At 44.4% G+C, this 272,738-nt stretch overlaps 6 protein-coding genes, 1 non-coding gene and 2 pseudogenes across 16 annotated transcripts; 4 read left to right on the top strand and 5 right to left on the bottom strand.

Annotated features, from left to right (window-relative positions):
• Positions 1-10,291: 10,291 nt before the first annotated feature.
• Positions 10,292-10,788, bottom strand: LOC143645656 (large ribosomal subunit protein eL24 pseudogene; annotated as a pseudogene).
• A 25,185-nt stretch (positions 10,789-35,973) lies between these two features.
• CAND2 (cullin associated and neddylation dissociated 2 (putative)) lies at positions 35,974-73,898 on the top strand. Of its 2 annotated transcripts, XM_077116488.1 has the most exons (16): positions 35,974-36,071; positions 43,029-43,172; positions 45,752-45,906; positions 47,289-47,412; positions 47,524-47,594; positions 49,579-49,854; positions 51,464-51,569; positions 51,732-51,874; positions 54,035-54,336; positions 55,757-55,898; positions 56,258-57,760; positions 60,684-60,779; positions 64,276-64,445; positions 65,953-66,117; positions 70,426-70,533; positions 72,866-73,898. In XM_077116488.1, the coding sequence occupies exons 1-16, from the start codon at positions 36,004-36,006 to the stop codon at positions 73,085-73,087; spliced, it is 3,795 nt and encodes a 1,264-aa protein (XP_076972603.1). In that variant the 5' UTR covers positions 35,974-36,003; the 3' UTR covers positions 73,088-73,898. The 2 variants fall into 2 exon arrangements, with proteins under 2 accessions (XP_076972603.1, XP_076972604.1); XM_077116489.1 differs by lacking the exons at positions 45,752-45,906; positions 47,289-47,412; positions 47,524-47,594 and having other exon boundaries at positions 49,589-49,854; positions 64,348-64,445.
• Positions 73,899-75,046: 1,148 nt separating this feature from the next.
• RPL32 (ribosomal protein L32) lies at positions 75,047-80,413 on the bottom strand. Its single transcript, XM_077116490.1, has 4 exons — positions 80,326-80,413; positions 78,987-79,087; positions 78,214-78,395; positions 75,047-75,225 (listed from the first exon to the last, which is right to left on the bottom strand). The coding sequence occupies exons 2-4, from the start codon at positions 79,080-79,082 to the stop codon at positions 75,096-75,098; spliced, it is 408 nt and encodes a 135-aa protein (XP_076972605.1). The 5' UTR covers positions 79,083-79,087; positions 80,326-80,413; the 3' UTR covers positions 75,047-75,095.
• Positions 79,153-79,292, bottom strand: LOC143647510 (small nucleolar RNA SNORA7). Its single transcript, XR_013158130.1, has one exon. It is a non-coding gene; the product is annotated as a small nucleolar RNA SNORA7 (small nucleolar RNA).
• Positions 80,414-83,268: 2,855 nt separating the features above from the next.
• On the bottom strand, positions 83,269-111,861 carry EFCAB12 (EF-hand calcium binding domain 12). Of its 2 annotated transcripts, none has more exons than XM_077116485.1 (9): positions 111,650-111,861; positions 101,111-101,559; positions 98,346-98,531; positions 95,723-95,879; positions 93,275-93,471; positions 91,774-91,987; positions 86,585-86,744; positions 85,490-85,546; positions 83,269-83,788 (listed from the first exon to the last, which is right to left on the bottom strand). In XM_077116485.1, exons 1-9 carry the CDS (start codon positions 111,696-111,698, stop codon positions 83,530-83,532), a joined length of 1,728 nt encoding a protein of 575 aa, XP_076972600.1. In that variant the 5' UTR covers positions 111,699-111,861; the 3' UTR covers positions 83,269-83,529. The 2 variants fall into 2 exon arrangements, with proteins under 2 accessions (XP_076972600.1, XP_076972599.1); XM_077116484.1 differs by lacking the exon at positions 111,650-111,861 and adding an exon at positions 111,233-111,605.
• LOC143646048 (phosphoribosyl pyrophosphate synthase-associated protein 1-like) lies at positions 87,571-88,768 on the top strand (annotated as a pseudogene).
• Positions 111,862-117,262: 5,401 nt separating the features above from the next.
• MBD4 (methyl-CpG binding domain 4, DNA glycosylase) lies at positions 117,263-125,985 on the bottom strand. Of its 2 annotated transcripts, none has more exons than XM_077116487.1 (8): positions 125,521-125,985; positions 123,820-124,046; positions 122,581-123,437; positions 120,003-120,077; positions 119,791-119,925; positions 119,058-119,207; positions 118,460-118,563; positions 117,263-117,569 (listed from the first exon to the last, which is right to left on the bottom strand). In XM_077116487.1, the coding sequence occupies exons 1-8, from the start codon at positions 125,611-125,613 to the stop codon at positions 117,492-117,494; spliced, it is 1,719 nt and encodes a 572-aa protein (XP_076972602.1). In that variant the 5' UTR covers positions 125,614-125,985; the 3' UTR covers positions 117,263-117,491. The 2 variants fall into 2 exon arrangements, with proteins under 2 accessions (XP_076972602.1, XP_076972601.1); XM_077116486.1 differs by having other exon boundaries at positions 123,820-124,050; positions 125,782-125,980.
• IFT122 (intraflagellar transport 122) lies at positions 125,965-260,343 on the top strand. 7 transcript variants are annotated; one of them, XM_077116478.1, is made up of 30 exons: positions 125,965-126,130; positions 142,775-142,841; positions 159,300-159,384; positions 166,018-166,096; positions 167,384-167,460; positions 170,233-170,299; positions 171,283-171,429; positions 172,499-172,675; positions 174,592-174,667; positions 193,225-193,416; positions 193,571-193,709; positions 195,752-195,954; positions 202,336-202,473; positions 203,841-204,005; positions 208,305-208,502; positions 219,302-219,442; positions 222,892-222,945; positions 225,995-226,156; positions 230,825-230,991; positions 243,550-243,721; positions 245,138-245,240; positions 248,882-249,022; positions 250,154-250,248; positions 253,479-253,579; positions 255,725-255,890; positions 256,753-256,864; positions 257,364-257,489; positions 258,920-258,999; positions 259,421-259,585; positions 259,912-260,343. In XM_077116478.1, exons 1-30 carry the CDS (start codon positions 126,090-126,092, stop codon positions 259,999-260,001), a joined length of 3,726 nt encoding a protein of 1,241 aa, XP_076972593.1. In that variant the 5' UTR covers positions 125,965-126,089; the 3' UTR covers positions 260,002-260,343. The 7 variants fall into 7 exon arrangements, with proteins under 7 accessions (XP_076972593.1, XP_076972592.1, XP_076972595.1 ...); XM_077116477.1 differs by having other exon boundaries at positions 250,151-250,248; XM_077116480.1 differs by lacking the exon at positions 172,499-172,675.
• A 7,007-nt stretch (positions 260,344-267,350) lies between these two features.
• Positions 267,351-272,518, top strand: RHO (rhodopsin). The gene is made up of 5 exons (XM_077115095.1): positions 267,351-267,711; positions 269,371-269,539; positions 270,875-271,040; positions 271,169-271,408; positions 272,408-272,518. Exons 1-5 carry the CDS (start codon positions 267,351-267,353, stop codon positions 272,516-272,518), a joined length of 1,047 nt encoding a protein of 348 aa, XP_076971210.1.
• The last annotated feature ends 220 nt before the right edge of the window (positions 272,519-272,738 follow it).

Genomic DNA, 272,738 nt, shown 5'->3' with positions numbered 1-272,738 from the left:
TCAGGGCCTTTGCACTGGCTGTTTCCTCTGCCTCAACAGCTGTTCCACCAGACAGCTCCTCTCTCACTCCTTCAGGTCTCTCCTCAAACATCAGCCTCTCCAAGTGGCCTTCCCTGACCACCCTGTTTTAAGCAGCAACCCCCACGAGAACAGTGTGGCCTCAAAAAGTTAAACATGCAGTTGGTATACACCCTGGCAATACCACTCGTAAGAGATCCAGAAGAACTGAAAGCAGGGATGGAAACTGATATTTATACACCAATATTCCTAGCAGAATTATTCACAACTGCCAAAAGGTGGAAGCCACCCAAGGGTGCATTGACAGATGAATGGATAAACAGAATGTAATACATGTCCATACCATGGAATATTATTCAGCCATAAAAAAGAATGAAGTTCTGATACATGACAACATGAATGAATCTTGAGGACATTATGTTGAGTGAAATAAGCCAGACATAAAAGGATAGATATTGTATGATCCTACTTATATGAAATATCTAAAATAGGCAGATTCATAGAGACAGATGGTAGATTAGAGGTTGTCAGAGGCTGAGGGGAGGGGGAATGAGGAGTTATTGCTCCATGGGTGCAGAGTTTCTGTTTGGGGTGATGGGAGAGTTCCGGTCGTGGAAGGTGGTGATGGTGGCACAGTGTGGTAAGTGTGATTAATGCCACTGAATGGTGCACAAAAATGGTTATAATAGGAAATGCTATGCTAGACATGTGTCGCCACAATAAAATAATAATTTTTAAAAAGTAACTCCAGAACTGCCTTTCCCTCTCTGTCTGCTTTCCATACCTATTTCCACCTGACATACTGTGTTTTTCCTTGTTGTGCACATTTCCTTGTTAGGTGCTTGCTGGCTCCAGAATCTAAGATAGTGCCTGAAATAGAGTAGGTGCTCAATAAATTTTGTTGAATGAATGTATGACCTGAAGGGCTAAACCAAGGAAGCGGGAGGAGGGCCTTCCAGGCAGAGGGAATCGTAGGTACAAAGACTTGGTGAGAAGAGACAGTGCAAGAGGCTCTGCAGAGAATTCAGTGCAGCTGTTAAGTGGGGACCCTGGAGACAGGAAGAGGGAGGAAGGGAAAGCAGGAGAGGCCAGGCCTCAGAAGCCAGACCGAGGGGCCTGGACTTTATCCTGAGAGTGATGGGGAACCCACAAAAAGAACATGATCAAGTCTGCATTTTGGGGAACACCTGGCTGCCATACTGTGGGTCAGTGGAAAGCTGCCAGGGCAGGCGATGGGTGACCGTGAGTCCTGGTGGGGGAAATGGGCACTGGCAGGGTCATGAGAAGTTTAGAGCTACACTGTCCAACCCAGTAGCCCCTGTGGTTATGGAACCCTTAAAATGTAGCTAGTCAGAATTTGGATGTGCTGTGTACGTAAAATACACACTGGATTTCAGAGACTTGGTATTTTAAAAAAAGAGTTATGAACTAGCTCATCGATAACCTTTTATATTGACTGCCTATTAAAATAATTAATATTTTAGATATATTGGGGTCAATCAAAGCTGGTATTAAAGTGCCGGAGGATAAAATTAAATCTTCATTAGAATTCATTTCAACTGCTTCTTTTGACTGTTTTTAATGTAGCTGGTAGAAAACTTGAAGTTGGACGTGTGGCTCACATTGTATTTCTCTTGGGCAGTGATGATTGAGAACTGACAGGGCTGTGGGGGTGAGGGAGGCCCTGTGTCTCGCTGCAGGTCCACTCTTCCCTCCAATTGCTCCTTTCTGATAAGGTCACATAATCAGGAGACAGAGAGAATGGGCCACGCAGAAGAGCCTATAGAATTAGTTTTCAGCTCCACATAAGCATACACTCAAATTCCTATCTTCAAAGCAAAAAACTATCCAGAAGTGAAATAGGTTGACACCATAGGCAGTGAGTCCTCCATCCCTGGAGGTATGTAAGAGGAAGCTTGAGGACCACCAGTAAGCAGAGAAAAGGTAGTTGAACTACCTTTCCAGGTGCAGCAGCAGCACCTAGAAACCTATTAGAAATGCAGATTCTTAGGCCCCATCCTGGCTGTACTGAATCATAAACTCTGGGGGTGGAATCCACAATCTGTATGTTAAGAAGTCCCCCCAGGTGGTCCTGATGCATGCTCAAGTTTGAGAACCAGCGGACTAGATGATGCGTCCTAACATTTAAAGGCTGATATGCATGAAACAGAGTAGGTGCTCAAAAAAAATAGCCACTCCCTTCCCTTTCCTTTCTAGTCCCAGGTTTAGGTTCTTTCCCCCTCTGAGCCTTAATGTGCCTCTCTGCAAAAGGAGAGTTTGCCACCTGCAGCGGCTGGGTGCTTATATATTTTTCAGACGAGGACTGTGAAGCACCTGGCACACGATGGACTCACAGCCTCAGGGCATTTCCTGCCCCTCTGCGTAGGCAGAACTGGAGGGTATGACAGAGCTGCCGGGACATAGGGAGGTCCCAGCTCACCTCCATCCTGAGGTGACCTCGCTGCCTTGTGTGTGGATGTGGTGATTCATGAGACAAACTCCCACTGTCCTGTAGCCACAGCTGGCTGCCCCAGGCAGCCAACTCAGCAGGTGAACGCGGCACCCGGCTTTCCTGCATTCCACAGCTGCCAGCTAGGGGCCCTGCTAACTCAGCAGACATGCCAGCCCTGGGGACAGCAGTTAGACAGCTGGGTCTCAGTCTCCATGTCCGAAAAATGGGGAGATTGCAGCCCCTACCTGCTGAGAGGACATTTGTGTAAAGTGGCTGGCACACACTCAGCCCTCCCTGGGCATTATCACTCTTGTGGTGAGGTTGTGGGATCCCTGGGGCTGATGGGAACACCCCCCGCCCTCAATGACTTCTCGGGTCCAAGAACTATGTAGGTGTAGGGAGGAAAGTATGTGCACCTGCTATGAGCACCCAAAAGTGGTCCTTTCCAAGAGTTCTTATTTAATCAAGAAATGGCTATCTGTGAGGACAGGGTCTGTTTTAACCGAAAACATCCATCAATGAGCCTTCTAGATCAGGGAGCGTGATTTCACCATTTCAGATGAGAAAAATGAGGATCAGAAAGACAAAATGACTTGCTCAAGGTTTCACAGCTGGGAAGTGGCTGAATTGGGATTTGAAGCCAGGGCTACCACGACTCCCAAGCCCAGCTTCTTTCCACTCCATCATAGAGAAATCTCAGCTTAACTACCCTGATTAGAAGCTGTGGTATGTGCTGCTTTTTTTTTTTTTTCCTTATTCTTTGTCTTTTTTGTTTTTAATTTTTAGTTTAAACCACCATTTTATTTTGTTCATGCTTTCATGCATCAAGAATTCAGGAATGATCCAGCCTAGCAGTTCTCATGTGGGGTCGCCCAGGCCATTGCAGCTTGTCATGGTCAGGTTCATGGGTCAACTTGGCCAAGTGGTGGTACCTGTTTGTTTGGTTGGGCAAGTGCTGGCCTGTCTGTTGCGATGAGGACATTTCATAGAATTAAATCATATCATGTCAGCTGCATCCACAGCTGATTCCATTTGTAATAAGCCAAGGGGAGTGTCTTCTGCAATGAGTGATGCTTAATCTAATCACGGGAAGACTTTTAAGGATTCAGAAGAGACAGGCTCTTCCTGCTTCAGCCAGTGAGCCTCTCCTGTGGAGTTCATCCCAACCCTCCATCGGAATCGTTGGCTTCACAGCCTGCCCTGTGGATTTTGGACCCTGCGTTCCCACGGTCACATGAGACACTTTTATAAATTTTGTATTTGCAAGTGTTCCCTGTAGATTCTGTTTCTCTAGAGAACCCTAACTAATACACAGCTTGATTCAGCCGGCTTTGCAGCCTTCTCAAGGCTGGGCTAAGCTGGGCAATGGTGGTGTGCATCAAGGGGCTGGTAGCTGACGCTGGCTCAGCCGGAGTTGTGGCTGGAGCATTATGCATCATCTTTCCAATACTTACTCTCACTGTGGTTGCATTTCCTACGTGGTGGCTGACTTCCCTCAAAGCAAGTGTCCCAAAAGAACCAGGTGGAGGTTGTACAATGTCTTTTGATCTAGCCCCAGAAGTTACAGGCAATCACTGCCATGACAGTGTTTTGTTTGTTTTTTGTTTGACAGAGCTGTTTAAAGTCTGCCACGATTCACGGGGAGAGGACATAGCTGCTGCATCTTGGTGGAAGATGTGTCACTTCGTTTGCAGTCGTGTGTTAAAATTACCGCAACATCTAACAAGTGGAATCTGAACCCAGGCATTCTGACTGATGTGTGCCATTCAAATCCATGTTTAACGTTCCCCCTGACCAAAGGGGGAAAAGAATTGTAACAAATAAAGTATCAGTGACTGAGAGAGTTCAAATAGTTGAGAGGCTACTCTGGAAGCTACTTTTTTTTTTTTTTAAGAGCACTGTTCTAGTTTGTTAGCTGCCAGAATACAATATACCAGAAACGGAGTGGCTTTTAAAAAGGGGAATTTAATCAGATGCTAGTTTACAGTTCTAAGGCCGAGAAAATGTCCCAATTAAAACAAGTCTATAGAAATGTCCAATCTAAGGCATCCAGGGAAAGATACCTTGGTTCAAGAAGGTCGATGAAGTTCAGGGTTTCTCTCTCAAGTGAGAAGGCACATGGTAAACACAGTCAGGGTTCCTCTCTGATCTGGAAGGGCACATGGCAAACACGGCATCATCTGCTAGCTTCTTCTCCTGGCTTCTTGTTTCATGAAGCTCCCCAGGAGACATTTTCCTTCTTCATCTCCAAAGGTGGACTCTGCTTCTGGCAGCTATGTTCTGCTCTGCTCTCTCTGAATCTCTTTCTCCAAAATGTTTTCACTTTTATAGGACTTCAGAAACTAATCAAGACCCACCCAAATGGGTGGAGACATGTCATCACCTAATCCAGCTCAACAACCAGTCTTGATTTGTTTACATCTCCAGGGAGATGATCTGATTACATACAGTATTGAATAAGGATGATTCTGCCTTTACAAAATGGGATTTTGATTAAAACATGGCTTTTCTAGGGTCCATACATCCTTTCAAACCAGCACAAGACCCAGCTTATTTATTGCCTTAGCCAGTTAGAAAGAATATATATATTTTAAGAAGCTATTTAGTAAAGAAATAAACTAAATAATAAGCTCACAAGGTGTTTTGCATTGTGATAGTAACAGTTTACTCAAAAGTCTTTGCCTTATCTCCTAAATTTTTTGAATGTGTTAAGGAACTTGAGTGAAAAATACAAATATTTTATTTAAAATTTAATGTTACTATTCATTGATTTTTAACTTATGAGTTTGAGAACCATTTTTCTAGTGTCATTGTGGGAGACACTAGAGGTAGAAGTAGAAGTAGAAGACAAGATAAGATATTGTTTCTTAGCAAAAAAGTTAGAAAGAACCTAAATATTTTTCACTATAGGACTGGTTAAATTGTATACTTTCCAGTAAAGGAATACCATGTGGCAGTTAAAAGTATTGAAGCAGCGCCACCTATATAGAAAAGTTTTCTTAGATACATTTCTAAGTGAAAAAAAGAAAGGTATATCAACATTGTGTTATAGTACACTACAATTTATGTTTCCAGAACATGACATGTCTAAGATCTCTGCTACATAGTAATAAATATATTCACAGAATGTCTCCCAAGGGGGATACAAATTGGGGGACAGGTGTGGAGGGAAAATGCATTATGGTCGTATTCTCCTTTGGATATTTTGAGCATGTCTTATGTGTGTATATTAATCAAAAAGGTGAATTATTTTTAAGTAGACTATGTCAGTGGTTACCATTAGATATTTTCAAGTAAGTTCTTGAGAGAAGATGGGTAGGGTTCAGCCATGCTGGGAGGTAGTATTGTCAGGGCTCAGTGACTAATGGGACACAGGGTATGGGGGGTGGGGGCAGGGAGATTCAAGGATGGCTCTCTACTTCTTAACTTGGGAAGGCAAGCGTTACCCAGTATGGGGAAAGTAGGAGGCAGGTCTGGGGAGAGAAATCTTGAGATCATGTTTTAGTTGAGTGTCTGCAAGTCCTCCAGTTGTAAATAGTTGATTTAAAAGTAGGAATCTGGTTCTCAAGAGCTGGGCCAGAGCAGCAGCTAAAATTCGTGCTAGGTACATGAGAAGAGTAAGGTTCAGGGGGCTAGTGTTGAGTTGGAGGCTATTCTTAATGCAAGCTGCAGTTAGATATCGCTATTTATCGTGGTTGGCCAAACTCCAACCATAACCATTCCTGCCAACCCTAAAGAACACCTAGGGCTTTATTTGAGATTCAACAAAGGTTCCATGCACTATGATTACTTTCCAGAAACCTACAACCTCCAGATGGGTTCCTAGGCCAGATAAGTCCTGAAACCCGGAGGGCCCAACCTCTCCAGAACATCATTAGTTCTATCTCCCTGTCCCATATTATTGACAGCCCCTTCCAATGTGAAAAAGTTAGAAAAGGCAAAGCCTAAATACCGCTAAACGAGGAGGAGTTTTAACAGAGAAGATAGGATTGAACAAATAAGTATGACTGCTGTATCATTATATTGATATTTCTTTTCATCTCCAGTGCTTGGAGCAGGTAGAAGGAAAAAACCTAAAATTGTGGAACTATAACCCATACCAAACTCTGAAATCTGTTCTACAACTAATTGTTGCAGTGTGCTTTGAAATTTTATTGCTTTTTTTGTATATATGTCACTTTTCACGATTAAATAATTAAATTTAATTAAAAAAAAAAAGAGCTAGCTCCTCTCAAAGCAGTGAAACTCAGGAGTGAAGGATACCAGGTGTTGGCCATGCGCCTTCCCATGTGACAGAGGTGTCCCAGATACCTCTGGCAGTCTTTCTTCAGAGTGCAGGTATCATCCTGTTGATGCCTTCATTTGGACATTTTCATAGCCTAAGAATTGTAAATTGCATGTTAATAAATCCCCATTGTAAAAGCCAAAGAAAAAAAGAATTAGCTTCTGGCCCAGGTCAGAATCTTTGCTACTCTTTATTCTTTGAGAAACCATGGTCACAGCTAATGCTTTAGACGGAGCTTAAAATATCTCTAAATCTAAATTAAGCCTGACTTACTCTGGGCCTACAGGCCTTAGTTGTTTAACCTGTAAAATGAGAATAATAAAAGCCTGCCATGGCTGAAGGCAGAAGGTTGGACCTGGTGATGCCGAGATCCTTTCTAGCTAGCAGACGCCAGTGTCTCTAGGCCTATCCCAAAGGGCAAGGATTAAAGTTAAATTTGAAAAGTTAAAGAGAAGGCAAGGGGAGGGACAACAACTAGCTCATTCTGACAAGGGCAAAATGAAGGATTTGTCTTCAACTTCGGTTATATTCAAACTTTTCTTTTAGCAGAAAAATCCTTTTGACAAAATCTGACAGACATCCTAACAGATCAAAGTGGAATTTTTTTCCTGGTTGAAGTCCTGGCCATGGATTTGTGGAAGAGGATGTCAGCTCAGCGTCATTGCCCCTGCAGGCAGTCTGAAGTGCTGACTTGGAACCCCAGGGCTGCAGGGAATCCAGTCTGACAACCACTGGAGGGCAGCAACACAAACCATTGCTGGAAATCCCTGCCCGGGGAACAAAGAGGTCCAGAAAATGGGCTCTTTGGCTTCTAGAGAAAACTGCTTTACTCACATGGTGTGTTAGTTTGCAAGCTGCCAGAATGCGATGTACCAGAACTGGAATGGCTTTTACAAAGGGGAATTTAATACATTACAAGTTTATAGTTCTAAGGAAGTGAAAGGACTGAATCAAGGCTCCAACAAAAGGGCACCTCCACTCATGAAAGTCCGATGGGTCAGAAACACCTCTGCCAGCTGGGAAGGCACACTGCCCCTTGCTGGTCCTTGCTCCTGGGCTCTGTTGCTCTCAGCCTCTGTTCCTGTGGGGGTTCCTCACTTTGCTTCTCCAGGGCTGGCTTTCATCTCTCGGCTTCCCTTGGCTCTCTCCAGGTTCTGGCTTGCTTAACATCTCATGGCGATGTCTGCTGGGCTGCAAGCATCTCCTAACATCAGTGTCTCTGTTTTCCAAATGTTCACATCTGTGTCAGCTCTGCCCTGAAGTTTCTGCCAGCTCCCTCTCTGTTGGCTCTGTTGCTTTTGTCATTTCTGACTCTCTCCAAAATGTTTCCTCATTTAAAGGATCCCAGTAAGCAAATCAAGACCCACCTGGAATGGGTGGAGGCACATCTTCATTGAATCAAAGGTCACACCCACAAATGGGCATGCCCCATCTCTGTGGAGATAATCAAATTGAAATTTTCCAACCTACAGTGTTGAATCAAGCTGTAAAGAAACAGCTGCCTGCAAAAGATTGACTCAGCATTAAAACATGGCTTTCTGGGGTACATAATGCTTTCAAACCAACCCACATGGAGTAATTTTTTTTTTAAGTGAACTTTTTATTTTGATATAACTGTGAATTTGCATGCAGTTTTAAGAAATGGTACAGAGACCTCCCATGTACCTTTCACCCAGTTTTCTCCAGTGGCAACAACTTGAAAAACCGCAGTACAAATTCACAACTAGGATATCGACATAGATACAGTCTTGATACGGAACATTTCCATCAAGGAGGAGATTCCTCATGGTGCCATTTCACAGCCATGCCCACTTTCCTTCCCACACCACGCCGGTCCCGAACCCCCGACTACTGCCTAGCTCCATTTCTGTAATTTTGCCATTTCAAGATTGTATAAGTGGAAACCACATATAGTTTATAACCTTTGGGGATTTGCTTTTTTCACACAGCATACTTGCCTGGAGATCCATCCAGGTGTTCGTATGCATCAATAGCTTGTTTCTTTGGTTGCTGAGTAATATTCCACGGCATGATACCCCACAGTTCATTTATCCCCCTGCTGAAGGACATCTGGACTGATTCCAGTTTTTTACTATTCCAAGTAATAGTTTGCTATGAACATGCAGTACAGATAGGTTTTCTGGTGAAACTAAGTTTCCTCTTCTCTGGGATAATCACCCAACAGGGTAGTTTCTGGGTCATATGGTAAGTGCACGTCTAGTTTTCTAAGAAACTGACAAGTTAGGAAAATCATCACCCTCCCCCTGCATGGAACATGACATCCAAGGGTACAAGTCTCCCTGGCAACGTGAGACATGACTCCGAGGGATGAGCCTGGCCCTGGCATTGTGGGATCAACAACATCTTCCTGACCAAAAAGGGGGAAAGAAGTGTAACAAAATAAGATGTCAGTGGCTAAGAGAGTTTAAATAGAGTTGAGAGGCTATTCAGGAGTTACTTTTACTTGAGCTTTAGCTAGATATTGCTAGTTAGCATGCTTTGCCAAACCCCAACAAAAATCATTGCTTTTAACACTGAAGAACACCTAGGGCTTTATCTGAGAGTCTACAAAAGTTTCCCATACTAAGATTAACTTTCCAGAAGCCTACAACCTCCAGATGGGTTCGTAGGCCAGATAAGTCCTGAAACCCAGAGTGGCCAGCCTCCCCAAAGGCATCAACTAGTTCCATCCCCCTGTCCTATATTATTGACACCCCTTCCCAACATGAAAAAGAAAGGGCAGAGCCCAAATACCCCTAAAGATTGGGAGAAGGATCAAAGGAGAAGGAGGAGTTATTAACAGAGAAGATATGATTTAATGAATGAGTATGACTGCGAAATCATTGTATTGATATTTCTTTGTCTCCAGTGTCTGGGAGCAGCCAGAAAGAAAAACCTAAAATTGTGGAGCTGTAACCCATACCAAACTCTGAAATCTGTTTTATGACTATTTGTTACAAGGAACTTTGAAGTTGATTGCTTTTTTAGTATATCTTATATTTCATAACTGTAAAAAAAAGAAGAAGAGTTAAAGACAGAAAAGAAACTACCAAGATGTTTTGCAGAGTGGCTGAACTATTTTGTGTCCCCACCAGCAATGAATGAGAGTCCCTATTGCTGCACATTATTGGGAGCTTTTTGTGTTGTCAGTGTTTTGGATTTTAACCATTCTAATAGGTGTGTAGTGCAGTTGTATCACATTGTCATTTTAATTTTCAATTCCCTAATACCTAATGATGTTGAGCATCTCTTCATATGCTTATATGCCATCTGTTTATCTTCTTTGGTGAAGTGTGTGTTTAGATATTTTGCCTATTTTAAAATTGTGCTGTTTTCTTATTGTTGTGTTTTAAGAGTTATTCTTTTATTTTGAATACACACCCTTTATCAGATATGTGTTTTGCAAATATTTTCTCCTAGCCAGTGGCTTGACTTTTCATTCTCTCTCTCTCTCTCTCTCTCTCTCTCTTTTTTTTTTAGTTAGTCAGATCTTTTTTAAAAAATTTGATCTGTGAACTTAATGTTTTCCACCAAACTCAGGGAGCAGAAACCTTCACAGGCTTCATGATCTTTTGTTTAGGCGCTGCTTTTGTGGTAGCCTTAGCAGCAGCCATTGCTGTCTTTTTAGGTGCTTGCTTAGCCTTTTCTGCTTCTTTGGCAGCCCTTATAGCTTGTTCTCACTGAGCCTTTCTAACTGTGGGTTTCTGATTCCTCTTGGCCATAATATCAGCAAGGGGTGCACCAGGGATAGCCCTCTGGAATTTAACTGCATGGCAAGTTCTTTTCTTTTGAAGTTTTTCTGACCGACCCTTTTTATGCTTTCTTCTGTAGAGGACAGTCCAGTTTATCTGCTGAGGGTTCCTCTTGGAAAGGAATATTGACTCGGATTTTGCATTAAGAAATTGGAAAACCTTCCTGTTGGTCCTTGAATAGTGCCTCCCATGTCCAGGGTAGATCAGTACCCACTGAAACTGCAGAGCTCCACCTTCACGGCTGCTGACTCTGGGGGACTGGGATGATGGTAAAGTGGCATCTTTTCATTCTCCTAACAGTGCACTTGCAGGGTAGAAGTTTCTCATTTTAGGAAGTCAAACGTCAATTTTCTCTTTCATGGATCATGCTTTTGGTGCTGTGTCTAAAGTCTCCTCACCATGGTTGCACACCTCGGTAATGATACTGTGAGACATTGATTGTACACTTTGGATGGATTATATGGTATGTGAATCTAACTCAATAAAATTTGCAGTTTATAAAAAAAACCAACTCATCACCAAACGCAAGGTTACTAGAACTAGAGCTTTTAGGGATTGGTGTTTTACATTTAGGTCTATGATCCATGTTGAGTTCATTTTTGTGAGGGTGTGAGATCCGTGTCTTACATTTATTATTATTTTTTGGCATGTGGATGTCTAGTTGCTCCAGCACCATCTGTTGAAAAGACTATTCATTCTTCATTGATTTGTCTTTGCTCCCTTGTCAGACGTTAGTTGGGCTCTCTGTTCTATCTCAGTGATTTATTCATCTATTCCTTCACAATGCCTCATTGCCTCAATCACTGTAGCTTTATAGTAAGTCTTGAAACTGGGCAGTGCCAGTCTTTACTTTTGTTCTTCAGTATTATGTTAGCTGTTCTGGATTTTTTTGCCTTTCCATATAAACTTTAGAATCAGTTTATTAATAGCCACAAAATAACCTGCTGGGATTTTGATTGGGATTGAGTCAAATCTATATATCAGGTTGGGATAAATTGACATCTTAATGATATTTAGTCTTCCTATCCATGAACATGGGTTAGCTATCCATTTATTGAAATTTTCTTTGATTTCTTTCATCAGCATTTTATAGTTTCCTTCATATGGGTCTTTTCACATGCTTATTTGACATCTGTGGATCCTCTTTGGTGAAATGTCTGTTCGTGTTGTTTGCACATTTTCTAATCCAATTGTTTTTTATGATTGAGTTTCAAGAGGACTTTATATATTCTAAATACTAGACCTTTGTCACATATGTGGTTTCAAATATTTTCTCCATGGGCCACTTTTTAAATTGCTGAACAGTCATTTTTTCATTTAATTTATAGGACCCTGGGAGACTGGCTGGCTGAACAGGCATCCCTGGGCACAATTTACAGCTGAGGAAGCTGAGATCCAGAGGTTAAAGGGACTTACACACAGACAACAAAGAGTCTGGAGGCAGAGGTAGGCCTAGAGTTCCAGATTTCTTAACCCTCAGCCTCACAAGGCTTTCATCCTAGGTGCGGGCAACCCTGCCAAAGTCAGAGAAAGGAGAGGGTCATCTGCTTTGGGGGAAGGGTCAGTTTCCAAAAGGGACTCCTGAAGGAGGGGGAGTGATGTGATTCAGGGCAGGTACTGCACAATGAACTTTGTAAGAGAAACTGAGGCTCAGAGAGGTTAAGTGACTTGCTCAAGGTCACTTAGTGGTTAAGTGGTAGGATTTTGGGGGTGATCTGCAGTTATCAAACTCCTTGCAGCACCTCTCCATTCAGCCTTGATTCTGGCTTTCCATAAATGAAGAGAAGTAGAGAATTCAGACTGATTCACTGAATTGAAGAGGAATAAAAATTTGGCTCTTGGGAAAGGAAAAAAGAACTCACTTTGAGAAGAGCAAATGAGGACAACCATCAGGGGTCCTCTTTCCTGGGGGGACCTTAGAAGAGAGGAAAGGAAGTGCACTGGGAACTTCAGTCCACTTCCATACTGACCAAGTATGGGCCCAGACATTCTTAGGGTTTCTTTTACCTGCAGGTCAGAGAATGGGAATGAGGATAGAAATGAAGAAAGGTTCCCATCAGGTCAAGTGCAACTAGAAACACCTTCCATTCACGGGACAGGAGAAGCACAGGCAAAACTCCTCCAAACTCCGCTGCTCTGAGCAAGGGTCCTAGAAGGGGGTCTGCAAGGGGACAGGGAAACAGGACTTGCAAGATTCCCCAGGGCTGGACTCAGAGTAGAGGTTAGGGAGGTTAAAGACCTGGTGTCTTCTTGAGGGCCTGCTGTGAGCTAGTTTGTGTCTCCCAGGCAGCTAGAGCTTCTAAGACCTCTAAGGTGCATTCCTTGCCTTCATTCCCTGGTCCGGGAGGCTGGGCTGTAGGAGGCCTGACCAGTTCAGTCCCCAGGCTATGCTAGGATGGAGGGATGGGAGGCAAACATCTCTCCACCCTGCTTGGGATGAGCTGGGCCTGGGACAAGTAGGGAGGGGGAGTTTCAAGAGAATGTGTGAATACTGTTCTAGCGAACAGACCATAAACAGACGTCTTTGATACAATCCAAGAAATTTTAATATGGGTGAGTATTAGGTTATTATTTTGCTGGGTATGATAATGGCATGGAGGTTATTTTAAAACTATGTCATCTGCTGGCAATGCGGGCTGAAGTAATTACTACTGACATGGCATTATATCTGGAATTTGCTAGAAGCACTCCAGCTTTAGAAGACTGTGGAAGGGAAGGAGAAGAAGCAAAGAAAGGACGGGGTCTGTTACAGCAGAAGCTGCTGATCGGTAGGGGTGTTCCTTATACTCTTCTCTCGGCTTGTGTGTGTGTTTGACATTTTCTGTAATGAAAGTTTGTAAGAATGCACTGTGTCTCTGGATCTGAATTCCACAATATCAGGAAGGTGTTACTGTTCTTTAAAAGTGCCTGGACTGGCCGCGCGGCGCCCACGCCCCGCAGCAGCCGACCCGCCCGCCCTCCTCTCCCCTCTTTCTTTGTCCGCTGACCCGCCCGCCCTCCCCTCTTCCCCCTCCTGCTCCGGCGGCTCTCCAACCACCACCGTGCCCTCTTCCACCTTCACCGGCTCCTCCGCCACCAGCCTCGACATCCTTGCCACCCTCACCTTTCCTCCTCCAGAACAGCTACTGGGGGAGTGGAGACAATACAGAGCAGCTCCAGGAGCCACAACGGAGATCAAAGGGACGGCGTACCCCATCCTGGAACGGCTGACTGTCTGGGAGAACCAGCTCTGGTGAGATCACCGAGGGGCGCAGGTTTTCCTGGGCGGGACGGCAAGCAGCCGGAGTCCCTCCCTTCCTCCTTCCCAGACCAGCTGGCAGAATTGGGCAGGCGGTCCCCTTGGGCCGCGGCGGCTGGCGCCCCCACCACGCGAGGCCCCCTGCACCAACTGAGAGAGTTGGGTCGAAAATCCCCAGACTGCGGAGAACGGTGACCAGGGGGTACTTCCAAACACGTGACTCCCCGGTCCGGCTGGGAACAGTGCACTCTCCCGGGCTGCACAGCTGGCGCCCTTCCGCCACGCTTGGCGCCCCGGGCCGACTAGCTAATTCGGTCGGGCGCTCTCCCGTGCTGCGGCAGCTGGCGACCCTCCCCGTGTTCGGACCCCCGGGCCAGCTGGCACTCTTCCAAGACGCTTTGGCTGCCAAACCTCCCCTACGGCAAGAGTTTTCCAGAGTTAAAGGACCCAAAGCAACTTTTATCGGTGGAGCCTGTAGACAAACGTGTGCCACGTACGCCACCTACTGGGCAGGATAAGAAAAACAGAACCTAGAAATTTCATAGAAAAATTTTTCAACCTGTGGGGTCCAACACCCAGGGAAATCTGACTAAATGCCCAGACGCCAGCAGAAGATAACGGATCATGCTCAGAAAATTGAACATATGGCCCAGTCAAAGGAACAAACCAATAGTTCAAATGAGATACAGGAGCTGAAACAACTAATGCTGAATATACGAACAGAAATGGAAAACCTCTTCAAAAACCAAATCGATAAATTGAGGGAGGACATGAAGAAGACATGGGCTGAACATAAAGAAGAAATAGAAAAACTGAAAAAACAAATCACAGAACTTATGGAAGTGAAGGATAACGTAGAAAAGATGGAAAAAACAATGGATACCTACAATGATAGATTTAAAGAGACAGAAGATAGAATTAGTGATTTGGAGGATGGAACATCTGAATTCCAAAAAGAAACAGAAACAATCTGGAAAAGAATGGAAAAATTCGAACAGGGTATCAGGGAACTCAAGGACAATATGAACCGCACAAATATACGTGTTGTGGGTGTCCCAGAAGGAGAAGAGAAGGGAAAAGGAGGAGAAAAACTAATGGAAGAAATTATCACTGAAAATTTCCCAACTCTTATGAAAGACCTAAAATTACAGATCCAAGAAGTGCAGCACACCTCAAAGAGATAGACCCAAATAGGCTTTCTCCAAGACACATACTAGTTAGAATGTCAGAGGTCAAAGAGAAAGAGAGGATCTTGAAAGCAGCAAGAGAAAAACAATCCATCACATACAAGGGAAACCCAATAAGACTATGTGTAGATTTCTCAGCAGAAACCATGGAAGCTAGAAGACAGTGGGATGATATATTTAAGTTACTAAAAGAGAAAAACTGCCAACCAAGACTCCTATATCCAGCAAAATTGTCCTTCAAAAATGAGGGAGAAATTAAAATATTCTCAGACAAAAAGTCACTGAGAGAATTTGTGACCAAGAGACCAGCTCTGCAAGAAATACTAAAGGGAGCACTAGAGTCAGATACAAAAAGACAGAAGAGAGAGACATGGAGAAGAGTGTAGAAAGAAGGAAAGTCAGATATGATATGTATAATATAAAAGGCAAAATGGTAGAAAAATATTATCCAAACAGTAATAACTCTAAATGTTAATGGACTGAATTCCCCAATCAAAAGACATAGACTGGCAGAATGGATTAAAAAACAGGATCCTTCTATATGCTGTCTACAGGAAACACATCTTAGACCCAAAGATAAATATAGGTTGAAAGTGAAAGGTTGGGAAAAGATATTTCATGCAAATAACAACCAGAAAAGAGCAGGAGTGGCTAAACTAATATCCAACAAATTAGACTTCAAATGTAAAACAGTTAAAAGAGACAAAGAAGGACACTATATACTAATAAAAGGAACAATTAAACAAGAAGACATAACAATCATAAATATTTATGCACCGAACCGGAATGCCCCAAAATACGTGAGGAATACACTGCAAACACTGAAAAGGGAAATAGACACAAATACCATAATAGTTGGAGACTTCAATTCACCACTCTCATCAATGGACAGAACATCTAGACAGAGGATCAATAAAGAAATAGAGAATCTGAATATTACTATAAATGAGCTAGACTTAACAGACATTTATAGGACATTACATCCCACAACAGCAGGATACACCTTTTTTTCAAGTGCTCATGGATCATTCTCAAAGATAGACCATATGCTGGGTCACAAAGCAAGTCTTAACAAATTTAAAAAGATTGAAATCATACACAACACTTTCTCATATCATAAAGGAATGAAGTTGGAAATCAATAATAGGTGGAGTGCCAGAAAATTCACAAATACATGGAGGCTCAACAACACTCTCTTAAACAACAAGTGGGTCAAAGAAAAAATTGCAAGAGAAATTAGTAAATACCTAGAGGCGAATGAAAATGAAAACACAACATATCAAAACTTATAGGACGCAGCAAAGGCAGTGCTAAGAGGGAAATTTATTGCCCTAAATGCCTATATCAGAAAAGAAGAAAAGGCAAAAATGCAGGAATTAACTGTCCACTTGGAAGAACTGGAGAAAGAACAGCAAACTAATCCCAAAGCAAGCAAAAGGAAAGAAATAACAAAGATTAGAGCAGAAATAAATGAAATTGAAAACAATAGAGAAAATCAATAAGACCAGAAGTTGGTTCTATGAGAAAATCAATAAGATTGATGGGCCCTTAGCAAGATTGACAAAAAGAAGAAGAGAGAGGATGCAAATAAATAAGATCAGAAATGGAAGAGGAGACATAACTACTGACCTCACAGAAATAAAGGAGGTAATAACAGGATACGATGAACAACTTTACGCTAATAAATACAACAATTTAGATGAAATGGACGGGTTCCTGGAAAGACATGAACAACCAACTTTGACTCAAGAAGAAATAGATGACCTCAACAAACCAATACAAGTAAAGAGATTGAATTAGTCATTCAAAAGCTCCCTAAAAAGAAAAGTCCAGGACCAGACGGCTTCACATGTGAATTCTATCAAACATTCCAGAAAGAATTAGTACCAACTCTCCTCAAACTCTTCAAAATAATCGAAGTGGAGGGAAAACTACCTAATTCATTCTATGAAGCCAACATCACCCTCATACCAAAACCAGGCAAAGATATTACAAAAAAAGAAAACTACAGACCAATCTCTCTAATGAATATAGATGCAAAAATCCTCAATAAAATTCTAGCAAATCGTATCCAACAATTCATTAAAAGAATTATACATCATGACCAAGTAGGATTCATCCCAGGTATGCAAGGATGGTTCAGCATAAGAAAATCAATTAATGTAATACACCATATCAACAAATCAAAGCAGAAAAATCACATGATCATCTCAATTGATGCAGAGAAGGCATTTGACAAGATTCAACATCCTTTCCTGTTGAAAACACTTCAAAAGATAGGAATACAAGGGAACTTCCTTAAAATGATAGAGGGAATATATGAAAAACCCACAGCTAATATCATCCTCAATGGGGAAAAATTGAAAACTTTCCCCCTAAGATCAGGAACAAGACAAGGATGTCCACTATCACCACTATTATTCAACATTGTGTTGGAGGTTCTAGCCAGAGCAATTAGACAAGAAAAAGAAATACAAGGCATCAAAATTGGAAAGGAAGAAGTAAAACTATCACTGTTTGCAGACGATATGATACTATACGTCAAAAACCCGGAAAAATCCACAACAAAACTACTAGAGCTAATAAATGAGTACAGCAAAGTAGCAGGCTACAAGATCAACATTCAAAAATCTGTAGCTTTTCTATACACTAGTAATGAACAAGCTGAGGGAGAATCAAGAAACGAATCCCATTTACAATCGCAACTAAAAGAATAAAATACCTAGGAATAAATTTAACCAAAGAGACAAAAAACCTATATAAAGAAAACTACAAAAAACTGCTAAAAGAAATCACAGAAGACCTAAATAGATGGAAGGGCATACCGTGTTCATGGATTGGAAGACTAAATATAATTAAGATGTCAATCCTACCTAAACTGATCTACAGATTCAATGCAATACCAATCAAAATCCCAACAACTTATTTTTCAGAATTAGAAAAACCAATAAGCAAATTCATCTGGAAGGGCAGGTTGCCCCGAATTGCTAAAAACATCTTGAGGAAAAAAAACGAAGCTGGAGGTCTCGCGATGCCAGACTTTAAGGCATATTATGAAGCCACAGTGGTCAAAACAGCATGGTATTGGCATAAAGATAGATATATCGACCAATGGAATCGAATAGAGTGCTCAGATATAGACCCTCTCATCTATGGACATTTGATCTTTGATAAGGCAGTCAAGCCAACTCACCTGGGACAGAACAGTCTCTTCAATAAATGGTGCCTAGAGAACTGGATATCCATATGTAAAAGAATGAAAGAAGACCCGCATCTCACACCTTATACAAAAGTTAACTCAAAATGGATCAAAGATCTAAACATTAGGTCTAAGACCATAAAACAGTTAGAGGAAAATGTAGGGAGATATCTTATGAATCTTACAACTGGAGGTGGTTTTATGGACCTTAAACCTAAAGCAAGAGCACTGAAGAAATAAATAAATAAATGGGAACTCCTCAAAATTGAACACTTTTGTGCATCAAAGAACTTCATCAAGAAAGTAGAAAGACAGCCTACACAATGGGAGATAATATTTGGAAATGACATATCAGATAAAGGTCTAGTATCCAGAATATATAAAGAGATTGTTCAACTCAACAACAAAAAGACAGCCAACCCAATTACAAAATGGGAAAAAGACTTGAACAGACACCTACCAGAAGAGGAAATACGGATGGCCAAGAGGCACATGAAGAGATGCTCAATGTCCCTGGCCATTAGAGAAATGCAAATCAAAACCACAATGAGATATCATCTCACACCCACCAGAATGGCCATTATCAACAAAACGGAAAATGACAAGTGCTGGAGAGGATGCGGAGAAAGAGGCACACTTATCCACTGTTGGTGGGAATGTCAAAGGGTGCAACCACTGTGGAAGGCAGTTTGGCGGTTCCTCAAAAAGCTGAATATAGAATTGCCATACGACCCAGTAATACCATTGCTAGGTATCTACTCAAAGGACTTAAGGGCAAAGACACAAACGGACATTTGCACACCAATGTTTATAGCAGCGTTATTTACAATTGCAAAGAGATGGAAACAGCCAAAATGTCCATCAACAGAAGAATGGCTAAATAAACTGTGGTATATACATACGATGGAATATTATGCAGCTTTAAGACAAGATAAACTTATGAAGCATGTAATAACATGGATGGACCTAGAGAATATTATGCTGAGTGAGTCCAACCAAAAACTAAAGGACAAATACTGTATGGTCCCACTGATGTGAACGGACATTCGAGAATAAACTTGAAATATGTCATTGGTAACAGAGTCCAGCAGGAGTTAGAAACAGGGTAAGATAATGGATAATTGGAGCTGAAGGGATACAGACTGTGCAACAGGACTAGATACAAAAACTCAAAAATGGACAGCACAATAATACCTAATTGTAAAGTAATCATGTTAAAACACTGAATGAAGCTGCATCTGAGCTATAGGGTTTTTTTTTTACTATTATTACTACTTTTATTTCTTTTCTCTATATTAACATTTTATATCTTTTTTTGTTGTGTTGCTAGTTCCTCTAAACCGATGCAAATGTACTAAGAAACGATGATCATGCATCTATGTGATGATGTTAAGAATTATTGAGTGCATATGTAGAATGGTATGATTTCTAAATGTTGTGTTAATTTCTTTCTTTTTTTTTTCTTTCTTTCCGTTAATAAAAAAATAAAAAAATTAAAAAAAAAAAAAAAAGTGCCTGGACTTCCTGGACCATGCAACTCCCCCCCACTCCTCACCCCCACCCCCAAAAAAGTGTCTGAACTGTGTATTCCATCTTTCTTTGAATCTGGGATGGAAGAATTTAGCCATCAGACACCAGGAGACACCTGGTTGGAAATGTTGCTGTGAATTGTATCAGGCTTGGTTACCAAAGCCTCAGTGTTGTCTAACCTGCAGGTGTAGTTCTGTTCTTTACGGGATATTCAACAGTTTTTGTAAATAAATAAATGTGACTTTGTAACCTTTATGACAAAGGAAGGAAGGGAGGGAAGGAGAGAGGGAGAGAAAGAGGGAGGGAGGGAAAGAAGGGGAAAAAAGAAGGTTCTGAGAGCATTGTTGTATTTTTTAAATTGTGGTTATATAGATACACACACGCACACAAAATATAACTCTCCCATTTTAACCACTTTCAAGTATGCAACTCAATAGTGTTAATTACAGTCACAACGTTGTGCTGCCATCGCCACCATCCATTACCAAAATTTTTCCATCATCCCAGACAGAAATTCTATACCACTTAAGCATTAACTCTCCATTCCCCATTCCCACCCCAGCCCCGGGTAACCATTATTCTAGTTTCTGCCTCTACGAATTTGCGTATCTTAATTATTTCATGTTAGTGTCATCATAGAATATTTGTCCTTTTCTCTCTGGCTTATTTCACTCACCATAATGTCTTCAAGGTTCATCCATGTCGTCACACGTAGCAGGACTTCATTCCTTTTTATGGCTGAATCCACTCCATTGTGTGGATCCGTCACACGTTGTTTATCCACTCATCCATTGATGGACAGTTGAGTTACTTCCACAACTGGGCTGTTGTGAATAAGGCTGCTGTGAACATCAGCGTGCAATTTCGAAAGCATCTTGAGAGCCAAGAGCCAAGATTCCAAGGTGGAATGGGCCCATCTCTGCTGGGGTGGGAGTGGGGAATGGAGAGTTAATGCTTAATCAGTATAGAGTTTCTGCTTGGGATGATGGAAAATTTTGGTAATGGATGGTGGCGATGGCAGCACATTGAGACAGCACCTGGTAATTCTCCAAAGACCTCTGGGAAGTGACACCCTTTGTGCGATGTCTGGCCAGAGCTGAAGCCCACGTGGATGTCACAGGACACATCCCATGGCCTGTCGGTGTGAGGTCAGGGCTGGGCGTTAGAGACAAGGACAGAAGCCTAAGGATGTGAAGATACAAGCAGGTGTACCTGGAATGCTAACCCACTTCTCTGCCTGCAGAACTTACTTCAAGGTCTGGCTCACACGTCCCACGTACCTCTGTGTCCCCAGAATTCCTCCCACAACCTTCATGCATATCATATTATGGCATTATTATTGGTCAATGTATGTCTCCCCTACCAGGAGAAATCATAGTAAAAACAACCGCCACCGCCGCCAGCTACCATTCTCTGCAGGCTTGCCATGTCCCAAGTGTTATGCCAAGTGTTTTTAACTAATGACACTGATGCTGTTATTTCCATTTTATAGTTGTGGAACCTGAAGCTCAGAGAGATTGAGTCACTTGTCCAAGGTCACACAGCTAAAGGGTATTCAAACTCAACTCTGCCTTTTCACAGAGTAGTTTTTAACTGCATTTCTAATCAGTTTGAGGGCAGAGACTGTAACAGATTTGCCTCGATAGCTCCCTGTGCTTAGCAAATGGCATGGCTCTTTGGTAAATGCTTGTTGATGGAATACTCACCCCTTGATCTTTGGCTTCCCCCGTGGACTGAGGACCTGCTACCCTCTCCCCGCAACTCCCCAGCTTCATTCACCCCCAAAAGTTGTAAAGGAACAAGAGTTCAATCTTGTCTGCGTCAAGCTACAAGCCATCTTTCTTCATCCTAGAGAGAAGTGACTCCATCTTGTAAATAGGCCTGAGCTGGGAGACCCCAATTTGAGCTCTGGTTCTAGCTGTGTGACCTTAACCAAATCTCTTAATCTCTCTGAGCCTCAGTTTCTTCACAGGTCAAGCGGTGAAAGAAACCACCTACACTAAAATAATAATGACTAGTTTGGGAAGTACAAACACTCTTTGAGACATGCTGGACAACAAAACCATGTGAGACTGGAGGCGTCGGCGTTAAAGCATTCCAACATCCTTGCATTATTCAGGAGGAGAGAAAAGATATTAACGAACTTATTAATTAATGATGCACTTTAGAAAATCAAGTTTTCCTGTTAAAAATGTTAAATGTAAACACTAAAATACCAAATATGAAATTTACAACTTCTAAAATATCAAAGGAAAAACAGGGAGGGGTAATGAGAATTTGACCAATTCAATAGGAAGCAGGAAGGAGCAGGGAAAAGATAGAATGAATAGCACAAAATAGGATGTAAGGAAAGATAAAAGTAAACCAACCACATCAGTAATCTCAGTTATGACCCAATGGACTATCTTGCTACTTTAACAAATCATCGGATTTAAAAGAATTCAATCTAGGGGTTTCAAACCACTAGGGCAAAAGTGGACTTTTTTTTTTAACTTTTAATTTTGATATAATTATAGGCTCTGAGGAAGTTGCAAAAATAGTTCATAGAACTCCGTGAACCAAAATATCTTTCACCCAGGTTCTCCCAATGGCGACATATTATACAACATCTTTGTACAATATTAAAACCAGGAAATTGACATTGGTATAATACTGTTAACTAGACTATGAATCTTATTCAGTTTCACTTTTTTTTTTACGTGCATTCATATCCGTGTGTGAATATTTTTATGCAATTTTATTCCACGCCTTAAGTTAACCACAACCATAATAAAGGTACAGAGTTGTTACATCATCCAAAGAAACTCCCTGGTGCTACCCCTTTATCTCTGTGGACTTTTTAATATATGATGCCAGGGCAATTGTGTAACCATTTTGCAGAAAGATAAAATTAGACCCGTACTTCACATGCTACAAAAGAATTTTTGAAGATTTTAATTGCATGGCAGAAATCACCATAAACAGAGTCAACAGACAACTGACAAACTGGGAGAAAATGTTTGTAAAATAATACCCCACATGCAGGGCTACTATCCCTGGTAGATAAAGAACACTCAAAAATGGAGGAGCAGAACTCCCGATTTCAGCTGTGACATGCAAAGAGTTTAGGGGTCATCCCTTCCAGCCTTGCAACAAGGAAACGCTGAACGTACCTGAGCCTGTCACAGGTTCCTGTGTCCCAGGTCACACCACTGCTCTGAAATCTCTGCTCAGCAAAGTGAATCCAGAAGGTCACAGCTGTCCACCTGGAGCAAAAGCCATTGGAGCTGTAAACAGGTAGGACACTTAAATGGTAATTTGGACAAATTGCCAGAGGCTGAAAGAAAGAGAGTGAGAAACTCCTGAGGATCACAGCCTTTGTGTGGGTTTTGCCTCCGGGAACCTCAGCTGGTTCTCAAGGTGGATTGCTGAGTAAGCTCTGCAGGTGGCTCTGGCAGGGAAAGGGGAAGAGTAATTCTTGTGAAATAACCCAGAAGTCTTCATAACAAAGCACTGCTCCCCAGGCCTTGTTCCACCTGGGAAAAGGGCAATTCTCCCACTCAAGCCCCCTCGAGACTTCCTGTCTCACCTAAAGTTGGGGGGGGGGGGAGGGTAGCTAAAAAAACACTTGCAAAGGTCACAGCCCAGGGACAAGGGTCCAATAAAATACAGGATTAATCATAAGATTATAGAACACAGATTTTTAAATTGTCAGACAAGGAATTTAAAATAACGGCATCTAATATGTTAAGGGCTCTAGTGGAAAAAGCATCCATACAATGAAATATTATTCAGTAACAAAAAGAAATGTATCAAGTGGCAAAAAAGGCATGAATGACTCTTAAATGCATGTTGCCAGGTGCATGAAGTCAATCTGAAAGGCTGCATGCTGTATGTATACTGTATGATTCCAACCGTATGACATTCTGGAAAAAGGCAAATCTACAGTGACAGCAAAAAGATCAGCGGTTGCCAGGGGTTCAGGGAAAGAAGAAAGGATGAACGGGAGGTGTTTCAGTTTGCTAAAGCTGCCAGAATGCAATACACCAGAAATGGATTGGCTTTTACAAAGGGGATTTATTGGGTTACAAATGTACAGTTCTCAGGCCATGGAAATGTTCAAATTAAGGCATCAAGAGGGAGATACTTTTTCTGAGGAAAGCCTGCTGGTATCCAGGGTTCCTCTGTCACAACGAAAGGCGCATGGCTGATGTCTGCTGGTCCTTCATTCCTGGGTTCCATTGCTTTTGGCTTCTGATTCTAGTAGCCAGAATTTAGTTTTAGTTTGTTGAAGCTGTCAGAATGCAATATACCAGAAAAGAAATGGCTTTCAAAAAGGGAAATGTATTAAGTTGCAAGTTTCCAGTTCTAAGGCCATGAAAAATGTCCAAATTAAAGCACCAACAAGAAGTTACCTTCACTCAAGAAAGGCTGATGCCATCTGGAACACCTCTGTCAGTGGCGAAGGCAAGTAGCTGGCTTCTACTGGGGTCTTTGGCTTCTGGACACCTCTGTCAGCTGGGAAGGCATATGGCAATGTCTGCTAGCTTTCTCTCCCAGCTTCTTGTTTCGTGAGGCTCTCCTGGGGGCATTTTCCTTCTTCATCTCCAAAGGTCCCTGCTATATGGGCTCTGTCAGAACTGAAGCTTTTTCCAAAATGGTTCCCTCTTAAAGGGCTCCAGTAAGCAATCCCACCTTGAATGGGTGGAGACGCATCTCCATGGAAACCACCTAATCAAAGGGCATTCCCCACAACTGGGTGGGTCACATCTCCATGGAAACAATAACAAAAGATCCCACCCAACAATACTGACAAGGATTAAAGAACATGGCTTTCCTGAGGTACATGACAGTTTTAAACCAGCACACCTTCTGTCTGAGAGTCTGTGGGTCCTTTCTTAGTGTCTCTAGGGTCTTTCTCTCTCTGTCTCCAAACATCTCTGCATGTTTCTTTCTCTCTTAGCTTCTCAGGGCTTGAAGCTCCTAGCCTTTCTCAGGGGCTAGAGAGATCTTTCCTAGCTCTCTCTGTCTATGAGCTCTCTTAAAGGACTCCAGTAAGGGATTAAGACGCCCCTTGAAAGGGGCTGGGTCACATCTCCTTTAGACCTAATCAAAAGGTCCCATGCAGGAGACTTGGGTTCGATTTTTGGTTCATGCACTTCCCAAAAACAAACAAGCAAACAAAATAAACAACAAATAAACAAACACAAAATTCAACAAATGGTGCTGCAATAATGGGATACTCATATGGAAAAATAATGAAATGTGATCCCAACATACACATACAAAAAAAACAAAAACAAAAATAAGGTCCCACCCGCAATAGGTCTGCACTCACAAGAATGAATTAAAAGAACATAGTCTTTTCTGGGGAACATAACATAACATATTCAAGCCAGCACAGGGGGGCACAGGAGATTTTCTGCTTGACACAGTAATGGTGAATACTGTGTGACACTATGTCAAAATCCATAGAACTTTAAAGCAAAAACGTGAATCTTAAGTATATGCAAAATTTTAAAAATCACTTAGAATTTCAGATGATCTCAGATGGAATGAAGAATGAGATAAAACAATCTAACTGAATAACAAATGTTTAAAACAACTTCACTGAATCTGGTAAGGGGGAAAATGTGCTGACACGAGTAACTTTGGAAGTGAGTGGAATCTGCAAAACTAAAGGAAAAGAAGCTATCAATAGCCCTCTTTGTCTGCCAGCCCGGCGCGCGGCACCCACGCCCTCCTGCTCCGGCGGCTCTCCAACCACCACCGTGCCCTCTTTCGCCTTCACCAGCTCCTCCACCACCAGCCTCGACAGCCTTGCCACCCTCACTTTTCCTCCTCCAGAACAGCTACTGGGGGAGTGGAGACAATACAGAGCAGCTCCCGGAGCCACGACGGAGATCAAAGGGACGGCGTACCCCATCCTGGAATGGCTGACTGTCTGGGAGAACCAGCACTGGTGAGATAACCGAGGGGCGCAGGCTTTCCCGGGCGGGACGGCAAGCAGCCGGAGTCCCTCCCTTCCTCCTTCCCAGGCCAGCTGGCAGAATTGGGCAGGCGGTCCCCTTGGGCCGCGGTGGCTGGCGCCCCCACCACGCGAGGCCCCCCGGACCAACTGAGAGAGTTGGGTCAGAAATCCCCAGACTGCGGAGAATGGTGACCGGGGGGTCCCTTCCAAACATATGACTCCCCGGTCCGGCTGGGAACAGTGCACTCTCCCGGGCTGCGACAGCTGGCGCCCTCCCGCCACGCTTGGCGCCCTGGGCCGACTCAGAAATTCGGTCGGGCGCTCTCCTGTGCTGCGGCGACGGCGACCCTCCCCACGTTCGGACCCCCGGGCTGGCTGGCACTCTTCCAAGACGCTTCGGCTGCCGAACCTCCCCTACGGCGAGAGTTTTCCAGAGTTAAAGGACCCACAGCAACTTTCACGGTGGAACCCGTAGACAAACGTGTGCCACGAGCGCCACCTACTGGGCAGGATAAGAAAAACAGAACCCAGAGATTTCACAGAAAAATCTTTCAACCTGTGGGGTCCAACACCCAGGGAAATCTGACTAAATGCCCAGACGCCAGCAGAAGATAACGGATCACGCTCAGAAAATTGAAAATATGGCCCAGTCAAAGGAACAAACCAATAGTTCAAATGAGATACAGGAGCTGAGACAACTAATGCTGAATATACAAACAGAAATGGAAAAACTCTTCAAAAACCAAATCAATAAATTGAGGGAGGACATGAAGAAGACATGGGCTGATCAAAAAGAAGAAATAGAAAAACTGAAAAAACAAATCACAGAGCTTATGGAAGTGAAGGATAAAGTAGAAAAGATGGAAAAAACAATGGATACCTACAATGATAGATTTAAAGAGACAGAAGATAGAATTAGTGATTTGGAGGATGGAACATCTGAATTCCAAAAAGAAACAGAAACTATCCGGAAAAGAATGGAAAAATTTGAACAGGGATCAGGGAACTGAATGACAATATGAAGCACACAAATATACGTGTTGTGGGTGTCCCAGAAGGAGAAGAGAAGGGAAAAGGAGGAGAAAACCTAATGGAAGAAATTATCACTGAAAATTTCCCAACTCTTATGAAAGACCTAAAATTACAGATCCAAGAAGTGCAGCACACCTCAAAGAGATTAGACCCAAATAGGCGTTCCGAAAGGCACTTACTAGTTAGAATGTCAGAGGTCAAAGAGAAAGAGAGGATCTTGAAAGCAGCGAGAGAGAAGCAATCCATCACATACAAGGGAAACCCAATAAGACTATGTGTAGATTTCTCAGCAGAAACCATGGAAGCTAGAAGACAGTGGGATGATATATTTAAGTTACTAAAAGAGAAAAACTGCCAACCAAGACTCCTATATCCAGCAAAATTGTCCTTCAAAAATGAGGGAGAAATTAAAACATTCTCAGACAAAAAGTCACTGAGAGAATTTGTGACCAAGAGACCAGCTCTGCAAGGAATACTAAAGGGAGCACTAGAGTCAGATACAAAAAGACAGAAGAGAGAGGCATGGAGAAGAGTGTAGAAAGAAGGAAAGTCAGATATGATAGATATAATACAAAAGGCAAAATGGTAGAGGAAAATATTATCCAAACAGTAATAACTCTAAATGTTAATGGACTGAATTCCCCAATCAAAAGACATAGACTGGCAGAATGGATTAAAAAACAGGATCCTTCTATATGCTGTCTACAGGAAACACATCTTAGACCCAAAGATAAATATAGGTTGAAAGTGAAAGGTTGGGAAAAGATATTTCATGCAAATAACAACCAGAAAAGAGCAGGAGTGGCTATACTAATATCCAACAAATTAGACTTCAAATGTAAAACAGCTAAAAGAGACAAAGAAGGCTACTATATACTAATAAAAGGAACAATTAAACAAGAAGACATAACAATCATAAATATTTACGCACCGAACCAGAATGCCCCAAAATACGTGAGGAATACACTGCAAACACTGAAAAGGGAAATAGACACATATACCATAATAGTTGGAGACTTCAATTCACCACTCTCATCAATGGACAGAACATCTAGACAGAGGATCAATAAAGAAATAGAGAATCTGAATATTACTATAAATGAGCTAGACTTAACAGACATTTATAGGACATTACATCCCACAACAGCAGGATACACCTTTTTCTCAAGTGCTCATGGATCATTCTCAAAGATAGACCATATGCTGGGTCACAAAGCAAGTCTTAACAAATTTAAAAAGATTGAAATCATACACAACACTTTCTCGGATCATAAAGGAATGAAGTTGGAAATCAATAATAGGCAGAGTGCCGGAAAATTCACAAATACGTGGAGGCTCAACAACACACTCTTAAAGAACAAGTGGGTCAAAGAAGAAATTGCAAGAGAAATTAGTAAATATCTCGAGGCGAATGAAAATGAAAACACAACATATCAAAACTTATAGGACGCAGCAAAGGCAGTGCTAAGAGGGAAATTTATTGCCCTAAATGCCTATATCAGAAAAGAAGAAAAGGCAAAAATGCAGGAATTAACTGTCCACTTGGAAGAACTGGAGAAAGAACAGCAAACTAATCCCAAAGCAAGCAAAAGGAAAGAAATAACAAAGATTAGAGCAGAAATAAATGAAATTGAAAACATGAAAACAATAGAGAAAATCAATAAGACCAGAAGTTGGTTCTATGAGAAAATCAATAAGATTGATGGGCCCTTAGCAAGATTGACAAAAAGAAGAAGAGAGAGGATGCAAATAAATAAGATCAGAAATGGAAGAGGAGACATAACTACTGACCTCACAGAAATAAAGGAGGTAATAACAGGATACTATGAACAACTTTACGCTAATAAATACAACAATTTAGATGAAATGGACGGGTTCCTGGAAAGAAATGAACAACCAACTTTGACTCAAGAAGAAATAGATGACCTCAACAAACCAATCACAAGTAAAGAGATTGAATTAGTCATTCAAAAGCTCCCTAAAAAGAAAAGTCCAGGACCAGACGGCTTCACATGTGAATTCTATCAAACATTCCAGAAAGAATTAGTACCAACTCTCCTCAAACTCTTCAAAATAATCGAAGTGGAGGGAAAACTACCTAATTCATTCTATGAAGCCAACATCACCCTCATACCAAAACCAGGCAAAGATATTACAAAAAAAGAAAACTACAGACCAATCTCTCTAATGAATATAGATGCAAAAATCCTCAATAAAATTCCAGCAAATCGAATCCAACAACACATTAAAAGAATTATACATCATGACCAAGTAGGATTCATCCCAGGTATGCAAGGATGGTTCAACATAAGAAAATCAATTAATGTAATACACCATATCAACAAATCAAAGCAGAAAAACCACATGAGCATTTCGATTGATGCAGAAAAGGCATTTGATAAAATTCAACATCCTTTCCTGTTGAAAACACTTCAAAGGGTAGGAATAGAAGGGAACTTCCTCAACATGATAAAGGGAATATATGGAAAACCCACAGCTAACATCATCCTCGTGGGGAAAAATTGAAAACTTTCCCCCTAAGATCAGGAACAAGACAAGGATGTCCACTATCACCACTATTATTCAACATTGTGTTGGAGGTTCTAGCCAGAGCAATTAGACAAGAAAAAGAAATACAAGGCATCAAAATTGGAAAGGAAGAAGTAAAACTATCACTGTTTGCAGACGATATGATACTATACGTAGAAAACCCAGAAAAATCCACAACAAAATTACTAGAGCTAATAAATGAGTACAGCAAAGTAGCAGGTTACAAGACCAACATTCAAAAATCTGTAGCATTTCTATACACTAGTAATGAACAAGCTGAGGGGGGAATCAAGAAACGAATCCCATTTACAATCGCAACTAAAAGAATAAAATACCTAGGAATAAATTTAACTAAAGAGACAAAAAACCTATATAAAGAAAACTACAAAAAACTGCTAAAAGAAATCACAGAAGACCTAAATAGATGGAAGAGCATACTGTGTTCATGGATTGGAAGACTAAATATAATTAAGATGTCAATCCTACCTAAACTGATCTACAGATTCAATGCAATACCAATCAAAATTCCAACAACTTATTTTTCAGAAATAGAAAAACCAATAAGCAAATTTATCTGGAAGGGCAGGGTGCCCCGAATTGCTAAAAACATCTTGAGGAAAAAAAATGAAGCTGGAGGTCTCGCGATGCCGGACTTTAAGGCATATTATGAAGCCACAGTGGTCAAAACAGCATGGTATTGGCATTAAGATAGGTATATTGACCAATGGAATCGAATAGAGTGCTCAGATATAGACCCTCTCATCTATGGACATTTGATCTTTGATAAGGCAGTCAAGCCAATTCACCTGGGACAGAACAGTCTCTTCAATAAATGGTGCCTAGAGAACTGGATATCCATATGTAAAAGAATGAAAGAAGACCCGCATCTCACACCTTATACAAAAGTTAACTCAAAATGGATCAAAGATCTAAACATTAGGTCTAACACCATAAAACAGTTAGAGGAAAATGTAGGGAGATATCTTATGAATCTTACAACTGGAGGTGGTTTTATGGACCTTAAACCTAAAGCAAGAGCACTGAAGAAATAAATAAATAAATGGGAACTCCTCAAAATTAAACACTTTTGTGCATCAAAGAACTTCATCAAGAAAGTAGAAAGACAGCCTACACAATGGGAGACAATATTTGGAAATGACATATCAGATAAAGGTCTAGTATCCAGAATATATAAAGAGATTGTTCAACTCAACAACAAAAAGATAGCCAACCCAATTACAAAATGGGAAAAAGACTTGAACAGACACCTACCAGAAGAGGAAATACGGTGGCCAAGAGGCACATGAAGAGATGCTCAATGTCCCTGGCCATTAGAGAAATGCAAATCAAAACCACAATGAGATATCATCTCACACCCACCAGAATGGCCATTATCAACAAAACGGAAAATGACAAGTGCTGGAGAGGATGCGGAGAAAGAGGCACACTTATCCACTGTTGGTGGGAATGTCAAATGGTGCAACCACTGTGGAAGGCAGTTTGGTGGTTCCTCAAAAAGCTGAGTATAGAATTGCCATACGACCCAGCAATACCATTGCTAGGTATCTACTCAAAGGACTTAAGGGCAAAGACACAAACGGACATTTGCACACCAATGTTTATAGCAGCGTTATTTACAATTGCAAAGAGATGGAAACAGCCAAAATGTCCATCAACAGAAGAATGGCTAAACAAACTGTGGTATATACATACGATGGAATATTATGCAGCTTTAAGACAAGATAAACTTATGAAGCATGTAATAACATGGATGGACCTAGAGAATATTATGCTGAGTGAGTCCAGCCAAAAACTAAAGGACAAATACTGTATGGTCCCACTGATGTGAACGGACATTCGAGAATAAACTTGAAATATGTCATTGGTAACAGAGTCCAGCAGGAGTTAGAAACAGGGTAGGACAATGGGTAATTGAAGCTGAAGGGATACAGACTGTGCAACAGGACTAGATACAAAAACTCAAAAATGGACAGCACAATAATACCTAATTGTAAAGTAATCATGTTAAAACACTGAATGAAGCTGCCATCTGAGCTATAGGGTTTTTTTTTTTTTTTTACTATTATTACTACTTTTATTTTTTTTCTGTATATTAACATTTTATATCTTTTTCTGTTGTGTTGCTAGTTCCTCTAAACCGATGCAAATGTACTAAGAAACGATGATCATGCATCTATGTGATGATGTTAAGAATTACTGAGTGCATATGTAGAATGGTATGATTTCTAAATGTTGTGTTAATTTCTTTTTTTTTCTTTCCGTTAATAAAAAAAAAAAAAGAAGCTATCAATAAGCTCCGTACTCTAATTGATAAAGTTGTTTCCCAAGGGAGATACCACTATACATGTATATGTAAGTGAACAGTAGTGTTACTGGGTAGTGGATGGGAGCTCGGTTTCTCACTGTTGAAGTAGGAGGCTACAGATAAGCAGCTGTTCTGTATTGGTTAGGCTGGATTGTAAACTTGGGTCTGGATGGGGTCAGGTGTAACACAATGGGAAGCTGAGGTTGCAATGCATGAGAAAAGACAGTGTGTTATAGGTCCGAGAGAGAGAGAGAGAGAGACAGAGAGACAGAGAGACAGAGACAGAGAGAGAGAGAGAGAGAGAGAGAGAGACGAACCAGGAGGAGTCGACAGGAAGCATGACTGGCGCTGGTGGCTCAACCAGCAGGTGGGGTGCACACAAGCAGAATGATAAGGACCCATGGGCCTGTGCCTTTATCATGGTCCAGGGGTGGAGGTTAGTAGATTTCCTATGAGAGTCAAGGATTAATTAGTTTAAAGGAAATGCACGTAAAAAGGGAAAGGGACTGGGGGTCAAAGAGCAGTGGTGAGGGTTAGTGTATCATTTGGGGCCAGCTGTGGGATTTGGGTGAGATGTGTAGGTGTCGGCTGCAAATATGGGTTTGGGCTCTTGGGGAGTTTATGCCCCAGAGCTGAGCAGGTGCTTATAATGAGGCCAAAGGTCAATGTGGAGGCAAGTGGCTTAAGCAATGTGAGATGGATCCCCAGGCAGCACCCAAAAAGTTTTAATAGTTGCAGCACCAGGGGAGGAGGCTAGAATGAGCCATGTACTAATGGATTATAGCTGAAGATATCAGTGTGAACTCATGTTTAACTTAATATAGATACTGATGGTATGCTGGTCTGAAACAATGATATACTCAGAAAAGTCAAGTTATTATACTCCAATCTTGTGGAGGCAGACCTATTGTTGGGTGGGACCTTTTGATTAGGCTGTTTCCATGGAGATGTGACCCACCCAGTTCAATGTGAGTCTTAATCCTTTTACTGGGGCCCTATATGAAGAGAAGAAAAGGCAGAAAACATACAGACAGCTCAGAGCTGACACAAAAAGCAGAGAAAGGAAATCAAGATACAGACATTTGGAATGCAGAAGGAAACACCCCAGGAGATTCAGAAGCTAAGAGAGCTGTTTGAAACCAGAGGCCTGGAGAGAGGGCCAGCAGACATCACCACATGCCTTCCCATGTGACAGAGAAACTCTTGGCATGATTGGCCTTTCTTGAGTGAAATTATCCTTTGCTGATGTTTTAATTTGGATAATTTCCTAGCTTTAGAATGGTAACTTACAACTTAATAAATCCCCTTTGTAAAAGCCAATCCATTTCTGGTATATTGCATTGCAGCAGCTTTAGCAAACTAAAACAGATGGTTACCTATGGAAACATTTATAGATACGTGTATAAAAACACATATGCTTTTTGGTTTGTCAGCTGAGACACCCCAGTAGCAATGAGCACACCCAGCACCCAGAGCTTGGTTTCTCAATACCATTCTCCAATAAACAGAACCACAGCTCTTCAGAGAAATGGCTGGTTCTGGGACTGAATCAGGAATCATACAGGAGGGTCCTGGAGCATCATACAGAGCCAGAACAAAGAAAAGAAAATGCTCAAAAACTATGGGAACTTATCAAGAGAATTGATCCCACTGGAGCTCCTAATGGGCAAAGTTGGGATAATCTGAGCAACGAAATTAATAATAGCCAGTGTCATGGTCAGGTTCTTGTGTCAACTTGGCCAAATTGTGATACCTGTTTGTCTGGTTGGGCAAGTGCTGGCCTGTCTGTTGCAATGATGACATTTCATAGAATTAGATCATGATCATGTCAGTTGCATCCACAGCTGATTCCATTTGTAATCAGACAAAGAGGAGTGTCTTCTGCAATGAGTGATGCTTAATCTAATCACCGGAAGCCTTTTAAGGAGGATTCAGACAAGACAGGTTCTCTTCCTGCTTCGGCTGGTGAGCCTCTCCTGTGGAGTTCATCTGGACCCTCCATCGAAGTCATTGGCTTCACAGCCTGCCCTGCGGATTCTGGATCTGCATTCCCACAGTCATGTGAGACACTTTTATAAATTTTATATTTGCAAGTGTTCCCTGTTGATTCTGTTCCTGTAGAGAACCCTAACTAATACATCCAGTAAACGGGTTGGGGGTGGGGTGTTTCAACCTTGTCAAGAATTGAAGAAACGTAAAGGAGAATGAAAAGATGCTATTTTGCACTTAAAGAATTGGCAAAGAAAGAAATTTATAATATTTAACATAGGTGAGTGGGAGTGGATATGCTAGAATTCTGCAAGTAAGAGTGTAAATTGGTCCCATCTTTCTAGAAAGCAGTGAGACAATGAGAATCAAAAGCCTCAAAAAATAATCCTTCCTTTTGACCAAACAATTCCGCTGCTAGGAATTGACTGTAAGGAAATAGTTAAGGGCCTGGAATCTAGGCTGCCTCTACTCTATAAACCGTTATACCCTAGCCCAGCTCACACTCATAGGAGAAAGGACGTCTTTTTAAAAATGACTTAAAACTACTATGGGCTGGTGGATGCTCCTTGAGAGCAGGAGGGCTTCACAGTCTCGTCAATTCCTCAGTTGTATCTGCCTCTCCCGTTAGACTGGGGATCCTGCAAGGGTGGTGCTGGGTCTAATTGACTTCTAAGTCCCCAGAACCAAGACCAAGGCCTTTTCTAGAAGAGGTTCTTGTTCAGAGAAGGTAGAAAATTATCTACGGTAAGGACAGATGAGTAAAAAATATGGATTAAAAATAAATAAATAATAGGGGGAACAAATGTTAAAATAAATTGGGTAGAGGGAAATACTAATGGTCAGTGATTCAGGGAGGGGTAAGGGTATGGTATCATGAGTTTTTCTCTTTTCTCTATTTCTTTTTCTGGAGTGATGTAAATGTTCGGAGAAATGATCATGGTGATGAATATACAACTATGTGGTGATATTGTGAGCCACTGACTGCACACCAAGTATGGAATGTTCATACATTGAGAATGTTCGTGTTGTATTTTGATTGGTTTTATTAATAAAAATTTAAAATTAAAAAAAAGGTAGGAAGAAGGAAGGAAGGGAGGGAGGAATGAAAATTCTTCCGTTTTCTTCTTTCTCTCCATGTATATTCAGTATGTTATTTATTTATTTTGCATGGGCAGGCACTGGGAATCGAACCCTGGTCTCTGGCATGTTTATACTCTTATGGGCAAGAATATGGTGATGAAAGGAGATGGTGCATGCTGTTAGCGTTGGTCATTTGTTGAGGATGTGGTCAGGGAGTGGAGGGAATGAGAGAGATTATTGTTTTCTTTGCTTGTCTTTGTTTTTCATCACTGGTTACAGGGATTACAGGGTAATGTTATAATTCTGGAAGAGGGATTTAATAAAAGAGAATCTAGTACATGATTATGCTATGAAATGTTTTTTTTAATTTTTTAAACAAGTACAGGTAAAAAGATCAAACATGAAACCGCCAAAAGGTTAAGAGTTTGTCTCTAATGAGCAGAGGTATGGTGGTGAGAGTTGCTTCTTTATACTATTCTGTGCTTTACAAAGCTAAATTTTAAAACATTAATTTCAATTTCTTAAACTTATTAGCCAAGCCACTTTGTCCGGCTTCTTTCATTCCAGGGAAATGCAGATTTTTGCTTTTGGGGAGTGTCTTCAAGGATGACAATGCCACACCCCATGTCAAAGATGACACTGCTCTCCCTTTGCTTCTGACATGTGCCATTCCTCGGAGTCGAGAAACTTCCAAGGAGGAGGATGGGTTGGGTTTTTTATCACACCAAAGCTCAGGCTGAGCCAGGGCCAAGGTACACATGGGTTCAAGCCTTGTATCGCCAAGCGTTTTTCTAACGTGGTTTTACCAATTTGACCTCCCATTTTATAAGATTTCTGTTTGTTCGGCATCCTTAGTAACAATTTAATGTTGAACATCCTTCTACATTTCCACTGCTTCCCCCATCTCTGTCTCCCACCCAGCACGCCTCTCCCCTGGTACCAGCCTGGAGGATCCAATCCTCAATATGACGCCTCCCCTCGGACGTCTCATATGTTATCTCCAAGATAACAAGTCGCTCCCTCTCCCACGGCTGTGCCAGCGCCGTCCTCGGGCGGTGGCATGCATGGAGGGTCGAGGGGCACCGGCGGGCAAGAGCCACAACCCACAAGAATTACAGCGAGACGGAATGCTCGGTGGTAGGTAGTGAGCTCCCCGTCTCTGGGAGTGTGCAAGGCGGTGACGGCGTGGATTGCGAACAGGGGCTGGGGGGGGGGGGGCCGGGCCAAGGCCACGGAGACCTTTCCGGGCTTCGTCCCGCCTTCCCGGGGCGACCGAGACCTTAGCTCGGGGCCGCGGGGCGGGGCGGGGGCGGCTATTTCGGTCCGGTGAGCGCAGCCGGTGCGGCCAGGGAGGGAGGGGGCGCCCGCGCCGCCATATTCCCTCCCGCCGGCCGGCCCCGCGGCGCGCAGCCACCATGAGCGCCGCCGCCTTCCACATCTCCAGCCTGCTGGAGAAGATGACGTCCAGCGACAAGGACTTCAGGTGCGTGCCGCCGCCCGGTCCCCCGCGTCTCGGCACCCCCGTGGGAACCCCGGGCCTGCTTCCCCCAGCCGGAGCGCCGGCCCTGTCCCCCAAGACACCCAAGTGAACTCTAGCTACTCCCCTGAGACACCCACCCACCCACGCCCACCCAGCGCCCCCACAGAGGCTCAGCCCTGCCTTCTCCTCTAGTTGCAGTGCCTGCCCCTCTCCCAGAACTGCAGCCCCCCTTTCCTCGCCCGCCCACCGGGCTCCTGCCCCTAATCACCTCCCGCCTCAGCCCCAGCTCCGCCCCTATCCCCCTTCCTCCGCCCCTTCTTTCTGCACGTCTGTCCAACTCTCATCTCCCCCCTCACCCGATGCCCCAAGCCCTCCACATCAAGCCACCGTGAAGCCCTCAGGACCCCCGAGCCTGCCTCTTCTACCCCCATTGAAACCCCGGGCCTCCCCCACCCACCTCCCCTCCCTGGTTTGCGCAGAAACAGCCCGAAGTGAGGGGACTGGGCCGAGCCTGGCTCAGCAGGCATAGGTAGATGGGAGACGGGAGCTTCCAGGTTTTAGGGTGAGGAGGGACTGCGCTTTCCCCAGCAGGTGTTCCCCTCCTCCTCACCCCAAATCTTTTCATTCCCGCTAAGACGTTTCCCCCACCCACCCTAAGGCCTCAAAGAGCCACAGGAACAGAGCTGGGAAGAATGGTGACCAATCTGATCCAACCCCCTCATCCTCAGGAGGAGACAGAGGCCCTGGGAGGGGAAGGGTTGGCCCGGGTAACGTGGCCAGTTCTGGACCCTCTGGCTGAAGGATCTTTGAGACCAGCATTGCCATACCCATTTAGTGAGCATTCTTTCACCTTATCCCCGTTTTACAGATGGGGAAACTGAGGCTCAGAGGAGCAAAGAGCTTAGACGTAGTCATAAAGCTAAGGAGTAGAGGACTTGGGATCCAAACCTAGATCTGCCTGATCTAAGCAAGACCCTCTGATTCCAGCACCACCCCCACCCCCCAACAGCAAATCCTAGACCCTCCACTTGCAGCCCATTCTACACTTCTCTGGAGAACTGTCCCCCCCATCCTCATTCCCACTTCAGAAGAGCCTCCAAAGCCACACTCCTGGGTTTGGATCCTGGCTATGCCACTTCCACACTGCGTGACCTTGGACAAACTACCTAACCCCTCTGAGCCTCAGCTTCTGTTTCTCTGCCATGGGGCCTAGTAACAGTACCAATGTCATGGGTAGTTGTGAGAAGGAAATGAGTTAGGACCTGTGAACATATGCTTAGAGCAGTAGCTGGCACAGTGGAAGCACTCCAGAAATGAATGCTGTTGATGACTGTGCAAATCAGAAATCTGCTCCTCTTCTTCTCCCTTTATGCCTGTGCTTGGGAGTTCTTTGTCCCCTTCGCTTTCACGTGGTTAGCTGCTATTCAGTCTTCATCTCTCGAGATGCCTTCCTGACACCCCGCCTGGGTTAGGCACCCCTCACCCCCTAGTTTCTTCCATATCACTTTTTAGCCTCATTGTCAACCTTTGTGTGCCCTGGGAGACCCCTGTGGCTCCTGGACAGTCAGGACTGTGCACTTTGTTCTTTTGTCCCCAGACACTGTGCTGGGAACACAGTAAGTGCTCAATGAATGTTTTCTGAATGCACCCAGAGACTCTTGAGTGCATGCTGTGACATCCATGTGTGATCGAATTCAACCCCCTCGTTGGCCTGTGTAGTGGGGATTATTCTTCCTGTGTCCAGAGGCTCAGAGGGGTGAAATGACTTGCCAAAGGTCACACAGCCAGCCACTGGCTGAGACAGGCTTTGCACCCCTGTCTCTCGGTCTCAGGGGCAGTCTCCAGGAGAGGGAGAAAACTTGTCTGCCAAGCCCTACCAATTAGACCCTGAGAAGTCCTTGAGGCCTCTGCCTCAAGAACGTTTAAAAGCAGCCCAAGCATCTGAGGGTATCTATTTTTAAAGTCCAAATGCCAGGAGTTGAGTCCTGCCGATCAGCTGTCCAGGCGCCTATGTGTCCAAGTGTTTCATCTGAGTGGCCTCTAGGGTTTCCCTGGAATGAATCTGAGACTGTCACCTCTGGCTGCTGGAGCTGGCGGTGCTTGCAAGGCAGGGTCCAGGCAGGGTGGAGGAAGCCTTGGGTTCCTGTTCTTCTCGGGCCCCCACTCTGTGGGCAGGAAACTGCTCTCTTCCCGCTCAGTCTCCAACAGTCAAAACAGATAAATTCAGGGGTCAGGCAGGATTCCCCAAACACTTTCTTGAAAAAGACAGTAGTATCGGTTGAGGAGTGGAAACTTGTGGCTCATTCTCTTTCCCACTTGCTGTGTGACCTTGGGTACTTCCTGTAACCTCTCTGAGCCTCGTTTCCTCATCTGCCTCATGCAAAGAGCTGGTTTTCCTATTAAAACCTCCCAAGAATGCTATGAGGTAAGAGCAAAGAAAATTCCCACTTTATGAATGGAAAAACTGAGTCCCAGAACAGTGGCGTCACTTGCCCACCGAAGTCACCCAGCTGGCAAGTGGCAAGGCCAGTATATTTACTTAGAGCCAAACTTCAGTACTCAGGTTCTCATCTACCAAATTAAATACCTTCCTGCCCCCTCCCCGCACATACAATATGGCTTTCTTTGTCTCAGAGCTGGATATCTGTGGGGGTGTCTGAAATGCTGAGGCATATTTCAGAGGGGTTGGTTCCAGGCAGCTGTTTGGATCAGAGCCCTGTTAAGGCCTGGCTCTGTTTCTCTCCTCTCCTGCCTGCTCCCTACTCCCAAGCACTCTGGGGACCTGTTCTTTGTTGGACTGGTGTTCTAGTTTGCTAGCTGCCAGAATGCAACACACCAGAGATGGATAGGCTTTTAATAAAGGGGATTTGTTTCGTTAATTCGTCAGAGGACAGGCAGCTAAATTTCAACTGAGGTTCTTTCTTATGTGGGAAAGCACAGGATGGTCTCTGCTGGCCTTCTCTCCAGGTCTTTGGGTTCCAACAGAACCCAACACCCTGGGTTTCCCGGGGGTGATTTCTGCCTACATCTCCAAAGCTTTAGAAAAGTGGCAGTCCCACCCTTTCCAAGGGCCAATGCAGTGGCCCGCCTCTTTCCAAATCAACCTCGGGGAACATGGAGGAGACCACCTTTTTCTCAGCTCCACTCTCCAGGCATCAGGGCCACCTTGGGCTCTCTGCCATTTCTGGGGCACACGCTCAACCCCTCCATGTGGCGGTAGCCAGGCTCTCCCCAGTCCCCAAGGAGCGTGCTGTACCTTCTCCAAGGCCTGAGGCTGCACGACTCTTCCACTGCAATGAGAGGGGAGACTCATCCTCTGCCCTCAGGGCAAACTCACCCTCTCCATGTACATGGGTGCGTCCACTCTCCTGGCCGAGGTTTCTTGGCTTCAGACCTGAGCTTCCACGGTTCTCACTCTGCAAACTCCAATTTGTCCCTTTTGTCCAGATTTGCAGTTGTTCTGTTTACACGAACAGTCTCTTCAAACACTCCAGGACTTCTCCATCATTCTCTTCACAATTCCTCCAAAATCTTCCCTTCAGCCATCCAAACAACCGTTCCAACGTATCTGGTATTTGCAAACCGCAGCAGCACCCCACTCTCCGGTACCAAATCTGTTCTAGTTTGCTAGCTGCTGGAATGCAACACACCAGAGACAGATTGGCTTTTAATAAAAGGGGATTTATTTCATTAGTTTTTCAGAGGAAAGGCAGCTAACTTTCGACTGAGATTCTTTCTTATGTAGGAAGGCACAGGATGGTCTCTGCTGGCCTTCTCTCCAGGCCTCTGGGTTCCAACAGCTTTCCCTGGGATGATTTCTTTCTGTATCTCCAAAGCCCTAGGCTGAGCTGCGAGTGCTGAGATGAGGTATGCTGAGCTGCTTAGGCTGTGCTATGTTGAGCTCTCTCATTTAAGCACCAGCCAATTAAATCAAATATCATTCATTGCAGCAGGCCCTCCTCCTAGCTGATTGCCGATGTAATGAGCAACAGATGAGGTTCACGTACCATTGGCTCATGTCGTAGCAACAGAACTAGGTGCCTTCACCTGGCCAAGTTGATAACTGAATCTAACTACCACAGCTGGGAATCTTGGAGATAACCTTAAGGGGTCCTGTCCTCAATAAGCTCACGGTCTCAGGGGGTTGACACCTGCTGACTGAGATTTCAGGGCTGGGAGAATAGCTATAACAGAGGGGCCCAGAGGTCTCTGAAAGGATGTGTTTGGGGAGAGGGATCAATTGTGGGCATGGGGCAGGTAGAGTGGGTCAGAGAAGTCATCCCTGAGGCTGAGACATTTGAAGATGGACCCTTGACGGATGAATAGGAGTTCAACAACAGGTGGAGAAGAAAGAGAGGGGCAGGAGGACATTCCAGGCAGGAGGCCCATCTTGGGTAAAGGAGCGTATCCCCCTGGAAGGAAGCTGAGCTTGGCCCCCTGAGGTGCAGCAGAGGCACAACTCTCAGACCCCACCTGGCTTCTCAGAATGTTTCCTTCAGCTGGGTAGTCCTGGGCTCTGATCTGGCTCAGACTTGAACCCCCTCCTTTGCCTCAGCTTGGCTGCTTCTCCTGCAACCATCAGGTCCAGATGTGGTCACTGTCAGCCCTGCCGTCCTGGTTCTCACCTCCAGCCCAGCCTCCCTCCTTCTCTCAGCAGCTTGAGGCTAATCCAAGCTGTTAAAAATAAATAGGCACACCATTGACAAATGCCCTTGAACAGGCTGCTGTGCGCTGCCATGTGATGAAGCTGCATGCTTGAGCCTGCAACGAGGAGGGCTGGAGTCTGGACTTGGATGATTTTGCCCCCCGGAGGCTTAGGGGTTAGGGCTCATGGTTGCACTCGCCCCAGTTGGACAGCCAGGCTGGTGTAAGGAGGGGGGTGGCTTCGCAGGGTCAGGAAGAAATGGGGCTTTCTCTGGAGGTGCCCACTCTCCGGCCCCCAGCTCCTTTCCTCTCTGCTTGGTCCTGCTTTCTCCTCTGCTAACTCCCTCGAGCTTCTAACCTTAAGTACCTGCAGCAGCCGGCCCTGAGTGAAGTGGGCCTCGTGGGGCTGAGTGAACTGCAGAGTGAGTGTCCCGTCTAAAGGGCAGTCATACTCCTTCCAGCCAGTTATTGTCACCAGGGAATATCCGGCCAGTTGTGCCCACACCTTCTGTTGTCAGTAGTCGGTATTCTGAAATAATATTTTTATGTCAGCTCTCCCAGTTTCCCAATGTGGACAAGTAATTCAAATTTTGCAGAACGCAATTGCAAACTGGATACAGCGCAGGCTGCCAGTTGAAAGTCTCTGCTTTCCCCCTTACTCATGAGGGCAGGAATGGTGCCCCCCAACACCCTCACAGCCCCCACTCTCCGTGACCTTCCAGCTCAGATGCTCACCACGCCATGACTCCAAATTCCCAGGACAGGGGTCCAGACTTTTGGCATGGGGCCACACGGAGCCATCCACCTGTGGCTGTGTAGCCCTTCATTCCCATGCCCTCGTGCTGCGTCTGTGTGCCGTGCAGGACTGGTCAGGTGTTGGCCTCAGGGTCCAAAGTATGGCCGTGACCCAGGGCAGTCGTTCTGGAAGCGTGGTCCCCGACCCTCAGCATCATCCGCTCCCAGAGAGCTTGTGGGAAATGCAAATTCTTGGGTCCCTCTCCAGATCGGTTGATTCAGAAATTCTGGGCAGAGGCGCCCAGCAATCTTTACAAGTCCTAGAAGTGATTTGGATGCATGCTAAAGTTTACAAACCACTGGTCTGAGGACAGGAGGTGAGTCATTATAAATAAAGCTGTTATAAAACACCTTTTACTGAGAGCTTGCTACGTGCTAAGCACTTCGTGTACATTTTCTCTTCCAAAATCCCCATTTTGCAGACAAGTAAATTAAGGCTCAGAGAGGTGAAATGACATGACCAGGTTCACATATGTAAATAAATGGCAGAGCCAGGATTTGAATTCCAGTCCGCTGACTCCAAAGCCCTAAACAGTTAACCAATTTGCTGGTGCCGCCTCCTAGTATGCCGTGATGTGGCTCTCTGGTCAGTGTGGCGGTCACAGGCAGTTGGTGTCACACACATGTGGGTCTCCTTGTGGTGGGCCTGCCATGCCACAGCCCAAAGAATCTACTTGCCCTCGACTCCTTGTATGAAGGTCAGCTTCTAGGGGAGCTTAAAATACTGCCCCAGCCTCTCCAGAACATCAACTACTTCCCTCCCCCATCCCATATTATCAACAGCCCCTTCCAACATGAAAAAGTTAGAATGGGCACAGCCCAAACATCCCTGAAGAGTGGGATATAAAGGTCAAAGATGATGGTGGAGTTATACAGAGAAGGTAGGGTTTAACAAACAGTATGGTTGCTGAATCATTGCATTAATATTTCTTTTAGTCTTCAGTATCTTAGAGCAGCTAGAAGTAAAAACCTAAAATTGTGGAATTGTAACTCACACCAAACCCTGAAACCTGTTCTACAACTAATGGTTGTGATGTGCTTTGAAATTTATTGCTTTTATGTATATATGTTATTTTTCACAAAAAGGGGGAAAAAAAGTCAATTGTGATGATAAATGCACAGCTATGTGAGGATATTGTGAATCATTGTACACTTCGGATGAATACATGGTATGTGAATATATAATATATAACAATCAAAAAGTAAATAATTAAAAAGATCAAAGGAGAAGGTGGAGTTATAACAGAGAAGATAGGATTTAACAAATGAGCACGACTCTTGAAACATTATATTGATATTTCTTTCCGTCTCCGGTGTCTTGGAGCAGCTAGAAGGGAAAAAACCTAAAATTGTGGAACTGTAGCCCATACCAAACTCTGAATTGTGTTCTACAGATAACTGTGGTGCTGTGCTTTGAAATTTATTGCTTTTTTGTATATATATTATTCACAATAAAAATAAGATAAAATACAGTGGCTGCTCGGCAGACCTCCTCTGCCCGACCCCCGCCCCCAACCCCAGGTTCATGGCTACCAGTGACCTGCTGTCGGAGCTGCAGAAGGAGTCCGTCCAGCTGGACGAGGACAGCGAGCGCAAGGTGGTGAAGATGCTGCTCAGGCTCCTGGAGGACAAGAACGGTGAGGTGCAGAACCTGGCCGTCAAGTGGTGAGTGTCAGCCCGGGTGGCTGCAGCTGAGGGTGCCCGCCCGGCGTGGGAGCGCCCGGGGTCCCTGTCCCAGCCGCTGAGAGATCTGCCGAGCAGGGGACTTGGGCAGCTCCTTAACCTGGTTCCCCCGGAGGCGGCCTTGGAGACAGGACTCAAGTATGACTGTATCTGGGAAGCGATCTCAGGAAACACCGGTAGGGCGTTGGGAATTCAGGCAAGAAAGACAGCGAGTCACCAGAGACCCTGGGCAGATGGCCGGCGATGTCTGGGAGTCAGGGGGAAACGCGCTCCTCAGAGTTTCCCACCCGAAGGGCAAGGGAGCTGTGGCATTCATTCATCCCCTCTCTGTTGGTCACTGGTCACTGGCATGGGTGGGAAGGGGGTGTTAATTCCCTGGCATCTCCAGCCAGAGAGAAAGCCCTCAGGCCGAGATGCTGGGTGCTGGCCGCTCTATGTGCTCAGGGCTGAGGGGGCCTGGCTGGGAATCCGACAGCACGTGCTGGAGGCATCAGGGGCTGTGATTCTGAGACCTTTGCCAGCTGCCTCAGGAGCAGAAAAAGCAAGTCAGTTAGAGGGTGAGGCCCATGTATGGTAGCAGGGCTGGGTGGCCGAGGAGTGGCCGGTGGCGGGGGACAGGGTTCAACAGGGTCAGAGAATTTGGGCACTGCCTCTTCAACTGTGCTGTCTGAGCTGGACCCAGGCCTTCTCTTGGACTGGGTTGATGAATTTCACCTTGATCCCCAAAGCAGAAGGAATTCGGTAAAAGACATGGGAAAATGACACGGCCAGGTTTGTGGTCTGGAAGCATCTCCCTGGCTGCAGAGGGGAGATGGGGTGGAGCTGTGGTTTCTTGCCAGCAGAAACAGTACTCCCTTTTATAACGACTGCTTTGTCACTTTCTCTTTCTTGTCATGAAATGAGATTCATGGATAATATATCCTACCTCTGCACATCTTTTCAAAAGTTATGTACGGTAGCTCTAAACTGTAGCATAAATGGGAGAGAGAGGAGGGAAGTAGTTGATAATAAAGTAGTATGTGTTTTGATACATACATACTTGGGCATGTTGATAGTAGAAGTGATAAGGGGGCCCTAAAAAGCCTGTACCTGGGTACAGAATCCTCATGAATGCACAGCAGTAATTAGAGATGGATGCAGGTGTGGTGTGTTAGACATTCAGGTAACAGCAGGTGGCTTTACTCTTACTGACCAGATTTTTAGGAAATGGGGAACATCTCCCTGGCAAAGTTTCCTGGGAAACAAAGGACCATCTCCCCTTGTTTTATCTGCTAATTGCATTCTTGGAAATTTTAGTGTCTATTAAAACAGTGTAAAAATTTCTTTATATTTATTTGTAAAAATAAATTAGGTTTCAGACTCAGATAATTATAGAAAGTTTTTCTGTTTGTACTTTTGTTTTTGTTTTTTTTTTGCATGGGCAGGCACCGGGAATTGAACCCGGGTCTCCAGCATTATGTTTGTGTTTTTACCTACACGAATGTCAGTTGGAATGTTAGAACGTCTCATGGGACAAGGGACGATGCCTTGGTTTGCAAGATATTGTCTATCTACCATCCTGGCCATTCCCCCATCCTCAGTAAAACTTAGATGTGCCAATTCAATAGTTAGGATGATCAAAAAGGTCCCCACAAATTTCCAAACCTTTCTTGGGGATAGCGTTCCACCCCTTTTGGGAACCCGTGATATGGCAAGTGAAATGGGAGGACTCAGTAGTTGCTTAGACGGAAGTCATGTTGGAGAAAGAAGAGGGACAAATGCAGACTTTGATATGCATCGGACTCACTGGGGCCCTTGTTAAAATTATGTATTACCTGCCCAGCCCCCAGGTATTCAGGTTCAAGAGACTTGGGATTTGGGGGAGGGTGAGCATAAAGGCCCAGGCGATGGCAATGTGCAGCTGAGGTTGAGAACCAGCGAACCTAGAGGAGCACTTTCAAACTGTCACGTGCATTTGAATCACCAGGCAGCCCTGTCGTAGTACAGCTTCTGGCTCCATGGATCTGGGTGGAATCTGAGAATCAGCATTTCTAACAAGCTTCCAGATGATCCTGGTGATGCTGATTCATGACCCCATTTTGCAGAGCAAGGCGCTAGGACAGAGGTCCCCAAAGTGTGGTCTCTGGACCAACAACGTCAGCATCACCTGGGAACCTGCTAGAAATGCCAGTTCTTGGGCCCCACCCAGACCTCCTGAATCCAAAACTCTGGGCATGGGGTCCAGCAGTCTGTGTCTGAGTGATCCCTCCAGGTGATTCTGATGCATGTCCAAGCTTGAGAACCGCAGCTCTTGGCACTCCTTGTTTTCCAGTTGCAGTTACTGGGTCAGATGGTTTAGCCATGTGCTGAGATGCAAAACCCAGGAGATGTAAGTTTGGGGAGGTGCCAGGACCATTGCTGGCATAGCCAGAAGGTGTCTCTTTTTATGGCAAAAGAGCTTCCTCGTTGATCCGGGCCCTTTTGCTCAGTACATGTGGCCCCATGGGCGTGAGGGGGTGGCCTGCCTCCAGCTGAGCCTGGAGCTTTTGGATCCCTCCCTCTCTCCCTCCTTCCCTGCCTAGCCTGGGTCCTCTGGTGGGCAAAGTGAAGGAATACCAGGTGGAGGCCATTGTGGACGCCCTCTGTGCTAACATGCGGTCAGACAAGGAGCAGCTCCGAGATATCGCTGGCATCGGCCTCAAGACCATCCTCTCAGAGCTTCCACCTGCAGCCACAGGTACCAGTCCCTTTCGGATCTTGGTCCCAGGGACAAGGCGGTGTTGTAATTTGTCCCAGTTTACAGATGAGCACACTGAGGCTCAGAGAGGTGAAGGGATTAACTAAGTAAACAGCAGAGATCACATTCAGATCTAGAGCTATTTACTGAAGTTTAGTTAGCAATGCCTTTGGCTGCAAGTAACTGAAAACACTAACTAATGGTAGCTTAAAGAAGTAAGGGGTTGTTTTCCTAACACAGTGAGTCTGGAGGGATCTGCTGCTCAATCTTTGCAGCAGTTCATTTAGCAGCTCCATCATGACAGGGATGAGGTCTCTGACCTGTGTCCCCTTTTATAAGAAAAACACACATGTTCTAGTTTGCTAGCTGCCGGAATGCAATATACCAGGAATGGAGTGGCTTTTTAAAAGGAGAATTTAATAAGTTGCTAGTTTACAGTTCTAAGGCCAAGAAAATGTCCCAGTTAAAACAAGTCTATAGAAATTTCCAATCAAAGGCATCCAGGGAAAGATACCTTGGTTCAAGAAGACCAATGAAGTTCAGGGTTTTTCTCTCAAGCGAGAAGGCACATGGCAAACACAGTCAGGGCTTCTCTCTCAGCTGGAAGGGCACATAGCAGACACAGCGTCATCTGCTAGCTTTTTCTCCTGGCTTCTTGTTTCATGAAGCTCCCTGGGAGGCATTTTCCTTCTTCATTTCTGTTTCGTGGTGCTGCAGCATTCACTGCTCTCTCTGAATCTCTCTCATTCTCCAAAATGTTTCCTCTTTTATAGGACTTCAGAAACTAATCAAGACCCACCCAAATGGGTGGAGACACGCCTTCAGCTAATCCAGTTTAACAACCATTCTTGATTAAATCACATCTCCAGGGAGATGATCTAATTACAGTTTCAAACATACAATACTGAATAGGGATTAGAAGAAACGGCTGCCTTTACAAAATGGGCATGGCTTTTTTAGGGTCCATACATCATTTCAAGCCAGCACAACACGTATTTCTAGATGTCCCTAGAAGACATCTGCTTCTATTTCATTGGCCATAATTGGGCCACATGGCCACTCCTAGCAACAGAGGAGGCTGGGAAAGCAAGCGGTTAGCCTTTTCCACCTGCCTCGAGTAAGTGGGCAGGGAAGAAGGGGTCCAGTGTAGAGGGAGCCAGCCCAGCAGAACTGCCATCGGTTCTTCAGCTCCTCTGTCTCCTTAAGTTTGGTCTGAATCTGGTCAAATCTGGGACAGCTTGAGCTCTGGTTTCCCTAGGCCAGTGGGATTCTCAGGGATGTGGCCTCAGAACACAGCCAGAGCAGAAGCAGGTCAGAGGTGGATAGTGGCTGCCTCTTCCCGCAGCCCTGCTCTCACTGTGCCTGCATCGTGCCCTGTGCAGGCTCTGGCCTGGCCACCACTGTGTGTCGGAAGATCACAGGCCAGCTTACCAGTGCCATCGCCCAGCAGGAGGACGTGGCTGTGCAGCTGGAAGCCCTGGACATCCTCTCTGACATGCTGAGCAGGTACAGGAGGCCACTCCTGGCAGTGAGGATGGGGGGACTTGGGGGGGGGCACGGGGGGGACTTGAATCCATGCACATCGGGCCCTGTGCTTGGGGCTCCTTAATCATCCAGCAGTCCTGCAATGGGGAACATGATTGCCCCAATCTTCCAGGCTCTGAGAGGTATTGTGGCCTGCCCAAGGCTGCCTTCTCAGGAAGCAGCAGAACCTGGGACTTGAAATCACACTGTGCTGTAACCAAACCCTATGTTTGTTCCTTCTCTCTCTTACCCTCTCTTTTTCTTCTTGAGCTGATACATCGGGACTTCTGTTTAAAATAACACCGCTCATTTCTGTTGTTGTTTTATTGCGAAGAATAACATATATTTTAAAAAGCATAAGTTTCAAAGCACATCACAACAGTTAGTTGTAGAACAGATTTCAGAGTTTGGTATGGGTTACAATTCCATAATTTTTGGTTTTTACTTGTACCTGCTCTGAGATACTGAAGACTAAAAGAAATATCAATATACTGATTCAGCAATCATACTCATTTGTTAAATCCTACCTTCTCTGTATAACTCCATCATCACCTTTGATCATTCTCACACTCTTTAGGGGTATTTGGGCTATGGCCATTCTAACTTCGTCATGTTGGAAGGGGCTGTCGGTAATATGGGATAGGGGGATGGAACTAGTTGATGTTCTGGAGAGGCTGGCCCCTTTGAATTTTGGGACTTATCTGGTCTAGGGACCCATCTGGAGGTTGTAGGTTTGTGGAAAGTTACCCCAGTGCATGGAACCTTTGTAGAATCTTATATATTGCCCTAGATATTCATTAGGATTGGCAGGAATGGTTTTGATTGGTGTTTGGCAAGTTATGATAGTAGCAGTGTCTAACTGAAGCTTGTGTAAGAGTGACCTCCAGAGTAGCCTCTCGACTCTATTTGAACTCTCTCAGCCACTGATACGTTATTAGTTACACTTCTTTTCCCCCTTTTGGTCAGATGGCATTGTTGATCCCATGCTGCCAGGGCCAGGCTCATCCCTGGGAGTCATCTCCCACCCCGCCAGGGAGACGTTTTCCCCTGGATGTCATGTCCCACTTAGGGGGAGAGCAATAGTTTCACTTGCAGAGTTGGGCTTAGAGAGAGAGAGGCCACATCTAAGCAACAAAAGAGGTCCTCCAGAAGTAACTCTTAGGCATACCTGTAGGTACACTAAGCTTCTCTGCTACGTACATAAACTTCACAAGAGTAAGCCTCAAGATCAAGGACTTGCCCTATTGATTTGTGTGTCTCTAATATTTGACACAGTTTCAGTGTTTCCCCAGTGGTAAAGTTTAATATTTTTTCTCCTATCCCTCAATGGAATTTGCCAATACTTTTTTATCATCTGTTTAATATACTGTGGGATGTATCCAGGCATTACGTTAAGCTATACAGGATTAAAGGCCCTCTTTCTTATTCTGGGCTTCCTGTGTTTGGATTGCTTAAACAATCTATCCAGACATGTTGAGTTTGATTCTGTGCTACTGAAAATTTAGGTTTCAGACAAACCTTTCTTCCTTTGGTCTCAAAGAGTAGATGAGGTTCTAAATTATAGACACTGTCTTCCTTACCCCGTGTTCTGAATTACCTTAATGCTGACCTGATCGGCTTCATTCTTATCTCTAAATACCAAGTTATACCTGTATAAAACAGCCTCTCAAAATCCAGAAATAACAATTACCACTCCAGACTAAATGTGACGGTTATAAAAGCTTACAATCTAAGCTTACCCCAGTTTTCCTATAAGTATTTTCTAAATGAGATGATATAATATTTGGTCTTTTATTTTGGCAGGGGTTTAGCAGAGAAGTGACCAGGGCAGAGGTCGATGGGCTGGGGAGGAGGGATACTGAGACAAAGCCCAGCCTCCCAGGAAAGTCAGGAACAGTTTCACAGGGGACAACCATCCTCCTCCCAACCCCACCAGCACCATTGTCCACGTGGGTTTAAGTCCCAGCCTTGCATTTCATGGCTGGGTAGCCTTGGGAGAGCCCATTCCCTTCTTTTCGTGTTCTCTCATGCAATGATTATTTTTCCAAGGTTGTCTCAGTTCTGGGTGGGAGGCCAGGGGAGGATGGTAAAAGATGAGCGAGAGGAGGTGAGTGGCCCAGGTCTGGGGTGTGACGAGCCTCCCTCCGACTGTCCCCAGGCTGGGTGCCCCGCTGGGCGCGTTCCATGCCAGCCTCCTGCACTGCCTCCTGCCGCAGCTAAGCAGCCCGCGCCTGGCCGTGCGTAAACGCGCCGTCGGGGCGCTCGGGCACCTGGCGGCCGCCTGCAGCACCGACCTCTTCGTCGAGCTCGCCGACCACCTGCTGGACCGGCTGCCCGGCCCGCGCGCGCCCGCCAGCCCCGCCACCATCCGCACCCTCATCCAGTGTCTGGGCAGCGTCGGCCGTCACGCCGGCCACCGGTTCGGTGAGGGGGCGGGGCCCCTGGGCAAGGGGCGGGGCCCGGGTTGTGGCAGAGGGGCGGGGCCTGAGTGGGCGGGCCACCTCTTTAAAAGGGTGGGGCTGAGGCTTCAGAGGACAGGGGCGGGGCTTGAGCTCTGCAGCCCTCTCCAGAATGCCTGCTGAGTGCAGGACTCTGGGGGAAGAGGCTGGCATCTGTCACTTCTGGGTCCTGTTTGCCCACCCGGAGGCTCACGGTTAATTATAGTTATAAATCACGCTGTCAAACTGTTACACAGAATACACTCTATCTACAGAGGAGGTGGAAAGAGCGTGACTGTGCAGGCTGCGGAGTCCATGGTGGGCCAAAATAAAAGACCAAATATTATATCATCTCATTTAGAAAATACTTATAGGAAAACTGGGGCCTAGAGTGTAAGTTTTTATAACCGTCACATTTAGTCTGGAGTGGTAATTGTTACTTCTGGATTTTGAGAGGCTGTTTCTTACTTGGACTCTTAATCACGAGTTCATAAGTCAGGTTTGAAATTTTTTATCAATTTTATTGGGGTAGAATTTATGCACAATAAAGTGGACTATTTAAAATGTGCCACTGGATATGTTTTGAACCTTGGGTCCACCCGTGGGGCTATCATAATAAGCAAGGATACTGGATATTACCATCACTGCAAAAAGTTCTCTTGGGTCCCTTTGCAGCCAACCCCTTCTCCTGTCTCACCCCAGGCAATCACTGATCTGCTTTCTGTCACTATAAGTTTCATGTCATTTTCTTTAAGCTTTATATAAATGGAATCACATGATCAGGTTTGGACTCAGCCTCCTTGGAGTCTTGGGCTGGAACCTGGCAGCATGGGTGTTGTTGATCCACGGGCTGCCTCCTGCCCCCAGCTGTCACCCTCAGTGGCGAGGGGCCACGCAGACCCACCATGGATTCCGCAGCCTGCACAGCCACGTGCTTTCCACCTCCTCCGTAGACAGCAGCCACCTGTTGGCCACCCTTGGGAACATGAACCCAAGGAAGAGGTCTGCACAGGACCAGATGAGGGCTCAGGACCAGCTGGGCAGGAAACCGGGGTCCCAGGAGCCCAGAGTGGAGTCTGGAGGGGGGTGGTGTTGGGGGCTCCAGGGCAGCATGTCCCCTGGCCCTGCAGACTCCTTATACTGAGAGGTGGGGCATGGTGGAGGAGGGCCAGGGACCGGCTGTACAGCATGGGGACTGAGCAGGGGGCCCCTCTTGCCTGGTCTATGAGGGCAATGCCTGCCTCCTTCTGCCCCCATCCAGGGTCTTATAACCATGCACAGGAAAGAAAGCCAAGATGTGCATAATAGTTTCAACAATAGCTGCTACTTCGTGAGTGGCTACTGTGTACCAGGACCCAGGCTGAGATCTTTACCTGCTTCATATCATTAATCTTCATGAAATCTCTGCCCAGTAGGCACTGTCATCCCCATGGTGAAGACTGAGTAGGCGGAAGTTCAGAGGAGGGCCGTGACGTGCCCGTGGTCCCGTGGCCCATAGATGACGTCCAGGGTTGACATTTACAGCAGCAGGGTTGCAGGTGCAGGGACAAGGTCTGGCCTGGTCACCTCGTCTCACATTCTGCCTGGCCCTGCAGGCAACCACCTGGACCGTCTGGTGCCTATGGTGGAGGAATTCTGCAACATGGATGACGACGAGCTCCGGGAGTCCTGCCTCCAGGCCTTCGAGGCCTTTCTGAGGAAGTAGGTGCAGCGCGGGTGCCAGGAAATGGGGACCAGCGGTTGGTGGGTTCATTGGGAAGTTGATGGACTCAAAGCAGTAAGACTCCAGGACTCCCCCCTGGGCCCTACCCTCCAGCCTTTCCTGCCGGGGCCCAGCAGAGCTGCCCACATCCTGCCCAACAGGTGCCCCAAAGAAATGAGCCTTCACGTGCCCAACATAACCAGCCTCTGCCTTCGGTACATGAAGCACGACCCCAACTATAACTATGACAGTGATGGGGAAGAGGAGCAGATGGAGACAGAGGATCATGAGCTCAGTGAGCAAGGTGGGTGGCCCAACCATCATTGGGGCTGGGGGGTGTGGGGGAGGTGGGCTCAGCCTTTCCAAGACCTGCCCAGCTGTGCTCAAACTGCCCCCCCCCAGCCAAAAACAGGCCACATTCAGTGCCCCCCATCCTGATCCCAGCTCTTCCTCAGGCCCTAGCCCTGCTCTCAGAAATTCAGAGCCCCCACGGTGCCCCTCTGACCACGTGGATGGCGGTAACACAGTAAAGATAGTCATCATAGCTGTCAGTCATTGAGCATCCACCAGCATTGGACACATGCTCTTATTTCATGTCCCTCACTGTGTTCAGTTCCTAGGGCCATCGAAACAAATTACCACAATTGGGTGGCTTAAAACAGCAGAAATAGAGTCTCTCCCGGTTCTGGAGGCTGGCAGTCCAAAATCAAGATGCTGGTAGGGCCGTGCTCTTTCTGAAGGTTCTAGGGAATGGCTCTGGCCGTGCCTTTCTCTTAGCTTCTGGTGTTGCCGACAGTCCTTCATTTGTAGGTGCTGCTGTCACCATGTGGCGTTGTCTCCGTGTGTGTCTATGTTTCTGTATCAAAATTTCCCTTAGAAGGATGCCAGTTGTATTGGAGAAGGGCCCACCCTAATCCAGTATGTCCTCAACTTGACCAGTTACGTCTGCAAAGACCCTACTTCCAAACACGGTCACATTCTGAGGTTCCAGGTGGACGTGGGTTTTAGGAGACCCTCTTCAATCCAGTACAGACCCTAAAAACCAGGTATTATGATCCCTATTTTTCAGACGAAACAGAGAGAGGAGACTTGGCCAGGAGAACACCACTAGGAAGTGGCGTAGTGGGACTTGGAGCCAAGTCTGTCTCGGTGCCCTTTTGTTAATGGTTTGTGAGAGACAATATCTTAACCCAGTAGAGGGACATTCTATTGGTGGGATAGTAGGCATTGATAGGGGAGAGGCATTCTGGATGGGAGATGGACGCCATGGCTTCTTTCTGCACCTGTGGTCTTGTCTGTCACCCTGATGGATTTCCAGGACAGAGATGCCCCTAACACTAATGTAGACAAGGGTGCTGGGCTTGTCCCTAATGGGACTCTCAGAATGAGGAGACAAGCTCGGACAGGCCAATCGGGCCCTTGACTGCCAAGCCCGGGAGCTATGGATGGTTCTTTGTGGGTGGTCTAGGGTGGAACTAACGAACAGTGGCCCTACTTGAGTAGACCAGAGGAGAGGATGCATCCATGCCCCATCCCCCAACATGGCCCACTGTGGCTGGTTCACACCCAGGGGCACTGAGACCCTGAGTCATCAACAGAGCAGTGCGGCTGGAGACATACTGGCCTCTGAGTGTGCACCTGGGGGTGCCGTCAGTTTGGACCAACCTCTGAGCCTCCAGTGTGTCTCCTAAGGTATTGAGGGAAGGCCTCTTAGACCTGAAACCCAGCTCTGCTGTTTCCTAGCTGTGTGCCTTCAGGAGAGTGTCTCATCCTCTCTGAACCTTGTTCTTGTCTTCTGTGAAATAGGGGTAAACAGCACCCATATTTGTAAGGTGGTGTAGACCTGATGAGCTCTTGCCTGTCAGGGAATTGGTTAAGTAGAAAGCTACACAAACCCAGCAATTCCTTATTGTTAGTCCTGCTTGCAGGCCGGGATCAGGCCCCTTGAGAAGCTGGGGCCCGGAAGCAAAAGGGAGCTAAAGAGGAGATGTATCACTTCTCCCTTCTGGAACCCCAGCAAATGAAACCTCCCCCCGCCAGTCTTGAACTCAGCAGACAGGTTTTGTGCCCATCTTCCAAGTCTTTCCACTTTCTTCCCCTAGTGCAGGGAAACTCGTGAGAGTTAAGGATTTGCAGGCAGAGGGAGGATCGGAGTTTAACTCCAGTTATTTTCTGGCGTGTCTGACCTGGGCCAAGACCAGTCCTCTCTCTAAGCCCCAGCTTCCTCATCTCTGCCATGGGGAAATGATCCCTCTCTTCTTGTAAGGTCATCGTCTGGTTCAAACGAGTCAGTGCTCACCAAATGGCAGGCAGTGCCCCCTAATAGCATAAATAATAACAAAAGGCAAAGCCCGGGGCCTGGCTCCCTCCCCGCTGCCTGCTGAGAGGCGACCTCGGCGGGGCCCGCCCCTTCCCCCGCCCCCCAGGGCTCCAGGGGCCCATGCAGGTCTTGTCCCTGCCCCAGAGAGCGAGGAGGAGGAATACAGCGACGACAACGACGACGACATGAGTTGGAAGGTGCGCCGGGCCGCGGCCAAGTGCCTGGCGGCCTTGATCAGCTCGCGGCCCGACCTGCTGCCGGACTTCCACCGCTCGCTGGCGCCCGCGCTCATCCGCCGCTTCCGGGAACGTGAGGACAACGTCAAGGCCGACGTGTTCGGGGCTTACGTCGTGCTGCTGCGGCAGACGCGGCCCCCCAAGGGCTGGCTGGCTTCCATGGAGGAGCCCACCCAGACCGGCGGCAACCTCCACATGCTGCAAGGACAGGTGGGGCCAGGCTGTCCACCCCCCTCCCTGCCTTCCCACCCGTCCCCCACCCGTCCACCTGGCCGTCCGTCCATCCCGCTTCCCATCCTGCCGCCCACCCATCCCACCCTCTCTCCATCCACCCGAGTAGATGCATCAAGCACCTACTCTGTGCCCGGCCCCATGTACTGGGTGCTCGGCGCCCCGTGGGGAGCAAGACATTTCAAGCCCCTGCCCTCCAGGACCACCCGTTCTAGGGGCAGGTAGACGGCAAACATCAGGGCTGTTCCAAACCGTGGGGAGGAGTCCCAGTGTCAATCTGACAGTAAGGGGACGCCCCTGGCAGGGGTTCCGGGATCTGAGTTCGACTCTGGCTGCTGGGTGGGGAGTGGAGTGCAGCAGGGCAGGAGTAGAAGCAGGGGACCAAGAAAAGCCTGTAGTGTTGGAGCTGGGGGGGGGGGGGAGCTCAGGTGGCTCCAGGGGACATGGGGAAGCATGGTCAGATTCGAGAAGTATGGTGTGGCCAGGATTGGCAAAGCTCACTGATGGGTGGACTCTGGAGGGTGAGGAGAAGGAGGGTGTCACGTGACCTCCAGGTGTCAGGCTAAAGCATTTTCCAGAGGTGCAGAGACTGGAATGGAAGGGGTTCAGGAGGTCTGTTCTATTCTGGACCTGGACGTGTGAGGACTTTATAAGATGCTCACGTTAAACCGTCAGGCGGACGGATGACAACCAAGTTTGGTATTAGGGTGTTGATTTGGGAATCCTTAGCATCGCTGGGATCCAGACTTCTAGGAAGGGATGAAATCATCTGGGGGAGAAAACACGGCAAGAAGAGAGGAAGAGACTCCAGAGTGGCGCCAGCCCAGCCTCGGCTTCCGCCCTCCCATGGTTGAGAGCTGGACAGCCCGGGGGGACTGTAAGCAAGTTAGTTCTCTGTCCCTGTTTGCCCCGTCCGTAAAGTAGATACAGATATAGTACCTACCTCGTAGGGTCCGAGTGATTCCGGAGAGCCCTGAGAGTTCTCAGAGAAATAAGAGACTTCAACCGAGGGCTGGCGCTGTTAGGGTTCTTGACTCAGCCACAGGGAAGAATTCGAGGGCTGGGCAGTGTGTCCAGCCCCAAACTTGAATGTGTAGCTAAAGGACACGCTGGGAACGGGTGAGTAAGGGTGTCCTCGAAAGAAGGAGAAGCGCTCTGAGTTTGGGATCCTTGCCTTATAAGGACTTTTACGTCTTAGAGTCACTTCTGCCTCCGTCCCCTATCTGAGCTGCCTCAGAAGGTGGTGATAAGGGCTTGGCACAGAGTGCCTGGTGAATGCCTGAGCATGTTCCTTTCCACGCCCACTGTCCCCGGGGGGCTGTGCCTGGGCAAGCCCCCCACAGTGGGCAGGGCAGGAAGGTTTCCTGGGGGTCACCGACTTGCCCCCACCTGCCCACAGGTGCCCCTGGTGGTCAAGGCCCTGCAGCGGCAGCTGAAAGACCGGAGTGTCCGGGCCCGCCAGGGCTGCTTTGGCCTCCTTGCCGAGCTGGCGGGCGTCCTCCCCGGCAGCCTGGCAGAGCACATGCCTGTGCTCGTATCAGGTAGGCCTGACCGGCCCTGGCTGCCTGCTGTCCTGGGCCCCTTGCAGAACCTGGAACCCAGCCCTGAGTTGAGCTCCCGACCCCTCAAGGGAGACCGGGACCCAGTTCGAGACCAAGCCCCTGTTCAACAGCCTGAAGTGGCTTCCCACTGTCAGCAGAGAGCACAGCGGGGGTCCAGGCCCGGCTGCCTGGGACCCCCTGATCCCTGGCCTTGTTTCCTTCAGTCCCAGCCCCCGGCTAAGTCCTGACCTCTTAGAAGCTGCTGGGTGGAAGAGTGTAGGTGCCCTGTTCCCACGTGTGGGGAGGGATTTGTTGGGTCAGACTCCATGGCCCCTCATGACTTTCCCACCGCCCGGCAGGCATCATCTTCTCGTTGGCAGACCGCGCCAACTCCTCCACCATCCGGATGGATGCCCTGGCCTTCCTGCAGGGGCTGCTGGGCACGGAGCCAGCCGAGGCCTTCCACCCGCACCTGCCCGCCCTCCTGCCCGCCGTGACGGCCTGCGTGGCCGACCCTTTCTACAAGATCGCAGCAGAGGCGCTGCTGGTGCTCCAGGAGCTGGTGCGGGCCCTGTGGCCGCTGGACAGCCCTCGGGCGCTGGACCCGGAGCCCTACGTCCGTGAGATGTCCGCGGCCGCTCTGGCGCGGCTCCGGGCCACCGACCTGGACCAGGAGGTGAAGGAGCGGGCCATCTCCTGCACGGGGCACCTCGTGGGCCACCTGGGGGACCGGCTGGGCGACGACCTGCAGCCCATGCTGTCCCTCCTGCTGGACCGCCTGCGGAACGAGATCACCCGGCTGCCCGCCGTCAGGGCGCTGACGCTGGTGGCCGCGTCCCCGCTGCGGCTCGACCTGCAGCCCATCCTGGCCGAGGCGCTGCCCGTCCTGGCCTCGTTCCTGCGCAAGAACCAGCGGGCGCTGCGGCTGGCCACGCTGGCAGCGCTGGACGCCCTGGCCCAGAGCCAGGGGCTCAGCCTCCCGCCGCCCGCCATCCGGGCCGTGCTGGCCGAGCTGCCCGCCCTGATCAGCGAAAGCGACATGCACGTGGCCCAGCTGGCAGTGGACTTCCTGGCCACCGCGACCCAGGCCCAGCCGGCCTCCCTGGCCGAGGTCAGCGGCCCCGTGCTGGCCGAGCTGCTGCGGCTGCTGCGCTCGCCCCTGCTCCCCGCCGGGGTGCTGGCGGCCGCCGAGGGCTTCCTGCAGGCACTGGTGGGCACCCGCCCGCCGTGCGTGGACTACGCCGAGCTCATCGGCCTGCTCACGGCGCCCGTCTACGAGCAGGACGCTGGCGATGGGCCGGGCCTGCACAAGCAGGTGTTCCACTCGCTGGCCCGCTGCGTAGCAGCCCTGGCGGCCGCCTGTCCCCAGGAGGCGGCGGGCACAGCCGGCCGCTTGGTGCGCGATGCCAGGTCGCCCCACTCGAGCACCGGGGTCAAAGTCCTGGCGTTCCTGGCCCTGGCCGAGGTGGGTCAGGTGGCCGGGCCGGGGCCCCAGCGGGAGCTGAAGGCGGTGCTTCTGGAAGCCCTGGGGTCGCCCAGCGAGGACGTGAGGGCGGCAGCCTCCTACGCGCTGGGCCGCGTGGGCGCTGGGAACCTGCCCGACTTCCTGCCCTTCTTGCTGGGGCAGATGGAGGCGGAGCCGCGGCGGCAGTACCTGCTCCTGCACTCGCTCAGGGAGGCCCTGGGGGCCGCCCGGCCCGACAGCCTCAAGCCCTATGCCGAGGACATCTGGGCCCTGCTGTTCCAGCGCTGCGAGGGCGCCGAGGAGGGCACTCGGGGGGTGGTGGCCGAGTGCCTCGGGAAGCTGGTCCTCGTGAACCCCCCTTTCCTCTTGCCCCGCCTCCGGAAGCAACTCGCGGCAGGTAAGGGGTGAGGCCGGAGGCTGAGGCGGGAGGCTGGCTTCTTAGCATCCCAGCGGCTCCACTCTTCCCGGGGAAACTGGGCACAGCAGTCACGGGTGCTCTGAAGGGACCGGGAGCTGTTGCAAACCGGGCGTTTCCACCCTTGAGACTTAGAGTCCTACTCGTCCCCGTGGGTCCTTATGAAAGAGGGCGGCCCTATGGGATGGGATGGAGGGGGCAGAATCTTTCATGAGTCCCTACCACAGATACGCTTAACATCTCAGGGGGCCGTTTTCACGGTCTTGTGTGTAGACAAAGCATGATGCCCCAAGTCAAAGTCACAAAAAGCAGTTCTCAAGAGGGGCCCCAAAGGGCAGCCTGCAGAAGGGCGGGTGCAGTGCTCTCCGGCCAGCTGGAGCAAATGGAAATGGAAATCTAGGCTAAGATTTAATGAGGTGCACCCAGGGCTAGGAGAGGAACAGGAGGGCAGGTGTGCTGTGTTTCACCTAAGGACACGTCAGGATGTTGAGCGGCTCAGGGAGGTTGAAAGCAGGCAGGAGGGATAACTGGGCGCTTGGGCAGGCAGATGCCCCTGAGAGAGGCCTCCTTTGGCCCCAGCTGGGGCTTGAGCTGGTCCCCTAATAGCCCTAACGAAGATCAAGTGCCTGGTACAGTGGGTGGTGCCTAATTCATACAAAGTGAATGCTGTTGTTTAGATTAAGGGATTACAGTTGTGCCCTTTTTGGGTTGCAGAATTTATAAGAAACTGCTCTCAGGCCCTCAGTGCTGTGTGTGCAGCAAGGATATTGTCGGGGATTTTATCTATTTGGTGACATGGTGCCTTGCTTTTCCCTAAGCCCTGATGTGTTCCTGTCTCATGCACACCACTGAACCAGCTCACTGGACACATTTCCTTTGGAAGCAGCCTGCTTCTTGCAAGTTCACGGGACTTCATACGTGGTTTTCTGTATGTCCCACGGACATGTCTCCATCTCGCTCTGCTGCTTATTTTTCCTTGGCCCCATTTTTCTTATTTTAAATTCACTTAATTCTATTCTATTTTATTGTGCAAGTCTTCATCAGCCACTCTGAGTCTGCTTAGGAGCCAGGCATGGTAAAAGACAGAGAGGAAAAAAATGAAAAAATCTGAATTCAGTAATTTTCACACATTCACACCTTAGCTCCAAGTTATTAACATTCTCCTTGAGGCCGGTGCATGTCTGTGTGTTGGAAACAGCTTTAACTCATGCGCTGTCATGGGGTGGGAGAAAGGGAGTGAACAGCTGAGAGAGGAAATTCAGAGGCATGTGGCCATCTGCTGTTTTATTAAAGGAAATTAATCCCCCCCCCCCCTTCTTCAGCTTCTCTGCTCAGAAAGCAAACAGAAAAGCAAAAAACAGGGTTCTCTTTTACCAAGTGTGTTAGTTTGCCAGTGCTGCTATAACAAAGTACCTTCATGGGGTGGCTGAAAGCAGCAGAAATGTATTCTTGCGCATTTCTGGAGGCTAGAAGCCTGAAGTTGAGGTGCTGGCAGGGCAACCTCAAAGGAGACCCCTTTGCCTCTTGCAGCTCCTGGTGGTTTGCTGGCAACCCTGAGTGTTCCTCGGCTTGCAGCCGTAACCCTGCAGTCGCTGTTTCCATTGTTACCTGGCCATCTCCCCTGTGTCTGTCTCAATGCCCAGATTTCCCTCTTATAAGGACACCAGTCATATTGGATCAGAGCCCATCCCCATCTGGTTTGGCCTCATTTTACCCAATCACATCTTCAAAGACTCTTTTTCTGAGGAAGGTCATGTGCACAAACCGGAAGTTAGGACTTGAACATGGCCATTTGGAGGACCCAGATCAACCCATAACACCAAGCTTTGGGGATGATCTGAGTTCTTTTGGAATCCCTTTGGCCTTCAGCCCTTTCATTTCCCCTGCTTTGGGAATGTGTACCTCCCTTAGAGGGACCAGCCAGGGCTTAGAATCAGCTGCTGAGTTCTGGATCTGCTGTGTGACCTTCCATGCAAACTTAACCATTCTGGGTCTCTGTGTCCTCATCTGTGGAATGGAGAAAAAGAATGAGCCTTCTCAGGGATTAATTGAGATGATGTGTCAGGAAAATACAGTCCCAAGGGCTGAACAAGGGTCTTTAGGATTGACCACTGTCTTAGGTTCTTGGGTCCCCGATTTGTATCCTGTAGTATAGTTATCTGAGAACTGGCAGGCTTACTCTCTCCTCTGTAGCAAGAAGGATTTAGGGTAGATTCAAGGCCTCTGGGTTTGGGGATCCCCAAAATCACCCTTAGGGTCAGTGATTGACTGGAAGGACTCACAGAATTTAGCAAAACCATTGCATTCACCATTATGATTTATTACGGTGAAAGAATAGAGAGTAAAATCAGCAACTGAAAAAGACAAGGGGGCAGGATCCAGCAGAGACCAGGTGTGTGTGTGCCCAGGTATCCTCTCCTGGTAGAGTCGTGTAGACAGTGCCTCCCGTGTGACACATACAGCAACTCTGTGTGACAACATTCATGGATGAGTCATCCGGGCCTTGGTGTCCAGGGAGTTGGTTGGTCACAGAGGCAGAGCTGGCCTTCAGTCTCCAGCTCCTCCAGCGGTCAAGTTGGCCCTGCATGACCCAGAGCCGCACACACACCCCCCCACCATAAGTCACGTTGCTCGCTGAGACATGCAGGGTGGCCCGAGAGCCCAGGTAAGCAGTGACACCCTTAGTGGGCAGGACACTCCAAGGATTTAGAGGTGGGCAGGGGCCAAACCTTTCCTTAGAATGTGTAGGGTTGGAACCCCCCAGTTCTTCTGAGTTAATCGTTTGCTCCCCAGGGAAGTGGCAGCACCAGCTTCCCCAGAGATGGGGAGGGGGTGTCAGGAATGGGGGAGGGGTGGAGATGGACCGGTCCCTGCCCCTCACCGGCCACTTCGGCTCGTCACGCAGGCCGGCCGCACACCCGGAGCACAGTCACCACGGCAGTCAAGTTCCTCATCTCGGACCAGCCCCACCCCATCGACGCCCTCCTGAAGACCTATGTTGGTGAGCACCACCTCCCCCCACCAGCTCCAGCCACCTCCCCAGACCCCGAGCTTGGCTGATTTTTCATACACGTGAAACCAGAAGGAGGTGGAGACCCAAGGGGCCCCCTCACGCCCGCCCCCGTGATGGGCAGGGGGCCTGGCTCTCAAGTCGGGGGGCCTGGCTTCCAATCCCCCACCCGGCTGCCCAGTAGCCCGGTAAGCCCCCAGCATGCCGCGTCTGAGCCTCAGTTTCCTCATATGTAAAATGGGATTGAGAAACCCTTATCGGCATCTCCTAGGGTTGTTGTGGGGGCCCCCGTGGGTCACTGAGGGTGGAAGTGCGCTGGAAAACAGCCAACCTCACACACATGTTAGCTTCAGCCGTTCCCAGATCGGGGAGCTTCACGGAGCTGCTGCCTAGGGGCTGGGGAGAGCGGCTGCCCGGGTTGTCTTGTCTGTGGGAACTTCTGGCCTGGGAGGAGGCAGGGCCCTTTCTCTGAGATTCTGCAGGTCCGGGCTTCACTTAGAAGGCTGATGTCACCTGAGCTCACGGGCCTTTGCCTGGGCAGAAAGGGCAGCCTAGAGGGGTAGAGAGAGGTTTTGGGGTCAGCCAACCTCAGCTTCGAGACCTGGCCCTGCCTTCCCCTGCCTGGGTCAGCATGGACAGGTTCTCTTATCTCCATGCCTCACTTTCTCCACTGTAAAATGGGGGTGCTGACTGCCCCCTCCTGGAGGCTGTTCTCTAGGACCCAGGGGTCAGAGAACATGTCCAGAAGCTCCAGCATCGGGCAGCATCGCCTATTTCCTTAACCAGCGGTCAGACCCAGTGGCCCCCAGCCCACATTTCCTCCATCTGGACTGGCTGCCCATTGCCGGCATCCCCCTGGGCCTCCTCTTGAGTTTTTTGGTCTTGCTTTTGTGAGTTTGAGCCATAGTTGCTGAGCTCCTTCTGTGTGTCATGTTCCATGCTTGACCCTTTACCATACACGATTGTGGTTACCCCTTCTAGATGGTGGGAACCTGGGAGCTAGCCTGGCCCAGAGGCCACCAGCCCTGGGTTGGAATTCTGCTCTGCTGTGTGATTTTATGTCCTTCTAGGGCTTCCTATTGGGAGGCACATGGTGATGGTTTGCCCCATGGCTAGGAATGGTAAATTTGATCATTTGGTTAAGGTGGAATCTGCCTGGTTTCTGTACTCTGAAGTTCCTCTTTTTTCTTTGGAATGAAACAGTATTTTTTTGAGTCTATAAATATTCTGTTCCTCATCACAATTTTGGCCACTAGGCTTAGCATCCATTGATTCACAAAGTGATAGTTGCCAAATGGTGCTTTTCTAATTCCATCAGTCCTTCCATATTTATTAGTTTGCATCCTACACTACGGAATGCGATGTATGTATGCATTTATTTGGGTCATTGATTTACTTATATCATTATAGAGTCAGGGATTCCTATTTTAATCAATAGGCTGTAATCAATTATTGTCCTTATTTATTTTGATGCTCAAGATTATCTTAGATTTGGGCAGTGGGAGCCCTTCAGGCTGGTTCCTGTGTTCTGTTGACATGTTCCCATTATTCTTTGAGCAGATCCTTATGTTTTGGCACTATAAGATATGCCAGGTTTCCTTTCCTGCCCGAGCCCTGGAATCAGCCATTTCTCCAAGGAGTCCTATTTCCTTTTAATGAAGAATGGTATTTAGAATCCAGGATCTGGGCACGCTTTTGGTGTGTCATTGCTTCTAGGCTCCCTCAGGAGCCAGAAATAGGAAATTAGTTGGCTTCCTAGAGGTACCATAACAAGGCACTACAAACTGATGGCTTAAAACAGAAATGTACTCTTTCACAGCTCTGGACGCTGGAAGTCTGAAATCAAGGTGTTGGCAGGACCATGCTCCCTCTAAAGCCTGCAGGGGGGAGCCCTCCTTTCCCTGTTACAGATTTTGCTAGCAATCTCTGGCATCCCTTGGCTTGTAGCTGCATCACTCCAGTCTTCACAGGGCCTTTTCCCAGGGGTCTATCTTTGTGGTGTACAGATTTTCTTCTTCTTGTAAGGAGACCGATCATATTGGATTAGGGGCCCTCCTTATCTAGTTTCACCTCATCTTAACTAATAACATCTATCCATTATCATCATCTTTTATCACCATTACACCTTTATTTTTCTTTCTATCTATCTATCTGTCTGTCTGCCTATCTATCTATCTGTCCATCTATCTGTCTGGAAAGCTACAAATTCATAGCTGTGTCCTATTCTAGTTCAAACCCACAGGGTTAATTCTAGGTTTCTTCTTTTCCATATCTGTAACTCTCCTTTACAATGAGAAGCCCAGCTGTCATTATCTACCACATTTTTATTTGCTTAATTCTGGAATACACAGGAAGTAGTCTTGGAATTGCTAACCCAATATCTGAGAAAAGGAAATCAGTGTTTATTATCCCTTCTGTTTTCAGCTTGAGGGCATCTAGTCAGAATACTTTGTTCAGAAGTTATTTGGGTTAGTTGTGTTTCCCCTTCCTAACCTGGGCAGTTACTCATTTGAAATACAGTCAGGTTTTTTTTTCAGGGATGCTCACCCATCTTGATTTTACTTATTTTCTTGAGTGTACAAAACATGAACACAGTTGTAAAAGTCTAAACTGTACAGAAAAATACAGAGACAGGGCTGTGTGACTTTATGCAAGTTTCTTCACCTCTCTGAGCTCCAACAACCTCCTCTATAGTAATATTAATCTGAAGTCTGCATTGTCCTGGCACTTTGCCATGTGTTTTATGTACATCACCTCATTTTTAATCCTGAAAACAATCCTACTGTGTAGGTACTGTTATTCCCACCCTATCTCAGTTTGCCAGGGCTTCTAGGACAAACACCACACCCTTGTTGGCTTAAACACAAAGAATTTATTGTCTTGCAGTGTTGGAGGCTCCAAGTCCAAAATCAAGTTGTCGGCAGGCCATGCCTTCTCCAAAGTCTTACAGCATCCTGGGGCTGCTGGCTGGTGATTAGTCTCTGCCTCTGCCACATGGCCCTCTCTCTCTCTCTCTCTCTCTCTCTCCTCCTAGGGCTTCTATTCTTGGGGTTCACATTTCCTCCACCTGTAAGGACTCCAGACATCTGGGTTCAGACCCACCCCCATTCAGCCTGGCGTCATCTAAATGACATCTTCAAAGATCCCACCCGCAAATGAATCCACACCCACAGGCCCAGTTTTAGGACTTGAATATTTATTTGCAGGACACGTAATTCAGACAGTGCCATTTCACAGATGAAGACAATAAGGCTCGAAGAGATCCCATAGTTAGTATGGGAAAGCTTGGACTTGAGCCGGGTCCATGTTCTCCTGCCGACTTGGAAGGGTGGTTGTAAGCTGGTGCTCAGAAAGCATCCATTCCCATCGGCCCCGTCCAGCCGGCTCAGCCCAGCCCTTGCTCACTGGAGACGAGGGGCGGGCGGGGGCTGGACGCGCTCTGCTTTGGCCGGGCCGTCCCTCATGCCCCCTCCTGCTCTCCCGCCAGGAGAGTTCCTGGAGAGCCTGCAGGACCCGGACCTGAATGTGCGCCGGGCGACCCTGGCTTTCCTTAACTCAGCCGTGCACAACAAGCCCTCGCTCATCCGGGACCTGCTGGGGACCGTTCTGCCGCTCCTCTACCAGGAGACGAAGATACGCCGGGACCTGATCCGAGAGGCGAGAGGCGCGGAGTGGGGAGCGGCACAGAGGCGGGAGCCCAGCCTCAAGGCCCGCGCAGTGGGGAGCCGGGGCAGGGGCGGGGGTAGGGTGCTGGCCCTCGCGCCCAGTAAGGATTAAGTTAAAGTCCCCCGTACTGGGTGGCTACAAACAACAGACATGTATTGCCTCCTGGTTGGGGAGACTGGGAGTCTGAAATCAAGGTGTGCATCTGACGTCTGTGGGGTCCCTAGTGCTCTTTGGGTTGTGGCCTTGTTTTCTGCCTCCATCACATGGCCGTCTCTGTTTCTGGCTGTCTGGCTGTGCTCATATGTCTTCTCTATCTTATTATTATCCTTGTTATCCATTTTGAGTTAGAGCCCACCCTAATCCAGTTTGACCTCATCTTAACAAGGAGAATCTTCAAAGACCCGATTTAGGATCACATTCACAAAACCAAGGTTTAGGGCTTGAATGTCTCATTGTGGGGCACATGAATCAATCCATAAAAAGTCCTACAGATGCTTAGAATTGTTCCCAGTACACGGTCAGCACTCAGGTGATGGCTGTGTGATCACTTGGTATTCAGCATGTGTTCATTGAGCTCCTATCCTGTGCCCAAATGCTGGGACTCAGAGTTGGCTCAGGCCTCGTGTCTGCCACGAAGGAGCTTACGGGTTCCTGGAGAAGGGAGCTATCCACACTACTAATTCTCAGACACAGGGCACACTTTGTGAAGTGAGAATTCAAGGGGCAGAAATGAAAGGTGATTTAGCACCTAAATCATCCCGCTGTGTAATAAAAAGGTCCATACCATCTAGCATCACTAAGAAGGAAGAAATGACTGTTTAGAGGATTTGGGAAATTAGGGCCCAGCCTATCCCAGTTTGGCCTCAACTTAATAACATCTTCAAAGATTCTATTTCCAAATAGGATTGTATTGATGATAGTAGAGATTAGGCCTTGAGGGGGGCAGCTGAGCTGCACTTTGAGGGGTGAGGGGTTTAACCATTAAGAGCATGGCCTGGTGGTAAGAATCTTGGACTTTAGAGACAGAGAGACCTGGTCTTTTTCATTTGTTTGGGCAGGCACTAAGAATTGAACTCAGGTCTCTGGCGTGGCCCTCCCAAGACCTGGGTTTTTTAGTTCTGATTTTGCCTAGTGACTAGCTGTGTGTCCTCAGGCAAATTAATTAACCTCTCGGAGCCTTAGTTGCCTCATTTGTTAAATGGGGAATAATAACACCTTCTTCCTGGGGCCAGTGTGATGCTTAAGCAAGATATCATCTGTCAAGAGCCTGGCACATAATAACTATTTAGTAAAGCATAGCAGTTATTATGACCACTGCTGTTATTTGGAGGAAAGACATTGCAGGCTGAGCAAACGGGCTGGTCAAAGGCATGGTGACTTGAGAGGACCTGATTTGGGGACAGCACACAGTGCTGGCAGTGGAGGTGCAGGGTGCGTAAGGTAGGTGTTCTCACGCCCTGGGTGACGTCCCCCGTTGTGTCCTCCTTCCCTCCCGCAGGTAGAGATGGGGCCCTTTAAGCACACGGTGGACGATGGCCTCGATGTGCGGAAGGCGGCCTTTGAGTGCATGTACTCGCTGCTCGAGAGCTGCCTGGGCCAGCTGGACATCTGCGAGTTCCTGAATCACGTGGAGGATGGGCTGAAGGACCACTATGACATCCGGGTAGGGCCGAGCCCCCCCAGGACCCACGCCCATCCTGGGCCAGGGGGCAGCTGGGGGTACACAGGCCCCACTTGCAGCCCCAGACACCGGCATGAAAATAGCTGCACTGTTCTTTTCTGATAACAAAGGGACTCTAGTGCCAACACCTCCGGGGGGCAGTATACACTGGACAACCCTTTGGAGGATGATATGGCAGTAACTCTAAAACCTGAAAATTCTCAGACACATCCTGTAACTCAGCAGTTCCATTTCTATGAGCAGAGACTCTGGACTGGCCCGACTCTAATACATATTCAGAGTTTTATGTGCAAGATTGTTCTTCCTGACAAAGGAATGTCAATATTGCAGGGTGTTGAAAATAGGTGGTAATTCATATTTTAAAACTTCATGTGTGAGACTAAAGCAAAAAATGTTATTTGGTACAAGAAAAGCTGGCAGTGGCCCGAGTGTCCATCAATAGGGAACTGGCTCAATGACCCGGGCTTCTCCAGTCATAGAAAGCTGTGCTGCATTATAAAGAAGGGGCCCGTCTCTGTGCGCTGGTATGGAATGCTGGCCAAGACCCACTGCTGAGTGATAAAAGCAAGTTGCAAAGTTGCAGCACAGGCTGGCGGTGGTTTAGGCCCCCTTTTTTTTTGTCTTTCAATGACCTTATTAGGGTCTTATTTATTCATTCTAAATAAATAAAAGGGGGACAGTTGGAAAAGTATTTCAGTGAGGAAAACTTCAGATAGGTTAAAGCTAAACGTACGTAGGTATACATTGAAACTAATCTGAATATTTTCTGTCATTCAAAATCTAAAAAAGGGGCATGCCTGTTATACTGAATGGCAAGAAAAACCAGGATCCGGTAAAACATTTGTTTTAGACAAATCACAAAACTAATAATCTTAATTACTATCATCTAACCCAGTGGTTCTCAATCCTGACTACGCATCAGCACAATCTGTGAGGTTTATTAAATGCAGACTTCTACCCCAAATCTCAGACATACTCAGTCAGAGTCTACAAGGTTGGGGCCTAGCCATCCAGAGGTTTTAAAAAGCACCTCAAAAGATGCTGATTCTCAGCAAATGTGGTAGACTCTGTTTGTCCACCTTCTTTTGTTTTCTGTCAGAACCCTGACTGACAACAAAACAAAACTCTCCATTCTGCTCCTGTATGTCCTTCATCTGCCTCAGAGGAAGCGTTTACCCCTGACCTCAGGAGTTGACCCAACTGGTCTGAGCGTCATTCCACACTCTTTGACAGTGACTGACTCAGGGATGGACAGGTTAAAGCCACTTTAGACCCATGAGACTCAAGGATTTGTCTCATGCTGGAGGAGTCTGGAAAAGCTTTCTCATATTAAGAAGGCCCCTGGAATCCAGCTTGACTCTTCTGCTGCATGTAAATGAAGATGCACTTGTGAATGGAGACACATACAGCCCCAACTGCCAGTGGCAATCACCCCCTCACTCGAGGGTAGCAAGCTGTTTGGGCCCATTTTATTACCTGTAGGAGTGAGGCTGGGGCTGGAGAGGCAGCTGGGGAGACTGAGGTTTCCTTTCATCTCCTTCTATATCATGGCTGTATTTATGTATGCATAGATATGTTTATGTGTCTGTAGATAATAAGCTGGAATCACTTTAATAATGAAAAGCTAATTTAAAATAGTCCAAAATAATACGTGCTTATCTTAAAAGAAGACGATTTCATAAGCAAATAAATAAGTGACTGCTAATTGCCCCAAAACTTCCCTCCACCTAGAGAGAGAGAACCACTGTTACAAATCTCAGTATATTTCCTGAGATTATGTCCATAAACATTCACTAACTCAGTCAACCAAGAGTTATTGAGGAACAGTTGTATATCAGGGGCTGGGGACCCAGAATTAAATGAAATAGGCCGGGTGCCTGCTCTGCTCTCAAAGCCATTGAGATAAGTGCTGTATATATGTTTTACAGAAAAGAGATCACACCATCCATGCTGTTTTGTCCCCTGGCTTCTTTAATTTATATTTACTTTCTTTGTCATTCTGTGTCTTAGTTTGCCAGAGCTGCTGTAACAGATAACACAGACTGGCTGGCATAAACAACAGGAATCTATTGTCTTCATGGTTTGGGAGGCTAGAAGTCCAAAATCAAGGTGTTGGCAGGTCATGCTTTCTCTGATATGTGGAGTGTGTTTTCATGGTGGCTGGCCAGCAACCCAATCTCTGTCTCTGCCACTTGGCCATCTGTCCCTTCTGTCTCCCTCTGCCATGCACAAATTTCTGCTGCTTATAAGGTTTCCAGTTATATCAAATTGAAGCCCACTCTATTTCCATTTGGTTCCACCAAATATTTTGGAAGAAACCAATCCCCCTTTTGAAAAGTGCAGAAAGTGAGCTCTGGGGGCCTTCAAAGATCCTTTTTACACATGGGCTCACATCCCCAGGACTGGGGGTTAGGACTTGAATGTGTCTTTGTGGAGACCTATGTATAGTCCTCACCATCATACTTAACAACTGCAGGAATTCCCTTTTCCACTAAGCTCATGGTTACACATTTAGGTGGTTGTTGTTTTTTTTTTTTAATGCACTTTTATTGAGATATAGTCACATACCATACAATCCATCTAAAGGGTACAATCTACAATAAATCTTTTTGCACACATTCCCCCTCACAAACAACACTGTGCATCGTTGTGATGTGCATGTGCTGTCAGCGGGATAGTGACATGAGCATATTCTTTCTAAGGCATTTGGTGCACATTGTCATTTAGCTCTGAGGAAGGCTGTGCCCTCCCACTGGCCTTGCTGGAGAGCATCTGGGCCTGTCACTGACAACTCTGGACTCTTGAACTCTTGGGGCTTCTCCTTCCTGTCCTCCAGTCTTAATCTGTTTCTCCCTCCACTTTACTGTTTTTTTTTTTTTTTAAAAACCTTTGCTCTTTTGACTGCATCTGCCAACCTCCAAGAAAGAGAAAAGAAGATAAGCTTTCTGTCCTCTGAGATTCCAGCTCCAGGTTCTCAGTTTCTGCATGTTTAAAAGGGGGGATCAGTTTCTTCCAAAATATATTCCATGGACTTCTGTTTCCTTGAGGACTGATAGAAAATGCTGAGAGACACAAAGCTCACCAGGGGTCTCCAGGGCAGGACTCTCAGACTTTCCAGGAGAGGAAGGCAGGCATCATTGGGTAGCTCTCAATGGTGTTTGAGTGGCATCTTGAGGGGCTAGGGTTCACCAGGACACAGTTTGAGGACGTTCTGGGCTGACCTGCAGCTCTGGTTCGTACAGATTTTTCTCATGCTTGAGCAAGTTTTCCCAATCTAATTGCTTACTCTGACTGCACACCCCTCTTGCCCATCCTTCCAGGGAGCAGATGGTGGGGACTGGGCATCGACGCAGCCTTTGGAACCCCCGCTGTCTGGGCCCCTGTAGATGCTAGGAGGGTAGGTGTAGCATCTATTAAGCACCTACAGTTATCTCGAGTCTTCACATTTGTCCCCAGAGACTAAGTTTACTATTCGTACTTTACAGGGGAAAACACAGAAACACAGACAAGGGCCCTGCCTAACTCAGCAGCGCATGCTGGGTGGTGCCAGGGCCAAGAACCATTGTTTGTCATTCTGACACCCTGCTCTTAGCTGCCGCAGATCCTGGGAGGTGTCAGGGGCACGGCGGACAGCTGGTGGGGATGGGTCAGACAAGTGGATTCCAGACAATCACCCTTTAGGCTGTGTCAATATCATTTGTAAGGACTTTACCATTTTCAAAAGAGGTCACAAATTATCTGCAGGCTGATCCAGTCCTGCAGACATGTTTAGTTGACCCCCAGAGTGTTTTTTTTTTTTTTTTTTTTGAATCAGCTGCCAACATTTAAAAGTTGAGATTTTACATTAAAGCCAGGGTTTCTTTGGGGAAAAAATTCAAGACAATTCAGCTACCCTGGGCCACATTCCTGTTATAGCCACCATTTGCTGGAGCCAAGTAGCTGCTTTAGTGGGAGCATGGGCGCCCACTTCCTCCCCATCCCCACCGGGCCATCTTCACTTGGGACCGGACTTGCCTGGCCTCTGCGGGCATGCGAGCTTGGGAATGCCCCCTCCTTGGTCTACCAGGTCCCTGCCTTACCTTATCACATCCTCCTCAGCATTGTCAGGTGTAGCTGGCCAAGTAGGTGTGACCATACACACTGTATAAATAAAGAGGACACTGAGGACTGGAGAGGGACTCAGACAAGGCCCTAAGGGGATTTAGGGGGCCCCAACCTTTGGGCCCCGGGCCTGCCCCTTTAGCGTCTGGGTCATTTCACCAAGTACGCCCTCTCCTTCGTCCTGGGCAGATGCTGACCTTCATCATGCTCGCCCGGCTGGCTGCCCTGTGTCCTGCACCCGTCCTGCAGAGGGTGGATCGGCTCATCGAGCCACTCAGAGCCACATGCACTGCCAAGGTAAGCCCCTTGCCCAGCCCCAGAGTGCCTGCTGGGGTCTGCACACATCTCTCACAGTTATCACTGAGTCCCTACTGCAGTTGCAGGGGCTGTGGGAAGTGCCGACTTGAAACATTAATATCACCGTGCAAAGTACTCATTATTTTTCACATTGTAGATGTGAGGGAAGAGAGGCACCGAGGTTAAGTTATTGACAGTCTGTCTCTCTCTTTCATTCATTAAGCACTTCCTGGGTGCCAGGCCCTGGTGTCAGGTCTAGGGATACAACATTGAATAAGATTGGATCCCTGCTGTCAATTTGCTCACATATTGTTTGGGCCATGGGAGAGATTCTTAGAGAGATGAAAATGATATAGGGTGAAGCGCTGCTAGAGTGTCTCAGGGGTCCGGAGGAAGGACCTGGGGGGGACAGCCTCATGGAAAGCTGCAGGTCTGGGGACAGCCTGGAACACCCAGGCAGCACCTAAGATTACCTGTTGAATGAAAGCACTATAATTTGGGCTTTGGAGGAGTAGGTTTTAACCAAAAAGGGGGCAGAGTATTTTAGATACTTTGAGAAATACCCTTAGAGAAGTGGTTTTCAAGTAGCAAAACCTTTTCCTAAAAAAAGAAACCTAACATGAACAAAACAGATACAGTTGATTTAACATTTGCCTGGCATCAAGTCAATCAAAGAAAATGATGATTCTCAACTGTCTCAGCAGCCAAGTAGTTTTTAATTTTCCTTGGTATGGCATCAGGAAAACTCCCAGTTCAGAGCAAGGGGCAGGGGTCGCAGTGGCAGGGCCCTCCTGCACCAGGTCAAGGTGGGAATAGAAGCTTGCTCGGTGGTTCCCACCGAAGTCCCTCAGCCTGGCTGCAGGTGTTAAAGTCGGCATAGAAGACATTTAGGGTGGGCGTTATTGCTTTTGATGAATTTGAGAAGTAGGCTTTAAAATGTTAAAATCAAATAAGAAGGTGGGCCATGGTGGCTCAGCAGGCTGAATTCTCGCCTGCCATGCCAGAGACCTGGGTTCGATTCCCGATGCCTGCCCATGCAAAAAAAAGTCAATCAGAACTAAGCGTGTGTGGCACCTCTGAACTCTCTGGTGAACCTAGGTTTCTAGCATGTTAAAGAATGGCCATGTGAAGGGTAAACAGCTGCTATTTCTAGAGCCACTGCAGTTTGCGGAGCGCCCGACACCTGGTTCCACTGTCTCTTCATCACCATTCTGATACACAGAGCTCTGAAAATTAAAAGCCTTTTTGGTGACTTGTATGGTGACAGCACTTGACTTGAACTGACATGAAGCTGTTTAGGGCCTTTGTTTTCTTATTGTGAATACTGATCTGTATTTTTCACATATTCAGTGGAGAAAATATTAATATATTGGGATCATTGCACCAGATCCCACTGGGAGTGTTATCTGCACGTTATTACCTTCTCTAACCCATACCTTAATTCCAAAGCACATCTGGCCCCAAGGTTTCCCGAGAAGGGAGTGTGACCCTGTATAAAGTCTCTTAATCCTTATGCAACCCATGAGAAAAAGGGGGGCTCTTGGTAGAGGTATTTTATAAATGGGGATATAAGGCTCAGAGATGCCTGGAGCCACAGCTGTTACAGGGGCAAAGCCGTTTGGAGGTAGGACTGAACCCAATGCCAGGCCTTTAACCAACTACACTAGGGGAGGGCTCAAGTGTTGTCCAAGCTAAATCACGGAGGGGCTTGAAGAAATTGGACTTTATTCTTTTAGCAGTGGGGTAATTATTGAGATTCTCTGGACAAATGGGAGGTGATGGGGGATAAGGAAACAAAAACCAGTTAAGGCAGTTTGAAATATTTACTTTCTCTTTGCATTTGCAAAATGGTTGCAGGGACAGGAACCAGAGTGAGGGGAGGAGGCCGGTTTCCTCCAGTTCACTGTTAGACTGTCACGGTAACTACCTCTTCAGTCAAGTTGTAGGTACCAAGAGTCTGTTTTTAACATGGCCAATCAAGGGTGCCAACTGTCACCATCAAATTATTTATTAATGAAAATAAATAAAGGTGGGCAATTTAGATGGTTGGTCCAGGGCCCCTTAGGTAACACAAGCCAAGATTTGAATGACAGTGAACCACCATATGGGGAAATGGCAAGTGCAAAAATCCAAACCTGGAAAGAGCTGAATTGGAACAAGTCAGTGAGGCTGAAGCCACGGGAGACTGAAGCAGGGGAGTGTGCAGTGGGATTTCAGGTTGTTCTAGCTACTCCATAAAATGACCAGGACTAAGGGAGGCCAGACCAGTAAGGCCATGGTGGGGCCAAGTTCCATAGATGATGGCTCATCCTTCAGTTGTTTCCCACCTTAGGTCAAAGCTGGGTCCGTGAAACAGGAGTTCGAGAAGCAAGATGAACTAAAGCGCTCTGCCATGAGGGCGGTAGCTGCCCTGCTGAACATCCCGGAGGTTGGCAAAAGCCCCATCATGGCTGACTTCTCTTCCCAAATCCGATCCAACCCCGAACTTGCTGCTCTTTTTGAAAGCATCCAGAAAGATTCTGCCTCCAGCAGAGAATCAGTGGAGCTCAGCTAGTCCTTCCCCAGCTTCTAAGGGGGCCTTTCTCAAAAGGGCCTCACCCTCCCTCTCCCACAGACCCAGGCCTCTGCTACCCTTTCATCTCACTGGGGCCTTCCCGCCCCAGGTAGAGGCCGCTGGTGCCTTCGCAGGGATCCTTTAACTCAGGACACTCAAAGCAGTGGGGCGAGGGTGATGCCCAAGCCCTTCCACAACCCCATGTGGCTCCTCACACTACGCCCCAGCCCCCTCCAGTCAGACTGGCTCCTGCAAACCAGAAGTCTCTGCCTCATTAAGTACGAAGATTTAAGATTAGGAGGCAGCGGCTGACATTCTTTCCCACTGGTGTCCCAAATTTGTCACTTACACCACTTCCATCTTTTCCACTTTTCTGGGCCTGAAATCTCTGAAGTGCCAAAAATGTGCCCAAGTTGGGTGCCTTAAAAAAAAAAAAAGCTCAAATACCAGTTATTCCATTTCAAAATTAGATTGCCTGTTCTAATTGGCAATGAGGATAAAAAAATTGGAGGTAGGATATTAAAGGGCTTTTTCTGTGGTGGGGAAATGGGAGGGTAGATGGGGTAGAGCGTTGGATAGGCTTGGATCTAATTTTTCCTAGTTTTAAAATACTTTTGTAGCAAGTTGGGAGAAAGCAGGAACATAGATTAAAGTACCAGTCACCTTTCATGTCACCACCCAGGCATAACTAGATGGTTTATATTCTTCTGAGCAAGCTTTTGGATGTGTCATTTCTACATGTTAGTGTTGAAGGACACAGAAATGATGTATTTTCTGTGATATGCCAGATTAATAAAAAAATAAATCCTGATTTGTTATTATTTTCTCCTCACAGTTCTTCTCCAGTAGCTAAACTATCTTTGGTCTATTTCCCAAGTCAGTTTAAAGAAATCACAAGACGCAGCTGATTGACTCAACAAATGTGCCAGACTAAGTTTTGAATAGGAAACAACTGATCTGCAAGGCCATCTACTAGAATTAACCCTTAAAAAAAAAAAACCAGTCCTGGCTAGCACTCCCAGAAAATAATTATAACCAGTATTTTGGCTAGACTGGGCATAATGGTGAGGGGGGAAAACACCCGACCTTATTAATAAGACACCACACACCATATCCTGGGCGGTCCACACTGTCACTTACCAGTACTTTGAAATTTACTTATGAGAAAAGCAGGATCATGTCATAAACAGATTGTAACCTTATAATTAAAACAATGCAAAATTCTAGCTATTTTTGCTCAAGAAAGCAGTGTTAAATTCCAAGTACTAATAGTCCTTATCAAAAGCTAAGAATCCCACACTTGGGAAAATTGCTGCTAAATTATATCTGAAGAAGCTGGTAGGGAACTAGCCAAAGACAAAGCTATGTTCAAACAGCCAAGACTATGTATGATAGTAGAACACTGTGAATGTAATTACAGAGTGCCACCGAACTGTACACTAAACAATGGTTAAAATGGGCAGCTTTATATTTATATGTGACCACCACAATAAATAAAACAAAAACAAAAACCCCAAGACTGGTCATACAGAAGAGGGATTTGTGTCACTGTCTTGTTTATTTTTGAGGAATGGAAGCCATAAGATGCCGTTTTGGTAAGAATAAGAAACAAATGTATCTGGATCCTTTCAGTTTCTCAATCCTTACAAGAACCTCACAGGGTAACTGTGATCCATCTTCACAAAATGAGGCTCAGACTATAAGCTCCTAGTACAAGGCTATTCAGGGATCTCAGAACACATCTTGGTCTGATGGCCAAGCCCAGGTCTCTCCCAGTCTGGGCCCCGGAGGTCATGTTCCCTGTGGAAGGATGGAATGCCTTCTGTAAGTCCCTCCCCAAAGCAAAGATGCCACAGAACTCTAACAGGCAAAGGAACAGAACAATCTGAGACAAGCTGGCACAGTCAGTCAAGAATTTGAAACCAAAACGAAGGAGCTGGGGGGAAATACCAGATGGCAGACTTTTTATAGTTTTATTTCACACAAATAAAACTTGCAAAAGAGCTGTCTATTCATTTTCTTCGCTGCGCAGCCGGGCATTGGGGTTGGTGACTCTGATGGCCAGCTGGGCGGCTCTTTCCACGATAGCTTTGCGATTCTTGGAAGAAACGTTGTGAGCAATCTCAGCACAGTAAGATCTGGAAGGGAACAGAGCTTAGCGGGTCAGGAACAAACCAGCCTTGAACATGCAAACTCTGAAGAACTCCACTGGTGCGGCAATGGCTCTGGCCACCTCACCTCCACAGTAACAGCGCTGAGCAGAGTGGGTGCCCTATAAATGGCTGAATGAGGCCGGCACACCCTGAATCCTGACTCCCCTAATTCCATGGTACTAGCAACAAGGCTTTACAACAGCACTGTACTGGCCCCTCTATTAACTCCCACAGCAGTGTTGTAATTTAGGCATTACTTTCATTTCTCAGATGAGGAAACCAAGATCAACAAGGTGGGGAAAGGGTGTGTGAATTCCCAAGTCGCACATCGAGTCATGAATAGAGCCCGACTCTAGGCTGAAGTACTCCCTCAGCCCTGGCTAATCTGTCCAACTCTTCGTGTGGTCTTACGGAACTTAGACTTGCCCATGGAAAGTTCTGGAACATTCACATTCATTCCTCACACCTCTAAGAGACAGCTACTGAGCCCTAGTTTGATAACAAATTGGCCCAATGTGGCCAAAGGAACCTATTTCAGTAAGGGGATGATTTATGAAGTTACTGACTGTTGATTAAGAACAGATGGCAGCAGTGATTTCAGCAGAGAGAGAAAACAAGACTGTAGGGGTAACTGCATTAAGGCAGTGAACACATACAGTCTTTTCAAGAACTCTAGCAGGAAAACTGCTTAACACTAAGATAGACAAATGAATCCAAACAAAAATTTTTTGTATTATCTAGGAGAGTCTAACTCTCAAAGTAGCTATATTTTAAGATGTTGCCACAATCTGTTTTCAAGATTTAAATTGTATTTTACTTTTCATCTTATGTTCACTTTTCAAAATTCTCCTCAGATCCCTGTCCAAATACATATCCAATAATCAAAACCATATTTACAAATCATTTAAAATACCTTCTCCTCTGGTTTCCACACTGCTACATCACAATAAATTCTTAAAAATGCTCATTGCAATAACTTTTTACAATCGCTTTAATGGGTGCATAATATTCCACCCAGTGCTTACACGCAACCTTTCACCAATTATTTCAAATTGTCCCTAACTGTCCAGTTATTGCTTCCAGCTTTAAAGTCTCCCTTCTTTCCAATTATATAAGGATAAATACCCAGAAACGGAACTTACGATCAAAGGTTATAGGAACAAAGTATTTACAGCTCTTAACACCGCCAAACTGCTCTACAAAAAAAAGAACAGCTTCATGGCAACCAGGACCTGTGTCAATCACACTGCAAATGAAGAACGATAGTTTGCACACAGGTCTAAGTTGCATCCTTCTGTTTATAATTTACCTGTCAATCTGCTTACTGCAATTTGGGTATCCACCATCAATTCCTACACTCATGCTTCCTAAAGGAAATTTCCAGTCTTTCTTCATTGCCCAATTAAATATCCAACTTAAAAACTTAACGAAAAGTCAGAATAATGGTGTTATTTTTATTACTTGTATCTAGGACCACTTTGTCTTTACTTGTAAATATACAAATACACAGGCACAAATGTTGTTAGGCATGCTGTGTGCATATCCCTTGTAATTTACTTATTAGGAAAATGTAGCCTGTTGCTTCAGTTTAATAGTAAGGAAAGAAAACCAACTGCCCCTTGCTTAACCAAAACCACCACTGCTCCTTCCAATTCAGATTCATGTGACATATCTAACTTACTTCCCATGAAAAACCTTTTGAAGCCGTTCTCATTCCATCGCCCTAGTGTCTGGACCTAGGTGCCATGTGGCCTGCAAGGACCATTCGGTCCATTATACAGACCCACCCAGTGTCTAATTTTCTCAAACCCTGAGAACTCATTATGGACCCTCCTTGCACTTTTCTATCTCTGCACCTTAGTGAAAGCTGCTCTCTGCATGGGAGTCTTCACACCCAGTTCTAAAGCGCTCCTGCCCCCAGCCAGGCAGCAGGATCAGAGGACCCTGCACATTTCTGGAACACCCTTCACCATAGTGCAGCTGGAAGTGCCCCTTAGGTCTAAGACATTTGAGCTTCTGCCTCCCAATGAATAAAGCAATTTTCTGGAAATGACTGCCAAGAGGATACTAGTGTTTGCTAAGTCAAGTAAAGTCCTTCTCTTTCCTGGCCTTTGCACCATTTGGAGGGGATGGGAGTGGGGAATTTTTCACAAAGAAATACAGATTTGGAAGGAAGGGATATGTTAACAACCCCCACTAAAGATGGATGAGAAGAGGCCACAGCTCACTTCCTGGCTAAATATATGTAAACACCCAGAGCAAAGTGGGATAAGAACATCCCCAGAAATTTCTCAGAGGGCCTAATTTGTGTCCCTGAATTCAAACTCTTGCTTGGATTAAGTAGCCTACCACCCAGAGGCTGGTTGGAGCTGCCTCTAATGGCAGTGAGGACAGAGGGCTGCCTTGGACATAGCACTCCAGATGCTGGATATCAAAGGTAACTGAGCTAGAGTGATCTTGGAAGGACTCTTTCCGAGAGCACTACCAGGTGAGGGAAGATAACCCTAGCTAAAGAGGTAACACTATTCAGAGCATGAGAAAGAGGGAGTCGGAGCAGGCCAGCAAGGCTGCAGCCTGTGATCTAGAAGTGGACAGAATCAGAAAACCCTGGGAAGGTAAGTATCTCTGAAGGACCCACAGGAAGGTCCCACAGTGAAAAACTAGCCTCTGGAAACCTGCCAGAAGCAAAAGCACCAGTCACCCCAGACCCCTCCTCTCTCCCCCCACTTCCATGCTAGAGCCTCCACACTTTTGAGGATGTCTCCCCCCTCTCCAGCACAGAAAACATTTTGAGCCCCCAATAAACATTCTCTGAGCTCCTCCTGCAGAGAACTATTTCAGATTTCTTCCAAGAATATAGAGCTCCTCCAAATGTATCTCAAGAGAGTTGAGACCCTTCTTAAAAAGCCATCTAACTCCATGCTCAGACGCAGACTTCGGACAGCTGATCCTGAAGGCAGCCACCCAACTCACTTGTTGCACATCAGCAGCACTTCCAGCTCCTTGACGTTGTGGACCAGGAACTTTCGGAAGCCACTGGGCAGCATGTGCTTTGTTTTTTTGTTGCTCCCATAACCAATGTTGGGCATCAAGATTTGGCCCTTGAATCTTCTCCGTACCCTGTTGTCAATGCCTCTGGGTTTTCGCCAGTTACGCTGAAAAATAAATTACACACAGGTGGTTGAATGTCAGAGAGGACTGCCTAATCTTTGGGAGGAAGGGGGCTCTCCAAATGAAAACAGGCCAAAAAACAGCTGTCATCTTTGTATTAGAGGATTTCACTTTTATATGCTTTCTTTGTGAAAAAAATAGGGACTCGCCTCATATTCATACTCCTCTTGAGCAAAAGAAAAGTAGAGGAAATAGTGATGGAATGTGAAGCAATCAAGCGTAGATTTAAGATATTGCTCTCAGGGCCCATGTTTTCTCACTTATAACCTAGGGATAATTTATCTGTGGTGCTGTCTTAAGGCCAAGTGAAATACATGACACAAATACACAACACAGCCTTCTCGATGTCTCAAAACAGCCACTGTCATTTAAAAGCAAACATTCAGCTTATACATCAAGAGAATGGGAGTGCTATTAAGGCAGAAGCTCCAAGAAACTTGGGTTCCACGGAGAGCTCTTTCACCAACCACGAACTGAAGGTAATCTTCAGGCTAGGTGGTGTCAGAAATGCAAAAACCTATTTGGAAATCCCTTTTTTTCACCCCAACACCCATTTCCAGCCCAGGGCCACATACCTTGATTTTGACATATCGGTCTGATTGGTGCCGAATGAACTTCTTGGTCCTTTTTTTGACAATCTTGGGCTTCACAAGAGGTCTAAGGGCAGCCATGGCGCCTTAAAGAAGTGGACCCAGGTCAAAGATGAGTGGTGGAAGGAGGCTTTTCTGCCCAGGGTTTGAACGCTGTTGCAGAGTATCTTCCAATCACCAGCTACCGAGTAAACTGGGAGTGGAATGGGCATCTCTGCTAGGCTTGCTTTCCCTCCCACTTCCGAAGCTGGTAGAATACTAGCCATTCTCCAGACGCGATCCTGGGAGGCTACCCGTCCCTCACCCAATCAGTGCCCAAGAATGAATGCCAACAGTTGAATCCAACACCAACCCCAAGAAGTTCTTTTGCATCAAATCCCACCCGAAGAAGCAATCCAATCCCCAGCTAATCCAATTCACTATTTTACGGGCCTTGGGCAAACTACTTGAACCTGAGTCTCAGTTTTAACACTCGGAAAATAGATGCTAACTGCACATAGAATGCTTGCGCTGTGCCCGGAATCGAACAAATATTCAACTCTCCTAGGAGGCTGCTGCTGCTCCCCCATACCCTGGAAGCACACACAAAACCTATGATGTTCCTCCAAAATGCCTCAAGGTCTCTGAACATACTGTTCTACCTGAAAACCACCAAAGCCATAGGCCCCAAAATTACCTCCCTCAAGGTAGTCTTTCCCGCAATCCCTTTTTTTTTTTCCTATTGCAGTACCCTTCATGTTTTCTTCACAGCCATTTTTGTTCAGCACACGGAAACTTTTCCTCCTGGACCACGAGATCCACTTAGGGAAGGGCGCAGTTTCACATTCATATTCTCACAGACTGATCCGCGGGGTCAGGCCGTTAACTGAACGAGTCGACCCACAGTTTGTCTCTGGCGACCCTGCCGCAGCCGCAACCCCCATGGTCAGAGACTGGCGGGCAGGGCACGTCGGGCCGTAGCAATGGGGACATACACGTAAGCACCGCTGAGCGCGATGACCCGAGTACAGAACGGGCTCTACACCACCGCCCCAGAATCCCTCTTGGTCTGACCACAGAGCACCCTGCACCTCAAAAGCTGAAACAAGCAGTTCGTAGCTCCAAATGCGACCCCACGCAGCCTCCATAAGAGGGCGAACAGACCCAGGACGCGAAACCCCATTACTACCCGAGCCGCTTAGCCATGTTCCTGTTCGCGCTCCAGCCAGCGGACCAGGTCAACGCCCACCCAGACGACCGCGCCGAGGAAGAGGCAGCCTCACCAAAAGGCGGTCAGACTACATAGAGACCGCAGAGCCGCGGATTGCTAAGGATTGAGACTCACCGGGTAGGAGATGGCTGCCACCACCGTGGGTAGCGCCGAGGAAGAGAGAGGGAAGGAAAGGTAACGCGCAAGCGATGATGGGACTTGACCTTCGTGTCCTGTCAGGGAAAAGGCGATTCCTGCCGTCGAATATTTCAAAGAAAAACCAAACGCCAGAGAATATTGTTACCAAAAAATTATGATATATACCTGAGCCATATTAGATATTAATGTCTAGGAGTAGTGCTGGGAATTCATAATATCTTCCCTTGGCACCACGTATAAATTGTGGAATTCTTTTTGAGCTTCTAAGACCTAGCAGCCCATCTACTTCCGCCATCAGTTGAAGTCACGTCTCTCAAGGGTAATGCTGCTTTTAGGCTATTTCCGCCAGCATTCGTCTATACCGAGGGGCGCCACAGAGTGGCCCGGAGGGAACAAAACAGGGACGTCTTAATAATTCACTCACGTGAATTTATATAGTAAACAGTAATGAGAGTATTACAGCTAACATTCGACAGGCATTTGCTATCCTCACCACAATGCTCTAAGGTCGTTCTGTTATTTTCCCCGTTTTACATATGTGGAAACTGAATTTGAGATTTGGCTCCATAGTCCATTCTTCTGACCACTTGGCTAAACTACTTGGTTTGCTTTTGTCTTTAAAGATTATTGTGAAAATCCAAATGAAATCAGAAAGAAAGATAGACGATAAAGACTGAGATGGTATAATCTAGGAATGCCTAGGGTGTATAATGATAGTGACTAAATGTGCAAATTTAAAAATGTTTTTGCATGAGAAAGAACAAAGGAATGTCATTATTGCAGGGTGCTAAAAATAGATGGTAATTAACATTTTAAAATTTCAACTTATGTGCGAGACTGAAGCAAAAAATGTTTATTTGGTACAAAATTTATATTTTGACTTGTGCAGTTCCTAATATAACTTATGTGGGCAGCTTAACTGAACACCATAAGTACATGGAACCTTAAGTAGGGCATAAAGATTTTGTAGGTTTGTCTGGAGTGATGCCCCAATAAACCCCAGAGTGATTTGAACAGTGAGTAAAAAATTATTTGCAAAGTCCCCTTGGGGGAATGGTGAGAAGGGGGGAAAATTCAACTCCCCCAAGTGGAGAATTCTTGATGTTCTCACAAGCAGTGGGGACAACCAAAGCGATAGGCTGAGCCCCCAATGTTGGGGTTTGTTGATATGAAACTTAACCCCACAAAGGATGGATCAAGCCTACTTAAAATTAGGCCTAAGAGTCACCCCCAAGAGAACCTCTTTTGTTGCTCAGATGTGGCCTCTCTCTCCAGCCAAGCAAACTCTCTGCCCTCCCCCTGTCTATGTGAAACGTGATTCCCAGGGGTGTGGACCTTCCTGGCAGCGTGGGACAGAAATCCTAGAATGAGCTGGGACTCAGCATCAAGGAATTGAGAAAACCTTCTCCACCAAAAGGGGGAAGAGCAAAAGGAGACAAAATAAATTGTCAGTGGCTGAGAGATTCCAAACAGAGTCGAGAGGTTATCCTGAAGGTTATTCTTATGCATTAAATAGATATCACCTTGTTAGTCAAGATGTAATGGAGACACTGGAGAGAACTGCTTGAAAATATCGAGCTGTGTTCCAGTAGTCATGTTTCTTGAAGATGATTGTATAATGATATAGCTTTCACTATGTGACTGTGTGATTGTGAAAACCTTGTGTCTGTTGCTCCTTTCATCTACCTTATCAACAGACAAGTAAAACATATGGAATAAAAATAAATAATAGGGGGAACAAATGTTAAAATAAATTTAGATTGAAATGCTAGTGATCAATGAAAGGGAGGGGTAAGGGGTATGGTATGTATGAACTTTTTTTGTTTTCTTTTTCTTTTTCTGAATTGATGCAAATGTTCTAAGAAATGATCATTATGATGAACATGCAACTATGTGATGATATTATGAGTTACTGATTATATATGTAGAACGGAATGATCATACATTAAGAATGTTTGTGTTTGTTGTTATATTTTTTTTTAATTAAAAAAAATAAGGGCGGGCCGCGGTGGCTCAGCGGGCAAAGTGCTTGCCTGCTATGCCGGAGGACCTCGGTTCGATTCCCGGCCCCAGCCCATGTAACAAAAACGGAGAAACAAAATACAATAAAACAAGAAAATGTTTAAAAAAAAAAAATAAGATTATTGTGAAAATCACTTTTCAGGGGGGAAAATCCTCCTTGATTCCACAACTCAAGCACAATATATATGTCATATGTAACCTTGACAAGATAGTTCCAGGGGCGAGATAGGGGTAGAAGCTACACTGGATTGTGTTCATAACTGAATGAGAGGTGAGAGGGAAGAGAGTGCTGACAAAGCCTTCATGAGGTTTGGGCTGTGAAGGGGAGGGGTGTGTAGGGATTTGAGGAGACCCAGAGAAGTAAGATGTCTTGTCCAGGTTCACAGAGCTGGCAAGTGGTAGGGTTGGGACTAGAACACTGTTGTCTCTGTGTCTGCACCACACCTAATGAATCCTGCTTATGTCCCAGCACTGTGGAAAGTCAGCCGGGATGTGGAGCGTGGATGTACGGTGCTAATAGTAGCCCACATGACGCAAGTTAGAAGGGAGGAGGTCTTGATGGATAGGCTAACCTGGGGGAGGGTTCATGAATCAATCAGAATGCTTCCAATTTCCAAAGACCCAAGAGAATTGGGAACAGTAATCCCAGTGGCTCAGTCTTTTGGGGGTAGGGGTAGGGAGGGCATGTTGCCACTTCATTTCACAGAGGAAGGCATGGGGTACCACACTGCCTGCTGCTGACATGTGGCCGCTGAGATCCCAAGACTAGAGGCTGGAGGGCCAAGGGAATGTGCCTGCTGTATTCCCCCAGGCTCAAGAGCCCAGCTTTCCTAGTTCCCCTCTGGCCACAGCTCCTGAGCAAGAAATCATATTAGCTCAGTGTTAAATAACATGAGAAAAAACTCCAATCCAGTTTATTTCAAAAGGGCAAAGGGCAGGGAGGGAAACACTCAAAGACTGCCCATCTTTTCCTGTATACATCTACTCTCTGAAACCCCAGACAATTTTGGTCTTGGGGGAGCTGGTCTCTGGGAACCATCCCACTGAAACTATTTGCTTTTGTCCAACTTTTGACACTCCCCCTACAGCTATGGTTTTGGCTGTAGCTGCACAGGCCCAGGCCCTAGGACGTCTGGGTTCAGCAACACCTGGTTTGCTCTAGTTGATGTAGTAGACCTTGGGGGCATCGTGATAGGCACAGGCCATGTATTTCATGTCTCTAATGGGCCACCAGTGCTTGGAGTGGTAGGCAGCTGAGTAGATGTGGGGCTGGGGCTGGACACAGCTGAAGAGTGCCAGACTCCTGTCCACAGCCACCATGGGCAAGTAGAGCTGCAGCTTGTCCAGGAGGTGGCCCGGCCAGAAGAAGTTGGGCTGAGTTCTCTGCTGACCACTGGGCCTCTTCGCCTTCAGCTTCCTGGAAAAGGAAAAGACACAGGAAAGGTTATCATGGCAGGACAGGGCTGGAGTTCCTTCTCAGCAGAGCAAATCAATTATGATCAACGTTGAGATTTAGCGCTGTGCTAAACACTTTAGCCTCTCAGTTCTGACAACAATTCCACGTGATAGGTTCTGTTATCCCATTTATCTCACCAAAGAGGAATCAGAAGCCTAGAGGGGCTGAGTCACTTCCCCAAGGTCCCACATGAGTGAGGGGCATAATGCAGGCTTGACTTCCAATTGGCTGCATCTGACAACCAAACTCTTAAGCATATACTGTCAATTCTCTAGAGGCATTTTAAGGTGGTGTTTAGAGTACAGCCTCTGGAGCCAGCAAAGCTGGGTCAAATCTCCCTCCACCACTTAATACATGTGTGACTTGGAGAAGACATTTAACCTTTCTTTACCTCAGTTTCTTCTCCTATGGAATGAATGTGCTGAGAGTAGCTCACTTCATGGAGTTGTTGAGAGGATTAAAATGAATTTACACATGTAAAGTACTCAGAGCAGTGCCTGCCTGGCCTTCCATAAGTGCTGTTTTACTGTCTCTCTTAGCTCCTGAGGACTGTTGAACCCCAGATGCTATGCTAGGAGCTTCCAAAATAGAGTTATGTGTACCTTAAGGAGAGCATGCAGGCATGGGGTAAACAGAGCCCACTTCCCTGGAGTATCATTTTACTTGAGGATGTAAAGGGAGAGAAATCTCATTTTTATATTAAAATAAACACAGACAACTTAAGGCAGCTATGCAAGTGATATCTTTGCTCTGAGGAATTATACCTGGAAATATTAAGTGTCCAAGGAGCATGATGTATACAAGCTACTCTCAGAGGTTTAGAAAACAGATTTATGGATATCCAGATGAATGGATGATGGGTAGATAGATAGATGATAGAATAATATGGCAATCGTGGGCAAAATGTTAAAAGTTGACGGAGCTGGGTGTCTGGGTGGGGAGTATGTTAGAGTTCTCGGTGTGCTTTTGTATTATTTTTGCAACTGTCCTGTAAGTTCGAAATTGTTTCAAAATTAAAATGTTAAAGTTGAAAAAACAGCCAAACATATTATGGAGTACAAGGCAAAGGTATATCATAGAGTACGAGGCAAAGTTTGCATGGATTTTTAAACCAAAGAAGGAGATGTTGTGGAGGCATTGTTCTTATGGTTGCTTTGAGCTACACTCTTGGATTCTTGGTGGGGGATGAGTCTCTTCCAATGTTCTCTGTTGCCAAAAGAGAAGAGTTTGAGCTTCATATGTTCTCATTTAATTCCAGTACTAGCCCTGTGAAGTATATATACATATCCCATATTTCGTCAGTTGAGGAAACTGATGCCCAGAGAGAAAGGCCTTGTCCAAGGTCACACAACGAGGTAATGGCTGAGCCGGTAATCAAATCCAGGTTTCCTGACACCTGGGCTAGGACCCTCTCTGCCCCAAAAGGGGCTTCATGGACTCCTGATGGGATGTCTGTGAGAAAGGTGCCCGGCCCCCCCTCGCCCCAGTTTGTGCCCAGGTTTCCCTCCTGGGCTGTGGCCTGGGCCAGCCTTTCTGGTACCAGTTTCCCCAGCAGGCAGGGGAATGTGCAATGCTTGGCTCTTGAGGGCAAGACTCCTCTTCCAAGACCAGCCAGCCAGCCCTCTGCCTCCATCTTTTCAGAGTTAAAACACTGCTACATACCTAGTGAATTCTTCAAACTCCTTAAAGTGTATTTTCTTGATTTTCTTTGATGTTTTCCTAATGGAGGAGAGAGGAGTATTTTGTTAGAAGAGGGGAAATCCAGGCTAATGGGGCCTTGGGCAGTCATTCAGGGGCTGCAGGGCTGGGCCCACCTTTGAGTCTCAAACCATAGCTCTGAAAGGACAGTCTCTTCCACCTGGGGCATGGCCCTGACTCTGTCCCTCCATGCTCTACAGTGGGCATGGGTCAACCAGGCCTGTAAGGAACGGACTAGGAGCTGTTATGCCCATTTTGTAGATAAGGATGATGAGGCTCAGAGAGAGAAGTAACTTGTCGATGTAATCCGTGGCCTGCCTGATTTACCTGTGGCTGTGCTGCATCCCCTCCCAGCCATCTGGGCACAGCTCCACAGTAGGCAGCTGGCAATGACAAGGAGTTCTGGGCCAGCCCTGGCCCTCCCTGCTCAGCATCTAGTTAGTTGGCCCCTCCTCCTGCCATGCTGGCCCCACTCCCTGAAGGGATGCCCCTTGTTTCCCACTCCAGTCACCCACTGATGCTGGCTCATAAGCTGCCTGGGGCTCAAAGCTGGGTAGTTCAGGGTTTGGGTCAACAAAGGAGGCCATTTCCTCAGGGAGGCCTTGAGTTCATCAGAGAGTCAAGGACAGGCCCAAAGTGGAAATCTTTTCTCCTCCTTAGGACTGCAAGCCCTCCTCTTGCCAGAGAAGGGGTGTGTAAGCCCACGGGGCAGCAGGGCAGAGAAGGGGCTGCTCTCACTGTCTTCTCAGCAGTCCTGACACTGGGAATCCCCCGTTTTTCTCTTCTTTTCATCTTTTCCAGAGACCTTAAGATCATCTAGGATTGTGGTCAGAGGCCTGGCTTTCCAGGAGCTGCAACAAGGAGGCCATGACCCTGCGGAATGTGTCAGGAGTGACAGCTGAGGTTGATGACTCGGTGGTGATAGGTTGGGAGTGCCAGGTTAGGGTGCAGACCCAGGGATGGCATGAACCCTGAGACCATCAGCAGCCCACCCTGCAGCTGAACAGACAGCAATGGGGCAGCAGGCAATGGTAGGGAGAAAGGGGACCCAAACTCAGCTTGTCTGTCTTCTTTGCCACAGGTTTGCCGAGCCCCTGGGACCTCAGCAGAGCCAGGTTTGGAGTGAAGATCTTGAAATCACAGTAGTAACCTCCTGGCTGCCGGATCGGGCGCACCTGATCTTTCTGGAAAATGATCTTGTCTCCCGGGTACAGCAGGGCTGTCAGCAGCAAGAGAAACACAGCCATTAGCCCAAGACCTTCTCTGTCCCTCCCTAAGTCCAGGATGCCCAGCCCAGGGCAGGAAGCAGGATTAAGAGGGAGACATTTTATTTTTATTTTTTAATAAAGTCCTATTTTTATTTAAAAGGATTTTTTCTTATACACATTTTTAACTTCTTAATTTTTAAATGGTTATTGATTCACAGGATGTTGCAAAATTAGTTCCTTCTCCAGCTTCCCCCGATGATGGCACCACACGTAATATAGTTTAATATCAAAACAAAGATGCTGGTGCTGATACAATACTGTTAACTAGACTCCAGAAGAGGGAGGCTTGCTGAGGACCAGGAAAGCAAAGGAGGCCTGGAGGGAAGGCCCTGGCTCCCTGGGCTCTGCTAGGATGGAGTACGGTGCCTGCAGGGGGCCTCCTGGTTAGGAGGAGCCTTTGCCCTGCTGACTTAAATGTGTCTGACGGCAGTTTTGTATTTGTCTTCAGGTTGCCTCACAGAAATCCTTAGGGGAGATTTCTAAGAAATGCAGAACACAAAAAAATACCGTGCCAGAATTGCCTTCCTGCAACTACTGGGCAGTATTCTTTAAGATGATGATGCCTGCATATCTCATGTTCTGGAAAAAGCAATGGATTTCCCGAAGGGGTGGTGGCCTTGCCTCTAGCTTTGTAGCCACTGCAGAACGGGTGGCAGCGAGCGTGGGCTCTGCCAGAGCTCCTGCTGGCCTTCAGAAAGGAAGATAGGGGTCTCGGGCCGATCCTCTCCGGTGCCTTCCCCAACTGGACCCCCGCGTCACTGCGCCTCGGGCCGGACGATGCCCCAGAAGCTGCTGCTCCCCCCGTTCTCCGTGTCCTCAGCAATCTGAGCCCCGTGGGCTGCCCCACCGTGCTCCTGGCCATGAACACCACGCGCACCCGCTACTGCGGCTTCCGGGCTTCCGGGCTTCCGGGCCAGCCCCACGACCTCCTGCACTGAGCTGGCCAAGCATGTCACCCAATGTCTTGGTGCTGAGTTGGGGAAATCTTTTGTACACCAAGAGACTACTGGAGAAACAAGAGTCGAAAAAAGAGTCTGTGCATGGCCAGGATATTTTCATTATACAGACAATACCCAGTTTCTAGGCCATGAAAAATGTCCAAATTAAGGCATCAACAGGATGATATGTTCTCTGAAGGCCGACTACTGAGAGAAACACAGCTGGGACAGAGTTACTGATCATGGCTTATGCCCTGAAAACTGCCTATGCCAGGAACATTTTGATGTCATCAGGTACTTCCCCTACACAAGCAGAGCAAGATGAGGGGGCAGGGCTCCCTCCTACACAAGCTCCTGGCTTCGATGCTGGAGAGAGCAGGTTTAACTCACATTATCACTATAGATCTTCATCAAAAGGAAAGACCAGGCTTTTTCAGCTTTCCGGTGGACAACCTTAGAGCCTCATCTTTCCTGCTTCAGTATATCCAGGAAGAAATTCCAAATTATAGAAATGGAGCCATTGTAGCTAATTTTCCTGATGCTGCAAAAAGGGTCCAGTCCTTTGTGGAGAGACCATGCCTCGGCTTGGCTGTAATTCATGGGGCTGTAATCCACAGGGAAGCTCAGTGCACAGAGCTGGACATGGATGACAGCTACCATTCCCCTCCTATGGTCAGAAATGCAACCATGCAATCAGGCCAGGCGCTGCCCTTGATGATGGCCAGAGAGCAGCCATGAATAACTTGGTTGGAGATGTTGGAGGACGCATCGGGATCACAGTGGACATTATCGATGGAATGGAAAGTTTTGTCACCGCTGCGGAGATCCTCAAAGAGAGAGAGGATGACATCCTGTTGGCAGACTCCCCCCACCTCGCCAAAGAATCCTCTATCAATACTGTCCCTCATGAAGCGCAGAAGCTGCAGCGTCCCAAGATAAAGACTGGATATCAGTTTGCTTCTTTCTGAAGCAATTCAGAGAATCCACAATGGAGAGTAGATGGCTTACCTTTTCCAAACATCACTGTGGACAACTAGTTTTCATGATTGCCTTGACCACAAGTCCTAAGAAAACCATGTAAAAAGCAGTGCTATCATTATGTTCAGTGCCTTCAAAGGGAAAGACCTGTAAACAGCCTGCAGTCAGATGGTGCCTCTTGCCAAGTTTAGTAGGAGGTATTAAGACAATCAAGAAGAAGCAGAGGTGATAAATAAGTAACAGGGCCTTAAACGCCTGCCATCTGCAGTCCCATTCTTAACAAGAGTTACATGCTGTTTCCTGAAAATCTTATCGAAAGGAAGTTAAAGGCAGAGAAAGTCTGCAGTCTGTGTAGTGCGTTCACTGCCTCACCTCCAGGGAGATGCAGGGCTGGTGTGGAGCAGGGTCTGAGAAGCCAGTGCCCCAGTAGTGTCTCTGCTCAGCTGTGCTCTCCCCACTCAGCTTCATCCAAGTCTTTTATAGAGGACTGTATTTTTCTTTCAGAAACTGCTGTGCCTAGGACTGTGGAACCACAAAGCAGTTATGTCGTGGAACCACAAAGCAGTCATGTTGTTACTGCTGGCAGGGATGTCAGATTGGAGAATAACATCTCCTCTCAGCATATCTGCATTGATTGCACTTAAGTTGCAAATAATAGTGTTTGTTGTCTCCAACAAAAAAGCAGTGGAAGGCCAGACTCTAGGTGGTCAGCATTGGTTATTTGGTAGGGGGCAGGGGGGCGGGTGGTAGCAGAGGGAAGGAGAAGATTGGCATACATTTTTAAAAAAAGAACACGTGATATTTTAAAGTTCATTTTTAAAAGAAGATATTCATGATTTTTAGACATATGACCTTTAGAGGATGCCATTTCCATAAAATTTTGGAAATGGAAAAGAAAAAGAGATTTGTGAAAAAATGGTTACCAAAATATTAACAGTGGTCAACTCAGGGTAGGATTTTTTTATTTTTATGTTTTCAAAAAAAATTTAAATGAACAAGTATTATCTATAAAATCAGGGGGAGTAAAAAAAACACAATAAAGCTATATTCCCTGGAGGGGGGCAGATAGCTTGATGTTCTAGAATTCTGTCTCACAGCTTGCATCCTGGAATCTGGGCCCACTGAGCTGCAGACTAGAATGGAAGCCTGGAAGTCACAGCGTGGGAGTCCCCTTGCCCATAGAGCATTAAACTTTAGTCATAATGACATCCACCAGATATTGGCCAAGGAGCAGGCAAGAGATTGACTAGAGTCCCATCCATCTAGACCAATCCAAAGCAAAAGGATACCCACCCACAGAATGCTTCTGTGTGTGTAGTAATGTGAGATCCTGAAGACAGGACCCAGGAGCTAGCAAAGCCTACAGTTGGGATAATCTGTGATAGCTCCACGTTCTGTAGGGGACAGACAAAAGAAGTGAGACTTGGCCCAGAGGGGCCCATGGCAAGCCTGCCTGAAGTTTAGAAGACAGATCCGTGCAGCTCCCTCACGAGCCTAGACCAGGTGATATAAAAGGTGAGGGAAGACAAGGCTCCTCTGAGGAAGAAGGAAGGAAAGATGATTTGGTGAAAAGACAGTGTCTAGAGCACAGGGTCTCCTATCCCCTCTGTCCTCTGAGGGATGGCCACACTGGACAGATGGCAGCAGGTGGAGCCACCTAGGCAAGGGGTGTGTGGCATTTGTGGGAGTCAGTGGCTGTTGTAAGTGGGTCAGCCTGTGACCCAACAGGCCCCTGGCCACATTCTCCTTTATAGGCATAAGGACCCATACATGTAGTGTGACTGTCAACTCTTATTCCAACGTATTCTCTGTGTGCTGCCCCTTTCTCAGAAAGCTGTTTTTCCAGTAGGGCTATTGTTTGCTTCTACAAGGTTCCTAAGGGGGAATCTATACACCTCCAAGTACATCTCTCACTCTTTAATGATTTTAAACCACAGAAAGGGATCTGCCTATTGAATTCACCTTTGTAGAGATAAAATAATTATGGCTGGGTGTCAGCATTACTTCCCAACACAGAGACTTAGAGGGCCCCGATTTGTTTGGGTCTTTGAAAACATAATTCCTCGCCCAAACAGAGGTGGAAGGCAGCATGGAGGTCTCAGAGTTGAGTCTGTTGTTTGAGCAGAGAGCAAAGGGCCACACTAGGCCCCTTCTCCTGTGTCCTAGCATTCCTACCTCATTGCTTATTATGAAAGAAACCAGGAAATGGGCTTGCCCTAGAGAGTTGGTTTTAGGAAAGCTCTGTACCTGATAACAGAGATCTTTTCTCTCAAATCTCTCCTTTTAAAGTTGAGATTATTCCTTTATGCTCAATCTCAGAGCTCCCTCACCCGGAATTCCTATCCTTGGAACTCCCTGCTCTAGAATCCCAGCTCACCAAGCTCAGGGCTCCAGAATCTCAAGGTTCCAGAATCTCAGGGGTCCAGAATCTCAGGGCTCCAGAACCTCAGACCCCTGAAATCTCAGTTGGGGAACTCATGCCTCCAGGCCTTGTGTTCTAGAAATTTCAACTGACAGCAAAGTTGGCTGGACTGTTACTCCCCTCCCGTCTCTCAGTGTCTCCACCAAAGGCTACCGAACTTGACTGAATGCATGTTGGTGGGGGAAGGACAAACCTTAGGTGGACACCCACCTCACCCAGCTGTGGCCCTCTTAGCATCTCTTATGGATTGGCCATGTCTCCCGCAGAGATATTCAAGTCCTAATCTTTAGTCCTGTGGATATGAACCCATTTGCAAATAGATCTTGAAGATGTTATTAGTTAAGATAAGACTAAACTGGGTCAGGATGGGCCCTAATCCAATACGACAGGAGTCCTTATAAGCAGAAGAAATTTGGACACAGGAGGAGGAGTGAGTAGGAGACAAGAGGAGACAGGTGGCCATGTAATGGAGGCAGAGATTGAGCTATGGAGACAGAGACAGCGTGATCCTGCCCTCACCTTGATTTTGGGCTTCTAGCCTTCAAAACTATGAGATGATACATTCCTGCCTCACCAGGCCTCTGGTGTTTGTTATAGCAGCCCAGACAAACTGAGACAGCATATTCTCAAGGGCAGCTGTACCTTTCATGAGGATGTCCTCTGTCAGTGGGAGGCCGTAGGACTCACAGAGCTTCCAGCACTGCAGGTAGACCAGAAAGGTGTTCCTGCGGGACTCGTCCATCAGCTCGGCCATCTCTCCACGGATGGTGGACGGGAGGCAGTGCTCGTCAAACTGCTTATTTCCACTGCGCACCAGGCGGCACCGTTCCGTGTACTGGATGGAGGGGATTGCCATCTGCAGGGAAAACAGAGGGAAGCCCGACTTTCTCTTTGCCTTCTCTTTCCTCCTGCCTGGAAGGCAAAGGCAATGCCACACAAGGGGCAACACAAGAACGCACATGAGGGAGGGGCCACCATGCAGGTGCTGAGATTGGTGACTCAAGGGAAGTTCGAGGATGGCCAAAGTTAGCCCCGATGAGCGCTCATCTGGTTATGAGAGTGCAGCCCCTCCACTAATGTGCATGACAACAAAATAATACATACGGTGAAGGACAGTACACATGCCCTAGAGGCATCCTATTGAAAACCTAAATTCAAGTGTTTGGCTGCATGAAAATCTAAATTAGGTGCAGCGGTCTGTGACCTTGAGGCTGAAGCCGTGTGGGAAGGATGGCAGAGCAAGGTAAAGCAGCCCAGACCCCTGGGGATTGTGCAGTTGCTATCGGCTGCCTTTCTAATTATTTTTTTAAACAAGGGAAAAAAGATCTATCTCGTTTGGCTTCTAACACCTGATCCAGCAAAGTATGGCTCCCAGGCCAAATCTGCCCCATCACACATTTCTATAAATAAAGTCTTATTGGAGCCCAGCCATGCTCGCTCAGTTATGTATTCGCTATGGCTGCTTTTGCGCTCCAGTGGCAGAGCTGTGTAGTTGAGACAGAGACTGGAAAGCCTGGAAAGGCAAAAATGTTTAATATCTGGACCTTTACTGAAAAAGTTTGATGACCCCTGCAATTGAATCAAATCTTTGTTGATACAGCACTTACCAAAACCTGACATTTTATTATATATATATTTATTTATTAGGCATTTTCTTATTATATACTATATAAATATGCTAATATATTATATATTTATGTATAATGTGTTGTCTGTCTCCATGACTGTTGGCTTCTTGAGGACAGGGACTGTGCAGTTCGCCACAGCACCTGGAAGAGTGCCTGGCACATAATAAGCTCTTAATAAATATGATTTAATTCATGCAACCCATCCTTCCTCCCTTCATTCCTTCTTCATGTTTTTTCTGGAGTGACTGCTTAGTGCCACGTGCTTGGATTCCAGCAGTAAGATTATGCAGAGTAATAAAGAATGGGGAGAGGGGAACTTGTTACTTTCATAAACGTTATCTTGTTTAATCTTCACAAAAATCCCGGACGGTAGGTATTATTCTTATATAGATGAAGGAATGGGGGTTCGGAAAGGTAAAGAATGCCCCGCCCCCCAATCCCCACAGCTAGAAGGGATTGGAACCCAAGCCTGTCCAGCCCACATGCCTGTGCCTTCCCTCCGCCTTCAGGGATACCTTGAACTGCCGCCTCCTCTCACGGTAGCGTTTGCCGACGTCCTCCATCTCCTCCAGGGTCAGGGGTCGGGCTTCCGTCTGTGTGTCGACCGCAGGCACGGTCAGCAAGTCCATCTCGGGAGGCTGCAGGGCTGAACTCACCTTCTGCTTCTTGGACAGACTCTGTAGGGAAGTTCTATCTTTGGATAAGCTGTAATCTGGGGTTGGAGGGAAGAGACAGAGGCAGGAAGGACTAAGAGAGGTACCCAAGCCTGGAATCAGTCAAGCATTTAACCAATGTTCATCATGCAGGCACCAGGCCGCCCCGCTCCTCATTTCCCACACATCTGGTCAGCGCTGCATCCCTTCTCTCCATTTCCACCGCAGTCTTCCAGGCCACCTCCTCTTCTACCTTGCACCATTACCCCAGCTTCCTGCTTCTATCCTCATCCCCTATAATCCCGTTTGCACAAAATGGCAAATAGGATTTTTACAAAATATGAATCAGAGCACCTCATTCCCCTGCATAAAACTTCCTACTGACTTCTCATGGCACTTGGACTAAAGCTCAAAGTCCTTTCTTTGGCATACAACCCCCTGAAGGACCTGGTCTTAGCCTACCTCCCCTTTGACCCCATCTCCTTCTACTCACCCCTCATTCACTCCACTCAACCACTGTGCTGTGCTGTGCTCCTGGTTCCTGTAAGTGTGCCTGGCACATAGTAGTTGCTCAATAAATATCCAAATGAATGAAAGAATTCCACTGCCCCATGATTCAGGCTTCCTTTGACTCAGTCAAGCTGAGATCAAATCCTGGCTTTGCCAACTTCTAGTTTTGAGATTATGGGCAAGAGGTTTCAACCTCTCTGAGCTTCAGCTTCCTCCATGGGGAGGCATGAATAGTAGCCCTGAGCTCTGAGGAACTTGGGAAGATAAACTGAAATAATGCTGTAAAGCTCTGGCCCACAGGGGGCACTTCTCACATGGTACAACCTTGGCTGTTCTGAGCCACACATTCGAACTCTTGACACAGCTGACTTGGGCAAAGCAAGAGTCGCCTGAATCCATTCACGCTATCCACAGCTACACTTCAGGGGAAAATGAACTCAGTGACAGCACTGAAATATAACTGCTCAAGTCTATTTATTGGAAAATATTATGCCTCAACTACCTCTCCTGTAAATATGCATCATGGTACCCTGCAGAATTTGCCAAATGACTGGCAGCCAACTACAGAGATAATGATGAATTTTGGTAATTTATAATGAAAAGGCAAAAAGAGCATCAGCAGGACACACACCCGACTGGAGGCCACCCTGAGAATGCACTGGAAACAAAGTGGGGAGCATCCTGGAAGGACTCTGGGGATTACTATTACAGAGTGGCAATGTGTAAAGGGGGTGATTGTGGGGTGTCAGTTTCCCTGTTGGGGGAAAGAGTGGCGGTGAACTTGCAGAGTAGCAGAGACCCTGTCTGGAGGTGACAGTGCCTCTGTGGGGCAGCCTGTTGAGATAAGGTTGGAAATGTGGGTACTGCGGGTGAAGTTTCTGCTGGAGAGCTTGGGAAGAGGAATGAACGCTCTGAGGGGGCTGCCTGGGTGTGTACTGACCATCGGCACAGGACGGCCACTTCCACCTTCAGAGAAGCAGAGGAGCCAAATACATCTGAGATTAAGTTCCTGCCAACCTGGTGGGGGCAGAGGAAAGTCTATTCATTTTAGAAAGAGGAAAATGATATTTGGGGAGGGCAATAGAATGGGTGAGTTGTGATCAAGGGTAGGTTTGATCTTTTATGTGTAGTTCAGTTTTCTTTGTGTGTTTTTTTGTTTGTTTTCACAGTAGCATTAAAATACAAAGAAACATGACGCACACTCATGTTAAGGAGTATATTTATAACCAGGGCTAGAGCTGGTTCATTTCTAATTTGCCTCTGGACAGATGTGGCCCCACAAGCACACAGCCTGACAAGTGGAGCTTGGGCTGGATTTCAGATCCAGTCTTCCCTGTTTACAACACGCATACTGTTCAAGGCAGCCCTGCAAATACCTGGATAGAAGAATGCCAAGATCGATTCCCAGTAAACTCTGAACATGTGCTCGTTCTGTTTCTGAACGAGAAATATTAGTTAACTCTTTCCTAATAACATGTAAATTAACAGTAAGAAGGCCTTAGACCCATGCACAAATGAACTTGGAAAGACTTCCCATTTTGGGTCAATCTAGCAATGGGCTGTGGGGGGCTGAGACTACCCTTTGAGGACCGTCCTTTAAGGACATGGGCTGGGCTTTGTTCATCTTTGAATGGTTGGATGCTCAAGAAAATAATTACTCCTGAGTGGACCAGTGGGCCCGGAAATCTCAGAACGTTGGCCACCCCACAGGGAGCCTGAGTGTGTGGCACTTGGGATGTGAGTGCTGGGAGCGGCCAGGGCGATCTCCCTCAGGGGATGGGGGCGTGGAGGAGCACGTACGTCCCCTTCTGGATCTGTGGGTGCTCCTCTGCAGAGCCAGAGACCACTGCTTGTAGGTGTTGGCCAGGATCTCGGTGGTGATGCTGTTGTGCTTCCCCAGCGAGCTGAGGTAGATCACGATATCCTCCACCTCCTGCTTGGTCAAAGGGACTCCGACCTGAGGACAGAGAAGCCCAAGGCCAGCAGGCTCTAATTCAAATGCCTGGCCAGCCTGACCCCATCCACTCTTCTAGTTTCATCCACAGCCGCTCCCAACTCACACCCAGTGTCCCAGCTCAAAGCCCTTTCCGTTCCCCGAACACACCCTGCTCTCCCCTGCCTTCTACCTTTGCTCAGGCAGTTCTCTCTCTCTCTCTGCCTGAAAAACTCCTATCCCTCCTTCAAAGCCCACTCCAGATATGTCCCCATCTTCACAGTCAGTTAGTTCTTCTGCTGGGCTCCCATCCCACCTTGTATCAGTCTCAGTGAAGGTATTTACCATGCTGGATTTGAATAATGATTTCATATGATTTCATATGTCTGTCATCCTTGCCCACGAGGAACAAATATGCCTCTCTAAACTGAAGTAAAATAGGATCAGAAATACTACACGAGTTACTCTTTTAAGGATGGTGAGCAACTTTTGAGGAGTATAATCCTTCCCAACAATATTGAATATTAAAAAAAAATTTTTTTAAAGGAAATATAATTTTGTCCTATAGCTTTTCAGACAGCAGTCACTGTTCACTGAACCTTCCTTAAAAAATCAGAACTCTCTTTGGGCTAATAGATTTAATATTGCACTTTGTATTATGGTGATTAAAGACTTTTTATCTTTTTGTTTTTTTAATGCTTTGAAATGTTTTTCAGATAATTACATCATAAAACAAAATTTGGTGATGATTTAAAACTGTAAAAGATGCAGCAGTCAGTTTTCTGAAGCATTTTTTCAAGGTGTCTTATATTCAAAATTGGTAAAAGCTTAAGTTATCTAGACCAGAGGGTTGATTCATTTTTTTTTAGATAGTATATATCTTAGGCTTTGTGGGCCATGCTGTCTCTGTTGTAACTATTCAACTACTCTCACTGTGGCATGAAAACACTGGACAATATGTGAATGAATGAGCATAGCTATATTCAAATGAAACTTTATTTACAAAAACAGGTGGCAGCCAGATTTGACTCATGGACCATAGTTCCAGACCCACGCTAGGTCAACAGAATTTTCTGCGGTGATAGAAATATTCTACAACTGCATGGTTCAATAGAGTAGCCACTAACCACATATGACTATTGAGCATTTCAAATGTGGCTGGTGTGGATTTTTACTTTAATTATTTATAATTAATTTTTAAAATTTTTTATTAATAAAAGCAATCAATATACAATATGAACATTCTTTTTTATCACATAGTTGTATATTCATCATCAAGATCATTTCTTAGAACATTTGCATCAATTCAGAAAATGAAATAAAAAGAAAACAAAAAAATTCATACTCACCATACCCCTTGCCCCTTCCTTTCACTGATCACTAGCATTTCAATCTACATTGATTACTAGCATTTAACATTTGTTCCCCCTATTATTTATTTATTTTTAGTCCATATGTTTTACTCATCTGTCCATAAGGTAGATATAAGAAGCATCAGACACAAGGTTTTCACAATCACACAGTCACATTGTGAAAGCTATATCATTATACAATCATCTTCAAGAAACATGGCTACTGGAACACAGCTCTACATTTTCAGGCAGTTCCCTCCAGCCTCTCTGTTACACCTTAACTAAAAAGGTGATATCTATTTAATGTGTAAAAATAACCTCCAGGATAACCTCTCGATTCTGTTTGGACCCTCTCAGCCACTGACACTTTATTTTGTCTCATTTCTCTCTTCCCTGCTTCAGTCAAGAAGGTTTTCTCAATCCCTTGATGCTGAGTCTCAGCTCATTCTAGGATTTCTGTCCCACTTTGCCAGGAAGGTCCACATCCCCGGGAGTCAGGCCCCAAGTAGAGAGGGGGAGGACAGTGAGTTTGCTTGTCGTGTCAGCTGAGAGTGAGAAGCCACATCTGAGCAACAAAAGAGGTTCTCTTGGGGGTGGCTCTTAGGCCTATATTTATAATTAATTTTAATTTTTAAATAGACAATGAAAATATGGTCCATGGACCAGTACCATCCACATCAACTGGGAGCCTGTAAGAATGCAGCATCCCCACATGGATGTACTGACTCAGAAGCTGCATCTTAACAAAACTCCCATGTGATTCACGTGCACCTGACAGATAGAGAAGCTCTAGCGGGCTCTAGAGGTAGGACCAAAGACCTAGCTCTCTCTGTACTCAGTTTTGGGGTCTGATGGGCAAGAGACAGTGATTTCCCAGGCACAGCAATGGTTATGGGGTCTGACCTGGAGACTCAGCACTCACGTAGGGAGTTTCAAGGTCAGACCAGAGCAGGGGTGGATTTAGGGATCTGATTTGGCCACAGGTCAAACCATGTTTTCCAGTCTGGCTTTCCAAGTAATAAGGCTGATCATCTGAGCTCTGTGTCTACTTTTCAGATGGTCCAGAACCAGGGGAGGGTCCAGAGAGGGGGAGCACCTTCCACTCATTCCCAGCCTGGGAGCTGCGAGTGATACTTACAGCCCTAAGAGCCATGATGAACTCCTCCCTGCTGACCCTCTGGTTCTCGCCCGGGTCCACCTTGTTGAACATCTCCAGGATCTTGATCTTGCGGCTATGCAGGTGGTCATACATGGCTGACAGGGTGGGAGGCTTGGGCAGGCGGAGCTGGGGTACTATGAGGCGGGAGGTTCGGGAGGCTTTTTTCTGAAAGAGGCAGAGTTTGTGGGGCAGGGAATTGAGAGTTCATGCGATACAGGCCAATGGAATGTGATCCCCAGAGTTAGAAAGAAATGAAGGAGAGCCCTGAACAGACAGCAAGACAGTGTGGAGAGCACGGGGGCATGGCAACTGCGACAGGATGGCTGGGAGACTTTGCTTCTCCAGGCCTCCATTTACTTATCTGAAATGAGAGACTGGGACAATATGAAAACTGAAATTGCATTCTCCACATCTCTCCTGTCGGACTAGACCTTTGCCTTCAATATCTATAATTCTGCTGGTCTCTGGGTGTGCCAAAATACGTACCCGTCCCCGGAGTCAAGTGGGGCTCTCCACTGTTCCAGCTTTTGCTCATGCTGGGCCTCCTGCCTTGAGCACCTTTCCCTCTCTACATATCCAAGTCCTACTTCTCTTCTCTGTCCAGGTTAAAAGAACACTTTATAATGATGATATCCCTTACACCTGACGGTTTACATGGGCCCTCGCGCTCTCTAGCTAATTGCTCCTCTGGCTCCTGCAGCGTTTGAGATTTACCTCTGTTAGTGGCCTGTAGCAAACTGTAGAGTCATTCACTGTTTATATGTGTGTCTCCTCCACTAACAGGTGAACACCTTGAGAGCGAGTCTTTGAGTAACTGCCGAATGAATAAGCGATGCTGTCTATTAGGTATTATTTTCTTCTTTTACAAATGAGACAAGTTCAGAGAGTTGAAGTAACTTGTCCAAGGTCACACAGCAGATAAATGTCAGAGCTGGGTTAAGCCTCGCCTACTGATTATTCATAGACACCATGCTCCTGGCAGGAAACAATTTGCTAGAATTTGACATTTGGGTTTTGACTGTTGCTATAGATGGAATCGTATCCCCCACAGAGACATGTTTAAGTCCTAGCCCTTGGTCCTGTGGGTGTGAACCCACTTGTCAATAGGATCTTTGAAGACGTTATTAGTTAAATTGAGGACAGACTGAATCAGGGTGGGCCTTAGTCCAGTATGACTGGGGTCCTTATTAGCACAGGAAATTTGGACACAGTGGGAGGAGAAACAGGAACCAGAAGGAGACAGAAAACCATGTGATGGAGGCAGAGACAGAATTATGGGTTGCCAGCAAGCCACCACCACAATGCTGCAGACTTCAGAGAAAGCATGGCCTGATGATACCTTGATTTGACTTCTAGCCTCCGAAACTGTGCAACAATAAATTCCTGTGGTTTAAGACAACCATGGTACGTGTTACAGCAGCCCTAGCACTAATACAACAACGATAACAAGGACTGATCCCAAAGTGCCTGAGCCAGCCCAAATGATACCAGTGAGACTATAATAATAAAAAAATGGCAAACATTTATTTAGTACCTACTATATACTATTTGCCCAGCACTGTTCTAGGCACCTTACATAAATTAATCCATTTAGACATCCCAGCAACCCCAAGAGGTGGACAAAATGGTTATTCCCACTCTATAGATGAGGACACTGAGGCCCACAGTTAGGAAGGAGCAGAGCTGGGTTTAAAATTTAGGAAGTAGCAAAACTGTGTTTAAATCCAAGTTATCTGGCCCATTCTCCCAATGGAGAAATTCACCTGACTTGGGAGAAATTTCAAGTGTTTGTATTGCAAGGAAATGTCACAGAGAGACAAGGAGTTGGGAGATGAGAGTTTTGGTACTGAGTCTGCCATTTACTTACTATCTCTATGGATTCGGTCAAACTCTTGGCCTTGCTGAGCTTTTATTTTCACATTTGCAAAAAAGAGTTCCTCCTTTTCCTTCTATCTTCACATATATAACCCTTACAATAGTCCTGTGAGTACTGCTTGGCACACATAGGCCCTCAGCAAACATATGTCAATAAACGAATGATTGACAAATGAATGAACAATGAATATATGAACAGTAAGATGGAAGGTCAGGAATTACCCTTCCTATGGTGGTTTTAAAATTTGCCCACAAATTCTTCAACTGTCCTCCCTTCTAGGTTGGACCCTAAATTTCCCTCCCCTTGTGGGCAGGACACAGTCTCTTTCTTCTAACAAATACATTATGGTGGAAGTTATAATGTAAAACTTCTGAAATGAAGACCTCCTGAGACTGAGTCCTAGAAGGCACTGGCAGCGTCCTCTTGCTCTCTCTCTTGTTTTGCTCACTCTGAAGAAGCTCAAGCAGCTCTATAGGAAAGTCCATGTGGTGAGGAACTGAGGCCTCCTGCCAACAGCCATGTGAGTGAGCCACCTTGGATGCAGAGCCTTTTCCAGTCAAGCCTTTGGATAATGGTGGCCCTGGCCAATATCATGAAATGGTAACCTCATGAGAGACCCTGAGCTAGAACCACCCAGTAAAGCCACTGCCAGATTGCTGACTCTCAGAAATAATGAGATAATAATATTTGTTGTTTTATGTCACTACGTTTGTTATGCAACAACAGGTAACCAATAAACTTCTGGACCTCTGTTGGCTCCTCTGTGAAATGGGAGGAACCATTTCCACCCTACCTAACCCAAGGGAACAAAATGACAACATGTCCCTAAAGCCTTTAGGATCGTCATCGGGCAAATGGGGCTGCTCACCTTGGTGACCCTGGTAGAATTCAAAAGGGCCTCCGACTGGGCCATGTGCTCCTTGTGGATCCTGTTCAAGACATTGGCCTCTGAAGGCGTGAAGGTGGGCTTGTTATTCAGCCACCTCTCTAAGTTGCCAAATGACTCCAGTTCCCTCCGAAGCTTCAACCTCTGGCTCAGCCAGGTCTTCATGTCCTCTGGCAGCTCTTGCGTTCCCCTAGCTTCTGGAGTCTTGAAGCTGGGAATGGTCTGTGGGGGAGCCCTGGGTTGGGGGCTGGAATTGATGGGCATCTGATCCTTCGTGTGAGGAACAATGATGATCCTGCGGCGACTCTGTGGCAGGGAGAAGTCCTCCTGCTTGAACTGCTTGAAGCAATGGGCAATAACCAGATCAGGGTTGAAGGAATGGACCTTGCTGGAGCTTTCATTGTCATCAGAAGGCTTAGACTGGCAGAGCCCTTGAAGGGAGAGGGTCAAAAGGTGAATTTCTGATTATTCTCCAGATAGATTTTACATTAGGTCACAAAACAAGACTTAATGAATTTTAAAAGATTGAAATCATTCAAAGTAACTTCTCTAACCATAATGGAAAGAAGCTAGAAATTAATAATAATTAAAAAAGCAGAAAATTTACAAATACTTGGAAATTAAGCAACACTTTTAAATAACTAATACATCAAAGAAGAAATAACAGGAGAAATGAGGAAATAGCTTGAAAAAATGAAAATGAAAACACTACATAACTCAATATGTAGGGAGTGCTCAGAGGAAAATGTATAGCTGTAAATGCCTAAATTAAAAAAAAAACTCAAAGCTACAACCTAATTTCACACCTTGAGGAACTAGAAAAAGAAGAACTAACTAAACCCAAAGTGATCAAGAGGAAGGGAATAAGATGAAATACAGAATAGAGAAACAACAGAGAACCAATGAAATAAAAAAATGATGCTTTGAAAAGATCAATAAAATTGATAAACCTTTAGGTAGACTCAAAAAAAAAAAAGGAAGATGCAAATAACTAAAATCAGAAATGAAAGGGATTACTACTGACATCACAGAAATAAAAAAGAATATAAGAGAATACTATGAACAATTGTACATCAACAAATTAGATAACCTGGATGAAATGGACAAATTTCTAGAGACAGACAAATTCCCTAAAATTATTCAAGAAGAAATAGAAAACCTTAATAGAACAGTAAGGAGAGACCGAATCAAAACCTCCCAAAAAAGGAAAGTCTAAGACTAGGTGGCTTCACTGCTAAATTCTCCTAAATATTCAAATAAGAATCAACACCAGTCTTTTTTAAACTCTTGCAAAAAACCAAAGAGGAGGGAACACTTCCTAATTCATTCTAAGAGGTCAGCATTGACCTGATACCAAGCCAAATAAAAACAGCACAAGAAAATAAAATTACAAACCAATACCTCTTTTGAATATAGAAGCAAAAATTCTCAACAATATAGTACAAACTGAAGTCAACAACATATTAAAAGGATTGTACACCATAACCAACTGGGATTTATTAAAGGAATGCAAGGATGGTTCACCATAAGAAAAATCAATCAATATAATACACTGCATCAACAGAACAAAGGAAAGCCAGATGGTCATCTCAATTGATGAAAAAAAGACACTTGACAAAATTCAATAGCCTTTCATAATAAAAATACTTGGAACACTAGGAATAGAAGGGAATTTCCTTAATACAATAAAGGGCATCTATGAAAAACCCACAGCTAACATACTCAATAGCAAATAACTGAGTGCCTGCCCCCTAAAATCAGAAACAAGTCAAGTATGTCTACTTTCACCACTATATTTAATATTGTACTGGAAGTTCTAGCCAGAGCTATTAGGCAAGAAAAATAAATAAAAGGCATCCCAATTGGAAAGGAAGAAGTAAACATATCTCTATATGCAGATGTCATGATCCCCCCCAAATCCCAAAAATTCCACAAGAAAGCTACTAGAGTTACTCGTTTAATTCAGCAAAGTTGTGGGTCCAAGATCAATATGCAAAAGTCAGTTGTATTTCTGTATACCAGCAATGAAAAATCCAAATGGAAATTATGAAAAAATTCCATTTATAGTAGCAACTGAGATAAGTGTTATGAAAGTGTTCTAAAAATGAAAGGGATTTAACATTATTATTAAAAATATTGTCAATATTATTTTCCATCTAAAACCAAAACTCTTCTGCTTAAAATCCTTCCATGGCACCCAACTGCCTCCAGAATAAAATTCAAACTCCTTAACCTGGCTCTGTCTGACCCACCCACCCTTGCTAACTTCTCTACCTTTATCTCTTGCTCCTTCTTGCCTCATCACTATTGGTTCCCAAACTGACCTAATGGTGGTTCCCTGCTCCTTTCCTCAACACACCAGCATTAACCGAGAATCACCAAGTGCCTGGGTCTGATTAGTGTAAATCCAAGTGAGGCTGGGTGCCTGAGCACCATGCACTGGCATATAACAAGGTGGAGTAACGAGAGTATGTAAGCAGACGGGTTAATATGGTGCTCTCAGCCTGATTGAGGTCATCCTGGAAGCGGCGGCTTTTGATGTGGGCCTTCAAGAATGAGTTGGATCATTGCCCTTCCCCATGTGGGACATGACATCCAGGGTGACGTCTCCCTGGTGGTATGGGAGATGACTCCCAGGGGTGAGTCCAGCCCTAGCACCATGGGATCAACAATTCCATCCTGACCAAAAGGAGGAAAAGAAGTGTAACTCATAAAGTATCAGTGGCTGAGAGAGTTCAAATAGAGTCAAGGGGCTACTCTAGACGTCACTCTTACACAAGCTTCAGTTAGACATTGCTACCTATCATAACTTGACAAACCTCAACCAAAACCAATCCTAAAGAACACCTAAGGCATTATGTAAGATTCTACAGTTTCCATGTACTAGGGTAAACTGCAGAAACCTACAACCTCCATCCAGATGGATCCCTGAACCAGATAAAAACTGAAATCCAGAGGGGCCAGTCTTTCCAGAACATCAACTAGTTCCGTCCCTTTATCCCATATTATCAACAGCCCCTTTCAATATTAAAAAGTTAGAGTGGGCATAGCCCCGATACCCCTAAAGAGTGGGAGGAAGATCAAAGGTGATAGTGGAGTTATACAGAGAAGTTAGAGTATAACAAACAAGTATGATTGCTGAATCATTATATTGATATTTCTTTTAGTCTCCAGTATTTTAGAGCAGCTAGAAGTAAAAACCTAAAATTGTAGAATTATAACCCATACCAGACTCTGAAATCTGTCCTACAACAAATTGTTGCGATGTGCTTTTAAATTTGTTGCTTTTATATATATGTGTTATTTTTCACAAAAATGAAAACAAAAGTTGATTGTGATGATTAAAAATATGTATATTCTTTCTAGCCTCCAGTGTTCTGGAGCAGCTAGAAGGAAAAATCTGAGATGATGGAATATTAGTGCATGACAAACCCAGGGGTCTGTTCTGTAATCACTTGTTGAAGAGTGTTTTGAAAATTATTGCTTTTTTCTTTCTTTGCTTTGTATATATGTTATATTATATACATATAATATATATATGTTATATGTGTATATATATATATATATACACACATATATATACACACACACACACACACACACATATATATATATATATATATAATGAATGAGTTGGGTTTTAACATGTGGATGGACCAGTCTAGGAAAAAGTCTTTGGAGTGGAATTTTGGGACTTTAGGATTACAAAATAGTTCCACAAGTTGTAAGCACATTGTCTGTGAAGGAGGCTAATGGGAAGAAGAGTGGTCATTTCGAGTGCCAGTTTAAGGGGTTGCAGCTTTACCCTGGAGAGCATGTTCAAAACATGCTCCTCACAGGCCTTACCCCTTCTTCTTGTTCCCTCCTCAGATCTTGAATCCATGTTTTAACCCTCAGACAGAAGTCTTTTTTTAAATGCAAATTCTGATAATGCCACTCCCCCATTTGAAACTCTTCAATGGCTTCCCATTGCTCTTTTCTAGCATGGCCGGTGAAGCTATACTCTGGGGACCTGAATTCTGCTTTTATCTCCTCCTGCTCTCTCTCCCCCTTGCTCACTAGGCTCCAGCTGCGTAGGCTCTGTGTAAACTCTCCTAGCTCATTCCTGGCTCTTGATTCTTACCTATGCTGTGCCCTCTGAATGGTATGGTATTCCTCAACATTTTCCCCTGGCTAAATCTTTCTCATCCTAAAGTTCTCAGCCCAAATGTCACCCTTTCTCAAAGAGCTCTCTCCTGATCACCCTCTTGAATGTTCCCTGCCCATCACCCCCTCTTCATGGAGCTTATATTCTAGTGATCTCTGGGATCTTGCATCAATACATAGGAAAGTGGGGGTAGGATTTGGTAATAAAAGAGGACTTTATCATTTAGCTACAGGAGAGACTGTGTGAAAATGTTCCCTGCGGATTGGTGGTGAAAGCTCTCAGAAGCCAACTAATCTAATCTGCCCAGGTCTGGAACTCTTCCTACAATGGCCCTGGTAAATTTTGCTTCTACTGGTATAGCACTACTGACAGGGAGCTCTCTACCTAACATTGTGGACAACTAACTCTGACTGCTAGAAAGTACTTCCTTCTATTGAGCCAGAATTTGTTTTCTTGGAATTTATAACCTGTTCTAGTTTGCTAGCTGCCAGAATGCAATATACCAGAAATGGAATGGCTTTTAAAAAGGGGAATTTAATAAGTTGCTAGTTTACAGTTCTAAGGCTGAGAAAATGTCCCAATTAAAACAAGTCTATAGAAATGTCCAATTTAAGGCATCTGGGGAAAGAAACCTTGGTTCAAGAAGGCTGATGACGTTCAACATTTCTCTCTCAGCTGGAAGGGCACATGGTGACATGGCGGCACCTGCTGTCTTCCTCGTGGCTCACAGCGCCAGGAGAGAAAGCTAGCAAATGATGCCATGTTTACCATGTGCCCTTCTAGCTGAGAGAGAAGCCCTGACTGTGTTCGCCATGTGCCTTCTCACTTGAGAGAGAAACCCTGAACTTCATCGGCCTTCTTGAACCAAGGTATCTTTCCCTGGATAGATGCCTTTGATTGGACATTTCTATAGACTTGTTTTAATTGGGACATTTTCTTGGCCTTAGAACTGTAAACTAGCAACTTATTAAATTCCCCTTTAAAAAGCCATTCCGTTTCTGGTATATGGCATTCCAGCAGCTAGCAAACTAGAACAGATTTTGGTACTGGAGAATGGGGTGCTGCTGCAGTTTGCGAATACCAAACACATTGAAACGGCTTTTTAAATGGACAAGGGGAAGAATCTGGAGGAGTTGTGAAGAGCTTGATAGAGAAGGCCTAGAGTGTTTTGAAGAGAATCTTCGTAGAAATGTGGACTCTAAAGATACGTCTGACCAGGTTTTAGACAGAAATGAGATGTGTGTCATTACAGACTGGAAGGAAGGTGATCCTTGTTTTAAAATGGCAGATAATCTGGCAAAATTGACTAGTGGCTTTGGCTGGAAGGCAGATTTTAAAAGCCATGAACTTGGATATTTAGCAGAAGAGATTTCCAAATTAAATGTGGAAAGTGCAGCCTGGTTTCTCCTTGCAGTTTATAGTGAAATGTGACAGGAAAGAGATAAGGTGAGAACTGAACTCTTGGATACAAAGAAACCAGAAATTGAAGTTCTGGAAAATTCTGGGCCTCCAGAAAGTGAGACCCCAGAGAACAGTGCCGCACATGAGGACTTGGCCAAATGTGGAACCAGTCAGCCATTTCAGAGAAAGCCAGGATTGGACATGGAGTTATCCAGGAAGGATTTGTGGAAAATCCTTATATCTGATGGGCATGATCCAAGGCTACTGCATAGAAAGCCGACGAGAGTGCTGTGGGACCTGTATAAACACAGCAGCTGCCAGTCTGGACTGGGGGGTTCAGAGAAGGGACACATTGGAGGAAAAATAACTTCAGAGGCAAAACCATGGAGGCTGAGGTCTGAAGTCAAGAAGCCTTGGGCCAGGAGAGCGGACCCAGCCAAGCCTGTGAAGAGGATGACTTTGCCCCAAAGGCAGAGGATGGGCCTTTCACTGGTTGCAGTGGAAGAGTCATGCCGCCTCAGGCCTTGGAGAGAGTGAAGCACATTCCTTGGGGTTGGAGCACGTGGCTGCCAACACATGGTGGGGTTGAGCATGTGCCCTGGAGATGGCAGAGCCCGGCTGCAGCCCCAATGCTTGGAGAGGATGGAGCCGAGAAAAAGGTGGTCTCCCCAATGTCCCCCAAGATTGCGTTAGGAGAGAGGCAGGCCTCTGCGTAGGCCTTTGGAAAGGGTGGGAGTGATAAATGACTCAGATTTTGAAATCTAATGGACTTTGCCCTGTGGGTTTTCGAAACTGCGTGGGTCTGGTGACCCTTGTGTTCCTTCCTCCCTATGGAAATGGGCACATGTATCCTATGAACGTTCCTCTTTTATATGTTGGCAGTAAATAACATGTTCTGAGTTTTACAGGTCCAGAGACAGAAGAGAATATTGCCTTAGGACAGACTAGGCTTGTAACTAACTTTGAGATTTTGTACTGGTTTTAACTTTGTATTGTATTTGTGATGTTACCGAAATGGTTTAAGGTTCTCTGATATTGTTATGGAATGAATGTATCTTGTGAATGGGGAAAACATGTCTTTTTTAGGGTCCAGAGGGTGGAATGTGCTGGTTTGAAATGATGTATGGGCCCTAGAAAAGTCACATTTTAATCCTCATCCCATTTAATCCTAATTCTAATCCTAATCCCATTAGAAGAAATGGCAGCTGTTTCTTCTAATCATTATTCCGCACAGTATGCTTGAAACAGTAATTAGATCATCTCCCTGGAGATGTGATTTAATCAAGAGTGGTTATTAAGCTGGTTAGGTAGAGGCGTGTCTCCACTCATTTGGGTGGGTCTTGATAAGTTTCTGAAGTCCTATAAAAGAGGAAACATTTTGGAGAATGGGAGACTCGGAGAGAGCAGAGAATGCTGTAGCACCAGGAAGCAGAGAGTCACGTGGCACCAACCTTTGGAGATGAAGAAGGAAAACACCTCCCAGGGAGCTTCATGAAACAGGAAGCAAGGAGAGAAAGCTAGCAGATGACATCATGTTCACCATGTGCCTTTCCAGATGAGAAAGAGAAACCCTGACCATGTTCACCATGTGCCTTCTCACTTGAGAGAGAAACCTTGAACTTCATCGGCCTTCTTGAACCAAGGTATCTTTCTCTGGATGGATGCCTTTGATTGGGCATTTCTATAGACTTGTTTTAACTGGGACATTTTCTCGGCCTTAGAACTTTAAACTAGCAATTTATTAAATTCCCCTTTTAAAAGCCACTCCGTTTCTGGTATATTGCATTCCAGCAGCTAGCAAACTAGAACATAACCCTTGGTCCTACTCCTCCCTACCGATGCCAAAAACATAACAAAACAAAAAAAACAGATTTTCTCCCTCTTGTCCAAGACAGCCTTTCCAGTGACTGATGGCAACTTCATTCTTTCTTTCTTTCTTTTTTTCTTTCAGGAAATAGAGGAGAGTTATATTTATTCATTTACTAAACAAACAGTTATTGAGGGTTTACCACATGCCAGTCCCTGTTCTAGGAACTGGGGATATGCTCAAAATTCCTGACCTTAAGGAGCTTATATCTAGGGAAGAGAGGACAGATTATGACACAGTAACCTTTAGGAGAAAAACAAAGCAGGGTGAAGGGATCCTTGGGGGTGAGAACGAGGGTTTAATTGTACATTAAATGGTCAGAACAAGTCTTTTTTTAAAGAGATGTTGTAGGTTTACAGAAAAATCATACATAAAATTCAGAGTTCCCTTTTATGATTAACACCTTGTATTTATATTTGTTACAATTCACAAAACATTTTTATAATTGTACTATAAACTATAGTCCATCACTTACAATCAGGCTTCACTGTTTATGTTGTAGAGTCCTATGTTGTTTTTTTAAATTTAATTCTAGTAATATATATATACAACCTAAGATTTCCCCCTTTAACCACATTCAAATACAAAATTCAGTGCTGTTAGTTACATTTACAATGTTGTGCTATCATCACCACCATCCATTACCAAAACTTTACTATCAACCCAAATAGAAACTCTGTACAATTTAAGCATTAAATCATTATTCCCTGCTCCCACCCCATCCTTCAGTAACATATATTCTAGATACTGACTCTATGAACTTGCTTATTCTAATTATTTCATACCAATAAGGTCATACAATATTTGTTCTTTTGTGTCTGGCTTCTTTCACTCAACATGATATCTCCATTGTTCATCCATGTTGTCATATGCATCAGAACTTCATTCCTTTTTATGGCTGAATAATATTCCACTATATGTATATACCACATTTTGTTTATCCATTCATTGGTTGATAGACACTAGGGTTGTTTCCACCTTTTGGCTACAGTGAATACTGCTGCTATAAACATTGGTATACAAGTGTTTGTTTGAGGCTCTATTTTCACTTTCTTTGGGTGTATCATCTAGAAGTGGGATTGCCATGTCATATGTTAAATCTATACTTAACTTCCTGAGGAACTGCCAAACTGTCTTCACAGCATTTGCGCCATTTTACATTCCTACCAACAAGTGAGTGTTCCTATTTCTCTGCATCCTCTACAACACTTGTAATTTTCCATTTCTTTAATAGCAACTATTCTAGTGGGCATGAAATGGGATCACATTGTAGTTTTGATTTGCATTTCCTAAACAACTTGTGATGTGGAGCATTTTTTCATGTGCTTTTTGGCTATTTGTTTATCTTCTTTGGAGAGATTTTTTTTCAAGTCTTTTGCCTATTTTTATTTTGTATTTTATTTTTTTACTTTTTAAATTAATTTTTAAAAATATAACAACAAACAAACTCAGACATTCTTAACATATGATCATTCCATTCTACATATATAATCAGTAATTCACAATATCATCACATAGTTGCATATTCATCATCATGACCATTTCTTAGAACATTTGCATCAATTCAGAAAAAGAAATAAAAAGACAACAGAAAAAAATTCATACATACCATACCCCTTACCCCTCCCTTTCATTGCTCACTAGCATTTCAATCTACTAAATTTATTTTAACATTTGGTCCCCCTATTATTTATTTTTATGCCATATGTTTTACTCGTCTGTTGATAAGGTAGATAAAAGGAGTTCACTCTTTCTTTAAATTCACCCCTCTTGATTTCTGTTTCAAATTTCTTCCTAAATTCCATCCTCTCTGGCCATTGGTTTTGGGGACCCTTTAAAAGTTGGTGCCTTCCAGAATTACACCTGGGCTCTCTTCTTTTTTCAAAACTTCTCCCTCTCTCCTGTTTCTGTGGCCCCCTGTATGCTAAGGACACACATATCAATATTTCTGACTTGGAATTAGCTCCAATTTTATACATCCAGTTGCTCCTAAAAATCTCCACTTGGATTGCCTGCAAGGATCTCCAAGGTTGACCTCGTCTTCCTGGCCTTGTCCCCACCTAACCAGCTCCTCCCACAATTTTCCTGTCTCTGAGAAGGTACTTCCATCTGCCAGGTTACCTCAATTACCAGCACAAGCATCTGTGATAGCTCCCTCCATTCTCTCCATCTAATCAGCCCCCCAAGTCCCTGGAGTCCCTTCTGGCCTGGCCCCTGTCCCTCATCATCCAGCAGCCTTGGCCTGGGTATGTGGGAAGCCCCAGATCTCATCACCCCACACTTAGGATTCTGAGACTGCTGATTCAGCCTCCACATTTATTGATTGCTCCTTGTCTAATCCTGCTATCTCCAAAGGCTTTCCCATTTCCCATGAAAGTCATCTTTCACCATCTCATCCTTTCTGACCTCTCTCACCTCATCTCCAGTGACACTCAAACTAATAGCAATTTCCTCAAGACCCCATACCTCTGGGACTCTGTGCATGCTTTTCCTTAAGAAGGAGTACATTCCCTTTTCCTTTCGGCTTGGAGAACTTCCCATTCTTTAAGCAAACCCTTTAAGCTCCAGGAGCTTGGATGAACTGTTCGTCCCCATCTCCACACTCAGTAGGCTTCTTACTCCTGGGTGTCACCCCTGGACCCAGCATTCATCCGTTCTTATTCTCTAATTATCCATTCCTCAATTTCACCTTTGACATTGCAGTGTTTTGCCAAAAGCTTGACCCCAAACGGACTATGGACAGAATCTTGAAAACTGAAGCTGTTTTCCATGCCTCTTCCACAGTACCGAACTGTTTCTGTGACCACGTCAACACATTAACGTCTGGCGGAGAAATAATGGGAGCGGAAGGGCCTGGCTAACCTTCCTGGGTACACGAGTGGGTCTCTGGTTCCAGGCCAAGGCAACCTGACCCATTTCTCCAGCCGGAACACGGAAACTTCCGAAATGTGCACAACCTGCCCCCGCGCACCCAGCAATCCTTCATCCAGAAAGAGGACGGCACAATGAGATCTTTGCCCTGTCCTTGCGGTCACCCCACTTTTACGCATCTGCATGGGGCTGAGGCCTTCCTGGAGGAGGCGCTGCTTCCCTGGGGTTTGCTTACCAAGCAGCGACATGAGCAGAGCCTCATACGTTTCAATGGAACGGTCCATGGTTGCGGTGGTAAAGTAGACTGCTGCTTGCGTGGGGTGCCCGGGACCAGGAAAACACTAATTACAAAAGTATTGTGAATGGTTCTGTGTCTTCCAGCGCTCAGCGGCAACCTAGTTGTCATAACGACAGACTCGAAGGTGCTGATTGGCACGGCAACCTAGTTGTCATAACGACAGACTCGAAGGTGCTGATTGGCTGAGTGCCGCTCGCGCGGAGTTCGCCTAGCCACGTCGTGGGAGGAGCCGAGAAAAACTCTCAGCCCTGCGGAGGTCTGGCCTTGGGCTTGGTGAGGGACAGAATTTTAGTTCGGCTCACTGGCCCCTTAATCTGGAGTCACAGATTTTCCCCCGGAAATCGTAGGATTTTCTGCAGGTCTGCACATCTTTAGTCCTCAGTTTCTCAACCAAAGAATATGCCCTGCCTCCTTCAGCAAGTTTGTAGGTACTCAAGGGAGTCAGCAGCCAGCTAGAGGCAGTATTTTTGATAGGCTTTATCCCCTTGTAAGATGAAGGGGTGCCATGGTTTGGAATTACAGAACCTAAGAATCAGAGTATTAATAAGTGCTTGAAATGTCCATCAACTGATAGTAAATAAGATGCAGTCTATCCATATAAAGGAATTATTATCAGGTATGAAAAGGAATGATGTTCTGATACAAGCTATATGGAGGAACCTTGAAAACACTGATATACGTAAAAAGGCCATATATTATTGTATGATTCCATTCATATGAATTGTCCAGAAATGGACAAATCTAGAAAGAAGGAGACTTGTGGTTACCAAAGGATGGAGAGAAGCGTGTTCTGGTTTGCTAGCTGCCGGAATGCAACACACCAGAGACGGATTGGCTTTTAATAAAAGGGAATTTATTTTGTTGGTTCTTCAGAGGAAGGGCAGCTAACTTTCCACTGAGGTTCTTTCTTACGTGGAAGGCACAGGATGGTCTCTGCTGGTCTTCTTTCCAGGCCCCTGGGTTCCAACAACTTTCCCCAGGGTGACTTCTTTCTGCATCTCCAAAGGCCTGGGCTGAGCTGTGAGTGCTGAGATGAGGAATGCCGAGCTGCTTAAGCTGTGCTACATTGCGTTCTCTCATTTAAGCACAAGCCAATGAAGTCAAACATCACTTATTGCAGCAGATACGCCTCCTAGCTGACTGCAGATGTAATTGGCAACAGATGAGGTTCACGTACTGTTGGCTTATGTCCACAGCAACAAGACTAGGTATGCTCACCTGGTCAAGTTGACAACTGAATCCAACTAACACAAGGGAATTGAGATTGATTGCTAGAAGGTTTGAGGTTTCTTTTTGGGGTCATGGAAATGTTGCAAGACACAGTGTACGTACTAAAAAAACCCACTGAATTGTACGCTTTAAAAATAGCTAACATGGTGAATTTTTTACGTTGATTTTACCTCATAAAAGCTTTTAAAATGCTTAAGCACTTAATCTGTGCAAGGCACCACCTTTACTCAAAAGCATTATCTTTGTGACCCTCTCAACAAACTGAGGTGGTCACTAAGACCATCTACATTTTACAGATAATGGGCCACACTCTTGCAAGCAAGGCATCCATTTTAAGCACTTTGCATTCATTAACCTAATAATCACAGTAACAGTGTGAATCAGGCATCACTAGCCTGCTTTTTTTTCCCATAAATTTTTCTTTTTAACTACCATATTTTCTTGTCCTAGGATTTTTTCTTTTTTGTGAAAAATAACATCTATACAAAAAAGGATAAATTTCATAGCACATCACAACAATTAGTTGTAGAACAGATTTTAGGTTTTTATTTTTAGTTGCACTAAGGTACTGGAGACTAAAAGAAATATCAGTATGATTCAGCAATCATACTTCTTACACCCTACCTTCTCTGTATAACTCCACCATCACCGTTGATCTTTCTCCCACTCTTTAGGGTTATCTGGGCTATGCCAGTTCTAACTTGTTCACGTTGGAAGGGGCTATCAATAATATGGGATACGGGGATGGAACTAGCTGATGTTCTGGATAGGCTGGCCCCTCTGCACTTCAGGACTTCTCTGGTCCAGGGACCCATCTGGAGGTTGTAGGTTTCTGGAAAGTTACCCTAGTGCATGCAACCTTTGTAGAATCTTAGATAACACCCTAGGTGTTCTTTAGGATTGGCTGGAATGGTTTTGGTTGGAGTTTGGTAAGTTATGGTAGGTAGCAATGTAGGTAGCAATGTCTAAGTGAAGCTTGTGTAAGAGTGACCTCCAGAGTAACCTCTCAACTCTTTCTGAACTCTCTCGGCCACTGACACTTAATTTATTACACTTCTTTTCCCTCTTTGGTCAGGATGGCATTGTTGATCCCATGGTGCCAGGACCAGACTCATCCCTGGGAGTCATCTCACACGCCATCAGGGAGACTTTCATCCCTGGATGTCATATTCTACATGGGAGGAGAGCAATGATTTCACTTGCAGAGTTGGGCTTAGAGAGAGAGAGGTCATATATGAGCAGCAAAAGAGGTACTCCAGAAGTAACTCTTAAGCATACCTATAGGTAGGCTAAGCTTCTCTGCTATGTACATAAGCTTCACAAGAGCAAGCTTCAAAATCAAGGGCTTGGTCTATTGATTTGGGTTTGATACAGTATCAGGGGTTTCCCTGGCGGTAAAATTGAATTGTTCCATATTTTTTCATTCATCCCTCAAGGGACTTTGCCAATACTTCTTTTTTTTTAATACTTTTCGATTATCTTTAATATATATACTCTGAGATTTATATAGGCATTACATTAGCCTATACAGGATTAAAGGCCCTTGTTCTTATTGAGCCTCCTGTTTTTGGATTGCTTAAATGATCTACCCAGACAGGTTGAGTTAGATTATATGCTACATAAAATAAATCTTTCTTTCTATCAATAGCCCCCTATAAAGGGATGAGGAAACAGGTACAAGTACAGGTAACCTCACCTGCATGTAAGTGAGAAAGCGAGCACTGGAACACAAACAACCTGCCTCTGGCCTGAGCTCCCATTACAGAGCTCATCTCCTATGTCCACATGGACCCACAATCCTGATGGAGATGCTGGAGAGGGGGGATTTCACAGCAGGCGCTGCCACTCAGCCTCACCTGATATGAGGTAAGTTTGCCCTACCCCTAGGTTTCAGAGGCCCTCTATACTCTTGCTGCCATGTTGTCTCCACATCTTGCCCCTTTTGTTCTCCCCCATTATTGTGTGTAGGTATCTCTCTCCCTGTAAGGGCCTCAACATAACTGTTTCATTTTTGTGCCCCTCCCCAGCACAGGGCTGTGTTACAGGACAAAAGCCATGGATTCTTTTGTCCAATGCACTCAATAACCAATTCCTGAGACACTGGAGTTTCAAAGAGAGAGTTATTACTAGTCACGTAGTAGGAGAGCAGATGGCCTATTGGCCCAAAATCTGTCTCCCTGAACTGTAGTAATTCTGATAGTTTTATTAGAAAAGATAAACAGAGTTTAGGATAAAGAGCACAGTGGCTCCAGATGATGCATTTAGAGGTGACCTAATTACTGAGCATACACAGATTGATTACATGCTTAGTCACAGCTAAGAAAATGGCAGAGTATTAAAATGAGATATAGGTGACTTGCAGGTTGAAGTCCAAGCTACCATGCATGTCAGGTGGGCCCACCCTGGCTAGATCCAGTCTTGTCCATCAAAACAACCATGGACTTGTGGTGGGTCAGCTCTGGGCTGACCAAGGACCCTTCATTAATAAACATTAGGGGCCATCTTTAGTGATTACAAGACTCTAAATTTGAAAAACTGGGTAACTGGGTACAAATGAAGGTTAGTCACAAGGTTTTACAATCACAGGGTCAGAAGTTAAGGGCTATACAATCGTTATCAGAGATCAAGGCAACAGGATTACAATTTAGAGATTTCAGGAATTTCCCTCTGTCTACTCCAATACCGGAAAGCAAAAAGGAATATCTATATAATGATTTAGTAACCAAAATCATCTCTTAAATCCTGATTTGGATACCGATGTATACTTAGTAAATGCTACTTTGTTGTTCAACAATGCTGTGATGGAAAGTTATGAAGTGGATGCTTGTATTGCAAGAATGGCTAGTTTTCCGGTTCTCTGGTCAAAATCCATCACTCTCTGAAAATTAAAATTTGTTCACTAAAGTGGAACCACCAAGAGCTCTGCATTCCATTTCTGTTCACATACTACCCTACAACAAAGGTAGTTTCTCTAACAATTAAAAAAAAAGCCATTGCATCAACTTAACCTTCAAATTTTATCTTAAAATGGCAATTGATAATTGAGACTTAATAACTTATGATTTTTTTTTTGCAATTTGGTGAGGTAAATGTTTTGCTGTGTGAGCTGTAACATTCCTGAGACACTGGGAATGTGACCATACCTGCAATAAAAATGGGCATATCCTATTCTCCAGTTGGAAGATGCGAGAAAGGTAAATGCTTGAATTTTCATGAAGGATGATGGTAAAAGGCATAAGCCAGAAGTGGCAAGCTGAGTTTAAGTCACAGATATTCACACAGGTTATCAAATGGATGCTGGGGTTGAATCTTCAATTCCTGAAAGCCAGTGTGGAGTTGTCAAGAACACATAATCCTGACTCCTAGGGGTATAAATCTCCCTGGTAACATGGGACCTGACTCCCAGGGATGAGCCAGGACCTGGCATTGTGAGAATGAGAAAGCCGTCTTGACCAAAAGGGGGAAGAGAGAAATGAGAGAAAATAAAGTCTCAGTGGTTGAGAGATTTCAAACAGTGGAGAGGTTATCCTGGAAATTATTCTTTTGCATTATATAGATATCCCTTTTTAGTTTATGGTGTGTTAGAGTGGCTACCTGTTGAATTGTGTTGCAGTAGCCTTGGTTCTTGAAGAAGACTATAACTATATAGCTTTTAAAATGTGACTGTGTGATTGTGTGGAAAAAAAAAGAATTAAGGGTATTAATTTGAGCTCTTTCTTATTTTTAGCATAGATATTTAAATCTATACATTTCCTTCTGATCACCATTTTTAATGTATCTCATAGGTTCCGGTATGTTGAGTCTTCATTTTTAATTAGCTCTAAGTATTTTCTAATTCCCCATGTAATTTATTCTTTAACCCACTGGTTGTTTAAGACTGTGCTGTTTAATTTCCATCTATTTGTGAATTTTCCAGTTTTCTTTCTTTTAGGGATTTCTAGCATCATTCACATTCCCCTCAGAGAATTACTTTCTGTGATTTACAGTGCATTAAAAATTTTTGAGACTTTAAAAAAAAAAAGAACGTATGATGCCAAAAGAATCATATTTTTCCTTGGGGGATAGGGGTCAACACTTTTTAATAAAAATATATGAACTGCCTAATAAATTGTGTAATATTTTTTCTTTTACATGTTTAGCTGCAAACTCTTTGATTCCTTATTCATATAAAAATTGTATAATATTTCCTATAGGAAAAGAGAAAAATCTAATTTATCTTTTATCACAATTGATAGAATTTTGCTTTGTATTACTGATAGTTTAGAAAAGTTCACTTGCACATCACATTTCATTATTTTAAAGTCATATACATTTTAAAGATTGTTTGTCAAATAATTTATTTTTAAAAAAATCTCAAAACATGTTCTTGCACATCAGTAACAAAGATTCACAGGTAGCACAAACACTAAGAAAACACATGCTGGCTTCTAGTTGGGCTGATTAAAATCTATACACTTTGGAAAAGTGGTTTTTGTGCTTAATTGAGCTCTTAAGATTCCAGGAGCAAAGCAACACATTAAAAAAATGAGTTTGAAAATTGCAAAGAGCCTTAAGACAGATTTAATTTTTCATGATTTTCCCAAAGCCAGTCATGATATTTATTCAATTTATGGTCTTGAGGGTGCACCTGGAAGAAATACAACACATTAGGAGACTCAGAAGCATATTTTTAAACTGGGGTTTTTAAAAGTCTAGTGGAGAACACACTATGACAATATACTTGAAAACTAAAACCTTTAACCCAATGTGATACGTGAAATGTTTAAAACTATACCTTACAATATACAACTGTAATTCTTTATTAGTTTACCAAGCACTTTCCAATTTAGAATGATCCTCACCACAACTTGGGGTATTGGATGATGATGACATGAGTCAAGTATTAATACCCCATGCTCAAGGAGGTAGCAGACACTGAAAGGTTAAATGGGTTGCTCAGCTCACAATACATGGTGAACCAGGGACTGAACACAGGCGTTCAGCCCATGCTTGGCTAGACCTACTGGCTGAATGCCTTAGAGAAGTCATAGATGGAGAAGGCAGAATACCAGGATGCCTGGGATGCTCAGCTCATAGAATAGGTAGTGCAAGTAGGACCCCATTACCACAAAAATAGTCTGAGATCACCAGGGGAAACCCAAAAACATACACTCCAAGTACTAACATGGCTGTTTTCATTTAGTGGCATACTTTTGAAGGCTAGTAGGACTATAACAGGAATAAAACCTCATCAGGGCTTAGAGACAGTACATGAATGGAAATGACAGGAAAAAGGCCAGAAGTGACCAAACTGCTGTAGATCAGTCAGAGGCCTTGCCAAGGTTCTCTGTGGACTTAGCAGCATCTGTGGATCTTTCCTTGATGCCAATCACCCCATGCCACCTGATGCTTCTCAAGCTGGGAAAAGAATTGGTTGTAATAGCATCTGTGTCCAAGAAATAGTTTTAGCTATAATGGTGGTCTTATTTTGCCTCAGACAAATGTGCTGGTTATACCATTGTTGGGAGTGGGCCTTACCTGCTTCCATTCATCAATGCAAAAAATTCGGTAAGAGTCATTGCCATATTTACCAATCCCATGAAGCTCAATTGGATACTTCCATTGCTTTGTCAGATATTCATCTGAAGAATACAATACCCATGTATTAGGTCAGCCTCTGGAAAGACATCTTCCCTAAATGTATGGTGACTGGGGCAGGATGGAGAGAACAGCAGAAAGGAACAGGAAAGAATCTTGCCCAACAACCCCAGCAGTGATTGCTTTTCTTCTGAGTACCTGTAGCACCCTTTTCCGACCTCCTCGCCTGGCACTTACTGTTATTTTGTGCTGTGCTAACCAGACAGAGGTAATGTCCTTGAGGTCAAGGACTGGACTTTCTGCCTCACTGACTTCTTCTTTTAAGTTTGCCCACATGGCCTGAGTGCTGGGAAAATATTTATTGTCTTGGTCAGTGGGAGACTGTGGTTTGGGGCAAGCAGATTGTTTTTAAATGCCTTCAGTGCTTGAGCTGAATGACCTCTATTAATGTTAACATCCAAAAACATTAAAGTTGAAGGTGTGGCTCTCTTAAGAAGATGCAGTTCATGTTTTTTATTTTGGGCATATGGGAAAATACCTGAGAACTTGATAATGGTTTTTGCTCGAAGATCATAGAGACCAAGAGGTTTAAGAAGTTCTGACACATCTCTCCAGTCTGCAGTTCTTGCTACCTCAGCTGAAGGGTACTTCTCCAGAAACTCCCAAAGCACAGGTATTGCCATTTTGCCTAGGAAGTAAAAATAACTATATGATTATAAGCCTCCAGATGGAATGATTTCAGATTCAGTTACTAGAAATCTCATACAGAGCTGCTTTTACCCTCCACTTATGAAAAGCCATTACCTAAACCAGTAACCACTGTCAGAATAAATAACCAACACTAATCTATTTGACTAATAGTCCAAAATATGCTGAAACCTATCCTTGAATAAGTTTCTAAAGAATAAGATCACCAGATAACCAGTGCAAAAACATATAAATACAAAATGCCAATGTCATTTGAGAAGATACTCAAGGAAAAAGAAATGCTTATACAAACAATAGATGGTGGAGGAAAGCTAAATAACTGATTTTATCAATGACCAAAACTAATTTGGAAGTAGAAAATAAACCAGAAACTTGCTTAAATGATTTGGGATATCATCTAGTCTAACTTTCTTATAGGTAGAGAGTTTGGGGGCCAAAATGGGAAGGCTTTACCTAGAGGTCACAGACTTGGAACAGAATTTGAATCTAGGCTTCTGTGCTCAGGGCTTTCTCTTTCATGACAATGTATTTACTTATAACAAAGATTAAAATAATTCACAAACCCGAGGTCCGATTGAGAAATATAGTCGCAATGAGGAGCTTCCATGGATCATGAAAAAGTGTTTCTTGGACAAGATTAAAAGGCGATCGTGGAGGAGTCCATTTCTTAAAGGCTTTCCGTCGTGGGGGGCTAGGAGCTAAACAAACATTCTACATCAGAGCTGAACACTTGAAATAGATTTAAAATCTGATTTTCTGACTGGGAAAAGGATACCTTCTTTGTTATACTTGCTGGAAAAATACAAGCTTGTTTTCCTTTTTTCTATTTGTGCTCGTGGAATGGTATCTTCTGAAAAGGAAGAGTGAAGACTGTTTATAGAATCTATGGTTTAGCCTAAAGAAATATTCAGGATGCAAATAATAATAATAATAATAATACCACTACTTATAAAGCATTTAGTATGTGCTAGGCCCTGTTCTAAGCGCTTTACATAAATTAACCATTTAATCCTACCTCTGTAAGCATGTTCTATGAGTAGGTACTATTTTATCTCCATATTACAGATAAGGAAATAAAGGAACAGAGAGGTTAAATAACCTACCCAAGATCACACAGCTAGTGTCACAGCTGAAATTAACAACCAGGTTGTATGGCTCCTGAGTTCATACCTTTAACCACTCTGTCATACTAGTTCTGTATGATTTATGTTCAGTGTTCAAAGTTTTGAAAAATTGGAAAAAAAGAAATATTTTAAATCATGACACAATTGCAAAATATGGCAATTAAAATATTTTTGATATCATGAATATTCTCCCATTTCATTCAAAGCAAGATTCCATGTGTGATCCCAATTTTATAAAAAAGAGAAAAGACATACATACATACTCCAGAGATTAAAATGAAATAAACCAAAATGTTTGTTGCTGAGTGGTGATTTTTATGTTTTCCTTTTTCCTATATTTTCCAAAATTTCTGCAGAGAATACTTTTACACTTACCAAAAACAGGAATATAAACACAACCTGCAGAAAAACCTGAGTCTCTAGAGTTAGACCCTGGAATACCTGAAACCACTATCTATTGGGAAGCCTGGTTAATTAAACAAAAACTATTTGACCAGCTTTATGAGACTTAACCAAGTTTCCCTTGAGGTATAGCCTCTAAATTTGAATATCAGCTAATAATATCTTGCATTTTTATAGCATGAGGCTCTCTTTTTCACTTCTCATTTATAATACTCTTGATGTGGAAAACAGGTCTAGTGTATCCTGTTATTGTACAGATGAAGAAACTAAGGCTTAGAAATAACAAAACATCCCCAAATGATGCAAGAATTAACAAAAGACTGGGACAAGAATCCAGGTCTCTACATAATTAGTTTAGTGCTTTTTTGCTATTCTAGTTTGAATAGGTAAGGCCCAGGGGAAAGTAAAAATGAGTTAGAACAAAGTAAACTGTTCTTACTAGATACCTGATAATCACCTCTGTGGCTACCTACACATAATTACTCACTAGCTTCCTTTTTTCTTTTTTTTTTTTTTTGGTGTATGGTCTGGGAATTGAACCCGGGTCTCCCGCATGAAAGGCGGGCATTCTAACCACTGAACTACCTATGCACCCCTCACAAGCTTCCTTTATTCCTTAGGAGACAAGCTTAGTCTATTTGGCAATTTCCAGGTAAGCCAATGCGAAAGTCTTCACTATTCCTTTTAGATACCTACTAACCTAGATCATCTTTTGCTGAAAACTAGACTTCCTTATGTGTAGGATGGATAGGACACTTCCATTTTAGTTGCAAAAGGATGTTTTTAATATTTAATTTGCCTGTTAAACTAGCAATAAATCTAGTAGCCTCAAAGCTTTAAGAAGCTCAAAGTCTTTAAAACACTCATATGTAATCCCTAGGTATATATGGTCATCTTTGGTTAAAGGTAGAGAAATTCCAGACACAGAGTTGACATAAAATCATTGGTGGGTGTTATGTCAATTTCTTTTTTTTTTTTTTCCGTTAATTAAAAAAAAAAAAAATCATTGCTGGGATTGAGAGCAGGAATCAAGTCTAACCCCCTGCTCCACCAATCTGTCCAGGTTGTCTCCCCATGGGAGTTTAAGTAAAACCACTATTCTTCTTTAAAGGAGTTATTCATTATACCATAAAAACATAATGAATAACTAATACAGAGCTGTTCAAAAGATCTCCTTTTTATGTCGTATTCACTCAGGTAACATAAAAGCAAAACTGCTAAGCTCTGAATCTGCATTAAGAGCATATTACAAATAATAGATGAACTATGTGATTATAGTTTTGAATTATTTAGAGCTCTAAAGCATTTTAGAGAAGCATTACATTATAATAGAAGATAACAATGACTATGAAACATACAAAATTAAATTTGAAGTCACACAAGAGTAGTAAGAGGGGCACAAAAGAAGACACTGACTATTCTCAATCAGTTTATGTATAAAGGTGTCCTCCCCAAACCTTTTCACAAGTGAAACCTTTTAATTTTCCTTAAGTCTCAAGATTACCAGCTGGAAAGAGGTTGGGGAGAAAATAAAGCACTATTGAGCAGAGTCCCAGCTGTTGCACCAGGGAGAGACAGTGGCAGCTGTTACCCTCACAATTCTCCTTTGACCAAAGTAGTAACCAGCTGATTCCGTCTCTTCCACAGGAAAGGGCTTTAAGGTAGTTAGACAAGGTATTAGGATCAACTGGTAGAATGTGTCTGACATTTGGCCCTATTTCCTGGCTCTATTCCCACATCCTAACCATGTAGAAGCATGAAATACAGATAGGAAAGAATAAATTCCTCATCGTATAACGTTTAATAGCACTTTAAAGCACTGAATACCTTGAAATATTTTCACAGAAGTAAAGTCTTTCTCAGTCTGTGAGCAGTTGTTGTCCATTTCAGAGTCACATTTCAAAATGTCAGTATGCAAATGTTCCTTCCTTTCCCCAACTTTTACTTTTGTTTTGATTTCCTCAGATTCTAAAAATGCATCCCGACACTTCTGGTGTTCTGCTTCTTTGGTTGAACATAATTTGTTTATGATGCCAGAAGTCAGTTGTTCAAGATGAAAGTTTGATCCTGAACTCAATGATTCTTCTTTTACAAGTCCCTTTTCTTCACTGGTTGCACTGAGGGTCTCGTCGATTGCTCTGGCATCAGCAGTGCAGAGAGTTCTAATAAGCTGAGATTCTTGTGTGACAGACTCACCTTCAGCATCTGTTTTATTACACACAGATTCTCTTTTTCTACTACTTTGCATGGAATCTGAAAGACTTTTCTGGCATCTTCTTTTAGTTTTCCTAATTTGAATTCTTTTCAAAAGAGTCACTTTTCCTTTGGACTTTCTAACCTTTCTGGAGTTAGTATCATTAACACCCTTATCTTCTTTCAAAAGCAAATGATTGGAAGTAGAATTAGAGAGTCCTCTGCTCTCTTGCAATTCCAAGCTACCACTTGGCAGAGGAAACGCATCTTTTTTCCACCTGCCTCGTGTCCTGAGATTCCAGTTTGAAATGTTAGTTTCATTTTGTTGTTGGGATGCCTGAGATGTCATGCTGCAGTCTTTATATCTTGATCTGATGTCTTTTTTAGAAGGTACAGTAAAATCAAAATCTTCTGGCTTAAGAGAAGTCTCTTGATTTTTGTGAAGGTAATTAGCAAGGGAACTTTTGGTTCTGAACTTCAGTCCTTGAGGGCTAGAATGTGATATTAAAGAAACTTATTGCTAGCAAATACAAGTGAGTTTAAAAAAAGAATTGGACCACATTTTAGATTTCTCATGCATAATTTCTAAATGGAGCCATGAACAATTGTCATTTAAAATAAAAACCAGTGATGAAATGGTACTTTTAATGTTTCTTCTATGATAACCCAAAATAATTTTATGTATATAACTTAAATGCAAACTCACCATTAACCATTTATAGAAGGGACAAATTGTAATTGTCTCCAAATTATCTGAGGTAACTAATCAGTGACACTGAAGAAAGAGAACTCACTTAAGTTTTATTGCAAAAATAGATACAAGTTAGGATTCCTGTTATGCTTTTCCACTACCTGTCTAGACAAAATGCTCACCTGATAAAATATACATCAAATCTTCCAGCTGTTTTCCCAGATAACCTTTGCTTTACAATTTTTTCCCATCCACAAGGGACAGACTTATGGCCTTCTGTCATTGTAGTAATACCAAACTGAGCAGGAGTAATGGATTCTTGTAGCAGGGGATTACTCTTGCTACTTGTTTTTATCACCATTTGTTTCTCATCTTCTCCCACTCTTCCCAATCTCAGAGAACCTTCTTCCTCACTGAAAAACAAAGTACAAGTGATTAGCTCATCTGAAATTTATTTCCCTCGACTTATACAATTTTAATCCATGACATGGTGAAAACCATATGGACTATTAAGATAAAATAGGAAATTAAAGTCAGTATAGACTGCAACAAAGGGCTAACAAAGGGTTGGAAATACTCGTGCAATGAAAAGCTCAAGCTACCTATTAGGAACTTTTTTTGTCAATCATTAAGTAGAACTATTATAAAGATTTCTGGTGACACTTGGCATAATTATGAGAATATGAACCAACAGCTGAGCTCTAAACCTGGGATCAAGAGAACTGCTTAAAGGAGTCAATGAGACAACTCTTCTCTCCCTAAACAGGTGAGGAAAAAAATTTATATATACATGCATTTTTCCGGGAGGCAGTGCCCATGACTTTCATCAGATGTCCTAAGACTCCCAAAGATAAATAATTTGATTCAATTCTCCCCCATTCTTATTTCTCATGATAACTTTGTGAGGTAGGTAGGATAAGGATTATTTTCATTTCATTGATAAAATTGAGTGACAGGAAGGTAAAGTTACTTGCAGAATTGATTCCAGAACCCAGATCTACCAAATCTTGGTCCAATAACTTTCTTGGTCCAATAACCTTCCCACTCAAACTACTGAAAAGTTTCAGTAGGGTATATCCTAATCATTACATCACACATGTTGAAACTTGGATGGGTCTATAGAAATCATGGAAATCAACTTCTTTTCTAAAAATAGGGAAACTAAGCAAGAGCGAGTAACTAACTAGACTTAGAATCAAGTTATTCAGACTGAATTTCGAGTGAAATAATTCGGAGGGTCTGAATGGGATCTTATGAAACTACATAGTGCATAATTTTAGAGATAAAGGAACTGAAACCTGGTGAAAACAGCACAAACTTTGAAGTGAACAGGTTGGTTTCAAATCCAGCTGTCAGTTACCAGGTGCATATCCAAGAGCAAGTTACTTAACCTTCCAAAGCCAAGTTTCCTTATCTGTGAAAAGGAGGTGATACCTCTTTTAAGGTTAATTCTGAGGACTAACTATTGAGACGAGTAGGTAAATCATCTTAGCCTTAGATCGCACATATGCAAGCACTCCATAAAAACTGTAGTTCTCTTCCCATGTCTGGGTGTCCCTGGTTGTTCACGACCACATAAAATCTAGGTCCAACTCCAAAATCTTTTTAGGATCCTCCAATCCAAGCAGCTATCTCTCCTTACACCACAAAACCGCCTCCCAGCTCCCCTGTCATTTGGGGCAAGGAAGTCGGGCCCACCCCAAGGCTAATCCCCACAGGAGGAGTGGTACCTGTGACCCAGTCTTATCTCCGAACAATCAGACCCAGGGCACAGAGGTCTCTGTCGAACCTAGAATGTCAAGGTTAGAAAGGACCACACATCTTCTCCTCGCCCACTCTCGCTTTACAGGGGGTGAAACTGAGGCCCGAAAAGAGACAGTAACTTGCCGAGGGTCACACGGCTGTTCTGGGACTAGGCGTTCACTAGAGGTGTCCAAGCGGGAAGCTCCACCGTCCCCCAGGTCCCGACTCTCCATTTCAGCCGTGCTCCTCAAGCGGGCTCCGGCTGCAGCGACCCGAGCCCCTGCGCAGCTGTAACGTCTGGAGGGCCGGAGTAACACGTGAAAGCTTCTTAAGTTCAGAACACTGGGCTGAAACCTCGATATGAATATATGGAAAGTCTGTCAGACTCTACAGCTCCTTACCCGCCAACTCCTCAGCAAAAGCTGCCATTTTTCGTGGTTCAGCCAATCAAATTCTTTATCGAGAAGATGCACCGCCCCCGGTCTGTCGCTCGCGCCTTCATCGCGCATGCGCTTTCTAGGCTCCTGGTCCCGCTTCACTTTTGCTTTTTCTGGCTCTCCCTTTTGGTCATGCGCATTCGGAAGTCTTTGCCTGCTCCTGGCTCACTGCGCAAGTGCGTTGCCAGGGGCAGCGCAGGTAGCCAAAGTAGCTTGCTGAGAGGGCCTGTTGCTGTGGCGGGGCGGAGGGATCTGAGGCTTGAGAAACCGCGATGAGAGCCGTGTTGACGTGGAGAGATAAAGCCGAGCAGTGGTGAGACTTGGGACAGCCTGGGAGGATGGGGTAGCCGAGCCCCAACGGGGATGGCGGGAACCATTACGTGAATCACTGCAGTTGCTAAAGGCAACAGGCTGGAGGCCTGGGCCGAGGGGCACTGAACCCCGAGTCTGGGAGACTGCAAGGTCAACCCCTTACTTTGTGAATGGAGAAACTGAGTCTTGGGGAAGGGGCCAAGGGATACATCACGCGTCGGGTCGTGGCCTGTTCTGGTCTTGTCGCCTCCTTACTCAAAATTCGTTTTGACTGTATCTTATAGCCACAACAGCGTTTCCCAAACTTCAGTTTTTGCCATATCCATATATTACCCATACTCTTGTTTACTTGACGTTTTTCTTTATCACTTATTTTTGCTTAATTATGTTTTTAAAAGGAAAGTGTATTACTTCTTTTAACGATAACTATAAAGCTAAAAGGGAGAAACAAAACAATATTAATAAGTTGTAGCTAGGTAGTTGCTAGGGGGCCTTTAAACTTGAGGTTTACTGCCTCTAAACTTGGAGAGGAGCAACTCTTGTCAGAGAGGTGCTTAAAATGAATGGCATCAAAACAAGACTCTCACCTATGCTTAATTAGAAGATTTGGAAGAGAATTGTAAGAATGACTTTCTCACCTTATCAGTCTATGTTATTTAATGTCTTAGTCCGTTTATCACCTAAATCCATCACACAGTGGTACATTTTGGGAAATACTGACTTAGTGGGTAGTGCTCAGCCTGACTTTCAGTTTTCCTAGATGATCTTTTCGGCTTTCTCATGAAGCCTCTTTTTTGTTTGTTTGTTTGTTTTTAAATATTTTTATTGACAAATCTTCACACACATACATTTCCTACATGGTGAATTCTCGGTGGCTCACAACATCATCACATAGTTGTGTATTCAGTACCATGATCATTTTCTAGAACATTTGCATCACTCCAGAAAAAGAAATGAGGAAAAAACCCTCATATATACCAATACCCCTTACCACTCCCTCTCATCGACCACTAGTATTTCCATCTACCCAATTTATTTTACCCTTTGTCCCCCCTATTATTTATTTATTCTGTATCGATATATTTTTGCTCATCCATCCATACCCTGGATAAAAGAAGTAACAGACACAAGCTTTTCACAATTCCACAGTCACATTGTAAGAGTTATATCTTTATATAATCGTCTTCAAGAATCAAGGCTACTGGAACGCAGCTCGACAGTTTCAGGTAATTCCCTCCAGCCACTCCAATACACCTAAACTAAAAAGGGGTATCTATATAATGTGTAAGAATAATCTCCAGGATAACCTCTTGACTGTATTTGAAATCTCTCAGCCAGTGAAACTTCATTTTGTCTCATTTCTCTCTTCCCCCTTTTGATCAAGAAGGCTTTCTCAATCCCTTAATGCTGGGTCCCGGCTCATCCCAGGACTTCTGTCCCACATTGCCAGGGAGATTTCCACCCCTGGGAGTCATGTCCCATGTTGCGGGGCAGGGCAGTGTGTTCACTGCCCTGAGTTAGCTTGGAGAGAGAGGCCACATCTGAGCAACAAAAGAGGTTCTCTGGAGGTGACTCCTAGGCCTAATTTTAAGTAGGCTTAGCCTGTCCTTTGCAGGAATAAATTTCATAGAGGCGGACCCCAAGATCGAGGGCTCAACATATTGATTTGGTTGTCCCCACTGCTTGTGAGAATATCAGAAATTCTCCAAATGGGGAAGTTGAATATTTCCTCCTTTCTCCCAGGTCCCCCAAGGGGACCTTGCAAGTACTTCTTTATTCACTGCTCAAATTTCTCTGTGATCTGTCAGGGCATCATACTAACCTGTACAAACCAACAAGATCTCACACCCTATTCAAGATTCCATGTACTTATGCTGTTCAACTAAACTTGACCATACAAGTTAAATTAGGAAATGCACTACCCAAAATATCTGTTTTGCACCAAATAAACATCTCTTCCTTTGGTCTCACACAGAAATTGAAGTTTTTGTGGTTTTTTTTGTGTATGTTGTATGGCAGGGTTCACGTTTCATTCTTTTTTTCATGTGGGTATCCCCTTATTGCAGCACCATTTTTTGATTTTTTGTTTTGTTTTGTTTTTCATTTGTTTGCTTGTTTGTTTGTTTGGGAACTGTATAGGTCAGGAATTGAACCTAGGTCTCCTGCATAGCAGACGAGAATTCTGCCACTGAACTGCCTTGCACTCCCAGAAGTTGAAGTTTTAAAATATGGACCTTATCATCATTTACCCTGTATTCTAATTTACCTTGGTCTTATCCAGATCAGCTTCATTCATAACTCTACTTGAAGTCTTATCACTTTTTCAACTTTTTAAACAGATGAAGCCTGTTTTGACCAGTGAGACAGGCTGCTTGCCATTCCCTCCCTGACTTCTTGTAGGCCTATCTGTATCTGAAACATGCCCTCTTTTGTCATCTTATGTGGAAATTCTGCACACCTTTTAAGGCTCTCTTTGGAGATGGTTGCTCTTTTTTGTCCTCTGCACTCATAATAGGCAACTCTTACTATATGCCAGGCACTGGGCTATAAACTTCAGATCCTTGATCTTATTGCTACCTCACAAAAGTCCTCTGAGGTAGATACTATGATTACTTCTCTTTTAAGTATATAAAGAAACTGAAGCACAGGGAGGATAAGTAATTTGCCAGGGTCACATAGTGAGTAAATTGTGGATTCACCTCTCAAGCTCATTTCTGCCTCACTCTAAGGCCAATGCTTTTTACCACTATATTAATTTTACTCTATTACAGAAGTTGCACACTCAAATGCCTGCAGGAATCAAACAGGTAGTGTAAATGGGAGATTTTTATTTGCATATTAAAGCAAAGAATTATCTATTTTTCTTTGGAATGTTCTTCTGTCCTACATCACTTTTCCTGAAACACAGTCTTCCTTGTTTCGTTCACTTCCTACTTTTAATAGTGTCTTGAGATTAAAAACAACAATAATGACAAACTTCTCTTAATTCTGTTATAAAAGTATCAGCAGCACAAGCTGGTGATGACTGGTGACTGAACATTTGGCTTTGATGTCAGAGAGTAATAGGGAGTGGCAAGGCCTGTGGAAAACTGGAGACTTCATACTCTGTCTGAAAGGGACAGCTGCTGCTCAGCTGCTGCCAATTATTACCATGCAGCTATTTGCCCTGGTATGCCCACATCTTCCTGTTTTTAGCAGAAGCTAGGAATCTATTTTTTTTTTTTTTATGTAGCATGTCCTAATTTTTAAATGTTAGCGCCTAGTTAAAAACAAACAAAATAAAACACTGTATGGGCCAAACAAAACATTTGCTAGCCAAATACAGCCTGATTTGCTGTCAATTTTCAACCCCTGGCATGACACTTTGCCCATTCCTCTCATCTGTTGTGAACTAGTTATTTGTAAATCTGTTTGTCCTGGAAGTCTGTAAACCCCTTAAAAGTAATGGCTATGAAACATATGGATTAAAAATAAATAAATAAAAGGGGGAACAAATATTAAAATAAATTTAGTAGATTGAAATGCTGGTGATTGGTGAAGGAGAGGCATAAGGGGTATGGTATGTATGAATTTTTTTCTGTTTTCTTTTTATTGCTTTTTCTGAATTGATTCAGCTGTTCTAAGAAATGATCATGATGATGAATATACAACTATGTGATGATAGTGTGAGTTATTGGTTATGCAACAAGAACAGAATGATCATATGATAAGAATGTTTGTGTTTGTATGTGGTTATGTATCATAAATAAAAAATAAATAAATTTTAAAAAATGCAAGAAAACCTTCTCAACCAAAAGGGGGAAGAGAGAAATGAGACAAAATAACGTGTCAATAGCTGAGAGATTTCCAAAAAAAAAAAAGTAATGGCTATGTCTTATTCTTTTCCAAATTATTCCACAGCTTACTCAAATCATTGGTTGTTAATATTTGTTAGGTGGATATATTCATGAGTGAATGAACGAGTGGGAAACGAATGGTGAATAAAGATTGTTTATCTGGCTTTTTGGCCCATCACACATTTGAAAGAACCTACTAGAATGGGGGATAAGGGTTCTATAGTTCAGCAATCCTAATGGCAGCTAGAGATGCCTGCTGACAGCCAGGAATGAGACAAAAACAAAACAGAATGAAAAGCTAAAGTAGACAGAAGAACTAAAAAATGCCAGCTATCAAAGATTGGTTAGTCCTCCACAACCAAACCAGTCACTGCTTCCTAGTCTGCTGTTCTGTTTCTAGTCTAACCTTCATACAGCAGCAAAAATTCTCTTTTTTCAAGCCCTGCTACTCTACTTCTCAGATACCTGGCGTGATTCCCAGTTACCTTCCATGTCAAATTGTGCATTTCACTAATTGGTCTTTCTTACCCTTCCCCCTCAGTCTTGCTAACATTTAAATTTATGCTTTTCAGTTCAGCCCAATATTCCATTTTCTTACCCAAAGCCCCTGTCCAAGTGTTCTCTTATTCTACTTTGAACATCTTCAATTTCTTCCTTACTACCATTTCTTTCTTCCTTAAGGAATTAGACCTAAGAGTCCAAAACAAATAAATGGGGCTAGGTCGAGTTGGGCAAGGTTTGGGGAGGAACCGTGGGACCTCAATTCACTGTGCAGTGAGCAGAGTTGGCAAAGGACAACTGTGAGATGTCTGTCTCTGCAGTGGGAACTGATGATGCATCCTTTTAATGATGATAGTAAGCAAGTGGCAAGAGAGAGACATCCTACAGTAGAACAGACCGTCTGCAGACAAGTGAGCTCCCCAGCCCTGGAAATGTTCAAGCCCAAGCTGGATGACCCTCTGTAAAGAATTTTTGCCCTGGTTGGGAATTGGGACTGTATGACGTCTAGTCTCATTTCCAATTCTGAGTTTCTGTGATCTCATGACGTAAAGTCTGAAGGGTTCATATAAAAGCTTTTCAGGTCGTCCCTTTTATTTTTTATGTGCCTGCTACAATGCCATGTACTTTGCATCCATAAATATTTAAAACCTGGCCTTTGCCCTCAAATTGCATATGACTATAATTAAGGGAATATGATAGTATTTTACACGAAACCATGCAAAATATAGCAGATGATGTAATTAGGAGATGAATTGTGCAGACTCTAAGTACGATAAGTTTAGATTAGGGCATATTAGACACGTGTACTTTAGCAGATTTCAAGAAATTCAGAAAAAGTGGGTTTTCACGCCTGAGAGGAAGTTGGTTCAGGCTTGGTACAAATGAGGCACTCAGAAATGATTTTCTGATCATTGTATGATAGCAAACAAATTACTTGCCTCTCTGTATTCTCAATAAAGCAGGACCAATGGTGCCTGCCCTGTCTACTGCATTATGTTATTATAGGGATCAAATCAATAATGTCAGTTCATGTTCTTTTTTTATAACATTTTTTATTGTAAAATATATAGCCAGAAAAGTGATAAATTTCAAAGTACAGTTTAACAAGTAATTATAGAATAAATCTCAAAATATGATATGGGTTACAGTTCAACAATGTCAGGTATTCCTCCTAGCTCTTCTAATACACTAGAGACTAACAAGAAATATCAGTGTGATGAATCAGTATTCACAATAACTTGTTAAACTATTTCTTCTCTGTTATGACTCCTTCCTCTCATTTGATTCTTTTCCCAATCTTCAGGGGTATTTGGGGAATGACTGTTCTAACTTCTTCATATTGAAAAGGGGAGTTGACATGGGATAGGTAAATGTAACCAGTTGATATTCTTGGAGACTGGTGCCTCTGGGTTTCAGGGCTTATCTGGCATAGAAACAATCTGGAAGTTTTAAGTTTCTGAAAAATAAGCGTAGTGAGTGAAACTTTATCTGAGCCACAGATAGAGCCCTGGGTATTCTTTAGGGTTTTCAGGAATACTGTTGGTTGGGGCTTGGCATACTGTAGCAATTTGCAATATCTAGCTGAAGCTTGTGTAAGTGTAAACTCCAGAATTGCCTCTGGATTCTATTTGAACTGTCTTAGCCACTGATACCTGATTTTGTTACATTTCTTTTTCCCTTTGGTCAGGAAGACATTGTCGATCCCAAGATGCCAGGCCCTGGAAGTCATGTCCCACATATAGGGGAGAGTAATGAGTTTACTTGCAGATTTGGGCTTAGAGAGAAGCTACATTGGAGCACAGAAGACGTTCTTTGGAAGTGACTCCTAGGCGTAATTACAGATAGGCTTAGCTTCCCTCTTATAAAACTAAGTTCATAAGAACAACCCTCAAGATCAAGGACTTGGCCCATTAACTTGGGAGTCCCTAATATTTGTGAGTATCAGGAATTTCTCAGGTGGGAAAGTTTAATAGTTCCATATTTTTTCTCCAGTTCCTCGAGGGACCCTGCCAATACTTTTTAATTATCTATCCAATATACTCTGGAATGTATTGGGATATTACATTAAGCTATACACAATTGCAAGATCTCGTTCCCAATTCTGAGCTCCATGTGTTTAGGTTGTCTAAATGAACTGTCCAGACAGGTTAAGTTAGATTGTGTGGTATAGAAAATTTAAGCTTTGTACAAAATAAACATCTCTTCCTTTGGTCACATACAGTAGGTAGAGGCTTTTTGTTTTTTTTTTAATTTTTTTTTTTTGTATAGTATAACATATCTACAAAGCAAAGAAATAAAAAAGCAATCGTTTTCAAAGCACTCCTCAAAAAGTGGTTATAGGAAAGATCCCAGAGTTTGTCTTGGGCTACCATACGATCCTCTCAGATTTTTCTTCTAGCTACTCCAGAATATAGGCGGCTAGAGGGCTTAAATACTTTTTTATCATCACAATCGACTTTTTTTCCTTCTTTTTTTGTGAACAATAACACATATACAAGAAACTATAAATTTCCAAGCACAGCACCACAATTAGTTGTAGAACATATTTCAGAGTTTGACATGGGTTACAATTTCACAATTTTAGGTTTTTACTTCTAGCTGCTCTAAAATACTATTGACTAAAATAGATATCAATTTAATGATTCAGCATTCATATTCATTTGTTAAGTCCTATCTTCTCTATGTATTTCCACCATCACCTTTGATCTTTCCATAACTCTCTTTGGGGTTGTTTGGGCTATGGTTCTAAATTTTTGATATTGGAAGGGTCTGTCACTAGTATGGGGTAGGGAGATGAAACTATCTGATGTTCTAGAAAGGCTGGGCTAGGTTTCAGGACTTATCTGGAGCAGAGACCCATCTGGAGGTTGTAGGTTTCTGGGAAGTAACTCTAGTGCCTTGAACTCTTGTGGAATCTTATAAATTGCCCTAGGTGTTCTTTAGGGTTGGCTGGAATGGTCCTGGTTGGGGATTGGCAGGTTATGATAGGTAGCAAGATCTACCTGAGGCTTGTGTAAAAGCAACCTCCAGAGTAGCTTCTTGAGTCTATTTGAACTCAGTAGGTAGAGTTTTAAAATACAGACAATGTAATCTTTTACCCTGTATTCTGATTTACCTTAGTTCCAACCAAATCAGTTTCATTCTTGTTATCTAATTGAAGTCTGATCTCTTTTCCAGTTTCTTAAACAGTTGCTATATGGAGTAATACTGACTTTCAGAGCTGCTGAACTCTAACTTGAAGCCTTAAGTGTCATACGGGTACCCAAAGTTCCAGGGAAATATCAGGTTATACACATAGAGCACAGCATCACAAAATTTAGAAATAAAACTTAAAGCTAAGGAATAAATATGACTGCTGTAAGAGCTTATAGTCTTGGTCCTAATTTTCTTATGAGTATTTTCTAAAAGAGACCATATTAGTCCTTTTGTTTCTGCTTATTTTGCTCAACGTGATATCCTCAAGGTGCATTCACACTGCTGCATGCCTCACCACTTAGTTCCTTTCTGTAAGCCACACAATATTCCGTCGTATGTATACACCACAGCTTGCCCTCCTGTTTCTCAATCGATGTTCACTTCGGCTAGCTTCTTCCATTGAATGACAAGAACAACCCCGCCATAAACATGAGTATGCAAATGTCTATTCAACTCTTTTCAGTTCTTCAAGTACATTCACAGTAAAGGGACTGCCTAATTGTATGGTGAGGCTATGTTTAGCCTCCTGTGGATGCGTCCACTGCATTACCCTTGGAGGGCGGCACCTTTCTGTTACCCTACCTTGATATATAGATATCAAGCCCTTATCAGATATATGGTTTCCAAATATTTTGTCCTATTGAGTTCATGTTCTTTAAAAACTCTTAAGGTGGTGCAAGGGTAGTTTAGTGGTAGAATTCTCACCTGCCATGCGGAAGACCTGGGTTCGATTCCTGGCCCATGTACTTCCCCCAAAACAAACAAACAAGCAAACAAACAAACAAAAAACAAACAAAAATTCAACAAATGGTGCTGCAATAATGGGATACTCACATGGAAAAAGAATGAAATGTGACCCTGACATATAGCATACAAAAAAAGTAAAAACTCTTAACCGTATCTGTGTGTGACGAATTATGTTTTTTTTTTTTTTTTTTAATGTACTTTTTTATTTGCAAGATTTAAATTATACTGGGCTTTATTATCTGAACTTACGATATTCAAATATGTTGAAACATTAAATGCACAGTGCTGTTGCAGGGTTAAATTATACTAAACTCCCTTTTCTATAATACTCCTCTGCCTTTCTTTGATAATCACATTCTTATATTACCCTGAAGACCCCATATTTTAAATGGCTCAGGATCAGTTGCAACCATAATGTATAGAGGAAAGTGTTAAACGGTGACTTTTCAACTGCACTAGTTCATCAGGAGTAGTTGAACAGGCATTTTGCATTAATGAAACCATAGGTACTTGTGTCTTTGTGATAGTGATTGTTTTTGCATCATCTGGACAGAGCTGATCTTGTTGAGGTTCGTTTTGCAATGAAAAGCTTTTAATGCTTTCCTCATTTATGACTTCCTTTCCTGGGCTCGTGTTTCACACTGTCCCAGTTTACTAGCTTCTGAGTGACTTCCTTCCTATTTTTATTTCTCCACACACTCCCACCTCCTTAGGTGCTATCCATGTACTGTCTTGAAGTTGTCCCTTACATTTTGATATAACTTCTTTCTCTAAGAGAGCTCTTTTCTTCTGCAAACATATTGTCCACATGTGATGAGCAAAAGATTATATTTGAATATCCTGCAATTGCCACATTGATCAAGACACATGTTCTAAGAATCCAGTTTTTGTGACTTTTCTTTTGTTTTCCACAAAAAAATTATCACGATTTATGGGTTCACTCATTCAACAGAAGTTTAAAGAAGTTCACAAAGTAATGTGAATATGATTAATGTTAAATGGAACTATGTGTTGAGATGAGCACAGAGGAAGGGTGAATGAATCTGTCTAGGAAAACAGGTATTAAGTTTATGTAAAAAATATGTCAAAATTTAACAGTGTATTGCAACAATCATTTTAGTTGTTGTTTTTTTTTTCTTTCTTTTTGTCGAATTATGTTTTTGAAGTCAAGAGATTCTCTATCAAAACTTTCTAAATTCCACAGGCAATGCCTTAAGTAGGCAATACTTTTTTTTTTACTGTTGAATAGGTGTGAAAACTATCGTCAGTAATTTTTACAACCATAGCATATGCTAATGATGATGATGAAGGCCACAGAGCATACTGATTAGAGCATGGGCCCTGGGTTCAAATCCTGGACTGACTTCCTCTTAGTTGCAGTTTATTCTTGGGCAAGTTATTTAACTTCTCTCTGCTTTATTTTTCTCATCTGAAAAATAGGGTTTTTGTGAAGGCTAAATGACTTAATATGCTTAAAGCATTTTAACTGTGCCTGGCACACAGTAAATAAATGTGCTCAATAAATATTAACCATTATTATTACTTAAGTATTGAAGGTAACAAAGACTTGTTACACTTGGCATAATTTGGGAGCGCAGAAGGCAGTATAGTTAAGAGAATAGGCTCTGGAATCAGACCTGAGTTGAAATTCTAACTTGTAGTAAATACTTGTAGTACTTGCAAGCACTTGTCCTCATTTACAAAGTAGATTACTAATCCCTACTTCACAATTGTTACAATGATGAAATAAAATAATGCATTTGAAGAGTTTAGGCTGGAGTCCATCTGTGATAAATGCTCCAAGTACTGTTGCTCGGTGTTTAGATCACTGAGGGGGCAGTTAAGTTTATCCCATAGTAAATTTTTACAATAGGCTGTCCTGGCAGTACTGTGGCAACACATTCTTATTAGAGTCACCTGCATTAGTGAACTCTGTCCAGGGCATCCAAGAATCTTTGTAATATGGCTCTAGCCTGCTATTCTAGCCTTCTAGCTCCCTATTGCCTTGCAGATAGTCACATGTTTCAGTCAAATGAATTTATCTGGATTACTTGCTGTCCCTCAGTTTCACGTATTTGCTTGTTCTGTTCTTTCTGCCTGCCGTTCTATACCTACCCAATTTCCTCCTACATGTCTCAGAAGCCCTGCCCTTTCAAAGTCATTTTTTTTACGAAGTCTTTTCTGATCCTCTTCCCAAATCAGAACACTGTCTTCCTCCTTTGAATCCTATAATATGCTTTTTTTTTTAGAAACAAAGAAAACTACCTTTATTTGTACAAGACATGATTATGTTATTTAAAAAGCCTAAGTAATCCATAAAAAGCTGAAAAACTAGTAAATGAATTCAGCAATTGTTCTAGTTTGCTAGCTGCCAGAATACAATATACCAGAAACAGAATGGCTTTTAAAAAGGGGAATTTAATAAGTTGCTAGTTTATAATTCTAAGGCCGAGAAAATGGCCCAATTAAAACAAGTCTATAGAAATGTCCAATCAAAGGCATCCAGGGAAAGATACCTTGGTTCAAGAAGGCCGATGAAGTTCAGGGTTTTTCTCTCTCAAGTGAGAAGGCACATGGCGAACACAGTCAGAGTTTCTCTCTCATCTGGAAAGGCACATGGTGAATACAGTCAGGGTTCCTCTCTCATCTGGAAGGGCACATGGCGAACACGGTGTCATCTGCTAGCTTCTTCTTCTGGCTTCCTGTTTCATGAAAGCTCCCTGGGAGGCATTTTCCTTCTTCATCTCCAAAGGCTGCTGGCTGGTAGACTCTCTGCTTCGTGCTGCTGCAGCATTCTCTGCTCTCTCCAAATCTCCTTCATCCTCCAAAATGTTTCCTTTTTATAGGACTCCAGAAAATTATCAAGAACCACCCAAATGGGTAGAGACATGTTGTCACCTAATCCAGTTTAACAACCACTCTTGATTAAATCACATTTCCAGGGAGATTATCTAATTACAGATTCAAACATACAGTATTGAATAAGGATTAGTCTGCCATTACAAAATGGGATTTTGATTAAAACATGGCTTTTTTAGGGTCAATACATCCTTTCAAACCAGCGCAGCAATGTTACAGGATATGAGGTGAATATACAAAAAATTGTATTCCACATACTAACAAGAAACAATTGGAAAATAAAATAAAAAATAATACCATTTACAATAATAATCAGAAAATGAAATATCCTTATAAATGTAATAAAATGTGTCATATATATATACACACACATATACATACACTACACTGAAAACTACAAAATGTTGCTGAGAGAAAATTTTAAAGACCCACATAAATGGGGTCATATACCATGTACATGATTGAAAGCCTCAATATTAACAAGATGCAGATTCTCCCCAAAAAGATCCACAGATCTAACGCAACCCCAACCAAAATCCCAGCAGGTCTTTTCATAAAATTGACAAGATAATTCTTTTTCTTAAATTCAAGAATATTTATTTCTTTGTTTTTATATAATCTTAAATTTTCTATTATGACCACCTTACAGAATTTTTTTAACATTTAAAATTATAAAATATAATATATATGCAAACAATATATTTCAAAGTACCTTTAACAACTACTTATAGAACAGATTTCAGAGTTTGGTATGGGTTACAGTTCCACAATTTTAGTTTTTCCTGCTAGCTTCTCTACCCTCACTGGACAATAAAGAAATATCAATATAATGATTCAGCAATCATACTCCTTTGTTAAATCCTATCTTCTCTGTTATAACTCCTCCTCCTCCTTTGATCCTTCTCCCAATCTTTAGGGGTATTTGGGCTATGCCCATTCTAACTTTTTCATGTTGGGAAGGTGTGTCAATAATATGGGATAGGGGGAAGGAACTAGTTGATGTTCTTGGAGAGGCTGGCCCCTCTGGGTTTCAGGATTTATCTCGATGGCCTGGGGACCCAGCTGAAGGTTGTAGGTTTTGGGAAGGTAATCTTTGTGCATGACACTTTTGTAGAATCTCAGACAGAGCCATAGATGTTCATTAGGGTTAACAGGAATGATGTTGGTTGGGGTTTGGCCGACCATGGCAATTAGCAATATCTAGCTGAAGTTTGCATAAGAATGGCCTCCAGAATAGCCTCTCTATGATACTTGAATTTTCTTAGCCACTGATACTTTATTTTGCTACATTTCTTTTCTGCCTTTTAGTCAGGAAGGCATTGTCAATACTATGGTAACAGGGCCAGGCTCATTCCTGGGAGTCATGTCCCATGCTGCCAAGGAGACTTATACCCCTGGATGTCATGTGCCACGTAGAGGGAGGGTAATGATTTTACTTGCAGAATTGGGGTGAGAGAAAGAGGCCACATCTGAGCAACAAAAAAGGTATTCTGGAAGTTAGTCTTAGGCATAACTATAGGTAGGCTTTGCTTCTCCACTACAGAAATAAGTTTCATAAGAACAAGCCTGTTCTGGTTTGAAATGATGTATGTACCCTAGAAAAGCCATGTTTTAATCCTAATCCCATTTTGTAAAAGGCAGCCGTTTCTTCTAAACCCTATTCAGCATTGTATGTTTGAAACTGTAATTAGATCATCTCCCTGGAGACGTGATATAATCGAGCGTGGTTATTAAACTGAATTAGGTGAAGACATGTCTCCACCCATTTGGGTGGGTCTTGAGAAGTTTCTGGAGTCCTGTAAAAGAGGAAACATTTTGGAAAATGAAAGGAGATTTGGAGAGCAGAGAAAGCTGCAGCACCACAAAGCAGAGAGTCCATGAGCCAGCGACCTTTGGAAATGAAGAAGGATAAACGCCTCCTGGGGAGCTTCGTGAAACTGGAAACCAGGAGAGAAAGCTAGCAGATGACGCCTTGCTCGCCATGTGCCTTTCCAGATGAGAGAGAAGCCCTGATTGTGTTTGCCATGTGCCTTCTCACTTGAGAGAGAAGCCCTGAACTTCATCGGCCTTCTTGAACCAAGGTATCATTCCCTGGATGGATACCTTTGATTGGACATTTCTATAGACTTGTTTTAACTGGGACATTTTCTCAGCCTGAGAACTTGTTGTAAGTTAAATTACTTGTTGTAATTTAATAAGTTGTAAACTAGCAACTTATTAAATTCCCCATTTTAAAAGCCATTCCATTTCTAGTATATTGCATTCTGGCAGCTAGCAAACTAGAACAAAGCCTCACCAGTCAAGCTAACTCACCTGGGACAGAACAGCCTCTTCAACTGGATATCCACATGCAAAAGAATGAAAGAGGATCTATATGTCACACCTTTTACAAAAATTAGAGTATGGTGGTAAAGGCATGTCTATGCACTTAGGCTGGATTGTATGATGTGTGAATAAAACTTCTTAAAAATGAATAGAGAGAAACAAGTGCTAGAGCAAATGTATAGAAAGAGATGTACCTATTCACTGTCAGTAGGGAAATGAGAGGAATAGCCCATTGGAGGGCAGTGTGGTGGTTCCACAGGAGGTTAGGGATGGGTTTATCATATGATTCTGAAACCCCGCTGCTCAGTATATACCTGGAGAACCTGAGTGTAGGGACATGAATGAACATTTGCGCACTGGTGTCTCTAGTGGCAGTGTTCATGATCCACAATGAGTAGAGGTGGGCCTAAGGGTACAGTGACTGAGAGATGGAAGGGAAACTATGGCATATACATACAATGGACTACTGAGCGCCACAAGAATGAATGAAATTGTGAGGCATGCAACTAGATGAATAAACCTTAAGAGCTTTATGTTGATGAAATGTCAGGAACAAAAAGACAAATGTTATCATGCCTCAATTATATAGACTAACTATAATATAAAAATTCAGTGAACTAAATAAAGTTGAGAGCATGGGATATCAGGTGTGGGCATATTGTAGAGGGTCATAGATTGTAAGCTCTTATAACACTCATATGTTCAGGAGGCGTAACTTAATTCGAAATTCTCAGATACTGAGCTGTTTGTATATAACATGGTCTTTCCCAGAAACTTCGGGTATTTATGTGACACCTCAGCTTCAGGAACTATTTAAAAAGTTGAAGAAGTAATCAGACATTGAGATATGAATGAAACTGATCTGGATAGGACTAAGGTATATCAGAAGACTGGGTAAAGGATGACATCATCCATGTTTTAAAATTTCAACTTCTGTGTGAGACTAAAGGGAGAGATGTTTATTTGGTGCAAAATATATATTTGGGGTAGTGTATTTCCTAATTTAACTTGTATGGTCAGTTTAATTGACCACCATAAGTACATGGGATCTTGAATAGGGCATGAGATTTCATTGGTTTGTCCAGGTTAGTGTGATGCCCTGATAAATAACAGAGTGATTTGGACAGTGAGTAAAGAAGTATCTGCAAAGTCCCCTTGGGCAAATGGGGCGAAAGGGGGAAATATTCAACTTCCCCATTTGGAGAATTTCTGATATTCTCATAAGCAATGGGGACAACCAAATCAATAAGCCGAGTCCTCAATCTTGGGTTTCGCCCCTATGAAACTTATCCTGGCAAAGGATAGGCTAAGCCTACTTAAAATTAGGCCTAAGAGTCACCCCCAGAGAACCTCTTTTGTTTCTTAGATGTGGCCTCTCTCTTTATGCTGACATGGCAAGTGAACTCACTGCCTACCCCCCTACGTGGGATATGACTCCCAGGGTTGTAAATTTCCCTGGCAATGTGGAATAGAATTCCTGGGATGAGCCAGGACCTGGCATTAAGGAATTGAGAAAACCTTCTCAACCAAAAAGGGGAAGAGAGACATGAGACAAAATAAAGTGTCAGTGGCTGAGAGATTTCAGAGTTGTGAGGTTATCTTAGAGGTTATTCTTACACATTATATAGATACCCCCTTTTTGATTTATGGTGTATTGGAGTGGCTAAAGGGAAGTATCTGAAACTGCAGAGGTGTGTTCCAGTAGCCTTGTTTCTTAAAGATGATTGTATAATGATATAGCTTTTACAGTGTGATTGTATGATTGTGAAACCTTGTGTCTGATGCTTCCTTTATCTAAGGTGTGAACAGATGACTAAAAAATATGGATAAATAAATAAATAAGTAATGGGGGGACAAAGGGCAAAATAAATGGGATAGATGGAAATACTAGTCAATGAGAGGGAGGGGTACGGGATATGGAATGTGTGAGTTTTTTCTTCTGGAGTGATGTACATGTTCTAAAAAATGGTCATGGTGATGAATACACAACTATGTGATGATATTATGAACCATTGGTTGTATATCATCTATGGAATGGTTGTATGTTAAGAATGTTTATGTTTGTATGTTGTTTTATCAATTAAAACAAAAAAGCCAGACACAAAAGGATGAAAAATAATAGGGCTAACAAATGTTAAAATAAATTGAGTAGATTGAAATACTAGTGGTCAATGAGAGGGAGGTGTAAGGGATATAGTATGATGAGTTTTTTCTTTTTTATTTCTTTTGCTAGATTGATACAAATGTTCAAAAAAATAATCATGGTGATGAATACACAACTGTGTGATGATATTGTGAGCCATTGATTGGGCACCATATATGGAATGTTTAAATGTTAAGAATGTATGTTTGTTAAGGCTTTACAATAAAAAAAAAAAAAAGGAGCAAGCCTCATGATCAAGGGCTTGGTCCATTAACTTGGGAGTCCCTAATGTTTGAGAGACCATTTAAATCCTGTAATATGTTTTTAATGTATCTCCTAAAGCCATGATCCTAGTATTATACTGTATTTTATCTAATCTAAGAGGTCATTGATTATAAAATACCATTATTTTAAGTAACATTAAGAAAGCAAAAAGCTGCCAATTAAATGGACATGCCATCAGTTCTATCAGAGGTGTTAAAATGTGGAAAAATGTATGCCTTGGAAGTGATGGGTTTTGATGGTTCTTTGTGAATGTGTGGAATTCATGCTTCCTCACTGGACTGTAATTTACCTGAGAGTGGGAAGGGACTGTGATTTTCCTCATTTTGATTTAGCTGGGGCCTAGCACAATAAGTATGTGATTAAGTGGCAATAGTAAAATAAATGACCTTTTTTTTCAGAGGCATATGGATTAACTAGCCCCCGCATGTTTTCTCCAGTTGTCCAGCCTTTCAGGTATTATTAGAAAAGTTAGTGTCCTCAACTGTTTACCCATTGAATCATTTTTGGCGTCTGGCTTCTGGGCAAGAGGAAATTAAGACATAGAACTAACCCCTTTGTGGCTTGTGATCGAATGGGCTGCCAAAGTGTGGTGAGGGAATAGACTTTGCAACCAAATGCAATTCTTAGCCATTATTTTTCTCCCTGATGCATAAGCACTGTTTCGTAAGGAAATAACGTTTGCTTTCTGCCCATTAGCAGACCTCATCATTTTGGTTCCTAATTGTCCTTTTGTCTTGTCTTGTCTCCTGTTTAGTATATATGACCTCGCATTTAAGCCCGATGGAACCCAACTGATTTTGGCTGCAGGAAACAGATTACTGGTAGGATTTTGTATGAGTTTCCTTTTTAAGTGCTTTTTTCCCCCTCCGCCTTATAAGTACTCTGAAATTTGACCTTTTTTTTGAGATAAGAAAAGCTGGGGCAGAAAACTGGTCTTTACTTTTTAATGGGGGAAGGAAATGGGCTATTTAAAACAGGTATGTAAACTGTCCATCATGTAGGAATTTGTGAACAATACCTTCATTGGAGTCATTAATCTTTCCTTTTACTTTGAGACACCCATGAAAGAGCTGAAAACAATTCATCAAATGCCTTTGAAACTGGGCTGGTGTCAGTTCACATTTTGTCATTTTGTCCCCCTGAAAAATGCAAGCAACAGGATTAACAGTGCTTCCTCCATGAGCAGTGAGATAACCTGACCCCAAATTTTAGGCATTGGCCTCTACCTAAATAATTCCATATGGATGCTGTCCTATTTTTCATATTTTCAAAGAACAAAAGCTCCGTCTGAAACTTATCCCAGTGTATAAAAGTAACTTTCAGGAAACTCTTTATGTTTGACCTAAAAGCCTTTATATTATCTCTCTTTCCTCCTGCGTAAATCCACTTCCTCTAGCTTTGTAGTCTTTAGATATGCAGACTATCTCCAGCCTCTGTATAGTAACTGCATAATCTTAAAACCATGACTAAATTGTTCTGCAGACTCATTCTTTCCAGGGTAAATAATCCAGATCCTTTTAATTTTTCTTCATAAGTTATCTTTTCTAACAGTCTAGCCTTTCGGAAGGATTTCACCTTGATTTTTTCAGATGGTGTGTTTTTTAAATCTCCACCTTTGTATAGATGCTGCACAGCTATAAAATAGCTTTAATCCATATTTACTGCTGGGTTTTCTAACTCCCTCCTATTTGTAAACTCAGAACCCAAGTCTGTGACTTTCAAACTCTTGGTTGCAAATGCAAGACATCTCTGTGAGACTGATATTAAGGGGCAGGCCTAGTACTAAAGCTTAATCATGTTGTAGTTACCTCTTTTTATGTACTGGCCTTATTTAGGAGGTCCTGCCTTGATTGGGCATATATCCAAATTCAGGTAAGAATGAGTGAAGTTTGTAGTAAAATTCCAACTTTCTTTCTCAAGCATTAATGTCATGTTGCTGGTCACATGGAATACAGAATTGGGACTTCCACTTCTTAGGCTACTCAGCTTTATGTCATACTCTTTTTGTCTTCTCAGTGCAATTTTTTTTTTGAAATAGATTTTTTAAAATTTATTTATTAATTAAAAAAATAAAGAAACAAAGTAAAACAATATACATAATCAATAATTCACAATATCATCACTTAGTTGCATATTCATCATTTCTTAGAACATTTGCATTAATTCAGAAAAAGAAATAAAAAGACAATAGAAAAAGAAATAAAATGAACACAGGAAAGAAAAAAAAAAGATTATGCCTACCATACCCCTTACCCCTTGCTTTCATTGATCACTAGCATTTAAACTAAATTTATTTTAGCATTTGTTCCCCCTATTATTTATTTTTATTCCATATGTTCTAACTGATCTGTTGACAAGGTAGATAAAAGGAGCATCAGACACAAGGTTTTCACAATCACACAGTCACATTGTGACAGCTGTACCATTATTCAATCATCCTCAAAAAACATGGCTACTGGAACACAGCTCTACATTTTCAGGCAGTTCCCTCTAGCCTCTCCATTACATCTTGAATAACAAGATGATATCTACTTGATGCATAAGAATAACCTCCAGGATAACCTCTCGACTCTGTTTGGAATCTCTCAGCCATTGACACTTTGTCTCATTTCCCTTTTCTCCCTTTTGGTCGAGAAGATTTTCTCAATCCCTTGATGCTAGGTCTCAGCTCATTCTAGGGTTTTTCTCAATCCCTTGATGCTGAGTCTCCATTCATTCCAAGATCTCTGTCCCACATTGCCAGGAAGGTCCACACCCCTGGAGTCACGTCCCACATAGAGAGGGGGAGGGTGGTGAGACTGCTCATTGTGTTGGCTGGAGAGAGGGGCCACATCTGAGCAACAAAAGAGGCTCTCTTGGGGGTGACTCTTAGGCCTAAATTTTAAGTAGACTTGACCTATCCTTTGCGGGGTTACGTTTCATATGAACAAACCCCAAGACTGGGGGCTCTGCCTATAGCTTTGGTTGTCCACACTGCTTGTGAGAATATCAAGAATTCAACTTGGGGAAGTTGAATTTCTCCCCGTTCTCAAAGGGGGCTTTGCAGCTACTTTTCCACTCACTGATCGAATCACTCTGGGATTCATTGGGGCATCACTCTGGACAAACCAGCAAAATCTCATGTCCTACTTGAGATTCCAAGTACTTACGGCATTCAAACTATCTACATAAGTTATATTAGGAAATGCACTAGTCAAAATATAAATTCTGTAACAAATAAACATTTTTTGCTTTAGTCTCACACAGAAGGTGACACATTAAAATATTAATTACCATCTATTTTCAGTACCCTGCAATAATGACATTCCTTTGTTCTTCCTCATGCAAAAACATTTTTAAAATTGTACCTTGTACATTTCACTATTATTATACACTCTAGGCATTCCTAGATTATACCATCTCAATCTTTAACATCTATCTTTCTTTCTGATTTCATTTATGTCCCCAGCCCTCCTCACTCTATCATTCTCACATGCAGCTTCATTCAGTGTTTTAACATAATTACATTGCAGTTAGGTAGTATTGTGCTGTCCATTTCTGAGTTTTTGTATCCAGTCCTGTTGCACAGTCTGTATCCCTTCAGCTCCAATTACCCAATATCTTACCCTATTTCTATCTCCTGATGGTCTCTGTTATGAACAAAATATTCCAAGTTTATTCACTAATATCAGTTCATATCAATGAGACCATATAGTATTTGTCCTTTAGTTTTTGGCTAGTGTCACTCAGCATAATGTTCTCAAGGTCCATCCCTGTTGTTACATATTTCATAAGTTTATTCTGTCTTAAAGCTGCAGAATATTCCATCGTATGTATATACCATAGTTTGTTTAGCCACACGTCTGTTGATGGACATTTTGACTGTTTCCATCTCCTTGCAATTGTAAATAATGCTGCTATAAACATTGGTGTGCAAATGTCCGTTTGTCTTTGCCCTTATGTCCTCTAAATAGATACCTAGCAATGGTATTGCTGGGTCATATGGCAATTCTATATTCAGCTTTTTGAGGAACCGCCAAACTGCCTTCCACAGTGGTTACACCATTTGACATTCCCACCAACAGTGAATAAGTGTGCCTCTTTCTCCACATCCTCTCCAGCACTTATCCTTTTCTGTTTTGTTGATAATGGCCATTCTGGTGGGTGTGAGATGATATCTCATTGTGGTTTTGATTTGCATTTCTCTAATGGCCAGGGACGTTGAACATCTCTTCATGTTCCTTTTGGCCATTTGTATTTCCTCTTCTGAGAGTTGTCTGTTCAAGTCTTTTTCCCATTTTGTAATTGGATTGGCTGTCTTTTTGTTATTGAGTTGAACAATCTCTTTATAAATTCTGGATACTAGACCTTTATCTGATATGTCGTTTCCAAATATTGTCTCCCATTATGTAGGCTGTCTTTTTACTTTCTTGATGAAATTCTTTGATGCACAAAGCTGTTTAATTTTGAGGAGTTCCCATTTCTTTCTTTCTTTCTTTAGTGCTCTTGCTTTAGGTGTAAGGTCTATAAAACCACCTCCAATTATAAGATTTATAAGATATTTCCCTACATTTTCCTCTAACTGTTTTATGGTCTTAGACCTGATGTTTAGATCTTTGATCCATTTTGAGTTAACTTTTGTATAGGGCGTGAGATACGGGTCCTCTTTCATTCTTTTGCATATGGATATCCAGTTCTCTAGGCACCATTTATTGAAGAGACTGTTCTGTCCCAGGTGAGTTGGCTCGACTGCCTTATGAAAGATCAAATGTCCATAGATGAGAGGGTCTATGTCTGAACACTCTATTCGATTCCATTGGTCAATATCTCTATCTTTATGCCAGTACCATGCTGTTTTGACCACTGTAGCTTCATAATGTGCCTTAAAGTCAGGCAGCGTGAGACCTCCAGCTTCGTTTTTTTTTCCTCAAGATACTTTTAGCAATTCGGGGCACCCTGCCCTTCCAGATAAATTTGCTTATTGGTTTTTCTATTTCTGAAAAGTAAGTTGTTGGGATTTTGATTGGTATTGCATTGAATCTGTAAATCACTTTAGGTAGAATTGACATCTTAACTGTATTTAGTCTTCCAATCCATGAACACAGTATGCCCTTCTATCTATTTAGGGCTTCTGTGATTTCTTTTAACAGTTTTTTGTAGTTTTCTTTGTATAGGTCTTTTGTCTCTTTAGTTAAATTTATTCCTAAGTATTTTATTCTTTTAGTTGCAAATGTAAATGGAATTCGTTTCTTGATTTCCCCCTCAGATTGTTCATTACTAGTGTATAGAAACACTACAGATTTTTTGAATATTGATCTTGTAACCTGCCACTTTGCTGTACTTGTTTATTAGCTCTAGTAGTTTTGCTGTGGATTTTTCCGGGTTTTCGACATATAGTATCATATCATCTGCAAACAGTGATAGTTTTACTTCTTCCTTTCCAATTTTGATGCCTTGTATTTCTTTTTCTTGTCTAATTGCTCTGGCTAGAACTTCCCACACAATGGTGAATAACAGTGGTGATAGTGGACATCCTTGTCTTGTTCCTGATCTTAGGGGGAAAGTTTTCAGTTTTTCCCCATTGAGGACAATATTAGTTGTGGGTTTTTCATATGTTCCCGTTATCAATTTAAGGAAGTTCCCTTGTATTCCTATCCTTTGAAGTGTTTTCAACAGGAAAGGATGTTGAATCTTGTCAAATGCCTTCTCTGCATCAATTGAGATGATCATGTGATTTTTCTGCTTTGATTTGTTGATATGGTGTATTACATTAATTGATTTTCTTATGTTGAACCATCCTTGCATACCTGGGATGAATCCTACTTGGTCATGATGTATAATTCTTTTAATGTGTTGCTGGATTCGATTTGCTAGAATTTTGTTGAGGATTTTTGCATCTATATTCATTAGAGAGATTGTTCTGTAGTTTTCTTTTTTTGTAATATCTTTGCCTGGTTTTGGTATGAGGGTGATGTTGGCTTCATAGAATGAATTAGGTAGCTTTCCCTCCACTTCAATTTTTTTGAAGAGTTTGAGCAGGATTGGTACTAATTCTTTCTGGAATATTTGGTAGAATTCACATGTGAAGCCATCTGGTCCTGGACTTTTCTTTTTTGGGAAGCTTTTTAATGACTGATTCAATTTCTTTACTTGTGATTGGTTTGTTGAGGTCCTCTCTTTCATCTTGAGTCAAAGTTGGTTGTTCATGCCTTTCTAGGAAGTTGTCCATTTCATCTACATTGTTGTATTTATTTGCATAAAGTTATTCATAGTATTCTGTTATTACCCCGTTTATTTCTGTGAGGTCAGTGGTTATGTGCCGGGATAAGCTTCAGTCGGGCTGCCCCGCGACTGGAGCACTGGGTGAGTTAGGGGGCGAGCTCGCAGGGAACAAACCTGGGTAAGCAGAGCCTAGCCGTCTCAGCTAGGGGACTAAAGGACTTGAGCCGGAGGCCAATTGATCAGCACTAAGTGTCCGGCGCCGTCTCGCTCAGCTTCTGGTCCCCGGCCGGCGGAGGGAACAGGAGGGAGAGAGAGACAGACGCAGACAAACCGACTCAAGTGACAGACACGGGTTCGAGACACGCTGCAGTTGTGAGCACAGACCTTTACTGGAGCTAAGCTTGCAAGCTCTGTTACAAATTCCGCGCGGGACAGAATACCCCGCGGGGGAACAACCTCTATGCGGCCGTCAGGTACGGCTCCCTATGGGTCGTCTCCCCCCACCCTGTCCGGGTAACCTCTTATATACTGTGCCCAAACCCAATAGGTTAGTGCCACGTATACAGAGGTGATTGGAAGATAGGGTTGGTGGGCGCGTGCGTCATACGCGGAAACAGGATGCGGGCGCCATCTTGACTCACTCGATGGGCGGGGGGGAACTCTAGAGCAGGCCGCAGCGTGTCCACTAGGCCAGACCCGGGAGGCGGCTCTCCACATTCTCCCCTTTTTTTATTTATTTTGACCCAGTGTCTCCATTGATGAGTGTGCTCCCGTGGGCCTGAGTGGCCCACTACATGTTTTGGTGCTTTGGGGAGTCTGGACTAGGCTTGCTAGGCACCAACCAGAATGCCACCTCATATAGAGACCGGAGAGCCCGTGAGCTGGAAACCACGTGACTCTCCCTGCAGTGCTTCGCCTCGCAACTGGGTTATGAGGGGGGGCAGGAGAGCGGCAACCAGAATCGAGAGTGTCGCTAGGTGTCTCTGTGCAATGGCTGGAGTCTAGTCTGGCCAGGACTGCGACTTCGCCTAAGAGATCAGCCTACGACCAAAATTATGACTGCTGGTGCTGCCTTTTATACCCGGGACACAGCCATGGGCCTTGCAGCGGGTCTTGCTTTCGAGCGTCCCGCCCTGAGTGGCCGGGATGGGTCATACGGTGAAATGGGGGACTGGGCAGCAGGGCGGTCGTTGTCAGGAGCACCAGGGGCGAGTGACATAGCCAACATGGTAGTAACACGCAATTGCTGCTGTGTCTGGAACAAGCGTTCTAACAAGCATTTAACAGTGACTAATCCCACTAATAGTCCCACCGCTACGAGAATCCAAGTAGTCAAATTGGGCCAAGAGAACCAAGAGGTGACTCGGTTCCACAGACTTTGTACAGTCTCGCCCAGTTTGGAAAGGTCGAAGGCAACGGGGGTTAACTTGATCTTCCCAAGCACTTTAAGGTCTGATTCCACCTGTTGGGAGAGCGGGGGGTATTAAAACTGGTCCTCCCTTCTAAACAGTCGAAGGGTGACCGGCGTTTTCGTTGCCATCTCGTCAGTCGCCGCCGTCATCAGCAGAGTTGGAGGCCTGATCTGATGGTTCAGGTTGAAGGCTTGTTGGTTTTTTGGGCAACAGCTCCGTGGCCTCCTCGGGCGATGTCACGGTTCTCACCAGTCTTTCCGGAACCCACACTGGTTGACGTCCTGGCTCCTGGGGAAAAACACAAACAGAGCCTCTGGCCCAGCTGAGCACGGGGTCAGGGCCTTGCCACTGTCCCGACAGGACATCCTTCCATCGGACTAGACCTCTATGTGGAGGACTCGGAGTGGTGTGTTGAAGGGCAGGTGTCATTCCCTGTGAATTTTCATTTAAAAAATTGTACGTAAACAAGGCTATAGACAGTTGAGCCTTTGGGGACAGGCCGTGACCTATTCCCCCTTTCTGTTTCTTTAGTAAGTCTTTGAGAGACCTGTGAGCTCTCTCAATGACTCCTTGTCCTTGAGGGTTGTAAGGGATGCCATGTTTTAATTGTACTTCCATATTATCACAAAATTTTTGGAAGGTTCTACTGGTGTAAGCAGGTCCATTATCTGTCTTTAATATTTTTGGCTTACCCCACGCTGCCCAAGCGGCAAGGCAGTGTGCAATGACTTGGTGGACTTTTTCTCCTGTCTCAGCAGAGGCAAATAATATCTGAGAACATGTGTCTACTGACACATGCAGGTATTTAATTTTACCATACTCTGAATGATGAGTGACATCCATTTGCCAAATGTCTCCTGGGATGAGGCCCTTAGGGTTAACTCCAACCGAAGGGACTGCTCTTTGTTCTGCACAATCCCTGCAGGCTCGGACTATATCTCTAGCCGCTGCACGCGGAATACTAAACCGCTTAGCTAGGGTACCTGCATTGATATGAAATTTGGCATGGAACTCTCGGGCTTGCTGATATGGTGTCAGCGCGGGGAAGACGTGTGGCTGTCGAGTGGCCACATCTACTATGTGATTTCCTTGTGTCATGGGACCAGGCAGGCCTGTATGGGCCCTAATATGAGTTGTGTAAAAGGGATGTTGTCTAGCACGTATTGTCTCTTGAAGCTCGAGAAAGAATGTGCTCACTGTGGAGGAACATTTTATAATGCCCACAGTTTCTAAAATTTGTAGAGAATTTACGACATAAATGGAATCAGAGATAATATTCAGGGGGCCAGGAAACTCTTTCAGGACTGTAATAATGACTTGCAATTCAACCCACTGAGGTTTTTGTGGTTGAAAAAATACTGTTTTGGGAGTGTCCCCTTCCACACAATACGCCCCTGTACCGGAGCTGGAGCCATCCGTGTACACGGTGAGGGCGCTCGCTAGTGGCTTAGGCGAAGTCACTTTGGGAAAGATCATTGGATGTCGGGTAACAAATTGTAAGAGGGGGTCTTTAGGGTATTGACTGTCAATACATCCCAAAAAGGTGCACCGGAGAACGGCCCATTGATCTATGCACCTGGTAAGTACTTCAATTTGCTGGAGAGAGTAAGGCACCCTGAGGTTTTTGGGTGGTTGGCCAAAATGTTGTATGGCCTTCTTGATGGCTTCTAGGGCTAGTTCTGCAACTGCGGTAGGGTAATGCTCTAAAATCTTTTTTGGAGAAACTCCGGGATGGATCCAGAGTAATGGTCCTTGTTGCCACAGCACCGCCATGGGCTGTGACTCTGTTGGCAGCAGGCAGGCTTCAAAAGACTCGTCGGGATTTATTCTCTTTAAAGCGGCGCTGCTGAGTGCCTGTTCTACTCGGTATAGTGCTTGCCTCGCCTCGGGGGTGAAGTGCCGGGGCGAAGTTATGTTCGAATCTCCTTTTAGTAAGTTAAATAAAGGCATTAATTCGGCATTGGGTAATTTTAGATACGGGCGAATCCAATTTATATCCCCCATGAGTTTTTGCAAGTCATTGAGGGTGTGTATGTTATCTAGCCTGAGAGACACCTTTTGGGGGGAGACATGAGTAGGCGTAAGTTTGGTCCCCAGGAAGGTGGCGATCTCTGTCATTTGGATCTTTTCAGGGGCTACTTCTAAGTGGGCTTTTCTAAGTGTAAGGACTAGGTGTGACAGAACTGTCTCAAGGAGATCTGTATCTTCATGAGTCAGCAGGATGTCATCCATATAATGAAGGATTTTTGCTTGGGGGAACTGTCGCCGAGTATCGGCCAGCTTTGTAGCAACATACAGTTGGCACATGGTAGGGCTATTAGTCATGCCCTGGGGCAGGACTGTCCACTCAAAACGGTGACAGGGCTCCTCTTGATTTAGAGAGGGCACAGTAAAAGCAAATTTTGGGGTATCCTCAGGGTGAAGTGGGATAGAGAAGAAGCAGTCTTTGATGTCTAAGATGAAAATAGACCAATGCTCTGGCAGAGCTGAGAGAAGGGGCAACCCCATCTGAACAGGTCCTAAGGACTCCATGCAATTATTAATGGCTCTTAAATCATGTAACAATCTCCATCTGCCTGATTTTTTCTTTATGACAAAAATAGGGGTGTTCCAAGGTGATGTGGAGGGAATGATGTGGCCCTTTTTTAGCTGATCTGACACTAGAGTGTGTAATGCTGAGAGTTTTTCCTGTGATAAGGGCCACTGAGGCACCCAGACTGGAGTCTTAGTTTTCCACCTTAGTTTTATAGGTGTGGGTGGGAATCTCTCCTCAGTGGCCCCTAGGAAAAACCCAGGCCTCGTCTGTCAGAATTGGAGACAGCTTGTATAGGCCTTGCGCGCCCGTGCAATGAGGCTCCTAAGCCTTTGCCGGGGACATATCCCATTCCTTTTAACAAGCGCTTAGAAGTTGGAGAGCAGCCACTGGTCAAGGTAACGTCCATCTGGGTTAGAATGTCTCTTCCCCACAGGGAAACGGGCAGGGCTAATACATAAGGCTGAAAACTACCTTGATGTCCTTCCTCATCTGCCCAGTGGAGGGCAGTGGCACTCAGCATGGGTGCTGAGACCTGGCCTATTCCTCTAATGGTGTCCTCCGCCTTGCACGTCGGCCAGGTGGAGGGCCAGTCTTGTTGTCTTATAATTGATCGATCGGCCCCGGTATCTAGCAGGCCCAGGAAGGATCTGCCTTGTACCTTAATAGTCAGCATGGGTCGAGACTCCAGAGACATATGGAGGCCCTCAAAAACTTCTCCAGAAGACCCAAATCCCTTATCTCTTCTCTGTCTGGGTCTACTCGGAAAGAATGTATGTAAGCTGGGTAAGAGCAAGAGCTGTGCCAGCTTATCACCTTTTGCAATGACCAGAGTACCTTGCTGAGATTGTACCATAATTTGGGCGTAACCTGTGAAATCTGAATCTACAACGCCTGGTATGACTGTTAGTCCTTTCAGGGCTGTGGATGCCCTCCCTATTATGAGCCCAACAGTCTTCGTTGGTAAGGGCCCTTTAAAGGAGGTCCCTATCAACTGGACACCCATGGAGGGGGTCAGTACGAGTCTGGAGGTGGCACAGAGGTCCAGTCCTGCTGATCCAGGGGATGCGCGAATTTGGACGGGTGTTGTGTCGCCGGATGGCATGCAGGGGGGTCCACCGAAAGGGTGGACCCCCTCTGCCCGTTTTTTGGGTCCTGTTCAGGACGGCCAGAAAGGCGCACACCCTGCGCATTGAAGGCTGACCTACAGTCTTCTGCGCGATGGGGTCCCTTGTGGCAACGGCCACATAGCCTGGTTGCCGCATATGGTCTACCAAACTGTTGAGTGGCAGGTGGTTGGCCTTTATTGGGACAGTTTCTCTTAATGTGTCCCAACTGGCCACAATGATAACATCCTCTTGGCTTTGTTCCTAGGTCTTTGGATTTCTTTGCAGCTACTTGTAAGGAGCTGGCTAGCATGGCAGCTAGACCTGCATTAGTTAACGGGCTACCAGCATCTCTGCAGAGCCGAACCCATTCCGTCAGGTTTTTTCCTCTGTTTTGTGCTAGGATAACTTTACATTCCTTGTTGCACTGCTCAAATATCATTTGTTTAACTACAGTCTCTGCCACTCCTGGATCTGAGAAAATTCTCTCAGCCGCAGTTTGCATTTTGGCTACAAAATCCACGAAGGGTTCTGTGGGGCCCTGATGTATGTTGCTGAGTGAGGCTTGAGCCTCTCCCTCACCTGTCAGCTTTTTCCAGGCTCCTACGAAACAACGGAAAATCTGGGCGTAGACTTCTTGAGGGAACCCTGTTTGATTCTGGGAGTGGGCACCTTTCCCCAATAGCATATCTGCATTCCATCCGCCATGTCTCCCCGCTGCGTTTTTCGCAGCTTGCTCCTCCGCTAACTCTTCGAACCATGCTTTCCAATCTATGTATCGGCCCTGGGGCAAGCAAGCACGGGCCAGCTGATATATATCTGCGGGCGTATGATTCAGGGTGGAAAGGTTTTCAACCATATTCAAGGTAAAAGGAGCATTGGGGCCATACTGATGGACAGCTTGCCTCAATTCCCTTAAAACTTTGTAATCATATGGCTCATACTGGTTATTACCTTGGGGATTGATAATAACCGGGTACGTCTCTGAGACTGGTTCTGGCTTAAGCGGCTGGTAACCACCCATCATACCGAAAGGTCTAAAGGCTGAAAAGGGGTTCCATTTCCAGAAATGTCTCCCTCCATCACTTGGTGACGTAAGGTCTCGAGGGCTCGCGTACGCAGGCGGGGGGTACGGCTGTAACTGCCCTTCCCATGACCAGCCTGCAGGGGGCTCCGGATCTCGCAATGGAGGGCAGACGGAATTACCTGATGCTGCCACTCGAGGGAGCCCTTGCCTACCATCCACCGGAAGGCGCCGCGTCTCTAGGGGCGCAGCGGTAGGCGCGGGCGGGGCGGAGGGCAGCGGGGGCGAGACCGGGAGCCCCCCCAGATCGATCAGCAGAGGTGCGCCTGCACTCTCGGCCTCGTCACCATCTGACTCTGAGTCAGAGTCGTCTGAACTAGCGCCAGACTCTGGCGGCTTACAAGTGGGCGGCTCACTTTCACAGGAGCCGTCCGCTAAAAGGGTCTTTAAGGGAGCTAACAAAGGTAAACTTCCGGACTGCCCCATGTTTGCAGTCGGCACTGTACTTTAATCACTCGGAGAGCTCTTCCGAGTCCCCGGGGCTACCTGAAAGCCCGCGGGCCTTAACTCTCACGTAATAAGAAGTACTCACCTTCTCGCGGTGATCAGGCGCGGGAAGTCCGCTGCGAGCTCAGGATGCACGTCCTTCTCAGTTCAAGAAGAGACAGTACGGCTCTCCTTGCAGAAGAGGTGTCGAGAGAGGAGGGTCCCCGTACGGGCCACCACTTGTCCGGCGCCGTCTCGCTCAGCTTCTGGTCCCCGGCCGGCGGAGGGAACAGGAGGGAGAGAGAGACAGACGCAGACAAACCGACTCAAGTGACAGACACGGGTTCGAGACACGCTGCAGTTGTGAGCACAGACCTTTACTGGAGCTAAGCTTGCAAGCTCTGTTACAAATTCCGCGCGGGACAGAATACCCCGCGGGGGAACAACCTCTATGCGGCCGTCAGGTACGGCTCCCTATGGGTCGTCTCCCCCCACCCTGTCCGGGTAACCTCTTATATACTGTGCCCAAACCCAATAGGTTAGTGCCACGTATACAGAGGTGATTGGAAGATAGGGTTGGTGGGCGCGTGCGTCATACGCGGAAACAGGATGCGGGCGCCATCTTGACTCACTCGATGGGCGGGGGGGAACTCTAGAGCAGGCCGCAGCGTGTCCACTAGGCCAGACCCGGGAGGCGGCTCTCCACAACTAAGCTTCTTTATTATTACATGGTATAAGCTGTAAGTACTGAAGGAGCCCAAGTGCGCAGAAGACCCTGAGGCTCCAGGGAGCTCAGGTTATATACAGTTGCACAGGGGGAGGAGTAGGGGAGAGGGTGGAGGGTTCGGGGAGCCAATCACACAAGCTGAAAGGTAGTTGCTAGGCAAGGGCAGTAGAAGAGGGCTTGAGGCAAGAACAGAATAACAGGAAGGCCTGTGGTTTTGTGATAAGCTATGGAGATGGGCGGTCTGCGACAAGAGGGGGAAGAGGGAACGGTGAGTTAGGCTACAGACATGAGAGGCAGGGAGAGAATACAGAAATGATTAAAAAGATTTTTTAAGTATGGCTAGGCTCCAATCCCTGAGAAATATGCCACAGTTATGTCTCCTCTTCCATTTCTGATCTTATTTATTTGCATCCTCTCTCTTCTTCTTTTTGTCAATCTTGCTAAGGGCCCATCAATCTTATTGATTTTCCCACAGAACCAACTTCTGGTTTTGTTGATTTTCTCAATTGTTTTCATGTTCTCAATTTCATTTATTTCTGCTCTAATCTTTGTTATGTCCTTCCTTTTGCTTGCTTTGGGGTTAGTTTGCTGTTCTTTCTCCAGTTCTTCCAAATGGACAGTTAATTCCTGTATTTTTGCCCTTTCTTCTTTTTTGATATATAGGCATTTAGGGCAATAAATGTCCCTCTTAGCACTGCCTTTGCTACATTCCATAAGTTTTGATATGTTGTGTTTTCATTTTCATTTGCCTCGAGATATTTACTGATTTCTCTTGTAATTTCTTCCTTGACCCACTGGTTGTTTAAGAGTGTGTTGTGGAGCCTCCACATATTTGTGAATTTTCTGGTGCTTTGCCTATTATTGATTTCCAACTTCATTCCCTTATGATCTGAGAAGGTGTTTTGTATGATTTCAATCTTTTTAAATTTGTTGAGACTTGCTTTGTGACCCAACATATGGTCTATCTTTGAGAATGATTCATGAGGGCTTGAGAAAAAGGTGTATCCTGCTGTTGTGGGGTGTAATGTCCTATAAATGTCTGTTAAGTCTAGCTCATTTATTGTAATATTCAAATTCTCTGTTTCTTTATTGATCCTCTGTCTAGATGTTCTGTCCATTGATGAGAGTGGGGAATTGAAGTCTCCAACTGTTATGGTAGATGTGTCTATTTCCGTTTTCAGTGTTTGCAGTGTTTGCCTCATGTATTTGGGGCATTCTGGTTCGGTGCATAAATATTTATGATTGTTATTTCTTCACATTGAATTGTTCCTTTTATTAGTACATAGTAGCCTTCTTTGTCTCTTTTAACTGTTTTACATTTGAAGTCTAGTTTGTTAGATATTAGTATAGCTACTCCTGCTCTTTTCTGCTTGTTATTTGCATGAAATATCTTTTCCCAACCTTTCACTTTCAACCTATGTTTATCTTTGGGTCTTAGATGTGTTTCCTATAGACAGCATATAGAAGGATCCTGTTTTTTAATCCATTCTGCCAGTCTATGTCTTTTGATTGGGGAATTCAGTCCATCAACATTTAGTGTTACTACTGTTTGGGTAATACTTTCCTCTACCATTTTGCCTTTTGTATTATATATATCATATCTAATTTTCCTTCTTTCTACACTCTTCTCCACACCTCTCTCTTCTGTCTTTTCGTATCTGACTCTAGTGCTCCCTTTAGTATTTCTTGCAGAGCTGGTCTCTTGGTCACAAATTCTCTCAGTGATTTTTTGTCTGAAAATGTTTTAATTTCCCCCTCATTTTTGAAGGACAATTTTGCTGGGTATAGAATTCTTGGTTGGCAGTTTTTCTCTTTTAGTAATTTAAATATATCATCCCACTGTCTTCTTGCCTCCATGGTTTCTGCTGAGAAATCTACACATAGTCTTATTGGGTTTCCCTTGTGTGCGATGGATTGTTTTTCTCTTGCTGCTTTCAAGATCCTCTCTTTCTCTTTGACCTCTGACATTCTGACTAGTAAGTGTCTTGCAGAACAGCTGTTTGGATCTATTCTCTTTGGGGTACGCTGCACTTCTTGGATCTGTAATTTTAGGTCTTTCATAAGAGTTGGGAAATTTTCAGTGATAATTTCTTCCATTAGTTTTTCTCCTCCTTTTCCCTTCTCTTCTCCTTCTGGGACCCCCACCACATGTATATTTGTGCGCTTCATATTATTCAATTCCTTGAGTCCCTGCTCATATTTTTCCATTTTTTTCCCTATAGTTTCTGTATCTTGTCGGATTTCAGATGTTCCATCCTCCAGTTCACTAATTCTAACCAATTTCTCTTGAAATCCAACATTGTAGGTTTCCATTGTTTTTTTCATCTCTTCTACTGTACCTTTCATCCCCATAAGTTCCGTGATTTGTTTTTTCAGACTTTCCATTTCTTCTTTTTGTTCATTCCTTGCCTTCTTCATATCCTCCCTCAATTCACTGATTTGGTTTTTGATGAGGTTTTCCATGTCTGTTCATACATTCTGAATTAGTTGTTTCAGCTCTTGTATCTCATTTGAACTATTGGTTTGTTCCTTTGACTGGGCCATATCTTCAATTTTCCTGGTGTGATTTGTTATTTTTTACTGGTGTCTAGACATTTAATTTCCTTAATTAGTTTATTCTGGAGATTGCTTTCACTTCTCTTACCTAGGGTTTTCTTGCTAGATGAGTTTGTTGTCTATCTGTTCTTTGACCTTCAGTCCAGCTTTTTCTGAACCTCTAGCTTAGGTTTTGTTTAACAGAGGATAATTTTTCCATTCTTGTTTTCTTGTTTCTTGCCCTGCTTGTATGGTGCCTTTTCCCTCCCCACCCTTAGGAGGGTCTATGTAGGTATTATAGACTCCAGCCGGGTTTTCCCGGACTAAACTGACTTCCTACCAGGGGGAAGGAGTCACCTGAGTCAGTTGTCCCTGAGGGTGAGACCCAGCAGGTTGAAAGACTTTCCTGTGAAGTCTCTGGGCTCTGTTTTTCTTATCCTGCCCAGTTTGTGGCGCATCTGCCTGCGGGTCGCACCAGTAAAAGATGTTGCGGCACTTTTAACTTTGGAAGACTCTCCCTGCTGGGGGTGTGGTGGAGATGGAGGAGAGGTTGTAGGCTGGTTTTAATGGCTTCAAATTGCAAAGCCCTGGGGTCTGAATTCCTTGAGAGAGGGATTCCACCTGAGTTGGGCTTCACCCCTCACCTGGGGAAGGCACAGGTGGGAGGCAGCCCTGAAAGCAACCCGTTTCTGCCTATGCCTGGGGCAGTTGCAGCCCGAGAAGTCCCGCCGCTGAATCCAGAGGCTGCCAAGTCTCCATAGAAACACAGCCACTAAAACCTCTGTTTCTTCCCCTTTCCTCTTTTTCCATGAGCCCAATGAGCGACCTCCACTTGACCAGGTTTAGAGTCTCTTTCCTTTCCCTCTGGGAAGCTGCCTGTGTGGGAGGGGCGCCAGGCGCTGGCCACCGCAGCTTGGGGAACTCACGGTTTTGGGGAGGCTTGCAGCTGGTCCAGCTGGTCCAGACTGGGGTACACTGTGTGTCCGGTTACTGACGTGGCTCCGGGAGCTGTTCTGTACTGTTTCTGGTTATTTAGTAGTTGTTCTGGAGGACGAACTAAAATGCACACATTGCTAAGCTGCCATCTTGGCCCCTCCTCCGAAATAGATTTTTTCAGTGCAGTTTTCATTTGAGACAAATTTAGAGTATAATTGAATGTTTTGCTATAAAAATAACAATAGCAGTAGCAATTCTGAGGGAATTCTGACTAATGGATGCCATATGAATGATCTGTACTTTTGCTCTTTTTTACTAGGTTTATGATACATCTGATGGCACCTTACTCCAGCCCCTAAAAGGACACAAAGACACCGTATACTGTGTGGCTTATGCGAAGGATGGTAAGAAGCTACCTTAGGTTTCCAGTCTTTATAATGGCATCAGAGCTGCCCATTTTTCTCCTTAGAAAGTGACTTTAGTTATTTTTAGTAAGCTAAAATACAGCTTTGAAATTCAGAAATGGTCAAACTGCTGAGACATGAGTAATTCAGTCTAGTGATTATTTATTGAGGGCTATCTGAGGTGCTCGAGATACTTCAGAGAACATAATAAAGATCCCTGCCATTATGGAGCTTATATTCTGTGTGTGTGTGGTGGAGGGCAGGAGGAAGGAATGAGGGAGACGTACAATAAACATGGGAAATGAGTAAAGGAAACAGTATAGTGGAAGCTGATGAGTGTTGTGGAAGAATCAAAAATAGGACAGAATAAGGAGTATTGAAAATGCTGGGTGGGCAGAGGAGTGCCATATTGATTAGGGTGGTCAGTGCCTGCTTATTGAGATAATGACAAGTGAGCAGGATATTGGAGGTCAAGGCAATGAGACTCTGGCAGGGCATTGGGAGAGGAGAGCCCCTCTCTAGAGGGAGAGTTATTGCAAAGGCACTCAGCCTCTACAAGAGGCTGAGCAGGGAGAACAAGGGGAGAGGATTAGGAGATGAGACTAGGGAGGGAATGGTAGGAGAAGGCAGAGACCCATCTATGGTCTTTGGCTTTGACTCTCAGTGAAAATAGGGAACCGCTGAAGGGTCATGAGCAGAGGAGGGATCTGTTTTGACTTATATCTTAAAAAGATCCCTCTAGCTGTTATATTGGAAACAATTTGCAAAGGGTAAGTCATCATCATCCAGATAAGAAGTCATGGAGGTTAAACCTTCACTGGGGTGAAGGAAGTGGCAGGAAGTGGTCAGAGTCTTACTATATTTTGAAAATGGAGTCGAAAGGATTTCTTGACGCATTTGGATATGGGTGTGAAAAAAAGTCAAGGATGACTCCACAGTGGGGTTTTTGTTTGTTTGTTCTGGTGGATTTTGCTGTTATTGTTTTAATTTTTTTGTAACATATTTATAATACAAAATTTCTCATTTTAAATACTTTCAAGTAATCAATTCAGTGGTTTTAATTTGCATTTACCATATTGTGCTCCCATCACGACCATCCATTACAAAACTTTTTCATCATCCCAACAGACACTCTGTACCCATTAAGCAATAATTACCCATTGTCCACCCCTTCCTTTGGCCCTTGATGATGTGTAATCTCTTTCTGTTTCTATGAATTTTCATATTGTAGGTATTTCATGTAAGTGAAATCATATAGTATTTGACTTTTTGCATCTGTTAATTCACTCATGATGTCTTCAGGGTTGAGCCACGTTGTTGCATGTACCAGCACTTCATTTCTTTTTATAGCTGAATAATATTCCACTGTATGGATAGATCACATTTTGTTTACCGATTCATTATTGGTGGACACTTGGGTTGCTTCACCTTTTGGCTGTTGTTAATGATACTGCTATGAACATTGGTATGCAAATATCTGTTTGAGTCCCTGTTTTCAGCTCTTTTGGGTATATATCTGGAAGTATTAATTGCCAGGTCATATGGTAATTCAATGTTTAACTTTCTGAGATACTGTCAAACTGTTGTTTTCCCCAGTGGCTGTACCATTTAACATTCTCATCAGTAGTGTAGAAGGGTTCGTATTTTTCCACATCCTCACCAATGTACTAGCCATCCTAGTGGGTGTATCTCCGTGTGGTTTTTTGTTCAGATTTTAAATTGGGTTGTTTATCTTTTTGTTGTTGAGTTGTAAGAGTTCTTTATATATCCTTAATATAGAACCCTTATCAAATATAGGATTTTGAACTACTTTTTCACATTCTGTAGCTTTTATTTCTTGATAAAATCCTTTGATGCACAGAAGTTTTCGGTTTTGATTAAGTCCAGTTTACCTTTTTTTCTTTTGTTGCTTGTGCTTTTGATATTATGTCTAAGAATTCATTACCTCATACAAGATCCTGAAAATTTTTACCTATGTTTTCTTCTAAGAGTTTTATTTTTTAGAAATATTTAGGTTATTGATCCATTTTGAGTTAAAGTAGGAGGTATGAGTAGGGTTCCAACTTCATTCTTTTGCATGTGGGTATCTAGTTTTCCAAGCACTATTTGTTGAAGAGACTATTGTAGCCTCAAAGGGTAGACTTGGCACCCTTGTCAAAAATCAATTAGCTAAATGGGGTAAAACTTAAATGTAAGGGAATAAATAGTTCACTAGTGAGGGTCTATAAGTAATATTACTATATTGAAGGTGAACATGGTTGAAAAGAGTTGTTATGAACCCATGTGTCCCACTGATTAACACTACAAATATAAATAAGTTCTTGCTTGTACTACTGTATAGGTATGAATTTTGTAGAACGAGTGTATAAGTTTGGGGTATGGGGGTAAACTGCTATTGCACGCTATGAGGTATGTTTAACAGGAAAACATCAATAGCACCAACAGCAACGCCAGGGGTAAATAATGAGGGGAGGAGCAAAGTTAAGGGGAGGTTTGGATTTTCTGTTTAGGGAGGGTGTTTTTATTGGTTATCTTGGGAACAATGGAATTATCTAAAATTGAGAGTGTTGATGGACTGTTAACTTTGGACATTATACATGATGCCCAATAAATGAAAGTGGCTAAAGGGTACACTGACTGAGAAGTAGATTGGCAAATGATGGTGTGTACATATGATCCAATATTGTGTTGCTACAAAAAGGAATGAAGTTGTGAGGTATGCAACAATGTGAATGAACCTGTGGGATGTTTGGTTAGACAAAGTAAGCCAGAAGCATGGTTTCTTAAATGGTCTCATTTAGAAAAGACTTATAAGAAAACAGAGGCCTAGACTGTAAACTTTTATAGCAGTCACATTTACTCTGGAGCAGTAATTGTTATTTCTGGATTTTGAGAGGTTGTTTTGTATGTATATATATATATATATATAAAACCTGGTATTTAGAGATGAAAACAGAGCTGATCAGGTCAGTTTAAGGTAATTCAGAACACAGGGGTAAGGAAGACATTATCTGTGTTTTAGAACCTCATTTACTCTTTGAGACCAAAGGAAGAAAAGTTTATTTTGTCCAGAACCTAATTTTTCTATAGCACATAATCTCACTCAACCTGTGTGGATAGATCATTTAAACAACACAAACACAGGGATCCCAGAATAAGAATGAGGGCCTTTATCCTGTACAGCTTAATATAATGCCTGGATAAATCCCAGAGTATATTAAGTAGTTAATCAAAAAGTATTGGCAGGATGGTTCAGTGGTAGAATGTCCACCTTTCATCCGGGAGACCCGGGTTCGATTTCTGGACCATGCACCCCCCACCCCCACCAAAAAAAAAAACCCAAAAAACGTATTGGCAAAGTCCCTTGAGGAATGGGAGAGAAAATATAGAACTACTAAACTTTACTACCAGGGAAACTCCTGGTACTGTGTCAAACATCAGAGATACCCAAATCAATAGGCCAAGCCCTTGATCTTGAGGCTTGCTCTTGTGAAGCTTATGTATGTAGCAGTGAAGCTTAGCCTATGTATAGGTATGCTTAAGAGTCACTTTCAGAGGACCTCTTTTGTTGCTCAGTTATGGCCTCTCTGGCTAAGCCCAACTCTGCAAAAAATCATTGCCTTCCCCACTATATAGGACATGACATCCAGGAATGAAAGTCTCCCTGGCAGCATGTGAGATGACTCCCAGGGGTGAGCCTGGCCCTGGCACCATGAGGTCAACAATGCCATCCTGACCAAAAAGGGGAAAAGAAGTGTAACAAAGTATCAGTGGGTGAGAGAGTTCAAATAAAGTTTGGAGAGGCCGCTCTGGAGGTCACTCTTATGCAAACTTCAGTTAGACATTACTATTAAACGTCTCATAACTTGCCAAACCCCAACCAAAACCAATTCAGCCAATTCTAAAGAACATCTAGGGCATTGTGTGAAATTCTACAAAGTTCCATGTGCTAGGGTAACTTTCCAGAAACCTACAACGTCCAGATGGGTCCCCGGACCAGAGAAGTCCTGAAATGCAGAGGGACCAGCCTCTCCAGAACACCAACTAGTTCCATCCCCTTATACCATATTATTGATAGCCCCTTCAAACATGAAAAAGTTAGAATGGGCACAGCCCAAATAACCCTGAAGAGTGGGAGAAAGATCAAAGGTGATGGTGGAATTATACAGAGAAGGTAGGATTTAACAAATGAATATGATTGCTGAATCATTATATTGATATTTCTTTTGGTTTCCAGTACCTTAGAGCAGCTAGAAGTAAAAACCTAAAATTGTGAAATTGTAACTCATACCAAACTCTAAAATCTGTTCTACAATTAATTTTTGCAATGTGCTTTTAAGTTTATTGCTTTTTTGTATATATGTTATTTTTTACAAAAAAAATAATCAATTGTGATAATAAATGCACAGCTGTATGATGATATTGTGAACCGTTGATTGCACACTTTCGATGATTACATGGTATGTGAATATATAATATATATCAGTAAAAAATTTTTTTTAATTTTTTAAGGGAGGGATTAAGACATTTCTAGATAAATGAAGGCTGAGGGACTCTGTCACCACTAGACTGACCTTACAAGAGATGCTAAAGAGAGCTCTGCAGGTTGAAAGAAGGAACAATTGACAATAGATTGAAGTACATAAAGAAGTAAAGATCTCTGGTGAGGGTGGCAAAATGGGTAAATGTAAATGCCAATACTATTGTATTTTTGGTTTGTTACTCAACTTTATACACCCTACAGGATCTATAGGGCAAATACATAAAATGCAGTAATAAATCAGTGGTTTTAGGCTCAGAATATATAAACATGTAACTTGTGCCAAGAACTACTACATAAAGGTGAGAGGATGGGGGGTTTAGGAACATAGTTTTGTTTTTAAACAAAATTAATTAAGAAAACAAATGATACACTCAGAACCACCAAAAATGAATATCTTAGTTAGCTTAACCATAGGCATATTTAAATAAAGTATCCATATAATCATTGTAAAACCTATGTTTGCGCAGTAAGTTTCCCAAACCAATTTAAAATTAAGACAAGAAGGAAAAAATCTAGAAATTCAGATAGCAAAGGTCTGAAATTCTAAATGTTAAATGCTAACTAAATAGCATTTGATCAGCTGTCAAAACTGTGAATGTTCTCAAAATATGAAGTAGAAAGTTCTTACAAATATCTGTATTGCTACAATAATGACCTATGTTACTAAACATTTTCCTGTTTTCAGGAAAATATAAAGATATAAATATTTTTTACAATTAAAATATGAATCTTAACCACCTAAAATGGATATCCTAGTTAGCTTATCCATAGGCATATTTTTTAAAAATATCAAAGTAACCATCATAAAGCCTGTTTATACAGTATGTTTCATAAGGAACAGAGTTTTGAAGTTCACTAACTGTTGAAGTTAAGTTGGTGTTGGGGATTAAATCATGTCCCCCACGAAATGCAGTTCAGATCTCAACCCCTGGTCCTGTAAATAGGACCTTTGAAGATGCTATTAGTTAAGGTGTGTCAAACTGAATTAGGCTGTGCCTTAATTCACTATGGCTGAAGTCCCTCTAAAGAAATTGGAAACAGAAAGAGAAGCCATAGGTGCATCTAGAAGCTGAAAGTCAACAGAACCTGGAAGAAGAAGATGTCACCATATCATTGCTTTGTGACAGAAAAGTCAAAGAACCCCAAAGATACCAATTCTTCTCACCTCGAAACCAAGAGTCAATAGTTAAGCCAACCGATTGGATAGTGTTTGTTTTAGCAGTCAAGAAACAAAAGCAGTTCATATGAAAGCATATGAGATGGTTATAATTAAGGATGTTAAATTTCAGCCCCACGGTAACTTCAAAGAAAATAACAGAAAATATGCAAGCTCATAGAGACAAGCATTGGGGTATAGGTTGCCAGGGGTAGGGGGCAGGGGAAATGAGGAATTAACAAGTAATAAGTGTCAGCTTTCAGTTTGGGGAGATGGGAAAGTTTGAGTAATGGAAAGTGATGAGGGTTCCATAGTAATGTGAATGTGATTAATCCTATTGAGTGGTATGCTCGGGAGTGGTTGAGATGAGAAAGGTTATGTTGTATATGTGTTCCCACAGTTAAATGTTGTAACTGTTCCTACAGTTAAAAAAGAAGAAGGAGCAGCTAAAGAGACAATGACAATTGAATCCAATAGATGATCTTGGATGGGATCTAACACGGGAGGGAAAAGATTCAAGGCAACATTGGGACATATGAAAAAATTGGAGTATAGACTATAAGGTTTTATATCAATGTTAAAGTTTTTTAACTTGATAACTGTACATAAGGTGGATACATAAGTGGATATCCTTGTTTTGAGGAAATGTACGTGGCAGTATTTAGTGTTCAAGGAGCATTGTGTATGTAACCTACACTCAGTGTTCAGAAGATGGATGGATGGATGGATGGATAGAAAAAGTGATAATAGCACATGTGGCAAAATTAAAATTAGTAGATCTGAGATCTGGGGGTGGATGGGGTATGTTGGCATTCTCTGTATTAATTTCGTAACTGTCCTGTAAGTTTGAAAATATTTCAAAATAAAGAGTTTTGAAAAATTAAAAGACAGTGAAAAATTAATGTAAGAATTTTCTTTTTGAAACTATTTTTAGGCAAGCGCTTTGCTTCTGGATCAGCTGACAAAAGTGTTATTATCTGGACATCAAAATTGGAAGGCATTCTGAAGTACACGTAAGTAACCCTTTAGAGGTATGGTATTAGCTCTTTTTGAGCAACTATAGCAAAAGTCTCTTAGAAAAAATGTAAGAAAGAGCTATTTTCTCTCAAACTGAACTTGCGATTAAGTTGTGGTTGTATGTAGAGGGTATAGGGATATTAGGTAGTAAATATGTGAAGAAGCATTTTTTTGAGCATGTAGCCAGCACTGGGCTGTATGTTTTCATATAGCTCATCTCTTAATCTGACATTAACTGAGGGGCACATGCCATCCACAACTCCAACCTGGACCTCTTCCAATGTCCCCATCTCAGAGACACTAGGTCTCAACATCTACCGAGTGTCAAAAGGCAGAAACATATAGTCAGCGTTCTCTAGCTTCCTCCACTAAAGGGGTCTCTGTACACCATTCTGCCCCCCAGTTCAACCCTACTCATCCTGCAAACCTCCAACTCAGATGCTGCTTCTTCAAGGAAGCCTTTTCCTGTTTCTCTAGGCTAGGTCAGGCCTCCCTCCTGTATCTTGCACAGATGGCTGCTTACTCTCTTCCACCAGCCTGTTAGCTCTATGAGAGCAGAGACTGCATCTTCTTTTACTCACCACCGTGTCCCTAGTGCCTCTTACAATATCTGGCCCATAGTAGTTCCTCAACAAACAACTTTTTAATGCATGAATAACTGAATGAGTGAATGTGGTTGTAAATAAAGTGTTACTCAGAAGTGAATGAATAAAACTGAGCCATGCATGACTCTCACTCATTCTGTTTTCATTATTGTCTGAATATTTGCCATGTGTCCAGATCTCAGCCTATAATATCTTCACTGCACTTCCATCCTGTATTTTCAGTCCTCCACAAAGCAATAAGAACAAAAACCATTAATGAAGCACTTAGAATCCACCTGACAATATGCTCTATAAGTCTGAGGTGATCAGCAGGATACTCCTGAAGGAGGTGTTGTTTAAGCCAGTCCAGGATGATGAGTGGGGAATATTTCATAAGGTAAAAATGTGGCCAATAGGCGGGACAGCGGTGGCTCAGTAGCAGAGGTCTCATCTGCCATGCCAGAGACCTGGGTTTGATTCCTGGTGCCTACCCATGTAGAAAAAAAACAAAAAAGAATGATGGCCAAGAGGCAATCCAGGAAAGGAGAATTATTCCCTCTGCTTTTTGTTGGTCAGTTGCAGTAGAGCTTGTGGTGTATTATCAGAGAGGCTGTGGGGCTCATCATTAAAATCTTCAGTTGTAGCCACTGAAACCTTTCTGGTTTGCTGCATAATAACCTACTGTTGTTTACTTCCCAGGCACAACGATTCTATACAGTGTGTCTCCTATAACCCTGTTACCCACCAACTGGCATCTTGTTCTTCCAGTGACTTTGGTAGGTTTAGATTCCTCATGTCTTGCTCTGGAGTAACTGATAATCTGAGTTAAAAATGCTGAAATCCATGCAGAATGTGATGAATTTGTCCTGAAGGGGTTAATGCTGCTTCTCTACCTTTACTGGCCAAAGGGAGGCTGACGATTATTCTTTAATTGGTTTAGAAACCAAGAGAGTGATTGATGAGACTAAGCCTGGTAAGAAATCTGGAGGACAGTAAGAAAGGCTGCAGAGAAAGGAATGGTAAGAAGGATGGGGTGGGGTGGGGTGGGGGTGCGTAGGTGTAAAGGCACATTCAGGCATTGCTACCTTCTAGGAATCCTTCCCCAACTCACCCAGCCAGGAATAATTGAGATGACCCCACCTCTGTGTTCCCCCAGCATCCTCTATATGTGAAATTCTTCACTGTGTCACCTGTACATTGTAGTGCAGTGTGTTGTCATTACTTGTTTAGGTAGGAGGGGCTAAACGCCTTGGTGAGTACATCCTGCCCCCATGCCATGTCCTGGCCCTGGTGTGGTACGGCCTGGAAGAGGTAGGTGTTTAGTAAAATGTTTAGTGAGTGTAAGTGGGCAGAGACTTGTATGTTGTCGCGACTATAGGTCACTTTTGATTTTTAGCACCATCAATTCTGTCTTCCTTGGTAAGAAATAGTGGAGTATAATGGAATAGTCATTAGATGAGAAGACAGAGACCTAATCTCTCTGTATTGCAGCTTCCTTATCTAAAATGGACGTTAACTAGGCTGTCTCCTAGCGTTCTGAAGTACAAAAGAAAGAATGTAATTGAAAGCTCATTGTACAAATAAGAAGAAAAGAGACTGTCTTTTGTTTTAAAAACTTTTTAGCATTTTCTCCATGTGAGACACTAGGCTATATGTTTACTTTGGAAAGTAAAAAGACAAGATAGAATTCCTTCCCTCAAGGGCACAGACCTTGTGGTCTGTGGGGAGGTAGAATTTGTGGAAAAGATAGGTTATTAAGTCATAGTAATAATATTCATTAGATACCTGTTATGTGCTAGGCACTGTGCCAAGGGTTAAAAATGAGTTCCTCTTTAAGCTCCCTGACAACCCTTGAGGTTAAGTATGGTTCTGATTCCCACTCTACTAATAGGGCTTAGAGCAGTTCAGGACTCGCAGGAGGTCACCCAGCTGGCAGGTGGTGGAGTCAGGGTTAGAACCTAGGCCAGGGGCCTGTAATCAGACCCTGCCTGGGAAGCATCACTAATGGAGGCCCCAGGAAGAAGTGGTTTTCTCTGACCAAAGACTCTGGACTGGCTCAATGGAGCATGGATCCTATATGCACAGGTTGAAATGTTGGGGGAGGTATTCTGGACTAGGGGAAAAAAAGAGATAATTTGTTTGGTGTTAGATTTATCTTCTGGATCATACTTCATGGCTCAAGCGAAAACAGCATGTGCTTATGTTGTCTGGACAGACACCTGTTGGTACTGAGGCAGAATCTAGGGGCAGGAGGGAGCTCACCTAAGGTGTCTCTCTTAATTTTAGTAGTTATAATACTCACTTAGTATTAGTAAGTTTCCATTGCAAATACCACAACTGGTTTTGGCTTAAACAATAGGAATTTATTGGCTCACAGTTTTGAAGCTAGAGGAAGTCCAAAATCAAGATATTGGCAAAAAAAAAAAAAAAAAAGGGCAGGCCACGTGGTTCAGCAGGCAGAATTCTTGCCTGCCATGCCAGAGACCTGGGTTTGATTCCTGGTGCCTGCCCATGCAAAAAAAAAAAAAAGATATTGGCAAGACTTGCTTTTCTCCTGGAGTAGTACGTTCTGGTGCTCGCTGCCAGCAGTCCACAAGTTTCTTTGGTTTCTATTTCTGCCTTCCTTCACATGGCAATGTCCTCTCCTTCTGGTTGTGTGAATTCAGGTTCTCTTTGGAAGGCCTCTAGCAGTGCAAATATAGTAGACCTACCCTCATTCAGTTGGGCTGCACCTTAACTAACAATAATATCTTCAAGAGGTCCTATTTATAATGTGTTCACACCCATAGGAATGCAGGTTAAGATTTAGAAGGTAATTCAATCTACCATAGGTGGCCTGTGCCATGTACATGGCATATGGACATAGCACAAATCAGGAAGGCTCATGTGCTTGTGGGTGAGGCTTGGAAAAGTAAACTTTTTTCAGAAGGCATTAATCATTACTTTGAATAATAGGTTGTACTCTGGTTGCAATGTGATAATTATGATGTGAAATTGACATTTATTTGAGAGTTAAACCCCTAAGAAGTTTGGCTAGAGATTTACTGATATAAATTTTTTTTAATTTTGATATAATTATAGATTCATAGTAGCTTGCAAAGGTAGTACAGAGAGGTCTACATACCATTCATCCAGTGTCCCCCAGTGGTTTCATCTTATGTAACTATTGTACAATATCAAAACCAGGACGTCAGGACTGGCGGATTATGTATATATTGTTCCATGTCATTTTCTGTCACCAGGTATAGATTTTCACCACTGCAACACAGAACTGTTCCTTTAACACAAAGATACTCCTTTATAGGCACATCCACCCTCCTTACCTCCTATTATCCATAACTCTTGGTAACCACCAGTTTGTTCTCCAGCTCTACAATTTTTTTTTTAAAGTTTGTTATATAGGTGGAATCCTACAGTATATGACTTTTTGAGATTGACTTTTTTCACTCAGCATAATGCCCTGGAGATCCAGCTAAATTGTATATATCAAGTTACTTCTTATTGCTGAGTACTATTCCAACCAGTCTGTCTTCTTATTTGATTTAAAGGCTTGTGGTCTCCTGAACAAAAGTCTGTCTCCAAGCATAAGTCAAGCAGCAAGATCACCTGCTGCAGGTAAGTTAAGGGCAACTTGAAAGGTAGACTTTGCATTCCCTCCACTTCCAAACAAATTCCCCAGCAGAGAAAGTCTTGCGTTAATTAGCAGGTTTGGAGCCCTGTGTTGCCTTTTTCCTTCATCTCTTGTCTCCTTGATGGGAAAGTCCTGTATACCTTGGTCATCAAGCAAAAGAGAACTCCAGGTTGCCTCCATGCAGTTATCTAGCAAAAAGCTTCCTCAACATTCATATGTTCCAAGTGGAAACTCTGGATGTGGGAGGCTGTTCATTTTCTATCCAGTTGTCCTGGCAGCATGTGCAGTGGAGAAAGCACAGGCTTTGATGCTAAACTGGATTAGAATCCAGATTCTGCTGCTGACCTCAGGAAAATGGCTTATTCTCTATGGGTGGGAGCCTCAAGTTCCTCATCTGGCAAATGGATAAAAATCCTGAGTTGGCAGGGCTGTCATGAAATGCACGCAGGCTGATGAGTATAAAGCCCACAGCAATACCTGCATTTGGTAGAACTCTAAATAGAAGCTATTATTGCTGTTCAGCTTCTGAGTGTAACCTTTCTTTCATTTGACACACCCATTGAGCACCTACTACATGCCAAGCCCTGTCCTAGGGGCTGAGAATGCACCATGATACAGCTTTTGCTCTTAAGGTGTTCTTGAGGTGGGAGGGGGTTGAAAGGGAGAGTGGAGAGTAGGGACTGACCCAGAGATGCATGCACATGCTAAGGGCTGTTATGATGATACGTACAGAGAAGTGAGGAAGCTCAGAAAAAGACCACAGCCTTCCCATCTTATCATTGAGTCTAGAAATAAATGGGACTTTGATCATGTGATTTGTATCAGGATCAGGAATGAAGAAACCTTAGCCTAGCCATTGCTGCCTCATCATTTTGTATCTCAAACCAAGGCATCATCCTTCTCACTGCGCTTTACTTTCTGTGTGCTCCTCTCTCTCTTCTTTATCCTTTGTTGTTTGTGTGGGCAGCTGGACAAATGATGGTCAGTACCTGGCTCTGGGGATGTTCAATGGAGTCATCAGCATACGGAACAAAAACGGCGAGGAGAAAGTGAAAATCGAGCGGCCGGGAGGTTCCCTCTCCCCAATATGGTCCATCTCCTGGAACCCTTCAAGGTACTCTTACAGCTGTCCTCCTTCTAGAACAGACACCATTATGAAAAAGGGCTTGCTCTGCAGGACTGAATTATTTTTTCTCTCTCTATGAGCTCCCTAGCTATTCAAAAGCTTCTCATTTGATTGATCTTGTTTTGGAATGTTTTTCCCTTTGAATGGAACTTTTTAAGAGCCCATCTCCAAGGTTTTGGAATGAATCCCAGAGATTTAGCTAAGCAGGTGAGCTAATATCTAGGCCAGCCCAAAGTAAGTGTGTGTGTATGTAAGCAACGTGGGAAGGCCATTTCCTTATGAATTAATAGCTGTGGCTTTATGGAAGCATTTCTGGGCTTAGGAATGCCCATCTATTTTTCTTCCTTTTACCCTTTTCAGTTCCTCCCTCCAAGTGTGGGCAAAACATGTGTCTACTAGGTAAGAAAGGGACGATGATAGCTTTTTTGTGAACCTTTTTTTGCTGCACTTGCCAAAAAATAAAAAAATCCCTAAGCTTAAATCTACAAATGTCCAACAACAATTGGCATCATGTAGTCTCAAACCTTACACATGCTTTCATTTTACTCTCATGTAACTTTGAGGGTGGACTAATAGCTTTGTATGCTCTTCTATAACCCTTATACCATTGTTATACCATCTATTCTCCCATAAAGTCCTCTGAAGGTAAACTAAAGGCCACCCTACTGCCTAGCTCCTGTGTTTTTCAGCCCAATGTCATTTTATAGGTGTTTGTCTGCTTGATTTAGGAGGTTGTTAAAGTCCATTGCCTTTCTTACACCAGATTATTGTTGCTTTTTCCTGAATAATTTTGTCCAGCTCAGTGCTGTACCATGCTTGTCTAATGCCTTCAGAGGACATTAGCCTACCTCAGAGTTCCTGCTGTTTGATTTTGTGGCCATAGATGACTCTGTGGCTTCAGAGTACCATTTTTAATTCATGAGAAGCAGGATGCCCAGTGTACCTGGTAGCTGTCTTCTTCCGGGTAGGGATCAGGTGCTCTTTGTCAGGTTTTGAAATTGTAACTTTAGTGTAGTTCTAGGCAATGTAATTAAGAACCACCACTTACTGCCTACAGCCGATGGGAGAGTTTCTGGATGAGCAGAGAGAACGAGGATGCCGAGGAAGTCATTGTCAACAGATATTTTCAGGAAATTCCTTCCACTTTGAAGTCAGCAGTGTACAGTAGTCAGGGTAGTGAGGCAGAGGAGGAAGAGCCGGAGGAAGAGGACGACAGGCCCAGGGACGACAACTCGTGAGTGTGTCCTGAGGATCCAGAAGCCCTCCTGCTAAGGGTCCAGGCCTCAGTGCAGACCTGCCTGAGGCAGAGGCCATGATTAAGCCCCTTTGCCAAGAGGATCCCTGCAGGGGCTGGAGAAGTGGAGTTGTTGGGGGGAAAGCTCCTCTATCAAGGGGAAGCACCCTTAAAATCGTGTGTCGGTTATAAAATTTTCCTTTGAGAAATTTGAAGAAATACTGAACAAGAAATTCAGTTTTTCTGCAAAACCTCATCCCCTGAGAAATACCACTGTTAGCATTTTAGTGTATTTCCCCTCAGTCTTCTGATGTATTCAAATAATTAGCTAAATTATATCCTGCTCCTTTTTTCCCCACTTAAGGTCATGAAGTAAATTCTTTCCAGTGACAGTAGAAATCCTTTGAAAACCATGATTTTTAATGACTACATACCATGCCCTTGTGTAGATACTCTGTAATTCATTTAACATTTCTGCTATTGCTGGGCGTGCTTCTTAGCCTGTCTCACACTGTATCTCACCTTGCATTTGCCAGGATACATATCAGAAAGGAAACCCTCACTCTACCTGAAGTTCTTACACCCAAACACTGGCTGCCAGGCCTTCTTCCTTCTTTTCGATTGAGATTACCTGTAGGATCAACACTGACTGACAGGAATGTTGGGAAAGCTGGGGTAGCCATTGGACACAGAGCAGAATGCCAGGATGTTCTGATTGGGCAATTGCAATCTAGCTTAGGGCTTCCTGAACTGTGTTTACTGGTAGCTAAGCTTCCAACCCAGGAGTCATGGGTTGGAAGATGGGGGACTAAGGAAAGGTCTGGGCTTCAGGTCCTCATCTGTGCTTCACCAGAGCAGCTCAACTTTTATTGTGTGACATGAGTTTTGTTTTGGGGAAAAAAAAGGAGGTTGAAAGCTACCCATCCAGCCTGTGGGGGCTGAACCCAGCCCAGAGCCATAGGCAGCCTTCCCAAGAGGAACCTCTAGGGGCTGGGCTTTTGTGTGGATTTCAGTGCAGATCGCACAAAATTCACTTATAAGTCCTTTTCTGTTAACATCTCTATCTTTATATTCAGTTTAGGAGAGAGCACTGTGCCTCTGATAGTTGCCTCTCTGCTGGATTTTGAAAAAAAAGGCTGGACATGCCTGCACAGTGGAGTCGTGCTGTGGAGTTGTGGGTTGAGAAAAGCTGGAATTAATAAACAGAGAAGAGGCAACATCAGATGGATTAAAACAATGCTCTCTCTTAAACTGAATTCCTGAGTAATCTGATCCCAGCCTCGACTGTGGGGGCTTCTCTCTTGTGCTGCTCCTAAAGCCCTAATCCTACTGCCATGATCCTGATAGACACTCAGTTTCAGAGAAAACTGTTGGTCTTTGAGGGTCCACTACATTTTTTGTTTGTTTTTAAATTAGATCCAGTCAGAAACCACTTCAGGAGGAGCAAGCAAAGTTCCCCCTCTCCATTAAAAAAATCAGACACTCTGTTTTCCCACCACACACACAAAAAAAGTGTTTCTCAGCCATCTCTCCAATTTTATAGCATGTAAGAGAAAAGCTCTCTTAAATCTGCAAATTTGCTCTTTCTTAACATTGCTCCCCAAAATATCTTTGGAATGAGGGATTTATCCTGTTCTGCTATGCCTCTGTGCCATCACCATAGCTCTTGTCAGGAAATCCAGTGAAAGAGCAGATCCCAGGAGGGTCATGAACCACACCTCTGCTTCATCATATTGGACTGATTGATAGATTTGGCTAAATTACAACTTTTGGCATCAGTCAATTATAACATTTGGCAACCAGAAAGCCTGTACCAGGGGCTTTCTTTTTCCTGTTGTTTGTTAAACCCTTGGGGCATACACTCATCAGTAGTAGGTCATGGCTCTGTGTAACCTGTTTTGCTTTCTCTTGATTAGAGAGGAACATAATGACATCCTGGCTGTAGCTGATTGGGGACAGAAACTTTCCTTCTACCAGCTGAGTGGAAAACAGGTATGTAGCTCTGTATAGACCTGTTGGAAAAAATAGTTACAGTCATACCCATGATAGTATATTTTCACAGTCCAAGACTATGATATTATTAATTATGTGTTTTAATTTTTGCTCCTATTTACTGAGTATTTACTGTCAGACCAGGTATTGTGCTCAGTGCTTTGTATACTTTATTGCATTTAATCCTTACAACTTCCTGTGGAATAGGTTCTTCCTCTGCTTACTTTTTAGAAATGAGTAGACTGAGACTAACAGCAGTAAAATATATGCCAAGGTCCCACATAGCTAGTGAATGATGGTGACTGGGATAGAATCCAGATTGGTTTAACTGTATAGCTCTACTCTTAGTCATGACCCTGCCTTTCTGGATTTGCTTTGTTTATCCTACAAGCAGTTATGAGCACTCACTTAGGCCAACCCTTCAGCCTATGTTAGGAGTTGCTAATGTAGAGCTGTGTAAGTTATGATGTAGAGCCTCTCCACTATAAGAGCTCACAGGCTGATAAGGGCCCGCTCAATAATGAACTGGCCCAGTACAGTGTGATCAGTGGCGTACTAGAGAATGGTACAGAGAGATAGCCTCAGGGACACATAAGAGGGTGGCATCACAGCTTGGGAATACGGGAGATTTTGTTGAGGTGACATTTTTGATTAGGTGGGCTGTTTGTTAGACAGAGGACATTAAGGATGATGTTTAAGGCAGATGAAATAGATTGTGCAGAGGCAGGGAGGCAGAAATATACATGACAGCTTGGGAAACAGTGAGTTGTTCAAGTTGACTCCCTCCCAGAGTTTGCAAACAGAAGATGGAGCTGGAAAGGAAGTGCAGTACATGATTATACTGTGAGTACTGAGTACTGTGAGCAAGGAGGTTGGACATCATATACTAGAAATATTCAGGAGCCATAGATTGTTTTAGGCAGGGGAGTGACATGGTCAGATTCTTGTTTCAGAGGGCTCCCTCATTTCTAAGGGATGGATTAAAATTTAGACAGCTTGGGAGTAGGAAGACCTTTTAGTAGACAGGAGATGCCAACATGATGGGAATTGGTTACATGCCACAGCCAGCAAATGAGAAATTCAGGCTTGTTCAATGGAGACATTCATTTCACAGCATCCTTGTTCCTCAAAATATGTTATACTTGAAGCGAGGGGCTTCAGGTTTGTGTAGCCCAGCCTTGGAGTAATTTCTTCTACCTTTGTCTTACCATTGGTCTTTATTTTATATCTGAGCAAAGAAAAGATAATGTGAATGTGGAATGTTTTCTCCATTTCCTATGGCTGATTTCTTCTTCTTTTTTTTTTTTTTTTAACTTTTTTGTTATATAGTATAGCATATATACAAAGCAAAGAAATAAAAAAGCAAAAGTTTTCAAAGCACTCCTCAACAAGTAGTTACAGGACAGATCCCAGAGTTGTCATGGGCTACCATACAATCCTCTCAGATTTTTCTTTCGAGCTGCTCCAGAATATAGGAGGCTAGAAGGAATAAATATTTTTTATCACCACAATTGACTTTATTTCTTTTTTTAAAAAAAATAACATATATACAAAAAAAGCAATAAATGTGAAAGCACAGCACTGCGATTAGTTGTTTAGCATGTATTTTGACTTTTTAAGAAAATCAGTTCAACTCTTTATATCTCACTGTATCTCTATAAATTGAAATAAAGCTATATGCTCCTTACTCATTTCATTGGGGTCATAATTGTGATGTTTTGAAAGAGGTTTAAAACTCCTGAATCAAGATGTTAAAGGTAACATCTTGGTTAAACAACGCTAAAACAGTGGTTAACAATACTTCATAAGCAAAGAATCTGGGATAGTTCATTTGTATGCGAATTACACCTCCTATTTGCATAGTTCTTTAATTGTTTAAAGGCACTTTTAACTACATCAACTTAGTTTACTCTCACAATAGTCCCGAGTGGTGGACATCCTAGGTGGCCCCATTTAATAGGTGCAGCGCCATCAGCACGCTCTGTGCCGGTTGTCTCCTGCCAGGCCTCCGCGGGCAGCCTGCCCACAGCCCTGGCCGCACTCCGCCATCTGTGTTTTGATGATTTGCAAACTGCTGTCTCTACTCAGATTTGTCCTCTGAGCCCAAGACTCAGAGTCCCCTCTAGCATGTCATCTGCACATCTCACTGCAGTGTATTCAAACCCGACATTTTCTTTCTTATTCTATTCCTTCCCTCCTGTCTGACCATTTCTTGCTGTCACCTAGCTCAGTAAATGGCACCGACATCCAGTCTCTCTACAGTCATAGAATCAGTCTACATGAAAGAATATTTACTTTTTAAAAGGAATTGGAAAGTTTAAGAACTTTCAGCAAGTTCTTCATGAGAAAACTGCTTTCATTTACCTTTTTAAAAAAGGAATGATTAATTCTAATATCTGTTCCTATTATAATTAAATAAGTGCATGCTTTCTATAATAAGGGTGTGAGGTGAATTAAATGAAAACTGATTTCTTAATTTTATTGATTTGGTCTCTAGTTTTCCTGTATCTGTTTATACACTTGAAGCGTGTGCATCATTCATGAAGTATTTTTTGGCACATCTACCGTGTATTTAGGACATTAAAGTATTTGTAATATTTAAGGTGATCTGGCTTAATATTAGAATAATAGCTATGTTTATTGAGTTCTAGGCACAATGTAATAAACTCTATACAAGGATTAACTCTTTTAATCCTGATAGCAACCCTATTAGGTAGATACTGTAATCACCATCATTTTTTACATGTAAGAAAGTTGAGGCTCAGAAAGATGTCATAACTTGCACAAGGTCAAAAAGTTTAGTGAGTCGCCAACCCTCGTTTGGAATATAGGCAGACTAATGCCAGATTCATATTAAAATATATAAAGATTAGTTTTGTGATGACCATTTAAGCATTGTAATTAAGTAATTAATTTTATACTTGTGATTTTAAATTGAAAGATATAAGACATTTTTATTAAGTTCCTAACCAACATTGGAATGTTTAAGAGAACTTGAGATTTTTCTGCTTAGAATTCACAGAATGACTTGAATCTATATATTTATGTCTTTCCCCAAATGTGGGAAAATTTTGGCTATTACTTCTTCAAATATTTTTTCTTCTTCATTCATTCCTTTCCTTCTTGGACTTCAATTACACATATATAAGACATTCCAATATTGTTTTATGAGGCCCTGTTCAATTTTTTAAATATCTTTTTCCCACCTCTGTTCTTCAGATTGGATAATTTCTGTTGACCCATCTTCAACTTCATTGACTTTTTGGTCATCTCTAATACTGCTGTTAAGTCCATCCTAGAAATTTTAACTTTTAATTACTGTGTTTTTCAGTTCTAGAATTTTCATTTGATTCTTTTTTTAACTTTTTATTGTGAAATATAGCATATATAACAAAAAAGCAATAAATTTCTAAGTACATTATAACAGGTAGTTATAGAACAATTTCAGAGTTTGGTATGGGTTACAGTTCCACAATTTTAGGTTTTTCCTACTAGATGCTCCAAGACACTTGAGACTGAAAGAAATAGCAATATAATGATCCAGCAGTCATACTCATTTGTTAAATCCTGTCTTCTCTGTTATAATTTCTCCTTCTTTGATCCTCTCCCAGTCTTTAGAGGAATTTGGGCTATGCCCATTCTAACTTTTTCATGTTGGAAAGGAGTGTCTAAATATTGAATGGGAGATGGAACTAGTTAATATTCTTGGAGCGGCTGGCCCCTCTGGATTTCAGGACTTATCCGGCCTAGAAACCCATCAGGAGATTGTAGGTTTCTGGGAGGTAATCTTAGTGTGTGAAACTTTTGTAGAATCTCAGATGGCACCCTAGGTGTTTGTTAGGGTTAACAGGAATGATGTTGGTTGGTGTTTGGCAAACTATGGTGATCAACAATGTGTAATTTTGCTACATTTCTTTTCCTCCTTTTGGTCAGGAAGGTGTTGTTGATCCCATGGCGCCACGGAGACTTTCACCCCTGGATGTCATGTCCCACATAGCAGGGTGGGTAATGATTTTCCTTGCAGAGTTGAACTTAGAGAGAGAGAGAAGCCACATCTGAGCAACAAAAGAGGTTTTCTGGAAGTAACTCTTAGGCATAACTATAAAGTAAACTTAGCTTCTCCGCTACAGAAATAGTCTTCACTAGAGTAAGCCTGAGGGCTTGGCCTATTGACTTGGGAATCCCTGATGTTTGAGATGGTATCTCAACTAAAACTTGAAAGTTCCATATTTTTTCTCCCATCCCTCAAGGGACTTTGCCAATACTTTTTAATTATCTACTCAATATACTCTGTGTATTAGTCAGGGTTCTCTAGAGAAACAGAATGAACAGGGAACACTTGCAAATATAAAATTTATAAATGTGTCTCACATGACTACGGGAACACAGAGTCCAAAATCCGCAGGGCAGTTCGTGAAGCCAACGATTCCGATGGAGAGTCTGGACGAACTCCACAGGAGAGGTTCGCCAACCGAAGCAGGAATAGAATCTGTCTCTTCTGAATCCTCCTTAAAATGCTTCCAGTTATTAGATTAAGGATTATTCATTGCAGAAGACACTCCTCTTTGGCTGATTACAAATGGAATCAGCTGTGGATGCAGCGGATCTAATTCTATGAAACGTCCTCATTGCAACAGACAGGCCAGCACCTGCCCAAACAGACAAACAGGTACCACAACTTGGCCAAGTTGACACATGAACCTGACATGACACTCTGGAATGTATCCGGGTATTACATTAAGCTATACAGAATTACAAGCCCTTATTCCCATTCTGGGTTCCTTGCTTGAGTTGTTCAAATGATCTGTCTAGACAGATTGAGTTAGATTATATGCTACAGAAAATGTACATTTTGAACAAAATAAACCTCTCTTCCATTGGTTTCATACAGTGGGTAAAGTTATAAAATACTGACAATGTCATCCTTACTGCTATATTCTGATTTACCTTCATCCTGAGCCTACTGGCTTTGTTCTTTTTTTTTTTTTTTTCCGGTTCTAACAAGTCTTTATTTATTCATTAAATAAAGTGAAAAGAGGGTAAGGGTAAGGGTCAGCATGTGTTACAAAATGATAGCAGAAGAGAAAGTGCCCAGTACAAAATCAACCATCAAAAAAACATACCCCAGTGATAGGGTCACCAAAGCCCAAGGGGGCTCATTCTCCTGCAGTTCAGGAAAAAGGGGAAAGGATTAGGGAAAGACCAGACAGATACATGCTTTTCTAACCTCTCTTACTCCTCATAAATCCAAGATTCCATACAAAGCTTTGGTTTCTAGCAGTAAAGATGGAGTTACATTCTTCCATCTCCTATTAGACAATCTTGTGGCCATTTTGACATAAGTTTCTTGTACCTGCATAAAAGTTTCTGAGTGACTTGGATATACATTCATCTTACCTTTCTTGATCTCTCACCTCTACTTTCTACATGGAAACACCTCCACCCATTGTTTCTCTCTATCCTAGGATTGATGTTTAAGTAGGTTTGGTCAATCCAAGTACAGCAGTGTTGATCATTTGGCATGAATCTCATCGAGGAATGGTTTTAATGCAAAAGATTGGGAATGAGGGATGGAGTGTTTGTAGGTTCTTCAGGTTTTTTGTAAAAGTCTTTGGAGAGTTTTGGAGATACCCTCCAAATTAAATGTGTATGGGGTTTGGGGAGGAGGAACTGGAGAGGGGTAATGAGGTAAATTTATGGGATAGAAGATCTAGTCTAACATAAGGAATAGGGGAACATGAAGGAAAGGATGGTTCAAGATCCTCTCTTCAAAGAGGGGTCCCCAAGCATGTTTCAGATTCTTTGCCTGGTGCAGAATCTTTTGTCAAAGATGCTTTGGCTATTTTTCTTCCAACACACAAAAATAAGATTGTAAACAATAAAACCTCCAAAGAACATGGAGAAAGACCAACACATTATATTTACACAAATTAGGCCACCTAGTAATCACCAAATTGGTGACTCATGAAGTTCTATAAAACCCAGACAAATACAGTAACTAGAGGGGGGCACCATTTGGGGAAGTTAAGAACCCAGGATCAGACACACATCACCTAATGCGTTATTGCATTTGCCCTGCTTTAACACAGTGAGGTAGGTTTGCAGTGATCCCGCAGCATGTAGATGAAGCCCCTTTCTCCTTTAGCTGCTATAACATTATAATCATTGCTGCAGCAGGGTAGTATACTGGCTCCGGGTGCCACAGAGAAGCCTTCACTTATGTTCTCTCTGGAAGCCAAGCAGCAAAAGTCCAGACTTTTGAAAGGTTAAGGAGTTTAGTCTTGCTTCATACATCCATCCTTGGACAACCACACCCACAGTAATTGTGCATGACAGCCCTAGCCTAATCCGGTGAAGGATGACTCTGATGTACTAAGCAAGTCCTTTGCCCTAGGATTAAGAGGCTGGGGATAGGAATCCCTTATATACAGATGAGTCTCACCTAACCTTGGCTTCTTCTCTTGACCTTTAAACTGACCCACCCTCTCCTACTTCTCTGCACCATCTTCCCATTTATGCTAATTTCCAGTCTTCCAGTAGGAAATCAAGCCATGGGGCAACCCAATTAAAACCTAGTCTCCCATGAAAGGGAGGGATTTCAAGAGGATACTGTGGGAGAAAAGTCAGCTCTAATTGGCAAAAATGAGATAGTTCAAGTAGTTGTTCTTTGTAATGATAAAGCAACAACAATAAACAAGTATTCCTGCTATGCAGACCTAGAGCTGCTACCAGACTTATCCCTGAGATTGTTCATGTACCTGAGAATGAAGGAATGAAGGTTTAGATTAAAATACATAAAAATATAAAACCAGAGTATTTATATTAAGAAGAAAAAGTTAAAATGCAGGAGATACATCAGTCGCACACATCTAGTGCAGTTGGCATCCTGGAGAAAGTGAGACCCAAGGTGCAGTTATCCAAGGGAGCAAATAAATAAAATCATATTGGCCCAGAATTGGGTAGGAGTCAGCTTAGCAGTAGGTCTGCAGCAGTCTCACCATCTACCCTTTTTGACTATCATCACATCCACTGCTCGGGACAGTCCCCAGCACACTGTCCCAAGTGTGTGTTATGAGACAAGACCTGGAAAAACCCTGCCTTACCTTTAAGAGATTCCCTCCCACAGAATATTGTAGTTCATGGGTTGGGTCCATCAATCTGCTCTCATACTTAATCTTTTCACTCTGGCATGAAAAATTTTTATAAATCCTCTTCCCTATCCAGGCTACTGCCAAAAAACTAGAGATTTTAGAGGTATTTCATGCAGGCTCTGGGGGTAATTTTTTTAAAAGCCCTCATTTGTATTTGGATAGGGCATGGTAGGAGTTTGTGCTGGTTTGAAAGGATGTATGTACCCTTGAAAAGCCATGTTTTAGTCCTAATCCCATTTTGTAAAGGCAGCCATTTCTTGTGTGATTTAATCAAGAGTGGTTGTTAAACTGGATTAGATGAGGCATGTCTCTACCTATTTGGGTGGGTTTTGATTGGTTTACTGGAGTCCTATAAAAGAGTAAACATTTTGGAGAATGAGAGATTCAGAGAGAGCAGAGAATGATGTAGCCACGAGAAGCAGAGAGCCCACAAACCAGCAACCTTTGGAGATGAAGAAGGAAAATGCCTCCCAGGAACTTCATGAAACAGGAAGCCAGGAGAGAAAGCTAGCAGATGATGCCTTGCCATGTGCCCTTCCAGCTGAGAGAGAAACTGTGACTATATTTGCCATGTGCCTTCTCACTTGAGAAAGAAACCCTGAACTTCATTGGCCTCCTTGAATCAAGGTATCTTTCCCTGAATGCATTTGATTGGACATTTCTATAGATTTGTTGTAATTGGGACATTTTCTTGGCCTTAGAACTGTAAACTAGCAACTTATTAAATTCCCCTTTTTAAAAGCCATTCCATTTCTGGTATATTGCATTCTGGCAGCTAGCAAACTAGAACAGAGTTCCTTTGCTTCACCCTTTCCCTCACCAAGACAGAAGAGGGGATGATTCTGTGGACCCCAGCCTGTGCCAGCTGCCCCCTAAACACCCTATCCCACTTTCTCTGCTCTTCAGAATGATGCCTGCTTCTTGGAACTTCCTAATAGCAAAAGGATCGCTCCACAAACTGGCTCAGTTCTGGGCCTCTGGGAGCAGGACAGGGCTATGGATCTCTTCTTCTTCCTTCCAAACGTAGGAGGACTTTCTCTGTGAGCTGAGGGCCTACTGAGCTTTTAGTGGACCTACAGCCACCATATGGCTGAAAACTGACTTCACTTCTATCTATTCCCTTACAATTAAGTTCAATCTCATTATTTAACTGTTTACCCATCTCAAGCTTCCTGTGTCTTTAGGTCCCCTATATTCTGATATTATAAGCCTCTGATTTTACTTTTACCGTAGTCATAAATGTGGAACCATACAGTATCTATCCTTTTGTGTCTGGCCTGTTTCACTCAACATTATGTCCTCATAGTTCATCCATCTTGTCAAGTGCTTGAGGACGTCATTTCTTCTTACTGCTGCATAATATTCCATCATATGTGTATACTCATTTTGTCAATCCTCTCATCTGTTGATGGGCACTTGAATTGTTTCCTTCTTTTGGCAATTGTAAATAATGCTACTGTAAACATCAGTGTGTAAGTCTCTGTTTGTGTCACTGCTTTCAACTCATCTGGACATATACCAAGTAGTGCTATTGCTGGGTCATAGGGCAACTTGATATTTAATTTTCTGAGGAACCACCAGATTGTCTTCCATAGCGGCTGTACCATTATACATTCCCACCAGCAGTGCATAAGAGTCCCAGTTTCTCCACATCCTCTCCAATATTTGTTTGTTTAATAGCAGCCATTCTTATACATGTGATGTGGTTTCTTATTATAGTCTTGATTGGCATGTTCTTTATAGCTAATGAGAATGAGCATCTCTTCATGTGCTTTTTTAGCTGTCTGTATTTGCTCCTCAGAAAAATGCCTATTCATATCTTTAGCCCATTTCACAATTGGGGTCTTTGTTCTTTTGTTGTTGAATTGTATGATTTCTTTATGTATGCAGGATTTCAAACCTTTATCCAATGTGTGATTTCCAAATATTTTCTCCCATTGGGTTGGCCTTCTCTTCACCTTTTTTTCTTTTCTTTTTTTTTTTAAATTTGGGTAGGCCAGTAATTGAACCCAGGTCTCTGGCATGGCAGGCAAGAATTGTGCCACTGAGACACTGTCCCACCACCCTCTCTTCACCTTTTTATCAAACTCTTTTGAGACACAAAAGCATTTGATTTTGAGGAGTTCCTATTTATGCGTTTTTCCTTTTGTTGCTTGTGCTTTGGGTGTAAAGTTTATACCCAAACTGTTACTAGGTCTTGAAGACAATTCCCGACAATTTCTTCTAGGAGCTTTTTTTTTTTTAATTTTTATAAATAAAACCAGTCAACATACAATATGAACATTCTTTTTTTTTCATCACATAGTTGTATATTCATCATCATAATTTCTTAGGATATGTGCATCAATTCAGAAAAAGAAATAAAAAGAAAACAAAAAATTCATACATTCCATATCCCTTCCCCTTCTCTTTCATTGATCACTACCATTTTAATCTACTAAATTTATTTAAAGTTGTTCCCCCTATTATTTATTTATTTTTAATCCATATTTTACTCATCTGTCCATACCATAGATAAAAAAAAGCATCAGACACAAGATTTTCACAATCACACAGTCACATTGCAAAAACTATATCATTATACAATCATCTTCAAGAAACATGGTTACTGGAACACAGCTCTACATTTTCAGTCAGTTCCCTCCGGCCTCTCTGTTACACCTTAACTAAAAAGGTGATATCTATTTAATGCATAAAAATAACCTCCAGGGTAACTTCTTGACTCTGTTTGAAATCGCTCAGCCTTTGACACTATTTTGTCTCATTTCTCTCTTCCCCGTTTCCATTGAGAAGGTTTTCTCAATCCCTTGGTGCTGAGTCCCAGCTCATTCTGAGATTTCTGTCCCACGTTGCCAGGAAGGTCCACACCCCTGGGAGTCATGTCCCACATACACAGGGTGAGGGAAGTGAGTTGGTGTGTCGTGTTCGCTGAGAGAGACCACATCTGAGCAACAAAAGAGGTTCTCCTGGGGGTGACTCTTAGGCCTAATTTTAAGTAGGCTTGACCTATCCTTTGGGGGGTTAAGTTTCATATGAACAAACCCCAAGATTGGGGGCTCAGCCTATTGCTTTGGTTGTCCCCACTGCTTGTGAGAATATCAAGAATTCTCCACTTGGGGAAGTTGAATTTTCCCCCTTTCTCACCATTCCCCAAAGGGGACTTTGTAAATACTTTTTTATTCACTGTTCAAATCCTTCTGGGATTTATCGAGGCATCACTCTGGACAAACCTACAAAATCTCATGCCCTATTCAAGGTTTCATGTACTTATGGTGTTCAATTAAGTTGTCCACATAAGTTATATTAGGAAATGCAATAGTCAAATTATAAATTTTGTACCAAATAAATATTTTTTTGCTTTAGTCTCACACATAAGTTAAAAAAATTTTTAAAATATTAATTACCATCTGTTTTCAACACCCTGCATTTTGATATTCCTTTGTTCTTCCTCATACAAAAACATTTTTTTAATTTGTACATTTAGTCACTATCATTATACACCTAGGCATTCCTAGATTATACCATCTCAATCTTTATCGTCTATCTATCTTTGTGATTTCATTTATGCCCCAGCCCTCCTCCCTCTATCATTCTCATTTGCAGCTTCATTCAGTGTGTTTACATAATTGTATTACAGTTAGGTAATATTGTGCTGTCCATTTCTGAGTTTTTATATTCAGTCCTGTTGCACAATCTGTACCCCTTCAGCTCCAATTACCCAATATCTTACCCTATTTCTATCTCCTGATGGTCTCTGTTACCAACGAAATATTCCAAGTTTATTCACTAATTTCAGTTCATATCAGTGATACCATACAGTATGTGTCGTTTTGTTTCTGGCTAATCACACTCAGCATAATGTCCTTAAGGTCCATTCATGTTGTTACATACTTCATAACTTTATTCTGTCTTACAGCTGCATAATATTCCATCTTATGTAAATGCCACAGTTTGTTTAGCCAACCGTCTGTTGATGGGCATTTTGGCTGCTTCCATTTCTTGGTAATTGTAAATAATGCTGCTGTAAACATTGGTGTGTAAATGTCCATTTGTGTCCTTGCCCTCATGTCCTTTGAGTAGAGACAGCATATAGATGGGTCCTGTTTTTTTAATCCATTCTGCCAGACTATGTCTTTTGATTGGAGAGTTTAATCCATTAACATTCAGTGTTATTACTGCATGGGTAGTACTTTCTTCTACTATTTTGCCTTCTGGATTTTATATGTCATATCTAATTTTCCTTCTTTTTCCTTTACTCATAGTCTTCCTTTCTACACTCTTCTCCACACCTCTCTCTTCTGTCTTCATATCTGTCTCTAATGCTCCCTTTAGTATTTCTTGGAGAGCTGGTCTCTTGGTCACAAATTCTCTCAGTGATTTTTTGTCTGAAAATGTTTTAATTTATCCCTCATTTTTGAAGGACAATTTTGCTGGATATAGAATTCTTGGTTGGCAGTTTTTCTCTTTTAATGGTTTAAATATATCATCCCACTGTCTTCTTGCCTCCATCGTTTCTGCTGAGAGATCTTCGCATAGTCTTATGGGGCTTCCCTTGTATGTGATAGGTTGCTTTTCTCTTGCTGCTTTCAAGATTCTCTCTTTCTCTTTGACCTCTGACATTCTGATTAGTAAATGTCTTGGAGTACTTCTATTTGGATCTATTCTCTTTGGGGTATGCTGCACTTCTTGGATCTGTAATTTTAAGTCTTTCATAAGAGTTGGGAAATTTTCAGTGATAATTTCCTTCATTAGGTTTTCTTCTCCTTTTCCCTTCTCTTCTCCTTCTGGGACACCCACAACATGTATATTCGTGTGCTTCATATTGTCCTTCAATTCCCTGAGTCCCTGCTCATATTTTTCCTTTTTTTTTTCACTATATTTTCTTTTTCTTGCTGGATTTCAGATGTTTCATCCTCCAGTTCACTAATCCTATGTTCTGTCTCTCAAAATCTACCATTGTAGGTGTCCATTGTTTTTTTCATCTCTTCTCCCTTGCCTTTCATTCCCATAAGTATTTTCAGACTTTCAATTTCTTCTTTTTGTTCATTCCTTGCCTTCTTTATATCCTCCCTCAATTCATTGATTTGGTTTTTGATGAGATTTTCCATGACTATTCATATATTCTGAATTAATTGTTTCAGCTCCTGTATGTCATTTGAATTGTTGATTTGTTCCTTTGACTGGGCCATATCTTCAATTTTCCTAGTGTGATTTGTTATTTTTTGCTGGTGTCTAGGCATTTAATTACCTTAACAAGTTTATTCTGGAGATTGCTTTCACTTCTTTTACCTAATTTTTCTTGCTAGATGAATTTGTTGTCTATCTGTTCTTTGACATTCAGTTCAGCTTTATCTGGACCTCTAGCTTAAGTTTTGTTTAACAGAGGAGAATTTTTCAGTTCTTTTTTTCTTGTTTCTTGCCCTGCTTGTATGGTGCCTTTCCTCCCCCCACCCTTAGGAGGGTCTACTTAGATATTATAGACACCAGCTGGATTTTCCCAGACCAAAATGGCCTCCTATCAGGAGGAAAGAGTCACCTGCATCAGTTTTCCCTGAGAGTGAGACCCATCAGGTTGAAAGACTTTCCTGTGAAGTCTCTGGGCTCTGTTTTTCTTAACTTCCTAGTATGTGGTGCTTGTCTGCCTGCAGGTCCCACCAGTGTAAGATGATGCGGTACCTTTAACTTTGGCAGACTCTCCCTGCTGGGGGTGTGGTGGAGACAGAGGAGAGGTTGTAGGGTGGTTTTAATGGCTTCAAATTACCAAGCCCTGGTGTCTGAATTCCTTGAGAGAGGGATTCCACCTGAGTTGGGCTTCACCCCTCCCACAGGCTCCAGACAAGCCCCCAAAAGAGCGTATTCCTGGGGCAGTTGCAGCCTGAGAAGTCCTGCTGCTATATCCAAAGGCAGTCAAGCTTTTGTAGAAACACAGCCGCAAAAACCTCTGTTTCCTTCTTTTTTTTTCCACTTTTTCCGTCAGCCCCTTGGCACCAGGGCAAAAATGAGCAACCTCCGCTTTGACCAGGTTCACCTAAGCTGGGGGCCTATTTTTAGTAGTCAGAATTTGTTAATTAATGCCACAATTGGCATTTAATTGTGCTCAGTCCCTGCTGCTGGTAAATTTCCTTTCCTTTCCCCTCTGGGAAGCAGCCTGTGGGGGAGGGGCGCTGCCTGCTGCGGCTTTGGGAACTCACGGTTCTGTGAGGGCTCGCAGCTGGTCCAGCTGGTCCAGACTGGGGTACGCTTTGTGTCCGGTCACTGACGTGGCCCCAGGAGCTGTTCTGTACTGTTTCTGGTTATTTAGTAGTTGTTCTGGAGGACGAACTAAAACGCGCACGTCGTTAAGCCGCCATCTTGACCCGGAAGGCCTCCCTCACTTTTGAAGAACAGTTTGCCTGGATAAAGAATTCTTGGCTGGAAGTCTTTCTGTTTCAGGATCTTAAATATGTCATACCACTGTCTTCTTGCCTCCATAGTGCCTGTTGAGTAATCTGAACTCAGTCTTATGTGGTTTCCCTTGTACTTGGTGAGTCACTTTTCTCTTGCTGCTTTCAGGACTTTCTGCTTTTCTTCAGCATTTGACAGACTGATTAGTAAGTATATTTGGATTTATTCTATTTGGAGTTCGTTGTCTTCTTTGATTTGCATGTTTATGTCTTTCATGAAGGTTGGACAGTTTTCCCCCATTATTTTCTCAACTAATTTTCCTAGGCCTTTACTCTTCTATTCTCCTTCAGGGACACTGATGATTCTTATATTTGTGTACTTTGTGTTGTACTGTCATTTCCCTGAGATCCAATTAAAAATTTTCCATCTTTTTTGCCATTTGTTCTTTTGTGTGTTCAAATTCAGTTGTCCTGTCCCCTAGTTCACTTATTCTTTTTTATGGTTCTCCAAATCTGCTGTTATGTGTTTCTAGTATATATTTTGTATGTGGTCTGCAGTATCTTTCATCTCTCTAATATCTGAGATTTTTTACCTATTCTTGCAAATTCTTCATTATGCTCATCTAGTGTTTTTTTGATATCCTTTATGTCATTAGGCAACCTACTGAATTTATTTAGGAAAGTTGTATGAACATCTTTCATTAGTTGTCACGGAGTCTGGCTCCTGCAGTGTCTTAATTTGGTCATCTAGCTGGGCTAAATCTGCTTGCACCTTCATATGCTTTGTGATTTTCTGTTGACTTCGAGATACTTGATTATCTTAATACGATTATTTTGGATGTTGATTTCCTTCAGTTGTCTAAGGTTTTGTAGTTGCTTGGATTGTGTTGAACATCCCCTTTTGCACTTGGTTCATCAATAATTCCCTGCCAAACTGAGGCCTGGACTCATACAGGGGATGGAGCTCTACTTGAGGATCCCTTTGAAGCTCGACAGATGGGCAGTTTGTGGAACTGCACTTTCTGTTTCTTCCCAGCAGATGGCAGTCTTGGTCTTCCTCTTCCCCTCAGGCCCATCTCTCCTCAACTGAAGCAGCTGGGTGAGCTGCATGGAGACCCTATATAATTTTAGGCAGGTCCGCTGGTCTCAGTGTGCACTGAAAGCCTCCAACCCTAGGGCTAGAGGGTGAACAGTATTTACCTCAGCTTCTGCTTGTGGGCCCAATGGAACTGGTTGCCCCCAGACTCTCACTTGGAATGACCTTGGGTTGTAGAACTGGGTATGTCAGCATCCCCTGTCCACAACCTACGTGGAAGTGCCTGCCAGCTATGCATGGCACAGGGTGCGGGGTTGGTATGAGTTGCAAGGCACAAGGGCAGGCATGGCCTGCAGTGCAGTGCAGGATGGCGCACAGCATGGAGTAGGAGGATGCGTAGGGCAGAGGTGGCAGAAGGCAGGGTTTGGAGTGGTGGTGGGATATAGTGGGGGATTGGGCACAGAACAGGGACGTGGTGTGTGGGTGGGACATGGGGTATGGCTTAAGGCTGTGGGTGTGGCATGGGTGCACAGGGTGTGGTGGGCAGGGCTTGGAGGGGAATCACGGGGTGCAGGGAGTGGGATGCAGTGGGGGGCAGGGCATGGGGGCTATAGGTACAGTGTGGCTTACTTTTTCTTCGCTGCCTCCCTGACCATGTACTCCTCAGGGCTCCAGACCTCTGTATGGAAAGTGGAGTGGTAGTCTCTGTGCACTAGCTGGATGGTCTCTGTGAGCAGGGAAAGCAAGTTTATTGCCTTCCAGGTTCCCCAAGGGCGTACTGGGCTATGGAGCTGATGAGGTTGGTATCCTAAGCTAGCTGCAGGGGCAGGCACTTTGCTAGGTACAGCCTTTTGTCCCCTTGGAGACCCAACAGACTCACTTACCATTTTCTCTGTCTCAATTCCTCAACTTTTTGATCCAGGGCCTCCCTATAAACTGTAGAAGACCCACTTAGGTCACTCACACCCTGGAACTGCTGTCCCAGTTTTGTCACTTCTTTAGTTGTTCCTTGGAGCAGGAATGAACTCAGTGTATCTTATTCTACCATTTTCCCAGAAGTCTCTTGGTTCTTTTTTATGGTTTCTATTTTTCTGCTGAATGTTCCTATTCATTCATTCATGAAAGCATATTTTCCTTTATATCTTAAACATAGTTGTAATAGTTACTTTAAAATACATATCTTCTAATTCCAACTCTGGGATATCTTGGCATCAGTCTTCAGTGATTATCTTTTCTCTTGTACATAGTTCACATTTTCTGCTTGGAATTTTGGATCTTATCCGGGACATTGTGAATGATATCTTGTAGAGACTCTGATTTTTGTCAAGTTCCTCTGAATGTGCTTGTTTTTTGTTTTTTGGTATACTGTTAACTTTGCTGGACTCAAAATTCCAAGTCCATCTTTCCTTTGGTGGGCAGCAGCTAAAATATTCAGTTCTTTTAGCCTCAACTAGACTGTTAGTATCTGCCACCCACATGTGTATTCAAGGATCTCCAAATATCCTGCAGAGTTTATGTGCACAAAATAGGCTCCTCCTCTCTGTCTCTTGTATGTACCACCTCACTCTCCAGTTTCTGTGGTCACCTCACATTTTATAGTTACCTGTGATGGTGTTGATGGGGCCTACCTTCAGGCAAAAAGTCATTTTTTAAAAATGGGAAACTCACCTAGCACCATTCCTTTTTCACACGTACAGTACCCGTTTCTGCCTGTTTTTGCTTGCTCTCCAGTGCTTCAAGTGACTGTTGTTTCTATTTGGTCCAGAGTTTATAGTTCTTACCTGCAGGAGAGTTGGTCCAATAAAAGCCATGACCAGAAGCTGCAAGCTTTCCGTGTCATGACTCATAATATTTTTTAGTTTACTTATTTGATTTACTAGCTTTGTTTAAATTCTAGGGCAAACTTTGTGAGGCATTTGAAATTCTTAGAAAGGAAAATTGAATATGTTAAGTTTATAATTGCAGTTTAAATTTGTTTAAGGGAATTAACTAAGCTGTAAATGAGAATGAATATTTCAGAGATTTTATAGTCTGTTCACAATTGATTTAATTAAACATTAGTCAAAGACCCCTTTAAAATTGATTGTTCACTCTTACTAGATTTATGAATAGGTAAATATTTGTAAATTGGAGCCAGGTTTCTAGAGTTAGTTCTTTAATCAACTGAATATTAGTTTAATAATGGGTAATCATAAACAGTGTTTTTATTCACAGAAGCCACTCTTGAGGGCACCAAAGAACTCAGTGACAGTAAGGAACTTGGGCTTTGGTTAGGGAGATATTTAATTAAACCAATGACTGGGAGCAGCGAGAGAGCAGTGAGCTCTGGTAAGGGCAAGCACAGGGGGCCAGGGGAGTACATGGGAAGGTGGGTCTGAGTCAGGCCTTGGGCAGGGACCTGGTGGGATGATTACTTTGGGAGATGACACCTGGGTCAAGTGTTGAAGGCAGAGCTGGAGTTCAACAGGCAGAAAAGGAGAGAAAAAAGGCATTCCCTCTAGGGTAGGGATGGTGTGGATAATAGCATCTATGAGGACGTGGAGGCCTGAAAGAATGTTGATGGGGGGAGTTGCAGGAAGTTCATTCTGGCTGAGAGAAGGACATTGAGGACTGAGTTCAGGAGTTTGACCTGCATATGAAAAGCTGAGAAGGCGTCATCAAAAAAATGAAAAGACACCCTACAGAATGGGGAAAAATTTTTGTAAATGATATATTTGATAAAAGACCTGTATCTAGAATATATAAAGAACTGTTAAAATAATTACAAAAATAAAATTAAAAAATAGGAAAATAATCTGAATAGACATTTCTCTGAAGATGATATGCAAATGGCCAATAAACGTATGAAAAGATGTTTAACATCATCAGCTATCAGGGAAATGCATATCAAAATCACAGTGAGATACTACTTCACTCCACCTAGGATGGCGAAATTGTAACTGCACATACTACTAGTACCAGTACAAAATGTTATAGCCACTTTGGCAATGTCTGGCAGTTTCTCAAAAGATTAAATACCGAGTTACCATATGTCCCAGCAATTCTACTCCTGCTAGGTATATACTCAAGAGAATTGAAAACAGGTATTCAAACAAAGAGTTGTACAAGAATGTTCATAGCAGCACTATTTACAAGAGCCAAAAGGTAGAAACTACCCAAATGCCCATCAACTGGCAAATGGATAAATAAGCACACAATGGATTATTATCTAACCACAAAAAGGAATGAAGTACTGATACATGGATAAACCTTGAAAGCATATTGCTAAGTGAAAGAAGCTAGGCACAAAAGGTCACATATTATATGATTCCATTTACATGACATGTCCAGAATAGGCCAATCTCTATAGACAGAAAGTAGATTGGTGGTTGTCAAGGGGGAATGATGAGTGACTGCTAATGGGTTATAGGATTTTTTTTGAGGGTAATGAAAATATTCTAAAATTGATTGTGGTGATAGTTACACAATTCTGTGAATATACTAAATACCATTGAATTGTACACTTGAAATGGGTGAATTTCTGTTATGTGGGTTATATCTCAGTAAAGCTGTTATAAAACAAACATAAACATAGTTTCAGAAGAAAGGGTTGTCTTTTGAATTGAATAAATTTTAGTTTGCAAACAAATATAATAAAAACATTGAAGGGCTTTGTGCAGAAAGTAGCTTCCTGGAGAAAGACCGTCTCTGGCTCTGGAGCCACCTGAATTGTGTGAGGATTCAAGACCCTTCTGCTGCAGGTAGGTGGGGCCTCGAGCACTGCTGACTCCAGCAGACGAGGGTTTGGCTGTGTAGAGGGAGAAGCAGAGTGGTCTGAGGAGAATAGGGAGGTGTTGATGATAGAGTAACACAGGAGATAAGGTTGGCCAGCTCTCCTCCATCTTCCCAGCTCCCCTCATTAAAGTTAGTGGGGAAGCCCTTAGTTGTATTGAGATTATTATGGATTCAGAAATGGTTTTTCCCTTGGTGTGTGTTCTCTTTCCTCAGATTGGGAAGGATCGGTCACTGAACTTTGACCCCTGTTGCATCAGCTACTTTACGAAAGGGGAGTACATTTTGCTAGGAGGATCAGACAAGCAAGTATCCCTTTTCACCAAGGATGGAGTACAGCTTGGGACTGTTGGGGAGCAAAACTCCTGGGTGTGGACGTGTAAAGTGAAACCTGATTCCAACTATGTGGTAAGAAGTTTATTCTGTTAGGCAATGGCTTGAGGAGGCACTAAATACCATCCATGTTTAGCCAGTCAGATCATGGATGTTTGTTCCGGACATATGGAAAGTTAGACTCTTTCTTCACAGAGGTTCAGAAATTGACAACTCTCTTTCTCTCCAGGTGGTAGGCTGCCAGGATGGCACTATTTCCTTCTACCAGCTGATTTTCAGCACAGTCCACGGGCTCTACAAGGACCGGTATGCCTACAGAGATAGCATGACTGATGTCATCGTGCAGCACCTGATCACTGAGCAGAAAGGTAAGAAGAGGTGTGGGCCTTCTGCCCACCAGACATTAGAAAGAAGGCAAGGTGAGAGAACTGGTGACAGAATAAGTAAAAAGGAGAGGCAGTGTTTCTTCCTGGATTTATGAAAACATGTTAAACCATGTTTTTGCTCTTTTTAGAGGGGTTGGAAGAGAGACTGTAGATCTCTTTGAGAACCTACTGAAAACAGTAAGCCCTCTCTTCAAAAAAAATGCACAGACTCACAGTTTTTTTTCAATTTAATTTTATGCTTTAATTTTTTTTTAAACATAACAACATACAAACACGAATATTCTTACCGTATGATCATTCCATTCTTGGTATATAATCAATAACTCACAATTTCATCACCATGATCATTTCTTAGAACATTTGCATCAATTCAGATAAAGAAACAAAAAGAAAAAGGAAAAAAACTCATACATACCATACCCCTTACCCTCTCATTGACTGTTAGTATTTCCATCTACCCAATATATTTTAGCCTTTGTTTCCCCAGTTTTTTTCTGTTATCCCTTACCACTCCCTTTCATTAATCACTAGCATTTCAATCTACTAAATTTATTTAAACATTTGTTCCCCCTATTATTTATTTATTTTTAACCCATATGTTTTACTCATCTGTCCATACCGTAGATAAAAGGAGTATCGGACACAAGGTTTTCACAATCACACAGTCACATTGCGAAAGCTTTATCATTATACAATCATCTTCAAGAAACATGGCTACTGGAACACAGCTCTACAGTTTCAGGCACTTCCCTCCAACCTCTCCGATACACCTTAACTGAAAAGGTGATATCTTTATAATGTGTAAGAATAACCTCCAGGATAACCTCTCAACTGTGTTTGAAATCTCTCAGCCACTGACACTTTATTTTGTCTCATTTCTTTTCTCCCTTTCATTCAAGAAGGTTTTCTCAATCCCTTGATGCTGAGTCCCAGCTCGTTCTAGGATTCCTGTCTCACGTTGCCAGGAAAGTTTACACCCCTGGGAGTCATGTCCCACATAGAGAGGCGGAGGGCAGTGAGTTTGCTTAACAGACTCACAAAATTTTGAAAATAATTCCAAGGGATTCCTTGACTCCCTGATTCCAGGAGCTTGACTTGTAACAAACCCGAGCCGGGGGGTGGATCTGCACAGGTCCTCATGGACCTCTCTCTGCTCAGATTAGAGCCACATCTAGGATGCTCCTCACTCATGTCAGTTTCCACCTGCCTCCTGGCAAATCCTGCCCCCAGAGACAGGTAAGGGCAGTGGGTGAGCATGCGCTCTGGTCAGAAGATCAAGATTCCAGCCCCAGTGCAATCAGTCCAAGCCCAATTTCAGCCTCCTCCTCTGTCTACCCACATAGTTGTGCTGATTAAGTAGGCTAAAATCCACCTATTTCAAGTGTGTCTGTATCCAGATGTGCTGGCCACAGCATGCTGCCAAGTGCCAGGACATACAGACCCAGCTGGAGGGCTGTCCTGCAGATTCAGAGGGCAACCTTTGGTTCTCATGGAGAAGCTCCTCTGTTTAAAGATCCTACATGTGATTGGGGAGAGTGAGGACAGATAGCCACTTGGGCAGCTCCCCAGTGTCCCTTCTGGGGTCATTTTCTCCACCTGGCCTGTAGTGAGAGTATAAGAACTTAGCATATACCAGAAGCCACATGCAGTTCCCTATTGTCAAGGCTGGGGCCAGGGAGTGGCCAATAACTGAGGCAGCTGTCAGTTCATCAGGAGCTATTAATGCTGTGTAGAACAGTCTAGATTTCTATTCATCAAGTGATGGTAGCGCTGGGAATTTTATTTCCTGTACACAGCTATAAGCTTTGGACCACAAAGATTATATTGTATATGGCGTTGAACCCTAGTGCTTGGCAGAGTTGATTGTACAGATTAGATACTCTCTAAAGATTTTTTGATGCAGGTGTCTGACTTTAATTGCCAATAGCATTAAGTAAATGATGCCTTTTAATTTCTCTGCCTTTTACCTTACTTAACAACCTCTTGCCAGAGCTGAATTTTTTTTCTTTTTTTGTCTTTGACAGTTCGGATTAAATGTAAAGAGCTCGTCAAGAAAATTGCCATCTACAAAAATCGATTAGCTATCCAACTGCCAGAGAAAATCCTCATCTATGAGTTATATTCAGATGACTCATCAGATATGCATTACCGGGTAAAGGAGAAGATTATCAGGAAGTTTGAATGCAACCTCCTAGTGGTGTGTGCAGATCACATCATCCTCTGCCAGGTTGGTGGTTGTGCGTCGGAGGGTCCAACTGAGTTAGCTTCATGCTTCCCTCGAGGACAAGGCATCAAACTCATGATTTAAGAATTGGTCACTAAAAACAATTTCCTTTGCTCTGAACTCAGTGAACTGATTGTTTTCATTTGGCTGACATCTAAATGAATCAGAATTTACTAGAAAATCATAGAACATAAACAGGACTTTTTTTTTTTTTTTTAGTATTGCAGGACATTTTGTTTTGCTGGTATTAGAAATATTTTAATAATTTAAAACATAAATTGGTTTCCCAGAAAATGACGATAAGTTTTTTTAAGATAAATACTTATACCTAAAAATTTATGATATCATGAGCTTAAAAATCATTAAGGGGTCCTAAGGTCCCACCCAGTCAAGATGGTGGAATGAGCTGTTTCAGGACTGTGTCCCCACACAGAAGCTTTTAACAACCAACAAGAATTGGCAGAAACATCTTTTACAGAGCTTCAGAAAAAAGTTAAAGACCACAATAACAGGGCAAGCTCCAAGTCAAGAAAAGTCCTCTTTAAAAGTGCTAGTCTAATTTAACTTGTATGGTCAGTTTAGTTGAACACCAGAAGTATATGGAATCTTGAATACGGCATGAGATCTTGTTGATTTTTACAGATTAGTGTGATGGCCCGATATATCCCAGAGTAATTTGGGCAGTGAATAAAGAAGAACTTGCAAAATCCCCTTGGGAGAACTGGGAGAAAGGAGGAAATATTCATCTTCCCCATTTGGAGAATTTCTGATATTCTTGCAAGCAGTGGGGCTAACCAAATCAATAGGCTGAACCCTCGGTTTTGGGGTTGGTTCATCCCTGTGAAACTTATTTCTGAAAGGGTATGCTAAGCATAATTAAAATTATACCTAAGAGTCACTCCCAGAAAACCTCTTCTGTTGCTTAGATGTGGCCTCTCTCTCTAAGCCAGCCCAGCAGGTATGCTAGTTTGAAAGGATGTATGTCCCCTAGAAAAGCCATGTTTAATCTAAATCCCATTTTGTAAAGGAAGAATAATCCCTATTCGATACTGTATGTTTGAATCTGTAATTAGATCATCTCCCTGGAGATGTAACCCAATCAAGAGTGGTTGTTAAGCTGAATTGGGGGAAATGTGTCTCCACCCATTTGGGTGGGTCTTGATTAGTTTCTGGAGTCCTATAAAAGAGGAAACATTTTGGAGAATGAAAGAGATACAGAGAGAGCAGAGCAGAATGACATAGCTACGAGTAGCAGAGTCCACCAGCCAGCAACCTTTGGAGATGAGAAGGAAAATGCTTCCCGGGGAGCTTCATGAAACAGGAAGCCAGGAGAGAAAGCTAGCAGAGCTAGCAGATGACACCGTGTTTGCCACATGCCCTTCCAGATAAGAGAGGAACCCTGACCATATTCACCATGTGCCCTTCCACTTGAGAGAGAAACCCTGAACTTCATCAGCCTTCTTGAACCAAGGTATCTTTCCCTGGATGCCTTAGATTAGACATTTCTGTAGTCTTGTTTTAATTGGGACATTTTCTTGGCCTTAGAACTGTAAACTAGCAACTGATTAAATTCCCCTTTTTAAAAGTCATTCCATTTCTGGTATATTGCATTTTGGCAGCTAGCAAACTAGAACAGTGGGTGAACTTACTGCTCTACCCCCTACATGGGGCATGACTCCCAGGGTTTTAAATCTCTCCAGCAATGTGAGACAAAACTCCCAGGATGAGCCAGGACTTGGCATCAAGGGATTGAGAATGCCTTCTTGACCAAAAAATGGAAGGGAAAAATGAGACAAGATAAAGTTTCTGTAGCTGAGAGATTTCAAACAGAGTCAAGAGGTTATCCTGGAGATTATTCTTACACATTATATAGACATCCCTTTTCAGTTTATGGTATGATGGAGTGGTTGGAGGGAAGTACCTGAAACTGTTGAGCTGTGTTCTAGTAGCCTTGATTCTTGAAGACAATTGTATAAAAATATAAGTTTTACAATGTGACTGTGTGATTTTGAAAACCTTATGTCTAATGCTTCTTTTATCCAGGGTATGGACAGATGAGTAAAAAAATATGGATAAAAAATAAGTAAATAATAGGGGGGATAAGAAGTAAAGTAAGTTGGGTAGATAGAAATACTAGTGATCAATGAAAGGAAGGGGTAAGGGGTATGGTATGTATGGGTTTTTTCTTTTTTCTCTTTATTTTTCTGGAGTGATGCAAATGTTCTAAAAAATGATCATGGTGACAAATACACAACTATGTGATGATATTATGAGCCATTGATTGTACAGGTATGGAATTTCTGTGTGTGAAGATTTGTCAATAAAAATATTTTTTAAAAAAGTGGTAGTAGCCTGTTGCCCTGGTTGGCTGCCCTCCCATCCCTCACTGGATTGACATGGAGCTGGCCGATGCTTCCAGTTTAGATCCGTGGTCCCAGTTTCAGAGCAAGCAGAGTAACCTTCATGCATATACTATGAGCATCTATATCTGGCCCAGTCTGTCTGTTGGTCGCCTAAGGGAGTCATTGTTGCAGAATTTGCTCAGTGTGTAGAAGACAGTTCACAGAACTCTCCTCAGAAGGCTGTGGGAGAGGAATCAGGTCCAGCCTCCTGTGGCAAAGGATTGCTATAGGACATACAGTGTAGTGGCTGGGACAGAGGATACTGTTTTCTAGGGAAGAGGGGCATTAGGAATTCCAAGGGCCACACATGCCCAAGACAAGATGCCCGTTCAGAAAGGATCAGAGAGGCCCTGATGCTTTGATTTGGAACTATTCTCTAAACTCATCATATGGATAAGTCTTAAAGGAGAACACTTGCACAGGTCAATCTACAAAGACTGGTAACTTTTTTCTTATTTAACTTCTTGGGCTTTTTTTTTCTTTGCTTTGTTATCTCCTAGCATTTGAGGAAGGTTCTGTCATAACACTAGGTGAATACAAGCTTAAGGAACAGTTACCTCAGAGTCTTAACTTCAGTAATAAAACATTAAAATATCAAAATATCCAGGTTTCAACAAAAGTTTACAAAACATACAAAGAAACAGGAAGAGAATGCTTAGGCAAAGGAGAAGATTAAAACTTGAGAGATCAACCATGAGGAGGGCAATTCCAGGCAGAGACTTTTTAAAAATGGTCCTCAATATGCCCAAAGGGCTAAGGAAAAACATGGGAAAAGAACTAAAAAAATCAAAACTATAGGTGAGCATGAAGAGAATATCAAGAGAGATGGAAATTATGAAAATGAATCAAACAGAGCAGAAGACCACAAGAAATGTAAAATACCCTAGAGGGGTTTAGTGGCAGATTGGATCTGGCAGAAGAAAGAATCCGTGAACTTGAGACAATTGAAATCATCCAGGCTGAGGAGCAGAAAGAATGAAGAAAAATGAGCAGACCCTGAGCAACCTGTGGGACACCATCAAGCATTCCAATGTATGTATTGTGGAAATCCCAGAAAGAGAAGAAAGAACAGAGTAAAGAGAATGTTAAAAAATGGTGGCAGAGGCAGGCCACGGTAGCTCAGTGGCAGAGTTCTCGCCTGCCATGCTGGAGACCCGGATTTGATTCCCGGTGCCTGCCCATGGCAAAAATAAATAATAAATAAATAATGGCTGATCCCAGTGATGAGCCTGGCCCTGGCACCATGAGATCGACAATGCCTTCCTGACCGAAAGGGGGAAAAGAATCGTAACAAATATGGTATCAGTGTGTTCTAGTTTGCTAGCTGCCAGAATGCAATATACCAGAAACAGAATGGCTTTTAAAAAGGGGAATTTAATAAATTGCTAGTTTACAGTTCTAAGGCCGAAAAAATGACCCAATTAAAACAAGTCTATAGAAATGTCCAATCAAAGGCATCCAGGGAAAGATACCTTGGTTCAAGAAGACTGATGAAGTTCGGGTTTTCTCTCTCAAGTGGAAGGGCACATGGCGAACACAGTCAAAGTTTCTCTCTTATCTGGAAGGGCACATGGTGAACACAGCATCATCTGCTAGCTTCTCCTCCTGGATTCCTGTTTCATGAAGCTCCCCAGGAAACATTTTCCTTCTTCATCTCCAAAGGTCGCTGATTGGTGGACTCTGCTACTCATGGCTATGTCATTCTGCTCTGCTGTCTCTGAATCTCTCATTCTCCAAAATGTTTCCTCTTTTATAGGACTTCAGAAACTAATCAAGACCCACCTGAATGGGTGGAGACATGTTGTCACCTAATCCAGTTTAACAACCACTCTCGATTACATCATATCTCCAAGGAGATGATCTAATTACAATTTTGAACATACAATGCTGAATAAGGATTAGAAGAAACGGCTGCCTTTACAAAATGGAATTAGGATTAAACATGGCTTTTCTAGGGGACATACATCCTTTCAAACCAGCACACAGTGACTGAGAGAGTTCAGATAGAATTGAGAGGCTATTGTGGAGGCTACTCTTACCCAAGCTTCAGTTAGATATTGCTATTTATCATGCCTTGCCACACCCCAACTAAAACCATTCCAGCTAGCCCTAAAGAACACCTAGGGCTTTATCTGAAATTCTACAAAATTTTCACACAATAAGATTACTTCCCAGATACCTACAACCTCCAGATGGGTTCCTAGGCCAAATAAGTCCTGATATCTAGAGGGGCCAGCCTCTCCAGAACATCGACTAGTTCTATCCCCCATCCCATATTATCGACAGACCTTCCCAACATAATAAAGTTAGAATGGGCATAGCCCAAATACCACCAAAAATTGGGAAAAAGATCAAAGGAAAAATTGGAGTTATAACAGAGAAGATGGGATTTAACAAATGCCTGCTGAATCATTATATTGATATTTCTTTCAGTCTCCAGTGTCTTGGAAGAACCAGAAGGAAAAACCTAAAATTGTGGGTCTGTAATCCATACCAAACTCCAAAATGTGTTTATAACTAACATTTATAAACTAACATTATAAACAGTTTATAACTAACTGTTGCAAAGTGCTTTGAAATTTATTGCTTTTTTGTATATATGTTATTTTTCAATAAAAAATAAAAATGTTTTAAAAATGACTGTAAACTTTCCAAATTTAATAAAAGACATGAATATACACATCTAAGAACTCAAAAAACTCCAAACAGGATTATCCCAAATAATAGATTTGTGCTGTAGCATATTATAGTCAAACTGTTAAATATCAAAGATAAGGAGAGAATTCTGAAAGCCTCAAGAGAGAAGCAACATGTGATATACAAGGGAGCCTCAGTAAGATTGAGTGCCAGTTTCTCATTGTAAACCATGGAGGTTAGAAGGCAGTGTGATGTATTTTTTAAAGTGCTTACAGCAAAAAACAAAACAAAACAAAATGCCAACCAAGAGTTCTATATCCAGCAAAACTGTCTTTCAAAAATGAGGGAGGAGTTAAGACATTCCCAGATAAACAAAAGCCGAGAGAGTTTGTCACCATTAAACTGGCCCTATAAGAGATGCTAATGAGAGTTCTGGAAGTTATAAAGGAAAAGGCACTAGACAATAGACCGAAGCTGCCTTCATCTCTGGGTTCTAGAAAGGAGAAAAGGTTCCAAGAAATATCATTGGGACGTATGAATAATTAGAATATAGACTGAATGCTCTATATCAATGTTAAATTTCAAGGTTTCTTGAACTTAATAATTGCCCTTACATAAGTGACTATCCTTGTTCTTAGAATGTACATGGCAGTATTAGGTGTTTAAGGAACATGATATATACAACCTATACTCAAGTGCTTAGAAAATGGATTAATAACTAGACAGACAGATTTTTGTAACTGTCCTGCAAATTTGAAATTATTTCAAAAGTAAAAAGTTTTTTAAAAAAGGAAAAATAGTAAAGTTTTATTTTCTAAGGGAGTTTTTTCACAGAAAAAATTTTCTCAACTTAGAATTTGCTTCCTAGAAAATGTCTAGATTCATGCCAGGAGAAGTTTAGAAAGACTTTGAGAGAAAGACCAGTATCTTTCTTGGAAGTAGAGGTGGATTTGGTTTTACCTAGGCCATTGAAAGTGATGAAATGGAAGAAATCCTTTGGGAATCTACGTCATGTAAAATACTATTAAAATCTCTCTAAAATTTGGAAATTTAAGCAGTTCAGAGGTGCCACAGGTTACAGGATAGGGGAGGTAAATAGGTACACTTTTGGGTGCCCCCTCAGGCTGTGGCTGCCTGGAGGTCGTGTTGGAAGTTTGAGGATCAGTTTGGGCTCAATGGGAAAAGTGTCCACAGTGGATGAATGGTGTCAATCACAGGGTCAGGGTGGGGTCAGAGTGTGGGCAGTGTCCATGTTTTTCATCTTTTAGTTACAAGAAGACCTCCTCAGGAAGGCTGGGAATATTTATTCCATTGGATGGCCATGCCAGTCTTGTTTGTTTTCCAGGAGAAAAGGCTGCAGTGCCTGTCCTTTAGTGGTGTGAAGGAGCGAGAGTGGCAGATGGAGTCTCTCATTCGTTACATCAAGGTGATTGGTGGCCCTCCTGGAAGGGAAGGTCTGTTAGTAGGCCTGAAGAATGGGCAGGTGAGTGCTCCTTTGCGTCAGCCATCAGGCTGGTTACCTGATGCATATGCAGGCTACCGGACTAGTTAGGACCCTGCAATGGGCTCCTGGGGCAGGAACGAGCTTCTCCCCTCCATGGGCACATTGGAGGCCATGCAGAGTTTATTTGATGAAGACAGCTGCAGGCCAGGGTTGCTGTGGTTCTCAGATTCAGAGCATGCCCATATTCTGGCAGAGCTGGCACTGAGGCCTCTGTGCTGCATTAGGCAGAGTGGGCAAGTGGGCTTAAGATCATCCAGGAGGTGGGACCATTTGTTAGAGATTCAGCCTCAGTGGCTGGCTAGAGAGGGAGACAGAGACAATTAAGTAGTTCAGATCCCTATCAGGGAAATGAGTGGATAAAGGCCACATGTCCTGGCATGTATCCCGGAGAATGCTTGGTCTTCAGGACAATACTAAATGTTATAAGAAAAACGGATTCTTTTGTCAAAGAGATGTTAAATCTAGGTTACACAAAATTAAACAGATTTCTGCACGCATGTATGTGTGTTCTTTGCTCAAAATAAAAAAAATTCAAAGTGGGCTAAATGGAAATTTGACAGTGAAAATATAACCGTATTAGCTTGAGAGCCAAGCTGTCTAGCAGATGGCTTGTGGCTAAGGCTTGTCAGGTCGTTCCTGCGGATGGAAATCATGGAGTGTGCTGTCAGTGGGAACTACAGAGTAGCAACACAGGGAGTAGCAACAGGGAGGGAAGGGTCTGCTTCTTGCAGTAAGCTGTTGCTTCCAGTGTGATAGCTGAGAGCATGGGCTCTGGGGTCAGGTTGACCTGGGTTCATTTTATGTCCTGGCTTAGCTACTCCCTGGTTGTGTGACCCTGGGAAGTCTGCTTCACCTTTCCAACGCTCAGGTTTTACAAATGAGGACAATACCATGTTTCATAGGGCTGTCAAAACAGCCAGAAAACGTAGTTGTCATTATTTTTATTTTTATTTTCCTGTGTATATACCAGATGTCCTATCAGTGTTTCAGCAGACTCTTCCTCTGTTAGTTTATGTCACAGATCCCTGGTAGTTGAGGTCTCCTAGCCCTGCAGTTTCAGTAATATCATTAACAAATTCCCTCTCTGAGCAGACATTAAAGTGAGATTGGTGTGCCTTGGAGCCTGTCATCATTTCAACTAGCTCTGATGAACCCCAGTTTTGATCTACTAAGGATAAGGCACCCCTTTTTTATTTCTGATGAGTCTTTTTCTCCACCTGGAGCTTCTGGGGAAGTTAGTAGGAGTTCTGGTAGAACACATGAAATTCCAATAGCCTGGTGGTATGCCAGGGTCTTGTTGCTATGGTGATTCACACACTTTTTTTTTTTCCTCTGAAATTTACCAGATACTGAAGATCTTCGTGGACAATCTCTTTGCCATCACTCTGCTCAAGCAGGCCACAGCTGTGCGGTGCTTGGACATGAGCGCCTCCCGCAATAAGCTGGCCGTGGTGGATGAAAATGACACGTGCCTGGTGTATGACATTCACACCAAGGAGCTGCTTTTTCAGGTGAAGTCCAAGAGAGTGCTAGAGGACCTGCTCCCTCTGTGTGATACCTTCCCCTTGCTTTCCAGTCACTGAAACAGATTGTCAGGCTCTGCTCACAGGCAATCTCTAGGAGAGGCAGAAGGGTGCAGGGGATGAATCAGTACCTGCTGAGAACCTGCAGCGTGCTAGTAAGTAGGATGGGCAGGATGTCCATTCACCACAGGACCTAGGGAACCTTTTTGAACTTTGGTTTGATCACTGGTAAAATGAGCAAGTTACACTTTTCTTCCATGGTTACTGTAGGTAATAAATGAGCTAACCCAAGTGAGGTACGTTATAAATTCTTAGAAAATGAGTTAACATGATAGTAATTATTCAGTTTAAGAAGTCTGCTTCTTACCAACTGGGGCCCATGCTTATCTAGAGTGACCTAAGTACAGTAAGGAAACAGGATAAGTTTTGTCATCTGAAAGAAGGGGAAAGATGAGGGAAAATCCTCCTTTCTGTTTATTTCACAAAGATGTTGTAAGGGTCAACAGAATGTGAAATATTTTAAACTTTTTGGGGCTAGGTGTTGTTTAAACATCTGGGCTGGGCCTGTAGCTGGAGGAAGTGTGTCACCAGAGAAGAATGCCTAAAGGCTCTGGGAGCCTTTCTGCTGGGTACAGGGCAGCTCTCTCCTCTACAGGGCTTTGTAACTGCTCAGGGCTGGTTTACCTGCCGCAAGTTCCTCCCAGAGCTGGAACCCCTCCTGATTGTCTTTTCCTCACCACTGCAAGGTTTCCAAATGTTATGGGCAGGTTTAGGACCCTTATCAGGGCTTGTCCTTGTCCTCTGCAGCAGAAGCAGAAGGGTAGAGGAGTGCCTGGGGTAGAGAGCCCTCAGTCATTTGGAAAGGATTAGCTAGCACCACTAGCCCAGAGGTGACTCCTAACTATATGAACTCATTTATGTCACTGGGAGGAAGCAAGGTGCTTTAGGGGAAAGAGAATAGACTTGGCCTTGACATAGACCTGGGCTTGAGTCCTGCTTTCATCACTTGCTGACTGTGTGACCTTAAGCAAGTTAGTAAACCTCTCTGGGCCTCAATTTCTTTATCTGAAAAATAACACTAACAATAGCCTTTTCTACAGAATTGCTACAGGACTAAATGAGATACCATAGTGCTTCAACTCAGCATCTGAGTGATGGATTCTCCCCAGCCTTGGCCCCTCTCTTACCTAGAGCGCCCCTGGCTGTGAATCTGTGTGTGCGCCTAGAACCATTTGCAGAGTGGAGACCCCACAGATAGTTGAGTTGCAGGATAGGGATGCAATTCTCAGACGCTGCCAGGAGACATAGACCATCTGAGTTATCCTTTGGCTTATTGGCTTTTTCTTCCTTCTCACTGTCCCTGCCCCCCACAAATGAAAACAGCTATACGTTTTTTTTTTCTCATTATACAAGTAACCCATGCTCACTGTAAAAGCATCAACAAAACAGAAAGGTATGAGTGTCTGCTGGTCCCTGGGGCTACAGCACAGAAAACTTAGAGGAGGTGGCTGTGACGGGGTGGGTGCCTCTCAGAGTGACTGTATTTTTATAATGTGTGAATTGTAAATACAGAGACAGTATATTACTTTCTAATTTTAAAAATAACTCGTTTTTTTTTCTCATTTAAAAAAATAGGGGGTGCAAGGTAGAATTCTCGCCTGCCATGCGGGAGACCAGGGTTCAATTCCTAGCCCATGAACTCCCCACCCCCGACCCCCAAAAAATTTTCAACAAATGATGCAGCAATAATGGGATAGTCACATGGAAAAAGAATGAAATGTGACCCCTACCATACAGCATACAAAAAAAGAAATGTTCATGACAGAAATATTCAAGCCAACAAAAAACAATGCAAATAAAAAGCACTCATAATCCCACCCATCCAGGAGCAAATCAATTACTCCTTTGGAATATACTCCTTTAATATAACCGTCTTTTTTTCTTTAACAAAAGTGGAATCCTACTTTGCTGATTTTTTCCACTTACTATATAGTGATAAATTTGTGGAGATAAACTGTTTTTCAAAAGTAATGCATGCTAATTCCAAAGTTTACACGGTACAGAAATGTACACAGGTGCCTGTCACTATGTCACTTTCCATTTCTTTCTGATGCCCCCTCTCCTTCCTTTCCCTCTCTCCCACTGTTAGCAATCTGGTGAGAGTCAGTCTTTTTTTTTATTGTAAACAACAAACAAGCATACAAACATTATTGACATACAAATATTCTTGACATGGTTACAATCAGTGGCCCACAAGATCATCACATAGTTGTGTATTCACCACCATGATCATTTTTTTTGAACATTTGCATGTCTCCAGCAAAAGAAAGAAAAAAGAAAAAACTCATACGTGCCATCCCACTTACCCCTCCCTCTTGTTGACCACTAGTATTTCAATCTACTCAATTTATTTTGACCTTTGTTCTCCCTATTATTTGTTTATTTCTTATCCATATTTTTTACTCATCTGTCCATACTATAGATAAAAGGAGCATCACACACAAGGTTTTCACAATTACACAGTCACATTGCAAAAGCCATATCATACAATGATCTTCAAGAAACATGGCTACTGGAACACAGCTCTACAGTTTCAGGTACTTCCCTCTAGCCACTCTAATACACCATAAACTAAAAAGGGAATACTATATAATGCATAAGAATAACCTCCAGGATAACCTCACGACTTTGTTTGAAATCTCTCAGCCACTGAGACTTTATTTTGTCTCATCTTTCTCTTTCCCCTTTTGCTCAAGAGGGTTTTCTCAAACCCTTCATGCTGAGTCCCAGCTCATCCTAGGATTTCTGTCCCACATTGCCAGGGAGGTTTACACCCCTGGGAGTCATGATCCACAAGGGGTTCATCAGCTATGTTGGCTGAGAGAGAGAGAGGCCACATATGAGCAACAAAAGAGGTTCTCTGGGGGTGACTTCTAGGCCTAATTTTTTTTTTTAATTTTTATTGATAAAACAATGTAGAAGCACATGCATTCTTTTTTTTCAATTTATTTATTTATTTAATTTAATTTTTAAGCATTACATACAAAAACAAACATTCTTACCATATTATCATTCCATTCTTGATATATACTCAATAACTCACAATATCATCACATAGTTGTATATTCATCATCATGATCATTTCTTAGAATATTTGCATCAATTCAGAAGAAGAAATAAAAAGAAAAAAGAAAAAAATTCATACATACCATACCCCTTACCCCTCCCTTTCATTGATCACTAGCATTTCAATCTACTAAATTTAACATTTGTTCCCCCTGTTATTTATTCATTTTTAATCCATATGTTTTACTCATCTGTCCATAGCATAATAAGAGGAACATCAGACACAAGGTTTTCACAATCACACAGTCGCATTGCAAAAGCTATATCATTAGATAATCATTTTCAAGAAACATGGCTACTAGAACACAGCACTACAGTTTCAGGCACTTCCCTTTAGCCTAATACACCTTAAACTAAAAAGGGGGTATCTGTATAATGTGTAAGAATAACCTCCAGGATAACCTCTTAACTCTGTTTGAAATCTCTCAGCCACTGACACTTTATTTTGTCTCATTTCTTTCTTCCCCTTTTCAGTCGAGAAGATTTTCTCATCCCTTAATGCTGAGTTCCAGTTCATTGTATGATATCTGTCCCAAGTTGCCAGGGAGGTTTACACCCCTGGGTGTCACATCCCACATAGAGATGGTGAGGGCCATGAGTTTGCTTGCTGTGTTGACTGAAAGAGAGATAGGCCACATCTGAGCAACAAAAGAGGTTCTCTGGGGGTGACTCTTAGGCCTAATTTTCAGTAGGCTTAGTCTATACTTTGTGGGGATACGTTTCATATGAACAAATCCCAAGATTGAAGGCTTGGTCTATTGATTTGGTTGTCCCTACTGCTTGTGAGAATATCAGGAATTCTCCACATGGGGAAGTTGAATTTTCCCCCTTTCTCGCCATTCCCCCAAGGGGACTTTTTAGGCCTAGTTTTAAGTCAGCTTAGCCTATCCTTTGCAGGGATAAGGTTCACAGGGGCACACCGCAAGATTGAGGGCTAAGCCCTCAATTCCTCACTCCTTGTGAGAATGTCAGACATTCTCCAAATGGGGAAATTGAATTTTTCCCCCTTTCTCCCCATTCCTCCGAAGGGATTTTGCAAATACTTCTTTATTCACTGTTCAAATCAGACAGTCAGTCTTTAAAGAGAGTACTTGAATGACGTGGAAAAGGTGCCAAAGCCAGGGTGGCTTCCACAGGATCCTCACCCTCTTTATCCCTTAGGAACCAAATGCCAACAGTGTGGCCTGGAACACCCAGTGTGAGGACATGCTCTGCTTCTCGGGAGGAGGCTACCTCAACATCAAAGCCAGCACCTTCCCTGTACACCAGCAGAAGCTGCAGGGCTTCGTGGTTGGCTACAACGGCTCCAAGATCTTCTGCCTCCATGTCTTCTCCATGTCCGCCGTGGAGGTGCCACAGGTAACTGGGTGCCGGTCAGCTCTCGACTGGCAGCAGGGCAGAGGAGACTAGGAAAGCGGGTCCTCACTGGTGTTTCAGGAAAGGGGCAGTGTGGATGTGGGAGGGAAGAGAGAAGAGCACAGCTGTGAGAATGGGGAGGACCCTCTGAACTTGGAATCTGGAGCTCTCTTTCCATCAATGCCACATGTGTATCTTTAGACAAATAGTTCAGCCTCGCTTAGCCTCCATTTTTCTCTGATCCTCTTTTCTTAGTAAGGATGCCAGAAGGTCATGTGTAGACAGAGTATGTTTTATTGGAACCAGGCATGGTGCAGAGTGGAACGAGCCGGAGAGCTAGGAGTTTGGCAACATATACACACAAGCATGTGTGTAGTTGTGGGTGTGAGAGAAAAGTGTGTGTGAATGTGTGGGCTTGGGAGCGTGTATCTTTGTATCTGTAATGTGGTGTGTGAATGTGTGAGGTGGGATGTGTTTGTAGGTGTGTCTGTGTGTCTGTGGGGTGGTATGTGGTTGGGTGTAAGTGAGAGAAAGAATATTTGGGGTGGCTGTGTGTGTGTGTCTGTTGTGTGGGCCCTGTGTGTCCATGTGTCCATAGAGTGATCTGTGTGTGTGGTGTGTGGACTGTGTGTGTATGTCCGTGTGTCATAATGTGGTCTGTGGCTATGGTATATGATTGTATGTGTATGTGGACGTGTGTGTCTGTGGTTGTGTGTGAGTGAGAGAAAGAATATGTAGGGTAGGCTGTGTATGTCTGTGTGTCTATAGTATCTGTAGTATGGTCTGTGGGCGTCCTGGCCCTTGGGAGTCTGTTCTAGCTGAAAGACCAAAGAAAACGCCAGTCATTGACTGAGACATGAATTTTATGAGGGGACTTATGTGCAGGAGAAATCAAACAGTTCCAGAAGCAGTGGTCTGGAGTGTGGAAGTCAGCACTCTATTATAGTTAGGCAAGAATCAGCAGAGCCAGTTATAGGGGCCCAAGACGATGACATTCCAGTGAGTATGAGAGCTTTGTAAATAACAGTGAGCATGGTAATGTGTCAGGGTTTCTGGGAACATGCAGGGCATGGATTAACATCCTATGCAGCAGGGGTTGGTTTGTTGGACACATCGGCTATCTGTACATTCTTTCCTCCTTACAGAGGCCTCTTAAACAGTAACCCTTTGCCCTTGGTCGTGCAGGATGCCTCGTGTTTCTGGCTTCACATGGTTTTAGGGAAACGCTCAGGCCCTGGGTTCCCACAGTGGATGTGGTATGTGGACTGTGTGTGTGTCCATGTGTCTGTGGTGTGGTCTCTGGGTGTGTGGTATGTGGGCTGTGTTTGTGAATGTGTGAGGCATCGGGTATGTGTGTGTGAGAGAGAGAGGGACTGTTAGGTGGGGTGTGAGGGCTGAGGTTTGTGAGCCAAGAGGGAGGCTGAGACTCTCTACCCAAGTCCCCCGACCTAGGAGAAGGCGAGAACAGAACTGCAGGGCTGGAGTGCAGAGCCAAGGACTGGAGGAGGTCAGGAACACAGACAGGAGAGCACAGATTGACAGCCCAGGCCGTGTGTCAGGCCCACTGTAAACCATCACAAAACAGAGATAAGCACCTGGGAGAGAGAAATGGTAACCTTAGAACCCCATCCTCAGAAGAGAATAATTCTTACATATCTTGGAATATATCCATCCAGACTTTTTCTATGGATATATGTAATATATGCAGAGTGTAAAATTATGAGTGCATAATTTTATATAAACAATTTTAACAAGATGAAATTAAATATTGTTTTGTGATATTAATCTATATAAGTATTGCAGCCTATGGATGAAAACTACAGATTTACTGAACTTACTTTCCTGAATGTCAACAATAAACAAGAGAGACATTAATCACCTTCCTTCAGCACCATTTTCTTATTTAACCTAACATTTACTTACTTTTTTAGATGAATTATTGCATAAAAACTAGAAATCAAGCTTTTTCAGTCAGCAATCTGCTGGAAACATGTTTCCATGTCAATAAATGTACTTCTTAGCATTTTGAAATAATTTAAAACTTACAGGACAGTTGTAAAAATAACACAGATACCATACAGAGCACTCTAGCATGCCGCTATACCCCCAGTAACCCAGATCCACCAATTTAAAAAAATATATTTTTATTGACAAATCTTCACACTCATACAGTCCATACGTGGTATACAATCAGTGCCTCATAATATATCATATAGTTGTGCATTCATCACCATGATCATTTTTAGAATATTTGCATCACTCCAGAAAAAGAAATAAATAGAAAAAAAAAACTCATACATCCCATCCCTTTACCTCTCCCTCTCATTGACCATTAGTATTTCAATCTACCCGATTTACTTTGCCCCATATTCCCTCTATTATTTAGTTATTTTTTATCCATATTTTTTTACTCATTTGTCCATGCCTTGGATAAAAGGAGCATCAGACACAAGGTTTTCACGATCACACAGTCACATTGTAATTGTATCATTTTACAGTCATGTTCAAGAATCAAGGCTACTGGAACATAGCTTAACAACTTCAGGTACTTCCCTCCATCCACTCCAACACCATAACCTTAAAAGGGATATCAATGTAATGCATGAAAATAACCTCCAGGATAGCCTCTCGACTCTGTTTGAAATCTTTCAGCCACTGAAACTTTATTTTGTCTCATTTCTGTCTTCCCCCTTTTAGTCGAGAAGGCTTTCTCAATTCCATGATGCCAGATCCTGGCTCATCCCGGGAGTTCTGTCCCACGTTGCCAGAGAGATTTACACCCCTGGGAGTCATGTTCCACATAGCAGGAAGGGCAGGAGTTCACCTGCCAAGTTGGCTTAGAGAGAGAGGCCACATCTGAGCAGCAAAAGAGGTTCTCTGGGGGTGATTTTTAGGCATAATTTAAAGCTGGCTTAGCCTATCCTTTGCAGGAATAAGTCTCATAGGGGCAACCCCAAGATCAAGGGCTCAGCCTATTGATTAGGTTGTCCTCACTGCTTGTGAGAATAGCAGGAATTCTCCGAATGGGGAAGTTGAATATTTCCTCCTTTCTCCCCAGTCCCCCAAAGGGATTTTGCAAATACTTTTTTTATTCACTGTCCAAACTGCTCTGGGATATATCAGGGCATCACACTAAACTGTGCAAAGCAACAAGATCTCATGCCCTATTCAAGATTCCATGTACTTAACTGTGTTCAACTAAACTGACCATACAAGTTAAATTAGATAATGCACTACCCAAAATATAAATTTTTCACCAAATAAACATCTCTCCCCTTGGTCTCACACAGAAGTTGAAGATTTAAATATAGGTGATGCCATCCTTTACCCTATGTTCTCATCTACCTTCATCCTGTCCAGATCGGCTTCATTCATCAGATCCACCAATTTTAACATTTTGCCACAGTTGCCATATCATTCTATTAATCGCATCTATCTGTCTGTCTGTATTTTCTGAACGCTTTAGAGCAGGTTAGAGTTTGTACTTCTCAAACACAGAATACTTCCTTGTACATTTCTTATGAACTTACTTATTCTTATGAACTTAGACATTCACTTATCTAACCACCGTAAGTACAGTTACCAAGTTCAGAAAATTTACCATTGATATAAAGCTTACATTCTGTATTGCAATTTTTCCTTATGTCCCAATAATGTCCCTTCAAACCTTTTCCCTCTTGTTAGATTGTCATTGTCGCTTCAGTTTCTCTCTATTTTTTCTTAAACTGTGCAAACATATATACAACATAAATCTTCCCATCCCAATCCCTCCTAAGCATCACCATTTAGTGGGATTAACCACATTCCCAGTGTTGTGCTACCCTCACCACTGTCCATGACCAGAACTTCCCCTTTACCCCAAACAAAGCCGCTGCACTCATTTCACATTAACTCCGAGCGCCACTTGACTGTTCTCCGACAGCATTCTTTAGGAGCACTTGGTGAGCCACTTTCTATACCAGGGCAAGTTCTGCGATGATGAATCCCTCAGACCACCACCAGACAGATTGAGCCAGACATCCATGCTCCCCGTGTGTGCATGAGGGTTACTCTGCTCCCTCTAGAACTGGGATCAGAGATCCAAGTAGGATCTTTGCTGAGCTGGTTGGGTTAAGGCCATCCTAGGAGCCAAGAGATCCTGTCGCTTTTAAGGAGCCTTTTTTCTTGATTTGGTACTTGCCCTGTTACTACAGTCCTTCAGTTTGTTTTTTCTGGAGTTTTAAAAAAAGATGGTTCTGCAAGTTTTTGGTGGTTATTGAACGCTTCTGTGTGAAGATAAATTTCTGAAGCCTCTTATTCCACCATCTTGATCAGGGTTTGCCTCCAGCTTCTTTTTTTAAATATTGAGGTAGGTGTAGATCCAAACACAGATGTAAGAAATAATACAGAGAGCTCCTTTGTATGCTTTGGCCAGTTTTCCCCAGTGGTAACATTTTGCAAACATTTATGACAATATCACAACCAGAATGGAGAAACTGATATAGTCCATCCTTCTTGTTTAGATTTCCCCAGTTTGACAGGTACTTGTGTGTGTGTATTGAGTTCTATGCAATTTCATCATGTGTGTAGTTTTGTGTATCCACTATTACAGTCAAGATACCAAACAGTTTCATTACCACAAGGATCCCTTGCGTTGAGTGGGATGACGCTCACCTCCCTCCCAATCGCCCCCACCCTGCCATCCCCTACCCTCAGCATTGTCTTTTAAACAGATTCTTCAAATATCTTTTTTAAAATAACCTTTTTATTTAGAAATAATTTCAAACTTACAGAATAGTTGCAAAAATAATACAAAACCCATACAGAGAACTCCAAAATACACCCCCTTCCCAACGCATATCCACCAATTTTTAACATTTTGCCACATTTGTCAGAACATTCTTTCTATCCATCCATGTAGCTGTCTCTTTCTGTATCTTATCTATCATCCGTCTGTTTGTCTTTCTGTTTTCTAAATATTTGAGAGTAGGTTGTATACATCAGACTCCTTGAATATTTTTTCCTGAGGATAAGGATATTCATTTATGTAATCACCTTAAATACTGTTATCAAGTTCAAGAACTTTAGCACTGATAGAAAGCTTACATTCTATAGTCCATTTTTTTTTCATATATCCCAGTATTGTCCTTTGGGGCCTTTTTCACCTCCATTATTAGATCCAGTCCAGGATCATGTATTGCATTTAGTTGTTTTTTACTCTTTAGTTCTTTCTTATTTTTAGATTGTGGAAATACATACAACATGAACTTTCCCAACTCAGTCACCCCCAAACATAAGATTCGGTGAGATTAATCACATTCGCAGTGTTTTGCTATCCTCATCACCACCCTAAGCATAAACCCTGCAACCCGTTACACAGTAACTCCCCATTCTTCCTCCCCTACCACTGTAACCACTAGTCTGTTTTCTCTCTGTGAATTTGCATATTCTAGCTATTTCATATAAGTAGAATCTTACAATATCTGTCCCTTTATGTTTGATTTATTTCACTTAGCATGAAATCTTCAAGTTTCATCAATGCAATAGCATGTATCAGAACTTCATTCTTTTGACAACTGAATAATATTCCATTGTATAAATATAACACATTTTGTTTATTCATTCATCTCTTGATGGACTCTTGGGTTGCTTCTACCTTTTGATTATTGTGAATAATGCTACTTTGAAAATGGTGTACAAATAAGTATTTGAGTCCATTTTCAGTTCTTTGTGAGAGATATCTGGAAGTGGGATTGCTGGATCATGTGGTAGGTCTATGTTTCGCTTTTTTGAAGAGCTACCAGTCTGTTTTCTACAGTGGCTGCACTATTTTACATTTCCGCCAGCAATGTACTAAAGCTCCTTGTTCTCTATATCCTCACCAGCACTTGTTACTTCTGTTTTTTTGTTTTGTTTTTTAAATCCAAGCCATTCTAGTAGATGTGAAGTGGTATCTCATTGTGGTTTTGATTTGCATTTCCCTAATGACCAATCATATTGAGCATCTTTTCATGTGCTTATTGGCCATTTATTTATTTTCTTTAGAGAAATGTTTCTTCAAGTCCTTTGTCCATTTTTTAATTGGTTTGTCTTTTTTGCCATTGAGTTGTAGGAATACTTCATATATTCTAGATGTTAAACCCTTATCAAATATATGTTTCCCAATATTTTCTCCCATTCTGTTGATGATCTTTTCACTTTCTTGGAATGTCCTTTGATCCACAACATTTTAAATTTTGGATAAAGTTAAATTTATCTATTTTTTCTTTTGTTGCTTGTGCTTTAGGTGTAAAGTCTAAGAATCCATTGCCTAACAAGGTCCTGAAGATATTTCCCCATGCTTTCTTCTAAGGGTTTCATAGTTTTAGCTGTTTTATTTAGATCATTAATCCATATTGAGTTAATTTTTATATATGGTGTAAGGTAGAAATCCAGTTTCATTCTTTTGCCTGCAGATTTCCATTTTCCCTAGCACTGTTTATTGAAGAGTGGACTTGGCACTGGTCAAAATTCTCTTGTCCTATAAACTCACAACTTACCTAATAAAGGATAAAAAAACACATTTGACCGTAGATATGTAGGTTTATTTCTGCGTTCTCAATTCTGTTCTGTTGGTTTACATGTCTGTCCTTGTGCCAGTGCCAGACTGTTTTGATTATTGTAGCTTTGTAATAAGTTTTTAAATTGCAAGTGTGAGTCCTCGACCTTTGTTTTTCTCTTTTAAAGATGTTTTTGGCTGTTCAGGGTCTCTTCCCTTTCCATATGAATTTGATGATTAGCTTTTCCATTTCTGCGAAGAAGGCTGTTGGGATTTTGGTTGGGATTGTATTAAATCTGTTAATGGATTTGGGTATTATTTACATTTTAATGATATTAAGTCTTCCAATCCATAAGCATGGATTATCTTTCCATTTATTTTGGTCTTTAATTTCTTTCAATAATGATTTGTAGTTTTCTCAGTATGAATCTTTTACATCTTTGGTTTAATTTATTCCTAGATATTTTGTTATTTAGTTGCTGTTGTAAGTGGAATTTTTTTTAATTTCCTTTCTTGGATTGTTCATTGCTGCTCTGTAGAAACACCACCGATATTTGTGTATTGATCTTATACCCTGCCACTTTTTGTTTATAGAGAACTTGTAAATTCTTCTGAAATTTCTATATATAGGATCATGTCATCTGCAAATAGGGATAGTTTTACTTCTTCCTTTCTAATCTGGATGTCTTTTACCCAGCATTATTTTTGTTTTTGTTTTTTAGTATTTTTATTATAAGCAATGAGCAAACATACAAACATTCTGGCATGGTTACAATCAATGGCTCACAATATCATCACATAGTTGTGTATTCATCACCATGGTCATTTTTTTTGAACATTTGCAGCTCTCCGGCAAAAGAAAGAAAAAAGAAACAATTCATACATGCCATACCCCTTCCCACTCCCTTTCATTGACCACTAGTATTTCAGTCTACTCAATTTATTTTAATCTTTGTTCTCCCTATTATTTCTTTCTTTCTTTCTTTCTTTTTTTTTTTTAACTCATCTGTCCATACCGGAGATAAAAGCGCAGGCAGAAGGTTTTCACAATCACAGTCATATCAGCATTGTTTGTAATGGCTGCATTTTATCCCATCATGTGGCCATTCTACAATGTAATCAACTAACACCTATTATTGGACATTTATGCCGTTTCCAACTTCTTTTTTTACTATTGTAAATAGTTCTGCAGTAGACATCTTCAACTGAATCTTTGCACCTATTCCAAAATTAGCTCTGTGCTATAAATTCCTAGAAATGAAATTGCTGGTTCAAAGTCTGTACATTTGAAAAGTTTTTAGACAGATTTCCATATTGCCCTTTGACCAGGTTATATCCATCCACAATCCCTCCACAGAACTCATCTTTGCCATATGATCTGGCTGCTTATAAAGGGTCAGACTGGAATCAACTGCTTCGTGGAAACTGTTCATATCCTTGTTACTAGTTGCTGTAAGAATTACAGTGAAAATATCCACCATCAGTGCCTGACACAGAGCAGCTAGCCAATAAATATTGGTAGAAATCAGATCTGAGAAAAAGGAAGAGGGAAGAGGTAAAAAATACAGAAGTATAAGAAGGGAGCTGGGTGGGGGAAGTGGCGATAGGAGCAGGAGTCTTTCCTCGCCCTTCTCTTCTGCTTCCCATCTACACCCAAGCACCACATCCACCAGAACCCCAGTAACCTCAATCATGCCAAAAAGACTGCTTATTGAAAGTTTTTCTCACAAGATTGCCATCCTGACCTCAAAAATAAATGCCGTTTGCTGTTCCCTGACTCTGGCTGGCCAAGAGGAGCCAAAGTGGGGGGTGGGGGACCCGGGGCTTCCTCTGCCAGGACCTCAGGATTGAGTAGCCAAGGTCTCCCCCTGGCTCACGAAGGCCATCCTGCTGATGCAGCAGATCGTGACTGCCAGGGATTAGGAAAAACAGCTTCAAGACAAAGGCCATTTATCTGTCGCCTTTGCCTCCAGCCATCCTGTGGTTTTGGCCCAGGGAGGAGGGAGGAAAGCGTCAGACCTACTCCGGGGATTTCTGGTTTCCTTTCGAAATTTACATCATCTTGTGCAAGAACTGGTTTTCAGGGCTGCCAAGTAGGGCAGCAAGCCCTAGTTGGGTTTTTCAGGGAGGGCAGTGACTTCATGTTTGGAATAAAACAGCTAGATAAACTATAGCTCAGAGGATATTTGTTCAGTTAGTATGTTTTTAAATTTCCAGTGGTTCCCACTCTCAGGTTGTGCCTCTCCAAGTGAGCCTGCATGTTAACCATTAGTTATGTGATCAGTGCTGATGTGTCTTAGACTGTCCTACCCTTACGGGACATTCAAGCACAACTTAGAGGAAGGAGCACCAGCTTTGAATCCTGATTCTGCCCACCTATACCAGCTGTGACCTTGAGCGAGTCCTTTCACTATTTGGGGCCTTAGTTTCTTTTCTGTGAAATGGGGTTGATTGAACCCATCTTTCAGGTGTTGTCTGGCCCAATAACTAACATTTATTATTATTATTTTGTGCAGTCATGAAATAGTAAACAGTACAAAACTGAAGTAAACTACTAAAGGAGTTTAGAAAGGGAAAGCTCATTGTGGATGGGGGAGTTTGAGAAATCTTCTAGGCAGTGGCAAAACTTGATCTGAACCCCTGATGGGTTGGAAAGGCAGAGAGGAGCAGGGAATGTGTTTTAGAGAGAGGGAGCGATGAGGGTGGGAACACATCTGGAGAGTCTGGAAGATAGTGAGAAGCTGGTGTTGAGAAATTTATGGAGGGAATGATTTTGTGTACTTTTTTGTCCCACACTTAATCATTTTCAAAGCAGCTCTCTTGTTTGCCCATGGTAGCCTGTAAATGGGGCAGGGCATCTAAATGGAAGTCACACAGCTAGGATGTGGCTGGGCCAGACCTGGGTTTCAGCTCAACTCATCCCCAGTCCATACTCTGCTGCCACCCCACAGGGAAGAAAGGTGGGGTGGGGTGGCATGATAGAAAAATTAGTACACAGAAATAGTTACATCTTGCTGTCAGAGGATAGACCAGCTTAAAAAGAAAAAAAAAAAAAAAACCTCCTTTAACTCTAAAGCTAAAAAAATGGGACAGGAAATTTCAAAGATAAATGTCTCAAATGGAGAACACAGCAGTCATAGCTCCACATTTGGGAATCATTAACACAGAGGTACAGGCTGATTGATCCCCACTGCCCAAGAATCCAGAAGGAAAGATGCAGCTTCCTTAAAACACATTGGCCTAAACAAGGGCAGGGCTTTTCATTGTTAAAGGCATCTGGACCCAGCTCTGATCTGTGACTTGTGCACATACACACACACATACATATCACTAAGAGGCAAGAGGCAGGAAAGAGCACAGAGCCTGGAACCTGATTATCCCAGTCTCCTGCCCCACATCTTCTATTTGCCAGTTACACGTCCTCGGACAAGTCATTTTACTACCCTGTAGATCAGAGAGTAATAATATTTACCACACAGGGCTGTTGGGACAGATCCCAAAGCACTTTGTAAACCAAAGGAAGAGAAGTTGTTTGGAAGGATTTACAGGTAGTTCTGGCGAGGCAGCCCCATCTGGTAAGATAGAGTTGGCTCCCAGAGCCAGGGAAATGGGGGATTTGTCTCTAGCGCCTTCTTGGATATCCAAGAACCTTGAACTCCTTCACCTCTCTAGGGCTGAGTCCTACTAAGATGAGGCCATTCCAGACCTCTTCCTCATGGTAATGTTCATTCCTTTCACATACAGATTGAGGTCTTGCTAAGGGAGAGAAGTAAAACCCAGCTACTGCCTCAGATTGTTCATAGCCTTGTGGGAGAGACAAAACACATAATTACAACACAGCCGAGATCTGGATAAAGGACAGAGGAAGCACAGACTCCTTTCCTTGGGGTAGGGGGTGAGGGGTCAGAGAATACTTCCCAGAAGAGGTGACATTTAACAGGGCCTCAAAACTAAACAGGTGTTTTACAAAGGAGGGGATAGGCATTCCAGGTGAGGGTGACATCCTGCAGGAAGGCCTGGCAGTAAGGAAAGCGGGTGGCATAGGCAAGGCTGGGCAGGAAGCTTGTGTTCCTGAAGTCTGGCTCAGCTGTGAAGGGAGTGGCAGAATAGAAGGCAGGGAAAACGGGCCTGGGTGAGGCCAAGCAGGGTACTGTTTAATCATTGTGAGTTACTCAGTGGGCATTTGAATTCTTTGCACTCATCTGGAGTCAGGCTTTGTATGCATTTGACTCTTCCCATTGCTCTGAAAACACTCTTCCTTCTGTCTCCTGATAAAATCCTGCAGTCCGCTCCGATGTACCAGTACCTGGACAGGAAGATGTTCAGAGAAGCCTACCAGATTGCCTGCTTGGGTGTAACCGACACTGATTGGCGGGAGCTAGCCATGGAAGCTTTAGAAGGATTAGAGTTTGAAACAGCAAAGAAGGTGAGCTTTTAGTCAATATTAACCAGAACTTAGCCTTTGGAGTGTCCCATAAGGAGTCAGAAGAGGTTCAGGTAAGATATGAAGAGCCAAAAGCCTACTGTAGTGGGCCTATTAGACCTGTCTTGTGACTGGGCAGAAACAGCCTTTCTCAGGTCACCTGTCTGCGAAATGAGGTGGTGATGGCACCTGCCCTCATAAGGTTATGGACTCCACTACAATCATGTGTGTAGAGTGTGGCACTGGAGGAACATTTAATATAGTCTAGCTATCCCTCTTACTGGCCATTGTTTAGGTAAAGCATCTAGCTAAAAGCCTGGCATATGATAGGAAAGTGACTACAAATGGCCATTTATCAAACAATGCTGTTTTTTGTCAGCACTCTGCTAAGTATGGTGCTATCTAAGGCTTATAGATGTCACACATACCTTCATGGAGGCACACATGATTCGTGGATTTGATGCATCTTGCCATTTCCTGACTTGGTCTTTTAAAACTACAGAAGTATCTGCAAATATTTGGCCCCTTTTTGCATATTAGGAAGATACCCAGCTAGGGTTTCTAGGTGTCCATATAGAACTTGAGGTCAGAATGGTTACCAACCCCCCCTCTGTCCTTCTCTTTCCCCTCTTCCTCTGTCTTCCGGCTGCCCAGTAATCGGATGCTTACTGTGTCCACGCTGAGCTAGCTGAGGGCCTGCACAGAGGTATGTGTGCTGTGCACACCCCGTGTAGGGTCCAGACTCCAGGAATAAAAAGTGAATGGACTGAGCCAGACGAGGCTCCCAAGCCTGGTTGAGAGCCTGCTCTGCCACATTGGAGCCGTGTGACCTGAACTGCCTACTTCTACCTGAGCCCCGTCCTCCCAGGCCTAAAATGGGGCTGGTAAAAACAGGTTAAAACAGTCTTACACGGTGTGGTGAGACTTAAACAAAACATCCGTAAGGCACCAGAAATGGTTGTACAAATGCTAGCCATTATTAAAGCAAGTAACGTTATTGTTACATAATAATGACCTACATTTTGATTTTTTAATCCATGAAATGTCAGAGAAGTGGTAATGGAGAAGGGCTTTAAGAATTCAGATGAGGCAGGAAGCATTTCCACAGAGGAAGCATCCTCCCCTGTCCCACCCAGAAACACCAGGCAGGCCGAAGAATAACAAAGGATTCCTAGAGTATGTTTTGTTCATTTTTAGCAATGTAATAAAATGAAAAGTCTTCCTCCTAGATTGCCGTCTTCTTAAATCCAGAAACTGAGGCTCAGCCTCATCTTAGTATCATCCATGTTGTCTCGTACAGTGCCCTTGATGTTTTAGGTGTTCAACAAGTATCTGAACGGACTAGAACTAAACTGGAATGAGCCTCCACTAACTTAACCCTCAGTCCTGTAGCTCCTTGGACATTCCCTGAGAATAGAAACAATCATATTAAAGCTGTGAGATTTTGACCATGGACTAGAACTCTATCATTTTATCAAATCCCAGATCCCCAGGTCTTTCTTTTTCAGCTTTAGTCACTCAGGCTCATGTGGAGATGTGGAGGGTACTGCCTGGGCAATAGACTAGTGTTTCCACTAGATGGCAAAGGAGAGCTGCTTAGTGCTCAGACTGCTGCCCTGCACAGAATGGCAGAGGCTTCCCTGATCCCACCCTTCCCTCTGCTTCCTGCCCTTCGCTGAGGTTATTCATGGCCCTTGTGACTCTGACCACTCTGACCAGGGCACCCCTGACTCTGCAGAATGTGTCTGGGCTAAAGGAACTCAGAAGCAGATTTCTTATGGCAGGAAATGCTAGAATCCTAGCACAGCAGAACTAGAAAGAACCTTGGAGAGGGTGCACTACTAGCTTGCCACTTCCACAAGGAAGACAGTGGGATCCTCAAGGCAGGGAAAAAGCAGGTTCAGGACGTACAGCTAGCAAGTCACAGAGCTAGGATAGAGGCCTAGGGTGCTCTATCTCTTTTCCCTCTCTGCCACTTTGCCAGGCATTCTCAGTTTCCCCTCTCATGTTTTAGGGAACCCCAGATCTAGATAGAAGATACTTTATAAGATGTGGAACTTGGGCATTCTTAGCCCTACATCCCTTTGCTCATGCAATGCCCCGCTTTACCCTTTCTAGGAATTCTCTTCAGCATCACCCATTTGACAGGTTCCTGCCTGCAGTGCCTTACACAGTCCTGCCTCCTGCCCCTGCCCATGCTCAGATTACAAATCTGTGTTCTTGAAGGGATCTAGTTCATATATAGCTCTTAGCTCAGGAAAATGTAACTGTCTATTTTTCAGCCTGCCTTCCCTTTTAGATTAGGAGCCCCTAAATTGGGTGGGGGTAGAGGCAGGGGCCAAGTCATATTCCTCTCTGGATCTCCAGTCCATGAGGGTTGCCTGTTTCACTGAGTGGAAAGATAAAGTTATGTATGGTCTCCCAGCCAATGGCTTGCTCACTCCCCCAATTCTTTTGAGGATGGAGGATGTCATACAGCTAAGTAGAGGCTGCACGTGACTGGGGTACATCTTCTGCATTTTAAATTCTTAAGGTTCCTAGAGCTGCTGCTCCCTCTAGGCTGGTGTCAGCCCATTTCAGGTGGGAAAATATGAAGAGGATAGCCTGATAGGAATGTTGATAACCGGCTTCAGGAAGACTGCCCTTACACGACGGGCTGTGCTCCTGTAACCCCCTTGCAGAATCTATCAGCAGCAAAAGAGGCTAAGCTAATAGAGTCTGCCCTGTGCCGCGGGGTAGGGGGGATGGGGGGTGGTGCTGGTTAGAAACTTCTGGCACACCCATGGGTTAAAGTCTCTGGCCTTACTGAAGTCCCAGGCATGGGCTTAAATTTTAGGATTTACATAAGAGTTTGCCTCCCAGGGACTGAGTGATTCATTCCCTACCTCCCTCCTTTTCCCAGAAACCATCTCTATTCCTTCTCAACTCTCCCCTCCTCCTCTCCTCTCCCACTGTTCCTGTAATGGGGACCCTGGGTACCCTGTGCTGTTGTGGCTGTCAGGTCAGCACAGCCATCCCCTGCATTCCAGCCAAGTCACCAAGATGTGCCTGCAGCCTCTTATCACTCGGGTACATTTTACCCACTTCTGCTGAAATGTTTCTACCTCAAAATGTCAAACAGCGCTTTTTTTTTCTTCTTCTTTTGAATAGAGATTCTCCAGAAAGGCATCATCACAGAATGCAGTATCATAGTTCTGTTTTACCTAATCCCAAAGTGATTGATCCAACCCGGGCTCTTTTGCTGTTCTTTTTATGGGCTAATCCCAGGGATAAAGCCTCGCCTGGCTGGGTGGCATAACCCACATGAACACACGATGATTAATCAATGCTTGCTTTTTTTTTCCCCTCTCTTTACTGGCTCACTCTCTAAAGCTTGACTTCCCACCCCCAGCCAATCACCCACTTTTGAAGCTAGAAGGCAGCTGATTTCATCCTTTGTTTCTTTCCTGTAGGCTTTCACCAGAGTACAAGATCTCCGATATTTAGAGCTCATCAACAGCATTGAGGTAAAGATGAACTGAAGGGAACTGAAGTGTTTCTCTTCTCCAGAAAGCACAGACTTGGTGCTGCAGGTTATGGGCACCCTTCTAACAGGCAAGAGCCCCAGGTCCATGTGGATGGAGCCCACCAGTGTCCAAGGAGTTTGGGCCAAGGGAACCTTGCTCTGACTGGGGCTGGAGGGGCATGCAGAGTGGTGAGAGACAGCCGGAAGTGTAGCCTGCTGCTTGCAGCTGGCAATGTGCCTGGGTTCCTAATCTCCCTGAATTGTGGTTTGTTAGTCTATGAAATGGGATAACAAGGCCTGCCTTGCAGGATTGTTGTGCGGGTTAAGTAGCCCCTCAGGAACTGGTTTTCACCCTGCAGCAACTGTTAGCTGGTTACTTTCCTCTGACTGTAAAAAGGTAAACATATTTTCTCTCCCATACAGATTTATTGTAAGTTTATGGGGATGTGAGATACCTTTGAATTCCCATAAGGAAGCAGTGAAGAAATCAGCCAATGTCACAGTGTTACTGTGTGATTGTGAAAATCTTGTGTCTGATGCTCCTTTTATGTACCTTGTCAACAAAGGAGTAGAACATATGGAATAAAAATAAATAGTAGGGGGAACAAATGCTAAAATAAATTTAGTTTGAAATGCTAGTGATCAATGAAAGTGAGGGGTAAGGGGTATGGTAGGTATAATCTTTTTTTTTTTCTTTCCTGTACTCGTTTTATTTCTTTTTCTATCATCTTTTTATTGCTTTTTCTGAATTAATGCAAATGTTCTAAGAAATGATGAATATGTAACTAAGTGATGATATTGTGAATTACTGATTATATAGTTGATGTTTTATTTGGTTTCTTAATTTTTTAATTAATAAATAAATTTTAAAAAAAAAAGAAATCAGCCAAATATCTTGCCCCTTCAATTCCATTCTGCATAATAAAAACCTTCTGTAGGCCAAGCACAGTGGGGAAAGAGAGGAGCAGGAGAGAGGCCTGTAGGAGCGCACAGCCAACCAGGGCTAAGAACAGTTGCCGTTTGATCAATGCCTGCTCTCTGCCCTTGCTTGATTGACACGTACATGACCCTAAGTCCCCATGACACCTTAAAGAGGAAGGTACAGTTATTATCCCTGTTTTAGAGAGGAGTAAACTGAGGCACAGAAAAGCTACATCACCTATCTAAGGGCCCACAGCCCAATGCTCAGGTGGAATTCAAAGCCAGCTCTCTTTCTTTTCCCAAGATCATGCTGTCTTTATTCTAAGCCATGCTCCCCATCTAAAGAAGCACTGGTGCTCCCTTTCCCCATTCACTGAATACCCCAGTGCCATCAAAAGGACCCTCCACCTCTTCTGTTGCCACTCAGTGTGGTAGGGGGTTTGTCTTGAGCCAATAATTCATCATGCCCAGGATTGCTTATCAGCACTTTGCATTTGTGAATCAACTGGCCAGGATCTAGGGGCTCTTAATCTGAAGCCATGGGATATAACTCTTCTCATTGCATAGTAACTGACCACTGTGAGACCAGCTTTTGTCATTTACCATGTCTTACTGAGTTCAAACTGTCTGCCTCTGCTAAAGTGCCTCATGAGCCAAGAAGTTGGTTCATTTAAGCTTGTAAGAGTGGTCTCTTGAAAAAAGAGTAAACTGAATTTGAGTGAGCCTCCATTTTGGCTATTCTGAGGCCTTAGATGCCTGCTTCTAGGTTCTCATTATTATTCCAGAGAGTTGAGTTTCCTTAAAGGGTTTTTTCTGGATAGGTGAGATGTTATTACTATCCTTAAAACAAGAGGGAAACAATCTGCTCACATGGCTGTGTGGGGTCTGAGTATGCGTAAGTCACTTTTCTCGGTGATGGTGATTGTCTGTGGCCTACCATGAGTATGGTTAAATTCCATGCCTAATAAGACCTTTTTTTTTTTTTTTTGTCTCACTGCAAGAATTTAATTGTTTCTTACTATTAGGATTTAGTTGATTTAGCTGATTCACCTAAATGATGTGTAGGTTTGTGGGGTTTTTTTGTTGTTTTTGTAATGATTCTGTCAGTGAGGGAGCATGTTGCCTCCAGCTGTTAAAACTTTCACCAGCTTGTCTAGGAGTTTGATTCAGTGTCTCATCTTCCTCCACTGCCATGTACTTGCTAGAAAACAAGCTGAGGGGAACTGCTGGGAGTGAGAGATGGGGTGCTATTGAGTGTTTACAAATACTTGCACTGTAGACTAATGAATGTTCCCTAACACAGGGAAGGAGTGTGCCGACCACTTCTCTTCCCCCTCGTGCTGCTGAGGCTCCGGGTGTAAGCAAGCCCACAAGTGTGTGGTTGGGGACTCCTGCCTGTTCAGAAGGCAGCATTAGTGGCTGCAGAGAGCGTCTGAAGCCAGACAGACCTGAGTCCACATGCTGGCTCTATGTGACCTCGACCTGCTTCCTCTCTTGAATCTCAGTTTCCTTCAGTGTAGTCCTGGGGTGATATTCCCTACCCCCGGGGTCATTGAGAGGAGTAAAGGGTCCACATGTGTAGAAAGTATAAACCTGGCACCTGGGAGATGCCTTGTCCATGGCATTTCATACCTTCTCTTTCCAAGCAGGAGCACAGTAAGACTTGTTATCCTAATTTCTTGGTCTCCTTCTCAGACAGACACCCTAAACTTTCTCCTTGTCCACTATCAGCATGGATCACAACTCTGCCACACTAGACCTAGAGATTTTAGGCTCTTGGGAGCTTTAGGAGCCACCACTGAGCTATCAGCACACGTTACCCTAACCGTCCAGTTCTTGTCTTGAAAGAAAATACAGGAAAGTGACCCTGAAGAATTTGTCATTAACCAAAGGTTTGCATCTTTGGGGCTTTTTTTTTTTGATCTTCACTTGTTTGGAAAAAATCTGCTTTTGTCGTTGAGTGTTCCCACCAGAAACCTAGGTGAGAGACACAACAGCCCAGGAGCCAAGTGTGGGTTCCAGTAGGAAGGCCCAGGGGCTTAACTTGAAATAGCAACATCTATCCTTTGTAAAGGCTGCTTCCTGCCCGTGGCTGCAAAGGCCATTTCCTGCGCTTCTAATTTTTCCAGGAGAGGAAGAAGCGGGGAGAGACCAACAATGACCTGTTTCTGGCAGATGTGTTTGCCTACCAGGGGAAGTTCCATGAAGCTGCCAAACTGTACAAAAGGAGTGGGCACGAGACACTCGCACTCGACATGTACACCGACCTCCGCATGTTTGAATACGCCAAGGTAACCTGCCTTTACCCTGGGCCCAAACCGTCACTTGGAACCCACCAGGGTTTTGACACTGCAGGATCCAGGTTGTCTAACCCAAGAGGTCGTACAGGAAATAGTAGTGGCCTCTGAAAGGATATGGTCAAATTGGTAAACAGAGGCAGAGGGATGGCCATTGGTTGAAACTGATCTAAAACTGAACTTTAAATCTGACGTCAAAGAGACAAGATGACAGTTCAGACCTCCACCAGTGGCAGAGGTGGAAGGGCCGTGAGTCTGAAGCAGTGTCCCTTCATTAAGTGTTCAGGGTACAAAAGTATCTCCTGAAAATTCCCTCAAACCTTTTTCAGAAGCCTGTGAGAATCAGTATCCTCAGGCATGAGCTGGTTCCAGCAATCACTTAGGATGAGGTTGTTCGCTCCAGCCAAGGCATCTTTAGCACCTCCCCACTGGCCATTCCTGGGCTTCACGGTGGGGCTCTGAGACATGTGACTGAGTCCCTGTCCTCAGGATCTCTCAGGTTGGCTGTTCGTGCCTCTCTCGGCCCCGACAGGCATAGTAGCCCCCATGAAGTTAGTCCCTAACAGGTCCGGGCCTTTAAAGGTATGTGGAGAAGATGTACCTGGAGTGGGCTCCCCATGGCCTCTGTATGAAAGAGGCCCGCTGTGGAGCCGGATCTGATGAAGTCTCTGCAGTTCAGCTTCATACAAGGTTAAAAGAGCCTTGGACACACTGAGTTCCAAGGCTCGTCCCTTCCGCAGAGGTGGCTTTGTTAACCTGTCTTGCCCAGGGGTGTCAGAAGAGGCTCTCAGAATGTTATTAAGTGAGCCATCCGACACAATCAATTTGTGGCTATTATAGTGGTTATCTAGCGCGAAAGTTAAAGACGGGAAGTCTCCCCCCACCTTTTTCCCCCTGCTTTTCTGTCCTTGAAGACGGTAGAAATTTTTTATCTTCTGCCCTCTTTAGGTCTTTGGGCCAGCGGTCCCTACTGTGTGCTCCCAGTCATTGTTCATCAGTTTGTACAAGCACTCGGGCCCCCTGGCCTGTCTTTTCACCTTGCTGGCCCCTTCTTTCCCACTTTGGTCCAAGGAGTTTCGTGTTCTGTTTACTTTTTCCTCCTCAACTTGACTAGTTCCCCACCACCACACACACACACACACACACACACACACACACACCAGATTTCATTGTACATTTATGTTGAGAACACCTAAATCAGCACTTCTCTTTCTGGGGGATGACAAAATTATAACTGAAGACTAAAACTTGAGCTAAAGGATTGGATCCCTAGAGGCAGGATGTAATCAGCTAGGAAAATGTAACTGAAAAATAGGTGGCTTACAAAAACCTGAAACGTTGTTATACTGAGTGTGTAAAGCTCTTTATGATTTTTTGTAGCAGTATAGAGCACTGCAGAATACTAACAAGCCTAACTATTGTAGCATTTCTAAATATTGCTTGTTGAGATATTTCACAAACAATTCAATGATATGAATGATTTCATGTTCCAAAAGTTTGTTATTAGGCAACTGTTTGCACATATCAAATGCTTTGTATGATTTCATCTTTTTGTTTTATTGTTTTGTTTTGTTTTGTTTTTTATTTCGTCTTTTGATGAACGTTTTTTTAGAGTGCTGAAATAGCCTAGGAGGTTATAATTGTCATCATAAAAACCATCAAAAATATCCCATCCCTGTACTGTTGGAGGCTGTAGGAAAGCCTTTGTAATTTTGTTTTATCATAGTTATACCAAGTCCAGTTTTTTACCGTAGTTGTTTAGCTATAAAAAACAAGGAAAATATTCCATTTCCAATTGAAAATTGCTCATTTTGTAAGTAAAAACAAAAAAAACGAACAGAAAAGCAAACGTTGGACATGGTTGTTCTTTGGCACTCTTGGTACTTCCTGAAACCCCTAAAACCTCACCAGGTAGGCCGTGATGGCATAGTAGAAAACACCCTCATCTTGGCATGCAGAGAGCTGGTGTGAGTCCTGGTCCTTCCCACCGGCTGACCTGGAGTAAAGTCTCTGCATTTCCCTCAGCTTCCATTTCCTCCTCCAAGGGTGATATCCTACAGCTCGGTTCAGTTCAGATAATCGCTCAACATAATGTGCAGGAAAGCCCTTTCTACATGCCAAGCTGCACAAAGGGAAATGGAGGGGCTAGGGTGTGACCATGCGGTGGATAGCCTTTAGACTGCTCCCTGCTAGCCCCATTCCTCCTTGGGCACCCAAGCCCTTCCTCACATTTCAGTAGGCTGGGCGCACCCACAGGCTCCCACCCAGAAACACAGCCCGTTTACACACTCCATCTGGTCTGTCTCTCTGTGGACGTAAATACGCTGGGGTTGTTTTTAGTTTTGGTTTTTGATCACTATTCCAATTAGGTTGGTTCCGTTTCAATTCCCCAACCCCCCAAGTCTGAATTTGAGAAAATGTGTACATACACATTATGTTTTTCTTGGTGGGGGGAGAAATACAGTGCTTATCAACAGGGCATGTTTTTGTTTACTTGAAAATTGCTTCCCAAGATTCAATCTGGTTTTCAGAAAATTTCTAAATTACATTCCCACGTACAAATAAATTGTATGCTTTCCGGATAAGTGACATGTTTATATGGTGATAAAAGGAATTATAATGCTCTTAACTCTTATGTAGTATGTCCTTATCAAAATCACCAAGCCTGAAAACACTGTTTAGTCTCATTCATCACTCAGCACAGTCTCTTTCTGGCCACTCCAGGACAAGTCTTTGCCGTGGCTCCAGATAACGTGTAAATTAGCTTCATAGAACCGAAAAGCCTTTCAAAGCCTAGTTTGCCAACCTTTGAAGGAACTATTTAGACTCAGCTTCAGTTAAGTCAGAGCCCCCTGAGCCAGACTGTTGAACTGTAGGGGAACAGACCTCCTTAAGGAGGCTCCATCCAGTGAGCTGGTGAGCTGTGCCCAGCTTTCCTCAGATGAATGACCCCAAATCACAGCTCCCACTTATCCCTAACCCTTCTCGCTGTGGTCCCCTGTATCCACTGAGCACCCACTGAAGTCCCTTTGAGGGACATTTCTATTCTCTGCAGATCCCTCTTCCCTTAGCTGCTAACCTCATTTAATCAACTGGGTTTGTGGAGTTTCCAGGTTTGTGCTGGCATGAAGAATACATATTATGGTAGCTGCCAAGAATAAAGGGTGTGCTTATAATGGTCCAAAATAGGCGTTTTCAGACAGTGGCTGCTTTCCAGGCCCCTTCCCCTCCATGAACTCCAGAGGAAAACAAAAGCCAGTCAAGGTAGTCCTGGCTTTTACTGGGGTCCCAGCATCAGTGTAAATGATGCTCCTCCCACCCCGCTTGAAAACATCTGGTTATCTTAGGCCAATCTAATATATTATTTTAGGGGTTACACAACTGCCCTTCAGGCAAATGGAGAGAAAAAAAAGTGAACTAATCATTCAGGTGGGTTTTTAGGTTGACTGTACTTCCTGACAAATGAGTTTTACCATGGGGAATGTAGTACTTTTTTAATACTTTGTGAGGTTGACACCAGAGCACTCTCTGAAGGTTCATTATTCGTAAACAAACCACTTCTTGCTGCTAATGTAGACCTGGTCTCTAAGCACTCTCAGTTTCCCTTTTGAAAGAGCCCCATCTTAAACATGTCAGCACGTACTGCCTCAACTGTGACAAACTCCCACGTGTATACTTGGGATAACTGTATCCTGAAAAGAGGTGATTTACTGAGACCATTTCTCACACGATCTAGTGATATGCAGGGAAGCTGGGCCTAGCCCTTCAGAGACCCCAGCCCTGAGCCTCTGATCCAAAGGCTTCTCTTCCTTCTCCTCTTCTCTCTAGGGCTCCTTACCCTTGCCTCAGACCCCTCCAGGACCTCCTGCCCTGCCACAGCTGGATCAGGTCCCCACCCCTACAAATCTGACCTCAGGACTGGATCTAAGACTATTTGCTTGAGAATTAATTGATCAGAGCTAGTTTTGTTCTTTGTCTGTCCTAGGCAGATAGCTGAGGGCAAAAAGCCAGTGGTATGACTCCTGAATTTCAGGCCACAGGACGTTTCAGAAAACAGATGAAAATTGTACTTTTGGTGTGGTAGTGGTGGTAGAGGGAACTTTTAAAGTCAGTTTGCTTGTTTTAGTTTAGGGGACCACATGTTTAGCCTTACTCTAGCCATGTGGAATCATCCATGTTACCTGAATGAAGAACATAGGTGTGAACATTCGAAACTGAATGTAATGAGGATGTGCAGTCACTGTATAAGAATAATCACGTATATTAAATGCTATGTGAGAGTGACAAAGGAACCCACTCATTACCCAATCATCAACCATCCCCATTGCAGAATTTGTGTGCAGTGCTCCAGAGAGTCCAAAACTATTGTTTAATCACAGAACAAATGTTCATTAGTGGAAAGGGAAGGAAACTTCTAGGGCTGTAGTCCTTGACACTGTCCCAGTGTCCCCCAGGAACACCTGTGGGCAGCCTAGGAACGTGCCTCCATGACACCTGGGACTGCCCCCCCTTCAACAATGCAGGGATGGGCTCAAGTCTGCATCCTGATCGCCTGCTTCAGCCAAAGAGAGCCCTTCCTTGCTCCAGCTTTCAGCAGCCTGACGTAATGCTGGCAGCAGGAAGTTCTAATCCAGAGTGTTTTTGTTTGTTGTGCTTCCTCAGGATTTCCTTGGATCTGGAGACCCCAAAGAAACAAAGATGCTAATCACTAAACAGGCTGACTGGGCCAGAAATATCAACGAGCCCAAAGCCGCTGTGGAGATGTACATCTCAGCAGGGGAACACGTCAAGGCCATAGAGATCAGCGGAGACCATGGCTGGGTCGACACGTAGGTTTTCAGTCCCTGCCCCAGGAAGCGTTTGGCAGTGTGCTGTGTCGTGTCAGCTCTTGGCTTTGACTGACAGGGGGAAAAGTAGTGTTTCTCTAAATATCAAAAGCAAATATGACAGCAACTGGGTTCTTTGGGAGACACAGAGACCAAACAAGGCAGTTGCTGCTTTTGAGGAGCTCGTCTTGTCCCTGGGGGTGAGGGTGGTGGAGAGGGAGAAGGGGTCACACCCAGATACCAGAGCCCCCATCCCTTGAGCAATCACTGCTGCCCTTGTAGGCATTGAGTGCTGCCCTACCCTGAGAAAACAGGCTTGAGGGCCAGCTTTCTGCAAAAGGCCAAATTGCCTGAAAATGGAGCTGAGTTTCCAACTCAGGACTGACCCAAAATACATATAATGATGAGAACGAACAAAGAAAAAGAAAGTTCAAAGTCCATAAAGGAAGGAGATGTGGTTTTCAAGGGAGGAACTCTGGCTGTCTACTCAGAGGCCTTGTTTGTTTTATTTTGGGGTTTTTTTGGGGGGTGGTTGACCCACTTATTAACACATTATTAACTCCTAGAAGAAAAGTTGACTATATCTAACTCTCTCTTGTTGACTTTGACTGGGATTGTGCCAAGGAAATGTATCAAGACATGACATGAGGCATGGTTTTGGCTTGAAGTGAAATGACTAGGGGTCAAAGATCTGGCTGGCAAGTTAGAGGGTGAATTGTTGGAGGGGTGAAGTGAGTTAGGAGTTGAGGCTTGTGGTAAATCAGAGGGTGGAGATTAGGTGTCAGATAAATTAAGCTGAAGTTGAGTTGGAGAAGAGATGAGTTTAGTGAGTTTGAGGTTATGGGTTAATGATAAGTTCAGATTGTTTTGTTTTTTTTAATTAGAAAATGTGTAGGTTTACAGAAAAATCATGTAGAAAATACAGAATTTCCATATACCTCTCCCACCGACCCCCACACACACAGTTTTCTCTATTATTTACACTTTGCTTTAGTGTGGTACCTTTGTTACAGTTGATAAAAGAATACTGTTATAGAGAGTTCCTGGAAGATAGCAGAATAGGATAAGTCGAGTTCACCCCTATTCCAAGAAACAGCTGTAGAAGTGAAGGGAAGGTGACTGAGATGGTGATTCCAGGGTGTAAGGGACCTGAGAGGGTCTACTGCACCACATAGGGAGGCCCTGGTTGCAAAAGCTTAAGAATTGAGACACAAAGAACCAGAGATCGTCTAGCTAGTGCAAACAGCCTAATGCGCCCCTTTCGAAACAGAAGCCTAGAGCCCTCAGGAATGCACGGATAGGGAGACGGGAAAATGAAGTAAGCCAAGACATGTTACTTGAACACACTACCCTCACGCGTGTCACCCCTGCCCACCACCTGTTCCAGCCGGACCGGCCTGTCCTGCGTAAGCACACAGTCTCACTCTGCCCCTTCGGAGACCCACGCACCATGCCCAGCTCCCACCTCCCCCTTCCTGCCCCCTGTAGGCAGACACCTGTGCATCCAGGCTGTAGACACTCACCTTCATGCCCAGGCCACACCCGCCCTCAGCCCATATAGTCACGCAATACTGCCTTACCACCCATGAGCTCTATGTATGCGTACATCAGCATCTGGCCCCCCTAGATCTGCACACACACACACACACATGCACCCCTGCCACATCCCACAGCTCTGGGCAAGCACTGACCTGTGCTTCCAGGTCACACCCACCCCCAGCCCAAACAGGTGCAACTCGGGCCCGCTGCCCCTGAGCTCTGTGCATGCACACACCAGGGCCCCAACCCCCAGACCCATGCACATGCAAAGTCACATCCTCCCCGCCAGGTGATCATGCATCCGTGCACCTACCTCTTGACCCTGCACACCAACCCTGTGCCCTAAACACATGCATACCCTTGCCCCATGCCTTGGCACAAGTGCCATGCTCCCACAACTCAGAGGTGCTCACGTGCACATCTGTGCTACATAGCCCCCACCCAGCGCACACATGCACCCGTGCCAGGACCCCACCCACCCAACATCACCCCTCCCGACCCATGTCCCACAACTCCCGTGACCTGTGCCCCAACCCTACACACTCACACATCCACATCCTGGCCCCTCTGGACCCCCCTCCCTGCTCAGAGACACACCCATGCCCTGCCCTCCCTGTGCTCCATCCTCTGTGCCCCATACCCCGCACTCTGATACCCACGACCCCCACAGTCCACGCACCCACCCACGTCTTGCCTACGCACCAGCCCCCATGAATCCGCACAGCCCCCCCATCTGCTTCCCACCACGCCCTACCTCTGTGTCCCCCATGCTGCATCCTGCTCCTGTACTCCAAGGCTTCCCTGACCTGCACTCCATCCCCACAGCCCCCACACCTCACACTCACAGGCAGCAGCACAGAATCCCCAACATGTGCCTATATCTGCGCTGCAACCCATCGCTATACTGTTGTGCCCTGCATCCTGCTCCACATCTATCCCAGAAATACAAAGTTTTAGACAACTGAAGGAAATGTACTTCCAAAGTAACCCTATCAAGATATTTACATGCCTTGAAGGCAAGAGAAGATCACTAAGCATATCAAGATGCAGACAGATATAGCCCAGCCTAATGACCAAATTAAAACACCAGAGGAGACACAGACTTTGGAACGACTAATCAAAGATATTCATATAACGCTACTAAATAAAGTCAATGGGATGGCTAATGACCTAAAGGAGATCAAAAAACACTAGAAGAGCATAAAGAAGAATTTGAAAGAATAAATAGAAAAATAGCAGATATCACAGAGTTTAAAAATGCTGAAGACCAAATATAAAATATACTAGAGACACACAACAGCAGATTTGAAGAGGCAGGAAAAAGAATAAGCAAACTAGAGGACAGGAAAACTGACTTCGAAGACATAAAAGACCAAATGACAAAAAAGATGGAAAAATTTGAAGTGGATCTCAGGGAAATCATGGACAAAACAAAGCACACAAATTGAAGAGTCATCACTTTCCCAGAAGGAAAAGAGAAGGGTAAAGAGCTAGGAAGATTAGTTGAAAATATAGTGGGGGAAAATGTCCCAACCCTAATAAAAGACATAGATATCAAAGCAAAGAAACCCAATGAACCCCAAGTAGAATAAATCCAAATAGGCCTTCCCCAAGACACAAATTAATCAGTCCATCAAATGTTGAAGAGAAGCAGAAAGTCATGAAAGCAGCAAGAGCAAAACAATCTACCACATACAAGGGAAACCTCATAAGACTGAGTTCAGCTGCTAAACTGAGTTCAGGCATTCAACTGGCACTATGGAGGCGAGAAGGCAATGGTATGATATATTTAATATCCTGAAAGAGAAAGACTTCCAGCCAAGAATTTTATACCCAGTCAAATTATCCTACAAAACTGAGGGAGAGATTAAAATGTTCATAGACAAATAAATGCTGAGAGAATTTGTCAACAAGAGACTGGCCCTACAAGAAATACTAAAGGAAGTTCTGCTGACTGAAAAAAAAAATAGACAGGAGAGGGAGATCTGGAGGAAGGCACAGAATTGAAGAGTACCAGTAAGGGTAACTTAAAGGATAAAAAGAGAAAAATGGAAAAGAATATATAGATCTGACAAATAAAATCCAAAAGATAAGGTGGTGGATTCAAGAAATGTCTTTTCAGTAATAACTTTGAATGTTAACAGACTAAACTCCTCACCAATTAAAAGATACAGGTTGGCAAAATGGATTACGAAATATAATCCAGCTATATGCTGTTTACAAGAGACTCATCTTAGACACAAGGATACAAATAGATCGAAAGTGAAAGGTTGAAAAAAGATGTTCCACACCACCTGTAACCAAAAGAAAGCTAGAGTGGTTACACTAATATCAGGCAAAATAGACTTTAAATGTAAAGACATCAAAAGAGACAAGGAAGGACACTATGTATTAATAAAAGGGGGACAATTCACCAAGAAGAAATAACAATCATAAATGTTTATGCTCCCAGTCAAGGAGCTCCATAGTACATGAGACAAACATTAGCAAAACTGAAGGGAGCAATAGATGTTTCAACAATAATAGTAGAGATTTCAGTACATCACTGTCCTCTATAGACAGAACAAACCAGACAGAGGATCAACAAGGAAATAGAGAACTTAAACAACTTGATAAATGAGTTGACCTAACAGACATATATAGGTTGTTACACCCCAAAACACCAGGATATACATTCTCCTGTAGTGCTCATGATGCATCTTCTAGGATAGATCATATACTGGGTCACAAAACAGGTCTTTATAAATATAAAAACATTGAAATTACTCAAAGCACTTTCTCTGATCACAATGGAATGAAGCTGGAAATCAATAACTACCAAAGAACAAGAACTTTCACAAATATATGGAGATTAAATAACACACTTTTAAACAACCAGTGAGTCAAAGAAGAAATTGCTAGAGAAATGGGTATCTGGCAACAAATAAAAATGAGAATATAACATATCAGAACTTATGGGTTGCAGCAAAGGCTGTTCTGAGAGGGAAATTTATTGTCCTAAATGCCTATATTAAAAATGAAGAAAAAGCAAAAATTGGGGCCTTAACTGCTCACCTGGAGGAACTTGAGAAAGAACAGCAAACTAACCTCAAAGCAAATAGAAAAAGAGAAATAACAAAGACTAAAGCAGAGTTAAATGAACTGGAGAACAATAGAATCAATAAAACAAAAAGCTGGTTCTTTGAGAAAATCAAAATCGATAGACTACTAGCAGTGTTGACAAAGAAAAAAAACACGATGCAAATAAACAAAATTCAGAAGTGAGAGGGGGGTTGTTACTGTAGATTCTGAATTAAAAAATCAGGATACTATGAATTATACAACAACAAACTAGACAACTTACATGAAATGAACAAATTCCTAGAAACACATGAACAAGCTACACTGACTCAAGGAAAAATAGTTCTCAACAAAGCCATCACAAGTAAAGAGATTCAATTAGTTGTCAAAAATCTGGGGCCAGATAGTTTCACAGGAAAATTTTAATGAACATTTAAAAAAGAACTAGCACCAATCTTGCTCAATCTTTTCCAAAAAACTGAAGAAAAAGGAATACTATCTAACTCATTTTATGAAATTAACATCACTTTAACCCCCAAAACGGGTAAAGATGCTATAAGAAAGGAAAACTAGAGGCCAATCTCCCTGATGAACTTAGATGCAAAAATTCTCAACAAAATACTGGCAAATAGAATCCAATAGCCCTTTAAAAGAATTATACACCATAAGCAAGTGGGGTTTATACCAGGAATAATGCAAGGATGGTTTAACACAAGAAAATCAATTAATGTAATAAAGCACATTAACAAATTGAAAGGAAAAAATCACGTGGTCATCTCAATTGATGTTGAAAAAGCATTAGACAAAATTCAACATCCTCTTCTGATTAAAAAAAAAACATTTCAGAAACTAGGAATCAAAGGTAACTTCCAAGGCATATATGAAAAACCTATAGTCATCATTGCCCTCAATGGAGAGAGACTGAAAGCTTTCCCTCTAAGATCAGGAATGAGACAAGGATGCCTTCTATCACTGCAATTATTCAACATTCGCTTCAGCTTCTAGCTAGAACAATCAGGCAGGTAAAAGAAATAAAAGGCATCTGAATTGAAAAGGAAGAAGTAAAACTTTCACTGTTTGCAGGTGACATGATAATATACTTGGAAAATCCTGAGAAATCTACAACAAAATTTGGTGCTAGTTCTTGTTGAAATGTTTGTTAAAATTTTCCTGTGAAACTATCTGGCCCCAGATTTTTGACAACTAATTGAATCTCTTTACTTGTGATTGCCTTGTTGAGATCTTCTATTTTTAATTGCTAATTTGAATGGAATTTTTTTCCTTAATTGACTCCTCGGTTAGGTCATTGCTTGTGTGTAGAGACATAACTGATTTTTGCACATTAATTTTATAACCTGCCACCTTACTGAATTTGTTTACTAGCTCAAGTAATTGCTAATTCAGATAGCTAAAAAGTACATGAAGAGTTGCTCATTTTCATTAGCTATAAGGGAAATGCAGATCGAGACAACAATGAGATACCACCTCACACCTATAAGAATGGCTGCTATTAAACAAACAGGAAACTACAAATGTTGGAAAGAATGTGGAGAAATTGGGACACTTATGCCCTGCTGGTGGGAACGTATAATGGTACAACTGCTATGGAAGATAGCTTGGTGGTTTCTTAGAAAATTAAATGTCGAGTTGCCTGATGACCCAGCAATAGTACTACCCTGTATATACCTAGAAGAGCTGAAAGCAGTGACACAAACAGACATTTGCACACCAATGTTCATAGCAGCATTATTCACAATCACCAAAAGATGGAAACAATCCAAATGCCCATCATCAATAGACAAGTGGATTAACAAAATGTGGTATATATATATACTATGGAATATTATGCAGCAGTAAGATGAAATGACATCCTGAAGCACTTGACAAAATGGATGAGCTTTGAAGACATAATGCTGAGTGAAATAAGCCAGACACAAAAGGAAAGATACTGTATGATTCCACATTTATGACCATGGTAAAGGTAAAATCAGAGGATTATAATACCGAATATAGAGTTCCTAGAGATCCACGGAAGCCAGAGATGGGTGAATAGTTAGTTAATGAGGTTGAACTTAAATGTAAGGGAATATATAGACATGAAGGGGATTTTCTAGTGGGTCTGTAAATGTTATTACCATATTGAAGGTGAACATGATTGAAAGACATTGTATAGACCCCATGTGTCCCACCGATTGACACTACAAATATAAACAAGTTCTTATATAACTACTTCAAGGTATGAATCTTGTGCAGAGAGTGTATAAGTTAGTGGTATAGGGGGAAACTGCTGTTGCATGCTATGGGGTATGTTTAACAGGAAAACATCAATAGTACCAAAGCAACACCAGGGGTAAATAATGGGGGGAGGCAAGAGTTAAGGGGAGGTTTAGATTTTCTACTTGGGGAGGGTGTGTTTATTGGTTATCTTTCTCTTGGGAACAATGAAATTATCTAAAATTGAGAGTATTGATGGACTGTTAACTTTAGACATTATACATGATGCCCAATGAACGCAGGTGGCTGAAGGATGCACTGACTAAGAAGTAGATTGGGTAATTATGGTGTATACCTGTGATCGAATATTGTGCTGCTACAAGAAGAAACGAAGTTGTGAGGCATGCAACATTGTGAATGAATCTGTGGGACATTTGGCTAGGCAAAATAAACCAGAAACAAAACAGTAATTATTGTATGGTCTCATTTAGAAAATACTTATAAGAAAACAGGGGCCTAGATTGTAAGCTCTTCCAGCAGTCACATTTAGCCTGAAGTGGTAATTGTTATTTCTAGATTTTGAGAGGCTGTTTATTTATATATAACCTGGTATTTAGAGAGAAGAACAAAGCTGATCAGGTCGGGATTAAGGCAATTCAGAATACAGGGGTAAGGAAGACATTGTCTATATTTTAGAACTTCATCTACTCTTTGAGACCAAAGTAAGAGAGGTTTATTTTGTCCAGAACCTAAATTTTCTGTAGCACATAATCTAATTCAACCTACCTGGATAGATCACTTAATCCAGACACAGTTTGCTCAGAGTAAGAATGAGGGTCTTTAATCCTGGATAACTTAATGTAATGCCTGGATGCATCCCACAGTATATTAAGCAGATAATCAAAAAGTATTGGCAAAGTTCTTTGAGGAATGAGAGAGAAAATATGGAATTATTAAACTTTACCACGGGGGAAATCCCTGATACTGTGTCAAACATTAGGGACACCCAAATCAATAGGCCAAACCCTGGATCTTGAAGCCTGTCCTTGTGAAGTTTATGTTTATAGCAGAGAACCATAGCCTACTTATAGGTGTGCCTAAGAGTCACCTCCAGAGGACCTCTTATGCTGCTTAGATGTGGCCTCTCTCTCTAATTCCAACTCTGTAAGTGAAACCATTGCCCTCCGTCTATGTGGGACATGACAACCAGGGGTGAAAGTCTCTCTGGCAGCAAGAGAGAATACTCCCAGGAATGAGTCTAGCCCTGGCACTGTGGGATCAACAATGCCATCCTGACCAAAAGGGGGGAAAAAGTATAACAAGGTATCAGAGGCTGAGAGAGTTCAAATAGAGTTGAGAGGCTACTCTGGGGGTCATTCTTATGCAAGCTTCAGTTAGACATTGCTACCTATCATAACTTGCCAAACCCCAACTAAAACCATTCCTGCCTAATGAACATCTAGGGCATTATCTAAGATTCTACAAAGGTTCTATGCAGTAGGGTAACTTGCAAGAAACCTACAACCTCCAGATGGATCCCTGGACTAGATAAGTCCTGAAATGCAGAGGGGCCAGCTTTTCCAGAACATCGACTACTTCCCTCCCCCTATTCCATATTATCAACAGCCCCCTCCAATGTGAAAAAGTTAGAATGGGCACAATCCACAACCTCTAAAGAGTGGGAGAAAGATCAAAGGTGATGGTGGAGTTAGACAGAGAAGGTAGGGTTTAACAAATGAGTATGAGTGCTGAATCATTATATTGATATTTCTTTTAGTCTCTGGTATCTAAGAGCAGCTAGAAGCAAAAACCTGAAATTGTGGATCTGTAACCCATACCAAACTCTGAAATCTGTTCTACAACTAATTGTTGTGATGTGCTTTGAAATTTATTGCTTTTTTGTATATATGTTATTTTTCACACTCAAAAAAAGTCGATTGTGATCATAAATGCACAGTTATATGATATTGTGGGGAAAACAGAGTCTTCCCAGTGATTTTAGTATGCAGCCAAGATTGAGGAACAACTTCATTGAGAAACTTCACCTGTCTCCCTTTTTTGGAGAACCTGTATCACTTAACAGTCTGCAACCTCATGCTAATTAACTCAGACTTCTCCCTCTGCTCCCATGAACGGGCTAGTGGCATGACCTTTATCCAATCCTTTTTTCAAAGGGGAAGCAGGCGAACATTTTGGGGTGATGAAAATATTCTACATCTTGACTGTAGTGGTGGTTACTTTACTGTATATATTTGCCAAAACTCATTAAACTGTACCTTATTAAAAAATAATATTATTATAGTTATACTGTTAGCTGTAATCCTTCATTTACATTAGGGTTCACTGTGTTGCACAGTCCTATTTTTTACAATTTTATTCTGGTAATATTGATACAACATAAAATTTCCCCCTTTTAACTATACTTTAATTTATAATTCACTGGAGTTAATTACATCCACGATGTCATGGTACCATCACCACCCTCCATTACCAAAACTTTTCCATCACCTGAAACAGAAACTCTGTACTAATTGTGCAGTGACTCCCCATTTCTTATCCCCAACCTGTCCTCTAGTAACCTGGACTCTAAATTCTGATTCTATGAATTTGTTTATTCCAGTAGTTTTGAAACAGTGAGATCATACAAGATTTGTCCTTTTGTGTCTGGCTTATTAAACCATATCATCAACATGATATCTTCAAGGTTGATCCATGATGTTGCATGTATCAGAACTTCATTCCTTTTTAATGCTGAATAATATTCCATTGTATGTATATACAACATTTTGTTTATCCATTCATCAGTTGATAGACACTTGTTGTTCCATCTTTTGGCAATTGAAGTGAGATTGCTAGGTCTTATGGTAGTTCTGTGTGTTTACCTTTCTGAGAAACTGCCAAACTGTTTTCCCCAGCAGCTGCATCATTTTACATTCCCACCAAAAATGAATGACGTTTCCTTCATTCTCCACATCCTCTTCAACTCTTGTTATTTTTCATTTTTGTAATAGTAGCCATTCTAGTGGATGTGAAACGGTATCTCATTATGGTTTTGATTTTCATTTCCCTGATGGCCAGTGATATTGAGCATCTTTTTGTGTGCTTATTGCCCATTTGTATATCTCTCTGAAAAAAATGTCTTCACGCCTTTTATCTACTTTTTGATTGAGTTGTCTTTTTGTTGTTGAGTTGTAGGATTTCTTTATATATTCTGGATAGTTAACCCTTATCAGACCTATAGTTTCCAAATATTTTCTCCTTTTCTGTTGTCTTTTTTACTTTCATTATGAAGTCCTTTGATGCACAAAGTTTTGATTAAGTCCAATTTATCTGTTTTTTTTACTTCTGGTGTTTGTTTTTTGGTATAGTCTCAGAAATCATTGCCTAACACAAGGTCATAAAGATACTTCCCAATGTTTTCTTATAGTTTTATAGTTCTTAGTTCCTATAACTTAAGTCTTTGATCCATTTTGAGTTAATTTTTGTATATGCTGTGAGGTAGAGGTCCACTTTCATTCTTTTGTATAAGGACGTGTAGTTTCCCCAGCACCATTTGTTAAAGAGACTATTCTTGCCCTACTAACTGGACTTGGCCTCCTTGTCAGAAATCAATTTGTGATTCTCAAAAGTCTTTGCATGAAGGGCCTTGAAGAATTTCAAGAGGCAGGAAGGGTAGGAAAGGGGAAGGAAATGCAGGTAGGAAGAACAACCTGAACAAAGAGAGTCTGCTGTGGTTGGAATTCAGGATGTCTGGAGGAAGGCTGGATGCAAGTAGGGTGGGTAGGCTGGCCAGATTGGGCAGCACCTCGCATGCCAAACTGAGGAGTTTGGATTTGTCAGTAGACAGTTGAGGACATACTCAAGGGAGAACCTGGTCAGTATCAAGCAGTTGGAAGAGCACTCAGGCAGGGGATGCAGATGGAAGAAAAGCTGAAACGGGAGTATAGATGAAGGGCCACTGCAGTGGGCCAGCAGTCTACATGGCCAAGGGTGTAAGAAGCCTGAAGGAGCTGGATGGGGCCCAACTGTGCTTGGCATCTGGTGGGGATAGGGAGTCAGAGGAGTCAGTTGGAGCCTTGACCTCCAGTGGTGGGCAGTGCCACTAGCCAAGACGGAGAAGAGAGGAAGAGGCTTGGGTTCAGGGCAGGGGCTTATGCAGAGAGATGATGAATTAAGTTTTGGGGTTCATCAAGCCTCAGACCATGAGGGTTTTCCCCTCCTTTGGTCAAGGGAAGTGGGCTTCACACTTGTGCCTATATATGGGCTGCCACAGCTGGCAGAGTAGTGATGGCTGGGAGTCGGGAGAGGGCATCTGAGGTTGGCTTAGGCTGAGCCTTCAGGCTGTTAGTTGTCCTGGAATAACACTGAGGCCCATGAGGCAGCAGGGGTACAGTGGTACTTGGGGAAATGGTTTAATAGTCACAGTCAACACCCCCTGAAACACCCATGTGGGGATGCACACACAGACTTACACCAAGGGACCTGCTTCGCTCTCTTCTTTCCCAACAACAAAGTTTCTTGGAGAGAAAAATAGATTTTGCTCCCCAAGTTATTCTCTTTACAAAAGGTATGGTATGGGAGAGAGCCAGGTAGATTTGGGGCCTTGTCTCTGGTTTTTCATATCCACTTTTATCTGTAAGTGATATTGATCAGATTTCCCCTGGGATATTTAACTAGTTCAGAAAAGAGACCTTAAGCATTTTCTGTCCCTTTCCCAGGTCTGGTTGTAAAAGGTGCCCCTCCAGGAACATTTGGTTCGATTAGGGTAGGGTGAGGGATGATTTAAGGCACTGCCTGTGCCACTTTTTCCTAAAAATGTGTCCCTTCTCTGCTGGGTAGTGTTATTTTTAGAAGCGATTATTATTCTAAGTACAGATTGACAGGCCTCCCTGAGCTTGCCTGTCTCTAAGAAGAATCTGTTACAGCTGCTACCCCCTTCCTTCCTCTCAAAGAGCAGGCTAGGTAGCGCCAGTTCCCCCTGGGAGTGCTGGTTTGACCCAAACCCCAGGCTGACCAGAGAGAAGAAGCACATTCCATCCAGCCCTCACATCCCCACAGAGCAGTGGGAGGGCTGGTCACCCTGGGAAGAAGTGATGAGCCAACTGGCCACCAGGACCCTCCTCTGGGAGTTGGTCAGCACCTTGGCCAGGAGGAGGGGCACATGTAAGCATTTCCAGAGCTCAGAGCAGGCCCCAAACATCCCTTCCTGCCTCTTCCTCCAGAGGCCCTGTCACCCAGAGAACTCTCAGACTCTTGCCTCTATTTTTCTGTGAGAATTTTGAAAACATTGGTGGAAAGAGCACTCACCCATTTCCTGGCTGCAGGGTCTCAAGTTACTCCATGTTCACCCTAGGCCTCAGTCATCTCATCTATAAAATGGAAATAACAGAAACCGCTTCTTAGGGTTGTGAAGATTAGAAAAGATCACACATGGGAAAGCTCATGGTACTGTGCTTACTAACCTGTAGGCTCAGTAGGCATTTGTCTCTCTCCCTAGAACCTGCCCGGTAGATTAGTTAACTGCTGGGCAGGGCACCTGCTGGGGAAGAGGTGGTGTTTTTTAGCAGGTAGCCTCTTGCTCTCACCAAGTCAAGGCTTCTGGAGTGTCGTGTACCTCATGGGAGTTGTGACCCCAGGTGAAGCATTAGGGACATCAAGACGAATCAGATGCAGAACCTCCCTCAAGAAGCCCCAGGGTGCTTCCTCCCACCAGGCTCCTTTCCTAGGGACTGGTTTCTGCCTCTCTAGGTTAATCGACATTGCCCGTAAGTTGGACAGGGCTGAGCGGGAGCCCCTGCTGATGTGCGCACACTACTTTAAGAAGCTAGACAACCCAGCCTATGCTGCCGAGACCTACATGAAGATTGGGGACCTGAAGTCCTTGGTGCAGCTGCATGTGGAGACCCAGCACTGGGACGAGGTAAGGGTAGAGTGCTTTTCATGGATTGGGGTGTCCCCTCCTGAACCATCAGAAATAGGCAGGTGATGAGAAGGGGACTTTTGGAGTGTGGGTGGAGAATAGCCACCTGCATTATGGGAATGTACATTAGCCTGGCAGTCGGGAGACTTAACCTTGGGTTCTCTGAGCCAGAGTATCTGGGATTGTCTTTGCGGTCCTAGCATTCCACTTGTTTGTTCGTTCATTAATTTATTCATTTGTTCTGAAAATCTTTGCTGACTGCCAGCTGTGCAGAAGGAACTGGGGGAGGCACCAGGGAAGTGAGCATGGACATGCCCACCTCACTGCCCACCATTGGTCTAACCTGCCTCTGGCTGGCACCCGAGGCTCTCACATGCCTAGCATAGAGACGCACCTGTCTGACATTTAAAACCTGCTGGGTGGCATTTTGGCAGAAAATGCCATCTGTACTTCCCAGGCACAGGGCTGCCAGAGCCATTTCAAGGGCCAGCTCCTTACCTCTTCTTCTTGTCCTTCATTTTGACAACTCTGGGTGAGGGGGACAGGTGAGAATTAGCCACGTGGGCTAGAACAGTGGCCAGTTTGAGGCTGGAAGAAGCAGCCAGTGTGTCCTCTGGAGAGGAATCCACCTCATCTGAGGATTAGAGGCTGCGTCACAGTGCTTGCCTCTCACCCCACCCCACTTTCCTTTAGAGATAGAACAGCACGACCTTTTTGGTAAGACCTGTCTGACGACTCCATTTGGTGAGGTGACGAGGTCACTGGTAAGAATGGATGGGGCCTATGACAGAGGGAATAATGGCTTTTCAAAATAAATTTATCAGAAAGATATCTATCGAGCAGCATAAATTAAAGCATCCTGGAATCATTCATTCCTTACTGTGCCTCAGGCAAACATTTTCCTAGTTCTGGCCGTGAACAGTTTCCCCTACTGTTTCCGGTTCTCCTAGTCGTTTTTCTTTAAAATGAGAAAGGACCTGACAGGTGGCTGTGGGGCTCTGGCAAAGCAGTCACCATATCCCATACAGCAGCAAGTCCATAAGCCGTGATGAAGATAATGTCAATTCTGTTTCCTTAGGTGTCGCCTGCAATTAAAAGAAATCTGTTTGCAGCACTACAGGAGCCCACGCAAACCCTCAAAATAAAATGTTTCCGATTCTGTGCCGCCTCTGTGGTCCAGAAACAGACTGTGTTGTTATTGAATCCAGTCGCTTGCATATTGCTGTTAATTGCCTTTTGTTTTCAAAGAGCTGATTTGTTTTTGCATTTTAGGGGGTGTTAGTGGGGGGTGGCACTCTCCCCTTCTGAGTTGCCAGGCTGGGAAAATATGACATCCCTGATGGATTCAGCCAAGTGTGGTGTTTCCATGGGGGCCGCAGGGGCTGCTTTGTTCATGCATTTGCTCCCTTCCTTTAGGCCTTTGCTTTGGGTGAGAAGCATCCCGAGTTCAAGGATGACATCTATGTACCCTATGCTCAGTGGCTGGCAGAGCACGATCGTTTTGAGGAAGCCCAGAAAGGTAGGCCACACTACCTGGCACCTTGGAGGGGGCAGGAGGAGCCACTGCCAAGGCTTATGTTTCAGGAAGTCCACCAAGTTCCTTCCCTCCACAGGTCCCAAAACAGGAGACTTCTCCTGGGCCATGATATGTGTGGTGGCAAAAGACTGTGGAGCAGTGGCAAGAGCATGGGCTTGGAGCAGGCAGTGGCAGTCATCACTCACTGCAGCCTGACTGCAGGCAGGGCCCACCTCTTCTCTGCCTCAGTGTGCCAAGCAGAAGGCTCTGTGCACGTCAGGGTATTCTCTCACTTAATCCTCACAGCAACCCTCTAGTGGAGGTACCACTGTCATTATTCCCATTTTGCAGATGAGAAAACTGATGAGAGGTAAAGGGATTTATTTGTCTGAAGTCACACAGCTAGAAAGTGGCCGAGAGGGGATTCAAGCCAGAGTACTGTGAGGACAAAATATGTCCTGTGCTGTGGCAGGCCCAGAGTTCTTGCCACCCATGAGCAGAGACACAGATTCTGTTTCTGGATCAGACATACTGGGTGACCTGTGCTCCTCGGTGTCTTACTAGTAAAAGGGGTAACATGTGAGGGGTGGCAGCATCTGAAACAGGAGTGAGAGGGAGTGTTGAGCTTTCACAGAAAATATTCATAAGGATTTGAAGGATTGCTGCCTTCTCTGTGTCTGGCACTGACTGGGCCTTTAACCTACATAACCTTGGCTCTTCCCAACAGTCCTGCAGAGACACGGAGGCTAACTGTGCTCTGCAGTGTCACCAAGCTAGCGAACCAAACCACAGAGCCAGAATGAGACCAGGGACCGCCTACCAGAAAGCCTCCTCCTGTCTGTGTTTTGCTGCCTGTTTAGGAAGTCTTCTAATTGAACTTCGGTGTGTCATATTCCATAGTGTCTCATTTATACTTCTATATGGTAACAGTTGCCACCTCCGGACACATTGCAGAACAAATGTCTCCTGGCTGGAGCTCCCCAGCTGAAAGCCCCCTGAAGGACAGCGAGTCTCTCCCCTTCAGCATTTCCAGAGTACCCAGTTGCGAAATATCTGCATGTTTGGGCAAAACACATCAACCTATCCATCTGTCTGTGTCTGCCCTTCCAAGAATCCATTGCCATAGTAACTTGGTACTCAGACAAGAAACTGGAGATGAGAATGGAACAAAGATAAGACCTTTTACCTTCCCTAAAAGCAGATTGGATCATTTGAATGCTCAGTGTGGGCAAGGGTCCCTGTCAGAAGGGTTTCAGTGGCAGCCTCCAGTGCGACTGGCCACATGGTAGGTGCTCGGGAAATTTCTGTTAAATGAATGTATGAATGTCTTAGAGATTTTGTGCTTGTTTTCACAAATGTTTGGTTGTGAGAAGCAAGCCAGATCTTTAGTGGTTGTCGTCAAAAAGCACGCAGCTGGAGACTGACTTACTATTTGAGTTTGGGCTCAGATCTGAGACCTGGTGCATCCCACTTTACCTTTACCTTGAAGCTCATTGAATTGCCCATAAAAAAGGGATAACATTCCCTTCTTCATAAGTCTGTTGCAATGATCCAGTAAGATAATCAGTAACAAAACACACTTTGTAAACTGCTGGGCCTGATACAAATCAGGTCTTATTAGTACCACCTCAAGTGTCATACAGCTTTGCCCTAGAATGTAAAAGGGAGTAAAATCTAACTGATGGGGTCAAAAGTGTCATCCTCATGCTTTGCCCTGAAATTTGTCCTCAGAGGTCTTTAGGTGTTGGCTGAGCAAGAATGGCCTGTCAGCAACCCTAGACAAAGCCCCAACAGCCTTTTCTGCAGAAATGGAAAAGCTAATCCTCAAATTCATATGGAATTACAAGGGGTCCCAAATAGCAAAATCCATATTAAAAAAGGGCAAAGCTGGAGGTCTCACACTTCCCAATTTCAGCACTTACCACAAAGCCACAGTAATCAAAATAGTGTGGTACTGGCATAAAGAAAGACACATAGACCAGTGGAATAGAATTAAGATTTTACACTCAACCCATCGTCTATTGCCAATTGATTTTCGACATGGGTGCCAAGTGTATTAACTGAGGAAAGAACGATTCCTTCAACAAATGTTATTGGGAAAACTGAATATCCACATGTGAAAGAATGACATTAGATCCCTACCTCACACGATATACAAAAATTAACCCTGAAGGGATCAAGAACTTAAACATAGGAGCTAAAACCATAGAATTCTTAGGAGAAATACCTAGAAATAAAATAAAAATAAATAAAAGGGGGAAACCTTCAGAATAGATTTGACAATCATTTCTTAGATGTGACACTAAAAGAAAAAATGCATCAAATGGACTTCATCAAAATTGAAAACTTGTACATCAAAGGACATTATAAAGAAAGTGATAAAACCTAGGGAATGAAAGACAATAATTACTAACCATATATCTGATATCCAGTACATGGTTTAATATCCAGAATATGTAAAGAACTGCTACAACACAAAAACAAAAAGAGAATCCAATTGAAAAATGGGCAAAAGACTTGAATTGATATTTTTCCAAAGAAAATATACAAATAGCTGGTAAGCATATGAAAAGATGCTCAACATCACTGGTCATCAGGGAAATGTAAATCCAAACCACAATGGGATACCACTTCACACCCACTAGGAAGGCTGTTATTTAAAAAATGGAAAATAACGAGTGTTGACAAAGATATAGAGAAATTGGAACATTTATACATGTTGGTAGGGATTATAAAATGGTGCAGCCGCTGTGAAAACAGTTTAGTGATTCCTCAGAAAGCTGAACATAGAATTACCATATGACCCGGCAATCCTATTTCTTGTTATGTATCCCAAAGAATTGAAATCAGGGACTCGAACAGATATTTGTATACCAATGTTCATAGCAGCATTATTCACAATTGCCGAAAGATAGAAGCAACCCAGTGTCCCTCAGCTGATGTAATGGGTAAACAAAATGTGGTATATCAATACAAAAGAATTATTCAGCCATTAAAAAGAATGAAGTTCTGATAACATGTAACAACATGGGTGAACCTTAAAGATATCATGTTGAGTGAAATAAGCCATACACAAAAAGACGAATATTTTATAATCTTGCTTATATGAAATACCTAGAATAATCAAATTCACAGAAACAGTAGATTAGAGGTTACCAGGGACCAGGGGGGAGGGGAATGGAGGGTTTTTGCTTAATGGATGCAGAGTTTCTGTTTGAGGTGATGAAAAGTAATGGATGCTGGTGATGGTAACACAGTATGGTGAATGTAGTTAACATCACTGAATTGCATATTTGAAAATATTTTAAAAAGGAAATTTGTGGTTGTATATATGTTACTACAATAAAAAGTTGTTGTTTTTTTTTAAAAAAAGAATGCCCCCTTGGGATTTTCTTCTTGCCTTGCCTTTCCAAAGCAACAAGGCCTTTTCCCAGCCAAAAAAGAATATAACTGACTGTACTTTTTCAGGATGTAGCCTTGGTTATTTATAGCCTCCGGCCTGAGAGCCGGCATCCCGGCAACAGAGCTCTACAGATGCTCCGATAAGTGCCCTAGTTCCAAAGCAGCCCTTTACAAACCCCACATGATTCCATCCTCCCTCCTTGTCTGACTCCCCAATGGTGTGTACTTTTGTGCCCCTCTAGCATTCCACAAGGCCGGGCGGCAGGGGGACGCGGTGCGGGTGCTGGAACAGCTCACGCACAATGCCGTGGTGGAGAGCAGATTTAACGACGCAGCCTATTATTTCTGGATGCTGTCCATGCAGTGCCTCGATATAGCGCAAGGTAAGTAAACAGCATTGAGGCCACTCGTTTCCCCAGCTCTGCTCTGGCACCAAGATAAGCATCGAAGGAGCTGGGACATTTTAATTAAAGCTCTGGGCTTGTTTACTTTGTGTATTGTCCATAACCCTGTCTTGCAGCAGCAGAATCTGGTTATAATCTTTTTCCAGTTTGCCCCTAAACAGTAAAGATGGTATAAGGACTGTGCTGAGGTCATGGGTAGGAGGTCCTGTCCTCAAGTTACTAATTCAGAACATATCTCTACCGTGCTATCTGGGAACTCATAGCAGGACCCTGGTGAGCACTGTTGTCCTTTTTTTTTATTAATTGAATTAAATGAGAAGATAAAAAAGAGATCACTTTATAATAACACACTCCAGATTCTCATTCATCCCAGGCAGAAAAATTGCTTCCATGTTGCTTTCATTCACAAGACTTCCCATGATGCACTGAGAGTTTGGAGTGAGTTGGGAGGGGAAGATATTCTTCTCCCCGGACCAAGGCTGGTGTGCAGGAATGGAAAAAATATTGGAATTGGAGGCAGCTAAGTGACTTGCAGCAAGTCACAACTGCCACCTTGGCCTCTCCATCCCCACCTGTGTTCTGGGGGAGACCCTGCCCTGCTGATTAATGGGTAAACATTAGTCACATCACAGAAGCCCAGGGTAGAGTTTGAAACTGTCCAGTACAAATGTAAGCTGGCATTTTCACCATTCTGGCCAGTGGTTCATGTTTCTGAAAAGAAGTGCCAAGCACAGATCCACAGATGGGCATGAATAAAACTGACTTCTGCCTATCCTCGTCCCCACCAGGTTCCTCTGACATCTCCGGGGCTAGTGATCCCCCAGTGGGATGACCTAGTAGGGAGTGGTGGGAGAGTTGGGAGAGCAGGAGAGTAGTGTCTTCCAGCTCTTACTGGCCATGTGCCTTGGGTGGCCAGCCCTAAGCAGAGCATCCCCCGTTACTGCATCTCTCCACCCTAGCTCCCTGGGCTGGGCGCTGTGTTGAGGAAGAACCCACATAGGAGTGATGCCATCCCCCAGCCCTGCCTCCTGTGGCCAGGCAGCAGCCATAGACACAGTTTAACGTTTCTTCTCCGCCCTGCCCTCACACCCCAACCGCTGTACACAGCAGATCCTGCTCAGAAGGATGCCATGCTCAGCAAGTTCCATCACTTTCAACACCTGGCCGAGCTGTACCATGGCTACCATGCTATTCAGCGGTACACGGTAAGATGGCTGGGAGATGGCACCAAGGGGCGTCTGGTGAGTAGGGCTCTGGGTCTATTCTAAAGGGCAGCAGGTTTCTAAATAGAAAATAAGCTGCTGATAAATCCTGGTCTCCTTTTCAGGGGATAAGTTTAACATGCAACAAGCTGTGGACTTCTGAATTAGCAATCTGGAGCCAAAATACATCTAGTTGCTTAGTTCAGGCAAAATCTGGATTAGCCAGACAAAGAACTCTCTCTCTTTCCAAAATCGATCAGGGGGTGGAGGTTCTGTAGGGTTCCCCTCCTCTAGACACGTGAAGGCCTGGGTCTAACCAAAGGCTCAAGCTACCTTACTGGCCCTACCACTGACTTGTTGAGGGTCCTCAAGCAATTCACTTCCCTTCTTGGGACCTTAGTTCCCTTCTTTACAAAACAAGAGAATTGGCTTGATCTCCAGAGACCCAAACCATTCTTTTTAGTCTGATTCTTCTGATGACACCATTTAAGTCTGTCCCATGGCCATGAGGAACAGGTGACAACAGCTTCCTCATCCTGAGCACTCATTGTCACTCAGTAAATGTTGAGTGAGCTCTCCTTTGTGAAGGGCTCTGTGCCTTTTACTTCCAGTTTACTGGAAGGATTTATCCAACAGTAGCCAACCTTTATTGAGCACTTACTACATATCAGGCAATGCACTAAGATTGATACTTAATTGTATCAACTCATTTAATCCTTTCAAGAAGGCTGTGAGGTAGGGGCTGTAATCCCTATTTTACAGATGAGCAAACTGAGGCACTTAACAGTGAGGCTCCACAGCTAATGAGTGGCAGAGCCAGGACTTGAACCCAGGCAGGCTGCTCCTGAGTCTGGGTGTTGGTTTGGAGTATGAACCCTGGGAGCAGGCCTCTGGCCCCACACCCCAGCTCCACCATGGGACATCCAGCAAATTGTTTGCCTTCTCTGTGCTTCAGTGTCCTTCTTTGTAAAATGAAGATAAGAGCAGAACCTACTCATTGGGGTTATTGTGAATTTGGAAAACGTAGGAAGGGTCCCTGGCATGGAGGGACCCTCCATCAATGTCACCTACTGTTACTGCTGCCCAGGACAAAGGCTCCAAACCAGCCCTCCTGCAGCATGTGCCCCTTCAGTCTGAGCAGTTCACAACTTCTTGACCTCCTCAAAGGCCCTGCCTTCCACCCTGGGCAGTTCTTACACCCTAATTTGTGCTGAACTCTCTGTATGCTCTTTACCTCCTGGGAAAATCTAGCAAGGAGGACATCTCTCACAGGCTCGGCCTGGTCAGCCATCGGTCCTACAGCCTGTCAGTCTTCCTTACCCCCTGGTATCAGCAGCCACGGGGACCTCATCTTCCCTCTCAGTCTTCTCTTTGCCTGAGATGAGACCCCATGTCTATTAGGAGCTCGTCTGGGGAAAAGCTACCAAAGGAAGTAACCCCAAACTTGACTTAGCTCAACAGTCAGGGCCACAGCTCAGTCTCGGTTTACCTGAGCTTCTTCAGGGCCTGGCTTTTTCTCTCCTTGCTCTTCACCCTCCTTCTCAGCACTTGGGGGCTAGGGATAGGGACCTCCTCTACCTAATCCACTGAGCCTGCTCCGGGATACATGTGGTGCCACGAGCATATTGCCCTCTCACACTCATTAAACCCTGGCTCTTCTACCTCAGCTGCTCATTCCTTCAACAAATCCTATTGTGTGCCAGGCCCTGTGCTGAGACCTCAGGATCCAGTGGCATACAAGACACTGTCCCTGCCCCTAAGGACCACCTAGTCTAGGGAGGAGACTGCAAGGAAGTAAGCTGTCACAGTACGGTTCCTTCAAGAGAAGAGCTTAGAGGACTGTGAGGAGGCTTCCTGGCAGAGGCAACCCCAAAACCAAGCTGAGAGAGATGAGCAAGAATGGGGCAGTGCCAAGGAGGAGGGAGGGCATTCCTGACAATGATCACAGCACATGCAAAGGCCCAGAGGTAAGTGGTGTTTTAGGGTTTGGCATCAGGGCCCACAGAGTAGCACTGACTCAGATAAGCCAGAAAAGGAAAGTGCTGGATCCTTCCTGAGATGCACGACTGCTTCCCCAGAGGAGAGGTGCTAATCCTGAGACTGCTTCTGTTCTCTGGGACATTTCTTAGCGCCTACACTTGGTGCAGTGTAACCAGAGGCAGGCTTCCTCCTGTCTCTCACCCAGAAAAGAATGTTACCTCAGATTTTCTTGGGTTCTTGGGACTAACAAAGGCTACAGAATTGTAGGTGGAAACTAAAAAGAAAATGCTGGGGCTCTGAACTGAAGAAGTTAAAGTGAATCCTCATGAATGTAGGCCAATTAGGGGCTCTGCCCTGGGGCTTAGCTAGGCCATGAGGCCCTGCAACATCTCCTAAAGAAATGTCAGTTTATGACCATGCAAGTGCTTGCGAAGGAGAAGGGCAGCTGGCCTTCTCTAACCATCGTCATCAGAAGCTTTATTGGAAATCAGCAGTCTCTATTTGCACACAGCGTGCCAGATTCCTTTAAAACAGAGTATTCCTAACCTTTTATGACCCACCTCCTGATAGAAAATTCCCTGTGGTTTTCTGTGCTGAGCTTCTGGTAGCCTCTAGGTACCAAGGATCTATTTACTCGACTAATGTAGATCCAGTGCCTCTCCGTGTTGGGCCTGTGCCACGTGCAGGGTCAGCTCGGACAAGCAGTTGGAGAAACTCCACAGGACCGTGCTTGGTGGGCCTCAGGCAGGTGCTATTGGAAAGTGAGGAAGAGGAATGCAATTTCATGCCATAAAGGGTTAGAAGCATCAAAGGCTTACTCGTATTTTGTGCATCCTCCTAAATTGCATGAAAGATCTCTTTTGTAACTAATTAGAGAGAACTTTAGGAAATGGAATCATTAGCAACCCTAGAGGCAGTGCAGCTCAGGAGAAAGGCAGGTCCTTGGGTTTTGGAATCAGGCCTGGGTCTGAATCCCAGCTCTGCTCTATTCTAGCCAGCTGACTTGGCAAATCATCTTTCTGAGCCTCAGTTTCTTCCTCAGAACAGGGAGGATAAAATTGGATACCTCACAGGTTGTGTTAGAGGCCAGATTACACAGTGGATGTAAAGCACCCAGCACATAGTAAGTGCTCAATAAATGGAGCCACTCTCTTATTGTAGTAACTCAGAATTACTGGTGACTGCATTTTATCCTGGCTCAGCAGTGATTTAATGAAAGAATTCAGTCCAGGTTGACTTTTCTCTCACTACAGGAGGAGCCGTTCAGTTTCCACCTTCCCGAAACCCTTTTCAACATCTCCAGGTTCCTGCTGCACAGCCTGACCAAGGACACCCCCTTGGGCATCTCTAAAGTGTATCCTTTCTCTCATATCCACACTCCATCCATCCCTCTTGTCTAATGGCCCCGAGAAGTTCCTTCCAGAGCACTTTCCTGGCAGAAACTCCCCTCTCTCCAGCAGCCCTCAGGGAAAAGAGAGAGAGCTTGCCCTACAACTGCCGTGTTATGTAGCAGCAGCTCAGCCAGGGAGGCTGAGGAACCTGTGCCAAGAGAAGAGAAGCTTAGTTACAGGCCACTCTTGGCTGGGCCCAGCAATGGATCTCTGGCCAACACATTTTCCCGAGTCCTCCCGGAACCTATGAGTGACCGACAATGTAGGAAACACCAGGCCTTCCAACTTGAAATTTCTGGTATTTCCTGGGGGAAAGGCAGGGTAGAGAGGTGTTCGGCCTGGATATATGGAGTACCTGCTGTGTCGTATTTTGTGCATCCTCCTAAATTGCATGAAAGATCTCTTTTGTAACTAATTAGAGAGAACTTTAGGAAATGGAATCATTAGCAACCCTAGAGGCAGTGCAGCTCAGGAGAAAGGCAGGTCCTTGGGTTTTGGAATCAGGCCTGGGTCTGAATTCAGGCCAGGCACTGGTGACAGAGCCACTGCCTGGCGGTGGGCATGCAGTACATAGCAGGGCCTGAGGACAGGTCAGTGGGATGTATATTCTAACAGAAAATGGCCTAGGCCTGGGCTATGGTCAGGGAATGCTGCCTGGAGAAAGTGACAGCATTCTGAAGGTTGATGTAACCAAGGAAGACAGTCAAATTGATGTCCCAGGGGGAGTCCCAGCACCTGGACAGGTGTGAAGAAAAAGAGTATGGTGTGGGGGAGAGCTGAAGCCAGGCCTGGTGTGGGGGCAAGGCTACAGAGGGCAGCGGGACCCCGAACAGCCTGGAGTCCCTCCCTGGCAAATTCACCTTTCCTTTCCTGGCAGCTGAGAAGCCCTGAGAGGACTCTGAGCTGAGAGAAGGCCTGAAGGGTGTATGCTGTCAGAGACTATTGGGAAATGAACAAGACCTTTAAAAGAGTCATAATTATCCACCTATCCATGTCTATATATCACTGATTTCTTCAGCCTCCTCTCAGTCCCAGTCCCTCCTTTCTGTAAGGAAAACCGGGAGTCCAGAGGTAATTGGTAAAGATTTGTTTCTAAGGTTCCAAGTACATCATTTACATTTCAGGAGAAACTCCCCCAAAATAGAGGTGTACTTTGACCAAGGCCCCTGCTGCCTTTTGGATGGTCAGTCTTCCCCAGAATGGCCACCAAGCCTGGGGGGGTCTGGGCACCTGCAACCAACCTTTATAGCAAGTTCGGTTCACTTCAACAAAGTCCACTTTCAAAGTCTGATTGAAATTCCCACCCCCATCCCCTTTCTGGGTCTGACCTTGGGCCTAGCGCCTGACTTTGAGGAGCTCCCACAGGAGATGCAGACAAGAAACTGTCATCCGTATAACTGCTGGCACCTGGCTCCAGGGTACCGTGTGGGGCAGTGTGGGCGGTGGGGAGAACGGGGTTGGGCGCGGAGAGTGAGGAGGAGGCTAATAATTGTGGGAAAAGCAGGGACGGGCATAGAGCAGGCTGGAGAGGGAATAAATGCAGGCACAGCCTGGGCATAGCCAGGGTCTGAGGTGACCTGAGATGAAAGCATGAAAGTTTGTCAGCACCAGGCCAAGAAGCTTAGAAGAGGGCCCAGAGACCAACTGAGCCCTACTGAAGTGGCCCAAGGAGCCCTGGTGAGGTGCAGGCAGAGGGAAGTGCCTGTGTGCTCCCTGGGCAGTTGGGGATGGCTCCACCCAGCAGAGATGGCACCCAAGGACACTGGTGCCAGACATCCAAGGACTTGCCCGGAAGGCTGGGCTGAGGCCGAGAGTACCATTTGGACCTGGTGAGGGTACAAGATGAGCCGTTGGGTGGCCCAGAGAACCTCAGCAAAGTTAAAATATTAATGGAAACTGCATTGTGTTTAGCTCTGGAAAAATCCCTGGGCCTTGATATCCGAGAAACCTACTTCCACCTCACAGATGTGCAAATGCACTTTTGGGCTCCCGCTCCTCCCCTGCTGGCCCCAGTATGAGCTGCGTCCTGCCCTGGGACCCCTCCAAGGGTGAGCAGTACCAGCCCAGGCCCAGCATGGCCTCTGCTGTCCTTAACCCCCTGCCGTCAGGAACACGCTGTTCACCCTGGCCAAGCAGAGCAAAGCCCTGGGCGCCTACAGGCTGGCCCGGCAGGCCTACGACAAGCTGCAGGGCCTGCACATCCCCGCCCGGTTCCAGAAGTCCATTGAGCTGGGCAGCCTCACCATCCGCTCCAAGCCCTTCCACGACAGCGAGGTAAGGGCCTCTCCACCCACATTTTGATGGCTTTTTGCCTGGCCTTGGACTCTACTTGGAAGGTGGCCTGCCCAGCTCTCAGTGCTTTGTGCACCCTTTGCCCAAGCAGCCCCTGGCAGGCCACCTCCTTCATTGTCCCTGCACCTCTGCTCTTCACTTTCTTCTGTGACCCAGCTTACAGCCCCTACCCCAGCCCAGCCCCTCAGGCCCAGAGTCTGACCCCTCCTTTGCTTTCCTGCCTATCCCCAGGGTCCCCTATATTGGTGCAGCCCTGCTGCTCTGCTCCTAGCCTCCCCGTCTTCACTTCAGGCCTGGGCACGGGGCTCACCCTCAACCTAGGAGCCCTCCTTCCCTCACTCCCTTCCTGGAACCAGGCTTTCCTTCTCCTGCCCCTCAGTCTCTGCAGCTCAGGGCTGGGCTCAGCCTCCTTCCCAACCCAACTAACTGCTGCCTCTTTCATAACCCAGTCCTCCAAGCCGAGGCAGGAACTTGGCATCAGATGGACCTGAGTTTCGATCCCATTTCCCCCCTATTCCCCAGCCATGTCTGAATCTTTCTGAGCCTGTTTCTACCTCTGTCAAATGGAATACCCAGCACAGCTTTCTCACAGATAGTTGTGAGGACAACTGAGACAGCACAGGTTATATACTTATCCCAGGCCCAGAGTGGGCAAGGGGTCCGGAGATGATGGCCATGGTGGCTCATACCTTGGGTGCCTTTCTGCGAAGGAAGTGGCCCTCAGGGAACAGGGCTCTGATGCCTCTACAGCCCCTTAGCTTGCTTCCCCCAGTCAGGGAGGAGATGTGTGTCCACCTCGGGTTCTGCCCCTCTCAGGCAACCTGTGGGATTGGTGGTTTTGTAGGAACTGGTACCCTTATGTTATCGCTGCTCCACCAACAACCCTTTGCTCAACAACCTGGGCAACGTATGCATCAACTGTCGCCAGCCCTTCGTCTTCTCCGCCTCTTCCTATGGTGAGTTCTGATGGGCCGTGTGGGGCACCGTGGTAGCGAGAGGCTGGCAGGTCTCACCGCTGCTCACCGGCATTGTCGGGCACAATGTGCGTGTGCGCATGTGTACCGTGGGGACGGTGTGGCGCCCACACTGCCTGATCCTACTCCCAAAGCACCCACCTCTCAGGACCTGGGCTTTGCATAAAAGGCAGCTGCCCAGGCACGGGGGAGGAACATGCTCATGGTCTCAGGGGTGGGATGACTCTCAAGCCCCAGCTCCTTAGAGGTCAAAAGAAGGCTCCAAGGCCCCTTACAGTAGCTGGGTGGAGGCCTCTCCTTTTCCCTCAGAGGGGACCCCATCAGCTTATGGGGTATGGTGGTGGGGAGGTGAGGGCAGAGGGAGCCCATGGCTGCCTGGGTGGGGAAGGAACTCTGGGGTTGCCCCCCAGCACACATGCTGCCCCACATCCCCACAAGACTGCCGCCCCCTCACCCTCCTCCCCTTAACCCTGGCCCCCAGAGGTGCTGCACCTTGTGGAGTTCTACCTGGAGGACGGGATCACTGACGAAGAGGCCGTTGCTCTCATTGATCTGGAGGCCCCAAGGCATAAGCGGGAGAGCAAATGGCAGGAGATCAAAAGCAACAGTATCCTGTGCCCTGGGCTGGAGCCCTGAGTATGCTAGCTGGTGCTGGTGCTGGGCACTGGGTGGGAGCTGGGGGTGGGGTGAGAGGCTACCACTGAGTCTCAGCCTTGTGGCCCAAGAAAGATGGGAGAGGACCTTGTGGGGGCCAGAGCTGGCATGGGCACTGAAGGCTTAGGAGGGGCCCACAAGTGCCCATGGGCCCAGCCACAGCCCTAGGATGGTGACAGTGCATGGGTCCTTTCCCTGTGCTTCCTTCACCTGAGGGCTTTCCACCCATCCTGGCTCCTAAAAGGAACTGAAAAGTGGCAAACAATATACAATAACTCTTCCAGTCAGGTCAGTTTTACATGTGTCAGAAACCGCCACTCAGGGAATGGACAAATGAAAGGGAGTTTAAAAACCTAGCGTTGGGTGGAAGCTTCTTGGGGGGTCCCTTGACTCTACTGTCTTCTGGGTGACCTCAATTCTCAGGCAGAACCTGCCCATCCCTAACAACACAGTGGTGAGGATGAGCTCCAAGAGTGGGACCCTGCTTCCCATCAGCCTGGCAGCCCCAGCAGAAGCACCCGCTCTCCTTCCAGTTGCTTTAGCAAAATCCCCAGGATGTGCTGTCACCCGAGCAACTAGGACCAGGGGCCAGCCCTCAGCGGATTCTCTGGCCTGGAAGAAGGGCTCTGGTGACTGCCCAGGCCTGGGACCTGGTTTCCTGTGCTTCCACATAGGAATGTTCCCCCTGGGCACCTTAACCTACAGCTTCTAGCTTGGAAGTTCTGGGCGGGACCTGAGATGCTGCATTTCTAGCAAGCTCCCAGGTGCTATCAATGCTGCTGGTGCCTGGGACACGTTTTGAGAAACAAAGCTGAGAGGAAAACCCAGAAAGTTGCTTGCTGAAGAAGGAAGACAAAAAGGCCTGTCCACTGCACCAGCTTACTGCACCCCACACACCCACCCACACACACACATTCAACTATTTAGGGGTTGTCACTGTGTGCAGGTGGCCTTGTCCTGTACCTGGCTTGGCCATCGGCTTCTATCGCTCTGGGTGCCTTCCCCAGGGTAGCTCCACTCCCTGCTTTCCAGCAGGCTCCACCGTTCCTGATCCCCATGCTAGCAGGCCCTCAGTCCTTGTCCATACCATGCAAGTCTTGCAGTCCTTGAGCAGGTGGGTGAAGGGCTGCAGTGGCCAGCAGAGCCTTTCCTCTTTTCCCAACCTGGGACCCTCCACAAAAGCTCCCTCCATGGCCTCTCTCCCTTCCTGGTCCTCAGACCTTGCCTTGTTCCCCGTGCAGCCCTCCCTTCTCTTGTGGAGCTGTAGGGGGACACACGCATGAGAACTGGATGGTGCTCCAGGACACAGAGGTCAGACACTGGGGTGGGGGTGGCCTGTTTCCTGCTTCTTCTCAGATGCCATCCTTGACCAGACTTCTCCAGATTCGCAGACTCTGAGGCTTGATGAGACCATGGACTCCACAGGGGACGATGACCCATTCACGGCAAAGCTGAGCTTTGAGGTGAGCACCTGAGGGATGGCTGAAGCACGGCCTACTGGGAGGGCATCTTAGGTTCCTGGTACTGTGCACGTGGGGGACCCCAGCTAATGGATGTGGCCAAGGAATATTGGCCACACCTTTTAGACATGGCAGCCTGAAGAGCAGGTAAGGGAGCAGAGCCACTGGAGGGGACAGGGCTGTGCTGAAGCGAGGGAGCAGATGCAGGGGGCCCCGTTCCCCACAGAGGAAGTCGGTGCAGCTTCCAGATGGGCCTGAGGAGGGGCCTGCTCCCTGTCGGAGCCCCCTGGGGAGAAGGGCCAGCAGGGTCTGGGGGACCTAGGAGGGTCCTGTCAGGGTGCTGGCAGAGGGCCTCTGGGGTTGTGGTGCAGGGGAGTGGGTGGCCGGGGCTAAGCAGGGCCGGTGCCCACCCGCTTCCCACCAGCAAGGCGGCTCGGAGTTCGTGCCAGTGGTGGTGAGCCGGTCAGTCCTGCGCGCCATGAGCCGCCGGGACGTCCTCATCAAGCGCTGGCCGCCCCCCCTGCCGTGGCAGTACTTCCGCTCTCTCCTACCCGACGCCTCCATCACCATGTGCCCCTCCTGCTTCCAGGTAGGCACCCGCTGCCACCACTCCCGTGTGGAGCCCTGTTTCTTCTTTCGGCTTCCTTTTCTAGTGCCCAGGGCCACAGCTCCCAGCAGGGAAGGGCAGACCCGGGCATGTCCGGATCCGTCCGCCCCCTCACCTGGGTCCTGGTAGGCTTTCCCCAGCGGTGCAGTGCTCTCTGTGCTGCTGTCTTGACCCGGGAGGTGCTGTGTGCCTTTGAACTTCATGCAGCCCAAAGGGCCCTGCCCCCACCCCATGCCCTTCCCCAGCCCTGGGCACAGGTGTGGCCGAGCTGTTTTCAGCCCTGACCCAGCCACCTTCCCTCTCTGCAGATGTTCCACTCGGAGGACTACGAACTGCTGGTGCTCCAGCACACCTGCTGCCCCTACTGCCGCCGGCGGGTTGGAGACCCTGGGCCCTGACAGCCCATGGGCCCCGCCCCTCCCATCCTGCGCAGAGTAGAAAGAGTTAACCTGTCAGAATGTGACTTCTGCCCAGATGAAGTTTGCACTGCTAGGAGGGGCCTTGTGTAAGCACTGAACGAATTCCTATTTATGGCATTTCGTGCCTTGTAAATAGCACCAGGAGATGGGGAAGAGAATGTACATATATTTTCTAAGGAAAAAAAAATCTGTTACTTTGCAAGCGGCTCTGAGTTGTTCGTGGCAGCCTGCTGGAGTCCACAGATCTGCCAGACCATTAACATGTACACTTTGCGAACAGATTGCCTCAATAATTACAAATAAAAGGGCTACTTATTTTCATCAGTGTCTGTATTTTCGCAAATCTTCGTATTGTCTGCAACTTAATTTCCTTATGCAAAAGTGCACCTGTTTCTAATTCAATCCGAGAGGAACATTATATTTGTGTGCTCTTGAAATTTAATCTAATCGACAGGAACTATGGGAAGGGGTAGAGAAGCAGTTATTTTTTGTTTATTTATTTTGGTTTAACGGGACTCCATCTTAACAAGAAAATAAGATAACTGACTTGGAAGAAGATAGCAAGGAGGTTAAATAAAGGCTGCTGTGTGGCCAGTCACTTCGTTGAGGGCTCTCCCACACCACCACCCCTCCAGGCCCTGGGAGCCGCCACTTGTTGCCTCCTCAGTCAGTCCCTGCGTCACCTGGGTCCCTAACTCTCCATCCTCACCTTCTGCCATTTTCTTTTGTGCACTGTCCTGGTCACTCCCTCACTTTCCTAGCCCCACAGAGGGTCCCCAGCCCACCCTGAGAGTGTGCCCCTTCACTCCAGCTCCTCCAGCCTGTGGATTCTGTCTGAAACTCCGAGCGGCTGAGATCTCTTTCCTGGAGCATCCCAGGGTCCAGCCCAGCAGCTCTAGGGCGTGGCCTGAGAGCAGATGAGAAGCTGGGGAAAGGAGCAGCACTAGCATTCCTCAGGGGCCTCCTCTGTGCCAGCCACACTTCATCTGTCATCTCAATTCTCACACCAGCCCTGTGAGGGAAGGATTATTATTTCCACTTTACAGCCAATGGTGACATGGAGAGGCAGGAACTGGGGTTCAGGGAGCTCCCCCAGCTCTGAGTGGCCAGACAGGTCTGTCCATCCTTGTAGCCCTGTGCTCTTCATCCATCCTCACTGCCCAGGAGCCGGCCACACAGTACTTTATACGAAGTCCTGGGCGCAGAGAGAGGCAGGAGAAAGGGAATTGGGTTGTCAGAGAACATGCTGACAGCCATCCCTCATGATTAAATATTGATACCTCACAGCTTGTCTGGGGAGTGGGCAGGGCTGGATCAGTGTCCCCATCAGAGGCACAAAGACACGGAGGCTTGTGGGGAGGGGTCACCCCATGATAGGTGCCAGAGCTGGAACCACGGACCCACCCCACATGCAGACCACCCCCTCCTCCCACCTCCCTCTGCATCTCTCTTTGGCGGTGATAGAGGAAAATAAAGGGAGCCAGACAGTTGTGCCAACAGAACTCCTCCGTGGAGTGTCTAATTACTTAGGATCATGCGTGCTCCCTCTCTCGCTAAACATTTATTAATGTGTTAGGATTTCCATTAGCGCGTTGCCTGAACTGAAATCATTTGCATATGGCTGGGAAAAAGAGAGGCGAGGGAAGAAACAGCCCCAGCCATCCAAGAGGCGTCAATCACAGTGACAGATCAGATGGTCCCTGGCTCGAGGCAAGGGGAGGGGGCCCAGCCCCAGACACCCACTCACCTCCCCTCATCCAAGGAACATGGAAATGAGAGCCCACCTGCGCCCAGGGCCTGCCGTCCCAGGAAAGCCAAGACCTGAGCCTCAAGAGCAATCGCCAGGGATCCCATTAAAACAAGCATCTACTGAAGCCAGATCCTGGGCTAAGCACTTCCCCTGCAGTACTTAATCCTCACTAGGGTTCCAGGGAGGGGCTGCTCACCCCAGTTCCCCTGCAGCTGTGGAAATTGAGGGTAGCCACATTCGCTTTTCATGTTGACTGAGCCACGACAGGACATGAACCCAGCTGCAGCCGCTGTCTAGAAAGGTTAGAACCTCTCCTTGTTCTCTGAAGCTCAAAGAGGGGTTGGGCGAGGCTCCTTTCAGCCCAGACATTGAGGTCGCAGCTCCTGCTGTGCCAGACGCTTGATCTCTGTGCCTGAGTGTCTCCATCTGTGAAAGGGGCCAGACGACGATGGTGACCAAGGAGGAAACTGAGTCCCAGCCAGAAGAGTGGCTTCTGAGCTCATACGGCTTGAAGGAGGCTCAAGGGGGGATTTGGATCCCTTGTCTCCGAGTCCTCTGCACTGCACAGCATTGCTGAAAGTGAGGAAGAGTGGGATCTGGTGGCTCGGAAGGAGCCCTGGACCCAGGTGGACCTGATTTAGCCGTGCCTTGGCTGGTGGGTGTCAATGGGCCTCAGTTTCCCTTCTCTCCCCAGGAGCCCCATGTGACTCTGGCATGGGTAGGCCAATGTCCCTTCTCCAAGGCCAGTGCTACATCTCTTCCCTGTCACGGGGTGTGTGTGCCAACGGCAGAGACCACCAGGCAGACCTTCCACTTGTGCCAGCCCTGCCCTTGGAGGGGCAGGAAGGAGGCTCAGCAAAGAGGCCATTATCTGACAGGGCTGCTACCCTGGGCCAGACGTTCAACAGTGAAACTCCCCACACTCCTCCATCCAGACTCCAGAACCATCTTCCCGAAGTGGACAGTGCTCACACCCCACCCCACCCCTCTGCTCACATGCCTCTTACAGTCCAGTAACACCCGGACTCCCTGGTCTGTCCCTCTTCCCTGCCACCTCAACCCCCCAGGGCCTCACAGCTGCTACACCCAGCCATTCTTCCCCTCTGGGCCTCGGCCTGGTCTGTCTCTACTGCCCAGAAGCTCTTCTCCCAGGCCAGCCACTCTGGGGAGCTCTTCTGGCTCCCTTCACGTCTGCCCCTGGCTCCTCGGGGCTCCCACAGCCTCAGGGCTGGGAGCAAATGCCACTCCTCACAGTTATTATTTTCCCCTTGTCCACTGTCCCCTGAGACTGGAAGCCCCTCCAGGAAAGGGACTGTGTTGGACTCATCACAGAGTCCCCATTGCCCAGCCCAGGGCCTGACCTGCAGATGGTGTTTGGCAGATGTTGAGATTAGAAAGGGAAGGAGGGTAGGAGAGAAGTTTCCTCTCCTTCCTTTATTGCCCCCTTAACTCTCCAGCTCACTCCCTAACTCAGCCTTGACAATGGAGGCAGGTGGGGCTCAGCCACGGGAGGGAAACGAGGAGGAGGAGGTGGCTGCTGACCCAGCAGCACCTTTCAGGCTGGGCTTAAGAGCTATTTGCGTGCCTGCAGCTAAGCCCCTAATCCTCCACGGGCGGTGTCAGAGCCCCACACCTGGGGCCCCCCCAAGGTGCCAGGGCTCGGGGAAGCCTGCAAAGTGCTCAGAGACAGCCACCTCCTGGGGAGCCCGGTCCCCACCTCTCCCAGCTCGTCATGCTCCCAGCCTGGGTTTCTGGGCTCAGCCAACAATGTGCCCAGGGACCCCTCTCTGGACTTCCTACCCCGGGGAAATGAAAGAGCTCAGGCTTTGGGGTCAGAACTGTCTCGGATAAGTTCCAGCTGAGGAGATCAACCTTAGTGGTCAGAGGGCATGACCCCACCTCTCAAGGGCCAGGCATGTTTATTCATTCATTCAACAAACATTTGTGAGCACTCAGTTGGCTGGAAGCTGGCAGTGCAGCAGTGATCAGGCTGGGCTAGCCCTGATTCTAGAATAAGATGGGCAGCCAAGAGGAGACAGACAAAAAATAAGAAAGTCAACTGCTGATGGCAATTAGTATCATGTAGAAAACAGAATATGATCAGGTGGGGAGGCTGGTTTTAGGGTGGTCAAAAGAGGCCTTTCCAAAGACGTGTTCTGTGAGCTGAGACAAGGAGATTCAGTGAGACAACAGCATCACCTAACATTCATCAAGTACTTACCAAGCACTGCAAACAGTCCTGCAAGGGAGGTGCTATTATTATTCCCATTTTACAGACTAGGAAACTGAGGCAGGGGAAGGGAAGGGGCTGAGCCAAAGCCAGGTACATGGCCTATGTCTCATCTCCAAACCTTAGTTCAGATGCCAGCATGTTTCCAGAGGACACTCGGTGTGGGGAGGACAGAAGGCCTTAATTGTAAGGTGTGTACGTCCCTAACCTGGCACTGGTGGGGCAGCAGGAAAGCAGGTTAGGCTCGCCCTGCCTGTGGGTGGGTGAGGATGCTCAGAGGTTTCCTAGTCACAGCCAACTGAGGCCAACAGAGAGGAAACAGGGTCTCAGGGTCACTCAGAGACATTTGTCCGCCCCAGGCCTGTCTGTCCAGCCTTTGGGCCTTTTCCATCACCCCAGCTGGGTTCTGTTGTAGTCATTTATACCATAGTGTGAATAGCTGGCAGATCTGTCCCCGAGCGCTATCTTTGATCAGGGGCTCAGGTCGGGGAGAGGGGAGGCATGAGCAGGCCCAAGGATGCCTCATAAAGCCACCAGGATGGACTGAAGGGGCATCAGGGGACCCAACAACTCACCGTGGGATGTAGCCGGGAGGCTCAGAGAAGTGACCTCTAATAACACTTCCAGCTCATTCTGGGAGCCTGTTCTCAGAAAGAAGAGCATTTTTTATTTAAAAAAAAAGTCCTTTAACATACTTTGCAGAATACAGAGCACCTGTTACTTCCGTGTTTGGCCTTTAATCCTCCCCATAGCCTCTCGAGGTTGGGACTAGTAAATGCTCTTACAGAGGAAGAAACCGAGACTTGGTGTACCCATCCAAAAATATTTATTGAACACCTACCATGTGCCAGCCTTTGGAGATACAAAGGTGACCAAAAGAGACAAATCTCTTTCCAGTGGTGGGGAAAAATATTCACGAGGCTCCTGCCCCATGCCAGGCACCACACAGGACTCTGGGGATCCCCTCGTGAACGAGACAGACCCAGGCTGGCCCTGGTGGAGCTCAGCCTGGGAGATGCACAAGAGACACATGGGCGGAACAGAAATAATGCTTCCAAACCGCCACGCGCATTAGGAAGGAGCCCAGCTGGGTGCTGAGATCCTGGAGGGCTGGCGTGAGGCTGGGAGGTTGGGCCCGGGAAATCCGGGCAGGCCTTCATCCTCTGTCCCTCACACCTCCCCACCCTGCGGGGTCCACATCAGAATCAAACCTTCCACTTTGACCTCATTAGCGCTGGGCCTAATCACCTTCCCCCCGGGGGGGAGGTCGGCACCCCACGCGCTGCACTCATTCCACCAAACCCACCTGTGGAACAAGCCCTGGAGGCCACCGACTTGCCCGGATGAGGGAGGCCTCTGCAGGCCTGGGTGGGCTGGAGGGAAGGGAGATGCCCTGTTCTGAGCAGAGAGGAGGGAGGAGTCCCAGGGAGGGAAGAGAGAGCGGGTGAGAGGGCTTCGGGGAGGGTGGCCTAGGGACAGGGACACTCACCCTGGCCGGCTCAATTCCTGCCGTGGGGCCTTCGGACGTGGGGTTTCCTCTGCCTGGCCACCTCCCGCTCCCCCGTCTCAGCATGCTGGCTCCATCCATCGTTTAGCTCTCAGCTCAAACTTGCCCTCTCCGGGGTAGACCTTCCCCAGCTATTCACTATAAAACAGCGCGTGGAAGGGTGGGGGAGTCTTTACAGGGCCTCTGCTTTATTTTCTTGTTATTCTCTGAGCATTTCCTAATTTTATTGGTTCCCTGACTTATTTGTGGCCTCCTCATGGCCCCCCACTAAAATGCAAACCTCCTGAGGGCCGGGCTTGCTTGATCCCTGCTGGGTCTCCCTGAAACAGAGTAGGCACTTGATAAACATTTGTCAAATACCCTCCCATAGGATTCACGGGTGGTTCAGTGGTAGAATGCTTGTCTTCCACATGGTCATGTGGGAGACCCGGGTTCGCTTCCTGGGCCATGCACAAAAGAAAAGATAAAAATACACCCACCCCCCAACACATACACACACACATGCTGGGGCCTGCCGGGAGCCCCACATTGGTCCCTCATCTAACTGGCATGACGTTCCTGGCTGGTGTTACCACCCGCCTCTTTTATGAACAAGGAGAAATGGTGACTTGCCACCTTCAGCCCCCAAGTTGTCCGTCCCTGAAGCTCATTCTCTCCCCACTCCACAGTGCACCCCCCACCCGGGAGCAGCCCTCAGACTGCCCCGTCCACTGCTGGGACTGTGGCACACAGCACCATGCCTGAGGGGCCCTGTGCCCTCCCCACAGCTCCGGCACCCCCTCCTGGTCCCCTCATCCGCCCTGACTCCCTCCAAGTCATGTGTGCTGGGCATTCAAGCCTCCTTTCGCTCAGCCCTCAGATTTGCCCAGCCCACTCCCCATTGCCCTCCGGATAAAGTCAGTTTTGGGGTTGGCATTCGAGGGCCATCAGAGCTGGCCCCAACCCTTCCCCTGCCCCTCAGCTCCTGTATGGCCCCCAGGCCTCTGCTTAGCCCTCTCTGCGCACAGGCATGCCCCTTTGGCAATCTAGCTAACCACTCCCCGGCCCTCAAGAACCCAAGCGCGGCCTCCCCTGACTGCCTCCTCCAGTGCCCATGGCCTCACACACACCCCCCTTGGGCTGCAACCGATTTTCTCCCCATTCAAGCCCTCCCTGGTCTGTGAGCCCCTCCAGGCAGGGCCATTCCTTTCCCACGCTGTGTACCACGTAAATGTTTAATGATCAAGTGATGGGTGAGTGGATTCCAATTCAATGCAACAAAGCCTTCACAAACTCCTGTGCATTTGGCCCTGGGGGCATCACAGCTGGCAGGCTGTAGCTTCTGCCCTCACCACGCTCCCAATCTGCTGAGGTAAGCTGGTGCCAGGGCCCAGGGAAGAGGGGAACCGTGCAGCAACTGAAGGAAGGAAGGGACAGGCGAGGGAGAGACTCGAACTCAGCTCACACCAAGCCAGGGAGAAACGGGCAGGGGCTCCAAAGGTCCCCTGGGACCCAGTCCAGAGCCATCAGAGGGACAGACAAGCCGGCAGGGGAGGCCCTGTTTCCCTTTCCCAGGCCCCCAGCCCCTCCCCTCCGCACCCCAAGGCTTCTGCCTGGTGTCACCTTGGAACCCCAACCTCGGAAGCCAATTAGGCTCCCGTGGTGGTGCGGGGATTATTAATATGCTTAATAACAGCCCCGATCTCCCAGGTGCTGACTCAGCCCGGAGCGTGGGGGGGGGGGAGGTCACTTTATCAGGGCCTGGGGGGTGGGGGGGCGGGTGTCAGAAGCCGGAGGCTGTCCAGCCGGAGCCCTGGGTGGCCGAGCTCGGGCCTCAGCTGCATTCCTGGGCCGCCGCCGCCATGAACGGGACCGAGGGCCCCAACTTCTACGTGCCCTTCTCCAACAAGAGCGGCGTGGTGCGCAGCCCCTTCGAGCACCCGCAGTACTACCTGGCCGAGCCGTGGCAGTTCTCCATGCTGGCCGCCTACATGTTCCTGCTCATCGTGCTCGGCTTCCCCATCAACTTCCTCACGCTCTATGTCACCATCCAGCACAAGAAGTTGCGCACGCCCCTCAACTACATCCTGCTCAACCTGGCCATTGCCGACCTCTTCATGGTCTTCGGCGGCTTCACCACCACCCTCTACACCTCCCTGCACGGCTACTTCATCTTCGGGCCCACGGGCTGCAATCTGGAGGGCTTCTTTGCCACCCTAGGCGGTAAGGGCCGGGGTGCCCCAGCGGGGTGAGGGGTGGGGAGCGGACCCTGGGGCCGTCTCGGGCCACGGGGTGGCGGCTGAGAGAGGTCTTCTCCGACCATGAGCCGAGGCTCTCGTTTACCCAATCAATAAAAGCTGTTAGGGATAAAGCCGGGCTGCCTGACGACAAAGACAGCCACCCAACAGTCTTTATTTCATTGGCATTGGGGCTAATTGCCGCATTTTTTACAGCAGAGAAACCTAGGGTCAGGGACAAGTCAAGCCTTGAGGAAGTCTACACGGGGACGGGGGTGGGGTGGGGAGCAGAGCTGAGACTGGATTCCACATCTCCGCAGCTCTGCGGGCCGTTTTCTGAGTACCAAGCCTTGTGCTTCCCTCGGAACACCTTCACCAGACCCCGGGGGCTAGGGGTGGCCAGACTTAGTCCTCCCCTGGCCTGTAATCTGACTCCCTTCCCAGCCCATTGATTCTTGGGCCCCCCACCAAACTCTCTGCCTTGCTTACATGCTTTTTGTGTCGGGAAGCTCATCACCTGAAGCAACCCCTTTCATAGGCGGGCCTTAGAATTGGGTGACAATCTGTACTTTTAAAAGGTACTTTTGAATATTTTCTTTCATTTGACTGGAAACTGGCGGGGGTCCTGCAGGGATGATGGAATCTACTTAGCAGATGAGACAAGTGAGGTGTGGAAAGGGGCACGAGACTGGGCAGGGCAGAGCCTCAGTTTCCTGGTCTTGAGTCAGGAATGTCGCCCAGGCAAGCAGGGGATGCGAGAGGTAAGATGCTACAAAGCCAGGGTGTTGGGTGGGGATGACCCTGCCCACCTTGCTTTGCCTGTCCCTCATGCAGCCGGCATGCCGCCTGCCCCTCTTCTCAGGCTCTGGCCACCGTCGGAATGTTTGTCACCTTCAATGCTCATCTCTGACCCTCACTAGGATCAGAAGATGGGGGCGGGACAGAGGGCCCCCAGGCAGGTGGGCACCCCTCTGCAGCGTCAGTTCCAGTTTACAAGCGTCTTGGAATAGTCAGTCGTTCGTGGTGTTTCCTTTCATGCTCGGAAATGTCCCAGTTCAGTTGATGAGTTAAACGGCCACCCTACCTATTGAGCTCCTGGGGTGACATGAATGAAGAAGTTATTTCATTCTTCCTCTGGGAAAAGTGTTACCCAATCCTTTATGGCACCTAGGAGAGGGTCCTCATGCTTAGGTTATTTCAGTTTCCTATAAGGGGTAGGCTACTATGCAAGAGATAGGGAAGGGGGTGTCCTTCACCTCTACACTGGGAGCCTGCACCTCTACACTCCTTCTACTAAAGAACCCTGCCTTTTGCCCCATGAAGGACGTGGTCTTCTGTTAAACCTCCCTAAAGGGCTCCACAGTGTCTGAATTTGCTCTGCTCACTCCTTCTTGGCATGCTGGGTCCCACCACCCCCTCCCCACCCGCCTCCCCTTCCCTCCTCTTCTCAGTGTCCAGACTTCTACCTGCTTCAGTTTATCTTTCTGGGAGTGCTCCCAAACATGGATGAGTGCTCCCATATTTGGGATGAATGCTCCCTGCTTGGGAGGTGTGCTCCCCACCTGAGAGGAGTGCTCCCTCCCCAGACTGGTATGTGGGGTCCAGATAGGTGGTGCCCTGACCAATTTGGCTGGCTGCCTTGCAGGTGAAATTGCCCTGTGGTCCTTGGTGGTCCTGGCCATCGAGAGGTACGTGGTGGTGTGTAAGCCCATGAGCAACTTCCGCTTCGGGGAGAACCATGCCATCATGGGCGTCGCGTTCACGTGGGTCATGGCCCTGGCCTGTGCTGCACCCCCGCTCGTTGGATGGTCCAGGTAATGGGACTGAGCAGAAGGGAAGGGTCCCCAGCCAGACTTCAGACCCAGGTGGTCTGGTTCCAGACACCGAGCTTTGATATCCTCTGCCTCAAGTGCCTGCCCTGGCAACTCTCTCCCAGGATAGGGATTTGGGCAGGGGGAGGAAAGCCTGAGGACCCCCAGGCTGCCTTGAGGACTGGTCCCGGTACCCGAGTCCCTGTGTCAAGGAGAATCTAAGGTGCCCCAAGGCTTCACCTTGGTGGTGCCCCTAATCCCCAGTTAAGCCCCGGGCCAAGTGCAATCCTCTTTGGCCCAGGGCCTCATGGGCAGCTCCTTCTGACCTTGGTCCTCAACACCAGTGAGGCCAAAACATCTCAGTGCAGATGGTGACACTGTGATCGGGATGGGGTCCACTCCAGGCTGCCGTCTCCATACGGGGGCGAGATGGGGGCCACCAGTTTGGACAACCATGACTCTAGGGCTTGTGGTCAAAGAAGTGGCTCCTGAGGCCACATTTCCCCATGCTTTGGGGAAAATCCCATTCTTGCCTCCCTTTCATCCTCTCTCACCCTTCCTGGAGTCAATTTCTCAGCTCTGGCTAAACTCCAGCCCATCTCCACCTCCTCTTTCCTTGTCTTCTCCAGTCTGGCACCCTTACATCCTCCATAGGCTCAGCCAGCAGATGCCCTAGGTTTTCTGGTGTCATTCCAATGTCACCATGCTCAGAATTATTGAAAAGGCCGAAACACATGCCCCAGGGGCCTCCTGCTTTCCAGAGCTGCTCAGAGGGCCTAGAGAAACCACCCTTACCCAGTTCCTAGAGTGAGACTCCAACTGCCTCAAGTGCAGACCAGGGGGCCTCTGCCTCTCTCCCCTCCATTGCGCAGCCCACAGCCTCGCACCCTGGCCGCTGGGTGCTGCTCCAGGATGGCACGGGGCAGATGCTGGGCTCCCAGGGCGGTGCAGGGGTGGGGGTGAGGGGACGGAGTGGACACATGACACACAGGGCGAGCTCCTCTGCTCAGCTGGCTTGGGGCTCACAATCACCCAGCCGCAAGGACGGGTTTTTGGCTTGTTCTTTGTTTTTTTTTCAAGGGCAGACACCGGGAATCGAACCCGGGTCTCCAGCATGGCAGCCGAGAACTCTGCCTGCTGAGCCACCGTTGCCCAACCCCGCGAGGGGTTCTTATTCCCATTTCACAGAGGAGGAGAATGAGGCCCAGGTGGGGGGGGGGGGCGGGGGGCGGGGGGCGGAGGCGGGCTCAGGGCGGCCCAGCCGGGACTGGAAGTCTGCTGGTGGGGCCAGCGCCCCCTCCTCACCCGGGGGGCTCCTCTGCCCGGCGGGCTCCTCAGGTACATCCCGGAGGGGATGCAGTGCTCGTGCGGGATTGACTACTACACGCTCAAGCCCGAGGTCAACAACGAGTCCTTCGTCATCTACATGTTCATCGTCCACTTCACCATCCCCATGATCGTCATCTTCTTCTGCTACGGGCAGCTCGTCTTCACGGTCAAGGAGGTGCGTGGGCCCCGGGGCCGGGGGCGGGGCACGCTCAACACCCAGCCCGGTCCCTCTTCTCCCCACCCCCACCCCGGCTGCGGCGCGGCCCGGACACCAGCCCCCCCACTGCCCCCCCACCCCCGCAGGCGGCCGCCCAGCAGCAAGAGTCCGCCACCACCCAGAAGGCCGAGAAGGAGGTCACCCGCATGGTCATCATCATGGTCATCGCCTTCCTGATCTGCTGGCTGCCCTACGCCAGCGTGGCGTTCTACATCTTCACCCACCAGGGCTCCCACTTTGGCCCCATCTTCATGACCATCCCCGCCTTCTTCGCCAAGAGCGCCTCCATCTACAACCCGGTCATTTACATCGTGATGAACAAGCAGGTGCGCCTGCCGGGCCGGGCGCAGGGGGCCGGGGGACCCCGTCCTTTTGGCACCGGGGCTGGGGGCAGCCCGGGTCCCGGGTCAGCAGCCCCGCCCGGGCGCGGGTTGGAAATGCAGGTTCCCAGGCCCCGCCCAGGCTCCGCCCGGGCTCACCACCACCACCCGACTCCCCGGGGGCGGGGCTGGGAATGCGCTCTATCGAGGCCCCACCCCCACCCCGGGGGTTCTGCTGCCTGCTCAAGTTCTAGAAGCGATGGGTCAGGCAGTTCCGGGACCCCACTTGAAAAGTTGGGCCCTAACCCCCGAATGAGGAGTGGGTTTGGCACGGATTTCCACAAAGCCCAACAGGGAGCCAGAAGTCTTGTTCCGAGGCCAAATCTTCCATAAGGGATAAAGTGTTCCTGTACCAGACAAGGGCAGGTTCTCTGCAGGGTCCATGATGCAGTGGGGAGAAAGCACGGTCTCCGGGGTTAGACTTGCTGGGTTCAAGTCCCAGCTCTGCGTTTTCTAGCTGTGTGATCGTAGGCAAGTCACTTCCCCTCTCTGGGCTTCAGTTTATTCATCCATAGGCAGCAAAAAATGACAAAAGCCCAGGATTAAATGCGGTGATTAACCGAAAGCCTTTGGGGTGGGGAGGGCACCACTGAATGACAGATCCCTCCTCCACTAGCGACAAAGCCCCCTTGGGTTTTGTTCCTAGTATCTCTGGGGTGGGGGATGACGTTTAAGTTTGAGAGGAGAGTGGAGGGGTTTTTTTTGTTTTTTTTTTGTTTTTTTTTGTTTTTTAACATGGGCAGTCACCGGGAATTGAACCAGGGTCTTCTGGCATGGCAGGCGAGCATTCTTGCCTGCTGAGCCACCGTGGCCCCCAGAGAGTGGAGGTTTTGAGGGGTAGAGGCAGGGAAGGTGTCAGAGGCAAATGTCATCGATGATGCCAGTTTGCCAAGGCCACCCCCTTGGAGGGACCGAGGTCCCCTGACACAGTCCCTCACCTTCCAGTTCCGGAACTGCATGGTCACCACAGTCTGCTGTGGGAAGAACATTCTGGGCGACGATGAGGTCTCCGCCACCACCTCCAAGACAGAGACCAGCCAGGTGGCCCCGGCCTAAGCACAGCCAAGGACTTGGGGGCCGCCAGCAGGAGTCTCCTATCCCCGACACCCACCCCAAGTCATGGCTGCCCCACCAGGAGCGGTGCCTATTGGAACGAGGTCACAGTTTCCCTGAGTTTAAAAAAAAAAAAAAGATGAATTCATGAGAGAATAATGGAGCCCCCTCCTCAGCAGGGTTGGCCGAGGAGGGACACACATGGAGGCCCCCATCTTCAGTT

This window comes from Tamandua tetradactyla, chromosome 9 (assembly GCF_023851605.1).
Source record: "Tamandua tetradactyla isolate mTamTet1 chromosome 9, mTamTet1.pri, whole genome shotgun sequence".
NCBI classification, from domain to species: domain Eukaryota; kingdom Metazoa; phylum Chordata; class Mammalia; order Pilosa; family Myrmecophagidae; genus Tamandua; species Tamandua tetradactyla.
This window is presented reverse-complemented; position numbering and strand designations above follow the sequence as displayed.

What these genes read in the sequence shown, in the direction of transcription:
- CAND2 (XM_077116488.1), top strand. Translation starts at nt 36,004, where the DNA reads ATGAGCGCCGCCGCCTTCCACATCTCCAGCCTGCTGGAGAAGATGACG. An exon ending in CATGCCTGTGCTCGTATCAG is followed by an intron (nt 55,899 to 56,257) that starts GTAGGCCTGACC and finishes ACCGCCCGGCAG; the next exon opens with GCATCATCTTCTCGTTGGCA. An exon ending in AGGACCACTATGACATCCGG is followed by an intron (nt 66,118 to 70,425) that starts GTAGGGCCGAGC and finishes CGTCCTGGGCAG; the next exon opens with ATGCTGACCTTCATCATGCT.
- RPL32 (XM_077116490.1), bottom strand. Translation starts at nt 79,082, where the DNA reads ATGGCTGCCCTTAGACCTCTTGTGAAGCCCAAGATTGTCAAAAAAAGG. An exon ending in ACCGATATGTCAAAATCAAG is followed by an intron (nt 78,396 to 78,986) that starts GTATGTGGCCCT and finishes TTTATTTTTCAG; the next exon opens with CGTAACTGGCGAAAACCCAG. An exon ending in GTGCTGCTGATGTGCAACAA is followed by an intron (nt 75,226 to 78,213) that starts GTGAGTTGGGTG and finishes GTTCCCTTCCAG; the next exon opens with ATCTTACTGTGCTGAGATTG.
- EFCAB12 (XM_077116484.1), bottom strand. Translation starts at nt 111,314, where the DNA reads ATGGAAAACAGCTTCAGTTTTCAAGATTCTGTCCATAGTCCGTTTGGG. An exon ending in CCACAGATCCAGAAGGGGAC is followed by an intron (nt 93,472 to 95,722) that starts GTACGTGCTCCT and finishes CTCCAACCCCAG; the next exon opens with ATTACAGCTTATCCAAAGAT. An exon ending in GTGGCAAAGAAGACAGACAA is followed by an intron (nt 85,547 to 86,584) that starts GCTGAGTTTGGG and finishes CTCCTCCATTAG; the next exon opens with GAAAACATCAAAGAAAATCA.
- MBD4 (XM_077116487.1), bottom strand. Translation starts at nt 125,613, where the DNA reads ATGGAGAGTCGGGACCTGGGGGACGGTGGAGCTTCCCGCTTGGACACC. An exon ending in CAGCAAGTATAACAAAGAAG is followed by an intron (nt 119,926 to 120,002) that starts GTATCCTTTTCC and finishes ATGTTTGTTTAG; the next exon opens with CTCCTAGCCCCCCACGACGG. An exon ending in ATTTCTCAATCGGACCTCGG is followed by an intron (nt 119,208 to 119,790) that starts GTTTGTGAATTA and finishes TTTACTTCCTAG; the next exon opens with GCAAAATGGCAATACCTGTG.
- IFT122 (XM_077116477.1), top strand. Translation starts at nt 126,090, where the DNA reads ATGAGAGCCGTGTTGACGTGGAGAGATAAAGCCGAGCAGTG. An exon ending in TGTGGCTTATGCGAAGGATG is followed by an intron (nt 159,385 to 166,017) that starts GTAAGAAGCTAC and finishes AACTATTTTTAG; the next exon opens with GCAAGCGCTTTGCTTCTGGA. An exon ending in AGCAAGATCACCTGCTGCAG is followed by an intron (nt 170,300 to 171,282) that starts GTAAGTTAAGGG and finishes TTGTGTGGGCAG; the next exon opens with CTGGACAAATGATGGTCAGT.
- RHO (XM_077115095.1), top strand. Translation starts at nt 267,351, where the DNA reads ATGAACGGGACCGAGGGCCCCAACTTCTACGTGCCCTTCTCCAACAAG. An exon ending in CCGCTCGTTGGATGGTCCAG is followed by an intron (nt 269,540 to 270,874) that starts GTAATGGGACTG and finishes CGGGCTCCTCAG; the next exon opens with GTACATCCCGGAGGGGATGC. An exon ending in TCGTCTTCACGGTCAAGGAG is followed by an intron (nt 271,041 to 271,168) that starts GTGCGTGGGCCC and finishes CCACCCCCGCAG; the next exon opens with GCGGCCGCCCAGCAGCAAGA.